Raw genomic sequence first — 288358 nt, 5'->3', positions numbered from 1 at the left:
ACTAATCGTGGGAGGTTTTCGTGGTTTTCCTCTCCAGGTAACGCAAATGCGAGATCGGTCCATCAAAAGGTCCTCCACGAAGGCAAATTTTTTCTCCCAATACTCGATCCAGGAGTTCCCTTGTCTTCTGGATTGGGTTCAAAATGACAAGGCTACGGAGTTGAGCAACAGTAGTCGTAAACCCGAAAATTGGGTCGGGCTGCTCAACGACGGTTATAAAATAAAATCAAATCAAACGGGTATGAGCCGTGGAAGCTCGGGGGATAGAGCTTTTGCCTTCCAACGATTTGAGCCGGGTTCGAATCTCTGCCATGGCAGGCCAATACAAATTCCGCACGCAGCTCGCAAAGACCGCAGTGCTGACGTAAAATACCATCAGTGGTTGACGGATCCAGGGTTAGAGTCCCCTTGCCATCAGACTATCCATGGGAGGTTTTCGTGCTTTTCCTCTCCATGTAACGCAAATGCTGGTTAGGGGTCGTAAACCCAAAATTTGGGTCAGCTGTTCAACGCCGGCTGTAAAATAAAATAAACTAACTAGAGGCGTGATGGCTCAGGGGATAGAGCGTTCGCCTTCCAATGAGGTGAACAGAGTTCGAATTCCAGCGACAGTTGACCGATATGAATCCGCCTCCGGCTTTCCCCGACCACAGTGCTGACGCAAAAATATCCTCAGTAATAGACGGATTATGGATTAGAGTCCCCTTGCCATAAGGCTAACCGTGGGAGTTTTTCGTGGTTTTCCTCCATGTAACGCAAATGCGTATTAGTTCCTTTAAAATGTCCTCCGCGAAGGTAAATTTCTCCCAATACAAAGTATAAAGTGGTCAAAATCAAGTAAAAAGTGGTCAAATCAGAACTGCCAAAAGGCTAGTTCTTTCTAAATCTTTCAATCATGTCACCTTTTTTAACAATACATCTCTAAATAACTAAAACAAATTTTGACTTCAAACTCCCCAGAATTGCTTAATATCATTAATATCTTATGAAATACTGCTGATTTGAGCTCAGAAATTATACAATTTAATTCTTTTCATCAAAAACAAATTTATTTGCTTGAAAATATCACCTTGCAGAATGAGCTGTAGTAAGCAGCTCTGTGCTTTCTAACGTGTGCTTTCAAGAGCTCGAGATAGTTTGTTGCTTACATTTATGTTGAAGATACCATCCTCTTACGTTAGTTTCGTACAAAATGTTTTTAATGAGAACAAACTTATTAAATAATCCTAAGAAGCTGAAACACATTACTTGATTAAAAACTTCATTTGGTTCAAAAATACACAAATCGGAAATAATAATCGCATGTTCGGAGCTCTCAAAAATTTGGGCCCATTTTCAAGACGTGAAGGAGCAGTGATTTGAAATCTAAAACATAAAGTTGCCAATGAAAAGTAAAAAAATAAATGTGAAAAACAGAACTGAGGAAACCATGGTAGAGTTAGGAAAATAAGGAGGAAAACAGAGCACGGGTCCGTCCAGACATATTGTAAAAGGTCCGCTTTTGTAAAATTGTGAAAAATTACTCGTAATTTGTGAATATATAAAATGAACGTTAAGTCACATTCTTTCAACCTGGGTCCTGCTTTTGTGAATTTTTGCATATAGTGTCCGTTATTGCAAAAACAACTTTTTCAAGGAGTTTTTAAATTGTGAAGGGATACAAGATTATGCTCAACACAGTAAAATTATAATTAAAAAAATTAAATTTTAAAAAATAAAGAGCAATTGCAGCTACTCAATTAGTGATGCAACATATAAATATTTGGTATTTAGCCTATACTGCTGAAAGCAGAATATTCTTTTCGTACGAATAAAGGAAGAAGCGTCTGCGGAAGACAAAATTTAGTTTGTGTACATCTGTCTTTCTTCCTGGGAAGGGTTTATTCGATTAACAAAACAATAATGAAGATGAACAAATTTGTGAAGGGTCCGATTAAAAGAAAAATCATTTTGTGAAGGGTCCGTTTTTAAGTTAAAATATTTTGTGAAGGGTCCGTTTTTATGAAAAGATATTTTGTGAAGGGTCCGTTAACGGACCCAAATTTCTTCTAAACAGACCCCTGCAGAGCAAGAAAAACCCCCGTGACCGAGGGAGGCAACTCAGTTTAAAATGAATTTCCACGCTCTGTCAGTTCAAAGATCAGTTTTGTTTCTTCTCATTTACATCTGGAAAGTCTTAAAAATGGGCACCAATTTTTGAGAAGCACGTCGACTATTATATTTCCAATTCATATATTTTTGATGCGAATGAAGTTTTTAATCAAGTCAATTTATCCCTTGTTTGTTGCTTGATCTAGGATTTAACTTTTAGGGGTTTAAAATTCAAATTATGGGACCTCAAGTTACGGGATTCAAATTATAGGGCACAGAATTATGTTATACAACATTGGGAATTATGAAACCACAATAGGAATCTTCTGTTCAACATCAGGTCACGTATAATTTCTCACAGAGTAGCGAAAAGTTAGAGATTGTTATTAAGTTAGATATCATGGCATTTAAGTTATGCTATATAAGTTGTTATAGTTTGATAAAAATTAAACGCTGACAAATGAAACGTTTTTCCTTTCATATATCATCATAGTATTAAAATATTTTTTTTTAAATATCCTACATTTAACAGAAGCTGCATAAAAAATGCTATTGAAAATTCAAACAAATTTAATTAAAAATTTAATCATTAAGTCGACATAAAGTAGAAATGTCTCTGCTTTAAAGCAAAGATTTAGGTTTATCATACAGTCATTTAAAATTTTTTTAGAAACTTTTTTTTAAAATTAATTTTTCAAAAAAAATTAAGAATTTTTTTTCCTTCTTATATACGTGCATGATAAACTTCCTTAGAACTCCATCTTGAAAAATATTAATTCGACAGAAAATTCTACGATTTTTATATTTTATTTCGTAACCGTCGTTGAACAGTTTACGACTACTAATGTTCAACTCCGTAGCTTTGCACTTTTGAACCCAAACAATGGAACTCCTGGATTATGCATTGGAAGAAATTTGCTTTCAACGTATGATTTTTTTGATGGAACTAACCCTCATTTGCGTTTCATGGAGAGTAAAACCACTAAAGACTCCCACGGTTTGCTTGACGTCAAGGGGACTCTAGTCTATACATGATAGTCTATTACTCAAGATATTTTACGTTAGCACTGTGGTAGGGGAGAGTCGGGTGCGGAATTCGTATGTATCAGCCACCACTGGGATTTCAACCCTGTTCACCTCGTTGGGAGGCGAGTGCTCTGTCCCCTGAGCCTCTGCGACCCTTTATTGATGTGTATTGTATGCATAAATGCTTTCATGAGAAGCCGGGTACCCTGAACCGATTGAGTTGTAAATTAAAATTTGACCAGGTACACGGAATCGGTCCGGTTACAAATAAAATTTTTACCGGGTACCCAGAACCGGTTCGGTAGAAGATTCGATTTCTTCCGCGACCCAACGATATTTCGGTACTCGGTATATCCCTTGAAAAAAAGTTGCAATCATTTATATCTATGAAAGTTTGCCATTTTATAGCTTTGAAAGAACTTTGTACTTGAGTTCATTACTTAGATGATTTTCAAGTAAAAAAAAATAATTAAAAATCGTTGGAATTACTTACTTAATTATGTGTTTTCACATCTACTAAATTTTGTTAAAATCGAAGGGCACGGATGAAACCTAATCTGACATGAAATGACAATATTTTGAATTGTTTATTGAAAATGGTCGTTAATGATCATTAAACTTTCCAAAGGTTTCATTATTTATCAGGGTGTCTTGCGTTTTGAAAAAGTGCTTAAAGATGCTTATTTTTGATTTACATTTTTTTAAAAGGGTTATTTTAAAGGGTTATTTACTTTTTTATTCAGGGTTTGTAAAAAGTGTTTAATTTTTTACCTTTTAACAAAGGATTTTTTCCTTGCCGTGTTTTCATTGCCGCTCGAAATTACAAAAAATGCATGATTTTCGCAATGTTCACTGAAATATTTCTCAGACACGAGTTGTTATTTGTCACAGAAACTAAATTTAAAATAAATTATTATTTATTATAGAAACTAGTTTAAAATAAATTATTATTTATCATAGAAATTAGTTTCAAATAAATTATTATTTATCATAGAAACTAGTTTAAAATAAATATTATTTATTACTGAAACTAATTTAAAATAAATTATTATTTATTATAGAAACTAGTTAGTTAGCTGAGTATGTGATGTTTGAAATCTTTTTGAGAAATCTTATGTGAAATGTTTTTGAATTTTATTGATGTTATGTTATTAAATTAAGAACTTTAAACGATAGAAAAAAATAATTTTTATTAAAGCACAGATCCTAATTATGAATTTCTTTTCAGAAACTGATTAAAAAAATTTTTGTGCTTAAAAAGTATTTAAAAGGTGTTTATTTTTTGTTGAAAAATCTGGCTACGCACTCTGTTTAAGTTTGGGACGTAAATTATTATTTTATCCGTAGTTTTAAATAAACCAAATATAAACCCTATTTAAACTGAAAAAAAAAATAGTTTGTCTTTTTAATTCTGTAAATTGATTTTTTGTTATATTTTGTGTTTTTATAAAGAAAAGAATGATCTCATAGTAAAACTTCTCCCTGAGATCAATCTTTTTTACAAGTGATGCAATAATGACCATTTGAGTAAAACTCAATGGTGCGTAAATAGTGAAACTGTTTATGGCAAAATAACAAAGCGGCCAAAGTTGAACTGACGATATATTTTGTTGGCGAACAAATATTTGAATAAGCGATGCATTTTATCGAGGACTCAATCTACATTGAATACGAAATGAAAATTACAGTCGAACCTCTATTTAACGAAGTTGCTAAATCCCGGTAAAAAATTCGTTATGTAGAAAATTCATTAAATAGAATAATTACCATTAGAAATACTCAAACAACACAAAACATGTTTTAAATTCATAAACACTATACAGAATTAAAATAACAATTGATACACCTTTATCGTGTAAATTATTATCCACTATCGAATTATTTCAAATGATTTCATCGTGTGAAGGTTTGGTGATTTCTTCATCATTTCCGTCTTCATCTTCCTATTCCTCACAATGTATTGCTGTATTGTTTTTGTTTTTTAAACTATCTAAAATATCCAATTCAATTAATGTTTCTGTGGCTGCAACTTCAGAATCAATAAAAAGAAAATCATTAATCAGTGCAACATTGTTAATTTCGTGGTTTTCTCTTACCAGTACCTGCATTTTCTTAAAGTTCTTCTAAAGGAATGTCATCTTAGCCCTCCGCACTTTCCAAATTTTCCCCTCTGACTAAGAATCCTTCTTTAGCAAAACTGTTATGAATAGTACGATCTGTAACATCATAGTTCTATGCTTTAAAAATTTTTGCTATGCTTTCTCTTAAATTGATTTTTCGTATATATTCCTGTATGAAATGCGAATAAAATGAGAAAGGGACCTAACTGCTTTCTCTGAAAGTTAAGTGGCTGTGAAAATCAATTCAAGGTCATTTCCCCCATAAAATACGTTAATAAGTTTGAAATGTTCTGAAATATTTTGGGAAATAGGGAAAGCGGATCTTAAAGAAAAGTTCGTTAAATAGAAAACACTTCGTTATTTGGAAGTTATTTTGCGAAGAAATTTCCAAAAAATTCTTTTTTCCTCAAAAGAAAAAAATCACAAAATGGAGAAATTCCCAAAATGGAAGTTCGTTAAATAGAAGTCCGACTGTATATTAGCAATTTATTCGTTGATTTCGTTTAGCGAAGATGTCATTATTTTATTTATGGCTCTCATGAATTATAGTTTTTTTCCCTATACTCTTATTTCAAGTTCTATGTGCCATCTTAACCATGATGTTTACTTGGGTAATATCTCCTCGTATTAATTTTCCACCTTCATTTCTAGGATCCAAGGACCACAAGTATATCATCTCAAGTTCCATCATACCACGTTTAATGGGGGGCCACAATGGCCTAAGACACCCAGGCCAAACCTTATGACGGACTGGCAAGACTGAGTTCACGCAGCAGAGGATTGAGCCGGAAATAGATAAGTACATTTTCAAAAATGATTTATCATAGCTTCCGTCATTTATCATCATTCGCGTAGAATGAGTTAGAGTATATCACTTGATTCTTTCACGCTTTGGTACCTTTTCACGCCAACTACGATTGCAAAGGAGCCAAAGGTATTTCAAAGTTGAAAATATATATGTAGAGATCTGCCGGATATATGGCTCTTTGAGTTGGTTTCTTTTTTTGTATTTTTTGTAAGTGTCTTGTGAACTACTCCCCGGAAGTCACCAGAGCGTGGTGATAATTTTAGCAGGTGTATCAGCGATACGAAAAATGTTCCCATCACTTGCTAGGAAACTCGAGAGCAGCGTGATGAAGTAAAGCCTCTGTAATTAAGCTCTTTGGAATACAAAACATTAAGGCGCATTTCGATAAAAATATTCAGGTCACCGTGGAAACTAGCTCCGACAGAAACTTTGGAGTTCTTATATTGTCACCAATTTTCACTGAGGTTGATTTGATTTGAGTTTTTTTGAGCCAGTTTTGGCTATATCGCGCCTCCAACTAATAAGACATTTTACAACTAGGTTCACAAATCTGTTTTGGTTTTAAAACTAGTTAGATGTATAAATACCAATGTCCTTAAGATATGAGAAAATGTTAGACTGAGTGATGGATGAAAATAATGACTGATGGAAGCTACCAAAATGACGTAGTCTCTGGTTTTTAAATTTTCTACACTCGATTAAAATATGCATAACAGTTAAATGTTCTTTACAATTGGTGCCTTCTGGTTCATTTAGAAAAAGCTGTTGATGAGTTTTTCGTGTGTAGCCAATACGCAAGCGGTTTAAAGAATCAGTATTCTGTCATTGGCGATTCTTTATAGTTGTGCTGGTTACCACCAGGGCTAAAGAGAATAGAAGGGCTAGTTCACTCCGCTCTTAGAGCTGAAGCTACGATTTCCCTCCTCATGACGTCACTGTGTCCACACATCTCGGAGATCGCAAGCAAAGATATTATGATAACTTTGCATCTTTCTCTTTGTAAAAATAAGTTAGACTTTTTCTGGTTATTAGCTTTATAACTTTACGTAATTAACACATTATTTCCGTTCATAAACATAGTTCAAAAAAAACTTTCTTGGTTATTATATTTAAAAAAATGCTATTTTAAAATTTATAAAAAATTTATACTTGTTGGCGAAAATGACACTATAAATACTTTATTTTAAAAAGTTCAGTTTTAACTTTAATTATTAAGAAAAATGAAAGCATATATCGACACTTTTTTATCTACATATTCTTTTATAACGATAAGTTGAGTTAAATTTAGAATCCCTGATTCTAAAATATGTCGTTAATAGCAATTTGTTCATACTTAATAATTAGGAAACATCAACCTTAAACGCTAATTACTGAAACAAAATAGTATAGGTTCATAATGACATTAGAAATTTTACAATTGTTTACAGATATTTAAATTTACTATATAATTTATAGATATTTAATTGAAGAGAATATAATTTTTAAAAAAAATCATAAATATTTGGAATAACTACATTAAAGAATATGTTATGAAATTAGGAGAATTTTAACTATATACTATAATTTTATTTATACTTTTTATTTACATTTTAATTTTCTTTGACTTTATCCATTTTTTAATTCTTTTCACCTGCCTTTCTTTTTGAAGTAACGAGGTGGTTTCTATTTATATAATGAATTTTTATAAGAGTTCTTAACGACAGAATAAACGTAATGCTTGTTTTATATTAACTGTGTCATTTCGAAATCCATTCCTTACATAGTTGTTCATTTACTTTAGGGAACAAGCGGAAAATTATATTTTTTCCTTTTGTTTTTCTATCAGAATTTTTGCAAGTTGCAATCGCGCAAACTGGCATTTCGATAATAGTTTTAAATTCTTGTAAATTCACTGCAAAAACTGAGGAAAGTCATTATAGAAAATAACAAATGTCTTAGAATATCTCGCAAAAAGAAAAGATCCAATATTAGTTAGAGCTAGTAAGGCTGAACGCTCCGTTCTTGAAGTAAAAGTGCGAGCTTTGCGCCAAAGTGACGTCACTAGAGAAAATCGGAGGATTGGTGCTGCGAGAGTTACTTCAAAGGAGTGAACCAGCCCTTCTATTCTCTTTAGAGCTGGGTTACCACATGAACTGTTGTTAATTATTTTTGCTAAAATTTGTTGTTAAAACTGTAGTTTTTTCTTCATCCATTTCATCTTCATCGCTCTGTCACAGAAATTTGATATGAAAAAGTTATCCACGAAATATCAAAGTGATTAGTTTTTGCATTTACGTTATGTACACTACCTCTCATTTTCAATACATCTCGGTTTATTTTTCGAATAGAATGCAAGATGCGGTACCTGCAATATCTTATTACGTCCCGTAGCTGTTCGTTAAGTCTGCCTCCACTTACTTTGTTGTACAGTGCACAAAGATATCACTCTGAATAACTATTGGTAAAATGATCGAATTTTCACGAATTAAATGCCGATTACATTGGTTTAAACGACTGTCTAAACTACCTAATTTGTACTAACTATTAATTTATCGAATCAGACACAAAAACGCATTTTCTCTGAATGAACATATGTAACAAAGAGAAATAGATCGGGTTTAAATAGAGCTTCACATATTGAAATAGTGCTTATTGAAATATAGAATTACTTGGTGTTATTTGTAAATGTTAGAAAAAACAATTAAAATACACTGGTCGACGAAATTAAGAGATGGAAGACATTTTCCCAAATATCTAAAAAAATACTGAATATAAATAAATGAACTTTGGTATGGATATAGCTTATTCCATGATAATAAAGTATGCAAAACAGAAATGAAAGTGCCATTCACTGGCAAGACCTATTGTCAATAAATCTAATGTAGCCTGAACTTAAGGATAAAAGATGACAGTAAAAGTGAGGCTTGTACAGTGTGTGTTGCCTCTAGTATGGTGTATGGTCACCCCTGACAGACAGCATGCACAACGAGTATGCATGCTGTTAATAAGGGAGATAAGGAGGACTTGCGGAAGACCCTCCCATTCTTCCACCAGAGCAATTTTTAACTCCAGAATGGTTCTGGGGGGGAGGTTGGCGCATCGCAATAGCTCTCCCAAGAGCATCCCAAGCATGTTCAATAGGATTCTGGTCAGGGAATTAGGCTGACCAATCCATTCGTTGAATATCCTCGCTTTCTAGATACTCATCAACCATGAGAGCCCTATGTGGTCGCGCAGTGTCGTCCATAAAAATGAACTCAGGGCCAACAGCGCCCCTGAAAAGACGCACATAGGGCTCTAGGACCTCTTGCTTGTACATCTGGGCATTCACGGAACCATTGTCAAACACATGGAGCGGTGTGCGGGCATCTTACATGATCCCTGCCCAAACCACGAGTCCTCCACCTGCATAATGGTCCCTTTCGATAATGTTGGTGGGATGGTTTCGGGTTCCAGGTTCCCTCCATATTAATAACCGTCCACAAATTGCGTCATAAAAATGTGCGTCATAGACGAATATAGCGTCATAGAAATGTGCGAAAATGCTTTCCATTAAAATGCTTTCCGATTAAAAGATAAATTATTTTGTGAAGGTTCCGTTTTCATGAAAAGATATTTTGTGAAGGGTCCTTAAACGGACCCAAATCTCTTCTAAACAGACCCCTGACAAGTATTAGTTTAATTGGGAACGTGATTAAAATAAAAGTAAGCCAAATTTATTGGTAAGTGCTATTGCTGATTATTTGGCATAACCGATCTAATCCGTCGCAATGAGCCCATTGATCGACTGAGTTAAGGTAGGTGGGTACTTTATTTATGTCGCAACGGAGCTACACAATGGGCGATTGGAGAAGGTCTAGAAAACATCCCTGAGCATGATCCGAATATATACCATAGCAATTTTGATCCTCTCAGAGGGGATGGCTCCCCTGCTTTTGTAGCCGCTCAAAGTTTAACAATTTATGGTAGAACAGTTTAACGAGGACCAATACTACGCACTCTCGGTCCCTACACAGGCTGATCCTAGTTGTCACCCACCAGCTTACTGACTGCAGCCAGTGATGCTTGATTTCGGTGTTCTGCTGGGAACCGTGCCACTGTGTTAAGGATAAAGAAATTAATAATGACTCTTCAAAGTTTTAAATATAATACATAATATTTTCAACTTTAAGTAATATTTGTAAGAAATTTAGCAAAATGAAAACAATACTATTCACTCTTTCATTTCTAACTGTACTAGAAGCTTGGCGAAGCTGATTAATAGCGAATTGTCAACGACCAAAATAAAACCATTTATTTCAATGCAAAATTTTTTTAAATTTACTTAGTTAACGGAAACATTGTTTTATACAAAATCCGAATCAACAAAGAATATTATTTAAAATTTATTCTAATAATGTAAGCAAGAAATAAAAATTATAACGTAGAATATGCAGTATGGATAAACTTATTTTATAATTGGGCTCAAAATTTTTTAGGTTTGCTTAAGAACTTTCTTAAATATGGCTAAATGCACTTTAAGAGAGTAAGTAAATTAAATGACTTGAAGTTCAAATCGCTTCCCTGACGACTATCTGGATGATATTTGCCAGATAAACCCCCAAATATGGGTACCCCCCATATGTTGAGAGTCAGAAATCTAAATCGATCGAGAAATAAGTGTTTTTTCAGAGGAGCTATGTTTTTGTGTCTGATTTTGTAATTTATTTGCTAGCCCTAATTTAAAATCACCCCTTTAAGCGATTATGGTTGGAAATTAGTTCTTGAAAATCCAATCAATGGAACAAAAATTATTCCTTGTGATATCTTTTTTTATTTCGCGCATTGAACATTGGTCGTGAAAAGAGGCAAGTCATTTTTGAACGTTTCCTCAAATTGGAAATTGTAGAGAAGTATGTTTATTTGAAAGCTATATCATAAACAGGAGTGTTGCAGCAAGTTGTTCGGTGTGATGTTTGGCGAAAGTTCGTATAGTTTGTCTGCAGTAAGAACACCTCCGCCCCTCCACAAAGTCTGAGGCTGTGTGTTGCTATGGAAACAAGAATAGCGCATCTCAGGGAGGGTAGCTTCTCTTCACTCTAGGGATAACACAATAGACCGAAGAAATAGACCGAATTAATAGACCGAATTAATAGACCGAGGAAATAGACCGAAATAGACAGAATTAATAGACCGAATAGACCAAAATAGACCGAAGATTCCCTTTCCCTCACCGACCCGAACCAAAACCTTTCCTGAACAGTGAACCCCCCACCCCTACTTAAAATAGTTATAGCTCGATACCATAATCACCACCATTGGCCCAGACGAATGGCTAGGGGAGTTCTTACTTTAGACAAACTTTGTTATTTAGGTTACGAGCAGAACTGATTATTAAGGAAACTTTATTTACGTCACACTAGCGCTGCACAAAGAGTTATTGAAAACAATTATGAAGACTGCGTTGAAGAATTTCTAAGAGGTAGACTCTGTTTCTATTTCAAATAAGAGAAATATTATTCCAAGCTCTTAATTAGCAAAACTTTCTATGATTAAAGCTTCAGAATTATCGCTTACTGAAAGAAATTTTCCGATATAATTTTCAAAGAACTATCAAGATGGTTTGTCTGAACATTTACATCTTTCGAAGAACTTAAATCAGGAAAAAAGTTTATAAAAGTGATATCCAAAAGTTCAAAGCATCCTTTCAAATTCATGCTGAATTTATGGAAGCGAAAGGAAACTGTAATTTATCGATATCTATAATCGAACTTTGCCACTATCTCAGAGAACTATACGTCAACAAGGATAATCACTTCTATAGCAGACAAAAGAAAGGAAGTCTTAACTGAAATGTGGAACACAAGGATTGCACCCGTGATCTTTTGATAGAAGCTACATCGACGAATTGAGAAATTTAGTAATATCTGGGTCTGAAAGATAATACCTCGTCGTTCTGTAGATCAGCCCATTTTATGAGCTTTTACTCGACTTACTATCAAGCTTTGAAAGGGTACTATTATAATTAGAGAGACTTTCTTTTGTTGACTTTTGCGAAATAAATGAGATACTGAACACTAAATTTTTTATCACTATTGGCCCGAGGTTCAATCTACGGAAACTGAAAGACTACCTATAATTCATTTACCAGGAGTTGGCGCTTGACTCCATCCACCTCCTCGGGCGCAGAGTTCATTTCAGAGCGGGAGTAAGAGGAGAAACATCTCCGCTCTTGAAAATGACCCAACCTGTAATGCGTGCCAAACGCAAACAGTTAAATCTTGTCCGGTCACTTACTTAGCTTTATCATCTGCTATTATATTTTTCGTTACTCTAGCTAATTAAATATATTTTAAATTTAAAAACTGCTGGTTTCCCAGAAGAATATCGCAAAGTACAAGCTATCCACTCAAAAGAGAGATACCATCAAATTTAGGAAATATTTAATGTTAAAAAAATGCACATGAAGATAGAGAAATAAATATTTTTCTCAGTCGATCTCCAAATAGCAACCTTGTTTAGGATTGTTCACATCCTTTTCCCAAAAATAGCGAAATAGTATCGCCGAATACCACGTGATGAAGGCGGAGCCAAGTGCCAACTCCTGGTGGACGAACTGTACTACAAATACAATGATAGCAAATGGGTGAAGAAAGTCAGAAGTGTGAAAAAAAATCATGAATTAATGAACTCAATAAAAAGAACACTATGGAGTGCCTCGAAGTAAGGTTTGGCTCATTCCTGAATTCAGACTTCTGCTATGTTGGACGATTTAAGAAAAGTTTGGATATTTACATGAGAGTTATTAAATTTTAAGCTGGAATTGTGTGGTTGTCGATTGGAATAATACTGCATTTTGGAAAAAAACTAATGGAAGAGATAGTGATTAATGACAAAAGTGTCTACTTTGTGGAAAAGAAGATTCCATTGAACGTATTTGTTTTCTAATACCCACCCGAATATTGACTTTCGTCGGTATCAGTAGGGCAGTGTTGTGGGCCACTCTCGTAAGGGTACCATATTGTGTGGGCTAACATTGCTCTCACAGTAGGATGGACAGATAATGCAGAGAAGAGAAGAACCGGGATTCGAACCCGAGACTTCCTGACTTGAGGTCAAGTCAGCTCCGTGATCACTTTACAACTGGTTTGTATTAAGCATATTGTATTATGCAATAGCATCTTTTTTGAATAAAATATTACATTCTTTGAATAATGTGTGCGTGTATTTCTTAGAAAGAAAAATAAGACATGTATTGTAATGAGAGGTAGTGAAACTATTTGTGTGACAGTTTTTAAAGTAATAAGTAGACAGTGTAGTAAAGACGTTTTACATTTTTAATAAAAAGACAGTTGGATTTTTTTTAATTGAAGGTTAAATGACTCTCTAATCGATTATGAATTTTCAATTTTTCCCCTATTATCTCTCACGATCTTTTCATCTTATATATTCTTGTGTTTTATTTACTCTAGACATGAATTTTTAATTAATATTACATTTACGATCACGCTTAGGGAAATTTACATCGTATTTAATGTCTAAATATTTTTTGTTTTCGATTGTAATTGTTTCGATCGAGTAACTCCATCTCATCATTTAAGGAGAAATGGAATCTTTTCAGGGTGTGAGAAGGAAAACAAGTTTGTAACCCCTTAAGCTTTGCTTAAAACTAAATTCAGTGTTGAAATAAAGCGATGCGTATTGCACCAAAAATGAAATTATTTTACTGAATGTTTCGTCTGAGATTAGAACTTGATTTCCAAAACTTGATAACTATGTTGAAAATCCTATTCCTTACTGGTTTAAAATTTACATGTTTTTTTCAAAGTAAAAAAAAAATTGTTTTCGGAGATGTGACGGAGACATTTAACGTCTTATGAAAAAAATCCTTTTAAGCATAAATAAAACGGTTGCATTCAGATAAAAGTGGTTTAAAACTATGTTCCGTATCAGCAACTAACTCATTGTGGTTGGAAAATAACTTAAAATTATTATTTTCAGTGGTGCTTCATTATTATTAATACATTGAAATTAGAAAAAAAATATTAAGTAAACTCTAAGCACCGAATTTTCTATCAAAAAAAACCCTGTGGCAGAATTGCGGTGACATTGTCGCAGAACGTTAGAGATTTTGCAGAAAGATTTTTCCTTCGGGAATTGAAAAAATTTTGGTTTTCTTTTCTGCATAGTTTTGCAAAAAATGGTTTTTTCGTGCAGAATTTTTTTTCAAAGCGCATCAGTGAGGAAAGAAATAATCGTGATTTTTCTATTTCTCATTTGAGATTTTTAAAAAAATCGGTAATGACTGATTACAGCTCAAATTTCAAACTAATAATATAAAATTAAAAAATTTAGAAATCGCAAAAGTTAAAAAGATATTTCGCTCTAGAAATGAAATTATTTCTTTTAATTTTTCTTTAAAGATTACTATATCTTACATACAGTTATTTGAGTATCTCTTTTATAATGAGTCCTATTCACGTGATTTCGTCGTCGATCTTTATTTACTGCACAGATTTTACCATTTTTAATTTATGTACGAATTTTAATTTATTATCGTTTAATTCATTTACGAATTTTAATTTGTGTGATTTACAAAATTCGAAAGAGTAAGTAATTAATGCATTTTTCCGCCTACAAAATGCGGGAACATCGCCTATAATATAAAAATTTTAAAAAAAATATTACAATCAAAATTAAAATTTTTTATACATTTTTATTCTATACTTTCCTCTGTAAACACAAAGTCTCCGTTACTTTAAATTAGTAATTGTTATAATTAAAAATATCTTAAAGCAAAATATTAGTGGTTGGGAAGTTAGTTGCAGAAAGCCCGAAAATATTCTGCCACAGGGCTAAAAACTAGTTTTAGATGAGCGAATGGCTTTTTGAAATTTTAAGGAATTAAGTTTTGTAAAAATTATTTTTAACAATCTTTCTTTAAAACTTTATCAATGATAAGCTGCGTTCTTAAATAAGAACTTGTATTTAATATATACTTATCAAATACATCTATAATTAAAAGTTCTCTCTCCTCTGTATTTCCTATAATTTTCAATTTAAGTACTTTTTGGCAATTCTTCTAAGTGTCTTAATGTTATGGAATTTTCGACTACTTTTTAAATAAGTCCAAGTTTTCAGCTCAGATTTAGTAACTTTCCAGTCGATTTTACGACATTTAACGTAAAAAATATTGGAAAATTAATATACTAATTAATATTTTTTTATTGTGCATGGATTATGATGAACCCAATTCATTACGCATCGCTTTATGTATACAATTATACTTAATCATAAAAACACAAATTTTTATTGCATTTTGAGAGATGGTTTTCTAATAGTAAAATATTCAAGTGAATAAATTGGAAGTAAATAATGCCGCATTGGTGCTTAAACATTCGCAATTGATTCTTATATTTTCAGTTTAACATTTATCTTGTAATTTCCGTTGCCTTAATCTTTAACTGAACATTTAACAATGTTATAAGGAGTTTTAGATGTCCATGTACTACTATGTAGGATTTTAAAAATATTAAACTAGAGTACATCAGTGATATGTTTTGTAGTTTATGATGCTAAAACTGGTAAGGGAGGAAGGAAGAGTTAAGAAGAAAGGGGTTACGAATCACGTGTTATAAACCCTGTGGAGCTTATTGTGAAACAAACACTAAGAAAAAGAGGCATTTTTTAAACCCAAAGAGTAACCACATACATGAGTCCACATACATGATGAATAAGATCATTTTATCACATTTATTGTAGCCGTAACAAATTTAATTGTTATTAATTATATAACTATAATTAATTTCATAATTAATCATTATAAGTATTCTTGGTGGATAGTGGGAATTAAATTTTATGCACTTCTAAACCGTTAAGGGTTAAGCACTGAAAGAAAAAGAAAACTTCTATAATGTTCGCATTTCTCTTGATTTATGTAACTATTTTACTGATAATTTTGATTCACTTGATTACAAATAGTAATCCCGTGCGAAATTTTTTTCAAAACTGTTGACAAAATTTCACAATAAGCTCCAATAATACAATGGCATCGCTCAACTCGTGGAACGATTCTACCACAGCTCAAAATCTTATTTTTCTTTTAGTTTTAAATGATCAAATGAAGATATTGAGGTTAGAAATTTGTCAAAGGTTAAGCACACTTTTACCATTAAACAGTTAAAATCTTTTTGTGGTTCAAAAGTTGCGCACATGATGAGATTGTGGTGCCACTGGGACTGCGATGCTTTATTTTTTTCTAGTTTTGTCGAAACAAGCTCTGTTCTGATGTCAGTGCCCAAGTTAAAATTTTTGATGTCATGGTTTTCCATTGATGGAACAACATAATCTTGATGGTAATCATCAATAATTCCATCATGAATATGTTTGATGGTATCCAACTTAAGTAACCATCACCCCAGTGTAGGACTGATTTATGACGATCTAATATATGAGTAGTTACTTGTTTTGATAGTTTGGTCATGTGAAGCCATCAGAAAATTTCCATCATGGTTTCCTAGGAATCTAATGTTAGAACCATATATGGCAACGTTACTTTTAAAAAGTAACGAGTAAAAGTACAAGTATTTTTAAAAAAAGTAACGAGTAAAAAGTAAAAAGTTCTTATTTTAAAAAGTAGCGAGTAAAAAGTACAAGTAAAGGTACAGGTATTAAACAAAAAAAGTAACGATTTAAAAGTACATTTCTAGGAAATCGAACCTAAAATTTTATTGAATAATATTTTTATGTTCTCTAATGTTTTTGCAAAATTGTTGTTATTTAATTAATTATTTTTAATTTTGAAAGTTATGGACATTTATTTATTTTTAAATTCGGATGAATATTATAATATAATTTTATAATATAATCGTATAATATAATTTTACGATCAAACTTTTTATGGATTTGCACGAAAAAGAAATTTTTTCTATTTATTTTAATTTTGAGTTTATTTTTTATTATTTAAATTACCATTGATTTAAAATTGTTTTGCTTTATAGAAAAGCGTTTTAAAAGCACAAACATAAAAAAAGCAAACATGGGGTTTCAGAAAGCTTTGTGATCTTTGAGCTAGTAAAAAATAATTGAATGTGCAGTATAAGTTGAAACAGAACAGTCTACAATTTTATTTGTAACAATGGCTAATGCTGAAGTCATGCAAGAAAATCGTTTTCCGAACATTTCTCTCTAACGGAAAAATTAAAATTTGTAAACGAATTTAATTTAGGCGACTAAATTAATACCTTCGATTAAGTACCTTTGGATTAAGTACCTTTAGAGTTTCGATAATTACCTTTGATTAAGCGACTAAATTAATACCTTCGAGTTTTCAAGAGTTAAAATAGTAATTATAATAGTTTTCAGTAGCACAAATAGTTCTGAAGTTCTTAGAGATTTGAATGGGCATTGTTTGACAAGGTCGGCATAAGCATAATTTTAGTGAAAAATTTACTAGGTAAAAATGTGTTTAGTAAAAAATTTATTAAGACAAAAATTGTATTATTAGTGAGTTCAAACAGAAAATTGAAAAACGTAATAACAAAATCCAAAATTTTTTATTTAAAATGTATTAAACAAATGCATAAAACTCGAAAATGAATGAAAATAACTTGCTAATTAATATTTTTATTCATTTTGCAAAATAATTGCATTTCCAAAGCATTTTTTTTTTCAGAAAGCTTACCGAGTTTTAGAAAAAAGTAACGATTTCATTCAACATTTCCGTTACAAATACTTGTACTTTTTTCCTAAAAAAGTAACGAAAGTACAAGTGAAAGTACTAAATTTAAAAAGTAACGAAGTACAAGTAAAAGTACGTACTTTTTACTCGTACTGGCGGTACAAGTAGCGAAAGTAAAAGTACTGCCATATGTGGTTAGAACGATCATGAGCAACCATCATTCTAATGTAGGAATTCGGAATGATTCGTGATGGGCGAACGGAAAATAAAAACGAAATGTTTTGATGGTGCATTCCTGAGAATCAACAAAAGTTCTTATTAAAACCATCATGGAAATGTGTAGTTGGATCCATCACGGATCATTACGGACCACCACGGATGATCCATGGGAATCAAACTTCTCTTGATGGTTAACCATCATAGTATAAGAGTAGGATTTTCATCATGGCATGATGAAAATGATGGAAAATGTTGGATGGTGACCATCAAATGATGTTGGACCATCAATAATTTTGACTTAGATGGAGATGGAGGGAAAAAAGTAGTTAGTAGTAGCTATGGTTTTGCATCGTGAGTTTACTTTTATTAAAGCAGAGGTGCCAACAATTACGATTTGTTCGTTATTATTACGTTTTTATAGTAATTTAAATTTCGGATTTGGAGAATTTACGTTTAATATAAATTTACTTAACGCTTAACTATTAGCTATGAAATTTTATTGTTTGCAACTAGAATTTTCTACTCCTCAAACAATTCTGAAAGCACTAAATTAAAGAAAGCATTCCGGTAGAAGCAAGAAATTTAGAAAAAAAGGAAATAAATCTCATATTTGAGCCTTCCAACAAGGTATTTTGAAAACTTCTCTTTAAAAAAAAAAAAACATAAAAACGTTAACTCAAATCTGAAATGCAATAAGAAGAAAATGTTTAGCGGGTCGTATGCAAAATGGTGAAAATGCAATAAAGGCTAGTTCTAGTTTAACCAAAAGCTTGAAAATTGATTACAATTAATAATTTTGAATTGATCGTCTGATAATAGGGTGCGTGGCGTTTTTAAAAAAATGCTTAAAAGTGCATTTTTTTGACTTACGGTTTTTGAAAGTCCTTAAAGGTGCTTTTGTTTGTAAGTGTTTAATTTTCATTCCTTTAAAATAGGATTTTTTCTTTGCTGTGCAGATCGTCGTCATAAATTACAAAAAATGCATGATTTTCACAATTTTCCTCTGCAATATTTATCAGAAACTAGTTATTTTACTATGATTACGTGAAGTCTTTGAAAATATTTTTGCATTTTGTTGATTGTATGTATATAAATGAAGAACTTATATAGATAAATAAGCTTATAAATGAAAAACTTATGTATATAAATGATGAACAATAGGAAGAAACAATTTTTATTACTGCACATATCCTGATTATGAATTTTGTTTTGAAAAGTGATTAAAAACATTGTTTGAGTGCTAAAAAAGTGGTTAGTTTTTGTGGAAGAATCTGGCTACGCACCCTGAATAATGAAGTATAAAATAGTAGGAATGCAGTATGACGTATTTTTTTGTTTAGACCCTTAAAAATTTGTAACTATTTTGTTTAATAGTAAACACATGCATGACTTTATTAGTATTACATGCCTATATAAACTTGAGTTGTATATACACTTTAAAATTGCGTAATTGTAAAATCGTGTAAAAAAGCTAATTTCTGTTTCTGTGATCTGTTTTACACCAACTTTATATATTTTTATGTTCTGATTTCTAAAGCTAGTTCAGAAAGTTGGCACCTCTGTTAAAGGGACCACTCTAAAAATTAAACTTTTGAGTCAAATTTAGATTAGAATATTAAAGAAGCATGGATATATCTCAGAGATCGGATTAAATGTTTCAATTTTGGTAATAATTTTTAAGTCAAAAATAAACAATCGATGTTTGGTGTTTTATGTTGTTGTTATAGTTTTGGTGATAGATGAACCCATTTGGTGTGAAAAGGTTTAACCAAAAGTTATTCTTAATGCGTAAATTGCGCTAAAATGGATTATCAACATTCACAAAAATGCTTAATATTCTTCCTTTCTTTAAAAAAAAGTTTTATGTGTGTTTAAAATGAAAATGAGAGTAGAGACATTTCCCGAGAAGAGGTGTGTGTTATTTTTCATTTACAAATTCCTTACATTTTTACCTATGAGAGCATTTTTCCCTATGAATAAGATTGAAAGCTCCCTTGCTAGTTCAATAAAATTTTGGTTGTAACGCTCTTTGGTTCGTAATGCCATTACGAGTTTATCGCTGTGTTGTCGCTTTTGACTCTTTTGCTTAAAAAGGTCTGCATTATAATTGATACCAAGTAACATTTTACTACAACATCATAATAAGCAGCATGAAAAATATTTATCTGCAGAGTCCGTGGTTAGATATATTTTTTGTCCGTAAAGCAAAGTAAATAAATTTGTGTACACTAAATTTGATGCAGATTCTATTATTTGTTAATTTTAGCTTCAAAAGAGATAGTTTTAAAACTCCCATATAATTTATCTTTTGTTTTTTTTAAATGCTACATACTTTACTCACATATTAGATATTTAATATTGAAACTGAAATATTTTGCTGGATAATTTTATAACACTTAAAAAATATTTTGGATTTTTTTAGCATCGTTATTTACAAAACAGATTAAGAAATTCGTAGTAGTATCTGTTATCAAAGTAAAACCTAGCTCTAACCTTTTCATATGTTTAAGACACGCATAATTGCTTATGATTAATAGAATATTCTAATGATTTTTTTAAAACATAAATTTCTTCATTTTATTTTCCTTCCAAAATACTAGAAAATTGTAATTTATTTGCAAAGCTGCACACATACAGTTTATTAAGAGTGTTTTTGAATGGTTCGATTTCAGAAAAAAAAACTTTCGATCGAAAAAAAAAACTTTTAAACTTCTGTTTAATCTGTTTATGGCCTGTTATGGTTTGGTATGCCGAAATATTTCGTCATACGCGAACTACTGCTGCAAATTACTTGAGGTGTAATGATTTTCAAACTTTTTTTATTATTATAATGAGTTAAACAAAAGTTTATTCCCCGGTTAACTAAACAGTCGATTCAGCGTTAGAATACTTGTATTATCCAAGCTAGATAACTTGCATTAATATCAGTTATGCAGGTTTACATGCAACTAAACTCATGTTGTTCATTTGACAATTATTAGCTACCCTACTGATGAATTCTATTCCATTTTAAGTATATTGCGCGTCAGTTTAAAAGTTATTGTAGCGAATAAATTTTGTCAAAAAGTTATCAACTTAAAACATTTTATTTCATCCCCGATCCCTGAGGGATATGGGCCTGGTACGTTTTCTGGAAAAATATTACTAAAATCTTTTTTCCATTATGCATTAAATAAAATTGAAATTAAAATAAAATAAAATTAAAGCAAGTTTCAAATAAAACAAAATGAAAATAAAAGGAAATTTTCCTCACTTTGAAGAAGGGTTCCAAAGAGTAATCAAATTTAGGGTGTAAGAAATAGTTGATTTTACGAAATGATCTCTAATAGTGCCTAAGTTAAAAACGATAATGTTTTTCATTGTTTTGAAACTTTTCTTTAAACAGAAGTTATTAATTTTTAGTTTGACACTTTTTTTTAGAATTAAAATATCATTACGTACTAATAACCATTTTAAATTTTTTTTTTGTTGCTGTGCATATCCTAATTATGATTGTTTTAAAAAAAGTGTTTAAAAATATTTTTAGATCGCTTAAAATTACTTAAAGAGTGCTTATTTTTTGTTGAAAAGTTTAGCTACGCACCCTGACCATGATGGCAGCCTTGCTAATAATATTAACTTTCGGTGCAAAAAACGGTAGCCTTCTCTTACAACCCCCATTTTCTTGTGGCAGTCATTTTTGTCTGTTTTCAACAATCACAACAAAGAATCATATTGATCTTATAATATTGAAAAAACATCCCTTTACGTTTTAGGCTTTGGAGAAATTGAAAAGTTAAAATGTTAATTCTCTAATTCTGTTTAAGAGTGAGCACGTTTTTCTCCCTTCTTAGGGAATTTTTTTTCCTTTATTATCCCGCATATTAAATTCATTCAATAAAAAATTTATTCCAACAAGTATGACAACATGCGTATACTTAATACACGTATCTTATAAGCTTAAGTGAATCGTTTCACTTTCAAAAATGCTCTGATTCTTTTATTCATTTATTTCGATACACAATCATTAATCTTAAGAAATATTTCATTATAAAAATTCTATCAAAATTTCAAAAATGGCTGAAATCAAATTCGTTATTTTCTGTTGCAAAATGTTATACAATTTAATAAGCTATGGACTGAGAATAACAGTAACTTTTCCTTTTATTTTTGTTCAAGACTTAATTTTTAAAACCGTTTGATTTTGTTGCATTGACTACTTAATAAAGTTTACGATTAACTTAGTAACTGTTTCCAGATTTTAAGCAATAAGACTAAGTATTCAACTTATTCACGTATCAACACCATTTCTTTTGAAATCTTTAACACAGTTCAGGACTTGGAGATAGATATATATATACTTATAAACTACACTTTTTAGGGTTATTTTTAATAACTAATCCACTCTTTGCTACAAGGAAAGGAAAACTATGAAACCATCTTTTTGGCCGATGATGCTTGATAATTATACTGTAATGAAAGTCCAGTCTGTCACTTTTGTTAATCATGTAGATTTTTTTTATTGAAAATAGAGGTAAATAACTTTCATGTTTTCTAAAAAATAAGGAATCTTTTATTTTTTTTTTCGTTATGGTTTATACAAGTTTATACAAGATAGTTTCTACAAGAATTATTATTCATGACTGTCAATTAATCAAAAGAAATTACAAATAAGGAGGGTTGCAAAAGTGACATGATCTCAAGTATAAAAATAGTCAATTGCTTTATCTAAATATCTTACCTTGTCGTGTTATAAGTGTTCGAATTAAAAATACACCAGTCTTTGGTTTCATTTGAACTTGAGGGCCTGTTTAAAAAAGATCAATATCAACATTGATTTATTTCATTAGTATTATATTTATATTATATTGATATTACATTTATATTTCCGTTAATTCATTTAATTCATAATCAATCATTCAGCAAAAGAGGAAATTGAAGCACTTTAAAAAAATTATTTAAAAAAAAATTCACGATGAAATTTTTTTTATTTACTGTGATTTCAAAACTTAAAGGTTCATAAGAGGAAAAGGTTCGAAAGGTAAAGAGAATCGTAGAAAATTATAATTTTTTTTTGATTAAACGAAATTAAATGAATTCAGTTATTTTAAATTCGTTATAGAAAAACCTTTAAATCGATTAATTTTTAACAATATAACTTATTGACAAATTATATTGGTATATCCTTTACTATAATGAAAAGTCCTCCAATAAAATGCAGCAATAGCTTCGGAAAAAGCTTATTGTTAAATTACATTGAATGAAGGTCGTAGTTTTATCATCCTGAGCGTTTTTAGTTTGGCAAACGCAGTGTTTTGAAAACACTAATGTTTTTAACTTTCGTAGAAATAGTTCTAGATTACATTTTACCTTATGATTCCATTTAAGATATTTAAAACATAAATCATTACAATGTGTATACTTTGCTTTGATTGAAATTAAAGCAATTTTCCGTAAAACTGCACTAGTTTCATGTGATAATTTAATATAGTTATAACACTAGAAAGAGCTATAACACTATATAATTAATTTAGTTATAACACTAGAAAGGTAAACACTTTTCATAAAAATTTTAATATATCAAACGTTTATCAAATCTACACAGTTTCTTCAAGTAAGCATTAGTACTAGGTTTAATTTTTTTTTGTACTACTTGCGCTTTTGCAAAAAATTCTGTAATATAATTATCTGAAATATAAAATTACATTATATTGTAGCATTGACATTGGGTCAACAATATGTAAGAGTTTTTAGAGATTAAATTAATTTTTTAATCTCTAAAAACTCTTATATATTGTATTTTTAACAATATTTATCTTATAAAAAGAATAATATACTTTGAAAAAACATCAATTTCTTATGAGAGTCAAGTTGACTCCTAATGGCGGTTTTAGGAAAGTCCAAAATCCGGCTGTTCTAGTGTAAAGCAAACGTTTTTTATTCTTTTCAAAAATCAAGTGGTAGGTAACAGGAGAAAATATTCATTTAGTGAAAAAAAAATTATTTTTTTAATATTTTTTGCGTTACGGCATGTAAAAAAATTAAGGCGTTAATGGGTTTTAATAGTTGTTAGACGTGCATCGGTATTCCTCTAATGCATGATAAAAACTAATTTTTTTATCAACATATGAAACTTTTCTCAAAAACGGGGAGGAAAAAGGAGTTTCTTTTAAACAATTTCTTTACTCAGAAAAATTTCAGCTAATCAGGGTAGAAATTTAATTTTAAAAGTCTTTCTTTTTTTCGAAAAAAAATGTTTAGAGACTATTTTAATTCTTATGCTCATTTTTTTGTCGTATTGGTTTCTTTTTGGAGTATTAAAAATATTTACTTGATTTTTGCTATTAAGGATAAGTTACTGATCAAATGAAGAGTTTTGTTCACAGTTTAAAAACTTAAAATGTAAAAGTATAATTATTAATTTTGTGATTCGAATCTTAGAACTTTAAAATATATATATATTTATGCATGCTTGAATACTTCCGCAATTGCAGTTTTTTAATTGTTATTCAAATTTAAACGAAAATTTTTGAGGTGTGTATTATATGTTATAAGGAGTGGAAGCACGTTTGCAATTTAAAATAACTAGATTTTTTTTATCCGAAAAGAAACTTATTAAATAAAATTAACTAAGTTAGTTTATTTGATTATTAAAGTGATTCTAGAGTTCATTACTGTGAAGATGAAAGCCGTGATCTTACAGCATCATTGCACTGAATAGCTTTGTATTTGGCCCACTTCTCAAAATTATTCTAATATTAGTACTTTTTTTATCTAGAAATTTTTTTATCAATATTTAACTGTATAGTTAGCATATACTAGCATAAACAATTCAATACAGCTGCGACGTATAGTTATAATCTAAAGGCACACTGTATAGTTAATTAACATTAATGCAGTGTATAATAGATACCTTTATTAGTTATGATTGGTTTTCAAAGCAAGAGAAAAAAGCATAACTAATAACATTAAGATTCCAATTACTTAATATTGTGTTTACGATGTAATTTTTTCTCTCAATGGTCTCAGCCAATTGCAGATGGTTTACCCGTTTAGACTCAAATATGACTACGTTATATCAAGGAACATCGAGTTATGAGCAATTTTAAACTATATTTTGTGTAAATGGGATTTGGAAAACAAATCGGGAGATTATTCTAAAAAATTGCGGTAAAGATTGAAAACAAACCTTTAGTTTCAAAAAATTGTTCTTTTTTTTTTTAATTAAAACATTTCACGAAGAAACTGAAACGTAATTAACTTTAATACTGGGGTAAATTCGACAACTTTAAGCTTCCAAAGGGATTTGATTTTTTCTCTTTTTTTTGTTTTAAAAGGGCAAGAAATAGGATAGTGACTATATTCTATGCAACCTCATTGATGGAGCTAACAATTACTAAAAATGTACTGTTTTAAGAAACAATTTAAGTTAGTATCTTAGGTGTGCAGTTATGGTTCAAAATTACATTACACAATTTATGCATAAAATTTTACAATTTAGATAGCTATTCCTGTTCATCACTCACTAAGGTTTTTGCAAGGCAAGAATTTCGTTACAAAAAAATGAAATTAATTTAAAAATTTTGTTGAATAATTTTTTTATACAGTGTATTTTTTTCAAATATTGGATTTGATTCCTTATCTCGTGAAATATGAAATTGAGATGTTTCAAATAATTTATAAAGCTTACTGAACAATGAAGAAAGAGTTTTTAAAAACTTTTTTGAATAATTGTAGTAAAGCGTGATTACGCGATAAATTTAAAATGTCATTTCCTGAAGATTTTAATTGAGAAATTCGGCTTTTAAAAAAATAATTAACAATAATAATAATTAGTAATGGTAATTAAAAATAATAATAAATAATAATAATAATAAATAATAATAATAATTGAATAATTATTTTTAATGCTCAGAATATTTTATTTCAACCATATCCGTCTGCACAATTGATAATTGCAAACATTAAATATTTGAAAATAAGAGAAAAAAAATTTTCTACGTCAAGGGCATCAATAATATTTAATTTCATTTTTATTTCACATGGAAAACAGTAATTACGCACAATATAAATATACCATTCATTTACTGAAACTTATTCACTTAGAAATGCTGTTTAAAATACTCCATAATAAAAATGTCTTGTAAAATAATTTTTAATTAATTGTACGAGGTTTAACAAACGATGCAAAAACATTTTCTGCCATATGGAGATTTCTTCAGCTTCGAATTCACAGCAACAGGCTGTTGGAAATCAACCGTAGCTAATCTGTTCTTTGTTGCATATAAAATCTTGTATGATCAGCCTTTTGTCAGATAACATTTTCTATTTTATGATGATGTTTGAGTAGTGTGTTTAAAACTTAAAAATCATATTAGTAGTTATGAGAACGCGTCATAAGCAATTTAAAATAAAGAAAAAGATTTTGCAAATTAACGTTTTTGTTGTGCGTGTAAAAAATCTTTTGATTCAAATTAATCTTCTTAAAGATGGAACATCTAAAATATTTGCTCTTTTCCATGAGCACAATACCAATAATGCTAAATAGTTGCCTTAATATTAAAACGATCTCTAACGAACCTTTCCTACCACTGAATGTTCTATGATTAATAAGATGCCGAACTCTAATTAATTAAATATGTTGGTGCAAAATCTTTAATGTCTGTCATATCTAACCATTTTCATTTTATGCATGAGTTTGAGTATTTTTATGCATCACCTAACGATATTTTATCAATTATGTATTTTTCTTCAGAATTATTTTTTATATTTTAAATAAATATTTTTTTTAAAGAATAGATAGGATTTAAACGGTTTCGTTTCTTTTTAAAATTTCGATCTCATCACGTCTTAACATGTTTTTAAATATGTTAAGACGGGTAAAGGAAGTGTCACTTTGTAATTGAGTAGTTGGTAAGTTTTGGATATTCATAATGTTTCTTTGGCTTCCAATTTGTGAACGTTTGTATCGTTGAGGTTTAAAAACTTTTAACGAAATTTCATTATTTTACAAAACTTTTAAATATCTTTTAACATCAACAAAGTTTTTAAACATCTTTTTTACATTAAAAAAGTATAACTTTTTTAAGACTCGTTTTTTAAATTTATTTTGATTCCGTTGCTTTTTATGAATGTTTTGCCCACGAATAATTCTTTTTAGATAAAAATAATTAGAAAATACTAAATTTTTGAAAGGTATATATTGAGCTTCAACTGTATCGGCGTTATGTCCTCTTAGTACAATAATGACTGTTGATAAAGTGGTGAAAATTTTTTTTAATTTTGAAATGTTAAACAATTTTTTTAAATGTGTTGATTTGTTTCAAAAATAGTTCGGTTAAATTATTGGCGCATTAATTTACATTCGTTGAGTAACCACAGGTAGTTTCATTATTTGCGATACTGCACTCTAAATTCAAAAATGTTATGTCATTTCATTGTTAAACTCGATATTTCGTTTGCAAAATGCCGGAAATGTATTCATGGTAATGCCGGTATTTATTCATGGTAAAAGATCTGCTTATAATACTATTTATGTAAAAATTTTGGAATATTAATCTTAAATCTTATCGTTAAGAGGATCATATTGAAAATCGTTATAAATATGTGTTCTCACTCAGAAATTGTTCTAATTATTTAAAACTTAAATCTTAGCTATTGTTAATTAAAATACATGAAAAACGTTTAAAAAAAAGTATTAATCAACACTGGTGCAAAGGTTTTTTAAACAAAAAAAAATCTAAATATTTATTTAAAGATAAAGAATGTTTGAAAATTATCTAAGGGCAGTTTTTAAAAAAAAAATATTAACTGAATATTTGGAAAATAGTCAGTTTTTGAGGCATTTAAAAAAAAAAAAGTTTTAATCTTACTTTTCTTTTACTTTTTCTTTAATGACACTTTTTGAATTAAAAAGAATTGTTTAGTATTTTTTAACCCACTGACGGTTCTGCACGTAAAAAGTCGCATTTTAACTTGCAGTCTTCTCTGCATAGCAAAAACCGGTTTTCCCATGTTAACTGATAGGGGAACTGTGTGTAGGGGAGAAACATTCTCCCAATTTTGCCCATTTCCTTAACTGCCAGTGGGTTTTAAACAATTCTATAAAATTATACATTTTAATAAATCAGTGCATGACTAGTTGTCTCAAAACTTGAAGAAACCGAGAAAAAAATTTTTTTTTCTTCGGAAATGTGATTTCAAAGCTACATCTCGAGACGAAAATAAGAAATCACGTTAACCCTTCTATTTATTAGATTTTTCATTAAATCATTTCATAAGAAACTTACAATTTAAAAAAAAAAGGTAAGTCATCTAAATCTCGCGAAAAAAGAAAACTAAAAAAATTCTAAAACTATGAACTACCAGAGAAGTAATAGCGATTCCACGATCTCTGCAATCTTATTTGTTGATATTATCTATAATTATAAATACACTGAAGAAGCAAATTAAATTTGTATCTAAAATTGTTGATGACAAAATGACATTTCTTAATTTGAAGCATAAAGTTTAAACAGTTTCATAGCCATCCGTGTGCATCATACACAAATTAACGTCTTAGCCCTCAGTTGTTTATTAAATGCTTGAAATTCATCTTAGTTTTTATGATTAGTGGGAAAATCAAATTATAGCATTTTAGATATTTTATTTATTTGAAAGAGTGTTTAATTTACCAAAGAAAAAAAATTGTAGTGGTTTTAAACTTTAATGTTGTTTGATATAAGGGATTTAACATTTATTAAAAAAAAATTAAATGCTTTTAGTTTTTAAAATTTTTTTTGCTGTCTTGGCGTATATAGCAGACCGATTAAATATTTTAGAAAAAAAAAACTTTAAGGCTTTATTAATTGAATGCAAAATTTATTTAATAACTGGGTATTAAAAACTGAGAATGTATTTTTCAGGGGATGAATTTTGTAATGTAAAGATTGAATTAAAGATTTTAAAAAAATCTTTAATTACGTTTCAATGCATTCTTTTTTCAAATATTAGATTAGATTCCTTATATAACGTGAAGTTCAGAATTTAACTGTTTCAAGTATTTTTTAAAACAAACTGAAAAAGGAAGTAAGTGCATTTTGATAAATATTAATGCTTGTGGGAAGGAATGATTAATTTCAAATTTTTAATAAATTATAATTGTTTTAACGAAAAATTAGATTAGTATTGATAAATTATGTTTTTTTTTTTTTGAAATTCAAAACTATATCCTCAACTATATCCTAATGAGCAATTAATATTGGTCATGTTTCATATGTCTTTGAATACTATCAGGTTGCGCATGCACGCTTAATGTCGAGTGTCGAACTAAAAATTGAAAATCCTAAGAACCTTTTCAGAAAGAAAACACGAATAAAGCGCCGTAGTAAAAAGTTATTTTGACTTTTTACTGTGTAAATGTTTAACAAAAAGCGAAAGCATTTTCTGCCACAATGAGACATTCTAATTGACAGCAGCAGACTGTTTAAAAACGACTTATGTTGTTCCGTTCTCGGTTGCATAAACAACCCTCTATGATTAAAGTCTTTGCTGGGAAACATTTTATTATAAGATTATACATGATTAGTAAGAGTTTTATTTTATTCGATATGTGTTTTAAACTTAGCATATTAATTATAAGAACAGTTACAGAACGGTAATAAGCAACATAAAATGGCGAATCTTTTGTAAATTTGAGTTTTGTTTCGTAGTCCAAAAAGTATAATTTACCTCTAAAACATCTTAAATAATTTTACGCCTTTTTTTATCACAATACTCATAGTAGCAAATGGTTGCCTCAATATTTAAACGATCACTAAAAAAAAAAAAAAAAAGAACTTTTCCTATCACAAAATGTTCCCTGATTAATATGATGACGAACTCTAATTTAATGAATATATATATTAGAGTTAACTTTTATCAGTTATCTTTCATGAGTTGAACAAAATTTCCGATTACTCATGATAAGGACTGGGCATATCTAACGATATTCATTTTATGCATGAGCGTGCACAATCATCGCCCCCTTTTTTAAAGAAAGATACTATCTTAACATAATTTTTAAAGAAAACGAAGCATCAATTTGTAGTGGGAAAATTTTGGATGTTCATAATTTTTTGTTGGCTTCTCGTTTGAGAACGTGTATATCGATCGAGGCATAGGAAAATTTTATCAAAATTTAACCATTTTTACAAGACAAAGTTTTGTAAACCTGCTTTTTACATTGAAAAGCAAACTTTTTTAAGAATCATTTTTTAATTTATTTTAATTCCATTTCTTTTTATAAATGCTCGCCCCGAGTAATTCTTCTTACATAGCAAATAATTAGAAAAATATTTATTTTTTGATAAGGTTAAATTGGGTTTCAATAATATCATAACGTCCTTTCATAATAACGATACTGTTGGTCATAGTAGCAATGCTGACAAAGCATATCAGCTTTACCGACATGTATGTCAAAATCTATGTCAAAAATCTAAAATCTTGTATTATAACTCATTATTGTATAAAAACTGATGCAAAGATTTATATAAAATCATTATCTAAAAAGTTATTATTGCAAATATGTACTTTGTGTATTTTACGTAAAAGTTGTCCTATTTAATATTATTTTGTTTAATAAAAAGATACTCCGGAAGAAAGATATTGGACCATTTTTAGAAAAATGAAACTTTTTCTTGAATTTCACTATCCCCCCTCTCCTAAACTGGCTAAAAATACAAAGTTACTGAGTTGGGTCAATAAGCTGGATTTTTTTTACGAAAAAAGCTACTTTTACCCTTTTTTAAAAGTTCTATAAACTACGTTGATTGTGACGACGAATGTGATTATGACGACGAAATTGAAATTTTGGAATTCCAAGAATAGTGTGAACTCAGTTCGTAAACTCGCTGAACGATGTGAGCTCGAAAAGGAGTAGCTTCTTGAACAGTGAGTTCAAACATAAGCAGAATCAACTGGAAATACTGAATCTCTGAGAACAGAAGAAGCATAAAAATAAGACATAACAGGAAAATCCAAACTTTCGTCAAAATAAACACTTAATAAGCAGCTAAGCAATTTTTAGCCGAAAGATTTGAAAGCTTCTAAAATAACATTCACAATTTTAAATATAAGCTGCAGATTTTTAATTTGAAAATCAGAAGTATTAAAAAATTATAAGCGTGTTATATGGATTGTCATTTTTTGCCAACTTACGCTTATTATGTCGTATAAATTGTTAACTAATTGCCTGAATAGTCAAGTGAGACAATGATTATGCTTACATAAAACGAAGTTTACTCAAATTCCCGTAAATAAAGCTTTGAACACTTCAGAAAAATCATCTCAATACCTAGGAGTTCCATGAAAATCTGGGCTTGAGATTCTTAGCGAGTGATATCGACAAAATTGTAAAGGTTGCTACGAAACCTGATACAAATTATCTAAAATCTGATATCTATGAAGTTGAACTGATCGGCTTAAAAGATCAGTTCATGAAGTCTTAAGCGAACAATTTTCTATTACCAGGTCAAATTTATGCCTTTTAGCTCATACTTTTATACTCATATACTCATACTCAAAGATTTACTAAGCGTCAAGAATTGATTCTTCCTCTGACAAATACTGAGGCAACTTGATGTGAAAGCTGCCAAATATGCAAAAAAAAGTGGACTAATGGGAGACAAGATCACATACCAATAATTCATTTTTCCTTTGTTGAATAATTAAGACTGAAACAGATACTTCATATGAGATGAGTGAAGGATTCGAAATGAAGTGAACAGAAGACATGAAGATCTCGTAACTGTTAGTGATCGGACTATTATATCGTTCCTCTATGATCCATGCAAAAGTGTGCAAGGAAAAGAGAAAACTAGCTAAGATAATTATTCGTACCAAGAAAAGAACGCTGGAAAAAAAAGATACAGGATCGGGGACATCAGTGGAATGTATGCAAAATTAACTTCTATGAGAAGAGGGTACCAACCACGAACCACACTTTGTCATGGAAAAAATGGAATCTTAATTGGAAAAGAAGACGAAATTTTGGAAACGTGGGCAGAACATTTAGAAAACCTTTTAAACGGAAATGAAGTAATTGGACAAACAAAAGGTGAATTATTAGTTATATCGGAGAATGATTGTGGACCGTTAGAGATGGAGGAAGTTAAAGATGCAATTAAAAAGTTACGTAACTTAAAAGCACCTGGAGAGGTTTTAATTTCTCCCTAACTAAGAAAGTACGGCAGTGAAAAGTTATTCAAAATGGTGTATGACCTTGTAAATGAAGTTTGGGCGAATGAACAGATGCCAAACGAATGGAACAGCTCAGCGATATGTCCAATTTTGAAAAAGGGAAATATACTAGACTGCAATAACTATAGAGGAATTTCCCTGCTTAACCTGACTTATTAAGTATTAACGAATGTCATAGCTACAAGACTTATGCCATTGATAGAGAGAGAAATTGGAGACTACCAATGTTGCTTTAGGCTGAATAGATCAACCATAGACCAGATATTCAGCATAAGTAATATCTTGGAAAATTCAAGGAAATTAATGTTAATGTCTATCAGCTCTATGTTGATTTCAAGCGAGCATATGATTCAATAAATAGAGTAATTAATAATCAGGTTGATTAGAACGACAACTTCATCTACTAAAGCGAAAGTAAAGGTACAAAATAAAATGTCCAGGGAGTTTGATATTGTGACTGGATTGAGACAAGGTGACATTCAGTCAACCTTGTTGTTTAATGTATGCCTTGAAAAAGTGATGCGTAACACGGTATCCAATAGAGGAGGTACTATTTTTAATAGAACGAAACAAGTCCTTGCTTTCGCCGATGATGTAATATTGATTGCGAGAAGTAAAAATGCACTTGTTGACCTTTTTAAAGACTTAACTTAAGAAACTAGTCTTTTTGGTTTAGAAATAAATAGTGATATGATCAAATACATGATAATGAATTGTAAAGGAACGGATATGGACACAGAACTACAAATCAATGAAATGACAAAATTTGAAAGAGTTGGGGAATTTAAGTACTTGGGTTCAGTGGTCACTGAAAACAATGATATTATGCCAGAGATTAAGCAAAGACTAAATGCTGAAATCGCAGTTATTTTACACTTAAGAGATTGCTAACTTCAAAAGTAATAAAGAGGAAAACACAGGTTCAGATTTATAAAACTATAATCAGACCAACCGTTATCTATGGATCAGAGACGCTCCTCCCAGAAACAAGAAAAAATGCTGATTACCTGGGAAAGAAAAATTCTTAGAACTATTTTTGGACCTGTCAAAGATAGTGATCTGGGGAGAATGCGATACAATTTTGAAATTGCAAGACTATTTAAAGAAAAAGATATAAAAAATTATGTAAAAGCAAAGGGAATTCAAGGGCTAAGACTCCTTGAGAGAATGGAGGAAAACAGAGGCACTAAGAAGATATTCAAGGGGCAGTGCCTGGGCCAAAGGAAAAGAGGAAGGTCGGTCAAGAGATGGTTTGAGGAGGTGGAAAAAGACCTTAAGACTCTAAAAAAGTCCGAAACTGGAAACAAAGAGCTAGAGACAGGCGGAAAATTGGAGGAAAATTGTGGAGGACTGTGGAGGAAAATTGTTAGTGAGGCCACGGTCCAACATGGACTGTAATGCCAGGGAGTTAGTTAGTTTATGATCCAAGCATCTTGAAGATCAAAAACATTTTGAAACGAAAATTCAATTCCAAAAATTCTTTCTTCCTGTGTTTAATAACATAGTTTGAAACTGATACTTCAGGTAAATGTTGTCGAAGGAATTTAAATAAAGTGAACTATTTATTTGACATGAAGATCTAGTGGTTGTTCATGTAGCTCGCAAGGTGCTATTTTGATCCGTAACTAAACAATTTAGCACAGCATTGCAGCATTCTGCAATACTGTGCACAAAATGTGCGACGCATTTGAGAAAACTTGCTTGATTGACTCATAAAAGCAGCTTTGACCCGACTCCCATAGAACTTTTCTTCTTTATTTACTCCAAAAAACAGTGTAGAACATCGAATAACAGAAACAAGGTTATAAAATTGGGGGGGGGGGATTAAAGAAATTGAGTAACTATATGAAGAAATATGTTTTAGTTTATTTATTACTTTCCTTGTTGTTTTAAAAGCATGTAATTTTCTGCTTATTTTTCTTGAAGTGTTTACTATGTGAATGAAATGAATACGTTGTGAATATTGCAGTTTTTTATGGAGGCTTGTTCTAAGAGTGTTTTATAGTTCATTGTTAATTTACATGCATACTTCATCTGTAGTATTCTACTTTTGATGTATAATATAGTTTACTTAGCTACTGGAAAATTAACATTTATTCTTTTGGTTGCAAGTAGTTTTATTTTTTAAATTGAATTATATTGATAAATATTTTAAACGTATAGTGCAATTTTTACCTTTTTTTCAATGTTCAGTCAGTTATATCATAATATATAATTAAATATATGATAGCATTAATTACTTTAAATAAAAGAAAATCGATTCCACCCTATCCAAAAAAAAAAGATGGGGCATAAAAAATTTTATTCAAAATTATTTTTTATTTTTATTATTTCTTTAAATGTGATTTTTTTTAAAAATTATTTTTGGACAGAATGGATTTTCTTTATTGTTTTAAAAGTTTTCATGCTTAATTAATTCAAAAATAGTTAATTCTTGCCATCAAGAAAATCCATATCTCCCCATCGTAAGAAAAAAAACGATGGGGTATAAAGCTTATTCCACAGTTTACATTTTTTTTTATTTCCTTAAATGTGATTTTTTTTCTTTTAAATTATTTTGGACTGAATGGGTTTTCTTTCGTCTTTTGATAATTTTTTAACTTATATAAAACACTTATTTGTAGTTAATTCATATTATCTTTCATATAATTTTGTCATAAGCAAATGTTTCAAATTTCACACATCTTTTTCCATTATTTACATCATACCCTATCTTAAACATTCTTTTGGTTATTTCAAATAAATATTTACATTTATATTATTATTATATATTACTATTATATTATTATTACATATAAATTTACATTTTTTAAAAAAAATTATTTAAATGTGTAATAAAGAAAACGAGCTGAATGGTTTTCTTTTAATTTGGAAAACTTTATTATTAGAGCAAGCAATCGCTTTCAAATTATTTTTGGTAGTTTCATTACATTATTTATGAAATGGGTTTATTTTTGCTTGCTATTATTAAAAATGCTTCTTTCTAAGTTCAAAAAAGCATTTTAGTTGAAATGCACTCAAATTTAATAAAAAAGATATATTACCCTATTATTACAAATTAAATTCAGTATTATCTATAGATAAAATATGTTTAACTAATTTAAACCTCCATGAAATACTTGCGAATCCTTTTTGGTTTGAATTTTCTCTAGATTGTAATCTATTGTAGCTATGTATTATGGAAACAACTTAATAGTTTGCTTTAAAATGAAAAATATATAAAAGAAAAAAAACATAAAAGAAAAAATATTAAAAAAACTATATAAGAAAAAGAAATTATAAGGAAAAAAATATGAATAAAAAAAAATGAAAAAAAAAAAAAAATGAAAAAAAAAAAAAAAAAAACAAATATTAAAAAAAAAAAAAAAAATGGAAAAAAATGAAAAAAAAAGAAAAGAAAAAAAATATTAAAAAAAAAAAAAAATAAAAAAAAAATAAAGCAAACTGTGGTAATAGTACTTTGTATATTACTTTTGTGTTTATATTTCAATTTGTATACCATGCATTTTTTGTAGTATTCAACCAAAAAGCTAAAAATTTAAAATTACGCATGCATTTTTGTATTTAAATTTCTATTTATTGAAAAATTGTTTTCCTCATTTTATTTATCTATAAACAATTAGAATTTTTTTCTATATTTACAGTAATTTAATACATTACTTCAAGAGTTTAACAGTGTTTTCTTTTTTTATGGCTTTGATTATTTTATTTAATTATTAGCTACTTGTTAAACATATTAACTTTTGTAAGACTTATTTAACTAAATCATTTCGTTTAGTTAAAAAAAATAATCTTTGCATCAGTATTTCATAAATTGGGTAAAATATGTTTTAATTTCAGAAATGTTGAAAACCCTCAGTCAGAGTTATATTTTTACGAATTAAATTTTAAAGGAAGAGTGGAGTTTGCAGGAACGAATTTAACTGATTCAAACCAAACAAAATTTCTTTTTCAATGTTTGAATACCTTTAAACTAATAAATTCGAGTCAATTAATAATTGTCAAAAACATTGAATCAAATGTATGCTTCATGAAATGTTTCTATTAAGATCATCGACTCAAACTTTTACTATAATCAGCAGTATCATAAAATGATATTGAAAGGACGTGTTTACAAAGATGAAAATGTAATTTTTTTTATAAATATTCACTATGAAATATAAAATTCCTTTAAAAACAGGACAGGGCGAAGCACAATATCTTCACTTATCGTTCCGATTACTGGAAGCCAGTCAAAAAATTTTATGTGCTGATATTAACTGGAATTCTCAAATCCATTTAAGTGTAAATTCTATTAAATATTTACTAAGCTTCAGTTTGTTGAACTGAACTTCAATTAAATTTCAATATGGTTAACCAAAGCTGTTTTTATTTTGGAGGTGGGGTGTTGGGTGATACTCAAGCCAAAATGAATGTAGGTCATTGAATGCCAACCTTTATCATGAGATAATCTTACACTAGTACCAGATGTTTTCAGAGTAAAGAAATAATTATTCTTTCCAGTTCAATTAAACCACATTGAATTATTTCAACTAAAGCAACCATTTACATTTTTGTTTCGATTTTAATGAGTGCAAAATTTTTATAATTTCTGGAAAAGCAAAAAATCATCTGAATTACATTTTTTATTTTTCCGCCTGCAAAATTAAAATGTAAAAGTTAACAAGCTGTTAAGAAGGAAGACAATGCTAAGATTAAATGAAACAATAGTTGTTGTTTTTTTTGCTCAAGTCTATTTGCGTACCGTCCTAAAGTTTTTAATCGTTTTTAGAAGAATTTTTTTTAATTGTATTTGTAGTGTGCTTTAATCAAATTAAAAGTTCCATCGACAACTTTGCTTTATTAAAATCCGCATCACAATGTCATCTAACTAATTTAAAATTTCTGTCTTCGCAAAGAAGTAAATTTTTCACCAATGCAAAGCAATTTTACTTATGTCTATGGCAGAAAATGTTTTGTCGCTTTTTGTATATCAGCCGCAACTGTCATTAAAAGAAAAATCTACAATCCGAACGTCCAGTGAATGGCGATAAATATAAATCTTGAGCCGCGATGGCCAAGGGAGCGTTCGCCTTCCAATGAGGTGAACCGGGTTCGTATTCCAGCGATGACATGGCTGGTAGATACGAATCCGCATCCGGCTTGGACCGACCACAGGAAATACTGCAAATCTTGCGCCACGATGGCTCAGGGGATAGAGCGTTCGCCTCCCAATGAGGTGAGCCGGGTTCGTATTCCAGCGATGACATGGCTGGTAGATACGAATCCGCATCCGGCTTGGACCGACCGCAGGGAATTACTGCAAATCTTGCGCCGCGATGGCTCAGGGAATAGAGCGTTCGCCTCCCAATGAGGTGAGCCGGGTTCGTATTCCAGCGATCACAAGGCTGGTAGATACGAATCCGCATCCGGCTTGGACCGACCACAGGGAATTACTGCAAATCTTGCACCGCGATGGCTCAGGGGATAGAGCGTTCGCCTCCCAATGAGGTGAGCCGGGTTCATATTCCAGCGATGACATGGCTGGTAGATACGAATCCGCATCCGGCTTGGACCGACCACAGGGAATTACTGCAAATCTTGCGCCGCGATGGCTCAGGGGATAGAGCGTTCTCCTCCCAATGAGGTGAGCCGGGTTCGTATTCCAGCGATGACATGGCTGGTAGATACGAATCCGCATCCGGCTTGGACCGACCACAGGGAATTACTGCAAATCTTGCGCCGCGATGGCTCAGGGGATAGAGCGTTCTCCTCCCAATGAGGTGAGCCGGGTTCGTATTCCAGCGATGACATGGCTGGTAGATACGAATCCGCATCCGGCTTGGACCGACCACAGGGAATTACTGCAAATATTGCGCCGCGATGGCTCAGGGGATAGAGCGTTCGCCTCCCAATGAGGTGAGCCGGGTTCGTATTCCAGCGATGACATGGCTGGTAGATACGAATCCGCATCCGGCTTGGACCGACCACAGGGAATTACTGCAAATCTTGCGCCGCGATGGCTCAGGGGATAGAGCGTTCGCCTCCCAATGAGGTGAGCCGGGTTCGTATTCCAGCGATGACATGGCTGGTAGATACGAATCCGCATCTGGCTTGGACCGACCACAGGAAATACTGCAAATCTTGCGCCGCGATGGCTCAGGGGATAGAGCGTTCGCCTCCCAATGAGGTGAGCCGGGTTCGTATTCCAGCGATGACAAGGCTGGTAGATACGAATCCGCATCCGGCTTGGACCGACCGCAGGGAATTACTGCAAATCTTGCGCCGCGATGGCTCAGGGGATAGAGCGTTCGCCTCCCAATGAGGTGAGCCGGGTTCGTATTCCAGCGATGACATGGCTGGTAGATACGAATCCGCATCCGGCTTGGACCGACCACAGGGAATTACTGCAAATCTTGCGCCGCGATGGCTCAGGGGATAGAGCGTTCTCCTCCAAATGAGGTGAGCCGGGTTCGTATTCCAGCGATGACATGGCTGGTAGATACGAATCCGCATCCGGCTTGGACCGACCACAGGGAATTACTGCAAATCTTGCGCCGCGATGGCTCAGGGGATAGAGCGTTCGCCTCCCAATGAGGTGAGCCGGGTTCGTATTCCAGCGATGACATGGCTGGTAGATACGAATCCGCATCCGGCTTGGACCGACCACAGGGAATTACTGCAAATCTTGCGCCGCGATGGCTCAGGGGATAGAGCGTTCGCCTCCCAATGAGGTGAGCCGGGTTCGTATTCCAGCGATGACATGGCTGGTAGATACGAATCCGCATCCGGCTTGGACCGACCGCAAGGAATTACTGCAAATCTTGCGCCGCGATGGCTCAGGGAATAGAGCGTTCGCCTCCCAATGAGGTGAGCCGGGTTCGTATTCCAGCGATGACATGGCTGGTAGATACGAATCCGCATCCGGCTTGGACCGATCGCAGGGAATTACTGCAAATCTTGCGCCGCGATGGCTCAGGGGGTAGAGCGTTCGCCTCCCAATGAGGTGAGCCGGGTTCGTATTCCAGCGATGACATGGCTGGTAGATACGAATCCGCATCCGGCTTGGACCGACCACAGGGAATTACTGCAAATCTTGCGCCGCGATGGCTCAGGGGATAGAGCGTTCGCCTCCCAATGAGGTGAGCCGGGTTCGTATTCCAGCGATGACATGGCTGGTAGATACGAATCCGCATCCGGCTTGGACCGACCACAGGGAATTACTGTAAATCTTGCGCCGCGATGGCTCAGGGGATAGAGCGTTCGCCTCCCAATGAGGTGAGCCGGGTTCGTATCCCAGCGATGACATGGCTGGTAGATACGAATCCGCATCCGGCTTGGACCGACCGCAGGGAATTACTGTAAATCTTGCGCCGCGATGGCTCAGGGGATAGAGCGTTCGCCTCCCAATGAGGTGAGCCGGGTTCGTATCCCAGCGATGACATGGCTGGTAGATACGAATCCGCATCCGGCTTGGACCGACCACAGGGAATTACTGTAAATCATGCGCCGCGATGGCTCAGGGGATAGAGCGTTCGCCTCCCAAAGAGGTGAGCCGGGTTCGTATCCCAGCGATGACATGGCTGGTAGATACGAATCCGCATCCGGCTTGGACCGACCACAGGGAATTACTGTAAATCATGCGCCGCGATGGCTCAGGGGATAGAGCGTTCGCCTCCCAAAGAGGTGAGCCGGGTTCGTATCCCAGCGATGACATGGCTGGTAGATACGAATCCGCATCCGGCTTGGGCCGACCACAGGGAATTACTGTAAATCTTGCGCCGAGATGGCTCAGGGGATAGAGCGTTCGCCTCCCAATGAGGTGAGCCGGGTTCGTATCCCAGCGATGACATGGCTGGTAGATACGAATCCGCATCCGGCTTGGACCGACCACAGGGAATTACTGTAAATCATGCGCCGCGATGGCTCAGGGGATAGAGCGTTCGCCTCCCAAAGAGGTGAGCCGGGTTCGTATCCCAGCGATGACATGGCTGGTAGATACGAATCCGCATCCGGCTTGGACCGACCACAGGGAATTACTGTAAATCTTGCGCCGCTATGGCTAAGGGGATAGAGCGTTCGCCTTCTAATGCGGTGAGCCGGGTTCGTATCCCAGCTATGGCATGGCTGGTCAATACGAATCCGACTTTCACCAACCACAGTGAGTTGCTAATAATGTAAATCTAATCAAAATATTACTATGGAACCCAGGATTTGCATTTAGATTGTATTAACGGATTGTGATATTTTACAGTATTTTCTTTTATCGCTGCCAAATTTATTAATTAAAAAGATGAATTTTAAGCATATTTAAGTGAGATTTTAGTTATTAAAAATTAAATTTGCAAAGTTGTTTATAATTTCAATTTGTGATGAAAAAGAAATATAAGTTTCGAAATATTTAAATATGATTTTAAACTTGAATCGTATATCTAAATTATTTTCAAATTCCTTCAGTTATGTCTATTGGTAAATATACAAAAATGAGTGAAAAGTTCTTATGACCAAAAAAAAATATTTTTGGCTCAGTTTTCTTTATTAAATTATCATTTCCACTTTTGATGCATACCTTTTTTATGATTTTAAGGACAAAGAACTATTGAATATAAAAAAATCCACGCAATGCTTATAAAATGTAGTACAAAAATGCAATTTGCACGAAAGCCGTTGAAGCGTTTATTATAATCTCTAAAGCTTTTCAGTCAGAAAACAATGAATTTTTCAAGCAAATTATTTTTCTGATTGTCAATTAGAAAACTAGTCATGTACTGTTATATTCGTCATATTTACTGTTATTTTTAGAAATTTATTAATAAATGATTGTAAGTAAATATTTATCTTTAGTAATTAATGTTAATATATAGTTTGATTTTTTTTTTTTAAATTTTTTAAATTCTTGTTTTCAAAACACGTTAAATACTTTACCGTGAAAGATAGTTTTGCTTTTTTTTAAAAAAAAATTCAAAGTTTAAAACACTATTTTTAGATTTTTAATTCCAAAACAGATTTATGTTAATTGTCAAGTTTAAAAGAACGTCTTTATGCTTTAAATATAAGAAAAATTTATTTTGGTTACATTCGTTATTTTCTAATTATTAAAAATGATTTATACGAAATATTATTTTAGAAAGCTTTTTTTTGTAACTGTGTAAGTATGGATAGATTTTTTGATTTTTGAAAAGGAAATAATGCATGAAAATTTATAATTGCATTTTAAATATTATAATTAAAAATTGTCTTACTGATTGTTTTTTCTTTTCTTTAAACTTTTTTTCAAAAACAAAATTGTGCTTCACGATCACCCCTTTGCATATCATGTTTTAAAATCATTAGCAGTTGAGTTTGGTCATAAAGTTATGTATATTAAATTTTTAAAAAAAATATGACTTCATAACGAAGACCTACTATCCATATGAGAAAAAAATTTTGTAAAATTTTTTTGCCCACTTATAGGCTAATTTTGAAACATATTAATTGCTTTAAACTCTTTCAACTGAAAAAATTAATATTATGCATTAAAAAAAATCTTTGCATTAGTGTTTCATACTTTTTTCCCAATACTTCCTTGTAAAATGAGTGAGATATATTCTTCTAAGTTCGGAAATAATGAAAACCTTAAGTACAAAGTTATACTTTTGTGAATTAAATTTTAAATGTCGAACTGATTTAAGTACTTCGAATCAAACAATTTATTTTCAATTTTTTAACCTCTTTAAACTAATAAATTTGAACCTATTATCGGAATCCTCAAAATTATTGAACCAAATGACGATTCGTGAAATGTTTCTATTTAGATAATCAACTTAATATTGAACTACTATCAAGCAGTATAAGATGATATTAAGAGGACGTTTCTTAAAAGTTGAACCTGTTATTTTAAATATTTACTATGAAATCAATAAAATTCTTTTTAAAACAGGCCGAAGCAAAAACCTATCGTTTCACTTATCGTTCCAATTACTGGAGGCCAGAAATTATGAAATCAGAGTATTTCTAAAAGCAGAGTGAAGCAAAATCTTTCGTTTTGAAATGAAAACTTCGTTCTATTCACAGGAAATTAATAAGAATTTTTCGCAGACTTTCTTAACTTGTATCTTTGGAATCTAATTCCAAATTGCTAATTTTTTAAAAATAATTTTGAAGCTTTTGTTTAGCTGAAACCTTTTTTTTTTTTTTGTGACGATACTCAAATTTATGCTTAAATGATTGTTCTTAAATGAATGGCAATCTTTATCACGATATCCTCTTACATGAATGCCAGATATTCTAAGAGTAAATGAATATTTAATTAAATACTTTTTACAGTTCAATTGATTGAATATATTGTATTTCCATTTTAGCTTTTCACCTAAAACACCAATTTACTAAAAATGTCCCGATTTCCTTTTTTTTCTTCTGAAAATTAGTTTGTGCGAAGTGTTTTTGTACTTGACAAAAATCTGAAATTTGGTTATAGAAACATCTTAATTAAACTTATTTTTCTGTCATAGAACCTAATATATACAGCTGGAATCAACAATTACAAATGGAAACGAGTTGATTAAAGAACATAATAATTGCTTTTATGTTTAGCCATTAGTAAAAATGGAAACTTATTTTTTTTTAAATTTAGCATCTTTTTGGTATTGTGTTTATCTCGACCTCTAATCAGATTAAAAAGATCTACTTTTATAAACGCTTCTAATGTTGAGTTTTCTATTTTAATTTCTTTTTCTGTCTTTGCAAAAATTTCTTCTACTTTTCTGCGACGTAATCCATACGAGAGATAGGCAGAAAATGTTTTTTCTTCGTGTTTATCAGACTCCTTGATTAAAAGAAAATTATTTTTGCAACTTAAGTGCAGTTAATTGTTATGGAACATTTTTATTAGGTTCTGCTCAAAAAAAAATTCGTGATAGCCACCTTGAGTAATTTAATATTTATTATAAGTTATTAGGTATCGTATATTATTTTTTTTTAAATTTTCTTCTTTAATTGATGTTTAACACTTTTAGTAAAACGACTTCTTATTCTACCACATTTAGACGACCATCTTGTTTTAATTTTGATTTCTATTAAGGCTATGAAGGCATTTACGAGTCAAATAACTGACTCTTTCTAATTCTAAATTCTAATTTTTTCTAATTATTTTTTACACGTGCCTTCGATGAAGATTCTTTTCAAGAAACCTATCGCTATTTGAGTGAGAATCACCTACCTTTAAAATAATGATCCATATACTCAAGAGGGAATTCGATAACTGCCCTTTAATCCGTATAGATCAGGATAAGGAATCTAATCAAAACACTCTATGAAACCAGGATTTGCATTTAGTTTCTATTTACAGATTGAGAATGGTGGAACATTTTTAATCACTACCAAATTATCAATTTTAAAAAGAAGCATATAATTTAGATCACTGTATTTGAAGCATACTGAAGTTTATTATTAGTTTTTAAGTGTAAAGGTTTTTAATTTCAACTTGTGATGAACAGGAAGCATTGAAAGAGCTATAGATTAATCAAGTATTAATAGTTCTTCGAATGTGCTTCAAATTGTTTGTTATTGGTGTGTCTAGGGTTAATGTTCAAACAATGAGCGAAACGCTTGGATGCTAAAACTAAGCTTTTTATTTTAGCTTTATTTATAAATGTTTGCTTATCTTTTTTGTTTCACACCTTTTTATAACTTATGTGTTTGAAATAAATGAGAAAATATAAAAAAATGCTCGCCATGCTTGAAAAAAAGTATTTCAGATATAAAATTTTCAAAATCTCGTTAGATTGTTTCAAAATTTTTAAAGCTCTTGAATCAGCCATTAGTTTTCTGAAACAAAATATTTTTTTAAGAAACAAAACTAGTCATATAATGAAATATTTATAATTTTTACTCTTAAGTTTGAACTTTAATTGCTAAATGATTGTTGGTAAATGTTTAATTTGACTGCTATAATTATTAATAGTTAGATTTTTTTCAATTCTTTTTTAAAAAACTTTGTTATTTTTCAAAACAAGTACTTTTTTAAAACTTGTTAATAAGAGTTACTTCAATGAAAGATAATTTTATGCTCTTTTGCTTTTACTTAAAACTTCAAAACTGCTTTTTTTTTAAATTTATCTATTTTTTTTATCCATTTCTAAAATGTATTTGATCAATTAAATGTTCTTACATAAAATAATAATACTACTATCTATGCATAGAAGGTATACGTTTTGTGGGAAGGTTAGGCACAATGTGTTACAAATCAAATATAAAAAGCATTTTATTTCAGCTATTGTTGGCAATGGTTATTTCAAAAATTAAAAATTAATGGGTTGATTTATACTTTTTTTTAAAAATATTTTTAATTTTGTAGCTTTTTAAATTGATGAATCACTTTTCCTAACGAGAACTAGTATTCCAGGCAAAATTTTCCTAGCCTAAACGTGCTTCCCCTCTTTGATTCAATATTTTATAAATAATTGAAACTGTTACCTAATTGTTAACTAATTCAAAATTGCCTAATCGTTTCCAATGTAATTTTTAGCTTTTAGCTAGCACCAGCCAAACTCCCCCCCCCCCAAAAAAAAAGTAACCTGGAGTTTTCATGCTAATGTGCAAAATATCAGCTTTTAAATATTTAACCAATTATTATAACAGCAATTGACTGTCTGTGAAAAACACTGACATTAATAATTGCTTAAAGATAAAATTATCCCGCGTATAATTGTATTTTTGACTTAAATATTTATTATCCAGGGTGCGTAGCGTTTTTAAAAAGTACTTAAAGGTGCTTATTTTTTATTCGGGGTTTGTAAAAAGTGCTTAATTTTCTACCTTTTAAAAAGTAATTTTTTCTTTTCCGTGTCGATTGTCATTTTAAATTACAAAACATACATGATTTTTCGAAATTTTCTCTGCAATATTTATCAGAAACTAGTTATTTTATCATGATTATATCAAGTGTTTGAAAATGCTCTTGAATTTTTTTGATTACGTTTGTAAATTAAGAACTTTAAACGATAGAAAAAATTACTTTTATTACTGCACAGATCCTAATTATGTTTTTTTTTTTGGATAGTGATTTAAAATATTTTTTGAGTGCTTAAAAAGTACTTGAAAGGAGGTGCTTATTTTTTGCTGAAAACACTGGGTGCGCACCCTGTTGTTCCTATGGTTTAGTATTTGATCAGTATGTAAACTACAGTGATGAACAGTAATTTTACTTAAAACTACTGCAAATTGCAAAATTTAAAGTCGTTGGTCGGCTAAAACACAATTTCAAAAAGAAACCAATATATCACGAAAAAAAGCTTTTATTTTTAAATTGATTGCGTAAAGTCTTTTTTATTATCTTGATATTCAAATCAGTACTTTTTTTGCATAAATGCATTTAAAATTCATTGCATTTAAAAACATTTTAATTGTAATAAGAAACTTTTAATTCCTTCTTGCATTTAGTCTTACAAGTCAGTCATTAGCCATATTGTAATCGGAGTACAAATACTTTACAAATATCAGATTTAAAAAAAAAAATTCCCCACGCTTTGGTTTGCTTATGACCAATAGTTAATATGTAAACAGTAATCATTCAATTTAAGTTTGTTATGAGTTTTAGAACTATCAATTTTATCGTATTTTTAAGTTGTTAGCAAATCTATTAATACATATTGCAAGAACGAAATTAATATCCTGAACATTTTTTAGGTTTACTGTGTTTATGACTCATTTCACTGAGTATTAAATATAAAATTAGATGCATGAAATTTCACTAATGAAGCTCTTTTTTTATGTAGCTATCTTAAATACATAAAAGAAGTTATATAATCGACAAGTTATAAAGCATTCACCGTGATGAATGTGTTATCAAATTGATTATAACAACACAGATTTCTCAAAATGGATCAAATCTAAGCACAAAAATACTCCACGGAGATTTATCTCTTATTTACATCGGTTTTACTTTATTTCAGATAATTATTATACACTTAATAAAGCAAATTTGTAAAATTTACGAATATTACATGTAATCAGCTATTTTTACGGAACATAAAATGAGAAATCATGTATATGAAAATGTTATAAGAAAGTCTTTTTGCTGTAGTTTACTTAAATTTTATGAATTTCGCTTAAACAAGCCACACGTATGGTCTTTCAAAGCTTTTTTCTTCCCTTTATACATAATTCCTTTCTTTTAGCTTGAATCTGAAAATTAAAAAATTAAACTATAATTTCAAAAATGGCTCGTTATTCATTGGTAAATGCTTAAATAGTGTTAGTGTATAGTTTCAAAAACCTGCGAAAAGCCATGTCTAGTAAACGTATTTCGCTGCTTTGGAGTGATAAATAAAACACGCCAATATGTTCTTTTTCTGAATTTGTAACTATTAAACTAAGTTAAACTGTCTTCGGGATATGCATAAAAAATTCTCAAATATTTTGACAATATACAAAATGCGTAAAGTTTGAGGGCTTTCTTATAGTGCTAAAAATACAGAGTCCAAGAAATTGTCAATACGTTTTTCACCATTAGATTTTAATAAAATTGAAGTAAATAATACACTAGAAAAGATATAATTTTCGATTTTTTTTTCTTTATTCAAAATTTTATAAAAATACGAAAGATTTGTGTTACAAAGTATACTAATCCTCAAATTTAATAAATTTTTAAAATTCATTTCGAGGGTGTAAGTATTCTTTTTGCTGTTGGCGGGATCGAATGATGTGTAATTCACTTCTCAAACTGGTTTTTCAAAGTCGCAAGTTCGATGATTTGTTTGAGACTTAGGGCATTTAAGATTTACTGAAATAGCGTTTGAAAATTGAAATTTATTTTCCGCATTTTACCGCTTTATCTCTTATTTATTTTATTATAATAACCATATTAATTAATAAGTCTTAAATATTAACTAATACAGGACTGGCAACTTTCTACGCTTTTTGTAAAAAAATTATTCTAGTGGTAACCATGTTTTAATGTATTGTTTTTGATTTCTTTCCACACAACTACATGTAAATGATTTAAAAGTTTGTATGCAACTCCACTTTGCTACAGTTATTTCGTGATGAGAACCGTGAACTTAATACAGCTCTCACGACAAATGCTCAAAACGGTGAACTTAATACAGCTCTCACGACAGACGCTCAAAACGGTGAACTTAATACAACTCTCACATGCTCTCTAAATACGGTAAACTTAACACAGCTCTCCCTGTCTTTCGCAAATACTGGTATCCGTACATCGAATTCTATCCCTGATAAAATTTTGGTGGGAGGAGTATTGTGGCGTATCTACCACCACGATTGTTTAACATCAATTCCCTAGTATATGAGACATGCTAATTTGATCCAATCTTGGGGAAGCTTATGATAGATGAAAGTAGGCATTGTCAATTTCTACTCTCCCTACAAGATGTATCAACTAATGAGAGCTTAGCACTCCATTGTTTAAGAACGCTATTATAAGTACTCAACTAGTAATGATTGTGTAAAGTACTTTTGAACTGGTAGAAGTTTCCAAGTAATAAACGATACTATTACGATTAGCGATACTAAGTAGTATCATTTTTTAGCCATTCTTTTCAGTTTTTATTTCACATTAGTATTTATTTTATTTCCCCCAATAATAATTAAATGTTTATCACTATTTTTTTGTTGAAAGTAGTGCATAATTGCTGCAGGCACTTTCACTGCGCCAAGCCTAAACATCGCTGCGTGTTCAATGCAATGAAATCATACGGTGATATAAAATAAGTTTGATGGAAAAATAAGAGGGGCAAAATTATTTGTAATTCACATGCTCCTTTTGGATGAAAAATATAATTTTGAATAAACTATTTATTTCTAATTAGCTAATTAATTATTTTAAATAAAATCTCGGTCCAGCATTCATTACTATTTTTAAATTAGTATTTTTTTTATTTCATACCTACCTTTATTGGTCACTGTTATAACGTAATTAAAAGATCTTGAATAGAGACATCATTCCAACTTATTTTCTAGTGTTTCTTTAAGCAGTTATCAACCTTTTTTTTAAACCACCTGAACGTTAAAAATTTATTTATTGTTATTAAAAAGGAAATACACGTAAAATGAAAATATATTTTCGGAATTAATCTAAAGAAATCCTCAAAATTTTGTCTATAAAAATATTTGTCATTCAAAAAACTTCTATTAAATACGTTATTGTATTAGTCTGAAAACAATTATTCAGATTAAGTATTTATAAACTTTTATTTTTAAATATTTTTTTTCAATCATATTTTACATTATTTTCATCTTTATAAATATTTTATTTTTGTGAAAATATTTATTTGCTATATTTTTCAAAGATTTATTCTAAAATATTTCAAACACAATAGCAAACTTTTTTATGTATATTTATTTTTAAAAAAAAATAATTTTAAAACAAATGAAGTATTTTGTAAAATTTTTTATACTGAGTTGAATTAGTAATGGTAGTATTTTGAAAAAAAATCAGAATGATCCAGTAAAAGTTGTATTATTTTGTATTTTAAATGATCATCGTTCAGTCCTTTATTATTTAATCACTTTTTAGGGGTGTGTGAAACTTAATTCCTGCCTTAGGGGGTAAACAGTGAGAAAGAATGTAAAATATTGACCACATCGCTCATTAGAAAGGAAAACCTTTTAAACACCATATCACAGAAATCAAAAACTTAAGAGTGCTTTCAAACCTTGTACAAAATAAACTTATAATTGTTTTTAAAATGCTACCTTTTCTTAAGAAAATTGTTATTTTTTTTTATTCAAATTTTCAATGTTATTTTTTCATTCAAATTTTTTTTTTCTTCAACCAATCCATTTTTAGGAAGGTTGTCATATTACACAGGGTGCGTAGCGTCTTTAAAAAGTGCTTATTTTATTTACGATTTCTAACAGTCCTTTTTTTATTCGGGGTTTGTAAAAAGTGCTTAATTTTCCGTCTTTTAAAAAGACATTTTTTCTTTACGATTGTCGTCCAAAATTACAAAAATGCATGGTTTTCGCATTTTTCTCTGCAATATTTATCAGAATGTAGTTACTTTATCATGATTATATCAAGTTTTTTTAATTTTCTTTTGAATTTTATTGTTTTTTTTTATAAATTAAGAACTTTAAAAGATTGTTTTTTTTATTTCTGCACAAATCCTAATTATGATTTGTTTTAAAAAAGTGATTAAAATATTTTTGAGTGCTCAAAAGGTACTTATTTTTTTTTGTTCAAAAATCTGGCTACATACCTTGTTACATAAAATCGACAACTGAATAAAATAACGATAACAAAATAGCAGTTTTTGCTGACCGTTTCGATATTTTAAAAATAAAAATAACTGTAATTTTTAAAGTTGTTTGATTCCTTTTCTCCAAAAGAGGGACGTTACTATAATTTTTATTCTAAGCTTATTCATGAAATAAAAAAAAAGATCATTTTAAAATCCAAATGGTAGCTCATATATTTTTTTTCTAAATTAGATATTTTGTGACTTACAGGTGTTTTGAAATTGACAATAATAGATTTTTATAATTGTCAAATTGCTACTGCTTCTTATGAAAGTGGAATATTAATATAAAAAAATATTATTGTTTTATGAAATAATCAAAAATAGTTTAAAAAATATTTTAAAAAATCAAATGACAACGAATTACTCGAAAGAAAATTTTATTGTACTCGGGTATGATTCATACTATAAACGTGAATATATTTTGATATTCATCTCTACTTTAAAATCATTGAACAAATATAATTTTAAAAGGGTACAGAAAATCTTAATCCCGTATTCTAAAAACACGTCTTCTCAAATTACATCAGATGAAATAACTAGGATATTTGAAATAGCGTTTAAAATTTCAAATTTATTTTTCGACCAATATTTACAAATTGATCAATGTTTACAAGTTCATCATCTTTTCAATCATTTATCGAAGAGGCCCATCCTTATAATTTATTAAATAATTCCCATGTTTAGTAGGAAATTAATGCAGTTAAAAATTTGTAATTTCTCTAAGTTAACGATACTAATTTTTTTATTAGTAGGTTATTAATTAATGCATGAATGGAATATTATATCTAATGTTTGTTCACACGCAGCTGTACCTGTGTATCTTGCCTCTCCTTTAAATGCGTTTTACTGTAGAGAATTAAATATTTCATACATACAGATTGCAGTTGTATTTGGCGCCTTAACTTTTAATTACATTTTATTACTGTTAACATTAAGTCTTATAATTTTTTTAAAAATAGTTTAACGTATAAAAAGTCAAAAATAGTTTTGAAAAAATATTATTGGTTCTGAAAATAAAACCAAATAAATGCTATAAAAAGCTCTTCAGCCATCTTCTACAGTTATTGATTGATAAGTATTAGAATTTTGAAATCCTTTAACAGTATTAAAAACTATTTGCGGTTTTGTTGACAAAATCAATTACCACTGTCAGTTGGATGAAAAGATTTTCGTATCGGTAATTAAACTAAAATAATTACGAAGCTTTTCGTAACTTCTGCACAGTGGCCCACGAGAAACTTAAAAACAAATAGCTGGCAGTGAATCACCTGGCATAACTCCAGAAAAAGATAAGATTCGAACTTGTCTCCACCAATTCTTTTGTTTGTATTACTTCAGTTGCTTTATTTCCTGGCATACCTTAGTTTGAAATGAAGCAATTATTAATTGTTCTGCAAATGATCTAGCTTGGATAAAATTACCAATATTTAACAGCCACCTATCCACAGTTCATGATTACATTGTTCATAAAACCAAGCGTTAAGTTTCGAAATAAGCCTAACTGAAGTTTTTAGAAACCTTCTATTTCAACTTGAAATGAATCTGCAAATATATTGTTAACCTTTTGCTTACGGCGCTTAGCATGATAAAACATGTTGGTCCACTCATTGTACGAGCCGTAAGAAAAAGGTTACAAAATCAGCAGTAAAAATGTTTCCTTGTATGAACAGTAGCAAAACCCTTCAGCATAATCACGGGCACTGCAGGAGTTTTTTTTTTTTTTAGGTTCTTGGGAGAAATAGAAAAAAAAAATAATTGAAGATAAAACGTTTACACAAAACTGTCAAATTCAGCATTTTATTTTACATATATATTTATGTTTTAATACTAAGTCCTTTTCATTGGGCTTACCGTAAATATCGGTTAGATCGAAGCTATTCATTTTTAACTATGCCATTTTATGAAAACGCCCTTAAACTTTTTTTCAGTCAAAAATATATAACTGATTTGACAGAGGAGCAATAATCAATTGTTTGTTGCATGATAAAGTAAAACTAAGGAAAAAAGATTTCAGATTATTTTGTATTTCGGAAAATTTCAGTTTTATAAGTTGGAAAGAAAGTAAAGAAGGAAACTTTTGGGAAAGAAAAAAATGATTAAGCACAGTAAGCGAAGAGAGGATTCAAAAATTTCGAATCCATACAAAATTTGAAACTGTGCAGATATATAAACTAACTAAAATTTACTTTCAAACAGTTCAGTTATTTTTTTAATTATCAAAAAATTTTAAAAATAAAGGAAATTAACAAAAAAATTACTTTTATTAATTTTCAAAAATTTTGGATATTTCTATAAATTTGGTTCTTTGTGTAATATGGTTGAACACCAGAATTTTCCCCATAATGAATGTCAATTAACTTTAAATGTAAAAGTTTTGTTAGTTCATAATTTTTATTTTTATTTTTGGAAAGGTCAAAAATAAACTATTCAACTTTTTATTTATTCCATTAATGAAATAGTTCAATAAATCCAAAAAAAATAATAAAAACTAATAATTTTCTTTGAATTTTGAATGCTTTTAGACTTTGAAGTTTTTGGAAAATTTTAGACATATTTAAATTGCATCTAGAAAATTGTCAAATAATTCAAAAGAATTTTTTATCAGTTCTAACACAGATTTTTTTTTAAAAAATTTGTAGTTTATTTCCCACTTATTAATGTTAACTGAAGACGTTCATTAAATTGAGCAAATAAAAGGAAAGCTCAAATAATTTCTGAACATTCATCAATCACAATAGTAATTCACTTATAATATTTCAACTATTTTAAGCATTTAAAAGTCTGTACTGTAATTCTTATTGCAGCAGTTTAGTATCATTGAAAGGCTGTTATGAAAATATATTTCTTTTGCTTATCAATTGTTTGGTAAATCCTTTTATCGTTCATGGCTTACATCCGTTTATAATCTCCAACCTCCCTCTTATTGTTGAGTGTGTAAATATAATCTATATATATATATGTTTATATAATCTAAATATCGTAAATACCATTTTCATTTTTTTTTCAGTTCCAACCCGTAAATTATAGAAATCAACATTGATTTTTTTTCTTACAAACATTGTTCTTTAACATGGCATTTTTACCACGATTGAATGTTTGCCTTTTCTTACAAGACATACAAAAAATCGCATTAGCATGGCGATTATGAAGGTTGCTTACGTTACTTGAGAGAGAGAATTTTACATCGATATTAAATCATTCCAGATTTTATATTTGAGATATATTAGATCATTGTTTAAATTTATGATAACTTCTTATTGTAAAAGTTTAAAAATGTTTTTTAATGATGTTTTAAGATATAATGAGATTTATAGATTGAAAATAAATTATAGCAAGGGAGCTGGATGATGAGTTTAACCTTCATATATAGCAAGGGAGCTGGATGAAGGGTTTAACCTTTAGATATAGCAAGGGAACTGGATGATGGGTTTAACCTTTTAGATGAGTTTAACCTTTTCACACTAAATTGTTTTTTAAGACGCAAGTAAAATAGAACTGAAAAAATGGGAAAATGTAGGAAAATTGAATAAATTTGAAGTAAATTATGAAAATTCCACGGAAAATACCTCTTAAATTTTTATTTTCCCCTTTAATATTCACAATCACAAGGATAAAATTAATTATTCATTCTATTTTTCTATTATAAAAAAGGATAAGGAGTCTCTGACTATGAATTATTTGGACCTGACTGCACTCAAATAATGTGCCCTATGTACATAAAAGAAATATGTTGAATGTCTTGTACTGAAATATGTTGAATTTAAAGCTTTCTTGATGCTCTGGTCTGGACCCGAGAGCTGAAAAATATTTTGAAATTTTGTGTTACAACCCTGGTATTGCATCCAATAAATGCCTACAACCAATATCAGCGAAATTTTTACCAAAGGAAACTTTTTAATCGCTTAAACTGATAGGTAGGAATAACTAGACTTCTTAAGTTAATATATTCTTCCCTCTTGCAAAATAGAGGATAAAATAAATCACATGATTAATTAAGTAAGATGCGGGTATGTGCACAATCCATTTTTGCAAGTCTATTTTCTGCCTTTTCTTATTAGTTTTTGAGTAAAAAGCTTAAAAATCGCAATGAAAAAAGTGGCGAACATAAAAACAATGGGTCCATGACAGTTAAAAACGAAACAAATTTCACTCTCTCTCAAAAAAAATTAATAAATAAATAAATAAATAAAAATCTGAGATGCAGAAATGGTGAATAACATAAACCGATGAGAGGGTGTTGGTGCACGATGATGTGAGAAGGAATCAAAATAAGAATGTTCGATTTCGAATCAGTGCTTGTTTCGAATGCCTAAAAAAAAATAAGGGTTTCTAACACGAATTAAGAATATGCTTCTGAAAAATTTCATTTCTCCGATCATGAATGACGTCATGGAGTTACTCGGTCTTCTCAATGAACTCAAAACAATAATATTTAGACTTTAAATACGATGTAAATTCCCCTTTTTTTTTTGTTTTCTTAGCAATTAAATTTAAAATTCATGTCTATATACTATCTGCAAAAGGAAGTAAACAAAAATAAATCAAAATTAAAAATTTTGTATTTTTGAAGAAATTAATTTTTATTCTTTTGTATTTTTTGTATCTGTAGCCTGATGTATATATGCTTCGAGTAACGTGGTAATGAAAATATTCATCATTGCCTCATTCAATGAAGTGTCGTCGGGGAAAAAAATATATGGACCCACTACTCCATGAGAGCATCATTAAGGGAATCCTGCGATTTATGGGGTGTAACACTCTACCATAGTTTCCTCAATGGTGATTTCATAAAGAAGTGCTTTCATATGTATGATCTGTGGCATTCCATTGAAGAGGGGCTGTGATCGATGCATCAACCATACTCATAGGGTATATACGTGAGAAAATTAGGTCGAAAATCAACTCTTGCGAAAATACGAAATTTAACTTCTTTAGTTATTTTTAAATGAATGCAAAATATCAAAATTTAAGGGGTGGATTAAGTTTTAAATATATATTTTACAATTTTCCTGCATATTTACTTCCTTTTGCATGTTTTCCTCTCTCTGATTTTTACTTCTCTTCCTTAAATCTCTCGAATTATTTTTCTTGCTTATTTTTTGTCTTGCTATTTCAAATTATTTTATTAAATATATTCTTATTATAAATTAATTTTTTTTTTTTAAATAACCATTTCTTTTCCTCCTTACTTTTAACCCATAATTGCCTTTTTACCGTCCCTCCATAGATTTTGCTTATTTCAAATAACTAGATTCGACTTTATTTAACCACCCAACTTTTTATTCTTATTTACCGTTTATTATTTCTACTGAGTTGTCCATGAAATTATTTTGAAAATGCATAATCAATGTTAAAATTTGATATAAAAAATAAATTTGTTGTACATACGTTAAAACCTGATTGAAAACTGTCTTTTAACTTATTTTAATGTATATTTAATTTTTCTAGTTTATAGCTTGCTTCTCGCAAAATAGTGCTAAAGTTCAAATTTGAGCTTTGCGTAACTGAAAATGTGAGCTTGTGAAAAAGTCCACATGCGACAAACTGCGCTCATTATATTTTTAACGACATGCAGAAATAAAATGGACTATCACATAGCGATTTATACAGATTTTAATGTATTATCTATAAATTCTCGTAATTTTGAACTGAACTCAGAAGCGAAGAACCTTTAAACCAAAAAAAAATTTTTTTAAAGAGACAATAGAAAAAAATTTCCGGTTTTGTATAATCCCGATGCGACAGTATAATGTATGATCTATTTGTTTGTAAAGAATATTTTTCAAAATAGACGCGAGACAATTAAACATAATGCAAACGTAACTCCCCAGGCCAAAATTCAAATCTTAAAACAACAAATTGTGTTCTACAGTTTTTTAAATTTTTTTTACGAAAAGTTGTGGTTGACTTGGCTAATTTGTTTTTGTCTTTTAATTGAATTCAACATTTTCCCCAGGGGGTTTGCTTAACCCTACAATGCGTTTAAAAAATGTTTTTAATTAAAAAATTTTAAAAAAAATCCTTTTTAAAAAATTTAGTTTTTAAAAATTTTAATTTTTAAATTTCATGAAATTTTAACTTTTATTTGCAAAAATCTGTTAATAACTTTTTCTAAGCATTTTTGGCTAAAATGACCTTTGGTTCATCTTAAGCATTTTGAGGGTTATTAAGTTTTGACAAATAATTAAACGTGAAAAATCTTCACTGGAGTTATTACGCTGTGAAGATGGGCCGTGCATAAAAAAACCCGGTTCCTATGTAGACAAGAACTAAGAAAAGTATAGGGAAGACCAATGAGGAAGAGGAATAATTAGTGGGAAAGGATTCTGAGGAAAAAACAATTCGTGTCCAAACCGATTTAAAATTTATTTTCGAAATATCAAAAGTTGTTAACTTTAATTTGAAATTTTCAGTGGACGTAGATCAATGCTTGTAATATTCCGGTATATTTTTATTTCTTTCGATTTTCATCATATGCTTCCTTTGAAAATTAACTTGCTTTCAAATTTATTTTTCTTAGTATCAGATTTAATGGACTAACTTTTCCTTCCTCTTGATCTTCAATTGTAATTGCATCAGCTAAAATTGTAGTGTTAAGCAAATACGGGCCTCACGTACCCGGGTGCCCCAGTGACGTCCATCTTCGTTTATATACGTAATTTTTGGAGCAAGTCATGCTTGAAACAAGTCATGCTTGATGATGACTAGGTTACGGAGTTGAACATTAGTAGTCGTAAATCCAAAAATTGGGTCGGCTGTTCAACAACGGTTATAAAAAATATGTTACCGAGTCAGTGTTAGTTAATGTTATAGAGTAAAATATTATCGCTTGTTAGCCAAAATTATTCTTTTTAAGGAATTTAAAATTCTTTTTCAAATAAATTCCCTAAAGTCTGATATCTCTACATTATATCGTCTCTTCCCCACAAAAATGAAGATGGACGGTTCCTTATCGGTGACAGTATTTTCGGTTATAGGTAATGTTTCAACTCTGATCTCGGCGTCTTTTTAAGTATTTGTTAAGATTTTATTTAATTTTAAAAATAGCCTCCAAAAAATTAATTATCAATCCGTTAAATAAATGGTTCACCCCACTTGCTCAAAATTTTAAACATCTGATTTTTTTGTATGAAATAATAATCCTTTTAGATAGCTGAAAAATAATCGAAATTAGGAGAATTGTTTCATTATCCAGCTTTACTTATAAAAAGAATATTCGATCAGTATTATCTAAGATACTTCTTAGAAAAGTTCATGTGCTTTAAAAGAGAGAAATTTTGTAATACTTTCATAGATTTGAAGATCTAGAGCTTTCAATTTTTATTAAAATCTTTGAATCGTGATATTTTTTAATGTATGGAGAAACAAATGCATTCAGTAGAAAATATTTTTTATAAAGTTTCATTATTAACATTTTAAATGTTTATTTTATTAGGTTTTTTTGGTAATTGATTTAGTAAAATCAGCTCACCTAGAATTGTTTCATCCAAAAAATTGCATCACTATTAATTTCTTTCTATGGTCATAGTCTTTTGATTAAAGACTGAAAATGGATTTTTCTAATTTTTACCAAATTTAAATTCCGATGCATTTGTTTTTCCAAATTGAAAAGTTTCTGTTCTTAATTTAAAGAAGTGGTTGCATCTATTTTAAATAATAATTAATAAACCTTTTTACTCAAAAATTGCATTTTGATTTAAAACCAAGCATGAAACGTGTGTGGTTAAAAAACTATAAACGTCATATTTATTTTAAAAATTATATGTAAACATCATACAGTATGATCAACGTATTTTAAAAAAATGTAAGAAAGGTAAGGTAAAGTTTATTTTTGGAAACAGTTGCAATAAAAATTGCTTCTTTAAGTGCAGAAACTTCTTTATCATTTTTGAGTGCATATTTTTAATATAGTTCTATACTTTAAAAATACTTTTTCTAATATAAATAGTTTATTAAATAGTTTTCGACAAATCTTTTCTGTACTGTTGTAATTTTTCAGGAAAAACTATTTTTAAAAATATAACAATAAATAGAATAAATTTTGTTACAAATTTTAAATGCAAATTTCTTTTTATGAATAAAAAAAAAGATTACTCATTTTGAATAATCTTTGTATTTAAATACTCTTCTTTTACAATAATCATTGTTTTCCTATCTAGGTGAAAAATAATTTTCGTCATCTGTTTTTGTAATACACGAGCTTCGCTAAAATCAGTACAGAAAGCATTTTGCGAATATTAAGCACAAATCATATTGAAGTATCCAGTGCGATAGTTAATTTATATTCAATTATCGCACTTGATACTTAGCTTAATTGTTTTGGAATTGCTTGACTCTTGCTAGGATAATTATTTCGAAATACATTTTAGAAATATTGATTGGTTCAAGAAATTTTGTTTCACATTGCAATATAAAAAATTTAAGTTATATTTAAAAAAAGAATGTGCGTGTTTGTGGTGAACTCACTGTTATTCTAAATGACTGAGTTTTTCGTTTATAAAAATGGCTCTTTCACCTTTGAATTGTCTTAAATTGAAATTGTCTTAAAAAGAAATATTTCAAAATTTTGCATCTTAAGAAGGAAGCTAAAATGTCTTTAAAGAAGTTGAAATTTCTTAGCTGTTATTTTCAAAATTCATATTTAAACATACTCATATTTCGGTCCCTAAAATGTATCTTTGAAATAGAAAAACACAGTTATACTCTCAATATCACAAAATTGAAGGGACGCTAAAACAATTTAGATGTAACAAGTTCAGAACTAAATATGTTCTAAAAAGTAGAAAAAGATATTCTAAGTATAGTACTCTAAAAGGTAGTCATGAAACATAAGAATAACTACTATTATAGTCAACTAATTATAATTGACTATAATTTAAAATTGAGTCATAAAAATTTTATTTTTAAAAGTAAGACAAAAATAATTATGCATTAAATAGAAAATTGGTTTATAATAAACTTACTTTGTGATTTTTCTGAAAAATTGAATTTTCTATTACGAAAAATATTCCAAATAACAAGGTTTTGAGAAGAAACTCTGGCACATAGGTGTTCAAATTAACATTATTTGAATGTGTACAGCTAGGTGGGGGGATATTTTTTTGACTTTGCAAGGTTTTCGAGATATAGAAGTTCAAGATATCGAGAGTATACTGTAATTAAATTTACTATATTTTATTTAATGTTTTACTATATTTTAGTTAATGTTTTACTATATTTTAGGTAATGTTTATTAATTATTAAATGTTTTATTTAATGTTTAATTAAGAAAATTATAAAAACAATTATACATTTTTTAATTATAAAATTAATAGCCAAACAGTAGGTTTTTGCATTTTTATTGTTAAATTTTTTTATATTTATATTGTTACTGTGGATGATTGAGAGAAAAACAAATCTATTTTATCTCCTATATTGCAAACAATGCACCAATTTAAGAGATTTCAATAGGAAAATTTTAGTAATTGATTCAATTGAATGATCAGTCCTTTTTCCTTCCTGGATTTGAATAAGCCAAACTGTGGTGACTTAAATCTTGAATACTTTTTGTAAATCAGAAATTCGTGTTTTTACAATATTGTATAAGGCAAATACATAAATGTTTGCGCATCATGCATTATGTGTTTTTTATTTTATTTTTTGGATGACAAGATTTTGTTAAAAATGTTTTGAAATGTTATTTTTAAATAGAAAGTTTCATAATTAACCTTACATTGCACAAACATACAAAAGATTTCGAAAGGAGAAAAATAAGTGGTTGTTTGGTATTTAGCCAAAGTTTGTTTAATGCAATGGTTTAATTATATAAATGATAGCTTTTTTGCTGGTAATTATTTAAATTTAAAAAATGGTGTTATTTTTCAGTTCTAAACGCATATTTTTAAGATATCAGTTTATGGTACAAATTTTAGATCTTAAAGAAATGCAATGCTACTACTTAAACAACTGAATTATAAATGCACGAAAGGTTGAAAAGATTCACGGGTACCTATTTTCAAACTTTATTTTCATTTTAATATGACTTAAATAAAACATTCTGAAAATTTCCTTAAAATTAAAAAATCGACATTTTTGTTTTTTGAATGTTAAATATTTATTTGTTACATGAAGCGAACTAGATTTATATTTTGAAACTTTCTATTTATTCTTCTATTTAAAGAGGTGCCAACTATTACAATTCATCCGTAATTATTACGGTACGTAATAAGGAGTACGGTTGAGTAATAAAAATTTTAATTTATGAGAATTTTTGAAATAATCTGTTAAAAATGTTTTTTTTTCCTTGACTACCAAGAGTTATGAAATTATATAACGTTTGCAGCCTATGTTTGAAAAAAAAAGTAACACTTAATTATTTTTTCATTTAATTCTAAACTGACGTATATTATTAGATATATATAGAATTAAGTACTTAAAATTTGATTTGATTCCTTTTGGTTATATACATTATTGCATACATTATATGATACATATATATTTATGTTATTTATATTATTATATGTGCTACCTGTTGTGTATGTTAAAATTTTGTATACTACTGCCTATATTGTATAGATTATTGTATATTAGGGATATCTTGCTAGGAAAGTTGGCACTTCTATATAATTTATTGATATTAAGTTTTCATTCCTTGATTTTAAAAACCTTAAATTCTTTGATCTTTTTTTGTATTACTTAAGTTTTCGTTCCAATGTAAAAAAAGCAGAGAAGTGTATAATTTAAAGAATAAGAAGACTAATATAAATAATTTATATTAGCATTCTTTCGTATGTTTTGTAATATTCTCTGTTTTCCTAAATAGAAAGCTTCTAGAAAATGTGATTGTTGGCTTAACATTCAAATCAGGAGTTCAAAATGATCGATAGACTAATAATATCGGATTAGACTGCTACCCGAATCATAAGATCCACTCCTCTTAAAACTAACTTTCCCTGATCAAATTAAATTAATCAAAACATACTCCTATAGTAATTAGTTACAAGAAAGATTTATTGATTTTTAGTTGGTTTTCTCAAAGATGATTTTTTGTAAAAACGTAAATAAACTAGCTAAAAAAAGTTGTTGGTAAAATTTGGTAGTTAGTTCAAAAAAATTAGAAAAAAAATAGAAAAAATAAATCACAAAAAAGGGAAAATATTGCCAGCTGTTTCTCATATTTAAAAGATTTCATTAAATTTTCTATTTTTTCTACGCAGTTAAATAACTTATAGTTCTAAATTGAGTTATGAAAGAGTTAGGTGAACTTTCTGAGAAACTAGTCAACTTATATAGTTATAAATTGAGTTATGAGAGTTAAGTAAACTTGTTACCCACTATGTTAAGTTTAACTAGTAAGTTTCGTACATTTTAAATTGTTAAGCTGTTTTATTTTTAGAAAAATGAAGAGTTGTGATTAAGGAAAAATAAAATTAATTTACGTAGGGCAGAATATAATGTAAAGTGAAAAAACAGACGAACTAATTGCAAATTTTATTTTACGAAGTAATTGGAAAAATTGAAAGCAATTAAAAAAAAATCCAACTTCAAAGAGTTTGCGCTAAATGTAATATTTTCTAAAAAATAGCTCATAAATTTTAATGTTACTCCAATTGTTTTCAATTGAATTTTGAATTTAATAGGAAAATATTTTCGTTATGAAATCGCTGTTTTTTGTTATGGTTGCGTTTTTAAAAATTAAATAAGAAACAAAATTTGATGCTACGAGGTTATTGAATGTTTATTCAATTTGAACTTATGTCACACATCAGTAAGATTTTAATTTGAAAAACCCTAAACTAAATCAAACAAAGCAAACATTAAGTTTCATGCATTAGCAAATTAAATGTATTGTAACATGAATTCGGATAGCTTAGGTTATGCCTTAAATTTAATTATAATTAAAATATTGAACTAAAGATTATAAGTTTACAGTTGTAATTTATTTTTTCCAAATTTGTAATTTATTCCATAACATATTGTAAAAAATCCAGCATATATTGAACTTTGAATTCTCTACCTCGTTTTGAAAGAAAATGAGTTATTTTATGTCCAATTTCAATGAAGTAATTATTAAAAATACATTAAAAACTTTAAAGCACTAATATTTTCTTTTATAAATGTATTATGAAACACCCGTTACATTTTTCAATCTTAAATTAGTTTGTGAAATATTATAGAATTTCATTTTGATTTAACTGGTGATTTAATTCAGAACGTTGCAACATAGTAATTTTCAGTCAGAAAATATTGTTTTTTTTTATTTTATTGTCGCTTTGAGTACAATTAACAGTATACAAAATATATAATGATATATTGACTACATCACACTATATATAAAGAATGAAAATAAGAATATAGCTCGAATTTTGTCTCACTAAAGAAAATATTATTTTATCACGTTAAAGAAAATATTAATCACCGATGAATTTTTAAAAAGAAATTATCAGAATATAGTACAAATTAAAAAGAAGGAAAAATCACGTGTAGAGGGTTAAAAACATTTTTTTTAAAAATATTTTTAAAGAAATCAAATATGAATTTTCGGCCGTTTTTTTTCGGCAATCCCATGTGGTTGCCTAGGTTCACCAAATGCTATGCCTAGCCCTGCCCAAACCTTGGTCATAAGAGTCTTCCTAGTTGCCAATTGGCAATCATAGATAAGCAGTCTACCTATATTATTATTCTATGAAAAGCCTCTCTTCTGAATGTGTAGCTAACTTCATTTATTCTGTTTTGTGCCATGCATAAAACAGAAGGTAATATTTTAAGTAAATATGGATAATGGAATGTTTTAATGCCTTCTGAGTTCGGAGTTCAAAAAAAATTAGAACAAACGTCTAGAAAGAACGAATTGCGATTTGTCTGCAAATTTGAATTTTATTTTGCATATTAATGAAATTAACGCGCAGTGTTATCAACCGCTAACGGTAAACTTAGTGGAAGAAATTCAGTTAATTTCTTAATCATCAATTTCAATCGAGAAAAATTGATGTTCATTTTTAAATTTCCGAGGTCGATTGTCATATGTCTACTTTTTACTCTTTAAAAACTGTTGTACAATGTTTACTTTTTAATTATGTATTTCATTTCAGATTTTAATCTAATATTTTTTTCAGGTGAAACTAATGAATATTTTAGATATTTTTCAGTTTATCGATGTCGTTATCTTGTGTTCTCTGATCTTATTCGTATGGATGAATAGCTTTTTGTATGCTTAAGCACAGATGAAGAGAGCAGGAAATATTTAGAAAATACTCCAAGCTCATCTTTTAATATATCAGGTTAGTTTAACAATTGTATGATTGTGAATTCATGCTGATTTGAAACCGATTTCCGTAAAAGTTGTTATAAATAAATTTTTTTAAATAATTAATTTTTTTATTTATTTACAATTTAGTAAAATCCGCGACTTCACCATGAGGGGAAGTTTCATGCCGTGCATAAAAGAAAAACGGAACTTCCTGATTATATTTTGACCTAATCATCAAATTTTTGCGTAGTATGGCTCAATCTTAACGGTTCAAGGGTTAAACCTTAAGTATGCTAATTAATTAGTGCAGTATGCTAATTAATTAGTATTTTTTTTGTTATGAAATCAGATACAAAAACGCACTTTCTCTGAATAAAAATACCTTTTTTCCCTTTGAATTTGGATAGTGCCCAACTACTTGTTCCAGTTTAACGTTAATTTTACTTTTTGCGTATTTTGCCAAAATTTTTCGACTCAATTATAAAAGTCACTATTTAAAGATAATTCCATGCAAAAAATATTTTTAATAATTATCTGTAATTTATTATTTTATCTAATAATGGTTGAAAAAAACTTGAATAGTAAAGTATAAAAAATTTTACATCATTTTGGCGAAAATATTTTTGAATGATAATAAACAAAATATGAAAAAAATCGGCCGAATAATTCTTGAGAAATTAAATTTTAAATGCATGGTATTTTTCACGCACTGCAAGCACTAAAAAAAACTAAACTCAGTGGCGCGACAGCCCATAGAGAGCCATGGCCTACTGTGCCCATCTTAGTTGTCTTGACCTTGGGCTCTGGGGTGCAGGAGCAGATGTTCCGGTCAGGTGGTCAGCCGAACGCGGAACCCCCAGTACTGCAAGCACTAATTCATGTTTTGTAAATCGATCCATATATTATTGACTCTTTATTATTCAAATAAAGCACTGGAATCAAACGATAACTAAAGTCCAATTTTTCTTCTATCTTCGAGTTATTACGTTCTTTTCAACTCTCAACTATGATAATGATTGCTTGTACGGTCGTTTGGAACGTATTTAAATCGTAAAATAATGTAACCTAATCATTTGCTTATGGTGCATCAATTAAACCATCACTCGTGTTTCACATGTTGTAACATCCATAAGCAAAAAGTTAAGATTATTAAGATTAAGAATTTAAAAGAAACAATGAACTACTTCAACACCCTAAAGTAGCTCACGGGTTCTAATTTTTTCAGTAATGGAACCCCAAACTGTCGACTTTTGTTTTTGTTTGCCATAGATTTCTGTCCTAGTATTCCTGATTTTTGTTTGCATACAAAACATCCTATTTTCAGCGAATACAAATTGGAATTATAACCGTTGTTGAACTGCCGACCCACTTTTTTGTTTTACCACTATTAATAACAAGCTTAAGCCCGTCCCGCCCCCGTAAGGGGGCATCCGGGGGCACTCCGAAAGTTCGAAGTGAGCGTAACAGTTCAATTACATGAGCAAACATATTCAAAATTTTCAAATTAGAGTTTTAACAAATAGGCGGAATATTAAATATGAAATCCAGAGAACAGTGCTACTTAGAAATAAACTAAGGAAACAAACATTACAAAGAAAACAAAGACTATTAATAATTTACCACTATTAATGATCAACTCCGTAGCCATGTCATTTTGAACCCAATCCAGAAGACAAGGGAACTACTGGATCGAGTATTGGGAGAAATTTGCCTTCGTGGAGGACTTTTTGAAAAGCGTTTGCGTTACATGGAGAGGAAGACCACGAGAACTTTCTAAGGTTAGCCTGACGTCAAAGGACTCTAACCCATGATCCGTCTATCTCTGAAGATATTTCACTTCAGCTCTGTAGTCGATGCAAGCTGGATGCGGAATTCGTATCGACCAGCCATCGCTGGGATTTGAATCCGGTTTACCTCATTGGAAGGCAAAAGCTCAATCCCCAGAGCCAGCACCCCCCTCTCTATCCCCTGAGCCATTTGAAGAATCATAGTTATATTTTCGATGCAACATCATTTTAATTTAACTAATACCGCTGTAAAAATCGCTAGATTCAATTGTTTAAGCTTACAAATTTTTTCACGAATTGTATATATATATATAGTTCAGTCATATAATATCATTTAATTTAAAGTTTCAAACTTTATGGGACTTAGGTTGAAGTTTTGTCGTTTCATAATTAATTATACTTTGCTTTTATCTAATTTTAAAAAACAATCGACTCTTATCAACTATACAGAAATATCATAGAATTCTTATTAGTTTTAGGTATCATGTACTAAATTACTGCTGTCAAAAATATGAAACGGCATATTTCTTGTATTTCTATTTCGAGATTTTTAAAATCCTTTTTTTAAAATCATTTGAAAAAAAGAAATTTTGAACTCAATTAGAACTCCAACAATAAGACTTTATAAATTCTATAGTTACAAAATTTTGAACAAAGGAACTATCAACATGTAGGTTAAAAATAATTAAAGTTTCTTATCTACTAAGCAGTTTGTTATTTCAAGAATTTTAGAATTTTTCAACATAATTACGCTGAAGAAAACCTTAATAAATAAATTTTATTAGTGAAATTTTATGAGTGTAAATAGGTGAACATATAGTTGTTTATTATTTAAATCAAATAAAATCTTCTCTAATACAGATTAGTTGTTGGAATGGATCTCTTTGTACTGTTGATTTAAATTTATTTTAATCCCTTTAACAGCCAGTTTAATAATCAAAACTGATTGATAATAAATTAACTTAAAATTGATGTATTTGAATAAAAAATATTACGTTCTAATTCTCTTTTAAGAGATTAAATCTTTAATTTGAAATATTAGGATTGAATTAAAAACAAATATTAAATTAAAATTATGAAAAATGAGTGTCTTCAAATAGCTTCTTAGTAAGAAAGGTTTCCTATTGATAGTTCAATTAGTTATAACATTTTGAAACGCAACAAGCGAAATTAATTTATTGCGTATGAAATATATTTTTTCATTTAATTAATGTTTTATTACCCATTGGCGAAATGGGTGCTCTTTTGGGTTTGATGGCGTGCGCACCTTATTTGGACATCACACTTTTCTATTGTGTTCAAGAGAAATCGTAAACAGTGAGCATGCGTCGTCATTGCATGCGTTGATATGACGACCGCTGCTGCTGAATAAATTTTTTTACAATTCTTTTATTTGTCTTGCTTTTGTTTTCTTTTTGATATTAATTAGATATAGTATAAATGGTGATTGATAGTCAGGTGCCATCCATTTAATTAAAATAAAATATATATTTTTCAATACAGCATGACAATTTCATGGTCTAATTTCTATTTTATTTATTTATTTTTTATTCTAGTGCCATTGTAGCTCTTTTTAACAAACTGGATTTGGAGGATATGATTGTATTTCATCATCAAATACTGTTGAATGTTTTGATCCTGAAAAATATGGGTAAGTTGTTTGTTTCTTCTAATTCAAATAAGTTATAAATAGGTTCAAATTTGTTAAATTGAAAATGCAATTTTTTTTCATTATTATAATCATTAAAAACTGTAGTTTTCGTTAACTAGTAAAATTTTTTGATTGAAAAATATTCTTCCGATGTTTTAAGTTAACACGCAAACTTTTGATATTTGTTCCCTTCAAAATTCTATCATGTGTGAGATTTTAAATATACTTTTAAAAATGAGATACATTAATTGTATCAAGTATTGAGGTTTATTGTGAATCTTACTGGATTTTTAGTTTAAAAACTTTCAATGCTCTTGAATCATTTTATGAAAAAACAAATTTTTTTTTCTCAATAATCAAATATTTCTCGAAGTCAAATTTCGCTAATATTAAGTTTTTGAAATACGAATTTAAGGCACCTTTACTTATCCAATCTCGTATAAGTCTGTTATCAGAAAACTCGTGATAACAGGAATTTTATTGATAAGAAATTTTTTATACTTTTCTGCTATTTAAATGAGCAAAACTGCAAGAAAAAACAAAATAGATATTATTTATTTCTGATATCAATGCAGAAAAATGAAAAACGAACAACATTTCACCTTATTTTCTTCATCAAGTTTCAATTTATTATGTTAATAAAACAAATATGTATAGACAACCTTTGTCCAGAGTTACCTTCCCCTTTACTGAAGAAAAAAAGTCTTTGTTGCTTTCAAGAATCCTGCCGCACGCTTCAAATGAGTGTGTTATTCGTTGGCTACTTATCTGCAATAGCATATATTTATTTTTTTTATTTTACTTATCTGGAACGGCATCTTATATAGATTTTGATTTTACTTCTTTGCAATGGGATCTTATTTTGATTAAGATTGTAATCTACGTTCCTCAATATGCGATGGCTCGGGGATGGAGTGTTCTCCTTCCAATCAGGTGAACCGGGTTCGAATCTCTGCGATGGCTGGTCGAAGCGAATCCGGTTCGCACCGACCACCGTGGTGACGTGACATATTCTCTGTGGTAGACGGATCGTGGGTTAGAGTCAGAGCTTAAGAGAATGGAAGGTCTAGTTCATTCCGCTGTTAGAGCTGAAGCTACGATTACCCTCCTCATGACGTCACACTCCACACAGATCTCGGAGATCGCAAGCAAAAATATTATGAAAACTTTGTATCATTCTCTCTGTAAAAATAAGTTCGACTTTTTCTTGATATTGGCTTTCAAATTTTATGCAATTAGCATATTATTTATTTTGTTTTCTTGGCCAAAATATTAAATTAAATACCATTTTAAACTAATGAAAATATTTTACTAGCTGTCGTAAATGACGCTATAAATACTTTATTTTAAAATTTTCAGTTTTAACTTTTATTATTGAAAAATATTTAATGTATATATCGACACTTTTTTAGCTACATGTACAGTTGGGTTAAATTTAGAATCTTGATTTTAAAATATGCTGCTAATGGCAATTTGTTTATACTTAATCATTAGGAAACAACAACCTTAAGCGCTAATTATTCTAACAAAATAATAATTTAGGTTCATGAAAATATTAGAAATTTTACAATTGCTTATAGATATTTAAATTTAAAAGAATATAATTATATTAAAAAAATAATTATATTATAATTAAAAAAATAATAAATATTTAGAATAACTACATTAAAAACTACGTTATGAAACTAGAATTTTAACTATTAATTATCTATACTTTTAATTTAAGTTTGTATTTTCTTTGACTTATTAATTTTTTAATTTTTTCGTTTGTCTTTTTTTTTTTGGAGTAGCAGGGCGGTTTCAATTTAGATGGCGAATTCTTATAAAAATTCTGAAATGCAAAATATTGCTGTTTTATTTACTGCAGGATATCGTCCCTCTAGTTCACTTATAAATTCTTTGACACTTTCTGATTTTCTGTCCCATGCACGCTTTGAAATATGTTCTCAAACTCTTGACACACTTCCATCCAGGCTGCTGTCAGAACACTTAGTCCTCCCTGAGATAAGAGAGTACCTGGTAGAGTTAGAGCAATTTTAAAATCATTCTAATCGGCAATCCAAGCAAACGATTTCTCATATCATCTTCATAATCTTGTTTTAAGAAATCCTTACTGCATTTTCGTTCATATTTAATATTAACTGGGTTATTCCTTTGCAATGTTGAAGCCATTCTTTACATAGTTGTTCATTTGCTTTAGGGAACACGTGGAAAGTTATATTTTTTCCTTTTGTGTTTCTATTAAAATTTTTGTAAGTTGCAATCGCACAAACTGGCATTTCATAAATAATTTTAAATTTTTGCAATTCACTTCACAAAACTGAGAAAAATAATTATAGGAAACAAAGAATGTCTCGAAATGTGTCACAAAAAGGAATGTTCCAATATTAGTTAAAGCTAGTTAGACCGAACGCTTCGTTCTTGAATTAAAAGCTCAAGCTTTGCGCCACCGTGACGTCACAGGCGAAAATCGGAGGTTTGGCGCGGCGAGAGTTTCTTCAAAGGAGTGAACTAGCCCTTCTATTCTCTTTAGCCTGGGTTGGAGTCCCTTTGCCGCTAAGCTAACCGTGGGATGTTCTTGTAGTCTTCCTCTTCACGTAACGCAAATGCGGGCTAGTTCCCTCAAAAAAGTCCTCCATGAAGGCAAAATTTCTCCCAATACTTGATTCAGAAGTTCCCTTGTCTTCTGGATTGGGTGTAAAATTAGAAGGCTGCGGAGTTGAACATTAGTAGTCGTAAACCTATAAATTGGTTCGGCAATTCAACGACGGTTTATAAATATAAATAACAGCAATAACTATACTGTAAGGTTGTTTTATGGTTAAATATGAGTACTTGCTTATAACGACAGGCTTGCTAAGATGACAATCTACTTGTTACTACGGATTGTCGTTATTGCGAACTTTTATTGAATTATAATTTAATGTTAAAACAATAACAATAACTAGAGCAGAATAGGCAAACTCTCTTGGTCGAGGACCAAAAATCGAAAAAGAAAAGTTCGTTGGGCCAAGTGAAAATTTTTAAAATAAGGAAACAATATGCAAGTTTTAATTTAAATACTTTATGACAGGAATAAAATTGCGATTTAATTTATATAAGTTCCTTATATTGAGGTTCGAAGTGAGATGTACTTATTTCAAGTCTAAATGCTTGTCTGTTATTATACTTCTGAAATTATTTTTTCTAAGGTTCATAGTTGAAAACATTTGTTCACATATATAAGATGAAGCAAACATAAACATAGCACTGATTTTCTGGGCATGAGATATTAAATTTTGGAAACTAGCTTTTGGTAAAGATTTGTAAAACTCAAACTTTGACATATTTCGAAACAACTGCTTCAGAAGATTGTTGTATTGCAACTCAATTAATTCAAAGCTGCAAATCCGACCTCACTGTTTCACAATTTACTTTGAAAGGCATGGTAAAAATATCTAATTCTGTTTGAATGGCACTAAAATCTGAAACTCAAAATATTCTCAAAGCTATATTTATAATTCTTATGCTTTTCCTTATTCACTGAGGGTATTGAATTTAACCTCGAGAAATGAGAGAAGTCGTTTCTAGTTAGTTGCCCGGCAAACAAATTAAGCTTCAATTTAAAAGCTTTGAGATGGGCCCAGATATCATCGAGCAATTGAATTTTCTCTTGCATCCTAACATTGAAGTTGTTCATATGACAAAAAAGATCTGGAAAAAATGCAGGCACTTTCAAATTTAAAAGTCATTCCTTAACCTCACGAAAAATATCACATCTCATTGTAGTTCCTTTTAAAGAACGAATGCACGCCTGTTCCTCGGGAATTTCGAAGTTCTCATCAACAGTTTTTATAAGTAACACTAATTGAGCAGTATCATTTATATCAGTGCTTTTATCCATAGCTATTGAGCAAAATGTAATTTGTGCAATTTTTGACTCTAATTGTGATAGAAAATTTTAATCGATGGCTTCTATTCTAGAAGTCACCGTTTTTAGCGATAAGCCTCAAAATTATTTTTCATGTCTGGACATAAAACATCACAAAATTGGAGTATAAATTGTTTAACAAACTCGCCACCACCGAAAGATTTATTATTTTTAGCACTATTGCATGCTACAATGTAGCTTGCATTCGTAGCTGCTTCTTGAACACTGTTTATCTTCTTGAAAATATTTTGTGGACCTGAGAATTCTATAGGAAGACTTTTTGCATTTTGTCTTCTTTCACATTCAGACATCGCTTCGTAGTTTACATTCTTGTGCCTGACAGTAAAATATCGGTTAATGTTGTGTTCTTTAAAAACTGCTACAACTTCATTGCAGATAAGACATACTGGTTTATCATTTACATCTGTCAAAAAATATTTCTAAGTTCATTCATCATTGAACGAACCGCACTCTGAATCAACTTTGCGTTTTTAGTAGCCATTTTGGGGTTAAAAAATATTTCAAATAACTCAAACAAGTACTAGCTATTTTATACATTTTATAACTTCCATTATTTACAATAACGTTATATGTGTGCAATCTTTCAATATGCAATAAATTATGTTGGAACTCGCCCCGGCAGAGAAATCTGCTTGTTAGAGCTTAAAATGCGCAGTCTGCCACATGTGAAGTACAATTCACCTATATTAGATTCAGTATGCCTGCTCCTTGAGAAAGACAAACGCTCGTTGGAGCCTATCTACGGCTATCCTATAAAGAACTTCTGCTTTCAACATTTAAGCAATTGAAGCTGTCTTTACTAGCTATTTCCATCAATTTTTGTTTTATAGGGAAAAAAAATATCGAAAGTAAAAAGGTTATCAGTACTTTGTTAAAAAAAGAAAGAGCGAAAATTGCTTTAAACACAGTAGACAAGAAGATGTTTGTATATTGTTTATATTCGCTACGGAAGTTAGTTAAAAGTTAAAATTCTATCCGCGGGCCGGATAAAACCTTCCTGCAGGGCGTAGTTTACCCATCCTAGAGCCCCTGAATTAGACAGGCCGACTCATCATCTATTTTTGCTCCAAAGAGCTAACATAAGCACAATACTAACATAACGTTAACTTGTGAACTTTTTTGCTCCAATATTGCTTGATAGGTCAGCTCTGATAGTATAGGAGCCTTAGCCCATCCGAGTGAAATAGTGTGACGTCATTCATACCACTGACTTGTATTGCAAACCGCGAAGATAAATGAATGTAGAGCAATGTAACCAGCAAAAAGCGATTTTGAAGTGTGTAGCAGAAATACTGAATAAAAGTTTTTTTTTTTTTTTTTTGCAAGTGGTAATTTGGTATTAAGCCCAAATTTGTTTAATGTAAGGATTTATTTATGTAAATGATAGCTTTTTCTGTGAGTAATTATTTCAATTATGAAAAATGTTAGTGATAATTTTCACTTCTAAACATTGATTTTTAGCACATCAATTTATGGTTTCTTGTTATTAGAGCTTAGGGAAATGCAATGTTACTGCTTTTTGACATTTTCAGTTTTTACGAATAATAATTTATGTATAAAGGCAAGAAAGGCTGAGCAGGCTCACAAATACCTATTTTCCAATTTTATTTTAATTTTAATTGGTTTTAAATAAAACATTCTGAAAATTTCCTGATAATTAAGAAAATCTACATTTTTGTTTTTAGAATGTTAAAAAATAATTCTTTGACACATTAACACTAGAAAGACGGAAATTTAGTATATACCTATATTGCCCAAAAGCAGTCAAAATGACTGGATTGTGAATGCGCAAATAAATTTGCTTAAAATTAATATTTAACATTTTTTGTATTATTTACAGTTATATAACAAGTTATTAGTAAATATTAGCAATAAAAAAAATTATATGTGGTACGAAAAGTCACAAAATTCTAAGAAATTGTGTCATTATGTACATCATTGTTTTCCTGATTGAAATTAAAAGCAGTCAAAATGACTTCCTTTTGGCAATCCAGTGTTAATGAAGCGAACGAGCTTTCGATTTTGAAACTTTCTATTTATTCTTCTATTTAAAGAGACGACAACCATTTATCCGTATTTATTACTGTTTTGTAATAAGAATTACGGTTGAGTAATAAAAATGTCAATTTTTGAGCGATCGGGGTGAACGGGTGAAGATAGTAAGAATAATGAAAAATGAAATGGTGTTGATTTCTAACTTGCCTGCACAAAGTTATCAGAAATAAATAATAATGCCTTTATTTCTTTATTTTTGCTTTTTTTTTTCATTACTCACTAAAACAGCAGCAAAAACGAGTTTTCCTCTTTTCTTTCTTTTTTGCAATAGAGGAAAGGATATTGGTAGTTTTTACTTTTTACGAAAGCAATTTTTTTTTTGTCTTTTTGTGGCTTGCTTGGAAACTTGTAGTAATAGGTGGTTTCTCGTTATTAGAGTATGCGGTTAGAAATTTTAAGATTTAGATTTATCATTTCAAAAAGTTTAATTAATCTCTTAATGATTTTATTAAAAAACATTTGAAATTAAAAATTCTATAACCAAAAAGACTTGGAAAGGTGCTGAATGTACTTTTGATAATTGGAGATTAGTGGCAAGAACGGTTATGGTTCATAAAAGCTGATTCTCAAAAAAAATAATAAATAAATAAAACGAATTCACGCGGACACTAACCGTTTATCCACAGCATGGCCAATTTTCACACCATAATAACTCTCGGGGAGCATTGGTTTTCCCTGTTATTGATTTATCTAATACCCAAATTGTTACAGACTGAGAGTCAGTCATCATTTTTGCGAAAAATAGGCAAAAAGCATTCTCTCATTTTAATCTTCAATTGTTTTAGTTTTATTTCCCTAAAACGTTTTTTTTTTATTTATTATTTAATTAAGGAACTCAACATCTCTTTCACTCAATTTTATATTTTAACTAAATACCTTAAATCTAAATCTTCAAATTGGAGTAACATTTCAAAATCAGTTAAATTTTTTTAATCTCTTATAATGTCGTGTTAAATATAATTAAAACCAAATTCATAAATTTGTAAATGTCGATGGGGATATATTTTCTCGCCGACAATTTTTGAGACCTTAAGAAATGATAGGGGTTGAGCCGTGGTGGCTCAGGGCATAGAGCACTCGATTCCCGATGAGGTGACCCAGGTTCGATCCCATCCCAGCGATAACTGGTTGATTCGAATTCTGCACTCGGCTCGCATCGACTATAGTGCTGACGTAAAATATCCTCAATGATAGACGAATCATGTGTTACAGTGCCCTTACCATCAGGCTAAATATGGGTGGCTATCTTTGTTTTCCTCTCCATGAAACGCAAATGCTGGTTAGTTCTATCAATAAGTCCTCCACGAAGGCTAAATCTCTGCCAGAAATCAAGGAGTTCTCTTGTCTACTGCATTGGGTTCAAAATTACAAGGCTACGGAGTTGAACATTAGTAGCCGTTAACCGTTAATTGGATCTGCTGTTGAATGATTGTTATAAAATTATAGACGTTGATAACTTCAGAAAATACAAGAGGAGAAAAAAAACAATGAAGACCTTTGTTTTCATAAATCTATGTAACAGTAACGGTTAGCGTCGGATTAGGAATAGAGGTGATTGCTCGGAAGATATTGTCTCCTCTGCGTATTGTGAGTTTTTCCATTCCGTATTATCGATTTATTTGTAGTTATGAACACAGAATTTATAAATTTGGTTATTGATAAGTGCAGAAATTAAAGTTTGTAATCAATTTTTTACAGTAGTGCGCGTTCCACCTTCTCCCCCCAAAAAAGTTTTTTTAAAAGTCAAATAAACTTCAGGTAATAAGCTAAATTAATTTCATTTTATAAGCAGATCTCACTCCACCCGTAAGCTATGTGGTTCCCAGCAGATCACCGAAGTCAAGCATCACTGGCTGCAGTCAGTGTGCGGGTGGGTTACCACTTGGATTAGTCTGCGTAGGGACTAAGGGTGTGCGGTACGGGTCCTCGTTAAACTGTTCTACTGTAAAGTGCTAGACTTCACGTGCAGGTTGTCGGGCTAACCGAAGCGGGGTGCCATCCCCTCTGCAGAGGATCAAAATTGTGATGGCATGTCTCCGGATCATCCTCAGGGATGTTTCCCAGACCGTCGCCAATAGCCCATTGTGCATCTCTAGTGCGACGTAAAATGAACTACAACTACAACAAGAACAACCGTAAGCTATGTTTCTAATAAACCAAGTTTCATTCCAAAGTGAATTTTCCAAGCCGAGCCCTTACCTTGCAAATTCATTCTGTTTAACTAATATTTTAATTTTAAAAAAAATGGACTTTACTATATGATTTATTGTGGTGATTACTAATTTATTTATTTTAAATATGAATATTTTGCCTAAGTTCTATTTTTGACTACAAGATGGTTATTTTTTCTTTGTCTTAATTATGTTGGTAACTCTGCCATGAGAATACAAGTTAATATAAGCGATCACTGTAACTCTTACGGATATATTTTTTACAACCGTCGCTGATTAGCAGACCCAAATTTTGGTTTTATGACTACTAATGTTTAATTCCACAGCCTTGTAATTTTGAACCCAATTCAGAAGACAAGGAAACTCCTGGATCAAGTATTTTTATTTTATTTTATAACCGTCGTTAAACAGCCGACCCAAGTTTATGGGTTTACGACTACTAATGTACAGCTCCCTAACCTTGTAATTTTGAACCCAATCCTGAAGACAAGGAAACTCCTGGATCGAGTATGGGATGAAATTTGCCTTCGTGGAGGACTTTCTGAAGGAACTAACACGCATTTGCGTTACATAAAGGGGAAGTACACGAGAACCTCCCACGGTTGGCCTGATGGCCAGGAAACTTTGACCCAGGATCCGTCTACCACTGAGGATATTTCACACCAGCACTGTGGTCGGTGCAAGACAGATGCGGCATTCGTATCGACAGGGATTCGTCAATGGACTCAAATGGATCAAGTATTGGGAGTAAATTGCAGAATTAATGAAAGATTACTTAAATGTTTCATTTTGCACTTTAGTATTAAGGTTACAACTGAAAACTAATTTTTACAGTCTTGAACAGTTTCACGACTATAAAAATCCACAGCATTAGACTACACAATTCAACGTATTTTTGAAAACTGCAAAAATGCTTTTTCTCTTCTATTTTTAAATATATCTTGTTTAAATAAAGCATGTTATGCTTAAGGAACTAACTATTTTTCTTAAAAATGGAAACACTAATGAGTATTAATGACTGACAGCAGTGTACATTTAGTCAAAGAATGTTATGCTTAAGGAACAAGCTATTATTCTTAAAGATGGGAAGAAATTAACGAGTATTAATACAAGACAACAGTACTCTTTCGATTGCCCATTATCAATAGAGTTTAATTTTTTTAATTTTTCCTCCCTAGAATCTGAAGAAAATTTCTGAGAACTCCAGTAAGTACCCGTCTGACGTACATGAATGAAATCAGTGTAGAGTAACTGAATATTGTCGGTAAGTTTTAATTCACTTTAAAAGATTTCTTACTTGAGGTTCAGAAAATGGTTACGTACTTAGCAATGTTAGTAAGTAAACTCTCACTTGTAAGGTAAGACACTTATTTATCCTTAAGTTCTGAATGGTGCTATACTGGAAGCAAGCACTCATTTATTATTGCAAGGAGGTAGAGTGGCTTTTTTAAATGATTTTTTTTTTTTTTGGATTGAAACTAGAAACAATTTTATTCGATTATTTTTTACCTGATGTGTTTCCTTTTATCCGGTGTTGGCGTTCCAAATTATTTCTCCCAGTGTTTGTGTTTTAACCTTTTAGACCCAGTGTTGGTGTTCTAATTAGATGCTTTCAATGTGGTGTGTGTGTGTTTTCCAAAATATTCCGTATGTGTGTTTTGAATTTTTTTCAATATTTTCCTGCAATTTTTTTTCAGATTTTCCGATTACTAACATTTATGTTCGAATGCATTTAATCTAATTCGCAGTTTATTTAATCACCCTTTTTTGATTATTGAACAGCTTTGTGTATGGTTTTTACGTGTTCATTTTTTCCATATTTTCAATTTTTTTCACTTTTCTAAATTTTGTTTTTGAATTGTCCAGTTTTTTTAAAAAACTTTCTACGATTTCCTGTTCTTTTATTATTTTTCTGTGTTATACATTGCGTTTCAGCTTTTCATCGATTTTTTTTAACATATAGTATAGTATAGTATAGTACAGTATAGTATAGTATAGTATGTAGTATAATATAGTATAGTGTAGTATAGTATTTAGTATAGTATTTAGTATAGTATTTAGTATAGTATAGTATAGTATTTAGTATAGTATAGTTTTTGTTATAGTATTCTGTTTTTTTTTTTTTTTTTTTTTTTAATACATGATCCGTTTTTATTTCCATATGTATTCTGATCCATTTCCGGCTTCATTTCCAAATTTTATTTTCCAACTTTCAATTTTCAATGTACGTTTCAAATTTTTCTTTCGATGTGTATTTCGTTTTATTTTCTTTCAATTTGTGTTTCAATATTTTTGTTTCACTGTGTGTTTAAATTTTTCTGCTTTCAATGTTTGGCCCAATTTTTATTTTCCAATGTATGCTTCAAACTGTTTTCCAATGTTTTTTGTAACAATCCTTTTCTATCCTGTATTTGTGTTCTAATAATTTTTATCCTGTGTTTGTGTCCCAAATATTTTCGTCTTATGTTTTTGTTCCATAGTTTTTCGTTCGTTCTTGTTTTGAAATTAGTTTCCTTCAATGTGTGCTTTAAGTGTGATTTGCATTTTTTTCAATGTTTTTCTGCAGCTTTTTCCAAGGTGTTTTTCGAATGTTTCCCCCTTTGTTTTATCGCCTTGTTTCTTGAACGTCTCCCTCTTTATACATTTGTTAAGTGTTCAGTTTTTCCAGATATATTCAATCTTTTTCATTTTTCCAATTTCTGCTTTAGATCATTCCAGTTTTTCATTCTCGTTTTTCAATATTTTCTACCATTTACTGTTTTTGATTGTTTTGCTGGTTTATTCATTGCCTTTCGCTTTTCGTTGCTTTTATCTTTCTTTTTTTGCTCCATTTTTTTTCAATATAGTATGATCTGTTTTTATTTCAAAGATATAAAATTTTTATTTCCTGGGTAAGTTTTATTATCACTCTGTGTTCGGTTTTTATTTTCAGTGTTTGTTACAAATTTTATTTTCTAATATGTGTTCCCAATTTCATTTTCCGAGTGCATTTCACTTTTTTTCTTCCAATGTTTGTGTTCCAATTTTTTATTAGCCAGTGTTCATGCTCCTAAATTTTTCCTTCTGTGTTTATGCTCCAAATTTTTTCATTCTGTCTTCTAAATATTCTTTACCCTGTGTCAATGTTCCAGATTTTTTCACCCATAGTTTGTATTCCCAAAATTTTTTATCTAGTGCTTGTGTCCCAAATATTTTCGTCTTGTGTTTGTGTTCCATATTTTTTCGTTCAGTGTTTCTTTTTCTGCAATTAGTTTCTTTCAATGTGTGCTTTAAGTGTGTTTTGCATTTTTTCAATGTTTTTCTGTAGCTTTTCTAAAGCGTTTTTCGAATGGTAACATTTTCGTTCAAGTACATTTCATCAAATTCCCTCTTCGTTTTATCCTCTTGTATTTTGAATTACTCCCCCTTTATGTATTTGTTACGTGTTCAGTTTTTCCTTAAATTTTACATTTTTTGCATCCAATTTTTTAAAATTTTTCCAATTTCTACTTTTCATCTGTTTGTGTTCTCAACTTTTTCATCTGGTGTTTGTGCTCCAAATATTTAGATCCTATGCTTGCGTTTCAAATTTTTCCATCCAGTGTTTGTGATCCAAATATTCCAGAATTTGTGTTCCAAATTTTTCCATACAATATCTCTGATCCAATTTTTTTACTTCCAGTGTTTGTGTTTCAAATGTTTTTATTTCTTTTTATCCAGTGTTGGTGTTCCAATTAGTTGCTTCGAATTAGTTAGCTCCAATTAGTTGTGCATGCATGTGTATTTTCAAAGTGTGCCATATTTGTGTTTTGAATTTTTTCAATATTTTCAGATCGCTAACATTTTTTTCAAATACATTCGATCCAATTCGCAATTTGTTTTATCGCCTTGTTTAAGCAGTTCTTTATGTATGGTTTTTACGTATTCCTTTTTTCCATATTTTTAATTTTTTGTATTCAATTTTCTCATTTTCTTCAATTTTGTTTTCGAATTTCCCAATTGTTGTTTTTTTTTTTTTAATTTTTTCTAGGATTCCCTGTTCTTTAATTATTTTTCCCATGTTATCCATTGAGTTCCAGATTTTCATTCGATTTTTTTTTAATATAGATTCTGTTATTTTTTTCAATATATCTGTTTTTATTTCCAATATGTTCCAATATGTGTAACTTTTATTCTCAGTGGGTTATTTTTTGTATTCCCAGTTTGGGTTCTGATTTATTTCCGGTGTGTGTTTCAAATTTTATTTTCCAATATTTTTTTTCCAACTTTTAATTAAACTTACAATTCTAAACTTGCGTAAGTTTAGAATTGTAAGTTTCAATTTTTTTTTCCTTTCAATGTGTATTTCATTTTATTTTTCTTTCAATGTGTGTTTAAATTTTTTCTGCTTTCAATGTTTGGTTTAATTTTTTTTCCAATTTATGTTTCAAACTTTTTCCAGTATCTTACGCAATTTTTTTTTCAATCCTGTGGTTGTGTTCCAAATTTTTTCACCAAATGTTTGTGTTACAAGTTTTTTACCTCTTGTATTCATTTCACTTTTTTTCACCCAGTGTTTGTACTTTAAACTTTTTATCCAGTGTTTGTGCTTAAAATATTTTCATCCAGTGTATGTTATCCAAATTTTTTCCTCTTGTGTTGATATTCAAAATTATTTTACCAAGTATTTGCATTCCAATTTTCTTTTTTTACCCGTGTTCATTTTCCAAACTTTTTCATTTAATGTTCGTGCTCCTACTTTTTCTTCCCCTGTTTGTGTTCCAATTTGTTTCTTCCAATGTGTGTGTGCTTTATTTTTTTCAATGTATGCTTAAAGTTTGTTTTGCATTTTTTTGACTTTTTTCTGAAGCTTTTTCAGTGTGTGGTTATACTTTCATTGAAAGAAAACTCACCAATGTTTTATCGCCATATTTTATTTTTTTTAGCTTCCATCTCTGTTTATATACGTGAATCACTTTGTTTTCGGTGTTCCATATTTTCCGCTTTTCAGTTTTTTTTAGGAAATTTATTTTAAAAATTTGTATTTAATTGTTTTCATTTTTCATATTTTCGTTTTTCGATTAGTCGAGTTTTTTTTTCACTGGTTATTAATTTATAATTACTTATTCAATTCCAATATGTCTTCTCTTTCCATTTTTTGCCCATGTTTTTTATTGTTTTTTTTCTCAATGTTTATCTTCCTTCTGAGTTTTTTTAGCTTCTTGAATGAGTGTTTTGTTTCTCCAAATGGTGTATCATATTTTTTCCAGTGTTTCATATATTTTTTCCATTGTGTACTCTAGTTGATTTTGATTGGTAAAATTTGTGTGTGTGTGCATCTGATCAAATCCATTTGTTTTTATAGACCCAACAACGTGTTTCGCATTACCCTTCCTTGCTTACGTTTGATTTGAATTTTTCACAGGTTTAGATTTTTTTTTAAATAATTTTTTCAACCTTTTTATTTTTTTTCTACTTCATTTCTCCTTAATTCTTCCTCGTTTTCTGTTTTGTTCCAATTTTTTTATGGTTTCAAATTCTTTTCAGTTTTTTTTTATGTTTGCAGATTTTTATAAGTATTTTAATTTTTTATTTTCTCTTCAAAATTTTTTTTCCAATGTATCTGATAGATTTTTCTAGAATTTTTCTTTTAAAGTTCTGCTTTTTTCAGGTTCTTATCCGATGTAAATTAGTTTTTCACCCCATGTATGTTTTAGTTTTTTTTCTCCTCTCTGTGCAACTTGAGTGATTATTTTCAGTCGTTATTCTTGTACTGTGTTTCAATAGATTTTAATGTCGTAAACGTTTACTTTTTCCAATTTTAATTTTTCTATGTTTGTTTTTTTTTAACTTTAAATTGTTTGATATTAATCCTGTCTCTAGTTTATTATAATCCAATGTTACTAAGCTTTGTAGGTTAATTTCTGCTCAAATAGTCTGACAAATCTGGAATAACCTGACAAAGTGAGATGTTTGATGTTTGGAATCTGCCGGACTGAGATGAATCCATTTTCCTTTAAATTGCCTGCTATGAAATGATGAAGCTAAAAAGAAGGCTGATTTTTTGATAATTGAATCTTCAGCTGTAAGTACAGTTTAATTTTTAATCTATTATGTCAACTATTTCAAATCTTGCTTTTAATTTTGAATACGATCACAAATTTCACGCTAGTTTTTTTGATGCACTTATATTGATTTTTAAGCTAAAAATTAATCCAAAAAAATTAATTATATATTTTGCAGTGCGAAAAAAAAAGAAACGAGTCACCCCTAATCTTTACTTTCTGAGACTCAGTCTTAATACGAACCATTAGGGAAACCATTGGGAAAACGAGGGGCAAATTAATTAGCGTAGACGATATTTTAAGCTAGGAAATTAGACACAAAAACGTACTTTCTCTGAAAAAATGTATGGTTTTTTCGACGGATTCAGAATTCTGGCATCCAAGATATAGGAGGAAGGCGCAATTTGGGAAATTTGCTCCCCATAGTTTGGTCAGGAAAACTCTTCAAAGTTTTGACCTCTTCATATTAGTTTTACTTTTTACGTATTTCAACATATCGCCAGATTTTTTTAAGCAAAATAAAACATTTTTACCCGCAATTATAAATTTCATTTATCCAAGGATAATTCTGTGCAAAAATATTATTTTTAAAGATTTGTTATTTTTTATTGTTCTATTTAAAAATAGTCTGAAGTTTTTGAACTGTAGGATATATAAGTCCTTATTTTAAAAAAAAAAAACAATTTTGCATTGCAAAATACAAAATTTGTGCGAAATTGGTCAAATAATTCCTGAGAAATCCTATTTAAAGAAAATCGTATATAAAAATTCGATTTCTCAGGTTGTATTCGACCGATTTTACTGTAATTTTGTATCGAATCACTGTAATTTGATTCGCTAATTTGATTTCGTAAATTGAAGTCACTGCAATTTTGTAATTGACCGATTTCACTGTAACATGAAAAATTTGCCATGTAAAATTAAATTACATGGTGTAAAAAGTTGTATGCCTTATAGTTCAAAATTCTTTCAACTAGGATAATAAAAAATAATAAATGTTTACTCAAAGTTAATTTTCGCATGAAACTATCTTTAGGTAACCAAATTTTATAATTGTGTGAAATTTCTCATTTCACCTAAAAAGTTCCCGAAATAAGAGGAAATATGCTAAAATTAATATTTAGGGGTCCAAACTTCGGATTGCTGTCCTGATCAAACTATGGGGACCCTATTTCCCAGATTGAGTGTCATAAATCTAAATCCGTATTTTATTTTTAAAAAAATCGACTTTCATTGAAGAAAATTGTAAAATTAGCATTAAGAGGCTCGTACCATCAACCGCTTTTCTGACCAAGCAATTGCGGCCATAATGCGGTTACTGTTTTTATTTTAAGGGTGAGGAATCCGTAAAAAAGGTATGATTATTAAGAGAAAGTACATTTTTGTTTCGGATTTCGCAGTTTAAAATATCGTCAGCATTAGTCAGCCTATTTGATAACACTCCATCGAATCATTAAGATAATCCTAGAATGTGAAGATCCGATTAGTTGTTTGGGTGGAAAGTTTATTTTTTACGCACTATGCACACAATATTTTATGCAACTTTCTTAATAGAAAAATGAGCACTTTTATTATAGTTTCTTCAAAATTATGAGGTACCCTTATAGGGAGATTTCGCGCTTTTAAGTTAGCTTTCGTTCGCTCCTGTAAATAAGATTGAAGCATTCGCGCATGCTCGTATTTATTTTATATGATACCTATCTTTATGTTGGCATGATTTAAGTTTTGTTGGCTTGACAAAGCTGCAAGCACGCTGTTTATAGCTGTTAAATGTTATCTGTTGAAGCCTGTCGTCGAACTAAAAGCGTGAACCTAGAATGCGAATATGAAGAAATACATTGATAAAATTTAGAAATGAATCCTGTATTCTCACAACCGTTGGTTCATTCAATAAAAATATAATTTTATTGGTTTTTGTTTATGGTAAAAAATTATGGTTGTCTAATTGCATTAATTCCACAAGGATCTAGATATATTTTCGCTATTTCAAAATTATATTTATTTTAAGTATGTAATTTAATTAAAATCAATTCAATAAGCAATAGAATTATAATATTTTTTAAATATTAATAATAAGCGGCATTATTTATCGCCGAATTATTCATCAAAATCTATAATTTACCAAATTTTTCTGCTCACAGATCCAAAGTTTTACGTTGAGCAAGGCATCTTGAGTCGTATGCTACAGCTTTAAAGAAATAGTGTGCGGAGGGGTGTCGTAAAAATGAAGAGAAGCGTTTGTATAAAAGGAGTTTATTTGCGTTTCCCTTTCGGGTGTAGAGCGTAGACTGTAATGGCGTACAAACATAGACAGCTTGCCAAGTTGGCATATTTACAGTGTGCCAAGGGGAGATGCTCGAACGCCAAGAGCGTAACTTACAAATACGGAACAAATAGTGTATAGTTTGGCTAAAGTAAGAACTCCCTTAGACATTCGTCTGAACTTGTGGCGGTGACTATGGTAACGAGGTATAACTATGTCAAGTAGGGGTGTGTGGACATTGTTTAGGACAGGTTATGGCTCAAATCGGTGAGAGAAAGCGATAATCTTTTTTTCGGTCTAATGTGTTATCGCTAGAGGGAAGAGGAGCTACCCTCCCTGAAATGGGCTGTTCTTGTTTCCATTAGCAGCAGAACGCCTCAGACTTTATGGTGGGGGAGTTCTTACCTTATACAAACTATACATCCATTGTAAATATTTCTTTTGAATTTGTGGTCAAAGTTTAAATGATATTCCACTACGTTAGCGTTTTTAACTAATGGATTTTTGCAAAATCTCTTATTTTCACTTACGTAAGTTTTATATTTTTCATGAGCTCATGCGCATTTCAACAGAACTGACGCTTGCGCACTAGAAAAGTGCAACGCACAAAAGAGAGCGTTACATTCAAAACACGCGTTAGCTGAATTGTGACCAACAAAAATAGGCTAAATGTAGGAAATCCTTAGCTCACGTGACAAAAATTTCTGTTTAAAACAAGCTTTAAACGATTTTTGAGCTAGAAGGAATGAAGCTTGAATTCAACTTCCCTAAATTTTTTCCTTCGAAATAAAATTTTTGGCTGTAGCTGTTAACTGATAGAATCCGAAATTACAGGATTGCGTGCCGGTGTTATTATTTAACCTACTTATGTTAAGACAACAAAAATTTTCTTAAGATATGGTTCGAAAAAAAACAACTAAAAAAACGCATTTTTTACCACACAACCACGTGTTTTAATTTTGTTCCAAACATTAACTGTTTGTATTGAATCATTAGCCAAAATTCCTTATCTCTTACGCCAAAAAAAGTTATGGCCTAATTATACTGTATCCAACTTCTGATAATTTGATTAATTTTGATAAGAATTTTGATTTTAATAAGTATTTGAAATTATTCTACGATACGTTAGCTCATCGTTGAAAATTGTGATCCAGATAAACTTTTTTCCCAGTCAACTTTTAGAAAAAAATATACATTTTAGCCATTTTGCGAATAAAATATCAAATTTCACCAAATTTTTAGAGCAAGAGAACATGTTACACATATCGAAAACTGGAACTTTCATTAGAAAGGAAATTCCATACAAACCTATGCGTAACCTTGCCTTTACATGGCTATATTGAATAAGAAATCGCAGTAAGAGAAAGAAGAACCATTAAGCAATACTACTTATGTTTGATTATTTATTCAATTCCTACTTATTAGTTCTCCCTATATATAGTTCAAATTTGTTAATAAAATACTTTTTATTCGTCCACTCAAGTTTTATTTTAACTTGTAGTGGGGTTAGACTTGACAGCTTTTTCAAATATTAATATTCATTCATTAAATAGGAATCAGCAAAAACCGAAATGGAATTTTCTGATGGATTGGATTAGTTATTGTTTTAAATTTTAGTATAAGCGATTCAGTTTTAGTAGCCCTTGATTCCCACATTGGATCTGAATGAGACTGGATCATTCCATTCATTTCAAAGGTGGGGAAAGTAGAATTTACTGCGCATGCGTCGGAATTTACTTTCATACGTAGTATTTTCAATAATATGTATGGCAAGTATTGTTTGACTTAAAATAGGGGTGTGGTATTTTTCGTAGTATTTTTTTAAAGTGTTGTACTTATGCTTTTTTTTTAAATCAATTTTTATATCTGTTACCGACAAAGTATGATATCCGGCATTATTTATAATGCCTAAAACTAGCCGGCAAAGCATGAAATGATTTATATTTCACTCATTGCCTAGGCATTATATATAATGTCAAATGTTATTTAGGCAAAGTATGAAATAAACGTCCTGATGAGGTTATTATGTGAATGATGTGCTTGTTACTGTGAATGACCGAAAACGGAGGTTGTTGACTATCACCGGTGAATGTTGACAATCACATAGTCGCTTTGGTGAATGTCCGAAATATTTATTACATCCGATTTGATATTAATTTATTCGTGGATATAATTACAATCATTCGATATTTTAATACTTACTGACGATAGATTAGAAGAAACATCAGTGTAGGGTATACCGGGCAAATGTATACCGGGCAGTGGCCCTTGACCTTAAAAAAACATCAGTATAGGGTATACCGGGCGAATGTACACCGGGCAGGGCAATTCTATACTATGATTAATCTTTCTAGATTTTACTTAGATTTTCTTACCTCAACTTCATGAAAATACATAAAGAGATACAAAAAATATTTCAGACACTATATGAAATCAGTTATGATTTTAAAAAAATGTAATCAGAGTGTAAAAAATATTATCTTTAAAAACATCCGATTAAATTAAAACTTATTAGAAATGTATAAGTTAATGTATATATTAATCCAAATTGGTAAATGGCGCCATAGTTTTAATTTTAAAAATCTGCTTACAGAAAGAATAGGAGCTTATGTGTCTTCAAAGAAAATATTGCAATCGGATTCACTGTATAGTTCCTGCGCCGAAATGATGCGCAGTAAATTCTACTTTCCCCACCTTTGAAATAAATGGAATGATCCAGTCTCATTCAGATCCAATGTGGGAATCAAAGGCTACTATTCAGTTTTTCACATATTTTAAAAATAACATCAGGGATAATTTCTAACTTATAGCTCTATTTGAACAAAAAAAGTAGTTTATTGCGTACATTTAAATATTTAATTTATTTATATTCAATGTGTCAGATAAATTCAATAAAGAACATTACGTGGTCCTCGTCACCAAATTTATACTTTTATAGTTGTCTGATATCACTCGCTTTTTTTTTTTCGATTCCTACTTATTAGTACACACTCTCCCTACATATATATATTTATATATCTTGCTCAAATTTTCAATCATTAATAAAATACTTTTTAATCCTCCATTCAACTTCAAATACATTTTTTGTAGTGGAAGCCACTTGATGTTAATTCAGTTTTTTAAATATTAATTAATTAAATGTAATTAATAAATTTTAGTGTTATGGGAGAAAAAAAATTGTAATTATATAATAAAGTAACTAAAATAAAATTTTTGTTGTTATATTGCATTAATTGACTTAAATTTTTTTTACATAACTTGTTTTTAATGTTCAGATCGTGTTTTAAAAATAATCTGGCAAGTCTAATTAAAACATATTAAAATCTTTAGTCGTTTCTTTTACGTTACTCACTTGTTTGCCTGTTCCGATGATCGTTAGCATCATGCACACATTTATTTTGTGGAGAAAAAATGTTGTGAGTTGTGATAATTTTATGATTTAAAATGCTTATTAAAACATTGCTTATGATTATTTTTTTTTCTTTGCAGTGTATGCAGGAAAAGATTTGGCTTTCGTTAGCAAGATAGGACAGAGTTATGACGTGAATTGAGCAGTATGTATTGTTGCAACATGGTTCCGGTAAGAATTTTATTTTCTCTTTCTATAAATTAAGATTTCCACGCGTTATGACCCCAAAACGAAATGTTTCAACTTTTACCTTTTAGTTTTTATTGTAATTCCAGTAGAGGTATTTTTTATGCTTCTTTAAAAACTTTTGGAGCAAATTGTCAACATCGCTAAAACATTTTCTTCTCTAAACTGCCAATTTCAACAGACAAACACTTTGTCTTTAACTTCTACTCCAATAAACTTAAATTTTGACAAACATAATCTTTCTTTTAATTTTCATTAATTTAAAGAGAAATGACTCGAGCAGTTATTAAAAAAAAGTACTGAGAAAATCGCGTTGATTTTATGACGCTTCTCGAGTGATATGATCTGTAAATATTTTCTGAAAGTATTCGAATCAATATTTTCTCTCGTTAAATTCACGAAAAGTGTCTACTGATTGCTAGGAAACATAACAATTTTCATAGCAAACATACAAATATTTTCTTGTTAGTTTATAAAATAAGTTTTAAATTACAGTAAATGTTGTAAGAAATTGCTAGCCCCCCCAGAAATTTTCATTTACCCTACTGCTAAAAAAATTTCTGGACAAATAACTGAAAATTTGAATTTAATATCTTTATGTTATCCTTATTTAGAAAATCAGTACTTCAATAAATACTTTCGTTAATCTCACCACAAAAATAATGATAATAATACAATGCATATTATAAGTTATATTAATATACAAGATTTAGAGCTTTATTGACAAAAGTAACCACAATATCAGTTTAGCCTTCAAACATAAGTTCTTTGTGTGACAAAATAATCCTTATAAGTTATTCGCTTTAAATTTGTCAAAGGAAAATGTTTTGAATTGATAAACTTTAAATATAATTTGACCTAGAAACAAGTTCATTTTTATCACTCTTAAGCTTTTCGTTTAACCTAACCGTCAAAAAAATATGGCTCAGGCAAGTTAATACGAATCTTTGTCTTGGAAACCGCAAGTGTGAAAGTTTCCTCTAAACAAGTTTTAGCATATTTCTGTTTAAAAAAAAAACAACATCAGTTTGAACTTTACCTCCAAACGCTAGCATAGTGTAGGGAATTATTAGTACATTCTAATGCAAATTAAGAATATTGTTAAAGAGTATGGCATGGCAAAAACAAGCTATAAATAATTGCTGTTCTTGCAAACTTAAATTCGAATTTTGCCTTTAAACATTAGTAGTAAGCCACCAGAATCTTTCCATAAATCAAAATGCTCGCTCTTATGCATTCGTTAGATCACTTTCTCAAGTGTAGTTGTTACTATGAATGACAGAAATTGGTTGACTTCCACCGGTGAATGTTGACATTCACAATGTCCAAAATGTATACTAGGTCTAGTTAAGTGCCACTGCTCGGTATGCATTTTACCGGCACTCCGAATACTGATGTTTCTCCCAATCTAACCTCAGCAGATATTAAAACATCGAATAAATATAATAATATCAACGAATAAAAATAATATCAAATCAGATATAACAAATATTTCGGACATTCACCAAAGCGACTATGTGATTGTTGACATTCACCGGTAAAATAGAAATTCTATTGATTTAGGTCATGCACGGTAACATAGCTAAGACGAAAATTGGTTTTGCTTGTTTTATGATTTACAAAACATGCCTTTCAAAAATGGTCAAAAACAAGTTTTAATTACTCTTTGACTTAAAAACCACAATATTGAATGTGACCACAAAATGTTACTTTCTTGCGGAAAGAAATTTTGATACTCCAGAGAAACCCACCAAAAGAAGTATGCAACGACAGCTAATATTGTATAAATATTTGAACGAATGTTATCCTACTCGAAACGTTAACAAGAAATAACCTACCCTAATTTCTCGTCTACGAAAAAGAAAATTGTTGCAGTTTTTTATTGACTTAGAAACCACAAGTTTTGATTTTTTTTCCAAACGTTAGATAATTGTAGAAAATAGTTACAGTTCAGAAATAACAATTTTAAAAACCAAAAACTAAGCATTTGAATTTTGCTTCTAAAAGACCACTACAGATAGTTATTGCGATAGACACCCTACCGAAAAAAGTGTGGACCAAAACTACCTTTTGCTAATTTTTAATAAATCTAATAAGTTTTTTAATCGGAATTTCGAATTTTACAATGAAATCTATGTTTATAAAAGAAATGTGAGGCCCTAATTGTTTCTCTAGCTTTCCCGTCAAAAAATTATGATAATGACTTATACAGCAAATTTTATTCTGCAAACCACGAGTTTTACCTTAAAATTTTAAGCAAAAATGTAGGAAATTTTAAAGCCACCAAAAATTTTCGCTAGCCTACCAGCTGAAAAGTAGTAGTCAAAACAGATTTTAACGAATCTTTGTCAAAAATCTTCTAGTTTGAATTTTTCCATCGAAATTCGTCTTTGAATGAGCCTCTTCGTTTTAAACTCTAAAATCATTTGAAATAAAATTCACAATAAAAAAAAATTGATAAAGTTCAACACTGTCAAAAATTAAAGGAAATAATATGAGTTACTAACTCAAAAATAATTTATTTTTTAAATTTGAAAAGGACAAATTTTTATCTTATTAGAGAATTCTGATTTGAACTCTGGTAATTAAAATATAATAAGTATCGAAATCATTTACAATGAGTGAAAAAAATGTGTTGGTCAGAAATTTATTTTTCAAACACAAATTTTTAAGAAATATTTTACCAAATTCTTTCCGTGTACAAATATTAATGTTGAAAAACTTTGTAGCGTAACTACCACTGCAATTATTCAACTCTCATTCATTAGTATATAAACATGTTAACTCTATTCTATTTTGAGGTTCGTTTTGATAGATAATGGTTGAGATTTTCGTTAACGTGCTCCTCGCATAGGCCAACCGACCTGCGTAGGGGTTAGGGAACTGTCCTTGCACCAGAAAGGTTCTGGGTACGAATCCCGGGTAAGGCCTTTCCTTCTCTGTACTATCTTTCCTTACTGTGGGCAACGTTGGCCCACTTAATGTGTTGCCCCTTAAGTAGTGGCCCACAAATCTGCCCTTCAGATGCCTGTATGAGGTAAGTCATTCTCCAAGTGGGCATTGGAAGAAAAAAGAAACTCATCGCATTGAAGACCTCCGGACGTGAACTTAACACTCCTATCTTCTCAGCAACGATCTAAACACGCCTGCTTGGAACAACACGTCTACCTCTCACTGAAACGATTTGAATACATCTAGAGTGATGGATAGAAGACAATGAACAGTTCACTTTTTATTTGTGATTGCGACATTATCCTCCTCGCTCTGTTGCTGCTCAGTCTCGATCACACGCAACGGGGATCTGTACACACTACTAATAGCAAGAGAGGAGCAATCACGCACACAACAGTAATCTTATTACAGCTCTTACAATCAGCGCTCAAAATCTTGTGATCTTAATACAGTTCTTCTGGCCTCTCATAAAAACTGCAATAAATCAAATAGTGATATCCATTCATCGAATTGTATGACAAATAAAATTCTGGTTGGGGAGTATTGTAGCACTACAATTATTCATACCAATTTACTAGTATAGAACAGTGCTTCCCAACCTTTTGTTTCAGTGTTATCACCAAGGTTAGGTCAACGTTTGATAATTTTACCCACTGAAGGATGGAGCAAACGTTGTGTGTTATATTTTAGATGGTTTTGATTTAATAATTTTAATTTAATTGCTTTTAAACATCCTTCAAAACAAATACAACTGCGGTATGGGTGTGGCATAGGTGACTGATCTTAGTTTTGAGTTTAATACAGATTAGTTTGATCTCACCGCCCAGTCAACCTTAAGTTCACAGAAAGTCACACTAATTCGAGAGAAATACACAATAAAAAAGTGGAAGCAATTTTATGTTCCATATGGAGAGTACTATTTGATCCACGGACAGGAGGTTGCGGACGAAAACCGAGCTTAAATTTGGAAGCAAAACTAACTAAAATTTGTCTCAGCTATAATTTTTAAAGTGTTTGATATAACAAAACAATTGATCAGGTATAGCTAATTAACCACAGTAGACCCTTGATCAAGTCTATCTGCAGCACCCCCTGTTAACCCACATGACGGATCATGTGATATGAAAAAATCTGTCATCTTTCTATTCATATAAATAAAAATTAAGCGTAAAATGAAAAAACTCATTAATGCATATTAAAATATAAGGAAATATAGAAAACTAACCATTACGGGAACAGCACCAAAATCCCCATTAAAATATCAATTAAATCCCGTTAATGAATTAATTTATATATTGATTTCTAAACGAGTTTGAGCGATTGCAGCTAATCCAAATATATCGAATTAGAATGTCTAATTAGTTTTAGTTCATAAAACAGTTACGATCTTAGGAAACTTTATTTTTCCTCCCGAAACGATAAATGATAAAAAAAGCACAATTATTTCATTATCAGGATTTATTTAAAATAAATGAAACAGTCTTAAGCACCGTAATTTATTAATTTATGTAGGTATTTATGATTAGAACTGTAACCTCTTAGTATTATATTCTGAAAATAAATGTTTAAATTATTTTCATAAGATCAGTTAACAGAATCTCAACTTTTTTATTTTAATCCATTTATCTCTAATTTTGTCGAACGTATTAACCCATTCCTTCCCTAGCGTCTTCTTAAAAGACAGTAAAAAAGTGAAAATTTTTTCATTATTCGGATTTATTTTGCACAAAGTAGTTCTATCAACTGCAATATATTACATGAGGACCGGGATACTCTGGTTGGAAGGGCATTGAGCCAATGTTTAAGAGGTCGTAGATTCGATTCCCACCAGCCGATGACTCCCCATGTAGTAAATGGTGACTGATGCATTTTAAATCTGTCGATCACAATATCCTTAATGTTCCCGACTCTTGTATTCTCCGATTAACAAACTGACTCCTAAAGTTGCTTATTTAAATTAAAGGATAAATTATTTATTTCATGCCTATTATAGAAGACGGAGAATTTTAAAGTTCTTGGAAAAAATTATTGAATATTAAAATAAAAAATTAATAGAATACTAGTTTTAAACTGTTATTCTTTTTAGAGTTCTTACCATGATTAGTTTATAGTAGCGGTTTGCGCGAAGGGTCCCTTGCACAGTAGATTGACCAAGGCAGATTGACCTTTGACCAAGTATTTAGACAGGCATGCTGACATTAATCGTAGTAATTGTTGTATTAAATTAATGCTAACAGCACTGAATTATTTTTAACAAATATCTTAGAATTATGTTTGCGCAAAATTAAATACTTTTAACTACTAGATATTTCATTTAAAATTAAAAAATTAAAAACTAATTTTAAAAAATATTCCTTTATTAAAATAAAGTACAGATCAATCGAAATAACTAAAACCCATAGGATGTTTTTAATTGCTTTACATAATAAAAATTTTCCATATAATTTTAATAATAAAGAAGCTTTACTCTTTATAAAATTAAACTTAAAATTAATATGTTAGTAAGCAAAAGTAAATGCGTGTTAAATTCTTTAATTTACCTAGGATAGTTTTTAGGGCTTAAAATTATTAATTTTAGAACCAAATCATTGAAGTGCAAAATAAGTCTCAACATTTAGTGAAAAATATATTTCAATTTTAAGATATTTTTATTAAGTAAATTATAAGAGGTTTTACATCGCTTAAATATTTTTAAAGAAATTTCTAAGCTACAAATAATTTAAACGGAATCTATTTTTGTGAGTTGTAATAGTATTATGTTCAAAATTTTAGAATTTTTGACACCATGTGCTCTCTTAAAATGAAAGAGTGATTTCCCCTACTCAAAAAAGAGTAAAAATTTTTTTAACTCAACTTGAGTGAAATACGCTTTTATTTGAGCGATATTCTTGCTTTGCGTTCACTCAAACTTGAATGCTTTCTTTGAATTGCTTTTCACCAAGTTAAATTGCGTCCTTTGATAACAATTTGCAGTTGAAAAAGATCTCTCCTTTTCCTGTGTACTGCTATTTAAACGTAAGCTAATGGTGTGAAAGAAAAAAAAACTTTTACAAGAAATATTTCTTACATTTTGTTTATATCACCGTGATTATTTGGGTAAAAGATTGAGATTTGTATTCAAAATTTAATTACAGACTGTATTTTTGTCTAATCAGTTATTGATTATGAATATCAAATAGCCGAGAGGTGGAATTAAGCAGGTTTCAGGCACCAGGCTATACCTGAATATCATTTGAGACACATACCTAAGGAGCGAGCATTCAAGTCACATAATCGTCGTGCTCCTCAATAAAAATTAGGGAAAATCTTCCGAAGTAAATCAGTAAAATGCTTCTTTATAGGGAATAAAGGAAATCATTGTAGGGAAATTTAGCTTTCTCACGAGTTATCAAAGGGAAAAATGTCAAGGTTAATTAATGCATACTTGAACTAAAAATGGATTAAAAGACAGCATGTGAGTTTTAAAGTCTGAGAAAGAGAGTTTTGTTTTCATTAGAAAACTAAGAAAGAGATTTACAGAAAAGAAAAACAAAAAAAGATTGGTTGAAGCTTTTTATGTTAAATATATATAGTAAATATTGTTGTTCTTTGAATTTAATAACTATTTTATTTAACTAGTTTTTGCAACGACTTTATTTTTCTTATAAAAATTTTTTTTTCGATTTTAGATATGACAGCCTAAATGACAGACTTGCGCCAGCTTTTAGATTATTCTAGACTTTCTTCTAAGCTTGTTTTAACGCCATAAGAAGCTGGTAGCTCTCCACTATCTCGATCAACAGCTCCAGAAAGGTCTACAGACACAAAAAGCATGCATTTAAGAGACCTAGTTTCGATATACCTTTCTCCTACTGACACCAACAAAAACGATGTTAAAGTTGATGCAAATCCTACAGAATGATTAATGAGGAAATTCGTTTGTCGGAGGCTGAAATATCCATTATGAGAAAGATTCTAACGACCCATCTGTTAGTTTCATCCCATGAAGTTGAAGTTTTGCGAAAGAACTCTGCTCTGTATTCGGTGAAATCGTTCTCTCCATCTGCCCCTGTTAAAAATAACATGCAATGGCCTTTAATGTTCCTTCCAAGAGTCAAGAAAAAACTCTTGCATCTTTGCTAGCTGATCTCCCAGTCAACATAATCGGACTGGTTAAACTACATCTTTCGCTTTGTCTATTTTTATTTTATATTTTATGGCCGTCGTTGAACGGGCTACCCAATTTTCGGGTTCACAACTACGAATGTTCAACTACATAGCCTTGTAATGTAGAACTCAATCCAGAAGACAAGGGAACTCCTGGATTGGGAGAAATTTGGAGAAATTTGCTATAAAACTATTGGGAGAAAATTGCCTTCTTGGAGGACTTTTTGGTGGAACTAAACCGCATTTGCGTTACATGGAGAGAAAGACCACGCCATGGTTAGCTTGACGGCAAGGGGACTCTAACCCATGATCCGTCTACCACGGAGTATATTTCACGTCAGCACTGTGCTCGGTGCAAGCCAGATGCGGAATTCTTATCGATCGGTAATCGTCGGGATTCGAACCCGGTTAACCTCAGTGGAAAACGAACGCTTTATTCCCTGAACCATCACGGCTCTTTTGTCTAGTTAAGCAAGAACAGATCCGGACTTGCATCACCTACTTATGAGTTTGCCCTGCAGATTGGTGAGGTGGCGAAAAAAATGGTGAAACATTTGTGAAGAGATTGAATTCCGAATGGCTGTTACAGGCGAGAACTTACCAAGAGGTTCCACGATGATGGAGCATTTTGTGATCTGGAAAAGTGTTTCATTGGACTGGGTAAAAGTGATTTTTCGATTTGGAAAAAGTGTGAATTTTCGTTTTGGGTAAAGCTGAAGTCATGATTTCGACTTACGGGCATCATAATCAATGTTCGCGTAATCACCGCATGGTGTCTAAAAGTTGTCAAATGATTCTGCCAATTACTCACCTAATGTGTTTTGCAAAAATGATTATAACAGAACTCATAATATTGCAGCTGAAGACGGAACAATGGAGGCCAGAAAATGTCAAGCAGTTCTATGTTACGTGTCACACCTACGAAGGCAAATATTCAGAAGTGTCCAATATCTGTGGTTCCGTATCAATCGATCAAGCTATTATATTTTTCCGAACAAGAAGACCTGCAGCTTGGTTGGGTGCCAACTGACTGCTGATGGACATTCCGTTGGTGATTTGTCCGGAGAATTAGAGCTCAACCAGTGACTGGGTGACCTGATTCGCTGCAGAGATGGGAAAGAAAAGGTACGTGACCTTTCTTTTTATCATTATTACATTAATAATTTTTCCCCTATTTGCTGGTAAAACAGTGAAATATCTTTTATTTAAATCTAAAAAATACACTTGATAACCTTTTTAATAGTTAAATTAATTCTAATTTTGAATAATTATTTTTTTACATAATTGTGTAAAATAATTATTAATTTAAAAAGTAGAATGATCCTCTCAATATTGAATATATTTAAAATTGCGCATAAATAGTTTTTATGGTGGCCAGTGTAATCAAGTAAAGAATTTCTTGTCAGAAACTAGTTATTTTATCATGATCATGTAACTTTCAAAATTATTTTGCATTTTGTTAACATAAATATAAAAAACTTTCAACAATATGAAAGAAAAAAATTATTAGTGCACCTATCCTAATAATTATATTTTTTTTAAAGATCTTAAAAATATTTTTTGAGTGCTTTAAAAGTGCTTTACAGCTTCAAAATTGCTTGAGTTAAAAAATGGTAATTGCGATTTAAGAAGTAAAAATATTAAATTTAGAAGTAGTGACAATTTTATTTATTCAAATCTCTTCGTTTGAGAGCCTGCCCAACATAAAGCCTTAACATCTTTCGCGTTTACGAACGCTTTATTTTTTTAATGTGTCTTTCCGTATGTGGGCTAAGCACTGTTAAGATTTAAGAAATAAACCCAATGCTTTCAAAGACCAACCTGTTTTTAAAATAATCCATTTAATGCATTTTAAGAGCTTGAATAAGAGGCTTGAAAAGACGCTGAATTGATATCCGTTTAATGTTTTGCATTTTAAAAATCTTTATTCAGCTGCAAATAAAGATTTTGAAAATTTCACTTCCACGTTAGTGGAGCCCCATAGTATGAAAAGAATTATAATTTCTAGCTCATAATATGGAATTGATATTAACAATGTATTTCATGTTGCATTTCTAAAAGGCTAAGGGGATAAAAATAGGATAGACTGAAATACTATCTAGTATTTTTACGATTTTTTTACGTTGAACGAAGAGACTAATATTATCGAAGTTATTTATGTTTTATGTATAAAAGTACAGTTTTTTATTTATACCTATTTACGTATCTAACATAGCTAATTAGGCAAATAAGATATCGTTACCTATGCATATCACTACGCAAAATCGAATTAGAATGAAACCAAGCTGATTGATTTAATAGTTTAGCAGTTTGAAAATTTATTAAGGTTTTATGTGTAGAAAGTACAATTTTTCTACTTTGACTTACACCACTTTATGCAACGAACACTGCTATCTAGACAAGTGAGGCATTGCTTCAAATTTAATTTTTTACTCTAAATCCAGTAAAATAGTCCTTTGATATAATTTTTTTAGAAGAAATGAGGGTTTAATGCGTGAAATATAAAATTTTTGACTTACATTTTACTCATGAAATATTTAAAGCATTAAAACTATTAGATCTATCAAATCAATTCTAATTTTGTTTTTTAATTTGTCTGAAAAATATATATTATATAATGCTGGACTTGATTGTACAAAAATGACTCAAATTTTCATTGTTACGTAATTGTAATAAAATTAATTTACACTGCATTAACTTTGATTATTATCAAAAATATCACATTTACAGAAGACCAATTTTTAAAAAAGAAATATTTTTTAAATAAAAGAGGATTGGTTTTCATGAATTCAATGTCATACTTACAACTTATTATTGCAAAATTTAAGACATTAATTATTGGTATGAGATGATTTAATAAAAAATTACAGGATATATTTTGCAACAAATTTATTGTAACATATACTATATAAATTCAAATTTATTAATAACTAGACAAAAATATGTTGTATTAAGAGAATTTTTTTATGTACCCTATTATTTTTCTTATAGGCTTTAAGCGCATTTTACATTTTAAATAACACAAAAATCAGTGTAAAAATAAAACATTTACTATCAAGTGTATTTATTTTCAATTTTGATTTATTGTTTTTTAACTTCAATCATAAAAACAATATTACATCTCTTTCCTTTTGCACCAGACAAACTTTACAGGGTTCCACAAAATACCTGAAATAAAAGAAATTACTATCATGGTAAAGTTTTACGAACACATTATTAGAATAAGTGAGATTAAATAGCCCTAATTTGAAATCAGTTAAGCCTTCAGGTATCACTCAGAAACTTATTTTAAGTTTGATCGATATTTTGATGATAGTTCTAAGATTATTCTATACACTAATGAAAGATTATTGGTTTTATAGTTTTTATGATAGGACAGAAATTTATTTCATTTTAAAAAATAAATGGTATTTATAAATGAAGACTATTGAAAATGAAACTATATTGAAAAATTAGTAATTTAAACTTACGTTCTTACATTGTAGAAAAGTAAAGGATCAATAGATAAATGTAAAGTATAAATAAAAATTAAAATATGAATAGTTAACTTTGAATAATAAGAACAAAATATTAAGCAAATCATCATACACCAATTAAAAGAGGGTTATGAATGTAAAAATAGATAGGGGTTTTGGGAATTTGTATTTTTAAAAATTACTGAAAAATGGGGTAACTTTGTGAGAGAGTAGGTAAATATTTGCCACACATGTTTCCTGAGTTTTCTAACTTGTTTTAAAATAAGCTTTTCTAAAATTAAAGTAATTCGTAGGAAAAAATAAATAATTATTTCACAAATTAAAAAAATTAAGCTTTTTCAAATAATCAAATACATGCTTTTACATTCAACAGGTACAAAAATTAAAAACAAATATTAAAATTCTAAAAATAAGAAATACAATCTTCGTTATATTTTATACGTTATAACAATGCAACAAAATTTTGTATTTATAAAACATTTTTCGTTCTATTGAAATGCTAAATGAAACTGTATTGAAAAATTAGTAAGGTAAACTTATATACTTGCTACCATTGTAGAAAAGTAAAGTGTCTATAGATAAATGTATGTTAACTTTGAATAATATTAAACAAAATATTATGCTTATCAAAATATACCAAAATAAAGAGGAGATGAATGTAGAAACAGATAAGAAAATAAAGAGGAAAGGGATTGTGGAATATAGAGCAGTTTGAAGTGTGGAATCTTTTATTTTAAAAATTATTTTTATATAATATATTACTAGCTTTTTTAAAAAAACTTTTCAATAATTACCGTTAAATATGGTAACTTTGTGGGGGACAAGGTAAATGTTTACTAAACATGTTTTCTGAATTTTCTAACTAGCTTTAAAATAAGCGATTGAAAAATTAAGGAATTCTTAGGGAAAAATAAAATTAATACACAAATAAAATTTAAAAAATTCAAGCAATAGAACACATGTTTCTTTAATCAACAGAAATAAAGATTAAAAGTTAAAATTAAGAAATGCAATCTCTTATGTTTTATATGTTAAAATAATAATGCAACAAAGTTTGACCAGTTGCTTGGCGAATATTTTAATGTGAAATGCCAGAAAAATTCATCTATATTAATTTAGGAATTATTTCTATCCAAAGTAATGAAAATTTTGATTGGAACAAATTATAATAATAATTCTTAATGTTATTAGTTTAAAGCGAATAAATAATTATTACATCATACTAATGAAGCAAATTTGAATAATGGTTTTTTCTTATTATTCAAAGTTAACTATTGATACTTTACTTTTTATTTATACTTTACATTTATCTATTGATACTTTACTTTTCCACAATGGCAGTTAGTACGTAAGTTTACCTTACTAATTTTTCAATATACTTTCATTTTCAATAGTCTTAACTTACAAACACAATTTATTTTTTAAAAGAAATTTCAGTCCAAACATAAGAACTACAAGACCAAATATACACTCTAAAAACTGTACCTCTTAAATAAAAGGCACAAGCTAAATGTACCCTTTATTTTCTCGCGTTAGAGGCACACAACTAATGTGCCTTTAAAAATGAGAGGCACCACAAGAAATGAAAGGCACCAAAGCAAACGCGAGTCAATGCGCGGTACGAAAGGATTTTACCGGTTCCCTGTGCCTTTCAAATGGGCTTCCCTTTTTTTTCTTCGGTACGATGTAACGGAGAAGAAGCGCATGCGCACATCAACGAAATATTTTATGACGAAATACAAATAATAAAAGCAGACGATAAAATTAGAACACAGAAAGTTGTTGATTTTTTAGAATTAGTTTTGTGTGGAATTTGAGTTTTCATATTACCCGTTACGGGTTTATCTAGTTTGTTTTATGATATTTTATCTATCCCGTTACGGGTGAGTTTTCATATATCTCGCTACGGGCACTTTTTCTAGTTTCCTTTATAAGATTTAACTATCCCGTTACGGGTACTTTATATTTGTTATTGTATTTGTTGTGGTGTGAAATAAATGCTTTTATTAAAAAACTGAACAGTTCTTTAATATAGCTTGATACGCTACAGCTATGTATTAATTGGTGGCAGCGGTGGGATCCGTTCCAGAAATGTTTTATTAAGTTTTTGAAAGAATTGGTGACAAATATTATTGTTATTAAGGATTTACTACTTTAGAAAAAATTAGTGAATGAGATGTTTAAAATTGATGCCAAGAAGTGTGGAATTCGACGGTACTTCGAACTCTTTGAACAGAAAGAGAAGAGATTTAGTGTGAATTTCGATCTTTGGTTTTCGTGTGCTTTACAGCTTATTCCTGCTGAAAGGTCAGAAATTTATGATGATAATTATTATTACTTTAAAGAAAATCTCATTGCCAATTTTCAGTATGATCCACAAGCTATTCCGTGTAATAACGATCACCAGAAAGAACATTTTAATGAGAAATGGAATTCGCCAAGTATTGTGAAGAAATTTAGATCTGAACGTGAATGTTTCTATTGTGGTGAAATAGGACATTTTAAGAAATACTGTAGACATCGAAATTCGGATTATAGAAAAGAGAATTATATCCGATTGTTGTAATCAAGTTTAAGCACGAAAGTAATTTTTATTTTAATAATATTTATAAAACAAATGCATGTTTAATGATTGGGGCAAAAATGCAGAATTTAACGTTTTTTAAAATACAATAAAATAAAAAAAATTCTGAAACAAGCTTTCCAAAAAAATTGCAGAAGGCTTTTCATATGTTCTGAGCTCAAATAAAATCATCGATTAAATAATATTAAGTACAGTTACTTCTAAAAAAATTGAAAGCTAATGTTCCCAAAATGGGAATGATGGCGCCTAACGGGTTAATATGTTTCGCCAAAATCTGGATTTTAAAAAAATTCATTTCAATGGAAAGAAATCTTTTATTTTACACTTGTTAAGTCATTTGTTTAAGCATATTTCATGTTATAAAATATCCAAGTTGTCAAAATCTACATCTATCATTTTAAAATATTCTATGTTTTTCCAAATTTGTGCAACTGTATACATCATATTGCAACTGTTACTAAATTATGTAAAATTGTTCTTTATGTGTGAAAATAAAAGATATTAGATTTCATGATATTTAGTGTTTAATTTTTGATCCTTATAAAACTATTTTATGAAATCTCTAAATATTTAAAAAATATCTAAATTTATAATAAATTTCCATTTTGAGGATGCTTTTTGGAAAAGAAAGAAAATCCATGAATTATATTGACTTGGCTTAACAGAAATAAATATTATCTTTTTGTACCTATATCTGATTAAAAAAGCATCATTGTAGTTGTTGAAGTATCATTAAACGCTACATAATTAAAGAAATGGTATAAATTTACATATTTTATAATTGTCTATGAAGAAGCCTTAGATGGAATCCCTTGAAAGATGGAATCCCTATCACTTTCAAGTGGCCAATATTCAAAGAATTGAGAAATATTTTTCATTAAGAATTATTATAATTAATATCTTGGTAATAGTGTAAACCAAACAGAAAGTCCCTTTTTATATAAAGTGCTAGCAAATTACAAATAGGTAAAAAAAAATGTGTTCAAATCTGGTAAATAACAGGTTTTGGTACCACTAAATGCTTGTTTCAATGAGCGGTACATAAAAGCAAAATCTAAGGTACAATGTACCTTCCAAGTTAAGAGGTACATCTGATTTTGCCTCTGAAATCAGAGGTACATTGTGCCTTTCATTTTTAAAGGTACGTTGTGCCCTTAAAATTCAGAGGCACAAACGATCCAAATGTGCCTCTGAAATCAGAGGTACATTGTGCCTTTCATTTTAAAAGGTACGTTGTGCCCTTAAAATTCAGAGGCACAAATGATTCAAATGTGCCTCTGAAATCAGAGATACAGTTTTTAGAGTGTACCTCTCTTCGTTCAAATCAAAATATCTATCTAAATAAATATCTATAATCAAAATATCTATCAAACTTAAAATAAGTTTTTAACGGATACCTGAAGGCTTAACTGATTTCAAATTAATGATATTTATAATCTCCCTCATTCTAATAATATGTGGGTAAAATTTTATCATGATAGTAATTTCTTTTATTTCAAATATTTTGTGGAACCATATAAGGTTTGTCTAGTGTAGAAGGAAAGAGAAGTAATATTATTTTTATGATTGAAATTGAAAAAAAAAATAAAAAATGTAAATGTAGTTCTAAGTATTAATATTAAAAGTTTCATTTTTTAAACTGATTCTTGTCTATTATATATAATTCTCTTACGTGGCTCCCAAATTTTGGCTGTATTTCTTTTCCGCCGGTGGCAACGTTTGCTTTGTTTTGAAAACACCAAAGCATTCTGCCTTTTAATGATGTGTTTCTGATCTAATATATATAATTCTCTTACGTGGCTCCCAAATTTTCGCTGAAGTACTTTGTACAACTAAATAAGATTCTTTTCACAACAGTTAAATATTTACTTTATTTTCTTCATTCATAGAGAAAACAGTCGGCAAAGAATTCTGTTAGGTTAAAAAACATTTCTCTAAAAAAATAACGAATTCTAAAAGAAATAAAAATAAACAACTTAAAAAATAAAAATGCTGTTGCCAGCCATAGAATTTTTTGAAAGTTAACTTAGCAACATAAATCAAAATGACATAGAAGCGCAAAGATCAAAATTATGATACCTGAGCGCTTGACGTAACAAATCCTTCAATTCTAAAAGTGTTGTATCTGTAGCGTAACTACCACTACAAATATTAAATACCAAATCAATAGTATATAAGACATGTTAACTTGAGTCTATGACGAGGTACCTTTTGATAGATAAAGGTTGACATAGTCTAAGATTAAATCCCCTCATTATATATATATTTTTTTTTCTTCCAAGCATTTCGCTTGTTATTTTTTTTATAGCTTTTTTTTTTGCTATTTTTTCCCATCATTTTTTTATAGCTTTTTCGCTATTTTTTCTCATCATTTTTTTATAGCTTTTCGCTATTATTTTTTTGAGCAGTATATTTTTTAAACAAATCAACTGTTTATAATGTGGATTCATCCAGCAATATTGACAATTTCTTATCACGTCCGGGTCACCAATGGGGGATTTAATCTTAGACTATGTCAACCTTCATCTATCAAAAGGTACCTCGTCATAGATTCAAGTTAACATGTCTTATATACTATTGATTTGGTATTTAATATTTGTAGTGGTAGTTACGCAACATATCGCCAAATGCCCAAATTAACAATTGTGTTCTTAATTAAATTCTATAAAAAGTTTTAAATAAACAACTTACTTCTACAACTGCTTCTTGAAGAACTTGGCTCATTGATTAAAAATGTTGTCTTAATTTTACAGTACTAACTTTACTTCTACTTTCATTATTGCTATGACCCTCTTTCATTACATTTTACAACTTCATGTTAAATTTGAGGACTTTAAGTTGTTTTGTGGTTGAATACTGACATTTAGAAATGTGTACAAAAAAAAATAATATTTAGAGGTTAAGAGTTGCCTCAGAAAAATTTGAATTGTTGACATTGAATTGTATTGTTGACATCAAAACTAAAAATATTGCGTTTCAACTTAACTATACTACCTTAATTTATACTTTACAATTGCTTCGGAGAAATTTGAATTGTTAGCAATGACTTAAACAAAAAGTTTCATTTTAACTGACAAATACTATATTATAATTTGAACTTTTTCTATGATTATACTCATTTTCTTACTCTTTTCTTTGTTTTTATACATTTTTTTTTTTGTGATCAAATAAAAAACTTATAATTATTCTACTTCTGAACACTGATGAAAACACAAAATGATGGGCTTCATCAGCAATCAAAAAAATATACATTTATTTTACAAATTCCATATTATTAAGGTGGCGCTCTTCAGAGAATTAAAAATACAAAATTATCTTTATCAAAGCCGATGCTTTACATCCGGCGTTCAGTGGCAGACTACTATTTCATATTGTTTTACAACACATGGCTTTAGCCCTCTGGTGGGAAAGACTTTTAAAAAAACTTACAACAGTTACTTTTCTCAACAACTGAAATTTAGAATAGTGTGATTAAGAAAAATATGTGAACTGTTTGCAATTTCAAATTAATAATGAAATGTACAGGTTTAGAATTTTCTACAGTGAAAAGTTTTCGGAACTTCAGTATTCAAAAAAGTATACAAAAACTAGACGTTAAGAACGTATCCAATGAGCGAGCAAAGCGAGCATTGGATTGCGAAGCAATCCGAAATGAACTGTGAAAGCAGTTCCGGGGGTTGGTGAGCGCCAGCGAGCAGGGGGCGAAGCCTCCTAGTATTATTTAAAATGCAAAACACGTTTAAAGAGCCTATAGCAAAAATAACAGGGTACATAAAAAGTATGCTATTAATAAAATATTGTTTTTTCTTCTTCTAGTTACTAATAAATTTGAATTTATTTAGTGTGTAGACTAACATACAACAAATTTGTCCTAAAATAAATCGTGTAAATTCTAATTAAATTATCTTACATAAATAATGAATGTTTCAAATTTTACAATAATAAATTGTAAGTATGACATTGAAAATCTTGTGTTTTTAAAAAGCAATTTTTAAAAAAAAACTGGTATTTCATGAAAGTGATATTCATGATAATATTTGTAGTTAATGACAATAAAATTCTGAGACATTATTGTATAGACAAGTCAGACATTATTTATTATATATTTTTTAGGCTAAATTTTAAACAAAAATTAGAATTGATTTGATAGATCTAATGGTTCTGATGTTATAAATATTTTGTGACTAAAAGGTAAGTCACAATTGCATATTTCATACATTAAATCCTCATTTCTTCTAAACAATTGTTTCAAGGGACTATTTTATGAGATTAAGCATAAACATTTAAATTGGAAGAAAAGCCTTACTTGTCTAGATAGCAATGTCAGTTGCATAAAGTGGTATAAGTAAAAAAATTGTTCTTTCTACGCTGGAAACTTTTATAAATTTTTGAATTGCTAAAATATTAAGTCAGACAGCTTGGTTTTATTCGATTTAACGTACACGATACCTCACTTGCATAGCTAGCAAAGCTAGATACGTAAATATGGATAAATAAACTTTACGTTTATACATAAAACATAAATAACTTCTATAATATTAGTCACTCGATTCAACGCTAAAAAATACTAGATAGTATTTAATTCTATCCTCCTTTTACCCCCTTATCCCTTTAGAGATGCAACATGGAATTTATTTACATCTTAATGTCATTATCATATAATGAGCAAGAAATCCTTTTTATACTATGCTGCTCCACTAATATGGGAGTGTAGAGTTCAGAATATTTATTTGTAGCTGAATAAAGACTTTTAAAATGCACAAATTTAAACGAATATCAATCAATATTCTACAGCGTCTGTGATTTCATTTTCCTCCTTTCAAAAAAAGAAATTGAAAAAGAATGAGATAATAGGATCACATGAAAAAAATAAAATGTAATTTAAAAGTTAAGATAAACAACAAAATATGGTAACCGCTACCAACAAACGTTTTGGTAATTCAGCAACCCTATCGACAACTCCGCGAAATTGCCTTAAGAGTTGAGGTTCCGCTTATGGTTGCTCTTATTTTTCCCTTGTGTGATATCCGCTTAAGACACATTTAATTTATAATTATTTTGAAAAAATAATATCGTTGTAAATACTATTTCAACATATTTGTTTTTTAACGAACTCAAAGTGATAAAAAATCACTCTTATTCTGTCAGAAAATTATTCCTCATAATTAGTAAGAAACTCCTATTCCCTAGAATAAAACATATACCTCTCAGTCGGACCTCTATTTAACGAACCTCTATTTAAATCCCGATAATAAGTTCGTTATATGGAAAATTCGTTAAATAGAAAAATCACCTTTTGAAATACTTAAACGAATCAAAACGCATTTTAAATTCATAAACACTAGGCATAATTAAAAAAGCAATTGATACATCTTTATCTGGTAAACTAGTATCTACTGTTTATTTCATAAATCTTAACCATAAAATAAATCTGCATGGAGAGCAAGAATATAGCAAAACATAATCCAGTGTTATACTATCATTCTGCATACATTTTCAACTAAAAAAAAAAGCTAAATTTATGTATAAAACTATAGCTGCATTTATTATAGAGTAATTTTAAACATACATTACCACATGCGTTCATATAAGTTTAATGGCTACTGATAAAATCAGTTAATTTTATCTGCGTTTTTCGTTTGAAATGCAAACAAAAAGGAATTTCATTGCTTTCTCTAAAAGTTAAGCGGCTTCAAAAATCAATTCAAGGTAATTTCCCCTATAAAATGCGTTAACAAGTTTAAAATGTTCTGAAGTATTTTGGGAAATAGGGCAAGTGGATCTCGAAGAAAAGTTCGAAAGTTCGCAGAAAATTCACTTCGCTATTTGGAAGTTATTTTTCGAAGAATTTTCCAAAATGTTCTTGGTTTTTCGAAAAAATTCGCAAAAGAGAGAAATTCGCGATGGAAGTTCGCTAAATAGAAGTCCGGCTGTAGTTCTAATTCAATAGAAGTCCGGCTGTAGTTCTAATTCAATAGAAGTCCGGCTGTAGTTCTAATTCAATAGAAATTATGTCACTGCCTTTTTTTTTTAAAAAAAAGCTAAATTTTATGCTTACTGAAGAAAACATCCTCTTAGTATAAATACAATATTAATAGTGTTTATCCATATATAAAGGTATATACCGTATAATAAAGGCATATTTACCAGAAATTAAAGGTATGTACTTTTTTGTTTTACTATATACAAAGGTATATATACCGTCTCCTCGGCGAGAAACAGGAAAGGTCTTACCTTCATTTTGACAAAGCAAATGAGACTCATATTTATTTATTTATAAATGTTTTCTAGCTTATCGATAAAATATGAAGGGAAAAATAAAAATATGAACTAAAATTATTATTTAATTATAAATAAAAACTTTGAAAACGCATTTTTTTCAAGCTCTTAAAATATATCAAATGGATTATTTCGAAAACAGGTTGGTCTTAAAAGCATTCAGTTTATTTATTAAATCTTAAAGTGTTTAGCTGAATTAAGAAAAGGCACACTAAAAAAAATAAATAAATAATGGAGCGTTCGTAAACTCGAAAGATGTTAAGGCTCAATGTTGGAAGGCTCTCAACGAAGAGATTCTTGTAAATAACATGGTCACAACTTCTAAATTTAATATTTTTACTTCTGAAATCACAATTGAAATTTTTTTTGAGCAATATAAACACGCCTGAATGTTTTCTTTCTAACTTTGCCCCATTTTCCTTTTAACTTTGCCTTTCCTTTTTTAAAATTGCCCACAAAAAGAAACTAACGTATGAAAAATACCGAATTTAAAAAAGTGGTAATAAATTTATTTGTATCGTTCACATTAACGTTAAAACAAATATTACAACTTTCATGATTAGAAAAATAAATTCGAATAATGACATTTTTTTCACTTTTTTACCGTCTTTTAAGAAGACGCTAGGCTAGGAATGAGTTAATACGTTTGACAAGATTAAAGATAAATGAATTAAAATAAAAAGTTAAGATTCTTTTAGCTGATCTTATGAAAATAACTGAAACTTTTATTTTCAGAATGTAATACTACAGTTCTAATCATAAATACCTATATTCATTAATACATTACGGTGCGTAAGGCTGCTTCATTTATTTTATATAAATGCTGATAATGAAGCAATTATGTTTTTATCATTTATCTTTTTGGGAGGAAAAAGAAAGTTTCCGAAGATTATAATGCTAAGAGCTAACTGTTTTATGAGCTAAAACTAATTAAACATTCTAATTTGACATATCTGGATTAGCTGCTCCCTTCTTCCGTGGGCCGTAGTAAAATTATCAAACGTTGACTGGACCGTGATGATAAAAAGGTTGAGGAACACTGCTATATACTAGTTAATTGGTATTGAATAAATGTAGTGGTAGCTACGCTACGTTACTCTCCCACCAGAATTTTATTTGGATTTTGATCTGTGATTTAAAGAGCTATGTTAAGATCACAGTTGTGGGCGTGATCACTCATATGTTGCTATTATCAGTGTTTACAGCTCCCCGTTGTGTGTAATCGACACCGAGCAGCAGAAGCGCGAGAAGGATAACGTTGCAATCACAAATAGAAAGTCAACTGTTCACTGTGTTCCATGTTCAAATCAAAGTGAATGCGACTATCAAGATAGGCGTGTTCAGTTCATGTCCGAAGGCGTCCAATGTGAGGAGTATGTTAACGAAAGTTTCAGAGTTATCTATCAAAACGAACCTCAAGATAGAATCGAGTTAACATGTTTTATATACTTGAGAATAGGAATTGAATTATTGGTACAATTGTTTAAAAAAATTTGTGTTGGAGCTTCTATGAAACACATTTTTTTTCGCTGATAGTAAATGATTTCAATACTTAATTATATTTTAATTATCAGAGTTCAACTAAATTCAGTAACAAGACAAAAAAATTTGCCTCCTAAATTTCTTATTAAAAATTTTTTGTCTACTTATTAAAAATGGAAGATTTTTAGAGCAAAATATATTTCAAATTTTACTATTCCGAGTTAGCTTTATGTGAGGATATAGGAAGCCTATGCTCACGCACAAAAGCTTTTCATTACCCAACCCACTAAATTTTTTTTTTAAATAAAAAACCTGCTATTTGTTTTTTTTTTAGCGAAAACACTTCTTTGCTAGGTAAATAAATTTTTAAAATTTTATTTTACAGCCGGCGTTGAACAGCCGACTCAATTTTTTGGGCTATCCATTACGACTACCAATGTTCAACTTCTTAGCCTTGTAATTTTGAACCCAATCCAGAAGACAAGAGAACTACTGGGTCAAGCTTTGGGGGGAAATTTTGCCTTTGTGGAGGGCTTTTAAATGGAACTAAACCGCATTTGCGTTACATAGAGAGGAAAACCACCCACGGTTAGCCTGATGGCTAGGGGTACAAGGGTATTTGTCCTCATAGTTTAAGCTCTTTATAGAAAATGGTTAGTAATCATCCAAACGTTTTCGTTAGCCAATGATCCGAAACAAGATTCGTCTTAAAAAAATTAGGGCTTAATTGTGAAATTGGCTACCACAAAACTAAATCTTACCTCCTAGTGTTAGTTCACTACGAGAAAATATTAGCCTATTCCAGAGGTCGCTAAAGTGGTCTATATAGACCCCTAGGGGTCTATGTAACAAAAGCGGGGATCGATCTGAGCCGGGGGGTCTATCCGAATCGGAAAGATCGATTTGGGGTCGAAGAAAAAACAGTTCTTAATACGCGAATCACACATACCTAATTGAGTATGTAAAATTTGTGAATTTTTTTATAATTGACTTAATATCAGTTTCTTTATAGAACATAAATGTATATTTATTCGGGTGAAACAAGTATTTACGTACCAGTGACACGAACTCTGCACTTCTGGTTTATAAGTCAATGTGCGCTTGTCCAAATGTCACGTGTGACGAGCATTGACGTTACAAACGCAAATATCATACGCAGTTTCAGTTATCTTTGCAAAGTGTTGAATATTTGCAGTATCATTATTAAAACTTTTACATATATACAGGTTATCTCCAAAAATTAAGCGCCGAATTTAAACTGCGCTTTGTTGATTTGGAAAACATTGACATCCCTGAATGGATTATTGTGCCATTTTCTGCTCAAATTGAAAACGGGAAAATCAGCCTACAAGAGCAGCTTCATGAATAATTATCGGATCTTAAAGCAAGGACGCTTTTTAAAATTTAACAATAAGCAAGTTTTGAACAAATCTAAATATAATGCAAAAATATGTAAAACTTTACGAAATAGCTCAGCCTTTCATGCTAGCATTACCAAGTTCCTATATGGTTGAAGCCGGTTTCAGTCACGTAAATTCAATCTTAACTAAGTACTGAAATAAATTAAATGTGGAGTTTTGAGGGAATTTAAGATTAAAATTGACCAATTTGGAACCCAATATAGCGAGCCTTGCAAAAAAAACACCAGGCACACCCATCTCATTGATTAAGAAGCAATAAATCTGTAGTTACTTTACTTATTTTTTCATAAAACTATTGTTACATAATGTACTATTACTTTAATAAATGTTTAAAATCATAAAATAAATGTACAAACATAGTATCTAATAGTTTTATTTTAATTAACAGAAAATTATTTTTATGGGGGTCGATGGAGATTTCGAAAAATTATATAGGGGTCGATGATCGAAAAAGTTTGATGACCCATGGCCTACTCTAACCAAACGAAACTTTTCAGCCAAAAAGATTACCCAAGTCAAAATTTTTGATGGTTTTCCCTTGATGGACCAACATAATCATGATGATAACCATCAATAATTCCATCAACAATAACCATCCTATAACCATCAATAATTCCATTCGATTTTTTTGTTGGTAACCAACATAAGTAAAAATCACCTCAATGTAGAAATTCTGATCGATATATGATGGTCCATCGTAAGAATAGCAATTTGTTTTGATGGTTTTTTCATCATAGTTTCTATCATAGTTCCTAAGAAATCAAATGTTGGAACGATCATGAACAGCCATCATCCTAATGTAGGAAATCGGACTGATTTATTCGGACCAACAAGAAAAAAACAAATTGTTTTGATGGTATATTCCTGAAAACAGCAAGAATTCCCTTCAAATCATAATTGAAATGTATAGTTAGAACCATCACGGATCATCATGGGTGGCTAATCCACGAGAATTAAACTTCTCTTGACCATCATACCTTCACAGTATTAAAGTACCCACCATAGTATTTAAGTTAGCCATCATAAGTAGCACTTTCCATCATGAAATGATGGAAGTTTGTTGGCATATCAAAAACCATCAAATGATGTTGGATCATCAGGATTCGCACTGAAAGCATCAAGATGTTGTGAGGGGACCATCAAGAAGTTTGACTTGGGTATGGCCAAAAAAACGTTTGACTAAATTTTGACCAAAACAGTTTGCGTTTTGCATCAAATTTTAAGACTGTTGTAGGGAAGTGGTGTTAATCCACACGCCTGTATATAAACATGTTTTAGTTATCATAGATCAGAAAACTAGAAAGTTTAATTTTGCTTCAAAACTTTCGCTCAAATTTTAAAAAAAATTTATTCCCTCCAAACAAAAAAAAATTTACCCTATTCGCCAAGAAAAGTAGTGACTAAAACAAGCTATGTTTATTGACTAAAATATCACAATTTAAGAATTTAACTTAAAAATGTTAGTTCAAAGAAAGTTTTTTTCAGCCTATTGGCAAATTTATATTTTTATTTAGGAACAACAAATTGAACTTTGCCCCAATGAGGGAAGCTTCTTCCACATAACGGAAATTCTCCTTATCCACCAAAATAAAGTATGCAAAAAGCGAAATTAGCAAATATCTAACCAAAAAAACTTTTAAGTTTAAATTTCGCCTTTAAATTAGATCATTGAATTAATTATCTTAATAAATTGTGGGGGGCCCCTATTAGGCCTATAATTATTTTCTCTTGTAGGGTACACTAGTGTCTGGTAATATAGTACGTGATCCAATTTGAATATTATGGGCCAATATTAAGGTGGCATATAGGGCCTTGTTGTTATACAGAAAGTTGTGTCAAAAGCAAATTATGGCTAATTGGTAAAAGTTGGTAACCCGAAAAGTTAATTTTTCTTACAAACCCATTGAAGAAACTGTTAACCATCGATAACTGTTAAAAATCGATAATTGCTGAAATCAAGTTAGCTAATTTTTGATCAAAAAATGCAAGTTTTGCTTACAAAGCTTAGCGAAACGAATATCTAGATTGAATTCAAGTACCAAAAGTTTTTGTTAACTCAGTCTTAAATAGTTAGAGCTAAAAAATATTTAACTAGAATAAAAATAAATCTTATAATTTTTATAATTATATTTTTATTTAGTTGTATTTCTATTATGTGTTATAATTTTTCACTCAAAATTCAGTACCATTGTATAAAATGGTTTGGCCATCTAAAGTATTTGTTAATCAACTCTCGGTTACCTTAAGGCTCTGGTAATAAACCATTGATATCAAATCTCAATGATAATAAATGTTTCATTCATAGAATTAAGGTTATGAGGATATAACAGGTTAAATTCTCTTCAAACCATTTATTCAAAATATTTGTACAACATAAACAAACTAATAAGCATTATTATCAAACTTAAACATTATGCTGTCGTTATGCGACCAAGCTAACTAGTAAGGAGTATAGTTTTTCTATGCAAAGAACTCCCCTAGCCATTCGTCTGAAGAGGTGGCGGTGACTACGGTTACGAGGTTTAACTATTTCAAGTATGGGGGTCATTATTTAAGATAGGTTTTGACTCGGGTCGATGAGAGAAAGGGAACCAGTGAGAAAAGACGCCCCCCTCGAGGTGCACTATTTCTTGTTTCCATTGTAGCAGACGGCCATAGGCTTCGTGGCGAGGGGAGTTCTTTCTATTGTCAAACTATAAGTGCCAGTTCTTCATCTGTCGGAGGATGTTTATCACAGGGTTGCCTTTTCCTCAAAACCTTTACTCGAGCCGTGATGGCTCAGGGGATAGAGTGTTCGCCTTCCAATCAAGTGAACTGGGGTTCGATCCCGGCGATGACTGATAGATACGAATTCCGCAACCGGCTTGCACCGACCACAGTGCTGACGTGAAATATCCTCAGGGGTAGATGGGTCATGGGCTAGAGTCCCCTTGCCGTCATGTTAACAGTGGGAAGCTTTCGTATTCTTCCTCTCCATGTAACACAAATGCGGGTTAGTTCTATTAAATAGTCCTCCACGAAGGCAAATTTCTCCCAATATTTGATCCAGGTTGGGTTCAGTGAAAATTACAGGTTAAAACTGGTGAGAGTGGCGAGCACTGCAAAGGAATAAGTTAATAAATTAAGAAACAAAATATTTTTTTGTTTAAGATCTTAAAATGCAACTTTTCAATTATAAATGCATTTTTTATTGTGCAGTTCAGACTGCTTTTTTGAGGTATTGTTGTTCTACTATAGCACCTATTTTTGTTATAGGAAAGAGTTAATCCAGCTGTATAACGTAGTGCAACAAAATATAGGTAAGAATATAATTCTCATTTTTTATTTATTTTGACACCTTTACTTGTTTTGACCAAAAATTTAAATTTTTCAATACCTGTTTCATTTTTTTTTTCAAAACTGCAACACAAATGGATAACTACTATTGCTATTAACATGAATTCTGATTTGCAGTTTTGAAAAGAAAAAAAACTGAAACAGGCATTGAAAAATTTAAATTAATCCATTTATTATTTTTTAATCCATATATATATTTAAATCCATTTATTATTTTTTTGTAAACTGCAGCACAAATGGATAACTACTATTACTTTTAACATGAATTCTGATTTACAGTTTACAAAAAAATAATAAGTGGACCAATTTTTTATCTAATGAGTGGATCTTTACTCTCTTGGTCTCAATCTGAATGATTCGAGGGGGTAACTTCAAACATGCTAATTAATTTGTTCAAATGATATTTTAAGTTACGAGATCAGACACAAAAACGTACTTTCTTTGAACAAACATATCGTCTGCTTTGAATAGGAGGTAGCCGCAATCTGAGAAAGAAGGTTCTAGGGCTGAAGAGTGGTCTTGATTTCGTACCCCTCAATGTTAATTTTATTTTTTGCGCATTTTATCATAACTTGAGAACGTTTCAAGCGAATTGAAAGATTTTTCGAGCAATTATAAACTTCGTTTTTCAGGAAATAATTTCAACCGAAGTAAAACCTTCAGTAAGTATTTGTTATATATTTTTATTTTATTCAGTGATGGTAAAAAAAATCAATTCTAAGGTACGCAATTTGAGCAACATTTCAACGAATGCAACTTGAAATGGAGAAGTATAAATTCTGAGCTAAATCGACTGAATAGTTCCTGAGAAATCAATTTTTAAATATAAGACTTTTTCGAACAATGCGACTTTTTCAAAATTCAATCGCTCAGGAACTATTCGACCGATTTTCTTTTTCACCATTCAAAATTGAATTATTTAAAATGATATAAAAAATGTATGTATCTTACTATTCGAAATTTTTTCATCATAACTATAATTTTCATAATTTAAAGTACTCACTGCAGTGTGAAAAATAATTTGCTGTTTCTTTAGCGATAAAAATATTTAATTTGTGTCCATTTTGGGAGTAAAAATACTGCTGAGAAGCTGGTGAAAATTACTTGGTTAAAACTGGTGAAAAAGACTGGGGAACATTGCTGTTTAAAATGGGTGAGAGTATCGAGCACAGCACACTCCCCCCACATGTTTCACTTGCTATACTTTTTTTGGAAAACGCACAGTTCTTCTAAATATTTTTTTTGGCTTCCTAAATTACATGAGTACCACTCATACAGTTTTAGATATTCCAAACTGTTGTAGGAATTCACTTTCAAGGAAGGAAGGTTTCATGCATCTATAGTTCTTTCCCCAGGAGTTGGCACTTCACTCCCCTTCATCACGGGGTATCCGACAATACTATTTCTCTATTTTTGGGAGAAGGGTGTGAAAAATTCTGAACAAGGTTGCTATTTGGCGATCGTATGACTAAAATATTTATTTCACAATCTTTAGATGCATTTTTGTTAACATTTAATATTTCATAAATTTGATATTTTTCGATTTTGAGTGAATAGTTTGTCCTTTTTGAGATAAATATATTTAATTAGCTAGAGTAAGGAAAGGTATAATAGCAGATGATAAAGCGAAGTAAGTGACTGAAAAAGAATTCGCTGTTTGCGCATTAAGGGTTGTTTCAATTTCAAGCGCGGAGACTTTTCTCCTCTTACTTCCCGCTCTGAAATGGGAGGTGGAGTCAAGTGCAAACTCCGAGGAGGTGGAGTCAAGTACAAACTCCTGGTGAACGAAGTAGAGATTGTTGACCTCTAATAATCAACATCAAAAATTTTATCAGTTCGCTGAAGCACTAAAGAAGGTCAATCTAAAGGAACCTGCAAAGGTTCATTCCTGATGAAGACGTGACTTTTATGGCTGGATGCGCTCACTTTTTAAACTGTCAGGAAGCTGGAGAAGTTCTGATGGTAGAGAAATGTATCTGTAAATAATAGACAAGTTGGATTTGGGGCGAGTTCATTGGAGTAGAATCGAAAAATTCAACAGGCATGCAAAGTGTTGTTCTGCAGACGAGCTCTGCAGATGGTGACTGTAGAACTGTAGACCAACGGTTTTGTGGCATAACTATAACTACGTTTATTAAGCATCAATTCACTGTATGACGCATTAACTCGATTCAATCTTGAGGTACTTTTGACAGATGAAGGTTGACATTGTCGATTTCTACTTTCCCTACATTTGTGACCTTCAGGCATACTTTGATGTATGGTACACATTAAAAAGTTGACTTTCTATTTGTTACTGAGTCATTGTCCTCCTCACGCTGTTGCTTCTCCGTTTCATTTTTGCACAACGTGATGCTGCACACACTAGACTGTTAATAGCAACACAGGACAGACCACATACACTACCATGAACTTAAAACAACTCTCACCACAAATGCTCAAAATCCGGTAAACTTAACACAGTCTCCCGGTCTTTGGTAAATAAGGCAACTAGTAGTTTCCATACATTGAATTCTATCCCTGATAAAATTTTGGTGGCGGAGTAGGATGGCATAACGACCACTACAATTGTTATACATCAATTGACTAGTATATAAGACAAGCTAACTCGATTCAATTATGAGGTACCTTTTAATAGATTGTCGATTTCTACTCTCCCTGCAGTCTGTACTGTAGGCCTTGAGTGCAGCTTTCAAGGGTCAGCGCCATCGTTCTATCATTCCATTATTTTGAGGATGGTAAGGGGAGAATCAAACTCTTTTGATGCCCATGAGATGTGCTAGAGTTTTGAAGGATCTGCTCTCGAACGTTATCACTGAAGGTGATCTAAAGCGGGCAGTCCCGCAGAGGACTGATCGTAAAGACACGGTTCCCAGTAGAACAGAGAATTCAAGCATCACTGTCTGCGGTCAGTAAGCTGGTGGGTGACCACTTTGATCAGCATGCGTAGGGACTGAGGGTGCACGGTATCGGTCTCGCTAAACTGTTCTACCGGAAAGTGCTCGACTTCACGCACAGGACGTTAGGCTAGCAAAGCGGAAGAACCATCCCCTCTACAGAGGATCAAAATTGTGATGGCATATCTTCGGATCATCCTCAGGGATGTTTTCCTGACCATCGCCAATAGCCCATTGCGCAGCTCTGGTGTGACATAAATAAAGTACCTACCTACCTTACAAAGCGGGCTATACAGGTTTTAAAGAAAGCCTCCGCTACCCTCTCTGCTGTATTCAGAACAGCTTCCATCCATTTAGTATACCTGTCGATCATCGTTAAGCAATATGAAAATAAATCCGTTAGATGATGGTAATATGTCAATGATATCAAGATGAATATGGTCTAAGTGTTTGGACTTTATTGGAAAAGAAAAAAATAGGGGATTTAGTATGCCTTATGATTTTTGACATAGAATGCAGTGACTAGACCACGTATTGCAATCTCTAATTAAGTTAGGCTAAATAAATCTATTACAAATTAATTTATTAATTGCTTTTGTACCGGAGTGTGATAGGTTATGAATAGTATCAAATATTTGCGTACGTAATTGTTTTGGAATTAAAGGTCGAACAATTTTAGTAGAAATGTCACAATATTAAAAATGTGTTCGTATCCAGGGCTAAAGAAAATAGAAGAGCTAGTTCACTCCGCTCTTAGAGCTGAATTTACGATTTCCCTCCTCATGACGTCACTGTGTCCACAGATCTCGGAGATCGCAGGCAAAGATATTATGATAACTTTGCATCTTTCTCTTTGTAAAAATAAGTTAGACTTTTTCTGGTTATTAGCTTTCAAACTTTACGTAATTAACACATTATTTCCGTTCATAAACATAGTTCAAAAAAAACTTTCTTCGCCATTATATTAAAAAAAAATTCCATTTTAAACTTATAAAACTATTTTGCTAGTTGGCGAAAGTGACACTATAAATACTTTATTTTAAAAAGTTCTGTTTTAACTTTAATTATTAAGGAAAATGAAAGCATATATCGACACTTTTTTTATCTACATATTCTTTTATAACAATAAGTTGAGTAAAATTTAGAATCACTGATTTTAAAACATGCCGTTAATAGCAATTTGTTCATACTTAATCATTAGGAAACAGCAACCTTAAAAGCTAATTACTAAAACAAAATAATAATTTAGGTTCATAATGACATTAGAAATTTTACAATTGCTTATAGATATTTAAATTTACGATGATATAATTTATAGATATTTAAATTTAGAAGAATATAATTTTTTGTAAAAATCATAAATATTTAGAGTAACTACATTAAAAAATATGTTATGAAATTAGGAGAATTTCAACTATATACTATATATTTTATTGATACTTTTTATTTACATTTTAATTTTCTTTGACTTTATCCATTTTTTTCACATGCCTTTCTTTTTGAAGTAACGAGGCGGTTTCTATTTAGATAATGAATTTTTATAAAAGTTCTTAACGACAGAATAAACGTATTGCTGTTTTATATTAACTGTGTCATTTCGGAAACCATTCTTTACATAGTTGTTCATTTACTTTAGGGAACACGTGGAAAATTATATTTTTTCCTTTTGTTTTTCTATCAGAATTCCTCTTTCATGTAAGTTCATTTGCAATCGCGCAAACTGGCATTTCGATAATAGTTTTAAATTCTTGTAAATTCACTGCATAAACTGAGGAAAGTCATTATAGATAATAACAAATGTCTTAGAATATCTCGCAAAAAGAAATGTTCCAATATTAATTAGAGCTAGTAAGGCCGAACGCTGCGTTCTTGAAGTAAAAGAGCGAGCTTTGCGCCTAAGTGACGTCACTAGAGAAAATCAAAGATTGGCGCTGCGAGAGTTTCTTCAAAGGAGTGAACCTCTTTAGCCCTGGTTCGTATCAGCCATATTTACATTTTTAAAGACTAAATCTTGGGAAACATTGATTAAATGATTTAATTCTTTATCATTTTCCTGAGTTTCGGCTATTTTGCTATAATCTACAGGATTTGGCATGTTCATAGGAGCTATTTTTGATAACGCATCTACTGTTATATTATCAGATCCATTTGGGTATCGTATATCTGTTGTAAACTGAGATAAAAAATCTGAAGTGAAAATTTATCTAACTTTCGCTTGAATGCATAGGTGGGTGGTTTGTGATGTGTGAACAAAACATAATTTCGAGAATTGTTTGATTACAACTCCCTACAGTTGAAGAAATTCGTTTTCTGTTTAAAATATAGATTTTCCTGTTGCAAAATCCGAGGCAACCACGTGCAATTCTAAATTTGCATCAAGGTAAGGATGCGTAAGCAGCGTAGCGTTTGCTGAAAGGGTTTTGCAATTTTAAATTTCGCTCATGGACTGTTCTGACCAGTTAATCATACGATTATCCTTGCGCTCTTTGAGTCTTTCAAAAAATCGCTTAAATGAGTTTAGTTAAGAGCTGCACGAGGTAGAAAACAAAACAAAAAAGAGAAATCTAAGAAATCTTTTTGACTGCGGGTAATTTAAAATCGTGTCCACTTTATCAGGTGATGGTTTCGTGCCCTCCTTAGTTATTAAGTACCAAAAAATTGACATTTCTGCCACACCAAACAGACATTTTGATACCGTTAAAGCATATTCGGTTAATTTTTGAAATACGGCTCAAACATGCATTTTGTGCTGTCAAAGTGTGTAGAGTTTTTAAAAAGTGCTTAAAGTTGCTTATTTTCAATTTTCGTTTATTAAAAGCTCTTAAAGGTGCTTTTTTCATTGGGTGTTTTTAAAAAGTGCTTAATTTTCCCTTTTCGAATATGAGATTTTTTTTCTTAACCATGTCAATTTTCGCCATGTATTATACAAAACCATATTTTTCCCTTTGTTCTATTCAACTTTTTAACAATTCATTCAACCACCACCTTTTTCGGCGTACCGTCAGTCGTTGTTATTGTTCATTTACGTCACACTAGAGCTGATCAATGGGCTATTGGTGACTGTCTTGGAAACATCCCTGCGGATGATTCGAAGACACGCCATCACAATTTTGATCCTCTGCAGAGGGGATGGCACCTCAGCTTCGGTAGCCCGACGACCTGCACGCGAAGTCGAGCACTTCACGGTAGAACAGTTTAACGAGGACCAATACCGCACACCATACGCATACGGATCCAAGTGGTCATCCCCCCCCCCACTCACTGACCGCGGTCAGTGATGCTTGACTTCGGTGAGCTGCTGGGAACCGTGACGTATTGTTGGTCCATAGCGTATGAATGCGCCAATCATTTTACATGTTTGATGAAATACTTGCGAATCCGCATGTGCGTCTACAGAGCTGGATTCGGTGAGATTATTGCACTCTCATGTACAACTCTGATACAGTTTGCAAGATATTCTCTATTTCTGTCATCATTGAAATTCATTGTCATCATTGAAAAATTTCTCGATCATTTTATAATGGCTAATATAATCAAGAAAAGTGTTCTTTGTCAAAAACTAGTTATTTTATCACGATCATGTAAAGTCTTTGAAAGTTATTTTGCATTTTGTTAATGTATATAGAGCTTAAAAATATTTTTTGAGTGCTTAAAAAGTAATGAAGGTGCTAATTTTTTGATGAGAGATTTGACTACGCACCCTGGTTGTTCCTCTGATTCACTAAAAATAAGGATATCACCGAGGTTAACATAGCAAAAAGGGAAATTTCCAAAAAGGCAAATCTAATGAATTTTGCATTTATTAATGAACCTCCGAAAAGTTTGTCACTGACCCAAAATTCATAAAAGGAAAAATTGTGTGTCTAATTTCCTCTAGTCCCCCATCTGGTCGAATATTTCTTGTGCTTTAAGGAGTGGAGACAACCATAGTGACATCGAAGACCGGCAAATAGCATGAGCTGAAATTCTTGTTTTTACAACATCCTATATTTTTGGACTAAGTTTCCTGTGTGTAGGAGAACCAGTTGCATCAAAATAATATTATGATACGCCTGCTTAATTTTTGTTGTTAACTTAGTTAATCCCGGAAAATTTAATATGTGTCACCTGAGCCGTGGTGGCTTAGGGGATAGAGCACTCGTCTCCCAATGAGGTGACCCGGGTTCGATCCCAGCAACAACTGATTGATTTGAATTCCACACACGGCTTGCATCGACCACAGTGCTGACGTAAAATATCCTCAGTGGTAGGTGGATGATAGAATCCCCTTGCCATTGAGCTAACCATGGCAGGTTTTCGTGGTTTTCTTCCCCATGTAACGCAAATGCGGGTTAGTTCCCTCAATAAGTCGGCCACGATGGCAAAATTTCTGCTAATACTTGATCCAGTAGTTCCCTTGTCTTCTGGATTGGGTTCAAAATGACAAGGCTACGGAGTTGAACATTAGTAGTCGTGAACCCAAAAAACTGGGTCGGCTGTTCAACGACGGTTATAAAATAAAAAATATACGTCACCTGAAATTAATTTTATTTAAAAAGTATCAGTTTCGGTAGTTATGCCAAATAAAGAAAAGTGACATCAATTTATTTACGCCATTTTAAGTCAATCAACAGCCCTGAGTGCTCTGAAAATAATTGGAATTTTTTATTTGCAGTCTCTTCGTAATGCTCAATTAATGTTCAATAACTTAGTTCCGTAGGTCAATAATGTCACGTAGAATAAATACGAATCATTCTAAAAAGTTATGTAACACCTTCAAAGTACAGGGAACAAAGCAACTGTCGTGTCAGCTTGAAAAACACCCAGTCTTTTATAGGAATAATAACGGAACAGGAAATGACGTATTAGAACTTTCTAGAAACTTTAGAAGAAAGATAAATAATAAATAAAAGCTTATTTTAGAGTTTTATAATTTCTTAAGAGTTCTGAGGATCGAACACTGCTTTGGAAGACGACTCACACCTCTCGGCCACGCTGACACGTCAATATTTTTGATTATTAGCTTTAAATAATTGTAATGGATCAAGGTGAAAATTTCTAATCATTTTCTGGACGGGCAAGCAGCTTACTTCCATACCTGAAACCTCTAAAAATTTTAAATTCGTTTTTTTTTATCAAATACAAATAAGGGACACGAGCGTTTGGCTGTCAGATCATTTGTCGCCGTCACAGCGACAGCAAGTTTTAAGATTTCCTTGCTATCGTTGTACGAACACGATGAACAAAATCTTTTAGATCGACAGATTTAAAGTAAGATTTATCGTGGATCAGTCACCATTTGCTACATGGGGAGTCTTCGGCCGGCGGGGATCGAACCCACGATCTCTTAGAAATGGGCCCAGTTCCCTACCAGCCAGGCTATACCGGCCTAGGGGAGTCCCGCAGTGGACTGATCGTTGAGACACGGTTCCCAGCAGATCACCAAAGTCAAGCATCACCGGCTGCGGTCAGTGTGCGGGTGGGTGACCACTTGGATCTGTCTGCATAGGGACCGAGGGTGCGCGGTATTGGTCCTCGTTAAACTGTTCTACCGTAAAGTGATCGACTTCGCGAGCAGATCGTTGGGCTACCGAAGCGGAGGTGCCATCCCCTCTGCAGAGGATCAAATTTGTGATGGCATATCTTCGGATCATTCTCAGGGATGTTTCCCAGACCGTCGCCAATAGCCCATTGTGCAGTTCTAGTGCGACGTAAATGAACTACAACAACTACAACAACCCTGCCTAGGGGAGAGTTCTTACCATAGACAAACCATAAGTGCCAGTTTTTTCCCCGATATGTACCACAGGGTTACCTTTTCCTCAAAACCTTTACTCGCCAAGTTGGCGGGAGTAAAAATACTGGTGAGAAACTGGTGGAAAAAACAGGCGAAAATTACAGATTAAAACTGGTGTCACCGCAAAGTAAATAAATTAAGAAACAAAATATTTTTTGTGTATAGAGCTTAAAAGTAGATGTAACGTTTAAATTATGAATTTTCATTATTCATTTCATAAATAATTTTCTTATTTTAAAATACTCCTTTCAGTGAGAAAAATAATTTGCTGTTTCAATAGCAATAAATATATTTAATTTATGCCCATCTAATTTTTTATTACATTTATTTAAGTTAATAATTAAGTAATTTCAAAATTTAATAAAAGTGTAGGTTGAGTATCACTTCTTGTAAGTAAAGAATAAAGACTTGTTCCACCAAGAATCATTTGTTTTAAAACGTTTTCTCATCTGAATTAATTTACTTTTCATCCGACAGGTTAGTTCTCTGTTTTTACCATCCTTTAACGTTTTGAGTTTGATGTGAAAAAAGAAATAACTGACTGAGTTAACTTATTTATTCAGTAATTAGTTTGCAGTGATTAAGTAATAAACTTTTTTATTATTAGTATTATTAAGAATTTTAGTTGCAGTACTATTGTTTAATAATGTTAAAAATTATTTTTTATATTTAGTCAGAGTTTTGATCGTTAAATGCGAAAACAATTTTTAAAAAAAAATGAAAAGTAATAGTTTTAATAAAAACAAAATCTCATTTTTATTAACCATGATAAAATGCCTCACTATTTCGGCCATCGCAGCTGAGACTCTGAGTACGTCCTTGAGTGTCGTAATATGTTGAAAATATTTGAGTTTTAAATACCTTGCAAAAATAGTGTAAAAATTCTTTAAATGATCTAGATTTACGTAACGCGATTTGAGCACGTTAGAATATGATCAGCACTCAATTTTAAAGCGTCGCATCATCATAACATCACATCAAAATGTCGGAATTAAAACTAACCCTTTATGAAAAAAATTAGTTCCCAAAATAAATTTGAAATTGTAATGAATTCTACGATGAAGTTAAGATGAACTACTATCCAGGCCTACCGACAGGCCTGGATGCAATATTTCACTTTGACTAACTCTGGGGCACTCCAATTGGAACTGTTTGGAGTGCGAATTCTTAACACGCCAAATCAATGAATCTCACGCTTTCTCGAATCGTACGAGATTAAACTTCAACCGCTATTACATTTTTTTTTATACGAGTGCAAGTAGTGTTTGTTTATGTAATGATCGGTGGAACTCGCACGTACAAAAAATTTTTAATTTAAATAAACAATAAAATTACTTAAGATATATAAATTGCTTTTTTTCGTATGTTTTAGTTTCACGTTAATTGTTTCGTACAACGAAACTTTTTTTTAAATTCAAGTAGCGTAAAAATGGTGCAGTAATTAATTGTAGAACTATATGTTTGTATTTACATGGCGCAACGCAATTTTATTAGATTGACAAATAAACATTTCTACCATTCACGATTTCATCTATAGAATCATATTTCCGCTTAGAACTAAATGTTGAATTTTTTTTATATAAATTTACTACAAGAATAATTAATATCAGGAAGTTTAGCACTACACAACAATTGCCATACCTTTTATAAAAATTATGGTTAATCTATCCATATTTCAATCAGTTGTTGAAAATTATTCTTGGTTTCTTCTTTGCTATTTAAAAAATAACTCATCGAAGTAAAACTTAAAAGACTTGCTTGATATAATATGTTGGTTCTCATGTGAAAAACGATGTTTGATAATTTCACAAGAATAGTACTGATTTCTAAAAATTATTTTTTTTTTTAAATAGATTTAGTTTTGAAAAAGTATTAGTAAGCAAAATATTTGGCAGTTTCTTGTAAATTTCAAAACTAAGATCTGAATTAATACAAACAATTTTATCTATGCCAATTATTTAAATATTTACATAGTCATATTAATTATAAAAAGTAATTAAAATCTAAATAAAAATGACTTCAAAATGAGTTAAATGCAATATATCCAATTTACTGTAATGGTAAATAAGGATAAACTAATACATTTAGTAATAATTTTTATTTTTATTTAATTTAAAGCATAATGCAGAAAAATAATAAATTATTTCGCTATGATTGCGTTCAGTGTCTTAAATTTTGACTAGTTTTTATTTTCATTTCATCAAACTTTTTTTACCATCAAGAAACAATGGTTCTCCTCGAAAAGAAAACCCAGTGATTTTTAGTACAGTCTCACCGTTTTAATATGAAATTATCAACATTTCTTTCCAGTAGAAAGTTAATATCCTGTAAACAGTCACTAAACATTTCTTCCTAAGTGAATTTGCGTAATAACTGATATTTTCTGTTTTGGGCAGTATGGTCCTCATATATTAACCTACAATGTTCAAACTTAGTCAGTCACATTTATTAAATTTTTATGTGAAACACAAAATATTGTAATTATACACTAATAAGGGTGCGATCACGTTTAATTTTGTTTATAGAGTAAGAAATTTTAAACAAAACTTGATTCACAAATAAAATATATTGTTTAATTATATGGTGTAGCATTTAGACAACCACAAAATGTTGAGAGAAATACTATGCTGCAATTCAATGAGTACATTTTATTTTAATGATTATGTACTAAAATTTAAATGAAATGACAATTCTTTTCTTTCATGCACATGCATTTCTTTTAAAAGTGCTTTTTTTTAATTTTTTTCATTAATTTAGATTATCTTGAATTTTTAATAATAAAACACTTTTGAAATCATTTGTCTTTGATTATGTTCAGGGAAATTACAATTTTATAAAATTAATAGTAATAATGCAAAAATTATTTTGTATCTGGCTTATTTGCTTCAAAAATCAAATATATTCGATTTGGTCGAATATAATTACATTTCGATATCAGTTGATGTATTTTGAGCTTTTTTTCATGTAATTTTTTTAATTTATGTGCTACTTTTCTTAATCGAGACAAAGTTGTTTCGAATAATAAAAATAGCACATAAATTAAATGGTAAGGTGATATGCAAGGTGAGAAACAAATCCATCCTGTGTTAGAAAGACTTATCAACGAATTTTACTTGATAAATAGACTTTTTTTAAAAACCGTTCAATTTGTGAATCTTTGGTGATGCGGCAGAATTCTTCCCACACTTGCTACAATATATCGTTATAAATGGTAGTGGATGTGGCCTCTCATCGTAATCCTGCTAAATTATAAACACTTTGATTTAATCTCATCACAGGGATTTAAATCTGGAGATCAAATCAAAATTTTTTTTCAAGCCCCGGAGTGAATTGTGACACAACCTGCAATTCTGTTAATACAATTTAGACTGCTTTTATTAAATTATGGTTCTACTAACGTAACTATTTCTCTAGTAGGGAAGAGTTATGAAGTTAATTGAGGGCCGCTAAGACCCTAAGTTTGTTCCTGAATGTCGTAGTGTGTTGAAAATAAATGAGTTTTTAATACCATGGTATAAAAATTCTTTGATATAGATTTGATTTGAGCACTTAAATTTTTTTGTACCATTATTTTACTAAAGCAACTATTTTTTTATAGGAAAGAGTTATGGTGTCAGTTGAGCTGTATTACGTAGTGCAATAAAATACAGGTAAGATAATTATTCTTATGTTTTATTAATTCTGAAATCTTCACCTGTTTTGATTAAAGTTTTAAATTTTCCAATGCCTGTAGCTACCAATTTCATTTGCTGCATTTTTTTTTCAAAAGTGCAACACAAATGGAAAACTACTGCTGCTATAAAAATTTGAATTTTGATTTACAGTGCACAAAAAATATATATATATATAAATAGACCACCGAAATAATTTTTGATCTAATGACTGGATCTTCACATTCTATGACTCAATCTAAATTGTTACGGGTGTTATATCATATATGCTAATTAATTAGTGCAACCGATATTTTAGGTTACGAAAGCAGACACAAAAATGTACTTTCTCTGAATAAACATATCTTTTTCTCGACCGATTCGAATAGATGGTAGCCGCGATTTGCGAAATATGGTTCCAATAGTTTGGGCCCCTCAATGCTAACTTTACTTTATACGTAATTCACATAATTTGTTTCTTTGGATTCACATCTAGCAAGTCTTGAAAATGGGTGCTTGTCTTTGAGGGCTTGAAACATGTATACTGTTATATCTTGTTTGAATATTTTTTGAAGCGATCAAAGTTTTAATCGGATAATAGCTAAATGATTTAGTTTCTTGAGACTATTTGTTTAATGTAAAAAAAATGTTTACATTTTTGACAGGCAATGATAAAAATTACGTTTAATTTTTAAAATAGAAAATAAGTGCAAAAATTTGGGGCTAATAATAAAACCATGCGTGTACATTTAAGTCTAATTTATTAAATAAATCAATTTATTGCCCAATGTAAATATTACATGCAAAGTATAAATACAAATATTGAATTGATACAAATATATGCTTACCTCCAAATGAATCAATTAATTTTAAATGTTTAGTACCTAATAAGATGTCACAATTTATTTTAAAAAAAAGATAAATTAATCAATGTAAAATGTGAATAAAAACTATTGCAAGTAGATATTAAAACGCATGATTTAAAAAAAAGTAGTTTCAGTTAAAATATTTAATAATAAAATCAAATAAGAGAAACTCCTTTAAGAGAAAGATCTCAGACTAAAATATTAAATTTTAAACTAAAAAGCTGAAATAATATAGTTCTTTCAATGATTGATTAAAAGACTGACTGAATGACCGAAAAAAATACCAACAGAATAATTTTATGCTTCTAAAAAATTGATACATCTGTAGTTCTAGAAATTCTAGATGATAAGGCAATTTATTATTAGTGTAAATCGTACAAAGAATTAATTCCTCGTAAATTTTGAAAGGTCATAGATGAAAACGAGTCCAAAGCAATATTGAAAATGACAGTCAAAATTTATCGAAGCAACCAATATTTTTCCATTGAGTAATTTGAGCCGGCTTCTGCGCACAGTGATCGGTAAAACTACATTTTCTTTATAGTTAACTATAACTACTTTATTACAGCTGCAGTTAACTACAACTACTGTATTTTTACCTTTTGAAATATAATTACTACTAGTTTTTGAAGACATACATACTTTACTAGAGAGAATCATTCACTCTAATGTTCAAAATGATATAGAATTAAAAAAAATTGGCTTAGTTATGCATGAGAAGTTATTGAGAAATATTAATTCATCTTTACATGAAATAGTTATTTATTCTAAAGCACTTTTTACGAATTTATTCTTTTAACCTTTAAACTCTTCTTGACAGTGAATATTTAATTAAAGAAATGATAAGAAATCATCTAATATTTGGGATTGAAGGATTAATGCTTTTTGATAGCCCTCTAGAAATGAAGTACAGTGCACAAAATTTAAAAAACATGGAACTCCCTGAATAACTTTATATTTAATGATCTGATCTTCACTTTCTAGGACTCAATCTTAATGGTTCGATTTCCAATGATTCCTTTGTTTACAAGATTCCCAATAATAATGAACGAAATAAATTAAGAACATAAAAAATAACTGCTGCAAATTAAAAAAAACTTGCTACTCTGGTGCATCAGACGAAAAAAAATTTTTTTCCTGTGATATAGCTTTCGCCTTCCAATGAGGTGTCCCTGGTTGGAATCTCAGCTTTGGCTGATTGATACGAATTCCACATCCGGCTAGCACCAACCACAGTGCTGGCGTAAAATATCCCCATTGGTAGACGGATCATGGGTTAGAGTCCCCTTGCCGTCATGCTAACCTCGGGAGATTTTCATTGTTTTCCTCCCCATGTAACACAAATGCGGTTTAGTTCCACCAAAAAGTCCCCCAAGAAGGAAATTTCTACCAATACTTGATTCCCTTGTCTTCTGGATTGGGCTCAAGATTTCAAAGCTACGGTGGTAAACATTAGTAGTCGTAAAGCCGAAAAATTGGGACAGCTGTAACTGTTTTTTTTTTGTATCACACTACACGCTACACTACAAACTACAAAAAAGGTAGCGACTACAGTAGTTTCGTTACTTGTAGCGCTCTACTTCCGACCCATGAGGGTGCATTATTTTGATTTTCTTATCTCTGTGATGAATTTTCGAAAGAAAAGGAAAACTGCTGCAACGGTAATCAGGCGGATGGCAATTCAGGTTGTTGGACAACTCTACGCTGCCTATCTCCAACCTCTATTTTATTAAAATTTCAATGTGTTAGTACACTTAATTAGCATGGGTGCATTTTCAAAGAAAAATCTTAATAGTACAGTACTGTTTATCAATAAAGTAAAAATACAGAACAAACCAACGAGAAGAAAAAAAAATTTTAAAAAAAATTCTTTCCCACAATGCTTCACTATTCCCAATATTGAGAGGAGAGTGTAAACTTACCGGGTCACAAAGTCCTCCATGTTCCCGTAGCAGATCAATACCTCTGGGGTTCTGGATTGGAGATCGATCATTCTCTGATTCAGGTCAAAATTACGATCTGTGGATGAATGAATGGGTCCGCCCTATAATCGGGTGCGACGTATGGTGTGGCAGAAGTCGAATTTTTGGCCATAGATGGCGCCACTGAAAACAAGAAGAAATAATCTTAAATTTGCTCGGTTTCACCAAGAAGGCTTGCCCGTTTGGCAAGTAGCATTAGAAACAAGAAGAATTTCTGTTACTGTGCCCCTAAATGTTGTTTTCCCCTTTTACACAGGGACCGCACCTAACATCGGGGAACTAGTTTACATTATGTCATTGAAAGCTAGACTTCTTTCCCTATGAATATTATTTGATATAACTACTCGTTCAGATACTTTACAATTTGCACTTAATTGTTCATTTTTAATATAATATAAAATAAGACACTTATATGAGTCGCTCAGAAGCCAATGCGGTTAAGTCCAAAACACAACAATTGAGAAAATTAATGTTTTTTGATACATTAGTTTTTAAAATTCCTGGTTTATTAATTTAATTAGAAAAGTGTATAAACTCTTTTTTCGAGGTGTAAACTCTGCAAAAAAACAAGATATGTACAGGATGTGTAAATAAAAACGTAAGTATTTATTGAAATAATGACAGCATCTTAAAAATTTTAGGACTTATACCTTTTGGCAGCTGAAAAAGATAAGAAATTTATGTCTTCTAGTATAAACGAACTTCGATTTTTCTCAATCATCACTAGATACAGTGACTAATAGAAAATAAACTGTTGGATTATTTCAAAAATTGTTTTTTATTTCAAAACTAAAGTGGCACTTTTCTTTGTTTTGAGAAATGAAAAAAAAAAATTAAAAAAAAAAAATACCACATTTTAAAAAAATACTACGAAAAATACCGTACCCCTTTTTTTCGTGAAAAAATACTACCGTAGTATTAAAAATACTACGTCTGGCAACCCTGGTTACTATGACTTTCTTGTTTTTCAGTATTACCAACAAATATCGAAAGAAGAAGAAGAATTTAATTTTTATTTCAAAAATTATGTAAAAAAATATTGATAAAAGGTGGACTTATTCACAATGGCTTCTGAAATTATTATATAATATATTCAGAAGCTATTAAAAAAAGGGCTGTCTAACCTAGAAAAAAGTAACCAATGAGTAAATCCCTTAATAACCAAGAAGATTATTATTTATTTCATCAAAATTTCCAAAAATCAGAAAATATCAAAAAATGGACTTAACCGCATTGGCTTCTGAGCGACTCATATCACTGTATACATAAACAGATGGAATCAAATTTGATACATGCGTACAGACTTTTGCACCCTATTTCAGTATTTAAAATTTTGTGAATTTCATATACGCATTGCATATGATTTTTACAATCCAAATAAACATTACATCTTTATTCAACACAAACAAAACTGCGAAAACTTCCTTTTTTCATTGATAAATTTTGTACGTTAACTAAATTGTAGATTTGCGATGCATAAAATGAAATCATTGATATATTGAAGTCATACTTCAATTAAACTTGCAAGTAATTCAGCCTAGAATTTGCCTATTAGAAAATATTTGCGCTTTAATGTTTATTTTTAATATAATGTAAAAGACATTTTAATCACACGAGGCATTAACACATGGAATCCCATCCTTACAGACTTTCGCACCATCCTGTAAAACTTAAAAACTTTGTGAATTTTTCATGTGCAGTGCATGTAATTTTTTCAATCTAAATAAACATTGCATCATATTTATTCAACTCAAATCTGCAAACAAAATTTTTTCTTTCGTTGGCGAATTTTGTTCTTCAACTACATCAAAGATTTGCGATATACATTCCGTGCCCAAATTAATAGAGACACTCTAAGATTATATGTAAAATCTTAATTATCAGGTGATACTCTACAGCTTTATTGTTTTTTGCACGACTGAAACCGGTTTGCACTTGTTTACGTTCGTGTATCAATAGGTTAACATTGTAATGCAAAACGTTAAAAATGAATACAAATGGGAAGAATATAAAAAAATATCCCGAATAAAAACCCCATTACATGTATGTTTAAAAATAAAAGTATTGCCTATAAACTCGTGCAAAACATGTCATTATTAAAACACTACAGTGCGTCTAGTGATTTGGTCTAATTATTACAATATGCTAATATAATACCTGATATAATAAATATTATATATTTATATAATCTATCGTCTAATTTATTCAACTGTCGAATTTATATTATATATCGTCTAATTTTACCAATTGATACACGAACGTCAACAATTTCAAACAGTCGTTTAAAAACAATAAAGCTGTATAGAGTATCACCTGAAGATTGAAATTTTACATAGAATCTTAGAGTGACTCTAATAATTTAGCCAGGCACTGTTTAAAATGAAATCAAGGAATAACTACCTTTATCAAGGAAATTAATTGTATTTAAAAAAATGTTTGTTCTTGGGAATTAATAGAATTCGAAAGGGAGAGCTGAGGAGTAAAGCCTGATCCTCATCGTCTGCTCCTGACTTCACAGCTACTGCGAAAATCAGATTTTTCTCAAGCAGGCGTTGTTACATCCGTAGTCGGCAAAATCTATTTTTACAGTGGATATATTAATTTCAATTTCTTTAGAAAAACTGATTATTATTTTTCGATACATCAGATCCGTTAGAGAAATTGCATTTAAAAAATTATTTACACCAAAAATTCTTGAAAATCATCGACTGCAGAATAAAAGTCACGAAAATATTCGTGATCGGTAAACACACTGGTCTTGCACATTTTAATTAATAAATAAAATATTTTATTTTATAACAGCAGACCCAATTTTTTTGAGGTTTACGACTACTAATATTCAACTCCGTAGCCTTTTAATTTTGAAAATAATCCGGAAGACAAGGGAACTCCTGGATCAAGTATTGGGAGAAATTTGCCTTCATGGAGGACTTTTTGTTGGAACTAACCGCATTTGAATTACATGGAGAGGAAAACCTCGAAAACCTTCACGGTTAGTCTGACATCAAAAGAAAACTCAAACCCATGATCCATCTACCATTGAGAATATTTTACGTCAGAACAGCGGTCGGTGCAAGCCATTGCTGGGATTGGAACCCGGTTCACGTTTAATTTCTGATTAAATATTCTGGTTAAATTATTTCTTTAATGCCTATGATAGAAAATAGAGAATTTCGAAATTTTTGTAAGAAGTTTTTTAATATTAAAATAAGGGTGGGAAATTTCTTTAACAGTGGAAGAAATTACTTTGAAAAAATAGGTTTCTTCTAATCCAAGTGGAAGAAACTCTTTCCAATAAGGAAGTCCCGCAGTGGACTGATCGTTAAGACACGGTTCCCAGCAGATCACCGAAGTCAAGCATCACTGGCTACGGTCAGTGTGCGGGAGGGTGACCACTTGGATCAGTCTGCGTAGGGACCGAGGGTGTGCGGTATGGGTCCTCGCTAAACTGTGCTACCGTTAAGTGCTCGACTTCGCGCGCAATTCGTCGGGCTACCGAAGTGGGGGTGCCATCCCCTCGGCAGAGGATCAAAATTGGGATGGCATGTCTTCGGATCATCCTCCGGGATGTTTCCCAGACCGTCGCCAATAACCCATTGTGCAGCTCTAGTGCAGTATCTCTTTTATTTTTTTTTAAGAATTTAATTCTTAAAATTTATTGTATTTTAGAAACTTAAGTCTAAGAAAAATTTAATTATAAAAGTTCTTTATGATATATCACAAGAATGTTTGTATTTAAGTAATGTCTGTGCTTATGTTAAAATCCTGAAAAAATAAACTCTGAATCCTGAGTACAATTTTGGATAATCTGTAGCAAGTTGAAAAAGAAATCGTACAATAATGCGTTTTTGATGAAATTAAAAACAACCTAGACCTCATTAAACAAAATGTTTAGAAAACTGAAAATAATATAAGTACACAATTATTTAGATATAGATAAACTTTTTTAGGAACATAAGGACAACCCAAATCAAAACACAAAATAAATTATTATAATAAGCTAAGAGTTTAAAATTATATTTGAAATTAAAATAAATAATATAAAAATAGTAATTTAATAGAAATAATTAAACCTTAAAAATTCTACTTTTGAATTATTTATTAGTTATTGTTAAACAATTATGCAAAATCCCAATCTTGGTAATAATATAGTATCAAAATATAAGAAACTTTTAAAACACATAAAAAAGCGTACAACTGCCGAAAAGACGATTAAAAGATCACTAGCATTTACGATGAAATCAACACAAATAAAACCTATCAAACAGTGATTATTTAAATCCGCGATTCAAAATTCGAGGGCCGTAATAATAGCGTATTTAAAATATCGGAACTTTTAAAACCATGCAGAATTGTTAATCAATAATTTATGAAATAACCTTTGAAAGATAATTAGCAATTATATCGGCACGAATGAAGCACGTCGAAAAGTTGTGGTCTAATATCCATCATAATATTCTGCTAAAAGTATCGAAATTAAAAGTATCGAAAATTAAAAGTATTGAAAGTAACGAAGTAGAAATACAAAGTAGCAACTGCCGAAAAAACAACAAGAAAAAAATTTTCATAAGTCATTTATATTGATACTAAAAATTTGACTGAATATTCACATACATGAAAATGATCGCAAAGTCACATGAATTTAAGATAAAGTCAGGACATATAAAGAGCGTCAAAAGTGAGTACTAAAATTCGAAATTCGTGTATCGTAATAACGTATCGTAATAATATAATCAGACGTTGCCGAGAGGTGGAAATAAGCGGGTTTCAGGCTATACCTAAATATCATTTATTGAGACACATTCCTAAAGAGCTAGCATTCAAGTCACAAAATCGTTGTGCTCCTCAATAAAAATTAGAGAAAATCTTCCGAAGTAAATTAGTTGAATGTTTCATTTTAGGGAATAAAGTAAATCATTCTAATTGGTCTATGGGAACTTAGTTTTCTCACGAGTTAGCAAGGGGAAAAAATTTCAAGGTCAATTAATGCATACTTGAACTAAAAATAGATTAAAAGACATCATGTGAATTTTAAAATGTGAGAAAGAGAGTTTTGTTTTCAATAGAAAATTAAGGAAGAGATTTACAGAAAAGGAAAAACAGAAAGATTGGTTGAAGCTTTTTATGTTAAATATATACAGTAAATATTGTTGTTCTTTGAATTTAATAACTATTTCATTTAACTAGTTTTTTTAACGACTTTATTTTTCTTATAAAGCATTTTTTTTTTTAATTTTAGATATGACAGCCTAAATGGCAGAGTTTCGCCAGCTTTTAGATTATTATAGACTTTCTTCTAAGCTCATTTGAACGACATTGGAAGCTGGCAGCTCTCCACCATCTCGTTCGACAGCTCCAGAAAGGTCTACAGGCACAAAAAAAAAAGCGAGCGTTTAAGAGTTTCGATACACCTTCTCCAACTGACACCAACAAAAAAGATGTTAAAGTTGACGCAAATGATGATTATGATGAAATTTGTTTGTCAGCGAGTGAAAGATTCTAACGACCCATCTGTTAGTGTCATCCCATGAAGTTGAAGTTTTGCGAAAGAACTCTGCATTGTATTCGGTGAAAATTTTCGCTCCATCTGCCACAAAATCTGTTAAAAATAGCCTTTAATGCTCCTTCCGAGAAGAAACTCTTGCATCTTTGCTAGCTGATCAACATAATCGCACAGGTTAAACTACAGTTTTCGTTTTGTCTATTTTTATTTTATAACCGTAATTGAACAGGCGACCCAATTTTCGGTTTTACGACTAATATTCAACTACATAACCTTGTAATTTTGAAAATAATCCAGAAGACAAGGACTCCTGGATCAAGAAATTGCCTTCGCGGAGGAAGTAAACCGCATTTGCCTGACATGGAGGGGAAGACCACGCCATGGTTAGCATGACTGCAAGGGGACTCTAACCTATGATCCGTCTACCACTGAGTATATTTCACGTCAGCACTGTGGTCGGTGTAAGCCAGATGCGGAATTCGCATCAACAAGCAATCGCCGGAATTCGAGCCCGGTTAACCTCAGTGGAAGGCGAACGCTTTATCCCCTGAACCATCACGGCTCTTTTGTCTAGTTAAATAAGAACAGATCAGGGCTTGCATTACCTACATATGAGTTTGCTCTGCAGATTGGCGAGGTGGCAAAAAATGGCTCAATTTATCGAAGGGATTGAGTTCCAAAGGACTGTTAGAGGCGAGAGCTTGACAAGAGGCTCTACAATAAAAGAGAATTTTGTGATCGGAATGCCTGGAAAAGTGTTTCATTGGACTAGATGGGAGTGATACTTCGATTTGGATAAGCTGAGAATTTTTGTTTTGGATGAAGCTGATGTCATGATTTCGACTTAGGGGCATCATGATCAATGCTTGCGTAATCACCGCAAGGTGTCTAATAGTTGTCAAATGATGCTGTTCTCCGCCACTTACTCGCCTGATGTGTTTTGCGGAAATGATTATAACTGAACTCATAATGTTGCAGCTGAACTATGGAGGCCGGAAAATGTCAAGCAGTTCTATGTTATGTGTCACACCATCGAAGGCAAAGATCCAGAATTGTCCAATATCTGTGGTTCCATATCAATCGGTCAGGCCACTATATTTTGAAGAAGACCTGCAGCTTGGTTTGAAGCCCGACTGACTGCTGATGGACGTTCTGTTGGTAATTTATCTGGAGAGTTAGAGCTCAATCAATGACTGGATACACTGACTCGCTTCAGAGAATGGAAGGTACGTGGCCTTTCTTTTTATCTTTATTACATTACTAATTCTTTTTCCTTATTTGCTGGTAAGGCAGTGCTTAAATAACTTTCATTTAAATCTAGGAAAATGCAATTGATAACCTTCTTAATAGTAAATAATGAATTCTAATTTTGAATAATAATTTTTTTACCTAATTGTGTAAAATAATTGTTAAATTAAAAAATAGAATAATCCTCTCAATATTGAATATATTTAAAATTGCGCATAGATTGTTTTTATGGTGGCCAATGTAATCAAGAAAAGAATTCCTTGTAACTTTCAAAATTATTTTGCATTTGTTAAAATATATATAAAAAATTTTCAACAATATGAAGGAGAAAAATTATTTGAGCGCATATCCTTATCAGGGGTCTGTTTAGAAGAAATTTGGGTCCGTTTACGGACCCTTCACAAAATATCGTTTCATAAAAACGGACCCTTCACAAAATATCGTTTCATAAAAACGGACCCTTCACAAAATATTGTTTCATAAAAACGGACCCTTCACTAATTTATCTTTTAATCCGACCCTTCACAAATTTGTTTATCTTCATTATTGTTTTGCTGATCGATTAAACCCTTCCCAGGAAGGGAGGGGGGAAAGAAAGATAGATGTAAACGAACTAAATTTTGTCTTCGGCAGACGCTTCTTCCTTTATTCGTCCGAAATGAATATTCTGCATTCAGCAGTATAGACTAAATACCAAATATTTATATGTCGCATCGTTAATTTAATAGCTGCAATTGCTGGTTATTTTTTAAAATTTAATTTTTTTAATTATAATTTTACTGTGTTGAGCATAATCGTGTATGTCTTTACAATTTAAAAACTCCTTGAAAAAGTTTTTATTATAACGGACCCTATTTGCACAAATTCACAAAAGCGGACCCTGGTTGAAAGAATGTGACTTAACGTTTATTTTATATTCACAAATTACGAGTAATTTTTTCACAATTTTGCGAAAACGGACCTTTTACAAAATGTCTGGACAGACCCCTGCTAATGATGTCATTCTTTTACAGTGTTAAAAAAATACTTTTTGAGTGCTTGAAAAAACTTATTTTTTGTTGAAAAATTTGGCTGCGCATCCTGTATTAATAATGTAAATATTTATATTTGGCTCTGTAATCATGAAAGTTGTAACATTTATTTCAACGTTAAAGTGAACGGTATAAATAAATTTACTACCACTTTTTTTAAATTCGGTATTTTTCATACGTTGGTTACTTCTGGAGGGAAAACTTAAAATTTTTAGTTTTTGAAACACTTTTTAAATAAAAATTTTCTGGGAAACTTCTCACTGAGAATGAGGAACTCTGGATTTCGAAAGTTCTGCCAAAAAACGAGGATAGTAAACTGTTGGTCTAAGTACGTACATATCAAAGTACGACTTGAAGTTTTTCTAAGTTTGTAACCGCCTGAATTTACATAAATTTCTTGTCGTACTTATCAGATTTCTTTTTACATGAAGAGACTTTCTAAACTATTGTGGAGATCTGAAACATCTGATGATAAATTTTAAAAAGCAAGAAACATCGTTTATGATCTAGATTTTGCAACGACTTTAAACAATTTGGCTGGGGTTCGGATAACCCGGAAACTTTCGTAACAGCCACTTTATGTCTCAAAAACACATAAAATTTGAAGGAAAACATTCAGACGTGCTTGGATTTTATAAAATGGTAATTGTAATTTTAGAAGTAAAAATATTAAACTTAGAAGCAGTGTCGACTTTGTTTGTTAATGAGAACCTGTCCAACATGGGTGAAAGCCCTTATATAGCAAGACGGAAAACGGAAAAACCTGGTACGTAAAACATTTCATTCCAGCATTTTTTTCGAAAAAAATGAAATATCTGTAACTATCAAGATTTCTTTTATAATTCTGGCATATATATAAAACTGCTTCTTTTCCAAGATGAAGTAGATATTGTTGAAAAACTCCCCAAAACTAGCTATAACTGAAATGGTTTTACTACCAGCCTTTCCTCTTTTCCGTCTCGCTTTCACCCCTGCTGTCCAATATTGAGCCTTAACATCTTTCGAGTTTACGAACGCTTTTAGGATTTTAAAAATAAACTGAAGGCTTTAAATGACCAACCTGTTTTTGAAATAATCCATTTAATATATTTTAAAAGCTTGAAAAACAGTTTGTGGAAAGACGCTGAATTGATACCCGTTTAATTTTTTGCATTTTATAACTTCTTTATTCAGCTGCAAATAGAAATTTTGAAAACTTCACTTCCGCGTTAGTGGAACTCCATAGTATAAAAAGAATTATAATTTCTAGCTCTTAAATATGGAATTGATATTAACAATGTATTTCATGTTGCATTTATAAAAATAGGATAGTCTTAAATACTATCTAGTATTTTTACGATTTCTTTAAATTGAATGAAGTGACCAATATTATAAAAGTTACTTGTGTTTTATGTATACAAGTACAGTTTTTTATTTATATCTATTAACGTATCTAACGTAGCTAAATAGGCAAGTAAGATATCGTTACCTATGCATATCATTGCGCTAAATCGAATGAGAATAAGACCAATCTGTCTGATTTAATAGTATAGCAGTTCGAAAATTTATTAAGGTTTTATGTGCAGAAAGTACAATTTTTCGACTTAGACTTACAACACCTTATGCAACTGACATTGCTATCTAGACAAGTGAGGCATTACTTCAAATTTAATTTTTTACTCTTAATCTGGTAAAATAGTCCTTTGATATAATTTCTGAGAAGAAATGAAGGTTTAATGCGGGAAATGTAAAAAAAAATTAAATAAAAGAGGATTGGTTTTCCTGAATTCAATGTCATATTTACTTATTATTGTAAAATTTAAGAATTTAATTATTGGTATAAGATGATTTAATTAAAAATTACAGGACATAATTTAGGACAAATTTATTGTAACACATACTATATAAATTCAAATGTATTAAGAACTAGAAAAAAAATATGTTGCATTAGGAGAAATTGTTTTATGTACCCTATTATTTTTCTTATAGGCCTTAAGCGTATTTTACATTTTAAATAACACAAGAATCAGTGTAAAAAGTAAAACATTTACTAACAAGTGTATTTTCAATTTTGAATTATTGTTTTTAAATTTCAATCTTAAAAACAATATTACATCTCTTTTCTTTTACACCAGACAAACCTAACAGGGTTCCTCAAAATATCTGAAATAAAAGAAAGAAATTACTATCATGATAGAATTTTATCAACACATTATTAGACTAAAAGAGATTAAATGCCTTTAATTTGAAATCAGTTAAGCCTTCAGGTATCCCTCAGATACTTACTTTAAGTTTGATAGATATTTTGATTATTGTTCTAAGATTATATTCTATACAACTAATGAAAGATGGGAGGTATAATTGGTTTTATAGTTTTTATGATTAGACTGAAATTTCTTTTAAAAAATAAATGGTATTTATAAATGAAGACTATTGAAAATGAAACTATATTGAAAAATTAGTAATTTAAACTTACATACTTACTTACATTGTAGGATAGTAAGGGATTAATAGATAAATGTAAAGTATAAATAAAAATTAAAGTATCTATAGTTAACTTTGAATAATAATGAACAAAATATTATGCAAATCATCATACACCAAACAAAAGAGGGGATGAATGTATTAAGAATATGTATTTTTAAAAATTACTGAAAAATGGGGTAACTTTGTGAGAGATAAGGTAAATATTTGCCACACATGTTTTCTGAGTTTTCTAGTTTTAAAATAAGCTTTTCTAAAATTTAAAGTAATTCGTAGGAAATATAAAATAACTATTTCACAAATAAAAAAAATTAAACTTTTTCAAAAATCAAACACATGCTTTTACATTCAACAGGTATAAAAAATTGAAGAGAAATATTAAAATTTAAAAATAAAGAAACACAATCTTTATTATATTTTATACTTTATAATAATGCAACAAAATTTTGCATTTATAACACATTTTTCGTTCTATTGAAAATGAAACTATATTGAAAAATTAGTAAGGTAAAATTATGTACTTGCTACCATTACAGGAAAGTAAAGTATCTATAGATAAATATGTCTTAACTTTGAATAATAATAAACAAAATATTATGCTAATCAAAATACACCAAAACAGAGAGGGGACGAATGCAGAAGCAGATAAGAAAATAAAAAGGAAAGGGATTGTAGAATATAGAGCAGTTTGAAGTGTGGAATTTTTAATTTTAAACATTATTTTTATATAATATATTCACTACCTTTTTTTAAAAAAAAACTTTTTAATAATTACCATAAAATGGGGTGACTTTGTGGGGGACAAGGTAAATATTTACCGAGCATGTTTTCTGAATTTTCTAACTTGCATTAAAATAAGCGATTCAAAAACTAAAGAATTCTTAAGGAAAATTAAATTTTTTTTCCAAACAATAGAAAACATGTTTTTTTAATCAACAGAAATAAGGACTAAAATTTAAAATTAAGAAATGCAATCTCTTATGTTTTATATTTTAAAATAATAATGCAACAAAGTTTGGCGAGATGCTTGGCTATTATTTTAATGTGAAATGCCAAAAAAATCCTTCCTCTATATTAATTTAAAAATTATTTCTATGAAAAGTAATGAAAGTTTTGATTGGAAAAAATTATAATACGTTTTAATGTTATTAGTTTAATGTAGGGTTGCACAAAGTTTTTTGAGTAAAGGGCCACTTGCACAGCAGGTTGGCTAACGAAGGGCCGCAGATGTATTTAGACATGTTAATGACAAATGTAGTAATGTTTATTTAAACATTAGCGTTCCATTTTTTTTTATCAATTAACTTAGTAATATCAATAACTTAGTAGTGTTCCATTATTGAAATTCATTCAAAAATAAAAAAACTTATACTTTTTTTTACAAAAAAAACAACTTCCTATTTTTATCATATGAACAATATATTTATCAAAATAAATAAACATTGAAGAAAAGAAATGTTTTTTCTATCATATCATGCAATACGAAAATTCATTTTAGAATTAAATTCGAATAAATAAAAAAAACTGCAATGACACAGAATGAAAGTAGGAAAAAGTTTAGTCCTAATTAAGTAATATAAATTCAAATTAAATATTTTAATTGAAGAAAATTTATGGGTTTTAAACAAAAGCCTAAAATAAAAACAAAACTTTGATAGTTCAAAATAAAATTCAATGCTTATTTTGCAATGTACTTTATTATATTATTAATTATTAGATTTTCTTAAATCGTAATCATTTTCCTTTTTTTTTATCGAAAAACATCACTTAAGCAACAAAAAATTGAAATCTAAACTACAAACAGTGAGTAGTTTAAAAATTCACGTTTTCCGTCATTTTATGAATTTCTCAAGTTGCAATAACATTGCATTTAAATTAGGGAGGGATGTAACGAGTATTTGACCCTTCTTAATATTTTTTAAAAATGTATTTTTCCAAGTTTTTTTTCATTTTTGAATTTTTATAGATATTACTTTTTTTTAAATTTATAATCAGACAAGTCAATTTTGTCCTTTTTTCGATACTTTGAGAATTGAGAAGGATTTTTTTCCATATTTCGCTGTTTTTATTATAACCCAGCATTTTAACAGAACGTCTCATACTATTAATTTATTATCACTATTTCCCTGTACTGTAATATAAATAACCAGTAACATAGAAAAGTATGATTTTCAGTATTAAAGTTTTGTTTCAGGAACTAAGAAAAATTTGTTTTTTCTGTTTTTCTTTTTTTAGGTATTTTTAATATGACGTAGCATTTTCTTTGAAAATAAAGTTACGAATAAAATTTATTTTATAGCAATTTTGTTTCTTCTAAAATTATGGCAATGAGAAACATTTAAATTGAGATTTTCGGCATAAAATTTTCATTTAAAAAATTAAGAACGTTTTTTTTTTCTATCTTTTTGTTTTCTTTAAATAAAAAAAAACTTTTTTTAGACGTTTTCCTTATAACGCAGTAATTTTTAATAGCATTTCTGTTAACTTAATTCTTTTTTCTTGGCTTTTTCTGGTAATTGAAAAACTGAGATGTTCAGCTTTAAAATTTTTTTCCAAAAATTAAGATCGATTTTTATGTTCTCTGTTTCGCTTTTCAACATTTTCAAAAACATTCTTGATTGACCTTATTTTTTGGAGTTAATTTATGAATACATTTTTCCAGGAAATATTATTCTGAGAATTGAAATTTTAGTTTCAGTGTTGCTATGCTGCTAAAAGATTTTGCTATTTGGCCCCAAGGGTACGGCGTTCAGTCGATTTTTTCTTTTTTTTTGCCGAATATTTGATTTTTGATCAAATCACAATTCATTACCATATTCGACCAAATCATATTCGTTGCGGAAATAAAAACGAAGGAGAAATAACAAGGATTTACGATGAAACTGTACTGAAATACCGTATCAAAAAGGGATAATTTAATTGCGCGATTAACAGTCACGTGTCGTAATAACATCTAGTTAAATAACAGGATCGTCAAAATAACGTGGAAAAGTATAGAAATAATTGGGAAAAATATATTTATGCTGAACTCATCACAAATAAAGCGTGTCAAAAGCATGATTTAAAATTTGTATGTCGTAATAGAACAATTGGAATTTCTTATAATACGTGGGAACGCATAGCAATAACTGGCGAAAAAAATTGTTGAAAAAAAATAGCAAGAATTGCAGAAAAAAAGATAAAATATCTCTTAGATTTGCGATGAAATCGTTACAAATAAAGTGCACAAAAAGTGATTATTTAAATTTGCGATCTGAAACTCGCGTCGTAATAAAAATTCCGGGTTTTCGAAATCACGTAGAAAAGCGGAAATAACTGTTTAAAAAAAATCATTTATATTTACGATAAAATCGGCTATTTACTAAAGAATCTGTTAAAATTGATTGTGTCAAAACGTGATGACTTAAAAATGCGATTAAAAATTGCCATTTTTAAATTCTTTTTTATTATGCTTAGAAGCTCTCGCGGGCCGCACTTCAGCAGTCTAAGGGCGGCATTTGGCCCTTGGGTCGCAGGTTGTGCACCCCTAGTTTAATGCGAACAAATAATTGTTACATCATACTCATAAAACAAATTTGAAGAATGTTTTTTTTTTTTATTATTCAAAGTTAACTATTGATATTTTACTTTTCTTCAATGGCAGTTAGTATGTAAGTTTACCTTATTAATTTTTCAATATACTTTCATTTTGAATAGTCTTCATTTATAAATACCATTTATTTTTTTAAAACAAATTTCAATCCAAACATAAAAACTACAAAACCAAATATACCTCCCTTCTTTCATTCGTGTATAGAATAATCTTTGAACTATAATCAAAATATCTATCAAACTTCAAATAAGTTTCCGAGGGATACCTGAAGGCTTAACTGATTTCAAATTAATATACTTATAATCTCCCTCATTCTAAATAATGTGTGGGGAAAATTTTATCATGATAGTAATTTCTTTCTTCTATTTCTGATATTTTGTGGAAGCATGAAAGGTTTGTCTGGTGTAGAAGGAAAGAGTTGTAATATTGTTTTTATGATTGAAATTGAAAATAAAATTAAAAATGAAAATGAATAAAGTTCTAAGTATTGACATTTTTTAATTGATTCTTGCATAATTTAAAAGGCAAAATACGTTTAAAGAGCCTATAACAAAAATAGCAGGGTACATAAAAAGTATGCTATTAATAAAATATTGTTTGTTTTTCTAGCTATTAATAAATTTGAATTTGTTTAGTGCGTAAATTAACACGTTACAAATTTGTCCTAAAATAAATCCTGCAAAATTTTAATTAAATTGTCTTACATAAATAATGAGTATGTAAAATTTTACAATAATAAATTGTAAGCATGAGATTGAAAATCTTCTTGTGTTTCTGACAACAATTTGAAAAAAATTGTTATTTCATGAAAGTGATATTCATGATAATATTTGCAGTTAATGCAATGTAAACCATTTTATGACAATAAAATTCTGAGACATTAAAATTCTGAGACATTATTGTATAGACAAGTTCGTCATTATTTATTATGTATTTTTAGGCTAAATTTTAAGAAAAAAATTTAATTGCTTTGATAGTTGATTCGTTCTGATGTTATAAATATCTTATGACTAAAAGGTAAGTCTAAAGTTGTATATTTCATACACTAAATCCTTATTTCTTCTAAACAATTATTTCAAACGACTACTTTACGGGATTAACCATAAAAAATTAAATAGGAAGAAAAGTCTCACTTGTCTAGATAGCAATGTCAGTTGCATAAAGTGGTATAAGTCAAAGTAAAAAAATTGTTCTTTCTACACAGGAAACTTTTATAAATTTTTGAATTGCTAAAGTATTAAATCTGAGAGCTTGGTTTTATTCGATTTAGCATATACGATACCTCACTTGCCTAGCTTGCAATGCTAGATACGTAAATATGTATAAATAAACCTTACTTTTATACATGAAACATAAATAACTTCTATAATATTAGTCACTGTTCTGGCATTCATAAGCCTGGAAAATGACAGCCAGGATAATGACAAATTCGCCATTTTATAGCATATAACTTAATTTTAATTTAATATTTTGGCCTAAGACGTTTATATTCTGCAGAAAACAACAGGGTTTCTTAAAATAACTCAGATAAATCTATGTAGTTTATGTTATCAATGATTTCACGAAAACAGGAAAATGACAACACAAAAACCTACTCACCTTGAAAAACTTTTTGAAATAGATTTTGAACCAGAAAATTGGTTCTTTATTCATGCAACAAGATATATTCATATAGGAGGGCATCTAATCACTCTATTAACATAAGATATTGATCGCTGGCTCTATCTATTTTGGTTATAAACCACTAAATAAAAGTAGCCAGGAAAATGGTATTTTCTTGGGACAAAAAAATTATTGACAGAAAAAAATATTTAAAACGAAGTTTTTGTAAATAATACCCTATGCGGATATTCTGGAAATGCTTACACCGGTTGAGATAAAAAAAATAGATATTGAAAAATTTATGGGAAGTTTTGAAGCTAGTTATTACTGGAAACATTGTTTGGGACATACCAAGAAAATTACATTTTGAATTTCAATTAAATTTTTTAACTATACAAAACAGTCAATACTAGTGCAAAGTCATTTTAAAATGCTAACAGAAATACTATTTATAAATTTCGTTAAAAACAGTTTTTTTAGTATTATAGTATTAGATCTTGGAGTAAGGGAAAGTGAATTGTCATATTTCGTGAGAATCACCCATATACCGTCTCCTCGGCGAGAAACAGGTAGGGTTTTACCTTCATTTTGACAAAGCAAATGGGACTCATGCTTAGCGATAAAATATGAAGGGGAAAATGAAATAAAAAATGTGAAATAAAATAATTATTTAATTATAAATAAGAACTTTTAAAACACACTCTTTTTCAAGCTCTTAAAATATATTAAATGGATGATTTCGAAAACAGGTCGGTCTTTAAAAGTATTCGGTTAATTTCTTAAAAGTGCTTAGCTGACTTAAGAAAAGGCACACTAAAAAAATAATAAAAATAAAGCGTTCGTAAACTCGAAAGATGTTTAGTCTCAATGTTTGACAGGGCTCTCAAATGAAGAGATTCTTATAAATAAAATTATCTCTACTTCTAAACTTAATATTTTTACTTCTAAAATCACAATTGCAATTTTTTTGTACAATATAGAAACTGTATAAAAACTAAGAATGCCTGAATGTTTTCCTTTTAACTTTGCCTTTACTTTTTTAAGCTTGTCCACAAAAAGAAACTAACGTATAAGAAATACCGAATTTAAAAAAGTGGTAGTAAATTTATTTGTATCGTTCACTTTAACGTTAAAACAAATGTTACAACTTTCATGATTAGAAAGCCAAATATAAATATTTATATTAATACATTCTCGTTGGTAGAACTATTTTGTTTACGCAAAATAAGTTCGAATAATGAAATTTTTTTTACTGTCTTTTAAGAAGACGCTAGGGCAGTATTCGGTTTATACGTTTGATAAGATTAGAGAGAAAAGAATTAAAATAAAAAGCTATGATTCTGTTAGCTGATCTTATGAAAATAATTAAAATTTTTATTTTCGGAATGTAATACTACAGTTCTAATCATAAATACCTATATTCATTATAACATTACGGTGTGTAAGACTGTTTCATTTATTTTATATAAATGCTGATGATGAAACAATTTAGTTTTCTTTATCATTTATCTTTTCGGGAGGAAAAAGAAACTTTTTTTTAGAAGACTAAAATGCTGGGAGTTAACTGTTTTATGAACTAAAACTAATTAGACATTCTAATTAGATATATTTGAATTATCTGCTCCCTCCTTTAGTGGCCTGTGGTGATAAAAGTTTTGAATACTTATGTACTAGTGAATTGGTATTGAATAATTGTTGAGGTAGCTACGCTACATTACTCCCCCACCAGAATTTTATTTGGGATAGAATTCTATGAATAAAAACATGAAACAGCAATCTCATAAAAACAGCAATAAGCAGTGTATGATTTATTGCTTTTTTTATGAGAGGCCGGGAGTGCTGTATTAGGATCACCGGATTTTAAGCGGTGATTTAAAGAGCTGTGTTAAGATCACTGTTGTGTCGCTGATCACTCATCTGTTTCTATTAGCAGTGTTTACTGCTCCCCGTAGTGTGTGATCGAGACTGAGCAGCAACAAAGCGAGGAGGATAATGTCGCATTTGCAAATAGAAAGTCAACTGTTTGTCTGTCTTCTATCCATCAAACTAGAAGTACTCAAATCGAAGTGAGTGTTTCAGTGAGAGGTAGACGTGTTGTTAGAAGCAAGCGTGTTTAAATCGAAGTGAATGCGACTATCAAGATAGGCGTGTTCGAAGGCGTCCAGTGTGAGGAGCATGTTAGCGGAAGTTTCAGTGTTATCTGTCAAAGCGAACATCAAGATAGAATCGAGTTAACATGTTTTATATACTTGTGAATCGGAGTTGAAAAATTGTAGTGGTAGTTAGTCTACAAAGTTTTTTAACATTAATATTTGTACACGGAAAATTATTGGTACAGTTTTTTAGAAAAAATTGTGTTGGAAAAAAAGCTTCTGTGAAACACATTTTTTTCGCTCATTGTAAATGATTTCTATACTTATTATATTTTAATTAACAGAATTCAACTAAATTCAGTAACAAGATCAAAATTTGCCTCTTAAATTTCTAATTAAAAGTTTTTACAATTCCGAATTGGCATTATATAAGGCATTATACGAATTGGCATATTATGAATATAGAAATCCTATGCTTGCTCACAAAAGCTTTTCATTAGCCTACCTGCTAAAAAGTTTTTTGTTTTTTTGAAAGAAAAAAAAAGAAAACCTAAGTGTTTTTTAGCGAAAACACTTCTTTGCTAGCTAAAATAATATTATTTTTTTTTATAACCGTCGTTGAACAGCCGACCCAATTTTTTTGGGCTATCCATTATGGCTACCAATGTTCAACTGCGTAGCCTTGTAATTTTAAACCCAATACTGAAGACTAGGGAAGTCCTGGGTCAAGTATTGGGAGAAATTTTGCCTTCGTGGAGGCCTTTTAAATGGAACTAACCAGCATTTGCGTTACATAGAGAGGAAAACTACCCATGGTTAGCCTGATGGCTAGGGGTACAAGGGGATTTTTCTCCTAGTTTAAGCTCTTTATTGAAAATGGGTAATCATCCAAAAGTTTTCGTTAGCCCATGATCCGAAACAAGATTTGTCTTTAAAAAATTAAGGCTTAATTGTGAAATTGGCTACCGCAAAACTGAATTTTACCTCCGAGTGTTAGCTCACTATGAGAAAATATTAGCCTATTCCAACCAAACAAAACTTTTTATCCAAAAAGAGTTAGCCAAGAGCCCAAGTCGCAATTTTTGATAGTTTTCCCTTAATGAACCAACATAATCTTGATGGTAGCCATCAATAATTCCATCATTAACCATTCTATTTTTTGTTGGTAACCAACATAAGTAACAATCACCCCAATGTAGAAATTCTCACCGATTTATGACGGTCCAACATAAGAATAGCAACTTGTTTTGATGGTTTGTTCATCATAGTTTCTACCATAGTTCGTTAGAAATCAAATAGAGCGTTTGCCTTCCAATTCGGCGAACCGGGTTCGAATCCCAGTCGATACGAATTACATATCCGGCTTGTATTGTACCGACCAGAGTGCTGACGTGAAATATCCTCAGTGGTGAACAGATCGGAGTCCCTTTGCCGTCAGACTAACCGTGGGAGGTTCTCGTGGTTTTCTTCTCCATGTAACGCAAATGGGGGTTAGTTCCATAAAAAGTCCTCCTCGAAGGCAAATTTCTTCCAATATTTGATCCAGGAGTTCCCTTGTCTTCTGGATTGGGTTCAAAATGACAAGGCTACGGAGTTGAACATTAGTTGTCGTAAACCCATAAAATTGGGTCGGCTGTTCAACGAAGGTTATAAAATAAAATTAATAAAAAAAAACCTTTACTCGCCAAGTTGGCGTGAGTAAAAATACTGGTGAGAGTGGCGAGCACTGCAAAGGAATAAAATAATAAATTAAGAAACTAAATATTTTTTTGTTTAAGATTTTAAAAAGCAGATAAGAATGCAACTTTTAAATAAGAAATGGAATTGTGACATACCATGCATTTTTTAGTGTACGATTTAGACTGCTTTTTTTGAAGTATGGTTCTACTATAGCACCTATTTTTGTTATAGGAGAGAGTTATGATGTCGATTGAGCTGAATAACGTAGTGCAACAAAATTTAGGTAAGAATATAATTTTCATGTTTTATTTATTTTGATACCTTTATGTGTTTTGACCAAAAATTTAAAATTTTCAATATTTTCTTTTCAAAACTGCAACACAAATGGATAACTACTGCAACATGAATTCTGCTTTACAGTGTACAAAAAAAGAATAAATGGACCACTCTAAATAATTTTTGACCTAATGTTTGGATCTTCTCTCTCTTGGTCTCATTCTGAATGATTCGAGGGGGTCCTTTCAAACATGCCAATTAATTTGTTCAAACATTAATTCATTCATTTTAAGTTACGAGATCTGACACAAAAACGTACTTTCTTTGAACAAACATATCGTCTGATTTCTAAGGGAGGTAGATCTTCCATATGTACAGTCCCAAAAAAAAAAACGAATCACCCTGAATAACTTTCTTTCTAATGATCGGATTTTCACGAACTAAGTGTCAATCTTAATGGTTTCTGGGGGTAACCTCAAATATGTTAATTAATTAGTGCTAACTATTAATTAAGTTACGAAATCAGACACAAAAACGTACTTTCTCTGAATAAACATATATTTTTTTTTACATATTTGGAATCTAGACACTTGGATTAGGGGGGGTAGACAAAATTTTAAAAAAATTGGGTGGTAAATTGGGCCGCAATAAAGGTTTATATATTTGGCGATAGTCCAGAAAACCGCCAAAAAAAGTCGCCTGCGCAAATAAATATTTTAAGATAACCCATTGACTAATTCAAAAGAGGAGTGCTTAGTTTTACTAGGTTGCTACGCAACCAAGCTTTGATAGTAAAAAAATTGAAATAATGTTCAGTGATTGCTCGGAGAGGTTTAATTTATTGTTAATAGAAAATATCTCGAAGTTTCTTGGCAATAAACAATTTTTTTAGGGGATTTCTGTCCAAAAAGCAAAAAAAAAAAAATTTATTTTAATCTCCTTTGAAAAGTAAATTTGAATCGATTTATAAATTATTTATGATAGTTTTTAGAATTTACATACATGAACTTTTTATCTGATATTATTTAGATTACACTGTTTTTACTATATTTATTCGAGGATTTTATACTAAAATCAAATGAACATAATTATAGCTATATACAAAATTTCAGGGATAATCATTTTTACAGCTTTAATCGAGTCTTCTAGGCAAGAAAGTGTGAAGAAAAAAAAAGTGCTTGAAAAACAAAATGTAGATTGTATAATAATTCTAAAGCACATTCACAAGGTTTTCTATAATTTACGATATTTCTTTTTTCTATAACTCAAGGAATTGCTGAATGTTTAGTGGCATTTTAAAAAGATTGAAATATGTTATGTTTAAGAATAAGATATTGAAATAATATGTTGCATATTGTAGGATTCATTGTTTAAAAAATCGCTTCATTCTACTAGATATTTAGGTTACATCGTTTTCTTTGGATAAAGATGATTAGCAAATAGCATCCTCATGTTTCGATACATTCAGAAACTTATACGTTCGCAAATTTACCATAAAATGTCGCACAGCATATTCTTCATTTACGATAAGCTACATTTACCACCAAATACTGCTACTATGGTTATTTTTGTTTTCTTATATATATCTGATGCTCTCTTTTTAAGCAGAGCTCGTAAGATCCTTAAGATACTGAAATGGGGGCACAAAAACTTAAAAGATAAAATATTTAATTTCATTAACTCAAAATATCTGGTGTCAAATTGTTAATTTTTAAGTTAAATATAACTTTTACAATATTGATGTTCTTACGTTTTTAAAGACCACATGAATCCTGATGAAATATTAAAATGCATATGTTTACTTTAACGAGTGTAAAATCCTTATCAAAATAATGATCAAGATCCAAATGTAAAGCAGTATAATTGACGATAAAAACTCAAATAGCTTCAAAACATATGAAGAGGGAAGTAAAAGTCGACATGTTTCGAGATTTCAAATATAATCGCCCATTCTCAAGACTTGTCAGGCTTGGATAACTTGTGACTTTTATTATTGGACGCTGAAAACATGTCTATTTTTATTATCATCTATTATTTTTTTTAAATCAATGAAGTTTTTATATTTTCGATTCAGTTTCTTGGGATTATCCATTTAGTTACACAACATATAAAATTATTTCACTCGATATTAAAATAAGTTTTACATATGTTATAGGCACTGGTTCTTAGATTGAAAAAATAATAATTCACTACTTTGTCAAAAAATCAATGCAGTAAAAAAAAATTATTTTTTTTTTGCTGCAAGCTTTAACATTTTAATTTAAGATCATAAAAAAATTCCGTTTACAATTGAAATTTCAAAAGTCGAATGTGAAAATGGAATGTCCCCTAGTACCAGGAATCGAAATTAAATAGTTACCAGGACAAATTTTTTAAAAAATAGCGTTTCCGTCCTACTCGAAGTTGTTTGAAAAGGTATTTTTTATATATCGATTCCAAAGTTTATTCTACATATATTTCAGGGTATACTTTCGGAGTATTTCGATCGAGTTTAATTTTACACCCTTATTTGCTTAAAATTATTAAATAATTTACTTAAAATAAATTATTCAAGCTACATGATTTAATGCATTTATAATATAATAATAAACGGAGCTTCCAACGCATATCCTTAACCTTAATACCGCTATCATTAAATAAATGGAATAAGCTTAGATAAATAATAAAAGTTAATTTTTCCCTCGCTTTAATTTTCAAGGAATAATATGCTTCGATCAAACAGATTTCATTCTGGAAATAGCGAAATTATTGAGTAGGTCCCTTGGAGCAATATCATTCTTATCCTCTTTTGACGAAATATAGGAAAAATTAGTTTTCTCAGTTTCTGTAAAAAGTATGTTAGCCAACTTGCCACGTTTTTATTTTAATTTTTTTTTATTAAAATAAGTTCGAAAATTGTGTATTTTTTATAGCACTTTTTTTAAAAATCAGATGACTCTAAAATTAGCACAGCTTCGGAATCCTTACAAATTTCAATTTTTAGTATTTCCTGCTTAACAAAATAAGGCATTTTCCTGTTAATAAATTATACTACAATAATATCTTGGAAATCATGCTAAAGTAAAAAATTAAACAAAATTACCGTTAAATATAATAATTAATAATTAAAATTAGTATATTATCAGAAAAAAAATCTAGTTGGTATCATAAAGAGTAAAAGATGTAATGAAATAATTAGTGAATCACACGTGGTCAGATAATTAAAAATTTAATTTCACAACCAAGATAGTAGGACGACATTTAAGATACTGAGATATTTTAAGACACTAAAAAAATTGGCTACGTATTCCACAGCTGTTCGGTATCTTTATCCTCTTTGTAGTGACTTATAAAACATCAACACTATTTTAGATAATCTAAGTTGAAGTCACAAGAAACAAAAAAAAAGACAATCAATAATTTATATTCTTTTTTCAAAAAAAAATTGTATGCTAAGTAAATAATCAGCTGTTTTGCCTTAAATAATTTTAAACAGCTAAATGTTTTTAATTTCTTAACAAGGTATTATTCTTAGCTAGCAGACAATAATTCTTTAAAAAAAAACTTGACTATAATTTAAAAAGGAAACCTAAATTAAAGAAAATGTAAATTAAAGTTCTAAAAACATTTTTTAGTATATTAATCAAATAATAAACGTAAAATGGTAAAGAATAAGATTTTTAAAATGTCAAAATTTAATTAAATAGTTGGTAAAATAGTTCTGCGATACACTTCCAGAAATTTCTTTTAAGATTAGGATGATATAGGGTAAACCAACAAATGAAGGAGCACTTCATAGATATTTCTTAGAAATAAGATTTTAAACGTTTTAATTTAGACTGATTGGTAACAGTAGCTTACTACCTAACAATAGGAAGTCATCTAACAATGCATTTAGTTACCTGGTCTTTGAGTCTTCTCTGGAAAAAGTTTTTGAATTTGTTAGTATCTGTTCAAAGCCTTGTTTCTTTGACAAAATTATAAGGTCAGTGTTTGTTGTTATCTGTTTAAACTACAATTAATTGCATATAATAATGTTTTTTTTTCTCATTGTGAAAAAAAGAATTCAAAATATGGTCATTGAAGTTACGTTTTATTTATTTTAAGCATCATAACATAAGCAAGTACTGAGATTAGGGGGTGTTTATTAACTAGATTACCGAACGATGAAAAACCAATGAATAAACAAGTGTTCCTTTACTGGGATTTTTTCAAGTTAATGAAAATAAAGGAAATTTTTAATTTTCTTGTACCTTTTGTCATATTATAAATCAAAATTATGTTAAAAATAAAAAAAACAACTTCTAACCAGTGAAGGAACAGGCATGTTCCTTCACTGAGAATAGATTTCCCAGTGAATGAATAGTATGTGTGAAATATGATTTTACATGGATAATTAGTAGTTCAGCAAAATAGAGGACTCCTAAAATTCAGTTAAATGTTGTATGAATAGTTCCTATAACAATTTCATTTAAATATGCAAATTTAATTGCTAAATTTATTTAAAGAATTATAATAATAATTTATTTATTATTTATCTTTATAAATGTAGTGATTAGTTATTACATCATACCTTAGACACCTTAATAAACTATGTTTATTAACTAAATATAACAACTAAATATAATAATAAAAGCTTGAATGGAAAATTTCCTTGCAGGATTTTGTGCCAATAATTAGCTAAATTATTATCTTATTGCCGTCTTTAATGTCCTAACGGGAACTGGTAGGAAAAATCCATTTAAAGACAATTATCTAGGTGAAAAATGGATGAAGTTTTTTTTAAGGTGATATCCACCGATAACTCAGTGCAATGCGAAGATAATTTCAAAAGGCAAAACTTCCCTTAGAGAATAATATTCGAAATACTGGTTTTAAGAACTTCAGAAGAATCTTCAGGAGGGCTTCCTTTTATAAAGTGATTGCATTTACAATGCGAATGAAACAAGAGTTAAATACTGCCCTTAAACGGGAAAAATCTTCGGCCTTAAAAATTATAAGGATTTATATTCTAAAGTACCTAGGAAGGAAAAAGTACCTCCATTGGTAGTTTTTCCTTACAGAAGAATTCGTTGAGATATTACAGAATCAGTCCCTGCTACATATTTCATTGGAAAAAGCTATTCATGAAATGAAACGATGACCGCAGCAACATTTTACAAATGTATTGCAAATGTTTCTACCCATGGCCAATTAAAAATGCAATCAAATTCCATATTTTGCTTCTTCTGGATAAGTATAAATCTTATATCAATTTGTTACTGAGCAAGTTTTGTTCCTCAAAACAAATTTTCTGGTTTAGTTTTCTATACTATTCATGGAAATCTCTCGTTAGATCTTGAAAACAAAAGAATTGTAAAACAATATGTCTAGAAAATTTTACATCCATTTTTAAATAAGATTTGAGGCATCAACTGATGAAGTTAAAATGCTTTTATGAAATGCGATATTTTTCCATTCGATGTAGAAAACGTTGACTGTAACAAATGCATGCAAAACAGACACCAAGAGTTAATGAGCAAGACAACTTATCATTAAAACACATGCTTTGAGAGTAACGATGCGCTATTTCTTCAGAAGCTTGAGAAGGAAATCTCGCAAGTTATGTTGCAAATTTTTAAAGGAACATTGACAGAAAAGTTTAATCTCCCAAATATCCAATAGCCTGTGCTTTCTTCAGTAATGAAGAATTTATTTCAAAAAGAACAATTGCATAATCAAATTTTGGCTCTGAAGCTGAGACAACTAACATTAATAATGAAAGTATCTTGAAAACTGATTTTGAGATAAGTCCTCTTGAGGCATTGTTAGTTGCAAAAACAATTGGTTTTATAAGTAACTACTAGATATAAGTCAATGAGAGATGGGTTTTACTCAAACTTCGAAACTCCTTTTTCTCATTTATTATCCAGTGAGGAATTCTGGAAATGGAACTGGAAAATCAAAAGAAATTTTGGAGATACATTTACATTGACCCAAAATTTGGAAAAAAGAGGAAGGTTAAATCAAAAGAAAAAGAAATAAATTACTCATGACGAAGAGAAAAAAAAATACTTAAAAAGATTTTTAAAAAAAAGCTTAAAAAATATGGGGAAAAGAGTAAACAAAAAAATGACCGAATTATAATAATAATAAAAACATCATCGGATTACACAATGATAAACATTCATAATTTAGAACGGACTATTAAACTGTGAGAAAAAAATGAAAAACATTTTTTTAAAATTATGTATTCAAACATATTTTACTTTCCATTCCATGACTGAAAAAAAAGTAGTATTTTCTACATTAACTATGGTTATATGTCGTAATTCCAAGAAAAATATTGTTTTTTTTATACATTTGTGTGGCCTATGGATTCCTAACGAGCATCAAACATTCTCAAAATCAAGTGTTCATTCACTGGAAAATTTAGTGTTTATTCACTGGTAAGAACTGTTCCTTCACTTGGTCATCTTACTACTTATTATTTAAACCACCAAAAGCTTAAAACAATATTATGTAAGTTATCTAACTTTTTTACATAATTTGCATTTAATAACAAATATGTCGACACCATCATTTAGCTAAAATTACAAATTTTGAAATTTTTATGAATTTTTTTTAAAGGCAAGCTAAGCTTATGTGTTCCTTCATTGTTTAGTTTACCCTATAAGATGTTAAGATGTTGAGAAACTTGCGATGTTGTGAGAGATGTTTAAAAATGTTGACTACGTATTTTTATTAATATTTATAAAATATATATTCCAGAAATTGATAAATTTATTATTCCAAATCTATGCATACGTATGTATATTATTGAAATTGTATCAGTTATTGAAAAACAAAATAAGAAAAATAAAAAATAATCACTTTAAATAATCACAATCTGGTGTATTTTATCAGAAGCACGCTTTTTTAAAAATAGACATTTGTTGAATAAAGTGTTTTTTATTCAAAATTCTTTACTAAATTGGAAATAAATTATTAAATGACTAAAAAAGAAACATCGTATTTCATAGTGTGAAAGAAATAAAAATAAAAAGATTAGCAAACGATTATTAGCAAAAAAAATATGAATGAAATTTTACGCTACGCGTAAAATTCCAACCCAAGTTTATCAATTCCTCCCAAGTTTATCACATTTTAATATTAATCGCCCCAATCAGTTATTTCTTTGTTGTCGCCAAATTATTTTTTTAAAAATAATTAATTTTAATTTTTCTCAGCTTCTAATAAATAAAAACAGTTGAAACTTGAGATTTTTCAATTGAAAAATATGTAGATTAATATGGTATAAAAAAATTCATACCTTATAATTCAATATTTTTTCATCCCCACTTTAATTAAATAATAAAAAATAATAAATAATTATTAAAAATAATTTTTTGCATGAAATTAGCTTTGGGTAAATGAGTTTTATGAGTGGGTGCAATTTTTTTGGAATTGCTTCATTAGTTTTGAAAATATGACTGAAAACGCAAAAAGCGAAATTAACATTAAGGGGTACGAACTTTGAATCGCTCTCCTGACCAAAACCACATTTCCCAGATTGCGGCTACCCCCTATATTTTGAAAATAAGAAATCCAAATATGTAAAAAAAAAATGCATGTTTATTCAGAGAAAGTACGTTTTTGTGTCTGATTTCGTAACTTAATTAATAGTTAGCACTAATTAATTAGCATATTTGAGGTCACCCCCAGGAACCATTAAGATTGACACTTAGTTCGTGAAAATCCGATCATTAGAACAAAAGTTATTCAGGGTGATTCGTTTTTTTTTGCGGACTGTACAGCCCGAAAGCCTAAGAGAATAGCCGGTAAGAAGGCTGTGGCATAACTATAACTACGTTTATTAAGCATCAATTCACTGTAAGACATATTAACTCGATTGAATCTTGAGGTACTTTTGATAGATGAAGGTTGACATGGTCGATTTCTGCTTTTCCCTTATTCGTGACATGCTGACGTTCTATGAACAAGCTTACTTCGATGTATGGTACACATTAAAAAGTTGACTTTCTATTTGTGACTGAGTCATCGTCCTCCTCGCGCTGTTGCTTCTCAGTTTCATTTACACACAACGTGATCCTGCGCACTCTAGACCAGGGGTTTCCAACTGGCAGCCCGGGGGCCGCATCAGGCCTACAAAGCCTTTTTTTGTGGCCCTCGAACTAAAATATATTAGTTGTAATTTTTTACGGACAATTTTCGTAAGAAATCTATATGGGTTTAAAATACTTTTCTCGTTAATAAAAATCTAATTTCTTTGTTTCTGTGAAATTTAAGATATCAACGGAGCAAAAAAAATTTATTTCTCAGGTTTTGCATCCAAGAAAATATTTATTCAAATACAAAAATAATTGTGTATGTTGCTCTTTTTTTATTTACTTATTTATTTTTTCGTATTTTGTGAATATAATTTAGCATGCGTGTATCAGAAATTTTCGTGAAGAAATTCTCCTATTCAACTTTTTGAAACCACTGATTTAGGACGAAAATATTTACGCACACATTTGTAAATTTTAAATGTAAATATCTATTCTCTGGTGGTTGCAGCAGACAAACCTCAATTTTCTCATTGAATATTTTGGGTGCTACTATGTAAGTTTTAATACTAACCTTTTTAAAGTTTTAGATCTTAACAATTAGATATCTGTTGCACATAAATTGTTTAATATATAGGTGCACATTAAAATTAGTGTAGCCCGAATTTTTATGATTTATTTAATATTTTTAAAAATATTATTAATAACAATTAAATATTTTTAAAAATCTACTTCTTATTTTAATTTGTAATTCAATACTTTTGTTTTGTGCAACTTGGTAAAAATCTGATAGTAATATTTAATGTTCCTTCAAACGTAAAAGAGTCCTGCATAAAATTTTGATAAAGTTGCTGCCCACCATTTGATTTTTGTGTTTAATTGTGGCCCCCGGTCTCATGCAAGTTGGAAACCCCTGCTCTAGACTGTTAATAGCAACACAGGAGAGACCACATACACTACCATGAACTGAATACAACTCTCACCTCAAATGCTCAAAATCCGGTAAACTTAATACAGTCCTAGTAGTATCCGTTCGTCGAATTGTATCCCTGATAAAAGTCTGGTGGCGGAGTAGTATGGCTTAACTATCATTGCGATTATCAAATATCAATTCATTAGTATATAAGACCTGCTAACTCGATCCAATCTTGAGGTACCTTTTGATAAATATAGGTTGGCATTGTCGATTTCTACTCTCCCCACAGTCTGTATTGTAGGCCTTTAGGGCAGCTTTCAAGGGTCGGTGCCATTGTTCTATCATTCCATTACTTTGAGGATGGTAAGGTGAGGATCCCAGATGATGCCCACGAGATGTGCTAGAGTTTTGAAGAGTCTACTCTCGAACTGGTGACCCTGGTCGATCGTTATCACTGAAGGTGACCTAAACCGGGCAGTCCCGCAGTGGACTGATCATAAAGATACGTTTCCCAGTAGAACACCGAACTCAAGCATCACTCGCTGCGTTCAGTAAGCGGGTGGGTGACCCGTTTGACCAGCCTGCGTAGGGACCGAGACTGTGCGGTATCGGTCCTCGTTAAACTGTTCTACCGTTAAGTGCTCTAGTTCGAGAGCAGGTCGTCGGGCCGCCAAGCAGGAGAGCCATCAAATTTTTGATGGAATGTCTTCGGATCACCCCCAGAGAAGTTTTCCAGACAGTCGCCAATAGCTCATTGTGTAGCTCTAGTGAGAGGTAAATAAAGTACCTACCTACCAAAGCGAGCAATACAGCTTTTAAATAAAGTTACCGTCTCTTCTGTAATCGGAACAGCTACCACCCCTCTAGTAAGTCTGTCGATCATCGTTAAGCAGTATGAAAATCCTTTGGATGGTGGCAATGGGCCAACGATATCAAGATGAATAAGGTCAAAGCGGTTGGACTTTATTGGAAAAGAAAAAAAATAGGGGATTTAGTATGCCTTATGATTTTTGACATGGCATGCAGTAACTAGACCGCATATTGCAATCTCTATTTACGTTAGGCTAAATAAATCCATTAACAATCAGTTTATTAATTGCTTTCGTACTGGAGTGTGATAAGTAATGAATGCTATCAAATATTTGTGTACGCAATTGTCTTGGAATAAAAGGTCTAACATTTTAAGTAGAAATGTCGCAGTATAAAAAAAAAGCGTTTGTATCAGCCATATTTACATTTTTAAAATCTAAATCTTGGGAAATATTGATTAAACGATTAAATTGTTTATCATTTTCCTGAGCTTCTGCGATTTTGCTATAATCTATAGGATTTGGTATTGTTTATAGAAGCTATTTTTGATAACGCATCTGCTGTTATATTATCAGAACCATTTGGGTATCCTATATCAATTGTAAACCGAGATAAAAAAATCTAATTGACGAGCTTGCCAAGGGTGAACATTTATCTCACTTTTGCTTAAATGCATAGGTGAGTGGTTTGTTTTCTGTGAGCAAAGCAAAATTTCGAGCACTTAACTTAATTGCTTGATTACAACTCCCTATCGTAAGCGCTATAGCGTTTTTCAGTTTCGTATAGTTAGTGCAAAAAATGCTAACAGTTGAAGAAGTAAATTTTCTGTTTGAAATAAAGATTTTTCCGTTGCAAAATCCGAGGCATACGCGCGACAATTCTAAATTTGCATCGAGGTTAGGATGCGCAAGCTGCGTAGCGTTTGCTGAAAGTGTTTTGCAATTTTGAAATTCGCTCATGGCCTGTTCTGACCAGTTAATCACACGATTATCATTCCGCTCTTTGAGCCTTCCAAAAAATCATTTAAATAAGTTTAGGTAGAACACAAAAAATTAAGAAAACAGAGAAATCTTCCCAATTCTTAATTGCTTTTGGCTGCGGGTAACTTAAAATAGTGTATATTTTATCAGGTTGTGGTTTGTTGCTATCGTTAGTTATTAATTATTCAAAAAGCGAAATTTCTGACACTCCAAACGGACATTTTGATACGCTTACCGTTAAAGCATATTCGTTTAATTTTTGAAATACGGCTCGAACATGCGTTTTGTGCTGTCAAGGTGCGTAGCGTTTTTAAAAAAGTGGTTAAAGGTACTTATTTTCGTTTTTTAAAAGCCCTTAAAGGTGCTTTTTTCATTGGATATTTTTAAAAAGTGCTTCATTTTTCCTTTCGAAAATGAGATTTTTTCTTTACCATGTCGATTTCGCAGCGTATTATGCAAAGCCATGTTTTTCACATTGTTCTATTCAACATTCTCACAAATCATTCAGCCACAATCTCTTGTGACGTACCGTCGGTCCATAGCGTATGAAAGCGCCAATCATTTTACATGTTTGATGTAATACTTGCGAATCCGCATGTGCGTCTACTGAGCTGGGTTCGGTAAGATTATTGCACTCTTATGTGCAAATCTGCAACATTTTGCAAAATATTCCCCATTTCAGACATCATTTTCCACCTTCTGATATCGAACCGAAATCTATTTATCTGTTTATGGTATCTAATATAATCAAGAAAAGAGTCAGAAACTAGTTATTTTATCTTCATCATGTAAAGTCTTTGAAAATTATTTTGCATTTTCTTAAAGTATAGAGTGCTTAAAAATATTTTTTGAGTGCTTGATAAGTACTTAAAAGGTGCTTATTTTTTGTTGAGAGATTTGGCTACGTACCCTGGCTGTTCCTCTGATTCACTAAAAAAATAAAGATTTCACCGAGGTTAACGTAGCGATAAGGCAAATCTCCAAAAACGCAGATCTAATAAATTTTGCATTTATTAATGAACCTCTGAAAAGTTTGCGGCACAGACCAAAATTCGAAAAGCCAAAAAGGGTTCTCAACTTTTTGTTTGTCGTCTGGAGTGTACTGGAATATGAAAACAATCTTTAAAAAAATATTTGTTATGAAACGCGAAGTCTTATTGTTGGGGAATCGAGTACCGTCTTGTTGTTGCTGTGTTTAATTTCCTCTAGTCCCCAACTGGTTGAATATTTCCTAAGCTTTAAGTAGTAGAGACGACCATAGAGACACCGAGGGCTGGCGAATACCCTGCTCTAGCATAAACTGAAATTCTTGTTTTACAACATCCTATATTTTTGGACGTAATCGTCTAGGTTTACTCTGTGTAGGCGGACCAGTTGCATTGATACGCCTGCTTAATTTTTGAGGTTAATTTACTTATTCCCAGAAAATTTAATATGTGTCTCCTGAGACATGGTGGCTTAGGGAATAGAGCTCTCGCCTTTCAACGAGGTGACCCAGGTTAGATCCCCGCAACAACTGGTTGATTCGAATTTTGCACGCGGCGCGATCGACCATAGTGCTGACGTAAAATATCCTCAGTGGTAGACGGATTATAGAGTTCCCTTGCCATACATCTTACCAGGGCAGGTTTTCGTGGTTTTCTTCTCCTTGTAACGCAAATACGAGGTAGTTCCGTCAAAATAAGTCTGCCACGAAGGCAAAATTTCTCCTAATACTTCATCCAGTAGTTCCCTTGTCTTCTGGATTGGGTTCAAAATGACAAGGACATGAGTAGTCGTAAGCCAAAAAAAAATTGGGGTCGGCTGTTCAACGCCGGTTATAAAATAAAAAATATGCGTCACCTGAAATTTATTTTATTTAAAAAGTATCCATTTCGGTAGTTATGCCAAATAAAGAAAATGGACAATTAATTTACGCCATTTTTGGTCAATCAACAGCCCTAAGTGCTCTGAAAATAATTGGAATAGGCAACGGAGTAATTAAATTTTTTTTTATTTGCAGTCCTTTCGTAATTCTGAATTACGAAGAACGATTAATGATGCTCAATAACTTACTTCCGTAGGTCAACATTTTTGAATTATTAGCTTTAAAAAATTCTAATGGTTACAAATTTCTAATCACTTTCAAAACGGGCAAGTTACTCACGTCCAAACCTGAATCCACTGAAAAATTTTAATTCGTCTTTTTATCAAATACAAATAAACGACACGAACATCATTCGGCATTTAGATCACTTGTCGCCGTCCCAGCGACAACCGTTTTTAGTTCTTCTGGCTATTGTTGTAAGAACACGAGAAACCTAGCTTTTTGACAAAATTTCGAATGATAAAAACTGAATTTAGACATTTCTTCTTTTCCCTATAGCTGGATCTATCTCTAAGAAAATTATTATATCTTGTTCGAGATCGATTGCGCGATCTCTCACGAGAAAATCTTTCAAATTGCTGGCTAAGTGCTGTTATTTGCTGACGAAGTGTTATTACATCGATACCAGGTGTTACCTGTTATCGTTATCATCGATACGAAGTGTTGATATACCAGATTCGATGTTGAAAAATCTTTTCGTGGATTTTCAGATTTGAACTAGTGGATTTATTTATCACACAAACATTTAGTAGGCGATCCGTTCTAAATTTGGCTATTTTATCAGCTAGTTGAGCTAAGTTTTCGAGTTGCGCTAAGCTAACGGAAAGATTTGTTGGTATTGTATTTCTGCTGGCAAACGTTGTAGCCGTAAGGTTTTCGAAAAATGTTCATTTAAAGATGTACAGTGCACAAAAAAAAAGACCACCCTGAATAACTTTTGATCTAATGATCGGATTTTCACGTTCTAGCACTCAATCTTCATGGTTCGATGAGGTGACATCAAAAATGGTATTTAGTAAGTGCAGACGATATTTTTAGTTACGAAATCAGATACAAAAAACGTACTTTCAATGAATAAACATACCTTGTTAACGACGGATTCAGATTTCTGACCCCCAAAATATAGACGCAATTTTTGTCGCATGGTCCCAATAATTTGGTCAGGGAAGGGCTCCAAAGTTTGAACCCCTTAATGGTCTTTTTACTTTTAGCGTATTTCGCTATATCTCGAAAACTTTTTAAGCTAACTGAAATTTTCTTTAAATACAATTATGAAATTCGTTTCCGTATGTATAGTGAAATCCGCAACAAGTAAAATTAACATTAATTGGTCCATACCTTGGAGTGTTCTCCTGACCAAGCTATGGGCCTCCTATATTTCGGGGATCAGAAATTCAATTCCGTCGGGAAAAAAGTATGTTTATTCAGTACGTATTTGTGTCCGATTTAGTAATTTAAAATATCGTCTGCACTTATTAATTAGCATGTTTGAGGTCACCCCCTCGAATCATCAAGATTGAGTTCCAGAATGTGAAGATCAATTACTATTAAAACTCTACTATGTTTATTACTATAACTATTAAGATCAATTATTACATTATTATCAAAAATTATTCAGGGTTGTCCGTTTTTTATTTTTTATTTATTGGCGTTCTGTGCCTGCAAGCGTTTGCATTTGTGACGGTTTTTGTCGTCCCCTAACTGCAATGCAGAAAGAAGTTTGCGAATTTGTTTATTTTCAGAGTCTGTGAACCAAAAAAAAGTTTAAAGTTTAGTTTTAAAAAAAGTTAAAAAAGTTAGTTAAAGTTAAAAGTTTAAAAAGTTTAGTTTAAAAAGTATACTTGCAAATAGAGATTCAGTAAGATTCTGTTCAATGCCGCTTGCCATGTTCAACTTTAATAACAAGTTTAAACAAATTAAACGAATTCACGCACTAACGCAATTTTGACGCGTATTTTCATTTTAGAATTAAATTTATATTAAAATTAATACTAACAACGAAAAAAGAATTTCTAAGGGGAAAAAATTGCATAATTAAACCAAACGAATGACCTTAAAAACAAACTTGAATCGTCGCCACGTAGTATGCAATCCAATAACTCACGTAGTATAATCTAATTATTTTTCCAAGAAGGTTGCTTTTAGCGTGATGCGATGAACGCGGTCACCACTGGAGAGAATATAAAAGGTTAAACTTTCTCAGAACAATTTATTCAAAATATTAGTGTAACTTTATCAGAGGAATAAACATTTTTAACAAACTTAAACATTTTGCGTTCGTTATGCGACGAAGGTAAGTGCCAGTTATTAATTTCCCTTAGACTGATGATGTTTATCAGGGGTTACCTTTTCTTTAAAATCTTTATTAATGAGCCGCAATGGCTCTGGGGATAAAACGTAAGGTGAACCGGTTTCGAATCCCAGCCACGGCTGGGCAATACGAATTCCGTATCCGGCTTGCACCGGCCACAGGGCTGATGGATCATGAGTTAGAGTCCCCCTGCTGCCAGGCTGGCAGTAGAAGGTTCTCGTGGTCTTCCTCTCCATGAAACGTAAATGTGGATTAGTTCCGTCGAAAAGTACAAATTTCTCCCACTACTTGATCCAGGAGCTCCCTTGTCTTCTGGATTATGTTCGAAATTGCAGGGCCACAGAGTTGAACATTAGTTGTCGTAAACCCAAAATTGGGTCGGCTGTTCAACGATGGTTATAAAATAAAATGAAACTTTTTCTCGCCAAGCTTGCGGGAATGAAAATATTAGTGAGAAACTGGTTAAAACTGGTGAGAGTGGCGAGTACATCAAAGGAATAAGTAAATAAATTAAGAAACAATATTTTCTTCTGAGCTTAAAAGTAGCTAATGTAACTTTTAAATTATAAATTTTCATTATTAATATCATATATAATTTTCATAAAGTACTCAATGCAGTGTATAAAATAATTTGATGTTTAATTAGCACTAAATATATTTCTTCGGCAAGAAATATATTTCTTCGGCAAGAAATATATTTCTTCAGCAATAAATATATTTCATTATTTTATGCCCATTTAATTTTATCTATATTTATTTAAATAAAAGTAATTTTAAAATTTATTAAATGTGTAGTTATCTACTTGTAAATAAGGAATAAAGACTTGTTCTACCAAGAAGAGTTTTTATTTAAAAATGTTTTCTCTTCTAAATTAATTTACTTTTCATTCGACAAGTTGGTTCTCTGTCTTTGCCATTCATTATTGCTTTGAGTTTGATTCAAAAAAAAAAATAACTGATTAAACTTATATATTCCATAATTAGTTTGCAATGAATAAATAATAATTTTTTTATTGGTAATACTATTAAGAGTTTTAGTTGCAGTACCATTGTTAAATAATATTGAAAGTTACTTTTACATTTTGTCAGCGTTCTCTGATCGCTAAATGTGAAAACCTTTAAAAAAAATGAAAAAATATAATTGGAATTAAAAAAAAGACTTTTGTTTAATTTATACTTTGTTAAGCAAATTCTGATTTTTATTAACCATGATAAAATGCCTCAATGTTTCTCTCAGAGCCGCTAAAATGTTTTAGTACGTTTCAGAATGTCGTAATATATTGAAAATATTTGAGTTTTAAATACCATGCAAACATGGTCTGAAAATTATTTAAACTATATAGATTTACGTAACGTGATGTGAGAAGAGGCAACTGGTACTAACATCACATCAAAATGTCGAAACTTAATCCTGGCTGAAAAAAACTAGCTGACAAAATAAATTTCAAACAGTAATGGATTTCACGATGAATTTGGTACACTGATAAAAGCGATTACCTAAATATGATATTTTGAGTATGAAAACCCGAAAGGGAGAATATTATCTCTAAAAAGGTTATAAAAGCAGCAGAAAAACGATGTGGTTTTTCCATTAAATTGTCACTCATTGAGCTTGTAAAGTTATAATTTAAATTCATAGTATGCTCGTTATAATATCTTGGTATTGGAATTTGAAAAACATGATGTCTGGAGACGGAACCCAATCTTTTCCAACCCCCATAGGTAGTAGTAGCATACCCTGAATTTTTAATTGTACTATTTAGACTGCTGTTATTTTTTAACTATGGTTTTACTACAGCAACAATTTTTCTTATAGGAAAGAGCTATGATGTGATATGAGCTGTATAACGTAGTACAACTAAATACAGGTAAGATTAAAATTCTCATTCTTATCAATTTTGAAATCTTTAAGTGTTTTGTCCAAAAATTTAAATTTTCTAATATCTGTTGCTTTTTTAATATCGCTATCTAATTTTCAATTGATAAACGGATTATGCCAAACCGAAACTTGTCTTACGGTAAAGTGATGCTGTTTACAGAGGTCTTTTATTCTATTCTTGTTTTTGACAAAACTGTGTTACCTTTTTGATATAATGCAAACACAGAAGGACACTTGGTTTGAGAATTAATATTTTCTATTCAAAAATTACAATTTTGTTACGTTGTTTTGCACTATAAGTAAACTGGTTCATACATAAGAAGTATCTAAACATGCATAAGAAATTTTTTTAAAATTTTCTTCACATAAAGGATTGATTCCAAATGGGAAATGGAAGTATTTAAGGTATAGAATATTAAGTACTGCCAGGATAGCCTGCTTGTTATGGTGATGGACCCATGTCCAAGTGATCATAAGTTCGATCATCGCTGACCGAAGACTCCACGTGTAATAAATGATGAATGGTGCACGTTAAACCTGCCGGGTCACACAGTCATCTATGTTCACAAAACAAATCATATCTCTGGGGTACTGAATTAAAGATTGATCGTTCTCAGTTTCAGGTTAAAATCACGATCTGTGAATGAATAATTGAATATATGAATGTGTCCGCCGTGTAAATGAACTGCGACGTACGCGTGACTGAATTAGCATTTTTGGCCATAGATGGCGCCACTGAAGCACAAGAAACGCACTTTTGCCTTAAATTCGCTAGTTTCACCAAGCAGGCTTGCTGGTATTGTCAGGTGGCATTAGAAACAACAACAGAATTTTAAGTTTTTTACTGGAGATGCAAATAATTATTAACCCTTTATTTATATATTTTTGCAGAGATATTTTTTTTTATTTTTTGAAACCTTTCCCACTAAAACACTGCCAAGAAATGAATACTTATTGTTTTTTATAATAAACTTTTCTTATGTATAATATTGAATCTATTCGGGCAGTAAACTGAAAAAGAAAGTTGTATTTATAAATTTCATGCTATTATTAGCTAAAATATGTTAGCAAATTGCATTTTGCGAAATAAAATTCACGCGAAATTTTTTTTTGAATAAATATAAAGATAGAATAGCAATTTTTTATCTGTGTTTATATCATAGATAGTTTAAAGAATTTGAAGAGTGACTTGAAAAAAATACTACGTCTTGTAGAATTAAAATAAAGTATGATTTTTAAATTTTCCTTTTTCAAAATTTAAATATTGTTAAAATTGCAAATTTTGTTTTGAAATTCGCTGGTTTATCCACAAAGAATATATCATTGAATTTGATTTTGCAAAATTTCTAAAATTATGGAAACAAATTTGAAACATGGTTTTTGAAAGATTTTTTCCGGTTGAATAATTTTTAATGCTTACATGATTGTTACTAATATTGTTTAAGCGGAATTTATCAACTATATGTTTATTGTAAATCAATTCCAATAACTTAAAATAAATTGACATTTGATAGAAAATATTTCATTTACCAATCAATATACGAAATGCACCGTAAAATAGGCTATTAGTATATCACACTCGTTTCAAAAATATTTTACCAATTTAGTTCAATACCAAAATAACTTGAATGAAGTAAAAGTATCAAAACAAATTATTTAATACAAATTTTAAAAAATGCTTTTAAAAAAACCCAGAAGCAATACTTCTTTATGGTTATTTTTTTATGCATATTCTACAAAATTTGTAATTTTTTTAAACTCCTGGATCATGTATAGGGAGAAATTCGCCTTCGTGGAATACTTCTCGATGAAACTAACCCGCATTTGCGGAACATGGAGCGGAAAAAAACGAAAGCCTTTCAAGATCCCTTGAACCCATTATCCGTCTACCACTAAGGATATTTTTACGTTAGCACTGCTGTCGGTGCAAGCCGGGTGCAGAATTCAACCAGCCACTTCATATGAGGGTGAGCGCTCTATCCCCTCAACCACCACGGCTATCCAAGATTTTGCAACATTTAATATTCACAGTTTTTTACATAAAAAGAAATCAATTTTGTATTTTAGCAACATTAAACTTAAATCGATTCTAACGCGCGCTTGTCTGATATTTTCTTAATTGATACCGGCCATTTGATAAGGAATAACGGAATCTTAATTTTAGACTTAATTATTGAATGATAATTCTAAATTAATATTGGAAATGCAGAAAAGAAATATTTAACAGAAAATAGTTTATTTACTATTTATTATATGATATATAACATGATTTAAATAACTATATTTGCACCATAAATGGAAAACACCAACTAAGAGCAAAACATGATTTATTTTAATAACGCATAGGTTTGCAATTAATCTAAAACAATACTAATTTAATGGGATTTGAAAATCAACTATGAATTAAATTCAAGCGACACTAAGACTAATAATAAACTAACTTCAAAAGATCGACATACTTTAAACTAATAAAGGAAACCCGCTTGACCTCATAAATAGAAATATATTTATCATATAAGCAGCGATTTCAATTTCGTTTCGTTCCTACATAACTATATTTTAATTTATAACAGTCGTTGAACAGCCGACCAAATTTTATGAGCTTACGACTACTAATATTCAACTCCTTAGTCTTGTAATTTTGAACCCAATCCAGAAGACGAGGGAGCCCCTAGATCGAGTATTGAGAGAAAGAGTCATCAGCGGCCACGAATTCAACTTCTACCCCATCCATACGTCACACCCGTTTATGGAGCGGACCTATTCATACATTCATTCATTCATTCATTCACATACAGTAATTTTGATCTGAACCACAGAACGATCAATATCCAATCCAGTACCCTTGAGGCATAATTTGTTATAGGAACTGGAAGGACTTTGCGATACGACATATTTAACGTGCACTGGTCATCATATAACTATACAAATTCGTTGTTATACTAATGACTTGAAAATTAAAAAAATAGAATATATATTCTGAATTAATAAATAAATTTTTAATACTTAGTAATGTTTATACATACAAAAAGTAGAATTCGTATCTTTTTTTATCGAATAATATCGGAAGTATTATGATAATAAACCAAAAAATAATAATAATAAACATTGTTCATATTTTTCACGTTATTATGAGTCATATCTGAGCTGATTTCTTACACAATTTTTATTCATTTGATCCCGTGTTAGAAGTTTAAAAAACTTTATTTAGATGGAGCTGTTCTCAGAAAGAGCCTAAGAAAGCATAATTGATTAGTTAGCTAAAATATAAATTGACTAGCGCTGAAAAGGAAGACATAAATTGTTCTACTTCCACTTTTAAAACTCTAGTATTGTTCCAAAACCTTTAGATTAAGAGGAATTTCGGGGATGTAACAGCTAACTTTGGATGTTTCTGCATTTCTCATTCATGGCTTTACAGTAATAAGAAAGCTATGTATTTATGTATTTAAAAAAATGTATTTTATATTGCTCCCACTATTTAACTGAAATTTCTGAAATTTAATCAAAAGTCATTAAAGTAGAAAAATTTAGAAATAATGATTTGTTCAAAAACATTTAGACTATGATGAATTTCGGGAGTTATCTCAATGCGTATATTTCTAAAAAAATATTACCTATTAACTTCAGAAAATAATCTTTCAATTGGATTCTTAAATACTTATGTCTCTTTGTGTGACTCTGTCTTAAAATTAATAAGAGAAATCTATTTTAAGCTTTTATAAATGTTTTTATAAAAGTTATTTTTTTTCTAAATTTATTTTAAAATAATTAATAAATTTTGAGTTTTAAAGTACGCAAATCATTTTACAAATTTACTTTATTTTAAAGTAATTTCAAATGAAAAAAAAAATGGAATAAAATCTGTTGAATAGTTTCTGCAAAATCCAATCTTTAAAAATGCTTCGTTGAAATTTCTTAAATTTTGTATTCTAACATTTAAAATTAAATACTTCAAAATTATGTGAAAATCAGTATACCTTGCTATTCGAACGTTTTTAAACTGCTATTAAATAATAAGATAAAAAATACTTGAAATTATTCTTTACATGCAATTATTTACGGATAAATTCGTTTTATATTTATGTGCGAAAATGTGCAATATGCTTAAAAAAATTATCGTGATTTATCGAATTATGCTAAGAAGTGAATCTATATTAATGAGTCTTAAGTTTTTATTGTTCCCCTGTGAAATTATTAGGAGCAGTGTACTACTACCCCCATATTTTGGACGTCAAAAATCCAAATTTGTTTTAAAAAATACCTCTAAAGTTTTAAGTACTAAGGACCCGTTCATTGCAAATTCTAGCGCAATTCTTCTTATTTGCCTTAATTCGCTTTTAAATTTTTTTATCACTTTTAATCCTCTTAGTTTTGTTTTTACTTTTCCCTAAAGTTTCGTGTGGTCTACACTTATATTCAATTAATTTTTACCCATTTTCTGCCAAAGTTGTGCAAACGCACCGTTTTAATAAATATTTTTTATTATCACTATGACGTATATTTCTCACTAATTTTATTTTTCTGATATTATCAAGGATTCTTAAGAACCCCAAAAATCAATTGTAATTCAATTGGAGTGAACTCTTACTGTTGGGAAATTTTTAAACTATTAAAGTTTTTTTAAACATAAAATGGTTATTGACAAATGAAATTTTTTGAAAATGTCTAATTATTACTTTTGAGATAAATTATTATGATTTTATGATGGATTAAAGTTGCAAATCAGTAAATGAAAAAATATTAAAAAATAAAAAAATTCATAAGAAAACAAGCGTTCAACAAATGGTTCGTTCATTGGTTTGGTGTATAGTGTCTATACGCACCATTTTATTTCTTAAATAAAATATAATTAAGATATCCTAATGAATGTAATGTAAGCGTTCGACAGATTCCCTTAATTTTTAAACATAAGACTTTTTCAAACAATACGACTTATGCATTTTAAAAAAATTCTCAGGAATTCGAATGATTTTCCTAAATTTTGCATTTCGTCATTTTAAATTGCATTTTTTTTAACGATGCAAAAATTTTATGCCTTACAATTCATTCATTACATTTTATTCAAAAATTACAATTTTATATCATTTTGCATTATAAGTAAACTGGTTTATACATAAGAAATATCTATAGTATCTATAAGAACTTTTTTGAAATTTTTTTCACAAAAAGGTTTGGTCCCAAATAGGAAATAGAAATATGTAAGATTTGGAATTTTAAGTAGGGCCTGTATAGCCTGGTAAATAATGCGTTGGGTCCATGTCCAAGAGGTCGTGAGTTCTATCACCGCCGACCGAAAACTCCCCGTGTAGTAAATGGTGAGTGGTGCACGTTAATTCTGTCGGGTCACAAAGTGTTCTATGTTCACAAAACAAATCATACCTCTGGGGTACTGAATTAGAGATTGATTGTTCTCGGGTTCAGCTTGAAATTATGATCTGTGGACGAATAAGTGGATATATGAATGTGTCCGCCCTGTAATAGGCTGTGACGTGTGTGTCATTGAATTCACAGTTCTGGCCAGAGATGGCGTCACTGAAGCACTTCTTCCTTGCATTAGCTTAGTTACACTAAGCAGGCTTGCTGACATTGGTAAGTGGCATTAGATATAGCATATGGCAGCCATTATTTATCATATAGCATTATTTATCATGTAGCCATTATTTACCATAGAGCAGGCATTTCAATTTCATTTTTATAGATAACTATTATTTTTGTTATTGTCGTAGTCATTAAGGCACTGGGGGTGTGATCTTGTTCTCCAGTTTCGGCATCTATGGCCAAGAATTCGACAACTGCCACACCCATACGTCACACCCACTTATAGAGCGAACCCATTCATACATACATCCATTCAATCAATCATCAACAGAACGTAATTTTGACCTGAACTAGAGAACGATCAATCTCCAATCCTCAAAGGCATAATTTGTTAACGGAACATGGAGGACTTTGTCACCCAACAGATTTAGCGTGCACTAGTCACCACATAACTATACTAATTCATTGTTATACTAATTATTCATTGTTATACTTAGTAATTTTGATGCATACAAAAGTGGAATTCGTATCCTTTTATAACATAATAATATCGGAAGTATATTATAATTATAAAAAAAATAATAATAATAAAGCACTTTGTTCATATATTTCTCGTTATTATAGGTCGTATCTGAGCCGATTTGGGTCGGAGTTTTGATTCATTTAATCCAGTGTTAGAAGTTTTAAGTCCTTTATTTAAATAAAGCTGTTCTCAGAAAGCGCCCAAGAAAGCATAAGTGATTAGTTAACTAAAATATAAAGTGACTAGTGCTGAAAAGAAAGATATAAATTATTCTACTTTTGCTTTTAAACGGCATTTTGAAATTCATATTTGCCCAGACTGAAATAAAATTATCTTAATATGAATCTGATGAATATGAAGCATTTGATTAATATGAATCTGATTAATATGAATCCCTTGATTAATATGAATCCCTTCATTAATATTACAACTAATCTAGATATTTCAGTTTCAATATCTTATGAAATTATTACTGATTCAAAAACAACGGTATTTTTATATTTATCATAAATTATTCACTTTTCGTGTATATCTTAAAGTGGAAGTTTAATATTATATTTGATAGGGACCTATTTTATTGGTAAAAAAGTTTTAATTACTAAGGGCCAGTTCATTCTAAAGTCTAACGCAGTCCTTCTTATTTGCCTTAATTCGCTTTTCAATTTTTTTATCACTTTTAATCGTCTTAATTTTGTTTTTACTCTTATCTAAAATTTCGTGTGGTCTAATTTTAGATTCACTTCATTTTAACCCATTTTCGGCCAAAGTTGAGCATACGCGCCATTTCAATAAATATTTTTTTATTAACATTGTGGGGTATTTTTTTCACAAATTTTATTTTTCTGCAATTGTCAAAGGCTGTTAAGACACCCAAAAACTAACAATAATTCAATTGGAGTGAACACTTTCTGCTGAGAAAATTTTTTATGCTATTGAAGTTTTCTTTTAACTTAAAACGTTAAATGACAAATGAAATTTTTTGAAAATGCATAATTATTCCATTTGAGATTTATCATTATGTTTTTATGATGGATTAAAGTTGCAAGTCAGTAAGTAAAATAAAAAAAATTCATAAAAAACAAGCATTCAGCTAAATGGTTTGTTCATTGTTTTGGTGAATGGGTGCCTATACGCCCCATTCTATTTCTTAAAAAAAAATTCATGCATGAAATTTTTTTGTGTCTTAATGAATGTAATGTAAGCATAGTTCAATGAAAATAACACCACATTTTATATAATTTCTATGCTTTGCCTAAAATAGGAGAATTGAATGTGGTGTTTGTGGTAGGATAAGAAGAAATGTCTCATTCAGTTAAAAGAAATCTTCATTTGTTAAATAATCACACAAGCAAACTTTAATGCATACTTTTCAATTTATTTCAAAAGAAAATTGTCACAATTGGGGAAACATAATACTTTTTTGGCAATGTATTTTTTTATTGCTGCTTAAAAACTCTTCATAAATTTATATTTATTGAGCGTTGAAATTATAAATATTTCAGTTTTTTTTAATTTTGAAAGTATTGCCCAAACGGGGCTATGTAGTTACTTTACGTGCATTGTAATGGTATACCGGACAAATGTAATCCAGGCAATGGCACTTGATCTTTAAAAATAAACATCATTGAAGGATATATTGAGCAAATGTCTGACCAAATCATTTAAAAAAAATTATTTTTAATTGTTTTAAGTAGAGGGGCACAGCATACGACCTGTACAGCCGTATGTATAGCCTGCGGCAGCAACCTAAACATAATTTTAAAAATTAGCAATTTTAAAAAATAAAGAAAAGTTCGGAAATTTTAAACTGCGCAATCAGGCTGGGATAGCCTGGTTGGTAGGGCACTGGGCCCATTTCAAAGAGTTCTTGGGTTCGATCCCAGCCTACAATGGTTACTGATGTACATTAAATCTGTCGAGTCACAAAATCCTTCATGTTCCCATAACAAATCATACCTCTGGGGGTACTGATCCAGGAGTTTCCTTGTCTTCTGGATTGGTTCGAAATTAGGAGTTGAAGTGAACCCAAAAAACTGGGTCGGATGTTCTACGACGAATTTAAAATAAAATAATATTGCGCAATCAAATTTTTGATGCACAAAATCTCAACCAATGTAGTTTCTCAATGGTTAATGCTACGGATATACGCATAAGTTTTGTAAATCCCAATATTTTAATTCGACATTATTATTGACCCTCTTCGTGTGTGGTGATTTCGTCGAAAATTCAATGACTTTTCGATAATTATTGCTACCCATTTTCACGTAGTTTCTGAAATCTCGATATTTTTTTTTTTTTTATGAAATCGAAATATGTTCGAACGTTTTGAAAGTTATGAGACGCTTTAATTGAGTAAACAGCATCGTAAATCTAAATGACTTTTGATCATTTTTTCGGCAGTTATTGCTAGTTTTCAAAATCGCGATATTTTTAGCACGACATTATTGTGAATTGCTAGTAACGATTCACTCATTGAGCTAACCATTTTTTGAAGTGGTTTATTTGTGACGATTTTATCGCAAATCAAATTATTTATGAATCGTTATTTTGGCAATTATTATTGCTACACATTTCAACAAGGTTTCGAACGTCCTAATATTTTTTACGCGAATCCCGGGCATTTAAATACATTACTTTTTGACGCTAGTTATGCCGATTTCATCGTAAATATAAAAGGATTTTAATAGTTTTTTTCGGTAGTTATAACTATTAAAATCCCTTTTTATTTACGATGGGAACCTACGCCTTTCCCCACGGTTCAAAACATCCTCATATCTTTATCACTATATTTTCACGGCATGCGAGTTTTGAATCGTGCATTAAATTAATCACTCACTTGCTCTGTGTCGATATCAACCCAAATATAAGTATTTTTTGGCACGTTTATTTTTTGACAGTCGCAATTTAAAAGTCACACATCGTAATTCGTATTCTCGCGGTCTGAAAATTGCATTTCATATTAACATTAACGAGATTTCATACTAACATTAAAAATCATCTATCGCGATTCGTATTCTTGAGATTTAAAATCACAAATCGCGATTCATATTTTAGCGTTTAAAAAATCATACGTTATTACTCTTCTCGCAATTCAAAAATCACACACCACGATTTATATTCACGTGATTTAAAAACCACATATCGCTATTCATGTTTACACGTTTTAAAAAATATACATTGTGAGTCTTCTCGCAATTTGAAAATCACATATCTCGATTCGTATTCTCGCAATTTAAAAATCTGGAAAGGAAGAGCTCCATATGGGACAAATTCCCAAACTAATTAAGTTATATGCCCTAAAATTAATACTGACCACAACAGCTTCTGTATAAATGAATTTGTCATGTTCAAGGTTAAGGAGCAGTCTTTAAACAAAATCATTAAATTTTCATTTAATAACCCGAAAAAGCTATCACATGATGAAGTAGATCAAACCATCACAATATTTTAAAATGTTTCAAATTGTGGAATATGCCATTAAGAAAATTTTTTAACCATTTTACATCATTTATAATTATATACAGAGAAATGATTTGTATATCATTAAATTTTAACTGTAAAAAAATAATAAATTTAAGTATCATAAAGTAATGCAAATTTTAATTTATTGCTAACACACGTGAATTAATTGTTAATAGTGTTATGTTTAAAAAGTATGGGTCATAAGGAATTGTAAGCAAGTATCTTATAGTTTTTTTATTTATTAAGGAAATAGTTCCTTCAAAATTAATGTTTTCTTTCTTTCCTTTCTCTCTTTTCTCAGCCCTTTGCCCCTTTCTCAGCCAAAAATAAATCTTTCAAAGTTTAAGTATATTCCTTAATAAATGTTGAATCTTATTTTAAGCTGCAAGGGTTTCAATTTTAATCATTTTTAACGCTAAGAACTTTCTTTAAATCAAAGTATTTAATTTTCATTAATGTTGATAACTAGAATATTAATTTTTTTTAAATTTAATTCACTGAACAAATTTTTTATGTTAAAATTTATGATTAAATGGACATAAGTATTATATAATGTGATTAAAACAAACATGAATATTCCCATTGTTTTTAATTATTTTAATTTAATCTGAATTTTTTTCCTGATAAGTTTATTCTGATTGTATTTTATTTTCTAAGTAATCAATTTCAATGTTTCTATTTTTATTTTAAACGTTTAAAAATATTTAATTTTATACCAACGTATTATTACACGGTTAACTGATAAAAATAATTTATTGCCTTGAACAATGATGTTTATATAGTAATCACTACTTACAATTACTAAACATGTTTGTCTAAGTACTTTGGCTTGCAGCTCTTCGTTGGTTAATCTGCTGTCCATGTGGCCCTTCGTTCAAAAAGATTGTGCACCCCTACTAATATAATTTGAAGATGCTCATTTGTTATAAAATAAATTGAGTGAAGACGTATTTTCGGCTAATTATTTATCAAACTTTTTTTATGCATTATTATATAGTTAAAAGTAATGTGAACTTTCCATTTTTGAATTATAACAAAGATTTTACAAGATTAAAAATTTCGTTCGCTTCAAAAAACATATTAATGGGAAATAACAGTCGGCATGTTTCAAGCGCTCAAAGCAGGCGCCCGTTTTCAAGACAAGCCGAACGTGAATGATAAGAAACGTAAGTTTAAAATAAAACAAAAAGTTGTCCACGAAAAATGGAAAAAATAAAAGTGAGAAACAGAGCTAGAAAAAAACCACAGTACTCGAGAGAGATAAAAGATCCACAGAACAAGAGAAACCACAGTGACCGTGAGAGACAAATCAAGGTAAAATGCATTTCCACTCGTTATGGAGAAGTGGTGAGGATCTGATATCGTTGAGAGGGGAATAAGCATTTATTTGAATAAAATAAGACTCCAAGATGAGCTTATGTGGCAGTGATGGAAATAATTTCGACATCGTCGAAATTGAATTTATGCCCATAATTCCAACAGTTTGCTGCAATGGATGATGTTTTGATAGCAGGCAATTATGTTTCTTTAAGTCTAAATTTTAAAGCGCGTCTAGTTTATCCGATATAGCCAATCTCTCACTGACAATGAATGTAGTAAATACCACAGTGATCATTAAAGCTAATAGAATCTGTAAGAGATCTAAATTTGGTTTTTGTTAAAAGGCCTAATTTTATAACGAACGGGGAAAAAACTGTTAAGTTCTTAAAGAAAGATCTCTGTAAGGATTTGAAGAGGTTTGAGTCTAGTTAGTTTAGCCAAGATGAACCCACTATAGAAGCGATTAAATCCACTGTCAACATCAAACGAGCGGAAGATGGTAAGTTAAGTAAAGTTAGAAGGTTGTAAATGTTAAATGTGTGCAAAACGGAAATATGGAATGCAGAAATGTTATGACAATTATGGTGAATAAAATTAATATGAGGTGGCAAAAACACGGCTATACGCTTATGAGAAACAGTGGTGGAAAAATGGTCAGGGTATCTTTTTTTATTTCTTTCTTTTTCTTTTGGCTTCTGTGGTTTTTTTTAACTTTTGTATCTTCCTGCTATTCATTCCATTTTTCATAAGCAGCTCTTCGTTTTATAATTCAAATCCCTTTTGTTTCTTCCGATTCACATCTGGCAAGTTTTGAAAATGGGCGCCTGTTTTTGAGTGTTTGAAACATGTATACTGTTATTTCTTGTTTGAATATTTTTCGAAGCGAACAAAGTTTTTAATCGAGTAATATTTTGCCGCTTTAGTTTCCTGAGATTATTTATTTAATGTAACAAAATTGTTTAAATTTTCAATATGCAATGATAAAAATTTACGTTTAATTTTTAAAATGAAAAATAAGTACAAAATTCTGGGACTAAAAATAAAACCATGCGTGCATAATTTAACTCTAATTTATTAAATAAATCAATTTGTTGCCCAATGCGAAGATTACATGCAAAGTATAAATACAAATATTGAATTGATGCAAATATTTGCTTACCACCAAATGAATCAATTCATTTTAAATGTTTAGTATCGAACAAAATGTCACAACTTATTTTTAAAAAAGATTAATTAATCAATGCAAAATGCGAATAAAAACTATTGCAAGTAAATATTAAAACGCATGATTAAAAAAATGTATTATATTATGTATTAAATATTCTTATTATTAATATATTATAATTGATAGAACTACTTTGCTTACGCAAAATAATTCCGAATAATGGAAATTTTTACAATCTTTTAAGAAGGCGCTAGAGCAAGACTGTTTCATTTATTTTATATGAATGCTGATTATGAAACAATTGTGTTTTTATAATTTATCTTTTCGAGAGGAAAAAGAAAGTTTCATAAGATTGTAATGCTAGGAGCTAACTGTTTTATGAACTAAAACTTATTAGATATTCTAATTAGATATTAGATATTATATCCGGATGATAGATCATTCACCAGGAGTTGGCAGTTGTTTCAGCCTTCATCACGTGGTATCCGACGATACTATTTCTCTATCTTTGGGAAAAGGAAATGAACAATCCTGACCAAGCTTGCTAGTTGGCAATCGGATGACAAAAATATTTATTTAGCAATCTTTACGTGCATTTTATTAACATTAAATATTTCATAAATTTCATGATATTTTTCTCTTTTAAGGCTATAGTTTGTCCTTTTTGAGACATTTTGCTGTAATATATTTCATTAGAGTAACGAAAGGTAGAATTATAGATGATGAAGCGAAGTAAGTGACTGAAAAAGAATTCACCCTTTACGTTTGGCATGCATTAAGGGTTGTCTCAATTCCAAGCGCGGAGACTTTTCTCCTCTTATGCCTGCGCCGGAATAAACTCTTCGTCAGAATCGGTGGAGCCAAGTGCCAGTTCCTGGTGAACGAACTGTAGCTACTCCCTCCTTTAGTGGGCCCTGGTAAAATTGTCAAACTTAGACCGGACCGAAGAAGGTTGATGAACGGTGTTATATACTAGTAAATTGGTATAGAATAATCGTAGTGCTTCATTACTCTTACACCAGAATGTCATTTTGGATAGAATTCTATCAATGGATATCGCTGTATGATTCATTGCTGTTTTTATGAGAGGCCGGGAGCGCTGTATTAAGATAACCATATTTTGAGCGCTGCTTATGAGAGATGTTTTAATATCATGGTAGTGTGTTTGATCACTCCTCGGTTACTTTTATCAGTGTGTGCAGCGTCACGTTGCGTGTGATCGAGACTGGGTAGCAACAACACGAGAAAGATATTGTCGCAATTACAAATCACAATCGTGAAAATCGATTTTTACATCAAATATTATTCAGGATGATCCGTTTTTTTTTCGCACCGTACCATTCAGCGTTTGCATTTGTGACGGTTTTTCGTCCGATAATTATAATGCAGAAAGAAGTTTGAGAATTTGTTTATTTTCAGAGTCCATAAATTCCGCAATAAGACTTCCTATAAGAGTATTATATTTGTTAGCAGCTGGAAGATGAAACAAAATATCTGAAACTGCCGTTTAAGTCTGTGTCTATAGCTGCTATAATATTGCTATATTTCGTTTAGTCGTTAGTAATTCCTGATAAATCGAAATTCCTTAACAAACCAAAGTTTGATATTATTCTTCCATGTTAGTGGTAGTTTAAAAAGTATACATGCAAATAGAGATTCAGAAAGAGTCTGCTCAATTTCGTTTGCCATGTTCAACTTAAAATAATAAAAAGTTTAAGCAAATTAAACTAATTCATGTGCTAACGCAATTTTGACACGTATTTTAATTTTAGAAATAAATTTCTATTACAATTAATACTAACAACGAAAAACTTAGTTATTAAGGGGAACAAATTGCATATTTAAACAAAACGAAAGACCATTAAAACCAACTTGAATCGTCGCCACGTATTATACAATCTAATAATTCGAATAATTTTCCCAAAAAGATTGCTTTAAGCGAGCCACTGAAGAGAATATAAAAGCTTAAATTCTATCGGAACAATTTATTCAAAATATTAGTATACAGTCTTGGGCTAAGTTATTCGACTCACTATAAGATTCTGCCGCATCTTTTCTTTCTTTTCGGCCTCAAATGGTCTCCTGACTCAATTTTCTTTTTTATGCGTCGTTCGCTAACTTCAGAAACCTTCAATCTTCGTGATATTTCGAGGCTTGAAAATATTTTAGCATTCACGAGGGCCTTTACTTTAGCTTTTTTGCATGGCCTTTTTTTTCCACGAGTGACTTTATTTTATTTTATATCCGTCGTTGAACAGCAGACCCGATTTTGGGTTAACCATTGCTAACATTTAACTCCGTAGCCTTGTCATTTTGAACCCAATCCAGAAGACAAGGAAACTCCTGGATCAGAACCCCCAGAGGTATTGATTTGTTACGGGAACATGGAGGACTTTGCGACTCCACAGATTTAACGTGCATCGGTCGCCATTTACAGCACAAGGAATGTTCGGCCGGTCGGGATCGAACCCACGAACTCTTGGACGTGGGCCCAGTGCCCTACCTACAGGCTATCTCGGCCTTTTTTTCTTTACACGTGATTGAAGTTTTTCGATTTATTATATAAGCACTGCACAAAATAAGCAAATAACTGCGTATTACAAAACTGTAAATCCTATAAGTACAGCACATAAAGTCACAGAAACACAACCGCAACTGACGCAAGCGATAACGCGACTGAAACCGGTTTGCACTAGAGTGCCTTCAGTGAACAAAATAAACAAGTAAACAGGTGAACAAATAAACAAGTGCGAGCTAGAGTGCCTTCACTGAAGGCACTCTAGTTTGCACTTGTTTACGGTCGTGTATCAATCGGTGTATATAAAGATTTCCGGAATAAAAACTCATCACATGTAAGTTTAAATATATAATTATTGCATACAAACTCGTGCAAGACATGTAATTATTAAAACACTACAGTGCTTTCCTGGGACTTTAAGAAAAGAATAAACATTATTACAGGCTTAAACTGGAGATAGTGCCGAGCACCCCAAAGGAATAAGTTAATAAATTAAAAAACAAAATTTTTTCTGTTTTGCTTAAAAGCTTAAAAGTGGATAAGAATGTAACTTTTAAATTATAAATTTTCATTATTCATTTCATATTTTAAAGCACTCATTGCAGTGTGAAAACTAATTTGCCGCTTCATTAGCAATAAATATATTTCATTTGTGTCCATTTCATTTTATATACATTTATTTAAAATGATTAATTAATTATAAAATTTATGGAATGCTTAGTTAGACTATCACTGCTTGTAAATAAAGAATAAAGACGTGTTCTAAAAGAATAATTTGTATTTAAAAATGTTTTCTCATCTAAATTAATTAACTTTTCATTCGACAAGTTGGTTCTCTGTCTTTGTCATTCTTTAACAGGGGGGGGGGGGTGTAGCGTTTTTAAAAAGTGCTTAAAGGTGATTATTTTTGATTTGAGTATTGTAAAAGCCCTTAAAGGTGCTTTTTTTATTCAGGATTTGTGATAAGTGCTTAATTTTCTATCTTTTATAATGATTTTTTTTTCCTTTGCTGTGTCGATTGTCGTTCTAAATTACAAAAACTGCATGATTTTCACAATTTTCTCTGCAATATTTATCAGAAACTAGTTATTTTATTATGATTATGTAAAGTCTTTGAAAATGTTTTTTAATTTTATTAATTTTATGTTTATAAATTAAGAACTTAAAACGATAGGGAAAAAATATTACTGCACAGATCCTAACTATGATTTTCTTTTTTTGGAAAGTCATAAAAAATGTTCTTTGTGTGCTTAAAACATTGTGAACTATTATATACTTGCCCTATTATATACTTGCCCTATTATATATTACCCTATTATATACTTGCAACATGATAGAACTTAGAAGGTGCTTGTTTTTTGGTGGAAAATCTGGCTACGCATCCAGTTGTTTTGAGTTTTATTTGGAAAAAAAATAACTGGCTAAGTAAGCTTATTTATTCAGTAATTAGTTTGTGGAGAATAAATAATAAACTTTTTTTATTATTATTACAGTTACGAATTTTAGTTAAATAATATTAAAAACTATTTATGCATTTTGTCAGATTTTTGACCGTTAAATACGAAAACAGTTTTAAAAAGTAAAAAAAAATAATTGGAATAAAAAATTCTTACGCTTAATTTATACCTTGTTAAACGAAATCTGATATTTATTAACCATGATAAAATGCCTCAACGTTTCGCGCGGAGTCGCTTAAGACCTTAAGTATGTCCCTGAGTGTCGTAATAAGTTTGAAATATTTAAGTTTTATTACCATGTGAAAATGGTCAAAAGATTCTTTAACATTCTTTAAAGATTCTTTCTTAGATTCCTTTCGTGTTTTTAGCACGTCAGAATATGGTCAGCACTCAATTTCGAAGCGTCACATCATCATCATCATCACATCAAAATTTCTGAATTAAAACTTAACCATTTCTGAAAAAAATTAGTTGCCAAATTAAATTTGAAATTGTAATGAATTCTGCGATGAAGTTGGTACAATGAAAGAAAAGCGATTACTTAAATGTGATATTTGAAGTATGAAAAATCGAAAGAAAAAAATTGTCAATAAAAGGGTTATAAAAGCAAATGAAAAACTATATGGTTTTTCGATTAAAATTTTACGCAGTGAGAGTGTAATTTGATAAATATGGAGTATGTGTTTTATAATATCTTATATAATGTCTTAATCAAAGTATCGGAATTTGAAAAACACATAGGGGGTTACGTCTGGTCTAAATTTTTCTCAACCCTGGAAGGAGTCATTACATGTCCTGCCTTTTTGATTGTACTATTTATACTGCTGTTTTTTTCTTTCTTTTTTTTGAACTATGGTTTGCTAAAGCAACTGTTTTTCTTGCAGGAAAGAGTTATAATGTCAATTGAGCTAGTACAACAAAATACAGGTAACATTATAATTCTCTTGTCTTTTCAATTTTGAAATCTTCCACGTGTTTTGTCCAAAAATGTAAATTTTTTAATACCTGTTGCTACCTGTTTCATTTGCTGGATTTTTTTTTCTTTCAAAAATGCAACACAAATGGAAACTTCTGTTGTGTAAACAAGAATTTTTATTTGCAGTACACACACACACATATATATATATATATATATATATATATATATATATATATATATATATATATATATATATATATATATATATATATATATATATATATATATTAATGGATTAACATAAATAATTTTTGATCTAATGATTGGATCTTCACGTTCTAGGGCTCAATCTGAATGCTTCGAAGGGGTTATATGTGTTTATTAATTTGTGCAAACTATATTTTAAGTTACGAAATCAGACACAAAAGCGTACTTTCTCTGAATAGACATATCATTTTCTTGGCGGATTCGAATAGTAGGTAGCCGCAATCTGAGAAATAAGATTTTAGTGGTTAAAACAGGAGAGTGGTCCTGAATATGGACCCCTTAATATTAACTTTACTTTTTGCGTATTTCATCATAGCTTGAACTTTTTAAGCGAATTGAAAGATTTTTCACACAAAGCTTCACACGAGCTTCGTTTATCCAGAAATAATTTCAAGCAAAATAAAACTCTCAGTAAATACTTATCTTTTATTATTTTATTTAGTAGTAGTAAAGAAAATTGAATTCGTATACAAGCTTTGCATCAATTTGCAATTTTAAATGGTGAAATACGAAATTTGAAAGATATCGTCCGAATACTTACTGAGAAATTAATTCTTAAACATAAGACTTACGCAGTTTTGAAAAAAACGACTTTTTCAAAATTCAATTTCTCAGAAACTATTTGTCTGATTTTACCAAATTTTGTATTTCGCCATTTTAATTTAGATTAATGAAAACGATGCTAAAATGTAAACCTTACAATTCAATTTTTTTCGGCTTTTATTAAATAAAATAAATTTTTATTATAATTTTTAATTAATTTTTATGGAATAAAATAACTATAAAGTTTATAATAAATAATTATTAAAATTTTGACTTGGATTTATCTATAGATAAAAAAATTTATAATTTTGCACAAAAATTTTTTAATTTTCGTTAAAAGTTCTTGTGATATAGCGGAATACTCAAAGAGGTAAAATTAATATTACGAACGAGCAACCTGCATGCGTAGGGTAATCGAGTAATGTTGATTATTTTAACTAGTCTATAACTAAAAACTTTCAAAAATCAACTGATCATTCTTCAAAATTAATCTGAATTTATTAAAATTATAACTCAAAATTAGCTTAAAATGTCTTCACGTGACTCAAAAAGAGGCGGGATTGATTATGACGTTAAAATTCACTTTCTGGACAAGAGGATTTAACTGAACCAAAATTTGTCATAAGGTTAAGCGATGTTGTTCACAAAGTTGTTTTATTCTAATCTTATTTTTGACAAAAATGGGTAAACTTTTTGATATAATGCAAACAGAGAAGGACATTTGGTTTGAGAATTTTTATTCAAAAATTGCTATTTTTATTCAATGTCATTTTTTATTAAAAGTATACTGGTTTATATATAAGAAATATGTATACATACGTAAAATCTTTTTTGGTATTCTTTCACCTGAAATTTTGATCCGAAATAGGAAATGGGAATATTTAAGATAATTTTAAGTAAAGCCAGGTTAGTCTGGTTAATAAGGCGTTGGGCCCATGTCCAAGAGGTCGTGGGTTAAATCACCACCTGCCGAAGACTTCCCATATAATAAATGGTGACTGGTGCTCGTTATATCTGTCGGGTCACAAAGTCTTTTATATTCAAAAAACAAATCATACCTCTGGAAGTACTGATCCGGGAGTTTCCTTTTCACTGGATTGGTTCAAAATTACAAGGCTACGGAGTTGAACATTAGTAGTTGTAAATCAAAAGTCTGGATCGGCTGTTCAACGACGGTTACAAAATACAAAAAATGAATTGGAGATTGATCGTTCTCTGGTTCTGGTCAAAAATACGATCTGTGGATGAATAAATGGATATATGAATGGGTCCGCCCTGTAAATGGGCTATGAAGTGCGTGTGACTGACTTCGTATTTTTGGCCATAGATGGCGCCACAGAAGCACAAGAGACGCACTTTTGCCCTAAATTCACTTACTTTCACCAAGCAGGCTTGCTGGTATTGGTAAGTGGCATAAGAAACAACTGCTAACGGTGGTTCATCTATAAATCTAATTCTAGAAATTTTATTAAGAAGTGATCAATGTAGGTCTAAAAATTCCATTAAGAGGAAATCGACGCAATTCTAATTCAACAGTCAAATCTAAGAATATTTTGAATATTTAATAAAAGAAAAGAAAGTGTTTACATTTCAAATTAAAGCTCAACAGCTACATGAAATTCTACATATCGACTGACGATTAAAATTCAGTTCTTTTTCTTTTTTGTTTTAAGCAGTGCGCATGCGCGTCGTTACTTCTACGTTCAACCAGAGTGAGAAAGAGAAAAAATGTTACTTGACGGGAACAACAACAACAACAGAATCTTAAGTTTTTTACTAGAGATGCAAATAATTCTTAACCCTTCATTTATTTACTTTTGCTTACCTTTTTCCTTATTTTTCAACTTTCTCTCTGAAAAACAGCAAAAAATAAATACTTATTCATTTATAAAATTTTTTCTTAAGCATAATATTGAATTAATTCAGGATAATAAACTGAACACGAAAGTTGCATTTTTAAATTTTATGCTATTATTAGCTAAAATATGTAACCAAAAATGCATTTTGCAAAATAAAATTCATACAATTTTTTTTAAAAATAAATATACAATCACAATAGCAGTTTTTTGTGTGTGTTTATATCATAGGTAGTTTAAACTATTTAAAGTGCGGCGTAAAAAAAAAGTATTACTACTAAAGTAGTAAAAAAAAACAAAGTATGATTTTTATATTTTACTTTTTTAAAGTTTGAATATTGTTGAAATTGTAATTTATGTTTTAAATTTGCTGGTTTATTGACAAGGATTATGTAATTGAAATTGTTTTTTAAAACTTCAAAAATTACGAAAATAAATTTGAAACATGATTTTTGAAAGATTTTTTTCCGGTTGAATTATTTTTAATGCTTACATGGTTGTTGCTAATATTGTTTAAATAGAATTTCAACCATGCTTTTATTGTAAATCAATTCCAATTGCTTAAAATAAAATTAAGAATGCAAAATTGACATTTGATACAAAATACTTCATTTACCAATCAATGTACGAAATCCAGTGTAAATTGGCTGTTAGTACTTCACACTCGTGTAAAAAAAAATATTTTACCGACTTCGTTTAATAGCAAAATAACTTGAATAAAGTACAGGCATACAAACAAATTATTTGACATAAATAAAAGAAAATGCTTTTAAAAAAACCCTTAAGCAAACTTCTGTACAGTAATTTTGTCATACATATTCTATAAGATTTTTTTTTAATATTTTATATTATTTTATAACCGTCTTTGAACAGAAGACTCAATTAGACTACTAATATTAAACTCTGTAGCCTTGTAATATTTAACCCAATCCAGTAAACAAGGATCTCCTGGATCGAGTATTGAGAGAAATTTGCCTTCGTGGAGGACATTTTAATGGAACTAACCCGCATTAGCGTTACATGGAAAGGAAAACCCCACACGATTAGCGTGACAGCAAGAGAATTCCATGATCCATCTACCGCTGAGGATATTTTACGTCAGCACTGTGGTCGGCGCGAGCCGGGAGCGGAATTCATATCGACCAGCCATTGCTGGGATTTGAACCTAATATTTCCTATTCACATTTTTTGTTTAAACAGTAATCTTAAATCGATTCTAACACATGACATTTCTTAATTGATATCGATGTCTTGATAAGGTATTACGGAATCTTAATTTTAGACTTAAAGATAGAATTTTAATTTTAAATAAAATTATGAATAAAGAAGGTAAATAATTGTCAGAAAATATTTTATTTTCTATTTATTATGTGATTCATAACGTAAATTAAATAAATGTATTTGCACTATAAATGGAAGAGAACTAACTAAGAGCAAAAACATGATTAATCCTGATTAATCATAGGTTCGCAGTTTGTTTTAAACTTCTAAGGCCGTACAAATTTAAATGAATTTTTGAGACTTTCAAATCAACTATGATTTAATTTCAAGTGACACTAAGACTAATAGTGGCCACAGTATATCACATTTAATATTCTAAAAAATAAAGATGATCCATTAAATCTTAGGTTGGCACAGGAATTTTTCATTGGGGTGGGGAGGCCACTAAACAAAATTTTCATAGAGATAGACATGAAATTTAAAAATTTTGATGTATGCTTCGTATTAATAACTATTCGCTATAATATTATTAACTATTCATTTTAATTCTCGCATTAATAACTATTCGTATATATTTCATCGGTTACTTTTATTTTAAATTTATTTAAAAATAATAATTTTGAGTTGTACGGTATGCAAATCATTTTACAATTATACATTATTTCAAATAGCAAAAATATTTGAATAAAATCGGTGAAAAAACTTTTGAGAAATCCATTTAAAAATGTATAGTTGAACTTTATTTCCCTATAACTTTCCAACCGATTTCCTTTAAATTTTGCATTTTGTCATTTGAAATTAAATACTTCAAAATTATGTAAAAATCCAGATTCCTTACAATTCAAACATTTTTAAACTGCTGTTAAATAATATAATAAAAAGGTATTTAAAATTATTCTTTACATGTAATTATTTTCAGATAAATGAGTTTTATATTTATGTGCATTATGCTTAAAAAATTATCGAGATTTAGCGAATTATACAAAGAAGTGAATTTATATTAATGAGTATTAAATTTTGATTGTTCCCCTGCGAAATTAACTGGAATAGAGTACGGATACCCACATATTTTGGCAGTCAAAAATCCAAATTTCTTTTTAAAAAATACCTCTGCTCTACGTAAGAATACTACGTTAGGTAAAAAAGTACGTTTTCGCATCTGATTTTGTAACTTAAAATATCGGGTTCTCTATATAATCAGCTTATTTAAAGGTAGACTTTCGAAACATTAATATTGAATCTTTGAAGGCGAATAACCGATCATTAAATCAAGAGTTATTAAAGGAGTTCATTTTTTGTGTGCACTGCTTACAGTAAAGAGGTGTCTATGATAATGATGTTATTTTAAATTACACAGTCAGAGTTATGAATGCCAGTGTAGTATTAAGAAAAAAAGAAGTTTTGTTTCATATTAAATCCCACTGATTAATATGAATCTGATCAAAATGAATCCCTTGATTAATATGAATCCCTTGATTGAAATGACAGCTAATCGGGATATTTTGGTTTTAATAGTTTATGAAATTATTACTGATTCAAAAACAATGGTATTTTTTTATCATAAAATATTTACTGTTCGGCTATATCTTAGAGTAGATATTTAATATTTTTGATAGGTACCTATTTTTGGTTTAAACGCTTTAAGTCCTAAGTACCAGTTCATTCATAAGTCTAGCGCAATCCTTCTCATTTGCCTTAATTCGCTTTTCAATTTTTTTTATCACTTTTAATCGTCTTAATTTTTTTTAAATTTTGTTTCAAATTTCGTGGGCTCAAGATTTAGTTGATTTCAACCCATTTTCGGCCAAAGTTGCGCAAACGCACCATTTCAATAAATATTTTTTATTAACATTTTTTATTATTTTTTTATTAACGACGTATTTTTTTTCACTAATTTCATTTTTCTGCTATTGTCAAGGGTTCTTAAGACTTTTTAAAATTAACAGTAATTCAATTGGAGTAAATACTTTCTGTTGAGAAATTTTTAAACTTTTAAAGTTCTTTTTAAAACTTAAAACTGTTATTGACGAATGAAATTTTTTGAAAATGTATATTATTCCTTTTAAAATCTATCATTATGTTTTACTGACGGATTACAGTTGCAAGTTAGTAAATAAAATAAAAGAAATTCATAAAAAAACAAGCATTCAACTAAATGGTTTGTTCATTGATTTGGTAAATATTGCTCATACCCCCCCCCCCATTTTATTTCTTAAATAAAATAACAAAAATTTATACACGACATTTTTTTTGTGTCTTAATGAATGCAATGTAAGTATATTTCAATGAAAATAATACTACATATTATAAAATTTCTATGCTTGGCCTAAAATGGGTTAATTGAATTGAATGTGGTGTTTGTGGTAGGATAAGAAAGATGTCTCATTCAATTACAAGAAAACTGCATTTGTTAAATAATCACACAAGTAAACGCTTAATGCATACTTTTCCATTTATTTCAAAGGCAAATTCTCACAATTATTTTTTTGTTAATGCATTTTTTTATTGCTGCTTAAAAACTCTTCTTAATTTTATATTATTTGATAAACTTTTAAATTATAAATATTTACGTTTTTTTAATTTTGAAATTATTGCCCAAATGGGTCTATGTAGTTACTTTACGAGCTTTGTAGGGAATACCGGGCAAATGTATGCTAAGCATCTTTCGAAAAAACATCATTGAAGGATATATTGAGCAATTGTATAATACACTCGTTTAACAAAATTTAATTTCAATTGTCTGAAGTAGGGGGTACAACATGCTCTCTATGTGCGACCCGCGGCAGCAGCCTGAGCAAAATGAAAAAAAATATTATAGATTTTTTTTTTAATTGTATTTTTATTGCGCAATAAAGCTTTTGGTGTACCCAATTTCAACCAGTGTAGCTTTTCGATCGTTTTTTTTCTCCGATGGTTAATGCTGCGGATTTACGCATAGTTTTAAAAATTCCAATACTTTTGACGCCCTTCGTGTGTGCCGATTTCGCCGTAAATCCAATGACTTTTCGTAATTATTGCTACCCATTTTCACGCAGTTACGGAAACCGCAATTTTTTTTATGAAATCGAACTAAGTACTAACGTCTTGAAAGTAATGAAAATGCTTTATTAAAGCTAAATATGCTTTATTATCGATTATTCTTTATTATTAAATGCTTTATAATGAAATGCTTTATTTGCGCAAACTTCATCTCAAATCTGAATGATTTTTAATCCTTTTTTCTGAAATTATCGCGACACATTTCGCATGGTTTTTAAACTTTGGATATTTTTAGCACGATATATTATTATGAACAGCGAATAACGAATCGCTCTTTTAGATAATCATTTTTAACATGGTTTATTTATGACGATTTTATCGCGAATCAAATTATTTACGAATCGTTACTTTGGCAATTATTGCTACACATTTCTTCAAGGTTCAGAAAGTCCCAATATTTTTATACGCTATTGCGACACTTTAATTTTCGAATCAAGCATTTAAATACATCTCTTTTTGACGCGCTATATTTATGCCGATTTCATTGTAAATATAAAGGGATTTTTATAGTTTTTAGGGAAGTTCTTTCTACGATTCTCCCCACGGTTTAAAAAAATCCTGATATTTAAAATCCTTAAGTTTAATACTGCTCATAATAATAGCTTCTGTCGAAAGACTGTTTTCCAAAATGAATTTGGCTTGTTCAAAATTAAGGAAAATTCTTTTAATAAAATCATTAAATTTTCACTTAATGGTTCGAAAAAGCTATCACATGATCAAGTAGATAAAACCATCACACTATTTGAAAATTTTGCAATTTGCAGGATAAGCATTAAGAAATTTTTTAAAGCATTTTTTTACCTACGTAGGCCATTTTATGCCAATTATGATGATGTGCTGGGAAATGATTTGTATATCACTAAATTTTAACTGTAAAAAAATGTAATCAAGATAAGTAACATGAAGTAATGTAAATTTTAATTTATTGTTAATACATGAGTATTAATTCTAAATAGTGTTATGTAAAAGCATTGGTCCCAAAGAGTTGTAAAGAAGTATCTCGTTAGTTTTTTACTATTAAGGAAAATAGTTCCTTCAAAATTAATGTTTTCTTTCTTTTTTTTTCCTTTCTCAGCCTTCGCCTCTAATAATTTAGTTAAAATAAATATTTTAAAATTTAAATATATTCCTTAATAAACGTTGAATCTTATTTTGAGCTAAAAGGGGTTTTTATTTTAATTTTAATCATTTTTAACCTTATGAACTTTCTTTAAATTAAAGTATTTAACTTGCATTTATTTTAATAACTCGAATATTTATTTTTTTGAATTTAATTTTATGAACAAATGCACTTTTGTATTATGTAATGTGATATAAAAAACATGAATTTTCTCATTGTTTTTAATTATTTTAATTTGTCTAATTTTCTTCTTGAAAAATTGATTCTGATTGTCTTATATTTTCAAAGTAATCAGTTTTGAAGCTTTTTATTTTAAACGTTCAAAAATATTTGATTTTATGCCAACATATTACAAGGTTATCTGATGAGAATTTAGTGCCTTGAACAATGATTATATAGAAAACACTACTTACAATTAATAAACAAGTTTGTCTAAGTACTTCAGCTTGCGACCATTCGTTGGTTAATCAGCTGTCTATGGGGCCCTTCACTCAAAAAGGCTGTGCACCCCTACTAAATATAATTTAAAGATGTTTGTTTGTTATAAAATAAATTGAGTGAGGACGTATTTTCGGCTAATTATTTATCAAACATTATTAAGCATTATTTAGTTGAAAGTAACGTAAACGCTCCATTTTTGAATTGCAACAAAGATTTTACAAGATTAAAAATTTCATTCGCTTCGAAAACCATATTAATAGGAAAATGTTTCAAGCGCTCAAAACAGGAGCCATTTTCTAGACATGCCAAACGTGTATGAAAAGAAACAAAAGTGATTTGAAATATAAAACGAAAAGTTGCCAACGAGAAAAGGAAAAAATAAAGATGAGAAATAAAACAAGAAAAAAAATTCACTCTAGCCGAAAGAGATAAAAAAAATTCACAGAACAAGAAAAACCGTAGTGGCCGAGAAGAGCAAATCAAGGTAAAATGCATTTCCACTCGTTATGGAGAGTTGGTGAGGATCTTTAACAAGGGAATAAGTATTAATTTTTATTTTATTTTATAACCATTGTTGAACAGCGGACCCAATTTTTGGGTTTACGACTACTAATGTTCAACTACGTAGACTTGGTATCTTAAACCCAATCCAGAAAACGAGAACTCCTGGATAAAATATTGGGAGAAACTTTGTGAGGCCTCGTTTGCGTTACATGGAGAGGAAGACCACCGAGAACCTCCCACTGTTAGCCTGACAGCAAGGGGGACTCATGATCCGTCTACCACTGACGATATTTCACATCAGCGCTGTGGTCGGTGGAAGCCAGATGATTAATTCGTATCGACCAGTCATAGCTGGAATTCGAACCCTGCTCACGTCCATTGGAAGGTGTTGAGCGATCGCAGCTCAAGCATTCATTTGAATTAAACAAGATTTCAGGGCATCAAAATGAGCTACTGATGTGACAGTGGAAATAATTTTGACATCGAAATTTAATTTATACCCATAATTTCCACACTTTGCAGCAATCGGTGATTTTTTGATAACGGACTATCGTATTCCTTAAGTCTACATTTTAAAGGGCGTCTGGTTCCGATGTAGCCAATGTCACGCTGACAATGAATGTAGTCTATGCCCCCAGTGATCATTAAAGCTAATAGGATCTTTAAGAGACCTAAATTTGGTATTTGTTACCTAAAAAGGACTTTAAAATCTTAGTTGTTATGTTACTTAGTTGGATGTTAATTTCTTAGGTTAAGTAAAGTTAGAAGATTGTAAAAGTTAAGTGTGCGCAAATCGGAAGTATGAAACGCAGAAATATTCTGACAATTAGGGTGATTAGAATTAATATGAGATGTTAAAACGCTTATGATAAACAGAGGTGGAAAAATGATCATGTTATCTTTTTTGTTCTCTTTTGGCTACTGTGGTTTTTTTCTAGTTTTGTATCTTCCCTTTATTTATTTCATTTTTAAATAGGAGCTCTTAGTTTTATATTTCAAACCATATTTGTTTCTTCTGATTCACGTCCTGGAAATGGGCGCCTGTTTATGAGCGCTTGAAACCTGTATACTGTTTTTTCTTGTTTGAGTATTTTTTGAAACGAACAAAGTTTTCAATCGGATAATAGGTTAATGCTTTAGTTTCTTGAGATTATTTATTTAATGTAATAAAAAATGTTTAATTTTTTGATAGACAATGATAAAAATTTACGTTTAATTTTTAAAATCGAAAATAAGTAAATTTTGGGATTAGAAATGAAATCATGCATGTATATTCAATTATATTTTATTTGATAAATCAATTTGCTTCCCAATGCAAATATTACATGCAAAGTTTAAATACAAATATTGAATTAATAAAATATATTTTTTACCTCCAAATGAATCAATTCATTTTAAATGTTTAGTATCTGATGAGATGTCACATTTATTAAAGAAAAAGATAAATTAATCAAAATATATAATGTGAATAATAACTATTACAGGTAAATATTAAAACGCATAATGAAAAAAACAGTTTCAGTTGAAATATTTAATAAAAAAATCAAATGAAGGAAACTCCCATAAGAAAAAGATTTCAAACTAAAGATTTGAATTGGAAATGTTAAAGTTTACATTGAAAAGGTAAAAATAAATTATCTCTTTTCAATGACAGAAAAAAATACGGACAGAATAGTTTTATGTTTTTAAAAAGTTAATAGATCTGTAGTTCTAGAAATTCTAGATGATTATCAATCAGATCAAATTATTAGCGTAAATCGAGCAAAGAATTAATTCCTCCTAAATTTTGAAAGGCCATAGATGTAAGTAAAAAAAAAACTAATCCAAAGCAATATTGACAATAACTGTGACAATTTATCGAAGTAAACAAGATAATGTAATATGGGCCGGCTTCTGAATAAAAGGGTGCACAGTGGTCGATAAAATTACATTTTCTTTGTAGTTAATTACAACTACTTTATTACAATTGTAGTTAACTCTAACTACTTTTCTTAAAAATATAGTTACTACTTCAATACTTTTCGCAGACATACGTACGTTACTGATTAGCATAATTCCCATAAATGTTTAAAATGTTTTGGAATAAAAAATTAACCTGCATGAGAAGTTATTAAGAAATGGTAATTCATCTTTTACATGAGATAATTTTTTATTCTAAAGTACTTTTGACGAATTTATTTTTTTTAGCCTTTGAACTCTAAGTTCTTCTTGACAGTGAATATTTAATTAAGGAAATGAAAAGAAATCGTGAAATATCGTGAAATGGAACACCCTGAATAACTTTATATCTAATGATCGGATCTTCACGTTCTAGGACTCAATCTTAATAATTCGATTTCCAATTATTCCTTTGCTTACAAGATTTACAATGATAATGAACGAAATAATTTAAGAACATGAAAAAATAACTTCTGCCCACAAAAATAAAAAAAGAAACTTGCTTTGGAACATCAAACGAAGCAATTTTCAGGGGATAGAGCGTTCACCCTTTCAATGAGATGAACAAGGTTCGAATCCCAGCGATGGCTGGTTGATGCGAATTCTGTATCCGGCTTGCACTGACCACAAGGCTGATGTAAAATATCAGCAATGGTAGACGGATCATGGGTTAGAGTCCCCTTGCCGTCAGGTTAACCATGGGAGATTTTCGTGGTTTTTCTGCTTTATGTAACGCAAATGCAAAAAAATCACGAACCCTGCTCTGTAATCTTGTAATCTTGAATCCAATCCAGAAGACAAGGGAACTGCTGGATCATATACTGGAGGAAATTTGCCTTCGTGGAGGACTTTTTGGTGGAACTATCTCGCATTTGCATTACATGGAGAGAGAAACCACGAAAACCTCCCACGGTTAGCATGACGCAAGAGGACTCTAACCCATGATCAGTCTACCATTGAGGATATTTCACGTCAGCACTGTGGTCAGTGCAAGCCGGATGCGGAATTCGTATCGACTGGGATTTGAACCCGGTTCGCCTCATTGGAAGGCGAACGCTCTATCCCCTGAACCATCGCTGCTCAGGGTTGCTATTTGGCGCGTTACGGCAAAAATATTTATTTCGCAAACTTCATGTTCATTTTTTTTAACATTAAATATTTCCTAAATTTGATATTTCGCGCCATTTTTTTAACGATATTTCTCTCTTTTGAGTGAATAGTTTGTCTTTTTTTGAGACATTTTTCTGTGAAAACAGCAGTTTTTAAATTTAAAATATATTTTTATTAGCTAGAGAAACGAAAGCTGTAATAGCAGATGATAAAGCGAAGTAAGTGACTGAAAAAGAATTAACTGTTTGTGTTTGACTTGCATTAAAGGTTGTCTCAATTTCAAGCACGGAGATGCTTCTCTTCTTACTCCCGCGCTGAAATGAACTCTGCTTCCGAGATGGTGGAGCCAAGTGTCAACTCCTGCAGAGTGAACTATATTCCTAGTATTGGTTAAGAGGAGAGGATGGTCCAAACTCGTTTCAAAAACCTCTGCTGCTCTACCCCTAAATGTTGTTTTCTCCTTTATATACAAGAAGGCACCTAACATTGGGGAACTTGTTTACATCATGTCAATGAAAGCTAGAGTTCTTTCCCTATGTATATTCTTTGATACAACTACTCGTTCAGATTATTGAAATAGTTTATTTTCATGACATTGCTTTATATAATTTAAATTACAAAAAATGAACTCAATCTTTTTCCTAAATGTTTTTTTTTTTTTTAATTTATTGTGATTCTTTACACTTTTACCGATTGACTTATTGGACGGAAGATACTTTTATATAATAATAAATAAATGGATTTTAAAAAATTATTTTTAATTTCTAATGCAAAAAAGAGAAAAAAAATCAACATTTTTATTTTTTTTAAATAGTTTTTAATTTTTTTACAGGTTGGCAACAGAAGTTTAGAAAGACTATATGAGAGGATGATTCCATGTCCACACATACCAATGATTGGAGTTCTTTCTAAATGAGCGGTAATTCCAATATTCTTGGCTCCTTAAATAACCATTAGTTTATCATTTACCACTTGGTTGATCGTGTGACACTGTTGATGAAAAACTACGCGGTACTTTTCTTTTTACAGACAAAATTGAGTTTTAATTCATCTAAAAAATCAACGACATATATTTCTAAAATTATTATTTGCATTTTTGTCGAGGATAAAAGATTTTTCTTTAAGAAATAAGGACGTAATTTTTGCAAGTAGTATATCGAAATTTTTAACTGTGTTATAGTGATAGTACAGGGAGTTACATAGCATAGAGGGAGTTACGTTTAGTAACCCTCACCCTCGGTAGTGTTAACATATCTCGGAAGTAATTTTTAACATAATAAAGTGTTTTCTTTTAAACATGTTGGTGTAAGGTCATAAGATAACATTTTTTTTTTAATTTCCTGATAAAGGAGTAATGAAATATTCACGAAAGTTTGAATGCTAAAAATGAGAGGAAAATTCACAAGTATTTGGTCCAGAATTTGCATATTAGAAAATATCTGCACTTAAAGCGACAATGGACTTTCAAAAAAAATTTTAGAAATTCTCAAGGGAATTTGAAATTTTTAGTATATTGAAATTCTCAGTATATATCTATATTGTAAAAACAATTTATATACAAAATTTCAAAAAAATATTTCAAAATTTCCGAAATTAAAAAAAAACACGTCTGAAATTTTGTTAAAATGACAAAATTCCTTTAAAATATTACATATTAGGTAATATAAAAAATTGTTGGGAGTACTTTTTTTTAATTTTATTATTGAAACAAATAACAGAAAAAAAGCAATAAAAAGAACATCATTTTTAAAAAAAAATCATCTTACCGCTATAAAATATCATGTATAAAAATAATACTATTTACTTAATTCAAGAAACTTTTCCAACGAAATGTTAATAATATTCATAAATGTATAGCATCAAATTCTCAGGTTAATAGAATAAAAATTCATTTCGCTGGAGGAGTTTGAAATTTGTAAATTTGTCAAAAAAGACATTTTGAGAAAAATGACTTTTACTACTTTTTCATTGCAAGGCGCCAAAGGGGCGTGGTCAAACCAGAAATGGCCATGACTTCGTCAATTTTGCTCTAATTCAAGATTTTTTTTTTCTAATGTTCAGTTAAATGCCTAGGTTTCGAAAATATAAAAAGTGAAAAATAAATTTTTTTGGCAAATTTTTGCTTATTTGAAAGTTCCTTGTCACCTTAACTGCTTATTTTGAATGTAATATAAAAAGAAATTTTTATCACACGAGACATTAACAAATTTAATCAAATTTGATGCATGTGTACAGACTTTTGCACCATACTTCAATACTTAAAAGTTTGAGAACTTTTTATCGTAGTGCATATGACTCTCCAAATAAGCATTACATCTTATTTATTCAACACAAGCAACACTTCAAAAACTTTTTCTTTTCATTGGTAAATTTTGTTCTGAAACTAAATTACAGATTTGAGATTGATAAAATGAAATAAAAAGAATAACCAAATTTATCAAGGCAATTCATTGTATTAAAAAGAAAGATTGTGCTAGGGAATTAACAGAATTCTGGAAGGATTGGGTAGTAAAGCCCGACCCTCATCGCCTCCTATAGTTCCTACGTCACAGCTACGGAGAAAATCAGTTGTTAGGATTTTTCTCAAGCAGGCGTTGCTATATCTGTCCTCAGACTTTCTTGCGTAACAAGCAAAAATCTCTTTTACAGTGGATATATTAATTGCAACCTCTTTATAAAAACTAATTATTATTATTCGATACATCAGATCCGTTAGAGAAATTGAATCTTGGAAATTATTTACTCCAAATATCCTTGAAAATCATCGAATGTGAGGTAAAAGTCACGAAAATATTCGTGATCGGTAAACGCACTGGTCCTGCACATTTTAATTAATAACTTATAACCGTTATTGAACAGCCGACCAGTTTTTTTTTCTTTTTTTTTATGGGGGGGGGGTACAACTACTAATATTCAACTTCGTAGCCTTGTAATTTTGAAACTAATACAGAAGACAAGGGAACTCCTGTATAAAGTATTGGGAGAAAATGTACTATCTTGGAGGGCTTTTTTGGTGAAACTAACCAGCATTTGCGTTACATTGAGAGGAAATCCAAGAAAACCTCTCACGGTTAGCCTGACTGCACGGTTAGCCTGACTGATATAACATTTATATTTCCTTAATGAAATTTATATCAAATACCATATAGCGATTTAATTTCAGAATAATCGATCCCTTAGCAATATTTTTTATTTCACTTTATAACCTTCTTTGAACAGCAGACCTAATTTTAACTTTACGTTTACTAATGCTCAGCTTCGTAGCCTTGTAATTTTGAACACAATCCAGAAGACAAAGGAACTCCTGGATCAAGTATTGGGAGAAATTTGCCTTGATGGAGGTCTTTTTGATGGAACTAACTCGCATGTACGTTACATGGGGAGGCAAAACACGAAAAGCTCCCACGGTTAGCTTGACGGCAAGGGGACTCTAACCCATGATCCGACTACCACCGAAGATAATTTATGCCAGACCTGCGGCATAAAATATCGGTGCAAACTAACCGGTCTGCGCAAGCCGGATGCGGAATTCGTATCGACCAGCTGTTGCTGTGATTCGAACCCGATTTACCTCATTGGAAGGCGATCGCTCAATCCCCTAAGCCATCACGGCTGAAATAAAGTATTATGAGAATTTTTAAAAAGCAACTGCTCTGTGCTTTAAAAAGTTATATTACGCGCAACTTATAAAAATTGAGATTACATAGCCTCGGCTGATTTTTTAAGGTATTATGTTAATTTGATATAAAGTTCGTCTTAAAATGTGTTGCAAAAATATTTTATAAAATCTTTAAAGGAAGCAGATGAACGTTGGTGGGTTTTTTGCTTCATCAGTCTTTTGTAGGCCACCGTTCAAAATAATGGTTATAGTCAAAACAAGTTTTAGCTAAATTCTAGAAAACACAAGAGAGAAATTGTTAGCACACGCTACAAAAATTTCGGTCTGTACATGTTTTGACCGCTTTATGATTTAGAAAGATAAAAGTTTGAATTTGAACTCAAAATCAAACCGTTTTGACTATATCTAACAAAAAGAGAAGGTCATAAAAGGTTTTCACTCATTTTCGACCAAACAACCACGTGTTTAAATTTTTCTCCAAATATTACAGTTAATAGGGAATCGTTAACCTAGCAATTTTTGTTGTTACAAATGCCAAAAAGTTACGGCAAAGCATTCTGTATCCAACTTCAGATAAATGGATTATGTTTGAGAATTAAAAATTTTGATTTGAAGCAGCATTTGAAATCATTCTGCGATATGTAAGCACACCGAGGAAAGTTTTTATCCAGCTAAACTTTTTCCTCAGTTAACCTTTAGAAAAAAGTTACGGTTGTAGCAAGTTCTAGAGAACTTTTGATCAAATAAACCAGAGAACATATGGCATCTGGAACTATACCTAACAGCAAAAGAAAATCTGCACAATCCAGTATGTCATCTTTTTACGTGTTTTCCTTTTTAATCAATCAGATGCAGGAGCTAAGTGAACGAAATACATATATAGGGTTAGTGCTGAAATCACGCTTAAAATAAGCTGTTACATTGAAGATAATCTGGTGCAGCCATCTTGTGTGTAATAAAAGAATTTAAAAAAATTCGGGCACAACAGACGGATATGTTTAAACCTTTTTGGTGCTTTACTTTTGAACGCTCTATCCCGGAAGTATCACGGGCACGAGAAATGGGAGACGAAAGCCCACCCCTTGATTTTGACGGGAAAGAGGGGGCTTTGACCTGGAAACCACAGGTTTGGATTTTGGTCAAAAGGTTAGTTTGGTCTAAAGATCAGTCCATTTTATAGTAAATCGTAAAAGCACGTTATCCCATTAAAAAATACCGTTTGCCTGACCGCTAAAAAATTTTATATCCAAAATCAGTTTTAGCTCATTTTTGACCCAGAAATCACGAATGAATTATGCCTCAAAATGTTAAGCTTAGTATAGGATATCGTTAACCCATCAAACCGTTTCTCCAAAATTTTAATTTGGCCCATTCGCCAAAAAATGGTATGCCTAAAAAAATCTTACAGAATTTTTGTCCACGACGCCACAAGTTTGAGTTATGCCCTAAAACGTTAGCCCGTTGTATAAAATTGCTTTAAAAAAAAATAACTTCCACCAGAATAAAAATTAATGCCAAAATCGCTTTTAGTTTCTTTAAAAAAAATATGACACTTTGAAAGAAAGCTAAATTTTCTCCTCGTTGTACCATTCCGTAATCCCATGTTTGTGCACCAAAGTGTTTCGTCACCGAATTAACACAGCTAATTTTTCAACCACATTTACAAATTTAATTTACAATTATTAACCTATTGAGCCTCTCATGTTTACCCACTAAAGAGTTTTTCTCAGCCAACCCTCTTCCCCCCCCCCAAAAAAAAAAAAGAAAGCTACGTCAAAAACTGGTTTTCAATAACAACAAAAATCAGAAGTTAGAGTTTGTGTCTCAAAACGTTAGCCTATTGTAGGAAATCGTGATCACTTTCGATCACCAAAACTTTTCAAAACTAAAATAAGTTTTAGCTAATTATTGATTAAAAACTGAAACTTTTAATATTGCCTTTAAAGTTTGGTCAATATTAAGACAGTAAATGTCCACGGTAGATAACCTATTCAAAAACAATAATGGCCAAACCAGCATTTTGTACACATTTGATTAATCTAAGCATTTTTTTTAAATTTAAAATATTAAACCAGTACCGTATTATACACCCAATTAAGAAAATCTTTAGCCTACTTAAACTTTACAACGACGCAAGTTGTCTGAAATATTACCAAAAAACGAAACATTTCCATTCTACCGCTGTTAATCCATGCTCGGAAATCGTTACCCCACCTTCTAAAAAATAATGATTAAGACAAATATTAGCTACTTTATAAACTGCAAATAAGCTCGAATTCGACCCTCTAAACCTTAACCTATAAAAAATTTTTTAATCCTGCGTTGAAACATCCACCAAGATAGGCTACAAAGCAAGTAATAAGACTTGTCTGAATTTTGTCCCCCCCCCCCAAAAAAAAAAATCGTTAACTTTTCCACCAAAAAGTAATTATGGCCTTTTAAAGTTTAAGCTTAATTTTTTTACCTGTACTGATAAAATTTTCCTCTAAACAATTGCTCTTTGTTTCTTCATAGTTATTCCATACCGCAAAAAATGGAAATAGTTTAAACTTATTTTTAATCAAAAAACTAAGAATTAGAATTTTCCCTGTTGACGTTAGACTTTTATAGGAAATCGTTAACCCACCCAATTTTTGTTAGCCTGTCAGACAAAAATCGAAAATTCTAATCGAAATATAGTGAGAACTTAATCTATATCTCTTTCGAGTTATCCTCCTTCTCAATTTCCTTAGGGAATTTCTAAAATTGTGCGCTTTGAAATACTAATTACAATATTTGATTTCTAACTATTTCCTTTGCTATTCCAGGTTTTGGCCTTTAGTTTCGTAAGAGGGAAGATAAAGCCACTGATAGCAACTAAAATAGGACTATTTACTACTAGGTTCGAGGTAAGTCGACTATAGCTATTATTTTTACAAAAAAAATTAGCTCAAAAGTGACAATTTTTAAAAAAATTACAACTTTATAAAAAGATTTATTTAAGAAAAAATGTTGCCAAGTTAATAATTTGCCCCTTATTTCTCAAATTTATATATAGATATCAAATTTCGAAAAATCATGTGGAAATGGCGGAAAAGCAAACACTCAAATTCCAAATTGCGTCTCGTAATAATATCCAATCATACATCAAAATGTCGGAAATGAAACGAAACAGAATGGACAAAAACAGTCAAGATGTGCTGCTAAGGAAATATGAAAGCGTCGAACCGGTGCATTGTGGGTAAAAAAAAAAGTGATTTGTTAAATGTGATATTTTGACCTTAAACCTATTTTTTGTACCTATTTTTGAAAATGACCTGAAATAGATACAAAAAAAGGTGGGTTTTTCAATGAAACTGTCGCGATTTGAGAGTATGAAAAAAGTGATAAATCAAAAATCGCGTATCATAACATCATATTCAAAATGCTGAAATTTCTTAAACTGCATTGAAATAACCAAAAAGCAACCAAAAATAAACATTGCTTTCCAGGGAGTCGGTGTGAAAAGACCGATTATTTTCTTTATATTACGCATGTATATACAATGTGAGGTTTATAGGTTAGAAGGTGATAGAACACAACTATACAAACACGAATCACCCTACAATCCTTGATCGTAAATCGCTAGAGAACGAAACATGTTGTGTCACGAAAGGATGGGAAACAAGGTAGGCAGAGACTGGAATGGTAAAAAACCTATAAAATAAAGAAAAGTATTTTTAACAAAATGAAATTAAACGGTAAGACCCCCATCACGAGAACTGCTCTAACTTGCAACCGACGACATTAACGCAGGGATTAGCGAAAACTCCACCTAAGTCAAAATTTTTGATAGTTTTCCATTGATGCACTAACATTGCCTTTGTGTTGATGATCAATAATTCCATCATGAAACATTATACTTTTTATGGTAACTAACATAAGTAACCATCACCTCAATGTGACTGATTTATGATGATCCAACATAAGAATAACAACTTGTTTGGATCGTTTGTTCAGGTTGAACCAGCACGAATTTCCATCATAGTATCTTAGAAATCAAATGCTAGAGCGACCACTATCATCCCAATGTAGGGATTCAGATTAATTTATGATGGTCCAATATAAAAAAAACACAAATTGGTTTGATTCCTGAGAACCAACAAGAATTCCCATTATGGAAATGTACAGTTGGAACCATCGAGGATCATCATGGATTGTTGCTTCATGAGAATAAAACTTCTCTTGATGGTTCACCATCATAAATTTAAGTAGCATTTTTTCATCATGGATTGATGGAAGCTTGTGGGCATATCAAAAACCATGAACACATAATAAAAAATATTGGATGATGGTAACCATCATGAGTCGCACTGAAACCAACATAAACCATCAAAAAAATTTGATGGAACCATCAAGAATTTAGACTTGGGTATGCATTTCTCTTGTGGTGTCAGCAGCTACTGATATCAGAGGAAACAAGGACTTCAACAAAATCCATGGGACCATCGTCGTAGATGAGGCTCACTTCTTATGACGCTAGAAAAAAAAGTGCGCAAATGACAAATCAGGTATCAACCAGTTGATTGGACCACCACGACCTATTCGTCATCTCCAATACATGATATCTATGGCGTTACGCACATCTACAATATAATCAGGAGTCCCGTCGTATTGAAAGCACATGCGTTGTTTGATTTGTAACTGAACGCAAGTAAATAGTTCCGCTAACACCTCTCGCAAATACACAAGGTATGAATCTCTCTCCAGGCGTGTTTGCAGTAGGTACGGCCCAATCAGATGATCGTACACCATTCCGCCAAACATTTAGCCTGAAAACATTGTTGGAACAGACTTGGACGCAATATGTGCGGGCTCTCAGTTGCCCAATCATGATAGCTGTAGATATTTGAAATACCATAGCATGTAAATGTCCATTCCTCAGTGAACAACACTTGTGCACAACGACTTGGGGTCCACAGACATCTGCTGGAGAAACCACGTGGTAAAATTGATCAGTGCCTGATAATCTAGGCCCTGAACTCTCTGCGCATGGTAGAGATGTATTCCTTGATCTCGTAGTATTCGCCACAACGTATTGCGGGAAACATAAACGGCCTGAGACATTTGCCTCGTGCTAGATTCAGTCCTCGCACTGATACGATGCGCAATCGGGTCCGTTACAGATCTTAGAGCTTCTCTTGCAATGTCGTCTGCAGTTCCGTACATGAAATGAATATCTGCCTTCTCCTAATTCGAGTCAGCATTCATCTGATCGGAGATCCACAGAGCAATTAAAAATAGTTACTCTGTCATGCAATTTTATAACCGACATTGAACAGCCAACCCAATTTTTGGGTTCACGACTACTAATGTTCAACTCAGTAGCCTTTTAATTTTGAATTCAATCTAGAAGATAAGGGATTTCCCGGAGCAAGTATTGGCAGAAATGTGTCTTCGTGGACGGCTTTTGGATGAAACTAACCGTATTTGCGTTACATGAAGTGGAAAACCACGAAAACCTCCCACAGTTAGCGTGATGGCAAAGTGACTCTAACCCGTGATCCGTTTATCACTGAGGATTTTTTAAGTCAATACTGTGGTCTGTGCAACGCGGATGAGGCTTTGATATCTATCAGCCACTGCTGGGATTCGAACCCGGTTCACATCATTGAAAAGCGAGCGCTCTATCCCCTGAGCCATGACGGCTCTTTGCCGAGCAATTGAAAATACAACGATTGATTCCGAGAAAAGTGGATAGACAACTGTTTTTTTTCTATTTTCAATGCTATGAAAGCTAAAATAGAATGCCAAAAAACTGATATATATTGTTCTGGCGATAAGAAGTTTACTATGTTATGTAGTTCCTGTTGCAAGGATATTTTAACGAAGACCCCAACAACTCGGCTAGAGGTTTTTTAAAGTTACATGCAGGATACTGGACGTGGCAGGTATCTAAGAACGCCATCTGTAACGGTGACGAAATTGTGCATCGTATCAACGCGAGAACTGAATCTTGCGAGAACTGAATCTTGCACGCGGGAAATATCTCAGCTCATTTACGTTTCCCTTAATGATAATAATGGCAAGGTTCTGCTTAATAACCATACATTGATTCCAAATGCATAAAATTCTAAGTTTGATTTTTTTTGACTGCATGACAGTACTGTGAACAGCCTTCTTATGGATCGCTGGGAGGCTCGCTCTAGTGAGTTGCGACTTACGTTCGAACCATATATTCTACTAGGATTTACAGTTCTGTTCTGTTTAGTTCTGTTCTATCCTCTCCTAACGTAAGTACCATGAGTTTTGGGACATCTGTATATAAAGGAACATAATCAAGATTAACGAACATACGATGGGAATCTTTTATACCAAGCTCAAACTGGTCAGCGCTTGACACACTTTTCAAATAATGGACCCTATTATTACTTTTTATGTAATTTTTTTAATTTATGTGCTACTTTTATTAATCGAGACAAAGTTGTCTCGAATAATAGAAATAACACATAAATTAAATGGTAAGGTGATATGCAAGGTGAGAAAAAAATCCATCTTGTGTTTGAAAGGCTTATCAACAAATTTTACTTGATAAATAGACTTTTTTTAAGAAATGTTCAATTTGTGAATCTTTGGTGATGCGGCAGAATTCGAATTCTTCCCACACTTGCTACAATATATCGTTATAAATGGTAGTGGATGTGGCCTTTCATCGTAATCCTGCTAAATAATAGTCACTTTGATTTAATCTCATAAAAAATCACAGGTATTTAAATCTGGAGATCTGCAATTTAGACTGCTTTTTTTAAAATATGGTTCTACTGACGTAACTATTTCTCTAATAGGGAAGAGTTAGGAAGTTAATTGAGGGCCGCTAAGACCCTAAGTTCGTTCCTGAATGTCGTAGTGTATTGAAAATAATTGAGTTTTTAATACCATGTGCAAATGGCATAAAAATTCTTTTATATAGATTTGATTTGAGCACTTCAATTTTTTTTGAACTATTATTTTATTAAAGCAACTATTTTTTTATAGGAAACAGATATGGTGTCAGTTGAGCTGTATAACGTAGTACAACAAAATACAGGTAAGATAATAATTCTTATGTTTTATTAATTCTGAAATCTTCACCTGTTTTGATCAAAGATTTAAATTTGTCAATGCCTGTTGCTACCAATTTAATTTGCTGGAGTCTTGAAAATGGGTGCTTGTCTTTGAGCGCTTGAAACATGTATACTGTTATTTCTTGTTTGAATATTTTTTGAAGCGAACGAAGTTTTAATCGGATAATAACTTAATGATTTAGTTTCTTGAAACTATTTGTTTAATGCAAAAAAAAAATGCAAAAAAAAAAAATGCATTTTTGATAGGCAATGATAAAAATTACGTTTAATTTTTAAAATAGAAAATAAGTACAAAAATTTGGGGCTAATAATAAAACCATGCGTGTACATTTAAGTCTAATTTATTAAATAAATCAATTTGTTGCCCAATGTAAATATCACATGCAAAGTATAAATACAAATATTGAATTGATACAAATATATGCTTACCTCCAAATGAAACAATTCATTTTAAATGCTTAGTATCTAATGAGATGCCACAATGTATTTTAAAAAAAATTAATTAATTAATCAATGTAAAATGTGAATAAAAACTAATGCAAGTAGATATTAAAACGCATGATTAAAAAAAGTAGTTTCAGATAAAATATTTAATAATAAAATCAAATAAAAGAAACTCCCTTAAGAAAAAGATCTCAGACTAAAATATTACATTTTACACTAAAAAGCTGAAATATTATAGCTCTTTTCAATGATCGATTAAAAGACTGACTCTGACACAAACAGAATGATTTTATGCTTCTAAAAAAGTGATACATCTGTAGTTCAAGAAATTCTTAATGATAAGGCAATTTTACTGGAGAGAATAATTCACACAAATGTTCCAAAATGGTTTTGAATAAAAAAATTGACTTAGTTAAGCATGAGAAGTTATTAAGAAATGTTAATTCATCTTTACATGAGATAGTTATTTATTCTAAAGCACTTTTTACGAATCTATTCTATTAACCTTTAAACTCTTATGTTCTTCTTGAAAGTGAATATTTAATTAAGGAAATGATAAGAAATCATCTAATATTTGGGATTTAAGGATTAATGCATTTTGATTGCCCTCTAGAAATGAAGTACAAGTGCACAAAATAAAAAATGGAACACCCTGAATATCTTTAATGATCTGATCTTCACGTTCTAGGACTCAATCTTAATGCTTCGATTTCCAATGATTCCTTTGTTTACAAGATTCCCAATAATAATGAACGAAATAAATTAAGAACATGAAAAAATAACTGCTGCAAAATAAAAATTTAAAAGAACTTGCTGCTCTGGAGCATCAGACGAAAAAAATTTTTTTTCAGTGATAGAACTTTCGCCTTCCAATGCTGTGTCCCGGGTTGGAATCTCAGCTGTGGCTGATTGATACGAATTTCGCATCCGGCTTGCACCAACCACAGTGCTGGCGTAAAATATCCTCATTGGTAGACGGATCATAGGTTAGAGTCCCCTTACCATCAGGCTAACAGTGGGAGGTTCTCGTGGTCATGTAACGTAAATGCGGTATAGTTCCACCAAAAAGTCCCCCACGAAGGAAATTTCTACCAATACTTGATTCAGGAGTTCCCTTGTCTTCTGGATTGGGCTCAAGAATTCAAAAAACCCAAAAAATTGGGACGGCTGTTCAACGACGGTTATGAAATAAACTTTAAAAGTAGTTGCCAGAAATCACTACAAACTACTGTTTTTGTGTATCACACTACACGCTACACTACAAACAACGAAAAAAAAGTATCGGCTACAGTAGTTTCGCTACTTGTAGCGCTCTACTTCCGACCCATGAGGGTGCATTACTTTGATTCTCTTATCTCTGTGATGAATTTTCAAAAGGAAAGGAAAACTGCTAATTGATGCAACGGTGATCAGCCGGATGGATTCGCAATTCAGGTTGTTGGACAACTCAACGTGCATAGTTGGGTACGCTGCCTATCTCCAACCGCTATTTTATTAAAATTTCAATGTTAAAATGTGTTAGTACACTTAATTAACATGGGTGATATAGATGCATATTCAAAGAAAAATCTTAATAGTACAGTACTGTTTATCAGTAAAGTAAAAATGCAGAACAAACCAACGAGAGAGAAAAAAAATTTCTTTCCCACAATGCTTCACTATTCCCAGTATTGGTTAGGAGGAGAGGAGGGTGCAAATCTACCGGGTCACAAAGTCCTGCATGTTCAAATCAGTACCTCTGGGGGTACAGGATTGGAGATCGATCATTCTCTGATTCAGGTCAAAATTACGATCTGCGGATGAATGAATGGGTCCGCCCTATATTTGAGTGCGACGTATGGTGTGGCAGAAGTCTAATTCTTGGCCATAGATGGCGCCACTGAAAAACAAGAAACGCACACTCTGCCTTAAATTTGCTCGGTTTCACCAAGCAGGCTTGCCAGTGTGGCAAGTGGCATTAGCAACAACAACAAGAACCTCTGTTACTGTGCCCCTAAACGTTGTTTTCTCCCTTACACACAGGGACCACGCCTAACATCGGGGAACTAGTTTACATTATGTCATTGTAGGCTAGACTTGTTTACCTATGTACATTATTTGATAAAACTACTCGTTCAGATACTCGCATGAATTATTGAAATAGTTTATTTTAATGACATTGCTTTTTGTAACTAAAAATAAGCTCAATCTTTTTCCGGAAATTTTTTTTTATTACAGTGCAGCAAACGGAAAAAGTGTAAAATATCATAATTAAAATTAATATATTTTACACTTTTTTCCGATCAACTTATTGGACGGAAGGCACTTTTAGATAATAATAAATAAATGGATTGAAAAGAATTATTTTTAATTTCTAATGCAAATACAAAAATGCAACATTTTTATTTCTTAAAATAGTTTTATATCCTCTTACAGGTTGGAAAGACTATTTGAGGGGATGACTCGCCTACCTATGATTGAAGTTCTTTTCAAATGAGCGGTAATTCCAATCTTTTAAATATCTATCAGTTAATCATTTACCACGTGGTTGATCATGTGTAACACTGCAGATGAAAAAACTAAGCGCTAATTCTCTTTATACGGACAAAATTGTGTTCAAGTTTATTTTAAAAATCAAGGTCATGTATTTATAAATTTATTATTGCGCTTTTGGCATAGATAAAAGATTTTTCTTTAAAAAAAATGAGGACGTTGTTTCTGGAATTAATATACCGAAATGTTTCACTGTGTGATACAGGGAGTTACATAGCATAGAGGGAGTTATGTTTGATTAACCTCCCCCCACCGTAGTTTTTACATATCTCGGAAACTTTGCAAGTAATTTTTAACGTAATAAAGTGTTTTCCTTAATACTTGTTTCTGTATGCGTCACAAGACATCAAAAAATAAATTTATTTCCTGATAAAGGAGTAATGAAATATCCACAAAAGTTTGAATTCTAAAAATGAGAGAATTTTCAAGTATTCAGCTCAGAATTTGCACTTAATTGTTTATTTTTAATATAATCTAAAATAAGACATTTATATCACACTATACATAAACAGATGGAATAAAATTTGATGCATGCGTTCAGACTTTTGCACCATATTTCAGTATTTAAAATTTTGTGAATTTTTTATACGCATTGCATATGATTTTTACAATCCAAGTAAACATTACATCTTTATTCAACACAAACAACACTGCGAACACTTCCTTTTTTCATTGATAAATTTTGTACGTTAACTAAAATGTAGATTTGCGATGTATAAAATGAAATCATTTATTTATTGAAGTCATACTTCAATTAAACTTGCAAGTATTCAGCCTAGAATTTGCCTATTAGAAGATATTTGCGCTTTAATGTTTATTTTTAATATAATGTAAAAGACATTTTTATCACACGAGGCATTAACACATGGAATCCCATCCTTACAGACTTTTGCACCATCTTGTAAAACTTAAAAACTTTGTGAATTTTTCATGTGCAGTGCATGTAATTTTTTCAATCCAAATAAACATTGCATCTTATTTATTCAACTCAACTCAGCAAAAAAAAATTTTTTTCGTTGGCGAATTTTGTTCTTCAACTACATCAAAGATTTGCGATATACAGTCCGTGCCCAAACTAATAGAGGCACTATAAGATTATATGTGAAATCTTAATTATCAGGTGATACTCTACAGTTTTCTTGTTTTTGCGCGACTGAAACCGGTTTGCACTTGTTTACGTTCGTGTATTCAACAGGTTAACATTGTAATGCAAAACGTTAAAAAAGAATACAAATAGGAAGAATATAAAAATATCTCCTGAATGATGTATGTTTAAATATAAAAAAGTATTGCATATAAACTCGTACAAAACATGTCATTATCAAAATACTTACAGTGCGTCTAGTGATTTGGTCTAATTATTAAATTATAATTATATCTTACCTGATATAATAAATCTATATATATATATTTCTCTTACACGGCTACAAAAAAAGCCTCATTACAACTCCCCGAATGGCAACGCTAGAAAATCGACCCATGATTGCCGCTAAAAATGTCACATGCCAAATCTAGCTGAGATGGCTCAACACATAGCGCTTTTATAAACGGAAACTGAAATAACCAGAGAGCATAAGCTAGGCAGAAGTGAGTAGTCTTTGTCGATAGATCTCTATTTTAGTATTTTGTCGAAAGCGCTTTTTTTCACGAATTTATATATTGCGAATTTATTTGACGATTTTTTATTTATATCACGAATTTATTTGTTTAACTAGAATTTATTTGTTTATGCAGGTTTTTTCATTGCAATTCACTTATTTCAGTTTTTAATAGACTTAATTATAGCCAAAGTTTTAACCTTTTTTAAAGAGATATCAGTTTTAGAAATTTTATCTTAAGATTTTATATTAGAGCACATTTCTAATAGGTTTAACGAAATACATGTCATTTATTTGAATTCAAATTTATTTTAATGACTTAGTATTTACTAAAAAGATGTAATTTTTTTTAAAAAAAAAGTTGTTATATGGATTTGAATGATTGTTGTGAATTCTTAGAATTTTGTGCATTTGCAATGTACCTAAGTTAGTAGCGAGAGAAGCAAACCATATAAGATTGCGTAGCAATTTTCGGGGGTTGGCGAGCGTTAACGAGCAGGGGATGCAGCCCACAAGTAATATAAACTGCTGTTTGTAGAAAATGCAACACCATGAAAGAATCATCAGAATCAAATGAAATTTAATGCAGAAACGACTTGTACTGATACAAATAAATGATGAAATTTTCAAAACAAAAGAAACAAATTAAGCGTCCGAAATCAGTATTTGGTGCAGCCACCACGCGCTGCAATAAGTGCTGCTATACGACGTGACATGGAGTCAAACAGATGTTGAATATCTGCTTGAGGAAGAGAATTCCATATCGCTTGTATGCGCAACCAAAGTTCGTCTTTGGAAACTGCAGGACGCGGATCACGAGTGAGACGCCGACCAACCATATCCCACACGTGCTCAATAGGCGACATATCCGGCGAATAAGCAGGCCAAGGAAGAAGTTGCATGCGTTGTGCTGAACAGAAGTCTCTAACAGTCCGCGCAACATGTGGGCGTGCATTATCCTGCTGAAAGATAGCTCCAGGGATGCCTTGAAGGAAAGGAACGACTTCGGGCTGTAGCACTTCACGGACGTATCTGTTGCTATTGAGATTACCCTCAATTCGTATCAAATTGGATCGTCCATGATACGAAATCGCACCCCAGACCATAACTCCGGGTGTTCGACCACTATGTCGTTCAATAATACACTCAGGAAGGCAGCGTTGACCGGCATAACGTCTAACACGAACACGGCCATCATGGGTCCACAAATTGAAGCGTGATTCATCTGAAAAGACAACTTGGTGCCAATCAGCTCGCCAGTCTCTGTGCTCAAGAGCCCACTGCCGACGCAGCCGTCGATGATCCGCCGTGAGGGGAATCCTGTATAATGGCACCCTTGCACGCAATCCACGGCGCAGCAGACGACGACGAATTGACGAAGCCGACAATTGTACACCTGTAGCAGTAGACCAATGTGCTGCCAGCTGCCTGGAGGAAGCTGTGCGATCATTCACCGCCATGCGGAGCAGGTGTCGATCATCGCGCTCTGACGTCACCTTCTGTCGTCCAGTGCCTGTTTTTCGAGTTGTTCGGTGCTCGTCGGTCCACTGCTTCCAAACTCGCATCACTGTGGAACTGGTCCGCTGCATACGAGCTGCTATTGCGCGTTAGGAAAATCCTCCTTCTCGAAGGCCGATTATCCTCCCTCGTTCAAACTCCGTAAGTTGCTTGAATTTCTTATTCTTCCGTCGTGGAGGCATACTCAGGTCTCACTAAACGTTTGCCACTAACAAATAATCATAGACTATTTTCAACGTCCCGCTACAGCACTTTATTTATACGCTTTCAGCATCAATTCAGAGGGCGCTGCGCGCGCCACGCATGCGCGATGGCTCTGAAACTTTATTAATTTGCATAATATCCTATAATTGACATTTGCTGCGAATTTCATTTGATTCTGATGATTCCTTCATGGTGTTGCATTTTCTACAAACAGCAGTTTATATATTTATCTAATAGATCGTCTAATTTATTCAATTGTCGAATTTATATTATATATCGTCTAATTTCACCAATTGATACACGAACGTCAACAATTGCAACAGGTTTCAGTCGCGTAAAAACAATATAGCTGTATAGTATACAGCTTTGTTTTACCTTGTATAGTTTTACGTAGAATCTTATAGTGCGTCTAATACTTTGACCAGGCACTGTATAAAATGAAATAATCGCCTTTAACAAAGAAATTAATTGTATTTAAAAAAAAGTTTGTGCTTGGGACTTGACTGAATTCTCATCGTCTGCTATAGCTCCTGACGTCACAGCTACTGCGAAAATCAGATTTTTTTCAAGCCGGCGTATTCATCCTCAGTAAAATCTCTTTTTACAGTGGATATATTGATCGCAATTTCTGTAGAAGAACTAATTATTATTTTTCGATACATCAGATCCGTTAGAGAAATTGTATCTTAAAAATTATTTACACCAAAAATTCTTGAAAATCATCGAATGCAGAATAAAAGTCACGAAAATATTCGTGATCGGTAAACACACTGGTCCTGCACATTTTAATTAATGAATGAAATATTTTATTTTATAACAGCTGTTGAACTGCCGACCCAATTTTTTTTTTATTTGTGGGGGGGGGGGGTTTACGAGTATTAATGCTAAACTCCGCAGCCTTGAATTTTGAACCTAATCCAGAATACAAGGGAAGACTTGGATCAAGTATTGGGAGGAATTTGCATTTGTGGAGTACTTTTTGATGGAACTAACCCGCGTTTGCGTTACATGGAGAGAAAAACCACGAAAACCTCCCACGGTTAGCCAAGCTGCAAGGGAATTTAAAATTTATATTTCTTTGATAGGATTTACATCAAGCACCATATATGGATTTATTTTCAGACTAATCGATCTTTTAGCAATCATTTTTTATTTCAATTTATAACCATCGTTGAACAGCTGACCCAACTTTGGGTTTACGTCTACCAATGTTCAACTCCGTAGCCTTGTAATTTTGAACTCATTAAAGAAGACAAAGGAGCTTCTGAATCAATTATTGGGAGAAATTTTGCCTTTGGTGATCCTTGTGATGGAACTTAAATCATTTGTGTTACATAGAGAGGAAAACCTCCTACGGTTAGCCTAACGGCAAGGGGACTTTCTTTCTTTCCAGACGCGGATAAGTACCTACGTTAGTAAAGCCCTTACCCATATAATCCGCGTCTGGCCACTATTCCAGCCAACCTCAACCAATTATTTAGAATTTCAAAAGAAAGGAGATTACAATTTTGTTTATAAATATACAGAAATATTATTTTGTTTACAAATATACAGAAATAACAATTATAGTTTAAACAAGAATTTTTTTAATGTATATATGGCATACAGAAAGTGACAATAAATGAATTTTGAAAAGTAGAGAAGAAAAAGGTTAATAAAAAAAAATTTTTTTTTTAGTTCTCCATTAAAATTTTGATTCCCAGGTATTAAATAATAAAATAAAGTAATTAAAATGTTATAATAATAAATAAAAAATTGAATAGAAAAGATATGCACAATATTTACAACATACGGCAAGGGGACTCTAACCCATGATCCGTCTACTACTGAGGATATTTTACGCCAGCACTGTGGTAGGCGCAAGCCTGATGCGGAATTCGTATCGTCTAGCCATCACCGGGATTCGAACCCGGTTCACCTCATTGGAAGGCAAACGCTGTAACCTCTGAGCCATCACGGATCAAATGAAATATTGCAAATTGTTTTTTAAAAAAACTGCTCTGTGCTTTAAAAAGTAATAGTGCGAATAACTTGAGATTACATAGTCTCGGCTGATTTTTTAAGGTATTATGTTAATTTGATATAAAGTTCGTCTTAAAATGTGTTGCAAAAATATTTTATAAAATCTTTAAAGGAAACGCAAATGAACGTTGGTGGATTATTTGCTTCATCAGTCTTTTGTAGGCCATCGCGCAAAAACGGTTATAAACAAAAATAAATTTAGCTATATTCTGACCTAGAAAACACAAGACTGAACTTTACGTCAAAAGTAAGCCTCTTGTAATAAATTGTAAGCACGCACTACTAAAAGTTCTGTCCATACAGTTTTTGACCGCTTTATGAATTAGGAAAAAAATGTTTGAATTTAAACTGAAAATCAAACCTTTCTAACCATACCTAACAAAAGCGATATGGTCAAAAAAAGTTTTCACTAAGTTTCGACTAAACAACCACGTGTTTTTACTCCAAATATTAACAGTTATTAGGGAATCGTTAACCCAACAACCATTTTTGCTGTTACAAGCGCCAACAAAGTTACGACCAAAACAGTTTGTATCCAACTTCTGTTAAATGGATTAGATTTGAGAATTAATTAATTTTGATTTGAAACAACATTTGAAATCATTCTATTATACATAAACACATAGAGGAAAATTGTTATACAGCTAAATTGTCCCTCTAGTCAACCCTTAAAGAAATTACGTTTTGTAGTGTGTCTACCACTACAAAAATATAATTCCAATTCACTAGTATATAAGACATGTTACTTGATTCTATGGTGGGATAACTTTTCATAGATGAAGATTGACATTGTCGATAACTGCTCTCCCCACATTGGTGACCCGGACGTGATGTGAACACGCTTACCTTGACGGAAACTCCCACTTCGATTTGAACACGCCTACTTCGATGGATAGTTCCTGTTGAACAGTTGATTTTCCACTTGTGACTGTTGCAATATCTACCTCGCGCTGTTGCAACTCAGTCTCGATCACAACGGTCGATAACTACCATCCCCACATGTTTGTCTCCCCACTCCTAGCGAGCCTTTGATCTAATAAAGAAGAGAACACATATCGGCGTCTGGAACTCTCCCTTTCAACAAAAGAAAATCTACACAAACATGTATCTCTGTCTGGTTTTACATGCCTACCTTTTTTAACCAATCAGATACATGCAGTGTGAGGGTTGGATGAACTCAAAAACAATACTCATGTAATTGCTTTATAATTTGTTTTTAATAATCAATATATATCTTAAAATAAATAAACAAACAAGTCTTGCTAAACCACGATGAAAAATAAAGCTATCTCTTACACAGTCTGTCTATGGGAAGAATTACCCTAGCCATATGTCTAGGGCATTGGCGGTGACAATGGTTACAAGGTTTAATTATTTCAAGTAAGAGTATTGGGTCACTATTTAAGATGGGATTTAGCTGGTTTCTGCGGCAGCAGACGGCCTTAGATTTTGTTCTAAGGGGAGTTTTTTTATATAGACTGTAAAGTTTAAGTCTAGTCTAGTTTTTATGTAGACTATAAGTCTTTATATAGACTCTATAAGTTCCTCTCTTCGTTTTCCGCTAATCCGGTGATCTTTCTCACAGTGCACTTATTCGTTTTGTAAAATATAATTGTCTTAAATGTATTAATAAATTTTTATTTAATTTTGTGATTTGAAAATGCTTATCACATTTATATCTTATTGTTTTCTTTGCAATTTTTACAGAACAAGTGTGGCCTTGGTTTCCTTATAGGGAAGAGTTATGACGTTAATAATGTAATGCACCATAATTTAGGTACGGATTTCATTTTTATGTTCCATTAATTTTAAAATCTCCATGTGTTCTGACTAATCATTAAATTCTTCACTTTTTACTTCGCAATAAAGATTCCGAAACAGTTTAATTTTTATTCGAGATGCAGTAGAAATACTATTTTAGTTTTTTGAAAAACACTTAGTGCAGCTTAATGATGCTAACTGTTCCTTTTGCTGGCTTTTTTATTCTCTGTAAAATGTGAATTTCAAAACCTATTCTCTTAAACTCTCAGTAATCTGAATTCTCATTATTCAGCAATCAGACTCCTTTAAACTTGAATTTTGATGTAAACAATATTTTTTTTCTCATTAATTTAAGAACTTTTACCCAAATAGTAAACAATCATTAAAAAATTGCTTTACTTTCATGATGTTTTCTGAGAATATTTTGAATGATACCTTACAAACAGAGAAATGTTCTAGTAGTATTTTAAAAATGTTTTAAATTTCAATAAAGATTAGAAAAATTCGGTAATCTCCATTTGCCCATCAAACTTTTTGTTTGATTGACCGCTAAAAAATTCCCCACAGAAGTTGTAGCTGATTTTTTGACCAAATCAGCAAAAATTTGGATTCACAATCTGAAGGCATTAAGTTTAATCTATCATCGCTATCCCGATAAGAATTTTGTTAATTTGTCCACAAAAAATAAATAACAATAATATTCTTCAAAACAAGTTTCAGCTAATTTTCGACGAATTTTTTTCTAACTAATTCGACGAATAAGTTTAAATTTCGCCTCTAAATTTAAACCCAGTTTCGGACATTGTTAACCTAAGTAAAATAATTGTTTGCCCACTTGTCAAATTATGTTTAGGATTAAATAAGTTTTAACGATGTATTTACTTAGAAGATAATTTGCTTCCAAACAGTGGCCCATTGCATAAAATTATTAGTGCATTTTAATAACATGACAAAATGGAAAAACAAGAACAAACTATAATCCTTTTTGTCCTTGAAGCAATAAATTTGAACTTTGTCTTGAAATGTTAGCCCATAGTAGCAAACCATTATCCAACCAGAAATTTCCTGTGACTTAAAAATATTTGTCCAGTGTAAACATTCGTTACGAGGTTTACAATAAAAATGGCCTTTTCTGAAGAAGACCAAGCTGGCCAATTTTTAAAAAGAAGCTAGAGTAAAAAATATTCATTCCATCTAAACTTTTCTTTACCAAACCTCCCATATAAATACATGGTTACGTCGGAATAAACCCCTTAACAATCTTACTATGTTAAAAAACGGTCATAAAAGCGCCTATTTCTTATTCAATATAATTATATACATAGAAAAGGTGTAAGTACAATATTTATGCATGCATTTTTGATTTTCGAGATTTTTCTTAGCTTGAAATTTAAAACTCCATGCAACTCTGACTCCATATTGTACTCAATATTAAACAGTATTTTATCACAGAGCACAAACCACGTGTATTCACAAAGAGCATAAGTAGCTGGGCTAAGTGTACGAAATATATATCGCAAATACATATATTTGGATGGTGCTGACATCTTGTTTAAAATAAACTCTTGTTACATTAAAAATAATCTGGTGCAGCCATCTTCTATATAAGAAAAGAATTTAAAAAATTTGGGGCACAAGAGACGGATATGTTTAAACCATTTCGGTGCATTACTTTTGAACACTCTCTATCCCGAAAATATCACGGGCACGAGAAATGTGAGACGAAAGCTTATACCTTGATTTTGACGGGATTCAGCTGGAAGGGGCTAAGTTAATCTTTGACCTAGAAACCACAATTTTGAATTTTACCTCTAAACGTCATTTCAATTTATAGTATACATTAAAAGCACCTTTTTTCCCATTAATAAATACCATTTGCCTGACTGTTAAAATGTTTTACATCCAAAATCAGTTTTAGTTAATTTTTGACCTGGAAATCACGAATGTATTATGTATCAAAGCGGTAAGCCCATTACAGGATATCGTTAACCCATCAAACCATTTTTCCAACCATTAAAATATGTCCAAAGCCAGTTATCTAGTTTTTGATTAAATTACTTCAAACTGGAATTTTAACTCGAAAGTTAATACATTTTTTAACATCGTTACTACCCTCAAAAAAGTAGTAAAAATGAAATTTCAATTAATATATAATCTAAAAACCAAAAGTTTAAATTTTGCTTCGAAATGTTAATCCATTGATCAAAATAACTAGCTCACCAAATATTTCGGTGGCCCATTAGGCAAAAAAAAAAAAAAATTGGTCATTTCTTCGATCGTCGGTGATGAATCTGAAGTTTCCATCAGTTAGTCTTTTAGGATGTCCATTAATCCGTGATAAACGATATTGGGTTTTTAAAAGAGAGTTTTCAGAAAGTTTATAAGTTCCAAAATATTTTTAAAAAAAAACCCTTTTAAATTTTAATGTTAGATTGACTTTTTACTTTGTTGCATTCGCGTGTCATTCGTGGCACCTGTTGGTCACTTTTGCGTTGACCCATCTGTAATTATCGCTTCTTTAAATAGGTAAAAAAAATATTTTTTTCAAAACCAAGCTATATAAGTCACTTCTGACAACAAATCCCATAAGTTTGAAATTTGCCTCCAAAAAGGCAACGTTAGTTCATGTTAAACTATCAAAAATTTAATTAGGCAAATGTTAAATGTCATGGCTAAAAAAATTTTACGGCTAAAAAGAATTTAGCAGAACTTTTGTCCTTGGCGCCACAAGTTTGGGTTATGCCTTAAAACGTTAGCCCGTTGTATAAATTGCTTTTTTTTTAAAAGTAAAATTTTTCCACCAAAATAAAAATTACAGCCAAAGCAGCTTTTAATTAATTTTTTAAGAACTCTAACACTTTGAAATGAAACTCAAAATTTCCAAACGAAGTGTTAACGCCGTGAGGACAAGCTTTCATAATCCCAATGTCAAAAATGTTTCGTCAGCGAACCTGCTTACATCTTAACATCTTTTCGCTGGTCACAGCTAATTTTTCGACCAAATTTAAACATATTATTTAGAACTGTTAGCTTATTTAGCCTCTCATGTTTAGCCGCTAAAAAATTTCTCTCAGCCAACGCCTCCCCCCCCCCTAAAGAAAAGCAACGGCAAAAAATGGTTTTCAGCAGCAACAACAACAAAAAAAATAAAGTTTGAATTTTGTCTCAAAACGTCAACCTGTTATAAAAATCGTGAGAAATCAATCACCAAAACTTTTCTAATCCAAAATATGTTTTAGCTTATTAGTGATTATAAACTTAAACTTTTAATATTGCCTTTAAAGTTTGGTAAATACGAGGGTTGCTATTCATATTTCTGGCCTAATAATGAAAAAACAAATATGTAGGATCGAAATTGGTTTTATTGTTTTTCAAAATATTCTCCATGATGATCAATACACTTTTGCATGTGTTTGAACCAATTTTCAAAGCACTTTTTCCAGTCCGATTGAGGTAACTCCAAAACATGCGTTTTGAATGCATCAACCGCTTCTTCGGGTATCGGAAATCGTTGTCCACGTAATTTATTTTTGATGTGTGGGAATAAGAAGAAGCCATTGGGGGCCAAATCAGGGCTGTACGGCGGATGACCCATCAGTTCGATCTTTCGCTCCGTCAGAAATGCCTTTGTTTGAGTCGATGTGTGAGAGCTCGCATTGTCATGATGAAGAATGATTTGCCTGTTCTGCTTTTTTCGAATTTCTCCGATGACTTCTGGCAAACAAATGGTCGTGTACCATTCAGAATTGACCGTCCTGCGTTGCTCTAACGCCACTGTTGCCACATGACCGTTAATGCCGAAGAAACAGGCAATCATTTGTTTCGATGTGCTTCTTCCTCGAACAACTTTTGTTAGTTTTGCCTCGTCTTGGAAGACCCATACAGTTGATTGCTGTTTTGTTTCCGGCTCATATGCATAGATCCATGATTCGTCACCTGTATAGATGTTATACACAGCCTTTGATGTACCTTGAACGTATTTTTCCAACATTCCCTTGCACCAATCGACACGAGCCTTTTTTTGAGCGTTTGTCAGATTATGCGGGATCCAACGCGAACAAATTTTTTTACTCCCAAATGTTCATGCAGTATTTTATTGATGCTAGTCATACTAATGTCCAAAGACGCCTCTATCTCACGGTATGTCACATGACGATCTTGCTTTATCAGTTCACGCACAGCATCGATCTTTTCTGGCACAACAATGGATTTTGGACGACCTGCACGGGATTCGTCCTGGATCAGACATCGACCACGATTAAATTCGTTATACCAATTTTTTACAATGCTGTAGGATGGCGCTTTATCGCTGAATAAAGAATTAAGTTCATCGAAGCACTCTTGTCTTGACAATCCACGTCGAAAGTTATGAAAAATAATGGCACGAAAATGTTCGATTCAATTCCATTTTTTGAAAGAGAAAAACTTTTCAATTTACTGTCAACAACACAAATGAAGCTATAATGGTAAATCGTCTGCTGAATTTATGTTTAAAAATATCAAACTTTCGATTAAAATAGTCTGCAGTCGCCTAGCAACACTTATTGTTGCCAAGGCCAGAAATTTAAATAGCAACCCTCGTATTAAGACCTTATAAGCCCATGGTAGATAACCTATTGAAAAACAATTTCCAAAGCAGCATTTTGCACATATTTGATAAATCTAGGCATTTATTTCTAAATTTAAAATATTAAAACATATTGTACACCCAATTAAGGAAATCGTTAGCACACTTAAACTTTACAACGAAACAAGTTAACTGAAATTTTACTGAAAAACGAAAATTATCAATTACGACATTGTTTATCCATGCTCGGAAATCGTTACCGTATCTGAAAAAAAAATTAAAACAAACATTAGCTGTTTTTTAACCCATAAACAAGCTCGAATTTGACCTCCAAACCTAAACCAATAAAAAAAAATTTAGCCTGAGGTAAAGCACCCACCAAGAGTAGGTTACAACCAAAACAAGTAAAAAAAACCCGTCTAAATTTCGTCTCCCCCCCTGTCAAAAAAATCGTTAACTATCCCACTCAAAAAAAAAACTATGGCCAAATAGTCTTAGCTTAATTTTTTGCCTACAAAACACGATTAGAATTTTCTTCTAAACAATAGCCCTTTGTTTTTAAATAGTTACTCCATACCGCTAAAACAATATGGAAATAGTTTATTTTTAACCAAGAATTTTCCCTACAAACCACTGTGGGCCAGAAGACCATGATCTTTGGCCAAAAGTCAAAATTAAATTTTCAACTAAAATATGTGTAAGCAGTTTTAATATAGCCCAAATTAAGTATTCATAATCATTCCAAACATTAGAATTTACTTTTTGGACCGACGAGAGTACAATGCAGTGAACAATATGTTAAAAAAACATTTTTTTAATGTAACTTTTAAATTTATATTTCAGAAATATGCATAGGAATTTCACCTTACTGTTGCATTTTTATCAGAGTAATTAGTCTGAAATTATAGAACAATTTTTCAATTTGTAGGATTAGCTAATACTCTTGATAAACTTATAGTTTATATCTTATTATTTGACATTTTACAATGTTTGAATCACTTTCGAAACTTATCTCTAAAAAGTTCCACGAGGTAATTAGCTAGACTTTTTTTGTTGTCTTCTTTGATGTTTCTTCTTTCGAAAAAACCTGCCCATTTTGCCCATATTGCAAAGGTGGTCTAAATATACCGAAAAAAAAAATTATGTTTTTTTTTCATGTTTCCGCGTTGTTTTTTAATTACTTAGGAATTATAATTTGCTTTTCATTTTTAATATAAAATTACGAAGATTATTATATTTTCATTGCTATATTTAATTATTTAAACGTACTGTATTATTTATTTTTTTTTGCTCGCCATATTTCAGCCGCCATTTTGCTTTATTTTTTTAGTAATTTTAGTGCATTTCAAATTTTGAAAAAAATTTCATCGAATTACTAAATTTGGCCACGAAACCTAGGATGCTGGCCCACTGTGCAAACGTTAAATTTTTATAGGAAATCGTTGACCCACCTAATTTTTTGTTAGCCTGTCAGACAAAAATCGAAAAGTCTAATCAATATTTATTGAGAACTTTTTAAGTTACTCTCCTTCTCCCTGTTTTAGGGAATTTTGTAACTTGTGCTCCTGTAAATACTTATTACAATTCTAGATTTGATCTATTTGATTTCGAGTTATTTATTTATTTATTTTTTTTTGCAATTTCAGGTAGTTGATGTTGCCTTTATTTAAGAGGAAAGAGAAAGCCTTAGATATGCGACTATTTGACAATCTGTTCCAGGTGAGGAGATAGTAGCTATTATTTTAACAATAAATTGCTCGAAAAGTCAGAAAAAGACGAATTTATGAAAAGATAAATTTAAAATGTTTTTTTATTCCTGCTATGCTAATAAGTTGCTCCATATCTAACTATATAACTCGTATGCAAATATAAGATTTCGAAAAAAATCATAGGCAAATGGTCGAAAAGCGATGAATAAATTCATAAAAAATGCGTAGTGACAGATTTTAATTTGTATTAAAACCTTCCTTAGCAATATCAAAAAGTGATAATTCAACTTCCTATTCGCATGTAATATTAGATATCTAATAACATGATATATCAGAATTTTATTATAATAAAAAAATCAAAATAAAAAATAATATTTTCAAAAACCACGTTTTTGTAGTGGAAAATAATAATTAAAAAATAAAAATTTGAAAAACGAAAAACGTGGGGTGCATGAAATACATAACAGTAATGTTATATTAGTGTGTGTATGTGTACCCATGAGAATATGTGTATGTAAATCTGTAATTGTATCTGAATGTGTATGTGGAATATGTTTGTGTATATGCGTGTATGTGGCTGTGTATGTGGCTGTGCATGTGTATGAGTAAGAAAATTTGTATATGTACAGTTATGTATTTCATGCACCCGACGTTTTTCGTTTTTCAAATTTTTATTTTTTAATTATTATTCTCCACTACAAAAACGTGGTTTTTAAAAATATTTTTTATTTTGATTTTTTTTAATCACTTCCAAAGTCTCTTTTCACTCACTGTACACAAAACTTTTCAACTGACATGTGACACTCATTTGAAATAATCGAATCGACAACAAAAGACAATCACGAAAATATTAATTTTTCTTTAATTTTATTTTACTTTGTATGCCTTTTTTCTATTCATTTTCATGCATTGTCATCCAAATTTGAAGTCTGTAGCTAGTCGGGAAGTTAGTTTAAAATCTATTACAAAATTTCATCCGAACAGACATGCACGAAGGCAAGTTAATGTAAACGTGGTAAAAACTATAGAAAATTGACTAAAAATAATCAGTAAACGACGTCGAATTATTATTGAGTGCCTCAAATTAAATATGTCAGAATGATAATTCGAAGTTCAAGCGTCGCAATCTCATATAAAATATTATTGGAATTTCAAAATCCGTGAGGAAATGATCAGTAAACGACATGGGTTAGTCGCTATTCAGCGTGTTAGATCAAAAATTTCTAGACAAAAGGTCTCGGCATGGATCAATTTAGTTCTCAGACATAAAGAACATAAACTGCGCAGTGGATGAAAAGTAGGAACGATGTCGCTGCGTTCGGGCTACTAACAAGGGAGACTAAGGAGGTGTGACTCGACAATTTTGAAATAAACTAGTGGGATGTATGCCTTGGTCTGGACAGACATATCGACCTTCATGTGTTCGATAGAAGTACAGGTCAACGATGCAGGGACGCTATCCTTGCCCCCCATGTGAGACTTTTCCGCACAGTATATGAACCAAATTTCAACTTTATCTACGATAACGATCCTACACATAGGGCTCAGTTCGGAACGAATACCTCTAACCGGATGACATACCACGATTGACGTCCCTGCGATGTCCCCCGATCTGGATCCCATCGAACACATATGCGACGCAAATCAAAGTTCAATTGCTATGAGCTCAAGGCTGCCTTGATGCATGAGTGGGTGTGGTTGCCACAGTGATTAATAAGAACCCAGGTAAGAAGTATGAAAAACCGATGAGAGAGTGGTGTAACTGTTAAAGGTGATCATACACGCCATTAGACATGTATTTCTCTGACAGGGTGTCGGTCTGCTTCTTTGCTGTACAAATGACCAGTTTCGTTATTTAGGGTACAGATTTTGCGTATATTGGTCTAATGTCAAATGATATTTCGGCCAGGTTTGGTTTCATTCTACTTTTTAGTTTTTTTTATTGTAAAAGGAAACTAGGAAACTATGTCTCATCAAATGTTGTCACCAGTTTATATCACAAAAAATAAAGTTCGAACAAAATGGGTCTAATACTTTCTGACAAATAGAATTCTAAGTAAGATTTTTTTTTAAATTTTATCTAGAGACGAAGACTAGCTTCCATAGACATAATCTAAATCACTTTCTCAAGGGTTGGGAGACGGGATCTGTGTATAAAGGAAAAGACAACATTTAGGGGCACAGGCGATGAAGATCTTCTTAAAACTGGTTTCCGCCCACCTCTCCCATCCGCAGCTGAGATCGGGATCAGGAGGAATGTTTTCGATTCACTTAAAAAATTCCCAAGATGCAACGAAATACGCAAAAAGTTAAATCAACATAAAGGAATCCAAACTTTCGATCGCAAAGAATCCGAATTCGACGATAAAAAATTTACGTTTTTGTGTCTGATTTCGTAACTTAAATGGTTATGGTTATCTCGTAACTTAAAATATTGTCTATACTAATTCTTCGAGGGATAATAATGAATCTAAAGGTGAAAGAAGTTAAACGTTCTTGAAATGTTCATCAGTCAGCGATGATGTGTTTTTAATAACGTTGATTAGCAATAGTTAAGTAACAAATATTCATAAGCAAAAATTATGTAGGAAAAATTCATTACAAACGTTAAATAAAATTTTCTCCTTTCTTGACATTATTCAACGCTGTGCTGGAAAACAAGTATAAAGTCGAGCTGAATGTCACCGAAACACCGCTGTTATAGCTGAATATACAAATTTATTTTCTGCTCGCAAATATAGCGTCTAATTGCTTAACATGACAAGTTTATTCCATATGGATGGTTAACTGAATATAAACAATGAAAAGCTTCTTAAAACCGGAAGAAATTTAGGAAACTTCCGGTGTATCCCTCCGCTTATGTTACGCTTACGAGGCGACGTGTGAGCAGGCTTAATATTCTAGGAAGTTTAATTGTTTCGATTTGTGTTTAAATTTGCACGTAAATTTTACCACTCATAAGAGTTTTCTGTAATTTATAAATTCAAACAGGTCTTGAGCCAAAAATAAATTTTAAAAAATATGATAGCATAAATAAAGGGCAAGGTTACTTTTATTTTATTTTATAACCGTCGCTGAGCAGTCGACCCAATTTTCCGGTTTTCGACTACTAATGTTCAACTACGTAGCCTTGTAATTTTGAACCCAATCCAGAAGACAAGGGAACTCTTGGATCAAGTATTTAGAGAAATTTGCCTTCGTGGAGGACTTTTTGATGAAACTAACTAGCATTTGTTTTACATCACGAGAACCTCCTTTATATTAATTTTATATTATATTTATTATATCTTGAGAGCCTCCCACGGTTAGCCTGGTGGCAAAGGGACTCAAACCCATTATTGGTCTACCACTGAGAATATTTCACGTCAGCTCTGTGGTCGGTGCAAGCCGGATGCGGATTCGTATCGACCTGGGTTCGATGGGGGTTCGCTGGGGTTCGAACCCGGTTCACCTCATTGAAAGGCGAACGCTCTATCCCCAGAGCCATCATGGCTCTAAGTGTAAGGGTAGCCGTGCTGTGAATGTTATCCCTTATTTGACTATATTTGTGTAAAATAGCACCGTTTGTTATTTTTTAGATAGTATTATAGCAGGCTTGAGTAGTTTCCCGAATTTGTCATTTGTTTCATTGACACTTAAGTTGAAAGAACGCGTTATACTTGAAAACACAACAAGTATGATAATAATGGATGGTGCTTTTTTTTTCAAGCTTGGGCTTAAAAGACAGAAGTTGTAAACCGGAGGTCTTACGATGAATTTTAACCCCTAGCGCCCATCGCTCTTGCGAAATTGGCATAGTCATTGAAAAACAATTTGGAAAAAAGTTTTAGGTTTTAAAGGAATGCTCTCGAGTGAATCTCGAATATTATGCGGCTACAGTAAATAGCTTATCTCAGGAATCCTGAAAGCTGTGGCAGTAAATAGTGTATTGAAGGGGGGGAAAAATCCTCACAGCAAGAAATTTGAATCTGGAAGCTTGCTAGTCTCGGTCATGTGCACAAATTAAATGCAAATACCATGCAGAAACCGCTCGGTTTAAGTAATAATCCAAACATTTAATTTAAAAATATGAAGGAAAACTCAGATTGCTAAATGACACGAAAATGCTCGTTTAGCATATTGCAAAGAAATACCTTTTGGAGTGAAGTGGTCATTTCTGATGAAAAAAAAAGTTTAGATATATCAGATGGCTGTCAATATTTTTGGCTAATGCGGTACTCTATACTCAACTTACTCTTACTTACTCGAGTAATGTGCAACGCAATTCACCTCATTCTGTTATATTGTTCTTATTATGTCATAATCTATGACTCCACGTAGAAAGAATAGAATTTACGGCTGGCGTAGAATAGGTTTGTTAATAAACATCCAAAATACACAAAACATGGTATAACTGCCTTTTCCACTTGACACTAAGGAATTTATATACAGTGTAATCAGGAAACAGAAATGACGTAAGAATGAGAATATTCTAAAGCATTCTATAAGTAATAAATAATAACATGGAGAAACGAACTCGGGACCTCCGCGTTTCCAGGGTAGTGCTTTTAGCCGGTCGGCCATGCCGACACATTCCGTGACAGTATTATAAAAAAAATTATATAAGTCCTTTAGTCTTAAGTAGTATTACTTTCTGAGACTTCATACTCTTTCTCCATCACTGTATCACGCAGAGGAATTTTGAGTGTGTCACTCAGAATTCCTCTGCGTGATATTTGTCTCGCGTATTGTCCTTCCATGCGTTAATCCTTCCAAATTGAGTCCCGCAGTGAGCTGATCGTGAATACACGGTTCCCAGTAGAACACCGAAGTCAGGCGTCACTGGCTGAGGTCAGTAAGAGTGTGAGAGACCATTTTGATCAGCCTGCTTAGAGACAGAAAATGCGCTTTATCGGTTCTCGTTAAACTGTTCTACCGTAAAATGGCCCCGCAGTGGACTGATCGTTAAGACACGGTTCCCAGCAGATCACCGAAATCAAGTATCACTGGCTGCGGTCAGAGTGAGGGTGCGTGACCACTTGGATCAGTCTGCGTAGGGACAGAGGGAGTGCGGTATGGGTCCTCGTTAAACTGTTCTACCGTAAAGTGCTCGACTTCACGTGCAGATCGTCGGGCTACCGATGCAAGGGTGCCATCTCCTCTGCAGAGGATCAAAATTGTGATGGCATGTCTTCGGATCATCCTCAGGGATGTTTCCCAGACAGTCGGCAATAGCCCATTGTGCAGCTCTAGTGCGATGTAAAGGAACTACAACTACAAATCTACCGTAAAATGATCCACTTCGCGCGCAGGTCGTCGGGGGATCAAATCAGTGGAGCCATCCCCTATGCAGAGGATCAAAATTACGATGACATGTCTTATTCCTCAGGGATGTTTCTCAAACCGTCGCCAATAGCCCATTGTGCAGCTCTACTTCGACTTAAGTAAAGTACCTACCTATTTATTTATATTTGGTCTATACGGGAATGAGATCGCTAACTCGCTGGCAAAACTTGGCACAAATGAACCTCTGCCGGAAAGATTGGCACTCACATCCTCGGAAATTCACTCCATTAGAAAGAAAGGTGTCCAGCTAGTCTGGAAGACTCCCCCGGTGCATATCTGGTACTCTGGGGATAAGCCGGATTGTGCTTTGACCTTCAGAGGTAATAGAGGCTATCAGACCGCGCTCACTAGATTCATCAGCGGTCACATAAAGTGCATGAGGTATGAACAGCAGCAGATCCCACCTGCAACAAATGTTTTTCCAGTGCAGCCAGCCCGGCCCACCTCCTTAGCTGTGTGGATTTTGAAAAGGAGGATTTTCTGCCCGACCCGGCCTTGTTTTTTGATTTCCTGGGGGTGAATGGACTCATGGACCAGTGGGGATGAGAAATAGCAACAACACCTACCTATTTAGCAATTTTTTTATAACATAATAAAATTTTATAGGGATTGGCTTATTTTTGGGAGAGTTATTGCTGTTTTTGTAATTTTTCCTTAATTTATGATAGCCAGTATTATTGTGGAATAATATAATTATGAAGAAAGATACTTTTGAAGAAATTTTACTCAGCGTTAATTCTTTCACTTACGTTATCACGAGGGAGGGGCGTTAATTCTTTCACCTTTCACTAACGTTACTGGTAACAGTGCAAGAATTGTTAATATATATCATGCTATTAGAGAAATATGAGTTTTTGAAAATGCACCACTTTACTGGATTCTGTTATGGTGCTGTAGCTTTTTTTTCCATAAAAATCTTATGTCAGAAAAGTTTTCAAGATTTAACTACCATAAACAAAAGTTTAAATTATCTTGATACCAAGGACTTTTTTTTCATGTTCTGGTATTTATGAAATAAATGAATAAATAAGAAAGAAGTTATAACCCAAACCAAATTTAGAGAATTTATAACCAAAAAAAAACAGATATTTGAATTCCGTCTCCATTTATTAAATCGTTTTGGGAAATCATTCACCCATCAAAAATTTTTGTTAGCTACCCCGCTTAAAAAATTTGTGGTTAGGAGACATTTTAGCTAATTTCTGAGCTACAAACCAAAATCCTTACTTTTTTCACAAGCATTAATCCATATTACGACACCATTAGCCTAATGAGCAACGTTGAATTTTTTTCTAATCACACAAGTTTGAATTTTACTTTAAAATGTATGTTTTCTTCTCAACCAAAAGCTTTTAACTTCAACAGCTAATAAAAAGTAATGGATGAAACAAGCTATAAATAATTTTTGACTATAAATGCACAAGTTTTAAATTAGCCTTCAAATGGTATAGAAAATCGTTGGAACAGCATAGTCGGTTTTTTGCTTATTTTCAAACATTAGAGTAAGTAATTTGGAAAAAAAGTCATAATTCTTTTTGATAATAGTTTTGATTTAAATAACTGTAGTAATATTTTAAAAAAGTTATTCAAAATATACTTTTTGTTACAGGGTCTGTCACAAAAGGAGTTAAATCTGTGGAAAAGTTTGATACGTTGCCAACACAAATTAAAATTTAATAAGAAGTGATCAGAAGAAGTTGTAGTATCTAATGCGAAATTGATGGATTTGAGGTGAAAGTTGACATCTTCGATAACATCTTCCTCAACATGGGTGTTCAGCTGCTGTAACGAAAGTCTACTAAGACATCCGTCCTCTAACGAATCAATTAATTTGAAGATACTAGCTAATAGACTAGTCTCTTGGTAATCATCTAGAATCTTGCCCCAGACCAAGACAAGGGTGATGAGCCTATAGGATTCAGGCAATCTTAGATATCTCTTTAGTTTACCAATAAGGGCGACCACGTTATATAATTTTCCATTATTTTTGGAAAAGTTCCCGCTTTCAGACATTTATTGAAGAACTCCAGTAGCCAACGACGATTGATACAGAAGATATCTCCGAAAATGTCCACCCGGCGCCTGATTTTAGAGTTAATCCATTGGGAATGGTGGACCACTATTTGCCAAGTTACCTCACCGGTGCATGTTCTAAATCAACCTCCGGAAAATGATGTGACGTAATATTTTCAACAGTGCCCACTAAACCTATTAGTAGTTGAATCATCCTGCTTAGTTTGGACTTGGTCTCAAGCACTCGCATTTGGTAATAGAGAAGATTAGTCGATTGTAAACCATGTTTAAAGACATCTTCTGAACCATACTTTTAGGAAATTTTCTTTTACTGTCTTATACTCTATAGGTTTGTAATACGATGCACACAAAAAATAAGCTGCATCAATGTATAATAGTAATCTTATTATTGACAAAAGGCTCAACGGTAAATCAACATGCCTCTTTAGGTTAAGCCTCCTGATTACTATAACAGATCTTATATTTTATTACTATGAATATGCTAAGCCAGTGATGTAATTAAAAAATTATTTTGTGTGTGTTTCATTTTTACAACAGAAGAAAAACATTTTAGCTGAATAGGGAAGTAATTGGGTTCTTTTTAGACATATTTATTGAAGTTAGACTCTACTGTAAAATTTAATTCATAAAAAATTGGTAAAGGGGACAGCTTATTGTGGAAATATATCTTCGCTAAAAAGAGGTGAGTGCTTAGGAGTAAGATATGTAATATCAGCAAGCTAATGCTAAAAACAACAGTTAAAATTAGAAATGGTGAATCTATTAACTAAATTAAAAGGAAAAATACGATATAAAATAAGTTATCGCAGACTAAATTTGCTTTAATTCTAAATATTGGAAGAATAAACTGAGACATCAGTGTTTTGCAAACTGGAGTCTATTTAGCCTGGTTATATTCTGTTAAAAAAAGTTAGATTAATTTTAAATCACCGTTTTTAGTAAATTTTAAAAACAGATTAGTACTAAAATTTATTATTACAAATTCTGTAACAATTCTAATGCTTAAAACAACTGAGGTAAAGGTTTTAGGTAGGTACAAAACATAATTAATTTCACCAATGTCTCATTTATTTTAATGTGAACAATATTGTATGAGACAATGTTACCATTCTCAATGACTGATTAATTCCTCCCTGGTAACAAATATTAAATGAATTCCAGCAATAATAATGAAATTAATAAAAGATGATAAAAACCGTGATGTAGACTGAAAAACCCTGAGTGAGGAATCCGGTATAAATATAAAGTATTAATGAAATCAAGTACTAATACTGATTGTGCCTTCGAGTACTTATAATTCGATCCTGGTGCGTAGCGTTTTTATTGGTGCTTTTTATTGGGTGGCATTAAAAAGTGCTTATTTTTCCCTTTTCAAAAATGAGAATTTTTCTTTACCACGTCTACTTTCGCGAGGTAATTTGCAAAAGCGTGTTTTTCATATTTTTTCTATTCAATTTTTTTGTACATTTCACACAACCAAAATTCATTCCGGCGTACCGTGGGTCCATAGCTTATGAAAGAGCCAATCATTTTACACGTTTGATGAAATACTTGCGTGTGCGTCTACTGAGCTGAGATCGGTGAAATTTTTGCACTTTCATGTGCAACTCTTTTGCATTTCGCATGATAATCTCCATTTCAGGCTTCATTTTCACCCTCTGATTTGAACCGAAAAACCTCTTGATCTTTCTATAATGGCTAATATAATTAAGAAAAGAGTTCTTTGTTAGAAACTAATTATTTTTGTCATGAACATGTAAAGTCTTTGAAAACAATTTGGTTAATGTATATAGTGCTTAAAATATTCTTTTAATGCTTAAAATTTAACTCTAAAGGTGCTTATTTTTTGTTGAAAGTTTTGGCTACGCACCCTGATGGTCGTAGGTTAGATAACCATTAGAATTAGTTTGGTTTCATTAATTGTGGGATATAATACTAATCAAATAACACTAGCTGCAAGAATTTATTAAATAATGATGTTTGTATAGATCAAATATATAGTGTATTAATCATCTTCGTGTAAGACTAATAGTAAACGATCTACCCCTGAAGGAGTTTGTGGATAGGGGTTTCAAACTTCACGTGAACTAAACACAACAAAACTACAGAAAAGTAAAATCGAAACTAAAACGATCGATACACATAGGAAAAATCCCAAAATCGAAAAGATGATAAAAGAAAACAATAAAAATTTAAAGTGATTAAAACATCTAAGTGAATAAAATTAACCAACAGTAAAAGTGTCAAAAATACAGGTAAAAACATATAAAATAAGTAAGGTTAGGTAAAACATCAAATAGTAAAAATATGAAAAATCACATTAAATGCAAATAAGAATAGAATAATTAAAATAGTCGACTAAAAGTTAAAGTGTCCCCCATTCAAGGCTAAGTGCCTCTAAGATTAAAAGTGTTCTAAGGTAAACCAAAGTATCTCTAAAAAGGATAAACACTCAAAGATGATACCAGGTAAGACAGAGGGTGTTCACCAAGATCAAAATTTCATTTCGAATGTCCTACGTGTAATGAAGATTTCAGGTCAAGGGGAGAACATAGTCAAGGAAACGGTAAGTGACGAGGTAAAATACCAAAAGCAAATATTGAAATTAAAACCAGTAAACCAAAAGTTTAAAAAATAAAACCAGATAAAATTAGTCAGGTGTACTCTCAGGTGCAAGCAGATCATCCAGGTTATATTTATAAATCTTATGATACATTAACTATAATAATACTTATAAATAATAACTAAAATAAGTAATAAATAAATATGATTAACATTACGTAACAAAATTATCGTATTCATTTAATATTTATTTGAATTTTTTTATTTTTTTAAATCATTGTTTTTCGTATTTTTTTGAAATTTATTTTCAAAAAAATCCATTTTAAGGGGGCCATTGCCTAATGGGTGATCGGGCACTGCGAAAAATATATCGAAATATAATATGCCAGGACTAAATTTGAGTTTGCAGTCAAGATTAGATTTAAAACTAGAAAATAATGCATTTTGAATATATTCATGATTTAAATCGTTTGATTTTTTAAAAAAAAATGACTGATTTAAATCAGCTGCGATTTTTTTTTAAAAAAAACATTAACTTAAACAAACTTAATTTTCCTTTCATAACATTTAATATGAACATACTTAGTAAAAAAAATTACTATTCATGATTAAAATATTTTCATATAATGTAATTAATAAATACATTCTTAAAGGTGTGATTTTTTGAAAAGTCTGATTTCATTGATTATGAATACTCATTGATTATTGATAATCATTGATTATTGATAATCATTGATTTTTAAGGAGCTAATTTTTACTACGAAATAATAAAAGGCATATGCATTGAATTTAAAAAATGTATTGATTTAAATTATTATTTTAAAACAAATAAATCAATAATTTAAACAAATTAAAAAAGATATCGATTAAAAAAAAATTTAATTTAATTATAAAATATTTTTTTCTTCTATAAAATTAATAAATACAATATTTAGGGAGCGATTCTTTTAAACCAGATTTTAATGATAATGAGGATTTTTAACAAAGAAATATCGAAATGGATATGCCTGTAAATTATGATTACACTGAATGCGAATAAGATGGATATGAAACTTTTAAATTGTAATCCTCCATTAAATATATTTAAAATAACTTTCTGACTAGAAACATATTTCAATTATACCCATTTAGTTTTTTGTTATTTAAAATGCAGTGTTTTTATAGCTTATTAAATCTGAAGTTAGCCTGTATTAAGACTTGCTTAATCCAAAGTGACAATTTTTTTCCAGTTATGTTTTCTGATCTGAACTAATTTACTCTTCATTTGGGTATCCAGTTGACAAATTGTCTTCCAATTTTTAGCAGTCGTCAGCAAGTTGAGCTTGAAAAATACATCTGCGATTTTTCTCAACTCGGTGATTAGTATATAATAATAACTTCCTCCATTTTTGCAAGAAATAATAACTGTTCTAGTTACATTATTTTTAAACAATATTAAGTCTTATTAAAATCTTTTGTCAGATGCTATAGAAGGTAACTTTAAAAAAAAAATCTGATATAAATCAAATAGGTATGATTTTTGCAAACCGCAGCTTCTGGTGAGCGTTGTAATTATTAACTTTTCAGTAGAAGAACGGTAAAAATTCAAACATTTTCTGTGCATATTTTTTTGAAAAAATAATATGCAGAAGTTTGGTTCATATAGATTGGTTTAAAATTCATTTAAATGTTACCACTTTAAAGTAAGGTTCTTGCAATTTAATTAAAATTTAGTATTGCACCCAGAACTTGCACTTTTTAACAAACTTAAGGCGACAAGAGATGCAAAGATGCTTTTTTTTATTCGTTTTTTAACTTTTTGTCCAAAAAGAGACAAGAGGGCATCAAATGCTTTTTTTTTTGTTTTTTCTCGAATATTCCCAATATTCTCGAAAAAAATCGCATTGTGCAAATTGAAAACCTTTTTTCAAAACTTCAAAAATCCCTTGTCACCTTAAAATTGACAAAAAGTTTCTTTCAGCTTTTAAATATAGTTTGTATTTTAAAATTGCTGAAGTAAAAGCTATTTAAAACATAAAAAATTACTATTAAATGAAAATTGCATAATTGACCAAAAATGGAGTAGCACTATATCCTCCCACCTCATACTTGCTTCTGACGATTATTATAGGCGAAACCACTATTTTATCAGAAATTATTTTACTGCATGATTGAAGTAAGAGGGATGGTCACAAGGGTTGTTTTGAGCTCACCACTCCAAGGGGCTTAAAAGTTAGCAACGCAGTCCACCAGGTTTTAGAAAACCATTAGAGCAATCCGCTATCACCGGATTAAAAGAGACTAGTTTTGAAATTTCATCAAATTACAGCTGGTTCACTTACGGATTGAAAGATAGTGGGTCTGAGCATTTAAAAAAAAAGGTTCGAAATTAGTTTAATGACAGAAAGATTGAAAAGTTAATGGGTTCAAATATTGGTCAAAAGAGACTGGTATAGTTGGTTTAAGCACCAGGAAAAAGTTAGTGGGTTCGAGTACATATCGGAAAAGAATGTGATCGGAAATTTTTCAAATGATAACGGTTTCGAGTAGAGATATAGATAGTGGGTTCGAGCTAGATAGACTGGTTGTTAAAGATTGGTCAAATTATAACAGATCAGGGGGAAAATAGAAAGTTATCGGTATTTTCCACCAAACACTGAGCAAAGCGTGAAGGTAGCGGGTTCGAATCCCGCTTTTACACTGGATGTATCTTCGTGCTGTCCTTCATTTTGACAAAGGTTTATAAGCCTAAATTGATCACACAAGCTTGCAAATGTATGAAAATCCAATAAACTGTTATCCATTATACTTCCATGAAACACTAAGCTGAGGTAATAAAAACCTCTAATTTGCAAGAAAAATTTAGCATGAGAGTAAAACACATGCATCGTAATTTTCGATAGTTATCTTTTAATTTCATTCATTATCAACTTTAAATAAATATCAATGCAATTCCCTATTTTTATTTAGTTAATATTCACATTATTTTAAGTATTAGACTTCTGGATCTGCATGTTCTTCTAAGCGGATCTCTTAAGCAAATATGCTTTCCAAAGGGTACCACTTTACTGAAGTTTCCGTGAATTAAAATTCTGCATTAAAGTGAAATAAGACCAGTTATTTCAGCTTTGACCACTTAGAAAGTGGGAGAATATTTTCAAAATTACAAATTATCTTTAGGAATAGTATTAAGAATACTATAGTTTTGAATATGCTTGCATAAATGAGTGCTACCATGCACTGGATACTCTGTAAAATTGGTCAACTCAGAGGACGAGACTAGAAATCAAATATTAAAATACTTTTATCTGAAAATCTTGCCTGGCAACAAATAATTACCAGGTACTAGGTACATCTTCAGGTCCCTCGCTAAGGATTTAAAATATTTAGCCAGTAAATTTGCCAAATATCAACAGTATTCGCTCATTTTCGAAAGTCTTCGCCAAATGCAAGTCTTAACAATTTTTTATTATTAATTTTTTTCCTCATAGCAAACTATTTTACGATAGCTTGTATCAGGATTTTGGACTCAGTTCTAATTGGTTATGCAGCGTTTCTAACGAATATGTGACTGCAATCAAATAAAAATACTGATTTTTTTTTTTAGAAAAATTCATTTTGACGCAGTTTTGAGGATAGAGTAAAATATATATTTGTCTTTCTAGTGGAAAAAATCCTTAGTCAATACTTTTGCCGAAACACAATTTTATTCGCCAAATTTACGATTTCATTGCATTTTGCGAAGTGCCGAGTGCTTACCCAAGTCGAAATTCTTGATGGTTCCATCAAAACATTTTGATGGTTTATGTTGGTTTCAGTACGATTTATGATGATCCAACATCATTTGATGGACACCATCATCCAACATGTTTCGTCTTGCGTTCATGGTTTTTGATATGCCAACAAATTTCCATCATTCCCTGATGGAAAGTGCTACTTTAATACTATGATGGTTTACCATCGAGAGAAGTTTGATTCTTATGAACCATCAATCCATGGTTGGGAATTCTTGATGGATCTCTGGAAACCATCAAAACAATTTGTTTGTTTTTTTATATTAGACCATCATAAATCAATCCGAATTCTTACATTGAGATGATGGTTTTTCATGATCGTCTCAACATTTGATTTCTAGGAAACTATGATGGAAATTTCTGATGGTTCAACTTGAACGAAATATCAAAACAAGTTGCTATTCTTATGCAGGACATCATAAATCAGACCAAATTCTTACATTGGGGTGATGGTTTCTTATGTTCGTTACCATCAAAAATGTAATGGTTTATGATGGAATTATTGATTGTTACCATCAAGATTTTTGACTCGAGTAGCGCGGGCGCTGCATCTATGATAATCACACAGAAAAAAATTGAAGTATACACAACGAACAGAATTCTAGGGTTGGATAAAAATTCTGAATTGTTCACTTTTGACCGTATTTCATACGAAATTCACTAATGGTAATCTTTAAAGTGTTTTATTTTTGAAAAAATCATTTATTTTGCAATTCAAAAGAATTCTCAGTAATAAAGCACTTTAACTGTTTTGAAACATTCCAATTTTACAAAGATTAGTTTTAAGTCCAAATATTCTTTAAAACAAAAGTACAGTGTGCAAAATAAAAAAAGCAAACACCCTGAATAACTTTTGATCTACTGATCGGATTTACACGTACTATGTATCAACGTTAATGACCTGAATGCCGAATCTTAAATATGCTAATGAATTAATACAGGCGATTTATTAAGTTACGTACTTCGTACGTAACTTGACACTCAAAATAGGGGGGCCGGGTTAGCCTAATTGGCAAAGCTCTGGGCCCATGACCAAGAGGTCGTGGATTCGATCCGTGTCTGCCAAAGACTAATGCACGCTACATCTGTCGGGTCACAAATTCCTCCATGTTCCCATAACGAATCATACCTCTGGGGGCATTGACCCAGGGGACTCCTTGGCTTCTGGATTGGTTGAAAATTACAAGGCTGCGCAGTTGAACGTTAGTAGTCGTAAGCGCAAAATTGGGTCGGCTGTTCAACAACGGTTGTTGTTGTTGGCATATGCCTGTTAAGGCAGAGGGGTGCGATTGTTCTTGGCCAAGAATTCGACTTCTGCCACACCCATACGTGGGTGTGACTCATTCATACATCCACGGATCGTAATTTTGACCTGAATCAGAGAACGATCAATCTCCAATTCAGTACCCCCAGAAGATTTGCTATGGGAACCTGGATCAGGCTCCAAGAGACTCGAGATATTTAACGTGCATCAGTCACAATCATCTACACGGGGAGTCTTCGGCCGGTGGGGTTCGAACCCACGAACATGGCCCCAGCGCCCTGCCGACAGGCTATCCCGGCCCTCAACGACGGTTATAATATATGGGTCGCATTCACATCGACAATCACATCATCGACTACGTCATTTCGACGACAGGGCGTTTCCTCGACAGGGTCAATTCATCGGCAAGGTCATTTATTTCGTCAACAAGGTCATTTCATCGATATTACGCCAACTAGGTCATTTCATCGGCAAGATCATTTCGTCGACGGGATCATTTCATTGACAAGGCCATTTCGTTGACAAAGAAAAGGTTATTTCGTAGGCAAAGTCATGCGTAATTTTGAAACTAGTTTTATGATTTTTTTTACGTTAAACGTTATCCCTTGCACTTCTTTGTTAAGCAGCTAATCCTCTTCTTTACAGAGCATGGCCCCTTTAAAGCGTATCTTAAGCGATTCTGCCTGGCAACTCACAATACATGTGCCTGTGGAGGAGTAGGCTCCAAACAAAAGCTAGAACAACCAAAGCTAGAATTCCTCATAGCCTGGAAGAGATCCATCCATAAGAATCCAAAGTTGAAACAGAAGGCAACCAACCTCATTAATTTTCTAGAAGAATAAGAGGAAATCCTGAAATAATTTTCATGAAAAAATGACAAAATTATGCAATGGTGAACAACAACCACAACTAAACTTGGCCAATTAGCTCTGGATACTTTTTAATCAAATGCCCTAACAAATAGAATAATCGTTTCTTTTTTTTTCCTTCATATTTTTTTTTTTATTTTCTTCTCTTTTTTGTTTCTATTTGCTATTTTTTCCTCTCTTTTTTCTATCTGTCTCGTCTTCCAATCTTAACCGATAAATGCCCTTTTAAGGGGCAAGAGGGGTTAAATGTTGGTGTGTGGACACTTCTTTGTAATTCAGTATATTTGCGATGATTTCTTTTAAGCCTAGCCTGATGCAAAATCTTAATAGTATGTTGAAGTTACCAGAAAAGAAGCCTTTTATTTGAAAATTGCCTACTCCTCTATTCACATCACGTTGCAGAAACGAAACATTAATTGCATTTTACACATTTAAGTTGTATGTTACACAATTTTTTTCTAGTCATAAATTAACACATTTATTTCTAAGATTAATTCATGTGAATGATTCTTGATGTAGGGAGTGAATGACGGGTTAAATTAGCAAGGAATAAAAGACAGTATATAATGAATCTATGAGATAATGAAACCACGTGGTAGTTAGGTAATTTCAATGACAAGGTCTTTTCGTTAAGAGGCCATTTCAGCTGTAAATATTCTTTGCCGATAAAAAGAAAATTATATTTATATAATGTTCCCCCCACATGGAGTAATACGCAATAATACAGTTTAAAATCTTGTCCAAAAAAAAGAAAAGGAGCAAGCTTTTACGATGATGACAATGGTGGTGATTACAAAGAATTTAAACCGAAGAACACAAATCTTTTAGATAGTTATCTTGTAAAGTTACTTCTTGTTTTATCAAGAATTTATATATGTCCTGTGTTTATATATTTATTTTTTCAAGCTCGGTTGATTTTTTTTCATACGCAAGTAATCATTAATTTTGTTACTATTCACATATTAACAAAATTTTCGTACATAAAATTTCAATATTAATATATTTTCTCTTTAAAAAAAATATTGGTATAGGAAAAAACAAACTAAGTTGTATGAGTGGTTATTACAAAGGTTGGTGAGCGAAGTGAGCAGGGGCAAAACTTCCTAGTATTATAAAAATCTTGAAAAAAATGCATGTGGATTCATGCAAAAATAAAATGAAAATCCAACTTGGAAAACATATTGGGAAATATTGTTGATAAAAAAATTTTTTCTAACCTTCTTCCTCATGTCTTTGTCAGCTATGCTGCTGAAGAGGGAAGTTTCTGACAATTCTTGTGAAATTTAAATGAAATATTTGAAACAAAAATCTTGTTCTCGCATTTCCAGTTTATTTTATTTCTTATTTAATAAATTATTTATAACGTTTTAATGCTTAATATGTATTTTATCCTATGTGCTCTCCAAACATTTATAAGTTCTTCTACCTCATAAAATGAACTTCCTTATGCAAAAAAAAAAAAAAAAAAAAAAAACTCAAAATGACTGCACATCCTCGGTATGCGATGCAATCGAAATGATAGGGTAAAAAATGGTTCCAAATCAGAGGAGGGGAGGAAACCTGTCTAATTGGTTTTTATGATATAAAACATTTGGGAAAAAAATGCAACTTATTAAGATATAACAAATAAATTGACTTTTAAGTTTATAATTGAGGAGAGTTATCCATATGCATCTGACTTTATTCTCATTAAAGTTTAATTAAAATAAGTTTAGCAAGCTTATTTTTTTACTCAAATATTAAAATGCTTTTCTTTTCGATTTTCCTGAGAATAAAAATTTATTTAAATTTATAAAATTTGCAGTGAGAGTATATATTTTAAAGGCGAGCACTCAGGAAAGTTCTTTGAAAAGTGTAATCGGAAATGTTTTTAAACATCATGTTTGATAAGTGTACTGAAAAAGAAATGTTAATTTTTGTCACCAAAACGAAAAAAGGGGAATTTTGAATATTGATACAAGTTTATTGTGAAATTTTGTCCTTGTGGTTTTTGCAATGCGTGAAATTTTTTTCTCATTTTTGGTCTACTGAACAAACATAATATTTTAAATATATATACATTTTTGATTTTCATTTTTTCTACATTTTAGTTTTGAGTCTCCTGGCTTGTTCACGCAAAAAATAATCGAAATTTTTATTGGTGATAAGTTCTGCTAATAGAGATCAGAAAGCATTTGAAAATTGTGTTTTCATCCTGCACAGAAAATCAGTTATAAATTTGAGCAACTGAATTAGTCAAAAATTAATCAAATTTTAATTGCAAGATTTTTCTTTTCTTTTTTGTAGAGTTATTTATTCTCACGTTTAAATTCCAGGTTTGATTATTTGTTCATTTTCTTTTAAACAAAATGTGTCTAATTTAAATCCAGCAAATAAAAAGGCATTAATTCATCATTTATTTACTACTATTGTTTTTCTTATTAAATTATACTTAATTATAATAATAATGGTATAATTTAATAATATTATATTAGAATTTAATAATTAATACTATTATAAATTCACTATCCATAGAAAAAAATTATTTTGTGAAGAGCAAACACTAACACGCTTGCAACTTTGCACCTGTGTTCCTAAATATTGTAGGAGTCTACAACCGCCTCGGTAAATATCTAACATCATGTTTGCGTTCCTGTAGTTCTTCGAAAACTCTAATAGTGGTAACGAAACTAAGAATGAGTTCGATTGTTCGAATAAGCACATTTCTGTCCTAATGTTAAAGATTCTGAATAAAAAGTTTAAATTGCAATTAAAGTGAACATTAAGAAATTACTTTTCCACCATAAAAAAAACTAGATTTTTTTCATTTTTTAATGCAGATCTAATTATTAGGTCTATGATTATGTTCATTTCTGTGAGAATTTGACTGAAGTCTATGTTTTTGTTAAAATGCATGTAAAAATATTGCAAATTTTAACAGCAATAAATTTAGCTTTTCCCTCCTTGAAATAGTGTCTAAATTTTCATTGTAATATACTTTTATTACTTTTAATTCTAAGAATATCTTATTTTATTCATTTGATTTGATATTAAAAATAATTTGATTGCTAACATCACACTACATTAACTGTTGACCACGGTCCGGATATCATGCTTGGTAATGTTCTGAAGTTATACCGATCCGGATTAAAAATAAAAATATTTAATTGATGATTAATAATTAACCTTACCTACCCGGTAAATAAGTTTCGAGCTATTACGATTTAGATATAGAAAAGTAGATTTTGATACATCAACCGTTTTCGATTAAACGCTTCTCAATCACTTATCAATTAATTTACAAAGCGAACTTCTTTTAGTGCAATTGGAACAATACACAGCAATAAAGAATTTTACTTTAGTATAAAACTTAAATAATAGCATTTTTCTAATTAATAATAAAAATATTTAGATTAAATCTCTAAAATAGTTTTAGAATTACGCATGACACTATCAACGAAATGACCCTGTCGACGAAATGACATTGTCGACGAAATGACCCTGTTGATGAAATGATCCTGTCGACGAAATGATATTATCCATGAAATAACCCTGTCGATGAAATGAACCTGTCGAGGAAATGATCTCGACGAATGTCATTGTCCATGAAATGACCCTGTCGACGAAATGACCCCGTTGACAAAATGACCCTTTCGACGAAATGACATTGTCGGTGAAATGACCATGTCTACTGACAAATATTTTTCCCCTTTGGCACTATACAGGGTGTCTATAAAAGAACTCCGGGGTTTTAAAAATTCATATCTCACTAACTATAAAAGATAGCAAAATTTAGTCGATTTCTCTGAAAAGAGTAACTCAAAATGTTTTACTCATACCAATTGGGAGTGTTTGTATCAACTGTTGGCGGCGCTGCAGGGCGTTGACCTTGAAATGGATTTGGATTTTGGATTTTTTCTTTTGGATTCCGTTGGATTTTTTCTTCTGGGGGCATATCAGGAATCTTGTGTATGCAGAGAAAATTCGTGATGTTCAACATCTCAGGAAACAAATAATCAATTGTGTTTCAACCGTCCCCCCAGACATGCTCGCCAGGACATGGGAAGAGGTAGAATACCGTTTAGACGTCTACCGTGCCACTAACTGGGCTCATATAGAACTTTACTAAGTGTTAAAAAAAACTTGAAAATGTAAGCTTTTCAGTCATGTATAAAACATGTATGTATGTTTTTTATTTCCTTAAAATATTTTGCCTCAAAACCCCGGAGTTCTTTTATAGACACCCTGTATATCCACCTAATGTTAATTTGTATCCCTACGTCGAATAAGTTTCTTCTTAAAACCTTGTTTTGTCCAATTTTTTTCAAAACAGAAATTGAATTTTTTCAAAAAAATCGCTACGTAAGTTTATTGTAAACCAATTCTTTTCTACTTGATGCATAATTACTTTTGTCTTATTTTTAAAAATAAAATTATCACTGTCGCATTTAAACTCATTGTCAACTATCTTTACATACTTATTCATAGCTATTCTTATATTTCACGTCTCTACTTTTTAGAGTAATATTTTTTGGAACATTATTTTTCTGCTTTTTAGAACATATTTTGAGCAACATATTTAGAACATATATTTAGAACATATTAGAATTCGTTATCTCGAAAACTTCCTGTCTCGAAATTCTTTTAGCGTCCCTTCAACTTGAAGATATCGAGAGTGCATTCTATTTCCTATTTTGATTTTTTAAACTGAAAAATGTATAGTTTTATATTTTGAATTCATAAAGTCTTCAATAAAATATTTGTTTATTAATTTTTTAGCATGAAAAATGTTTTATTTTATTTTAAAAAAATAATTCTTTTTTTTAAATTTAAATATAATAATTCCGATAATCAGTGGCACTGCCCGACCTACATTTGCCCAGTATAGACTACACTGATGATTTCTAATGTAAAATACTACTGCCCAGCATGCAGTTAACCAGTACTTCGAACATTGATTTTTCTCCTAATCTATTCTCAGCAGATATCAAAATATCGAATAAATATAATAATATCAACGAATAAATTATATCAAATACAAAATAACAAATATTTCGGACATTCACCAAAGAAACTGTGAGACCGTCGACATTCACCAGTGAAAGTCAACATTCCCTTGATTTCTGTCCTTCAGGGAAACATATAGTATATATTATTTCCGCCGGAAAAAACACAATAACTTATTGTAGGGGTGCCCAAGCTTTTTAAGTAAGTCGACATCGACAGAATTTTTCTAAGTACCGAAAACGTCAGATATTTTCTAAGTACCGAAAAGGTCAGAAATTTTCTAAGATCCGAAATCACCAGAATTTTTCTAAAAACCGAAATCGTCAGAATTTTTCTAAGTACCGAAATCGGCAGAATTTTTCTAAGTACCGAAATCGTCAGAAATTTTCTAAGTACCGAAAACTTCTGAGTCTTTTCAAAGTACCGAAAAAGGCAGAAATTTTCCAAGTACCGAAATCAAGAGAATTTTTCTAAGTACCGAAATCGGCAGAATTTTTCTAAGTACCGAAATCGTCAGAAATTTTCTAAGTACCGGAAACTTCTGAGTCTTTTCAAAGTACCGAAAAAGGCAGAAATTTTCCAAGTACCGAAATCAAGAGAATTTTTCTAAGTACCGAAATCGGCAGAATATTTCTAAGTACCGAAAATGTCAGAAATTTTCTAAGTACCGAAAACGTGAGATATTTTCTAAGTACTGAAACTTTCTGAGTCTTTTCAAAGTACCGAAAAAGGCAGAAATTTTCCAAGTTCCGAAATCATCAGAATTTTTCTAAGTACCGAAAATGTCTGAAATTTTCTGAGTACCGATAACGTCAGAAATATTCAAAGTACCGAATCGTCTGAATTTTTCTAAGTACCGAAATCGTCTGAAATTTTCAAAATACCGAAAACTTCTGAATGTTTTCTAAGTACCGAAAAAGGCAGAAATTTTCTAAGCACCGAAATCGTCAGAATTTTTCTAAGTACCGAAATCGTCTGAACTTTTCTAAGTACCGAAAACTTCCGAGACTTTTCTAAGTACCGAAATCGACAGAATTTTTCTAAGTACCGAAAACTTCTGAATGCTTAATAAGTATCGAAATCGTAAGAATTTTTCTAAGTACCGAAAACGTCAGAAATTTTCAAAGTACCGAAGACTTCTGAATGTTTTCTCAGTACCGACATCGACAGAATTTTTCTAAGTACCGAAAAGGTCAGAAATTTTCTAAGATCCGAAATCACCAGAATTTTTCTAAAAACCGAAATCGTCAGAATTTTTCTAAGTACCGAAATCGGCAGAATTTTTCTAAGTACCGAAATCGTCAGAAATTTTCTAAGTACCGAAAACTTCTGAGTCTTTTCAAAGTACCGAAAAAGGCAGAAATTTTCCAAGTACCGAAATCAAGAGAATTTTTCTAAGTACCGAAATCGGCAGAATTTTTCTAAGTACCGAAATCGTCAGAAATTTTCTAAGTACCGGAAACTTCTGAGTCTTTTCAAAGTACCGAAAAAGGCAGAAATTTTCCAAGTACCGAAATCAAGAGAATTTTTCTAAGTACCGAAATCGGCAGAATATTTCTAAGTACCGAAAATGTCAGAAATTTTCTAAGTACCGAAAACGTGAGATATTTTCTAAGTACTGAAACTTTCTGAGTCTTTTCAAAGTACCGAAAAAGGCAGAAATTTTCCAAGTTCCGAAATCATCAGAATTTTTCTAAGTACCGAAAATGTCTGAAATTTTCTGAGTACCGATAACGTCAGAAATATTCAAAGTACCGAATCGTCTGAATTTTTCTAAGTACCGAAATCGTCTGAAATTTTCAAAATACCGAAAACTTCTGAATGTTTTCTAAGTACCGAAAAAGGCAGAAATTTTCTAAGCACCGAAATCGTCAGAATTTTTCTAAGTACCGAAATCGTCTGAACTTTTCTAAGTACCGAAAACTTCCGAGACTTTTCTAAGTACCGAAAACGTCAGAAATTTTCAAAGTACCGAAGACTTCTGAATGTTTTCTCAGTACCGACATCGACAGAATTTTTCTAAGTACCGAAAAGGTCAGAAATTTTCTAAGATCCGAAATCACCAGAATTTTTTTAAAAACCGAAATCGTCAGAATTTTTCTAAGTACCGAAATCGGCAGAATATTTCTAAGTACCGAAATCGTCAGAAATTTTCTAAGTACCGAATACTTCAGAGTCTTTTCAAAGTACCGAAAAAGGCAGAAATTTTCAAAGTACCGAAATCAACAGAATTTTTCTAAGTACCGAAATCGACAGAATTTTTCTAAGTACCAAAAGCGACAGAAATGTTCTAAGTACTGAAATCAAAAGAATTTTTCTAAGTCCCAAAAACGTCAGATAAATTTTCTAAGTACTGCAAACTTCTTAAAAATTCAAAGACATTTTTCTATGTTAATTAACGGCTCGGTATCGGACCTTAATATTGACCTATAATTTTTAAATTGGACCACGTATTATATTACAGGAAAATAGTGTACCCTATCAGAGGAAATAATTATAGGTCAATTAGGGGGTACACAGCGTGACCCTGAAGTTTACTATGTATGCCTATGCGAAATAAAGTATTCTGAGAAGTTTAAAATGAAGAAATAAGCGTTCTAAAATGCATTAAAAATTCAAAGACATCTTTCAATGGTTAACTAACGCAAGGCGCAATATCAGACCTTAATATTGACCCATAATATTTAAATTGGATAAGCTATTATATTACAGGGTATTAGTGTATCCTACCACGGGAAATAATTATAGGTGACTTAGGGGGTACACTATGTATATTTTAAATAGTGCATTAAAACAAGGAAATTCGAAGACACTTTTCAATGTTTACTAACGGCATGGTATCGGACCTTAATATTGACCTATAATTTTTATATTGGACCACGTATTATATTACAGGGTAATAGTGTACCCTACAACAGGATATAATTATAGGTCAATTAGGGGGTACACAGCGTGACCCTAATGTTTACTATGTATGCCTATGTCAAGTAAAGTGTTCTGAGAAGCTTAAAATGAAGAAATAAGCCTTCTAAAAATTTTTAAAAATTCAAAGACATTTTTCTATGTTAACTATCGGCACGGTATCGGACCTTAATATTGACCTATAATTTTTAAATTGGACCACGTATTATATTACAGGGTAATAGTGTACCCTACCACAGGAAATAATTATAAGTCAATTAGGGGGTACACAGCGTGACCCTAAAGTTTACTATGTATGCCTATGCGAAATAAAGTGTTCTGAGAAGCTTAAAATGAAGAAATAAGCGTTCTAAAATGCTTTAAAAATGCAAAGACATCTTTCAATGGTTAACTAACGCAAGGCGCGATATCAGACCTTAATATTGACCCATAATATTTAAATTGGACCAGGTATTATTTTACAGGGTACACAGCGTGATCCTAAAGTTTACTATGTATGCCTATGTCAAATAAAGTGTTCTGAGAAGCTTAAAATGAAGAAATAACCCTTCTAAAAAGCTTAAAAGCTTTCTAAAAAAGAAATAAGCCTATAGGTCAATTAGGGGGTATCATCAGAATTTTTCTAAGTACCGTAATCGTCAGAATTATTCTAAGTACCGAAATCGTCAGAATTTTTCTAAGTACCGAAATCATCAGAATTTTTCTAAGTACCGAAAACGTCAGAAATTTTCTAAGTACTGAAAACTTCTGAGTCTTTTCAAAGTACCGAAATAGGCAGAAATTTTCCAAGTACCGAAATCAACAGAATTTTTCTAAGTACCGAATTCGACAGAATTTTTCTAAGTACCGAAAACTTCTAAATGTTTTCTAAGTACCGAAAAAGGCAGAAATTTTCTAAGTACCGAAAACTTCTGAATGTTTTCAAAGTACCGAAATCGGCAGAATTTTTCTAAGTACCGAAAATTTCTGAGTCTTTTCAAAGTACCGAAAAAGGCAGAAATTTTCCGAGTACCGAAATCAACAGAATTTTTCTAAGTACCGAAATCGACAGAATTTTTCTAAGTACCGAAAGCGTCAGAAAATTTCTAAGTACCGAAAACTTCTGAGTCTTTTCAAAGTACCTAAAAAGGCAGAATTTTTCTAAGTACCGAAATCGTCAAAATTTTCTAAGTACCGAAATCGTCGGAATTTTTCTAAGTACCGAAATCGTCAGAATTTTTCTAAGTACCGTAAAGGTCAGAAATTTTCCAAGTACCGAAAAGGTCAGAAATTTTCTAAGTACAGAAATCGTCAAAATTTTTCTAAGTACCGAAATCATCAGAATTTTTCTAAGTACCGAAATCGTCAAAATTTTCTAAGTACCGAAATCGTCGGAATTTTTCTAAGTACCGAAATCGTCAGAATTTTTCTAAGTACCGAAAACGTCAGAAATTTTCTAAGTACCGAAAACGTCAGAAATTTTCTAAGTACTGAAAACTTCTGAGTCTTTTCAAAGTACCGAAATAGGCAGAAATTTTCCAAGTACCGAAATCAACGGAATTTTTCTAAGTACCGAATTCGACAGAATTTTTCTAAGTACCGAAAACTTCTGAGTGTTTTCTAAGTACCGAAAAAGGCTGAAATTTTCTAAGTACCGAAAACTTGTGAATGTTTTCTAAGTACCGAAATCGGCAGAATTTTTCTAAGTACCGAAATCGTCAGAAATTTTCTAAGTACCGAAAACTTCTGAGTCTTTTAAAAGTACCGAAAAGGGCAGAAATTTTCCAAGTACCGAAATCAACAGAATTCTTCTAAGTACCGAAATCGACAGAATTTTTCTAAGTACCGAAAGCGTCAGAAATTTTCTAAGTACCGAAAAGGTCAGAAATTTTCTAAGATCCGAAATTATCAGAATTTTTCTAAGTACCGAAATCGTCAGAATTTTCTAAGTACCGAAATCGTCAGAATTTTTCTAAGTACTGAAATCAAAAGAATTTTTCTAAGTCCCGAAAACGTCAGAAATTTTCTAAGTACTGCAAACTTCTTAAAAATTCAAAGACATTTTTCTATGTTAAATAACGGCTCGGTATCGGACCTTAATATTGACCTATAATTTTTAAATTGGACCACGTATTATAATACAGGGAAATAGTGTACCCTATCACAGGAAATAATTATAGGTCAATTAGGCGGTACACAGCGTGACCCTGAAGTTTACTATGTATGCCTATGCGAAATAAAGTGTTCTGAGAAGCTTAAAATGAAGAAATAAGCGTTCTAAAATGCTTTAAAAATTCAAAGACATCTTTCAATGGTTAACTAACGCAAGGCGCAATATCAGACCTTAATATTGACAAATAATTTTTAAATTGGACCACGTATTATATTACAGGGAAATAGTGTACCCTATCACAGGAAATAATTATAGGTCAATTAGGGGGTACACAGCGTGACCCTGAAGTTTACTATGTATGCCTATGCGAAATAAAGTGTTCTGAGAAGCTTAAAATGAAGAAATAAGCGTTCTAAAATGCTTTAAAAATGCAAAGACATCTTTCAATGGTTAACTAACGCAAGGCGCGATATCAGACCTTAATATTGACCCATAATATTTAAATTGGACCAGGTATTATTTTACAGAGTACACAGCGTGACCCTAAAGTTTACTATGTATGCCTATGTCAAATAAAGTGTTCTGAGAAGCTTAAAATGAAGAAATAAGCCTTCTAAAAAGCTTAAAAGCTTTCTAAAAAAGAAATAAGCCTATAGGTCAATTAGGGGGTATCATCAGAATTTTTCTAAGTACCGTAATCGTCAGAATTTTTCTAAGTACCGAAATCGTCAGAATTTTTCTAAGTACCGAAATCATCAGAATTTTTCTAAGTACCGAAATCGTCAAAATTTTCAAAGTACCGAAATCGTCGGAATTTTTCTAAGTACCGAAATCGTCAGAATTTTTCTAAGTACCGTAAAGGTCAGAAATTTTCCAAGTACCGAAAAGGTCAGAAATTTTCTAAGTACCGAAATCGTCAGAATTTTTCTAAGTACCGAAATCATCAGAATTTTTCTAAGTACCGAAATCGTCAAAATTTTCTAAGTACCGAAATCGTCGGAATTTTTCTAAGTACCGAAATCGTCAGAATTTTTCTAAGTACCGAAAACGTCAGAAATTTTCTAAGTACCGAAAACGTCAGAAATTTTCTAAGTACTGAAAACTTCTGAGTCTTTTCAAAGTACCGAAATAGGCAGAAATTTTCCAAGTACCGAAATCAACAGAATTTGTCTAAGTACCGAATTCGACAGAATTTTTCTAAGTACCGAAAACTTCTGAATGTTTTCTAAGTACCGAAAAAGGCAGAAATTTTCTAAGTACCGAAAACTTCTGAATGTTTTCTAAGTACCGAAATCGGCAGAATTTTTCTAAGTACCGAAATCGTGAGAAATTATCTAAGTACCGAAAACTTCTGAGTCTTTTCAAAGTACCGAAAAAGGCAGAAATTTTCCAAGTTCCGAAATCAACAGAATTTTTCTAAGTACCGAAATCGTCAGAATTTTTCTAAGTACCGTAAAGGTCAGAAATTTTCCAAGTACCGAAAAGGTCAGAAATTTTCTAAGTACCGAAATCGTCAGAATTTTTCTAAGTACCGAAATCATCAGAATTTTTCTAAGTACCGAAAACGTCAGAAATTTTCTAAGTAGCGAAAACGTCAGAAACTTTCTTAGTACTGAAAACTTCTGAGTCTTTTCAAAGTACCGAAATAGGCAGAAATTTTCCAAGTACCGAAATCAACAGAATTTTTCTATGTGCCGAATTCGACAGAATTTTTCTAAGTACCGAAAACTTCTGAATGTTTTCTAAGTACCGAAAAAGGCGGAAATTTTCTAAGTACCGAAAACTTCTGAATGTTTTCTAAGTACTGAAATCGGCAGAATTTTTCTAAGTACCGAAATCGTCAGAAATTTTCTAAGTACCGAAAACTTCTGAGTCTTTTCAAAGTACCGAAAAAGGCAGAAATTTTCAAAGTACCGAAATCAACAGAATTTTTCTAAGTGCCGAAATCGACAGAATTTTTCTAAGTACCGAAATCGTCCGAATTTTCTAAGTACCGAAATCGTCAGAAATTTTCTAAGTACTGCACACTTCTTAAAAATTCAAAGACATTTTTCTATGTTAAATAACGGCTCGGTATCGGACCTTAATATTGACCTATAATTTTTAAATTGAACCACGTATTATATTACAGGGTAATAGTGTACCCTACCACAGGAAATAATTATAAGTCAATTAGGGGGTACACAGCGTGACCCTAAAGTTTACTATGTATGCCTATGCGAAATAAAGTGTTCTGAGAAGCTTAAAATGAAGAAATAAGCGTTCAAAAATGATTTAAAAATGCAAAGACATCTTTCAATGGTTAACTAACGCAAGGCGCGATATCAGACCTTAATATTGACCCATAATATTTAAATTGGACCAGGTATTATTTTACAGGGTACACAGCGTGATCCTAAAGTTTACTATGTATGCCTATGTCAAATAATGTGTTCTGAGAAGCTTAAAATGAAGAAATATGCCTTCTAAAAAGCTTAAAAGCTTTCTAAAAAAGAAATAAGCCTATAGGTCAATTAGGGGGTATCATCAGAATTTTTCTAAGTACCGTAATCGTCAGAATTTTTCTAAGTACCGAAATCGTCAGAATTTTTCTAAGTACCGAAATCATCAGAATTTTTCTAAGTTCCGAAATCGTCAAAATTTTCTAAGTACCGAAATCGTCGGAATTTTTCTAAGTTCCGAAATCGTCAGAATTTTTCTAAGTAAAGTAAAGGTCAGAAATTTTCCAAGTACCGAAAAGGTCAGAAATTTTCTAAGTACCGAAATCGTCAGAATTTTTCTAAGTACCGAAATCATAAGAATTTTTCTAAGTACCGAAAACGTCAGAAATTTTCTAAGTACTGAAAACTTCTGAGTCTTTTCAAAGTACCGAAATAGGCAGAAATTTTCCAAGTACCGAAATCAACAGAATTTTTCTAAGTACCGAAATCGGCAGAATTTTTCTAAGTACCGAAAACGTCAGAAATTTTCTAAGTACCGAAAACGTCAGAAATTTTCTAAGTACTGAAAACTTCTGAGTCTTTTCAAAGTACCGAAATAGGCAGAAATTTTCCAAGTACCGAAATCAACAGAATTTTTCTAAGTACCGAAATCGACAGAATTTTTCTAAGTACTGAAATCAAAAGAATTATTCTAAGTCCCGAAAACGTCAGAAATTTTCTTAGAACTGCAAACTTCTTAAAAATTCAAAGATATTTTTCTATGTTAAATAACGGCTCGGTATCGGACCTTAACATTGACCTATAATTTTTAAATTGGACCACGTATTATATTACAGGGAAATAGTGTACCCTATCACAGGAAATAATTATAGGTCAATTAGGGGGTACACAGCGTGACCCTGAAGTTTACTATGTATGCCTATGCGAAATAAAGTGTTCTGAGAAGCTTAAAATGAAGAAATAAGCGTTCTAAAATGCTTTAAAAATTCAAAGACATCTTTCAATGGTTAACTAATGCAAGGCGCAATATCAGACCTTAATATTGACCCATAATATTTAAATTGGATTAGCTATTATATTACAGGGTATTAGTGTATCCTACCACGGGAAATAATTATAGGTGAATTAGGGGGTACACTATGTATATTTTAAATAGTGCATTAAAACAAGGAAATTCGAAGACACTTTTCAATGTTTACTAATGGCACGGTATCGGACCTTAATATTGACCTATAATTTTTATATTGGACCACGTGTTATATTACAGGGTAATAGTGTACCCTACAACAGGAAATAATTATAAGTCAATTAGGGGGTACACAGCGTGACCCTAATGTTTACTATCTATGCCTATGTCAAGTAAAGTGTTCGGAGAAGCTTAAAAGGAAGAAATAAGCCTTCTAAAAAGCTTTAAAAATTCAAAGACATTTTTCTATGTTAACTATCGGCACGGTATCGGACCTTAATATTGACCTATAATTTTTAAATTGGACCACGTATTATATTACAGGGTAATAGTGTACCCTACCACAAGAAATAATTATAAGTCAATTAGGGGGTACACAGCGTGACCCTAAAGTTTACTATGTTTGCCTATGCGAAATAAAGTGTTCTGAGAAGCTTAAAATGAAGAAATAAGCGTTCTAAAATGCTTTAAAAATGCAAAGACATCTTTCAATGGTTAACTAACGCAAGGCGCGATATCAGACCTTAATATTGACCCATAATATTTAAATTGGACCAGGTATTATTTTACAGAGTACACAGCGTAACCCTAAAGTTTACTATGTATGCCTATGTCAAATAAAGTGTTCTGAGAAGCTTAAAATGAAGAAATAGCCTTCTAAAAAGCTTAAAAGCTTTCTAAAAAAGAAATAAGCCTATAGGTCAATTAGGGGGTATCATCAGAATTTTTCTAAGTACCGTAATCGTCAGAAATTTTCTAAGTACTGAAAACTTCTGAGTCTTTTCAAAGTACCGAAATAGGCAGAAATTTTCCAAGTACCGAAATCATCAGAATTTTTCAAAATACCGAAATCGGCAGAATTTTTCGAAGTACCGAAAACGTCAGAAATTTTCTAAGTACCGAAAACGTCAGAATTTTCTAAGTACCGATATCGTCAGAATTTTTCTAAGTACCGAAATCAAAAGAATTTTTCTAAGTACCGAAAACGTCAGAAATTTTCTAAGTACTGCAAACTTCCTAGTCTTTTCAAAGTACCGAAAAAGGCAGAATTTTTCAAAGTACCGAAATCGTCAGAATTTTCTAAGTACCGAAATCGGCAGAATTTTTCTAAGTACCGAAAACTTCTGTATCTTTAATAAGTATCGAAATTGTAAGAATTTTTCGAAGAACCGAAATCGACTGAATTTTTCTAAGTACCGAAATCAACAGAATTTTTCTAAGTACCGAAATCGGCAGAATTTTTTCTAAGTACCGAAAACGTCAGAAATTTTCAAAGAACCGAAAACGTCAGAAATTTTCTAAGTACTGAAAACTTCTGAGTCGTTTCAAAGTACCGAAAAAGGCAGAAATTTTCCAAGTACCGAAATCAGCAGAATTTTTCTAAGTTCCGAAATCATCAGAATTTTTCTAAGAACCGAAATCATCAGAATTTTTCTAAGTACCGAAAACGTCAGAAATTTTCTAAGAACCGAAAAATTCCGAGTCTTTTCTAAGTACCGAGATCGACAGAATTTTTCTAAGTACCGAAAACTTCTGAATGTTTAATAAGTATCGAAATCGTAAGAATTTTTCTAAGTACCGGAAACGTCAGAAATTTTCTAAGTAACGAAATCACCAGAATTTTTCTAAAAACCGAAATCGTCAGAATTTTTCAAAGTACCGAAATCGGCGGAATTTTTCTAAGTACCGAAATCGTCAGAATTTTTCTAAGTACCGAAAACGTCAGAAATTTTCTAAGTATCGAAAAGGTCAGAAATTTTCTAAGATCCGAAATCATCAGAATTTTTCTAAGTACCGAAATCGTCAGAATTTTCTAAGTACCGAAATCGTCAGAATTTTTCAAAATACCGAAATCGGCAGAATTTTTCGAAGTACCGAAAACGTCAGAAATTTTCTAAGTACCGAAAACGTCAGAATTTTCTAAGTACCGATATCGTCAGAATTTTTCTAAGTACCGAAATCAAAAGAATTTTTCTAAGTACCGAAAACGTCAGAAATTTTCTAAGTACTGCAAACTTCCTAGTCTTTTCAAAGTACCGAAAAAGGCAGAATTTTTCAAAGTACCGAAATCGTCAGAATTTTCTAAGTACCGAAATCGGCAGAATTTTTCTAAGTACCGAAAACTTCTGTATCTTTAATAAGTATCGAAATTGTAAGAATTTTTCGAAGAACCGAAATCGACTGAATTTTTCTAAGTACCGAAATCAACAGAATTTTTCTAAGTACCGAAATCGGCAGAATTTTTTCTAAGTACCGAAAACGTCAGAAATTTTCAAAGAACCGAAAACGTCAGAAATTTTCTAAGTACTGAAAACTTCTGAGTCGTTTCAAAGTACCGAAAAAGGCAGAAATTTTCCAAGTACCGAAATCAGCAGAATTTTTCTAAGTTCCGAAATCATCAGAATTTTTCTAAGAACCGAAATCATCAGAATTTTTCTAAGTACCGAAAACGTCAGAAATTTTCTAAGAACCGAAAAATTCCGAGTCTTTTCTAAGTACCGAGATCGACAGAATTTTTCTAAGTACCGAAAACTTCTGAATGTTTAATAAGTATCGAAATCGTAAGAATTTTTCTAAGTACCGGAAACGTCAGAAATTTTCTAAGTACCGAAATCACCAGAATTTTTCTAAAAACCGAAATCGTCAGAATTTTTCAAAGTACCGAAATCGGCGGAATTTTTCTAAGTACCGAAATCGTCAGAATTTTTCTAAGTACCGAAAACGTCAGAAATTTTCTAAGTATCGAAAAGGTCAGAAATTTTCTAAGATCCGAAATCATCAGAATTTTTCTAAGTACCGAAATCGTCAGAATTTTCTAAGTACCGAAATCGTCAGAATTTTTCTAAGTACCGAAATCAAAAGAATTTTTCTAAGTACCGAAAACGTCAGAAATTTTCTAAGTACTGAAAACTTCTGAGTCTTTTCAAAGTACCGAAAAAGGCAGAAATTTTCCAAGTACCGAAATCAACAGAATTTTTCTAAGTACCGAATTCGACAGAATTTTTCTAAGTACCGAAAACTTTTGAATGTTTTCAAAGTACCGAAAAAGGCAGAAATTTTCTAAGTACCGAAATCAAAAGAATTTTTCTAAGTACCGAAAACGTCGGAAATTTTCTAAGTACCGAAAACTTCCGAGTCTTTTCTAAGTACCGAAATCGACAGAATTTTTCTAAGTACCGAAATCAACAGAATTTTTCTAAGTACCGAAATCAGCAGAATTTTTCCAAGTACCGAAAACTTCTGAATGTTTAATAAGTATCGAAATCGTAAGTATTTTTCTAAGTACCGAAAATGTCAGAAATTTTCTAAGTTCTGCAAACTTCTGAGTCTTTTCAAAGTACCGAAAAAGGCAGAAATTTTCCAAGTACCGAAATCAACAGAATTTTTCTAAGTACCGAATTCGACAGAATTTTTCTAAGTAACGAAAACTTCTGAATGTTTTCTAAGTACCGAAAAAGGCAGAAATTTTGTAAGTACCGAAAACTTCCGAGTCTTTTCTAAGTACCGAAATCGACAGATTTTTTCTAAGTACCGAAATCAACAGAATTTTTCTAAGTACCGAAATCATCAGAATTTTTCAAAGTACCGAAAACGTCAGAAATTTTCTAAGTACCGAAAACCTCTGAGTCTTTTCAAAGTACCGAAATCAACGGAATTTTTCTAAGTACCATATTCAACAGAATTTTTCTAAGTACCGAAATAAACAGAATTTTTCTAAGTACCGAAATCGGCAGAATTTTTCGAAGTACCGAAAACGTCAGAAATTTTCTAAGTACCGAAAACGTCAGAAATTTTCTAAGTACCGAAAACGTCAGAAATTTTCAAAGTTCCGAAAACGTCAGAAATTTTCTAAGTACTGCAAACTTCTGAGTCTTTTCAAAGTACCGAAAAAGGCAGAAATTTTCCAAGTACCGAAATCAACAGAATTTTTCTAAGTACCGAATTCGACAGAATTTTTCTAAGTAACGAAAACTTCTGAATGTTTTCTAAGTACCGAAAAAGGCAGAAATTTTGTAAGTACCGAAAACTTCCGAGTCTTTTCTAAGTACCGAAATCGACAGATTTTTTCTAAGTACCGAAATCAACAGAATTTTTCTAAGTACCGAAATCATCAGAATTTTTCAAAGTACCGAAAACGTCAGAAATTTTCTAAGTACCGAAAACCTCTGAGTCTTTTCAAAGTACCGAAATCAACGGAATTTTTCTAAGTACCATATTCAACAGAATTTTTCTAAGTACCGAAATAAACAGAATTTTTCTAAGTACCGAAATCAGCAGAATTTTTCGAAGTACCGAAAACGTCAGAAATTTTCTAAGTACCGAAAACGTCAGAAATTTTCTAAGTACTGAAAACTTCTGAGTCTTTTCAAAGTACCGAATAAGGCAGAAATTTTCCAAGTACCGAAATCAACAGAATTTTTCTAAGTACCGAATTCGACAGAATTTTTCTAAGTAACGAAAACTTCTGAATGGTTTCTAAGTACCGAAAAAGGCAGAAATTTTGTAAGAACCGAAAACTTCCGAGTCTTTTCTAAGTACCGAAATCGACAGATTTTTTCTAAGTACCGAAATCAACAGAATTTTTCTAAGTACCGAAATCGGCAGAATTTTTCTAAGTACCGAAAATGTCAGAAATTTTCTAAGTACCGAAAACGTCAGATATTTTCTAAGTACTGAAAACTTCTGAGTCTTTTCAAAGTACCGAAAAAGGCAGAAATTTTCCAAGTACCGAAATCGACAGAATTTTTCTAAGTACCGAAAACGTCAGAAATTTTCTAAGTATCGAAAAGGTCAGAAATTTTCTAAGATCCGAAATCATCAGAATGTTTCTAAGTACCGAAATCGTCAGAATTTTCTAAGTACCGATATCGTCAGAATTTTTCTAAGTACCGAAATCAAAAGAATTTTTCTAAGTACCGAAAACGTCAGAAATTTTCTAAGTACTGCAAACTTCCTAGTCTTTTCAAAGTACCGAAAAAGGCAGAATTTTTCAAAGTACCGAAATCGTCAGAATTTTCTAAGTACCGAAATCGGCAGAATTTTTCTAAGTACCGAAAACTTCTGTATCTTTAATAAGTATCGAAATCGTAAGAATTTTTCTAAGTACCGAAATCGACTGAATTTTTCTAAGTACCGAAATCGGCAGAATTTTTCTAAGTACCGAAAACGTCAGAAATTTTCTAAGTATCGAAAACTTCCGAGTCTTTTCTAAGTACCGAGATCGACAGAATATTTCTAAGTACCGAAATCGGCAGAATTTTTCTAAGTACCGAAAACTTCTGAATGTTTAATAAGTATCGAAATCGTAAGTATTTTTCTAAGTACCGAAAATGTCAGAAATTTTCGAAGTACTGCAAACTTCTGTGTCTTTTCAAAGTACCGAAAAAGGCAGAAATTTTCCAAGTACCGAAATCAACAGAATTTTTCTAAGTACCGAATTCGACAGAATTTTTCTAAGTAACGAAATTTTCTGAATGTTTTCTAAGTACCGAAAAAGGCAGAAATTTTGTAAGTACCGAAAACTTCCGAGTCTTTTCTAAGTACCGAAATCGACAGATTTTTTCTAAGTACCGAAATCAACAGAATTTTTCTAAGTACCGAAATCATCAGAATTTTTCAAAGTACCGAAATCGGCAGAATTTTTCGAAGTACCGAAAACGTCAGAAATTTTCTAAGTACCGAAAACGTCAGAAATTTTCTAAGTACTGAAAACTTCTGAGTCTTTTCAAAGTACCGAAAAAGGCAGAAATTTTCCAAGTACCGAAATCAATAGAAATTTTCTAAGTACCGAAAAGGTCAGAAATTTTCTAAGATCCGAAATCATCAGAATTTTTGTAAGTACCGAAAACGTCAGAAATTTTCTAAGTACCGAAAATGTCAGAAATTTTCTTAGTACCGAAATCGGCAGAATTTTTCTAAGTACCGAAAACTTCCGAGTCTTTTCTAAGTACCGAAATCGACAGAATTTTTCTAAGTACCGAAATCAACAGAATTTTTCTAAGTACCGAAATCGGCAGAATTTTTCTAAGTACCGAAAATGTCAGAAATTTTCTAAGTACCGAAAACTTCTGAGTCTTTTCAAAGTACCGAAAAAGGCAGAAATTTTCTAAGTACCGAAATCAAAAGAATTTTTCTAAGTACCGAAAACTTCTGAATGTTTAATAAGTATCAAAATCGTAAGTATTTTTCTAAGTACCGAAAATGTCAGAAATTTTCTAAGTACTGCAAACTTCTGAGTCTTTTCAAAGTACCGAAAAAGGCAGAAATTTTCCAAGTACCGAAATCAACAGAATTTTTCTAAGTACCGAATTCGACAGAATTTTTTTAAGTAACGAAAACTTCTGAATGTTTTCTAAGTACCGAAAAAGGCAGAAATTTTGTAAGTACCGAAAACTTCCGAGTCTTTTCTAAGTACCGAAATCGACAGATTTTTTCTAAGTACCGAAAACGTCAGAAATTTTCTAAGTATCGAAAACTTCCGAGTCTTTTCTAAGTACCGAGATCGACAGAATATTTCTAAGTACCGAAATCGGCAGAATTTTTCTAAGTACCGAAAACTTCTGAATGTTTAATAAGTATCGAAATCGTAAGTATTTTTCTAAGTACCGAAAATGTCAGAAATTTTCGAAGTACTGCAAACTTCTGTGTCTTTTCAAAGTACCGAAAAAGGCAGAAATTTTCCAAGTACCGAAATCAACAGAATTTTTCTAAGTACCGAATTCGACAGAATTTTTCTAAGTAACGAAATTTTCTGAATGTTTTCTAAGTACCGAAAAAGGCAGAAATTTTGTAAGTACCGAAAACTTCCGAGTCTTTTCTAAGTACCGAAATCGACAGATTTTTTCTAAGTACCGAAATCAACAGAATTTTTCTAAGTACCGAAATCAACAGAATTTTTCGAAGTACCGAAATCGGCAGAATTTTTCTAAGTACCGAAAACGTCAGAAATTTTCTAAGTATCGAAAACTTCCGAGTCTTTTCTAAGTACCGAGATCGACAGAATATTTCTAAGTACCGAAATCGGCAGAATTTTTCTAAGTACCGAAAACTTCTGAATGTTTAATAAGTATCGAAATCGTAAGTATTTTTCTAAGTACCGAAAATGTCAGAAATTTTCGAAGTACTGCAAACTTCTGTGTCTTTTCAAAGTACCGAAAAAGGCAGAAATTTTCCAAGTACCGAAATCAACAGAATTTTTCTAAGTACCGAATTCGACAGAATTTTTCTAAGTAACGAAATTTTCTGAATGTTTTCTAAGTACCGAAAAAGGCAGAAATTTTGTAAGTACCGAAAACTTCCGAGTCTTTTCTAAGTACCGAAATCGACAGATTTTTTCTAAGTACCGAAATCAACAGAATTTTTCTAAGTACCGAAATCATCAGAATTTTTCAAAGTACCGAAATCGGCAGAATTTTTCGAAGTACCGAAAACGTCAGAAATTTTCTAAGTACCGAAAACGTCAGAAATTTTCTAAGTACTGAAAACTTCTGAGTCTTTTCAAAGTACCGAAAAAGGCAGAAATTTTCCAAGTACCGAAATCAACAGAAATTTTCTAAGTACCGAAAAGGTCAGAAATTTTCTAAGATCCGAAATCATCAGAATTTTTCTAAGTACCGAAAACGTCAGAAATTTTCTAAGTACCGAAAATGTCTGAAATTTTCTTAGTACCGAAATCGGCAGAATTTTTCTAAGTACCGAAAACTTCCGAGTCTTTTCTAAGTACCGAAATCGACAGAATTTTTCTAAGTACCGAAATCAACAGAATTTTTCTAAGTACCGAAATCGGCAGAATTTTTCTAAGTACCGAAAATGTCAGAAATTTTCTAAGTACCGAAAACTTCTGAGTCTTTTCAAAGTACCGAAAAAGGCAGAAATTTTCTAAGTACCGAAATCAAAAGAATTTTTCTAAGTACCGAAAACTTCTGAATGTTTAATAAGTATCAAAATCGTAAGTATTTTTCTAAGTACCGAAAATGTCAGAAATTTTCTAAGTACTGCAAACTTCTGAGTCTTTTCAAAGTACCGAAAAAGGCAGAAATTTTCCAAGTACCGAAATCAACAGAATTTTTCTAAGTACCGAATTCGACAGAATTTTTTTAAGTAACGAAAACTTCTGAATGTTTTCTAAGTACCGAAAAAGGCAGAAATTTTGTAAGTACCGAAAACTTCCGAGTCTTTTCTAAGTACCGAAATCGACAGATTTTTTCTAAGTACCGAAAACGTCAGAAATTTTCTAAGTATCGAAAACTTCCGAGTCTTTTCTAAGTACCGAGATCGACAGAATATTTCTAAGTACCGAAATCGGCAGAATTTTTCTAAGTACCGAAAACTTCTGAATGTTTAATAAGTATCGAAATCGTAAGTATTTTTCTAAGTACCGAAAATGTCAGAAATTTTCGAAGTACTGCAAACTTCTGTGTCTTTTCAAAGTACCGAAAAAGGCAGAAATTTTCCAAGTACCGAAATCAACAGAATTTTTCTAAGTACCGAATTCGACAGAATTTTTCTAAGTAACGAAATTTTCTGAATGTTTTCTAAGTACCGAAAAAGGCAGAAATTTTGTAAGTACCGAAAACTTCCGAGTCTTTTCTAAGTACCGAAATCGACAGATTTTTTCTAAGTACCGAAATCAACAGAATTTTTCTAAGTACCGAAATCATCAGAATTTTTCAAAGTACCGAAATCGGCAGAATTTTTCGAAGTACCGAAAACGTCAGAAATTTTCTAAGTACCGAAAACGTCAGAAATTTTCTAAGTACTGAAAACTTCTGAGTCTTTTCAAAGTACCGAAAAAGGCAGAAATTTTCCAAGTACCGAAATCAACAGAAATTTTCTAAGTACCGAAAAGGTCAGAAATTTTCTAAGATCCGAAATCATCAGAATTTTTCTAAGTACCGAAAACGTCAGAAATTTTCTAAGTACCGAAAATGTCAGAAATTTTCTTAGTACCGAAATCGGCAGAATTTTTCTAAGTACCGAAAACTTCCGAGTCTTTTCTAAGTACCGAAATCGACAGAATTTTTCTAAGTACCGAAATCAACAGAATTTTTCTAAGTACCGAAAATGTCAGAAATTTTCTAAGTACCGAAAACTTCTGAGTCTTTTCAAAGTACCGAAAAAGGCAGAAATTTTCTAAGTACCGAAATCAAAAGAATTTTTCTAAGTACCGAAAACTTCTGAATGTTTAATAAGTATCAAAATCGTAAGTATTTTTCTAAGTACCGAAAATGTCAGAAATTTTCTAAGTACTGCAAACTTCTGAGTCTTTTCAAAGTACCGAAAAAGGCAGAAATTTTCCAAGTACCGAAATCAACAGAATTTTTCTAAGTACCGAATTCGACAGAATTTTTTTAAGTAACGAAAACTTCTGAATGTTTTCTAAGTACCGAAAAAGGCAGAAATTTTGTAAGTACCGAAAACTTCCGAGTCTTTTCTAAGTACCGAAATCGACAGATTTTTTCTAAGTACCGAAAACGTCAGAAATTTTCTAAGTATCGAAAACTTCCGAGTCTTTTCTAAGTACCGAGATCGACAGAATATTTCTAAGTACCGAAATCGGCAGAATTTTTCTAAGTACCGAAAACTTCTGAATGTTTAATAAGTATCGAAATCGTAAGTATTTTTCTAAGTACCGAAAATGTCAGAAATTTTCGAAGTACTGCAAACTTCTGTGTCTTTTCAAAGTACCGAAAAAGGCAGAAATTTTCCAAGTACCGAAATCAACAGAATTTTTCTAAGTACCGAATTCGACAGAATTTTTCTAAGTAACGAAATTTTCTGAATGTTTTCTAAGTACCGAAAATGTCAGAAATTTTCTAAGTACTGCAAACTTCTGAGTCTTTTCAAAGTACCGAAAAAGGCAGAAATTTTCCAAGTACCGAAATCAACAGAATTTTTCTAAGTACCGAATTCGACAGAATTTTTTTAAGTAACGAAAACTTCTGAATGTTTTCTAAGTACCGAAAAAGGCAGAAATTTTGTAAGTACCGAAAACTTCCGAGTCTTTTCTAAGTACCGAAATCGACAGATTTTTTCTAAGTACCGAAATCAACAGAATTTTTCTAAGTACCGAAATCGGCAGAATTTTTCTAAGTACCGAAAATGTCAGAAATTTTCTAAGTACCGAAAACGTCAGATATTTTCTAAGTACTGAAAACTTCTGAGTCTTTTCAAAGTACCGAAAAAGGCAGAAATTTTCCAAGTACCGAAATCAACAGAATTTTTCTAAGTACCGAATTCGACAGAATTTTTCTAAGTACCGAAAACTTTTGAATGTTTTCAAAGTACCGAAAAAGGCAGAAATTTTCTAAGTACCGAAATCAAAAGAATTTTTCTAAGTACCGAAAACGTCGGAATTTTTCTAAGTACCGAAATCAACAGAATTTTTCTAAGTACCGAAATCGGCAGAATTTTTCCAAGTACCGAAAACTTCTGAATGTTTAATAAGTATCGAAATCGTAAGTATTTTTCTAAGTACCGAAAATGTCAGAAATTTTCTAAGTACTGCAAACTTCTGAGTCTTTTCAAAGTACCGAAAAAGGCAGAAATTTTCCAAGTACCGAAATCAACAGAATTTTTCTAAGTACCGAATTCGACAGAATTTTTCTAAGTAACGAAAACTTCTGAATGTTTTCTAAGTACCGAAAAAGGCAGAAATTTTGTAAGTACCGAAAACTGCCGAGTCTTTTCTAAGTACCGAAATCGACAGATTTTTTCTAAGTACCGAAATCAACAGAATTTTTCTAAGTACCGAAATCATCAGAATTTTTCAAAGTACCGAAAACGTCAGAAATTTTCTAAGTACCGAAAACCTCTGAGTCTTTTCAAAGTACCGAAATCAACGGAATTTTTCTAAGTACCATATTCAACAGAATTTTTCTAAGTACCGAAATAAACAGTATTTTTCTAAGTACCGAAATCGGCAGAATTTTTCTAAGTACCGAAAACGTCAGAAATTTTCTAAGTATCGAAAACTTCCGAGTCTTTTCTAAGTACCGAGATCGACAGAATATTTCTAAGTACCGAAATCGGCAGAATTTTTCTAAGTACCGAAAACTTCTGAATGTTTAATAAGTATCGAAATCGTAAGTATTTTTCTAAGTACCGAAAATGTCAGAAATTTTCGAAGTACTGCAAACTTCTGTGTCTTTTCAAAGTACCGAAAAAGGCAGAAATTTTCCAAGTACCGAAATCAACAGAATTTTTCTAAGTACCGAATTCGACAGAATTTTTCTAAGTAACGAAATTTTCTGAATGTTTTCTAAGTACCGAAAAAGGCAGAAATTTTGTAAGTACCGAAAACTTCCGAGTCTTTTCTAAGTACCGAAATCGACAGATTTTTTCTAAGTACCGAAATCAACAGAATTTTTCTAAGTACCGAAATCATCAGAATTTTTCAAAGTACCGAAATCGGCAGAATTTTTCGAAGTACCGAAAACGTCAGAAATTTTCTAAGTACCGAAAACGTCAGAAATTTTCTAAGTACTGAAAACTTCTGAGTCTTTTCAAAGTACCGAAAAAGGCAGAAATTTTCCAAGTACCGAAATCAACAGAAATTTTCTAAGTACCGAAAAGGTCAGAAATTTTCTAAGATCCGAAATCATCAGAATTTTTCTAAGTACCGAAAACGTCAGAAATTTTCTAAGTACCGAAAATGTCAGAAATTTTCTTAGTACCGAAATCGGCAGAATTTTTCTAAGTACCGAAAACTTCCGAGTCTTTTCTAAGTACCGAAATCGACAGAATTTTTCTAAGTACCGAAATCAACAGAATTTTTCTAAGTACCGAAAATGTCAGAAATTTTCTAAGTACCGAAAACTTCTGAGTCTTTTCAAAGTACCGAAAAAGGCAGAAATTTTCTAAGTACCGAAATCAAAAGAATTTTTCTAAGTACCGAAAACTTCTGAATGTTTAATAAGTATCAAAATCGTAAGTATTTTTCTAAGTACCGAAAATGTCAGAAATTTTCTAAGTACTGCAAACTTCTGAGTCTTTTCAAAGTACCGAAAAAGGCAGAAATTTTCCAAGTACCGAAATCAACAGAATTTTTCTAAGTACCGAATTCGACAGAATTTTTTTAAGTAACGAAAACTTCTGAATGTTTTCTAAGTACCGAAAAAGGCAGAAATTTTGTAAGTACCGAAAACTTCCGAGTCTTTTCTAAGTACCGAGATCGACAGAATATTTCTAAGTACCGAAATCGGCAGAATTTTTCTAAGTACCGAAAACTTCTGAATGTTTAATAAGTATCGAAATCGTAAGTATTTTTCTAAGTACCGAAAATGTCAGAAATTTTCGAAGTACTGCAAACTTCTGTGTCTTTTCAAAGTACCGAAAAAGGCAGAAATTTTCCAAGTACCGAAATCAACAGAATTTTTCTAAGTACCGAATTCGACAGAATTTTTCTAAGTAACGAAATTTTCTGAATGTTTTCTAAGTACCGAAAAAGGCAGAAATTTTGTAAGTACCGAAAACTTCCGAGTCTTTTCTAAGTACCGAAATCGACAGATTTTTTCTAAGTACCGAAATCAACAGAATTTTTCTAAGTACCGAAATCATCAGAATTTTTCAAAGTACCGAAATCGGCAGAATTTTTCGAAGTACCGAAAACGTCAGAAATTTTCTAAGTACCGAAAACGTCAGAAATTTTCTAAGTACTGAAAACTTCTGAGTCTTTTCAAAGTACCGAAAAAGGCAGAAATTTTCCAAGTACCGAAATCAACAAAAATTTTCTAAGTACCGAAAAGGTCAGAAATTTTCTAAGATCCGAAATCATCAGAATTTTTCTAAGTACCGAAAACGTCAGAAATTTTCTAAGTACCGAAAATGTCAGAAATTTTCTTAGTACCGAAATCGGCAGAATTTTTCTAAGTACCGAAAACTTCCGAGTCTTTTCTAAGTACCGAAATCGACAGAATTTTTCTAAGTACCGAAATCAACAGAATTTTTCTAAGTACCGAAATCGGCAGAATTTTTCTAAGTACCGAAAATGTCAGAAATTTTCTAAGTACCGAAAACTTCTGAGTCTTTTCAAAGTACCGAAAAAGGCAGAAATTTTCTAAGTACCGAAATCAAAAGAATTTTTCTAAGTACCGAAAACTTCTGAATGTTTAATAAGTATCAAAATCGTAAGTATTTTTCTAAGTACCGAAAATGTCAGAAATTTTCTAAGTACTGCAAACTTCTGAGTCTTTTCAAAGTACCGAAAAAGGCAGAAATTTTCCAAGTACCGAAATCAACAGAATTTTTCTAAGTACCGAATTCGACAGAATTTTTTTAAGTAACGAAAACTTCTGAATGTTTTCTAAGTACCGAAAAAGGCAGAAATTTTGTAAGTACCGAAAACTTCCGAGTCTTTTCTAAGTACCGAAATCGACAGATTTTTTCTAAGTACCGAAAACGTCAGAAATTTTCTAAGTATCGAAAACTTCCGAGTCTTTTCTAAGTACCGAGATCGACAGAATATTTCTAAGTACCGAAATCGGCAGAATTTTTCTAAGTACCGAAAACTTCTGAATGTTTAATAAGTATCGAAATCGTAAGTATTTTTCTAAGTACCGAAAATGTCAGAAATTTTCGAAGTACTGCAAACTTCTGTGTCTTTTCAAAGTACCGAAAAAGGCAGAAATTTTCCAAGTACCGAAATCAACAGAATTTTTCTAAGTACCGAATTCGACAGAATTTTTCTAAGTAACGAAATTTTCTGAATGTTTTCTAAGTACCGAAAATGTCAGAAATTTTCTAAGTACTGCAAACTTCTGAGTCTTTTCAAAGTACCGAAAAAGGCAGAAATTTTCCAAGTACCGAAATCAACAGAATTTTTCTAAGTACCGAATTCGACAGAATTTTTTTAAGTAACGAAAACTTCTGAATGTTTTCTAAGTACCGAAAAAGGCAGAAATTTTGTAAGTACCGAAAACTTCCGAGTCTTTTCTAAGTACCGAAATCGACAGATTTTTTCTAAGTACCGAAATCAACAGAATTTTTCTAAGTACCGAAATCGGCAGAATTTTTCTAAGTACCGAAAATGTCAGAAATTTTCTAAGTACCGAAAACGTCAGATATTTTCTAAGTACTGAAAACTTCTGAGTCTTTTCAAAGTACCGAAAAAGGCAGAAATTTTCCAAGTACCGAAATCAACAGAATTTTTCTAAGTACCGAATTCGACAGAATTTTTCTAAGTACCGAAAACTTTTGAATGTTTTCAAAGTACCGAAAAAGGCAGAAATTTTCTAAGTACCGAAATCAAAAGAATTTTTCTAAGTACCGAAAACGTCGGAATTTTTCTAAGTACCGAAATCAACAGAATTTTTCTAAGTACCGAAATCGGCAGAATTTTTCCAAGTACCGAAAACTTCTGAATGTTTAATAAGTATCGAAATCGTAAGTATTTTTCTAAGTACCGAAAATGTCAGAAATTTTCTAAGTACTGCAAACTTCTGAGTCTTTTCAAAGTACCGAAAAAGGCAGAAATTTTCCAAGTACCGAAATCAACAGAATTTTTCTAAGTACCGAATTCGACAGAATTTTTCTAAGTAACGAAAACTTCTGAATGTTTTCTAAGTACCGAAAAAGGCAGAAATTTTGTAAGTACCGAAAACTGCCGAGTCTTTTCTAAGTACCGAAATCGACAGATTTTTTCTAAGTACCGAAATCAACAGAATTTTTCTAAGTACCGAAATCATCAGAATTTTTCAAAGTACCGAAAACGTCAGAAATTTTCTAAGTACCGAAAACCTCTGAGTCTTTTCAAAGTACCGAAATCAACGGAATTTTTCTAAGTACCATATTCAACAGAATTTTTCTAAGTACCGAAATAAACAGTATTTTTCTAAGTACCGAAATCGGCAGAATTTTTCTAAGTACCGAAAACGTCAGAAATTTTCTAAGTATCGAAAACTTCCGAGTCTTTTCTAAGTACCGAGATCGACAGAATATTTCTAAGATCCGAAATCATCAGAATTTTTCTAAGTACCGAAAACGTCAGAAATTTTCTAAGTACCGAAAATGTCAGAAATTTTCTTAGTACCGAAATCGGCAGAATTTTTCTAAGTACCGAAAACTTCCGAGTCTTTTCTAAGTACCGAAATCGACAGAATTTTTCTAAGTACCGAAATCAACAGAATTTTTCTAAGTACCGAAAATGTCAGAAATTTTCTAAGTACCGAAAACTTCTGAGTCTTTTCAAAGTACCGAAAAAGGCAGAAATTTTCTAAGTACCGAAATCAAAAGAATTTTTCTAAGTACCGAAAACTTCTGAATGTTTAATAAGTATCAAAATCGTAAGTATTTTTCTAAGTACCGAAAATGTCAGAAATTTTCTAAGTACTGCAAACTTCTGAGTCTTTTCAAAGTACCGAAAAAGGCAGAAATTTTCCAAGTACCGAAATCAACAGAATTTTTCTAAGTACCGAATTCGACAGAATTTTTTTAAGTAACGAAAACTTCTGAATGTTTTCTAAGTACCGAAAAAGGCAGAAATTTTGTAAGTACCGAAAACTTCCGAGTCTTTTCTAAGTACCGAAATCGACAGATTTTTTCTAAGTACCGAAAACGTCAGAAATTTTCTAAGTATCGAAAACTTCCGAGTCTTTTCTAAGTACCGAGATCGACAGAATATTTCTAAGTACCGAAATCGGCAGAATTTTTCTAAGTACCGAAAACTTCTGAATGTTTAATAAGTATCGAAATCGTAAGTATTTTTCTAAGTACCGAAAATGTCAGAAATTTTCGAAGTACTGCAAACTTCTGTGTCTTTTCAAAGTACCGAAAAAGGCAGAAATTTTCCAAGTACCGAAATCAACAGAATTTTTCTAAGTACCGAATTCGACAGAATTTTTCTAAGTAACGAAATTTTCTGAATGTTTTCTAAGTACCGAAAAAGGCAGAAATTTTGTAAGTACCGAAAACTTCCGAGTCTTTTCTAAGTACCGAAATCGACAGATTTTTTCTAAGTACCGAAATCAACAGAATTTTTCTAAGTACCGAAATCATCAGAATTTTTCAAAGTACCGAAATCGGCAGAATTTTTCGAAGTACCGAAAACGTCAGAAATTTTCTAAGTACCGAAAACGTCAGAAATTTTCTAAGTACTGAAAACTTCTGAGTCTTTTCAAAGTACCGAAAAAGGCAGAAATTTTCCAAGTACCGAAATCAACAAAAATTTTCTAAGTACCGAAAAGGTCAGAAATTTTCTAAGATCCGAAATCATCAGAATTTTTCTAAGTACCGAAAACGTCAGAAATTTTCTAAGTACCGAAAATGTCAGAAATTTTCTTAGTACCGAAATCGGCAGAATTTTTCTAAGTACCGAAAACTTCCGAGTCTTTTCTAAGTACCGAAATCGACAGAATTTTTCTAAGTACCGAAATCAACAGAATTTTTCTAAGTACCGAAATCGGCAGAATTTTTCTAAGTACCGAAAATGTCAGAAATTTTCTAAGTACCGAAAACTTCTGAGTCTTTTCAAAGTACCGAAAAAGGCAGAAATTTTCTAAGTACCGAAATCAAAAGAATTTTTCTAAGTACCGAAAACTTCTGAATGTTTAATAAGTATCAAAATCGTAAGTATTTTTCTAAGTACCGAAAATGTCAGAAATTTTCTAAGTACTGCAAACTTCTGAGTCTTTTCAAAGTACCGAAAAAGGCAGAAATTTTCCAAATACCGAAATCAACAGAATTTTTCTAAGTACCGAATTCGACAGAATTTTTTTAAGTAACGAAAACTTCTGAATGTTTTCTAAGTACCGAAAAAGGCAGAAATTTTGTAAGTACCGAAAACTTCCGAGTCTTTTCTAAGTACCGAAATCGACAGATTTTTTCTAAGTACCGAAATCAACAGAATTTTTCTAAGTACCGAAATCGGCAGAATTTTTCTAAGTACCGAAAATGTCAGAAATTTTCTAAGTACCGAAAACGTCAGATATTTTCTAAGTACTGAAAACTTCTGAGTCTTTTCAAAGTACCGAAAAAGGCAGAAATTTTCCAAGTACCGAAATCAACAGAATTTTTCTAAGTACCGAATTCGACAGAATTTTTCTAAGTACCGAAAACTTTTGAATGTTTTCAAAGTACCGAAAAAGGCAGAAATTTTCTAAGTACCGAAATCAAAAGAATTTTTCTAAGTACCGAAAACGTCGGAATTTTTCTAAGTACCGAAATCAACAGAATTTTTCTAAGTACCGAAATCGGCAGAATTTTTCCAAGTACCGAAAACTTCTGAATGTTTAATAAGTATCGAAATCGTAAGTATTTTTCTAAGTACCGAAAATGTCAGAAATTTTCTAAGTACTGCAAACTTCTGAGTCTTTTCAAAGTACCGAAAAAGGCAGAAATTTTCCAAGTACCGAAATCAACAGAATTTTTCTAAGTACCGAATTCGACAGAATTTTTCTAAGTAACGAAAACTTCTGAATGTTTTCTAAGTACCGAAAAAGGCAGAAATTTTGTAAGTACCGAAAACTGCCGAGTCTTTTCTAAGTACCGAAATCGACAGATTTTTTCTAAGTACCGAAATCAACAGAATTTTTCTAAGTACCGAAATCATCAGAATTTTTCAAAGTACCGAAAACGTCAGAAATTTTCTAAGTACCGAAAACCTCTGAGTCTTTTCAAAGTACCGAAATCAACGGAATTTTTCTAAGTACCATATTCAACAGAATTTTTCTAAGTACCGAAATAAACAGAATTTTTCTAAGTACCGAAATCGGCAGAATTTTTCGAAGTACCGAAAACGTCAGAAATTTTCTAAGTACCGAAAACGTCAGAAATTTTCTAAGTACTGAAAACTTCTGAGTCTTTTCAAAGTACCGAATAAGGCAGAAATTTTCCAAGTACCGAAATCAACAGAATTTTTCTAAGTACCGAATTCGACAGAATTTTTCTAAGTACCGAAAACTTTTGAATGTTTTCAAAGTACCGAAAAAGGCAGAAATTTTCTAAGTACCGAAATCAAAAGAATTTTTCTAAGTACCGAAAACGTCGGAATTTTTCTAAGTACCGATATCAACAGAATTTTTCTAAGTACCGAAATCGGCAGAATTTTTCCAAGTACCGAAAACTTCTGAATGTTTAATAAGTATCGAAATCGTAAGTATTTTTCTAAGTACCGAAAATGTCAGAAATTTTCTAAGTACTGCAAACTTCTGAGTCTTTTCAAAGTACCGAAAAAGGCAGAAATTTTCCAAGTACCGAAATCAACAGAATTTTTCTAAGTACCGAATTCGACAGAATTTTTCTAAGTAACGAAAACTTCTGAATGTTTTCTAAGTACCGAAAAAGGCAGAAATTTTGTAAGTACCGAAAACTGCCGAGTCTTTTCTAAGTACCGAAATCGACAGATTTTTTCTAAGTACCGAAATCAACAGAATTTTTCTAAGTACCGAAATCATCAGAATTTTTCAAAGTACCGAAAACGTCAGAAATTTTCTAAGTACCGAAAACCTCTGAGTCTTTTCAAAGTACCGAAATCAACGGAATTTTTCTAAGTACCATATTCAACAGAATTTTTCCAAGTACCGAAATCAACAGAATTTTTCTAAGTACCGAATTCGACAGAATTTTTCTAAGTAACGAAAACTTCTGAATGGTTTCTAAGTACCGAAAAAGGCAGAAATTTTGTAAGAACCGAAAACTTCCGAGTCTTTTCTAAGTACCGAAATCGACAGATTTTTTCTAAGTACCGAAATCAACAGAATTTTTCTAAGTACCGAAATCGGCAGAATTTTTCTAAGTACCGAAAATGTCAGAAATTTTCTAAGTACCGAAAACGTCAGATATTTTCTAAGTACTGAAAACTTCTGAGTCTTTTCAAAGTACCGAAAAAGGCAGAAATTTTCCAAGTACCGAAATCAACAGAATTTTTCTAAGTACCGAATTCGACAGAATTTTTCTAAGTAACGAAAACTTCTGAATGTTTTCTAAGTACCGAAAAAGGCAGAAATTTTGTAAGTACCGAAAACTGCCGAGTCTTTTCTAAGTACCGAAATCGACAGATTTTTTCTAAGTACCGAAATCAACAGAATTTTTCTAAGTACCGAAATCATCAGAATTTTTCAAAGTACCGAAAATGTCAGAAATTTTCTAAGTACCGAAAACGTCAGATATTTTCTAAGTACTGAAAACTTCTGAGTCTTTTCAAAGTACCAAAAAAGGCAGAAATTTTCCAAGTACCGAAATCAACAGAATTTTTCTAAGTACCGAATTCGACAGAATTTTTCTAAGTAACGAAAACTTCTGAATGTTTTCTAAGTACCGAAAAAGGCAGAAATTTTGTAAGTACCGAAAACTGCCGAGTCTTTTCTAAGTACCGAAATCGACAGATTTTTTCTAAGTACCGAAATCAACAGAATTTTTCTAAGTACCGAAATCGGCAGAATTTTTCTAAGTACCGAAAATGTCAGAAATTTTCTAAGTACCGAAAACGTCAGATATTTTCTAAGTACTGAAAACTTCTGAGTCTTTTCAAAGTACCGAAAAAGGCAGAAATTTTCCAAGTACCGAAATCAACAGAATTTTTCTAAGTACCGAATTCGACAGAATTTTTCTAAGTATCGAAAACTTTTGAATGTTTTCAAAGTACCGAAAAAGGCAGAAATTTTCTAAGTACCGAAATCAAAAGAATTTTTCTAAGTACCGAAAACGTCGGAATTTTTCTAAGTACCGAAATCAACAGAATTTTTCTAAGTACCGAAATCGGCAGAATTTTTCCAAGTACCGAAAACTTCTGAATGTTTAATAAGTCTCGAAATCGTAAGTATTTTTCTAAGTACCGAAAATGTCAGAAATTTTCTAAGTACTGCAAACTTCTGAGTCTTTTCAAAGTACCGAAAAAGGCAGAAATTTTCCAAGTACCGAAATCAACAGAATTTTTCTAAGTAACGAAAACTTCTGAATGTTTTCTAAGTACCGAAAAAGGCAGAAATTTTGTAAGTACCGAAAACTGCCGAGTCTTTTCTAAGTACCGAAATCGACAGATTTTTTCTAAGTACCGAAAACGTCAGAAATTTTCTAAGTACCGAAAACCTCTGAGTCTTTTCAAAGTACCGAAATCAACGGAATTTTTCTAAGTACCATATTCAACAGAATTTTTCTAAGTACCGAAATAAACAGAATTTTTCTAAGTACCGAAATCGGCAGAATTTTTCGAAGTACCGAAAACGTCAGAAATTTTCTAAGTACCGAAAACGTCAGAAATTTTCTAAGTACTGAAAACTTCTGAGTCTTTTCAAAGTACCGAATAAGGCAGAAATTTTCCAAGTACCGAAATCAACAGAATTTTTCTAAGTACCGAATTCGACAGAATTTTTCTAAGTAACGAAAACTTCTGAATGGTTTCTAAGTACCGAAAAAGGCAGAAATTTTGTAAGAACCGAAAACTTCCGAGTCTTTTCTAAGTACCGAAATCGACAGATTTTTTCTAAGTACCGAAATCAACAGAATTTTTCTAAGTACCGAAATCGGCAGAATTTTTCTAAGTACCGAAAATGTCAGAAATTTTCTAAGTACCGAAAACGTCAGATATTTTCTAAGTACTGAAAACTTCTGAGTCTTTTCAAAGTACCGAAAAAGGCAGAAATTTTCCAAGTACCGAAATCGACAGAATTTTTCTAAGTACCGAAAACGTCAGAAATTTTCTAAGTATCGAAAAGGTCAGAAATTTTCTAAGATCCGAAATCATCAGAATGTTTATAAGTACCGAAATCGTCAGAATTTTCTAAGTACCGATATCGTCAGAATTTTTCTAAGTACCGAAATCAAAAGAATTTTTCTAAGTACCGAAAACGTCAGAATTTTCTAAGTACCGAAAGCGGCAGAATTTTTCTAAGTACCGAAAACTTCTGTATCTTTAATAAGTATCGAAATCAGCAGAATTTTTCTAAGTTCCGAAATCATCAGAATTTTTCTAAGTACCTAAATCATCAGAATTTTTCTAAGTACCGAAAACGTCAGAAATTTTCTAAGTACCGAAAACTTCCGAGTCTTTTCTAAGTACCGAGATCGACAGAATTTTTCTAAGTACCGAAATCGGCAGAATTTTTCCAAGTACCGAAAACTTCTGAATGTTTAATAAGTATCGAAATCGTAAGTATTTTTCTAAGTACCGAAAATGTCAGAAATTTTCTAAGTACTGCAAACTTCTGAGTCTTTTCAAAGTACCGAAAAAGGCAGAAATTTTCCAAGTACCGAAATCAACAGAATTTTTCTAAGTACCGAATTCGACAGAATTTTTCTAAGTAACGAAAACTTCTGAATGTTTTCTAAGTACCGAAAAAGGCAGAAATTTTGTAAGTACCGAAAACTGCCGAGTCTTTTCTAAGTACCGAAATCGACAGATTTTTTCTAAGTACCGAAATCAACAGAATTTTTCTAAGTACCGAAATCATCAGAATTTTTCAAAGTACCGAAAACGTCAGAAATTTTCTAAGTACCGAAAACCTCTGAGTCTTTTCAAAGTACCGAAATCAACGGAATTTTTCTAAGTACCATATTCAACAGAATTTTTCTAAGTACCGAAATAAACAGAATTTTTCTAAGTACCGAAATCGGCAGAATTTTTCGAAGTACCGAAAACGTCAGAAATTTTCTAAGTACCGAAAACGTCAGAAATTTTCTAAGTACTGAAAACTTCTGAGTCTTTTCAAAGTACCGAATAAGGCAGAAATTTTCCAAGTACCGAAATCAACAGAATTTTTCTAAGTACCGAATTCGACAGAATTTTTCTAAGTACCGAAAACTTTTGAATGTTTTCAAAGTACCGAAAAAGGCAGAAATTTTCTAAGTACCGAAATCAAAAGAATTTTTCTAAGTACCGAAAACGTCGGAATTTTTCTAAGTACCGATATCAACAGAATTTTTCTAAGTACCGAAATCGGCAGAATTTTTCCAAGTACCGAAAACTTCTGAATGTTTAATAAGTATCGAAATCGTAAGTATTTTTCTAAGTACCGAAAATGTCAGAAATTTTCTAAGTACTGCAAACTTCTGAGTCTTTTCAAAGTACCGAAAAAGGCAGAAATTTTCCAAGTACCGAAATCAACAGAATTTTTCTAAGTACCGAATTCGACAGAATTTTTCTAAGTAACGAAAACTTCTGAATGTTTTCTAAGTACCGAAAAAGGCAGAAATTTTGTAAGTACCGAAAACTGCCGAGTCTTTTCTAAGTACCGAAATCGACAGATTTTTTCTAAGTACCGAAATCAACAGAATTTTTCTAAGTACCGAAATCATCAGAATTTTTCAAAGTACCGAAAACGTCAGAAATTTTCTAAGTACCGAAAACCTCTGAGTCTTTTCAAAGTACCGAAATCAATGGAATTTTTCTAAGTACCATATTCAACAGAATTTTTCCAAGTACCGAAATCAACAGAATTTTTCTAAGTACCGAATTCGACAGAATTTTTCTAAGTAAGGAAAACTTCTGAATGGTTTCTAAGTACCGAAAAAGGCAGAAATTTTGTAAGAACCGAAAACTTCCGAGTCTTTTCTAAGTACCGAAATCGACAGATTTTTTCTAAGTACCGAAATCAACAGAATTTTTCTAAGTACCGAAATCGGCAGAATTTTTCTAAGTACCGAAAATGTCAGAAATTTTCTAAGTACCGAAAACGTCAGATATTTTCTAAGTACTGAAAACTTCTGAGTCTTTTCAAAGTACCGAAAAAGGCAGAAATTTTCCAAGTACCGAAATCAACAGAATTTTTCTAAGTACCGAATTCGACAGAATTTTTCTAAGTAACGAAAACTTCTGAATGTTTTCTAAGTACCGAAAAAGGCAGAAATTTTGTAAGTACCGAAAACTGCCGAGTCTTTTCTAAGTACCGAAATCGACAGATTTTTTCTAAGTACCGAAATCAACAGAATTTTTCTAAGTACCGAAATCATCAGAATTTTTCAAAGTACCGAAAATGTCAGAAATTTTCTAAGTACCGAAAACGTCAGATATTTTCTAAGTACTGAAAACTTCTGAGTCTTTTCAAAGTACCAAAAAAGGCAGAAATTTTCCAAGTACCGAAATCAACAGAATTTTTCTAAGTACCGAATTCGACAGAATTTTTCTAAGTAACGAAAACTTCTGAATGTTTTCTAAGTACCGAAAAAGGCAGAAATTTTGTAAGTACCGAAAACTGCCGAGTCTTTTCTAAGTACCGAAATCGACAGATTTTTTCTAAGTACCGAAATCAACAGAATTTTTCTAAGTACCGAAATCGGCAGAATTTTTCTAAGTACCGAAAATGTCAGAAATTTTCTAAGTACCGAAAACGTCAGATATTTTCTAAGTACTGAAAACTTCTGAGTCTTTTCAAAGTACCGAAAAAGGCAGAAATTTTCCAAGTACCGAAATCAACAGAATTTTTCTAAGTACCGAATTCGACAGAATTTTTCTAAGTATCGAAAACTTTTGAATGTTTTCAAAGTACCGAAAAAGGCAGAAATTTTCTAAGTACCGAAATCAAAAGAATTTTTCTAAGTACCGAAAACGTCGGAATTTTTCTAAGTACCGAAATCAACAGAATTTTTCTAAGTACCGAAATCGGCAGAATTTTTCCAAGTACCGAAAACTTCTGAATGTTTAATAAGTATCGAAATCGTAAGTATTTTTCTAAGTACCGAAAATGTCAGAAATTTTCTAAGTACTGCAAACTTCTGAGTCTTTTCAAAGTACCGAAAAAGGCAGAAATTTTCCAAGTACCGAAATCAACAGAATTTTTCTAAGTAACGAAAACTTCTGAATGTTTTCTAAGTACCGAAAAAGGCAGAAATTTTGTAAGTACCGAAAACTGCCGAGTCTTTTCTAAGTACCGAAATCGACAGATTTTTTCTAAGTACCGAAAACGTCAGAAATTTTCTAAGTACCGAAAACCTCTGAGTCTTTTCAAAGTACCGAAATCAACGGAATTTTTCTAAGTACCATATTCAACAGAATTTTTCTAAGTACCGAAATAAACAGAATTTTTCTAAGTACCGAAATCGGCAGAATTTTTCGAAGTACCGAAAACGTCAGAAATTTTCTAAGTACCGAAAACGTCAGAAATTTTCTAAGTACTGAAAACTTCTGAGTCTTTTCAAAGTACCGAATAAGGCAGAAATTTTCCAAGTACCGAAATCAACAGAATTTTTCTAAGTACCGAATTCGACAGAATTTTTCTAAGTAACGAAAACTTCTGAATGGTTTCTAAGTACCGAAAAAGGCAGAAATTTTGTAAGAACCGAAAACTTCCGAGTCTTTTCTAAGTACCGAAATCGACAGATTTTTTCTAAGTACCGAAATCAACAGAATTTTTCTAAGTACCGAAATCGGCAGAATTTTTCTAAGTACCGAAAATGTCAGAAATTTTCTAAGTACCGAAAACGTCAGATATTTTCTAAGTACTGAAAACTTCTGAGTCTTTTCAAAGTACCGAAAAAGGCAGAAATTTTCCAAGTACCGAAATCGACAGAATTTTTCTAAGTACCGAAAACGTCAGAAATTTTCTAAGTATCGAAAAGGTCAGAAATTTTCTAAGATCCGAAATCATCAGAATGTTTCTAAGTACCGAAATCGTCAGAATTTTCTAAGTACCGATATCGTCAGAATTTTTCTAAGTACCGAAATCAAAAGAATTTTTCTAAGTACCGAAAACGTCAGAAATTTTCTAAGTACTGCAAACTTCCTAGTCTTTTCAAAGTACCGAAAAAGGCAGAATTTTTCAAAGTACCGAAATCGTCAGAATTTTCTAAGTACCGAAATCGGCAGAATTTTTCTAAGTACCGAAAACTTCTGTATCTTTAATAAGTATCGAAATCGTAAGAATTTTTCTAAGTACCGAAATCGACTGAATTTTTCTAAGTACCGAAATCAACAGAATTTTTCTAAGTACCGAAATCGGCAGAATTTTTCTAAGTACCGAAAACGTCAGAAATTTTCAAAGTTCCGAAAACGTCAGAAATTTTCTAAGTACTGAAAACTTCTGAGTCTTTTCAAAGTACCGAAAAATGCAGAAATTTTCCAAGTTCCGAAATCATCAGAATTTTTCTAAGTACCTAAATCATCAGAATTTTTCTAAGTATCGAAAACGTCAGAAATTTTCTAAGTACCGAAAACTTCCGAGTCTTTTCTAAGTACCGAGATCGACAGAATTTTTCTAAGTACCGAAATCGGCAGAATTTTTCTAAGTACCGAAAACTTCTGAATGTTTAATAAGTATCGAAATCGTAAGTATTTTTCTAAGTACCGAAAATGTCAGAAATTTTCGAAGTACTGCAAACTTCTGTGTCTTTTCAAAGTACCGAAAAAGGCAGAAATTTTCCAAGTACCGAAATCAACAGAATTTTTCTAAGTACCGAATTCGACAGAATATTTCTAAGTAACGAAAACTTCTGAATGTTTTCTAAGTACCGAAAAAGGCAGAAATTTTGTAAGTACCGAAAACTTCCGAGTCTTTTCTAAGTACCGAAATCAACAGAATTTTTCTAAGTACCGAAATCATCAGAATTTTTCAAAGTACCGAAATCGGCAGAATTTTTCGAAGTACCGAAAACGTCAGAAATTTTCTAAGTACCGAAAACGTCAGAAATTTTCTAAGTACTGAAAACTTCTGAGTCTTTTCAAAGTACCGAAAAATGCAGAAATTTTCCAAGTACCGAAATCAGCAGAATTTTTCTAAGTTCCGAAATCATCAGAATTTTTCTAAGTACCTAAATCATCAGAATTTTTCTAAGTACCGAAAACGTCAGAAATTTTCTAAGTACTGAAAACTTCTGAGTCTTTTCAAAGTACCGAAAAAGGCAGAAATTTTCCAAGTACCGAAATCAACAGAAATTTTCTAAGTACCGAAAAGGTCAGAAATTTTCTAAGATCCGAAATCATCAGAATTTTTCTAAGTACCGAAAACGTCAGAAATTTTCTAAGTACCGAAAATGTCAGAAATTTTCTTAGTACCGAAATCGGCAGAATTTTTCTAAGTACCGAAAACTTCCGAGTCTATTCTAAGTACCGAAATCGACAGAATTTTTCTAAGTACCGAAAATGTCAGAAAATTTCTAAGTACCGAAAACTTCTGAGTCTTTTCAAAGTAACGAAAAAGGCAGAAATTTTCAAAGTACCGAAATCAAAAGAATTTTTCTAAGTACCGAAAACTTCTGAATGTTTAATAAGTATCGAAATCGTAAGTATTTTTCTAAGTACCGAAAATGTCAGAAATTTTCTAAGTACTGCAAACTTCTGAGTCTTTTCAAAGTACCGAAAAAGGCAGAAATTTTCCAAGTACCGAAATCAACAGAATTTTTCTAAGTACCGAATTCGACAGAATTTTTTTAAGTAACGAAAACTTCTGAATGTTTTCTAAGTACCGAAAAAGGCAGAAATTTTGTAAGTACCGAAAACTTCCGAGTCTTTTCTAAGTACCGAAATCGACAGATTTTTTTTAAGTACCGAAATCAACAGAATTTTTCTAAGTACCGAAATCGGCAGAATTTTTCTAAGTACCGAAAATGTCAGAAATTTTCTAAGTACCGAAAACGTCAGATATTTTCTAAGTACTGAAAACTTCTGAGTCTTTTCAAAGTACCGAAAAAGGCAGAAATTTTCCAAGTACCGAAATCGACAGAATTTTTCTAAGTACCGAAAAGGTCAGAAATTTTTTAAGTATCGAAAAGGTCAGAAATTTTCTAAGATCCGAAATCATCAGAATGTTTCTAAGTACCGAAATCGTCAGAATTTTCTAAGTACCGATATCGTCAGAATTTTTCTAAGTACCGAAATCAAAAGAATTTTTCTAAGTACCGAAAACGTCAGAAATTTTCTAAGTACTGCAAACTTCCTAGTCTTTTCAAAGTACCGAAAACGTCAGAAATTTTCTAAGTACTGAAAACTTCTGAGTCTTTTCAAAGTACCGAAAAAGGCAGAAATTTTCCAAGTACCGAAATCAACAGAATTTTTCTAAGTACCGAATTCGACCGAATTTTTCTAAGTAACGAAAACTTCTGAATGCTTTCTAAGTACCGAAAAAGGCAGAAATTTTGTAAGTACCGAAAACTTCCGAGTCTTTTCTAAGTACCGAAATCGACAGATTTTTTCTAAGTACCGAAATCAACAGAATTTTTCTAAGTACCGAAATCGGCAGAATTTTTCTAAGTACCGAAAATGTCAGAAATTTTCTAAGTACCGAAAACGTCAGATATTTTCTAAGAACTGAAAACTTCTGAGTCTTTTCAAAGTACCGAAAAAGGCAGAAATTTTCCAAGTACCGAAATCGACAGAATTTTTCTAAGTACCGAAAACGTCAAAAATTTTTTAAGTATCGAAAAGGTCAGAAATTTTCTAAGATCCGAAATCATCAGAATGTTTCTAAGTACCGAAAACGTCAGAAATTTTCTAAGTACCGAAAACTTCCGAGTCTTTTCTAAGTACCGAGATCGACAGAATTTTTCTAAGTACCGAAAACTTCTGAATGTTTAATAAGTATCGAAATCGTAAGAATTTTTCTAAGTACCGGAAACGTCAGAGATTTTCTAAGTACCGAAATCACCAGAATTTTTCTAAAAACCGAAATCGTCAGAATTTTTCTAAGTACCGAAATCGGCGGAATTTTTCTAAGTACCGAAATCGTCAGAAATTTTCTAAGTACCGAAAACTTCTGAGTCTTTTCAAAGTACCGAAAAAGGCAGAAATTTTAAAAGTACCGAAATCGAGAGAATTTTTCTAAGTACCGAAATCGGCAGAATTTTTCTAAGTAGCGAAAATGTCAGAAATTTTCTAAGTACCGAAAACGTCAGCTATTTTCTAAGTACTGAAAACTTCTGAGTCTTTTCAAAGTACCGAAAAAGGCAGAAATTTTCTAAGTACCGAAATCGACAGAATTTTTCTAAGTACCGAAAACGTCAGAAATTTTCTAAGTATCGAAAAGGTCAGAAATTTTCTAAGATCCGAAATCATCAGAATTTTTCTAAGTACCGAAATCGTCAGAATTTTCTAAGTACCGAAATCGTCAGAATTTTTCTAAGTACCGAAATCAAAAGAATTTTTCTAAGTACCGAAAACGTCAGAAATTTTCTAAGTACTGAAAACTTCTGAGTCTCTTCAAAGTACCGAAAAAGGCAGAAATTTTCCAAGTACCGAAATCAACAGAATTTTTCTAACTACCGAAAACTTCTGAATGTTTAATAAGTATCGAAATCGTAAGTATTTTTCTAAGTACCGAAAATGTCAGAAATTTTCTAAGTACTGCAAACTTCTGAGTCTTTTCAAAGTACCGAAAAAGGCAGAAATTTTCCAAGTACCGAAATCAACAGAATTTTTCTAAGTACCGAATTCGACAGAATTTTTCTAAGTACCGAAAACTTTTGAATGTTTTCTAAGTACCGAAAAAGGCAGAAATTTTCTAAGTACCGAAATCAAAAGAATTTTTCTAAGTACCGAATTCGACAGAATTTTTCTAAGTAACGAAAACTTCTGAATGGTTTCTAAGTACCGAAAAAGGCAGAAATTTTGTAAGAACCGAAAACTTCCGAGTCTTTTCTAAGTACCGAAATCGACAGATTTTTTCTAAGTACCGAAATCAACAGAATTTTTCTAAGTACCGAAATCGGCAGAATTTTTCTAAGTATCGAAAATGTCAGAAATTTTCTAAGTACCGAAAACGTCAGATATTTTCTAAGTTCTGAAAACTTCTGAGTCTTTTCAAAGTACCGAAAAAGGCAGAAATTTTCCAAGTACCGAAATCGACAGAATTTTTCTAAGTACCGAAAACGTCAGAAATTTTCTAAGTATCGAAAAGGTCAGAAATTTTCTAAGATCCGAAATCATCAGAATGTTTCTAAGTACCGAAATCGTCAGAATTTTCTAAGTACCGATATCGTCAGAATTTTTCTAAGTACCGAAATCAAAAGAATTTTTCTAAGTACCGAAAACGTCAGAAATTTTCTAAGTACTGCAAACTTCCTAGTCTTTTCAAAGTACCGAAAACGTCAGAAATTTTCTAAGTACTGAAAACTTCTGAGTCTTTTCAAAGTACCGAAAAAGGCAGAAATTTTCCAAGTACCGAAATCAACAGAATTTTTCTAAGTACCGAATTCGACAGAATTTTTCTAAGTAACGAAAACTTCTGAATGCTTTCTAAGTACCGAAAAAGGCAGAAATTTTGTAAGTACCGAAAACTTCCGAGTCTTTTCTAAGTACCGAAATCGACAGATTTTTTCTAAGTACCGAAATCAACAGAATTTTTCTAAGTACCGAAATCGGCAGAATTTTTCTAAGTACCGAAAATGTCAGAAATTTTCTAAGTACCGAAAACGTCAGATATTTTCTAAGTACTGAAAACTTCTGAGTCTTTTCAAAGTACCGAAAAAGGCTGAAATTTTCCAAGTACCGAAATCGACAGAATTTTTCTAAGTACCGAAAACGTCAAAAATTTTTTAAGTATCGAAAAGGTCAGAAATTTTCTAAGATCCGAAATCATCAGAATGTTTCTAAGTACCGAAAACGTCAGAAATTTTCTAAGTACCGAAAACTTCCGAGTCTTTTCTAAGTACCGAGATCGACAGAATTTTTCTAAGTACCGAAAACTTCTGAATGTTTAATAAGTATCGAAATCGTAAGAATTTTTCTAAGTACCGGAAACGTCAGAAATTTTCTAAGTACCGAAATCACCAGAATTTTTCTAAAAACCGAAATCGTCAGAATTTTTCTAAGTACCGAAATCGGCGGAATTTTTCTAAGTACCGAAATCGTCAGAAATTTTCTAAGTACCGAAAACTTCTGAGTCTTTTCAAAGTACCGAAAAAGGCAGAAATTTTAAAAGTACCGAAATCGAGAGAATTTTTCTAAGTACCGAAATCGGCAGAATTTTTCTAAGTAGCGAAAATGTCAGAAATTTTCTAAGTACCGAAAACGTCAGCTATTTTCTAAGTACTGAAAACTTCTGAGTCTTTTCAAAGTACCGAAAAAGGCAGAAATTTTCTAAGTACCGAAATCGACAGAATTTTTCTAAGTACCGAAAACGTCAGAAATTTTCTAAGTATCGAAAAGGTCAGAAATTTTCTAAGATCCGAAATCATCAGAAATTTTCTAAGTACCGAAATCAAAAGAATTTTTCTAAGTACCGAAAACGTCAGAAATTTTCTAAGTACTGAAAACTTCTGAGTCTTTTCAAAGTACCGAAAAAGGCAGAAATTTTCCAAGTACCGAAATCAACAGAATTTTTCTAAGTACCGAAAACTTCTGAATGTTTAATAAGTATCGAAATCGTAAGTATTTTTCTAAGTACCGAAAATGTCAGAAATTTTCTAAGTACTGCAAACTTCTGAGTCTTTTCAAAGTACCGAAAAAGGCAGAAATTTTCCAAGTACCGAAATCAACAGAATTTTTCTAAGTACCGAATTCGACAGAATTTTTCTAAGTACCGAAAACTTTTGAATGTTTTCTAAGTACCGAAAAAGGCAGAAATTTTCTAAGTACCGAAATCAAAAGAATTTTTCTAAGTACCGAATTCGACAGAATTTTTCTAAGTAACGAAAACTTCTGAATGGTTTCTAAGTACCGAAAAAGGCAGAAATTTTGTAAGAACCGAAAACTTCCGAGTCTTTTCTAAGTACCGAAATCGACAGATTTTTTCTAAGTACCGAAATCAACAGAATTTTTCTAAGTACCGAAATCGGCAGAATTTTTCTAAGTACCGAAAATGTCAGAAATTTTCTAAGTACCGAAAACGTCAGATATTTTCTAAGTTCTGAAAACTTCTGAGTCTTTTCAAAGTACCGAAAAAGGCAGAAATTTTCCAAGTACCGAAATCGACAGAATTTTTCTAAGTACCGAAAACGTCAGAAATTTTCTAAGTATCGAAAAGGTCAGAAATTTTCTAAGATCCGAAATCATCAGAATGTTTCTAAGTACCGAAATCGTCAGAATTTTCTAAGTACCGATATCGTCAGAATTTTTCTAAGTACCGAAATCAAAAGAATTTTTCTAAGTACCGAAAACGTCAGAAATTTTCTAAGTACTGCAAACTTCCTAGTCTTTTCAAAGTACCGAAAACGTCAGAAATTTTCTAAGTACTGAAAACTTCTGAGTCTTTTCAAAGTACCGAAAAAGGCAGAAATTTTCCAAGTACCGAAATCAACAGAATTTTTCTAAGTACCGAATTCGACAGAATTTTTCTAAGTAACGAAAACTTCTGAATGCTTTCTAAGTACCGAAAAAGGCAAAAATTTTGTAAGTACCGAAAACTTCCGAGTCTTTTCTAAGTACCGAAATCGACAGATTTTTTCTAAGTACCGAAATCAACAGAATTTTTCTAAGTACCGAAATCGGCAGAATTTTTCTTAGTACCGAAAATGTCAGAAATTTTCTAAGTACCGAAAACGTCAGATATTTTCTAAGTACTGAAAACTTCTGAGTCTTTTCAAAGTACCGAAAAAGGCAGAAATTTTCCAAGTACCGAAATCGACAGAATTTTTCTAAGTACCGAAAACGTCAAAAATTTTTTAAGTATCGAAAAGGTCAGAAATTTTCTAAGATCCGAAATCATCAGAATGTTTCTAAGTACCGAAAACGTCAGAAATTTTCTAAGTACCGAAAACTTCCGAGTCTTTTCTAAGTACCGAGATCGACAGAATTTTTCTAAGTACCGAAAACTTCTGAATGTTTAATAAGTATCGAAATCGTAAGAATTTTTCTAAGTACCGGAAACGTCAGAAATTTTCTAAGTACCGAAATCACCAGAATTTTTCTAAAAACCGAAATCGTCAGAATTTTTCTAAGTACCGAAATCGGCGGAATTTTTCTAAGTACCGAAATCGTCAGAAATTTTCTAAGTACCGAAAACTTCTGAGTCTTTTCAAAGTACCGAAAAAGGCAGAAATTTTAAAAGTACCGAAATCGAGAGAATTTTTCTAAGTACCGAAATCGGCAGAATTTTTCTAAGTAGCGAAAATGTCAGAAATTTTCTAAGTATCGAAAAGGTCAGAAATTTTCTAAGATCCGAAATCATCAGAATTTTTCTAAGTACCGAAATCGTCAGAATTTTCTAAGTACCGAAAACGTCAGAAATTTTCTAAGTACTGAAAACTTCTGAGTCTTTTCAAAGTACCGAAAAAGGCAGAAATTTTCAAAGTACCGAAATCAAAAGAATTTTTCTAAGTACCGAAAACTTCGGAATGTTTAATAAGTATCGAAATCGTAAGTATTTTTCTAAGTACCGAAAATGCCAGAAATTTTCTAAGTACTGCAAACTTCTGAGTCTTTTCAAAGTACCGAAAAAGGCAGAAATTTTCCAAGTACCGAAATCAACAGAATTTTTCTAAGTACCGAATTCGACAGAATTTTTTTAAGTAACGAAAACTTCTGAATGTTTTCTAAGTATCGAAAAAGGCAGAAATTTTGTAAGTACCGAAAACTTCCGAGTCTTTTCTAAGTACCGAAATCGACAGATTTTTTTTAAGTACCGAAATCAACAGAATTTTTCTAAGTACCGAAATCGGCAGAATTTTTCTAAGTACCGAAAATGTCAGAAATTTTCTAAGTACCGAAAACGTCAGATATTTTCTAAGTACTGAAAACTTCTGAGTCTTTTCAAAGTACCGAAAAAGGCAGAAATTTTCCAAGTACCGAAATCGACAGAATTTTTCTAAGTACCGAAAACGTCAGAAATTTTTAAGTATCGAAAAGGTCAGAAATTTTCTAAGATCCGAAATCATCAGAATGTTTCTAAGTACCGAAATCGTCAGAATTTTCTAAGTACCGATATCGTCAGAATTTTTCTAAGTACCGAAATCAAAAGAATTTTTCTAAGTACCGAAAACGTCAGAAATTTTCTAAGTACTGCAAACTTCCTAGTCTTTTCAAAGTACCGAAAACGTCAGAAATTTTCTAAGTACTGAAAACTTCTGAGTCTTTTCAAAGTACCGTAAAAGGCAGAAATTTTCCAAGTACCGAAATCAACAGAATTTTTCTAAGTACCGAATTCGACAGAATTTTTCTAAGTAACGAAAACTTCTGAATGCTTTCTAAGTACCGAAAAAGGCAAAAATTTTGTAAGTACCGAAAACTTCCGAGTCTTTTCTAAGTACCGAAATCGACAGATTTTTTCTAAGTACCGAAATCAACAGAATTTTTCTAAGTACCGAAATCGGCAGAATTTTTCTTAGTACCGAAAATGTCAGAAATTTTCTAAGTACCGAAAACGTCAGATATTTTCTAAGTACTGAAAACTTCTGAGTCTTTTCAAAGTACCGAAAAAGGCAGAAATTTTCCAAGTACCGAAATCGACAGAATTTTTCTAAGTACCGAAAACGTCAAAAATTTTTTAAGTATCGAAAAGGTCAGAAATTTTCTAAGATCCGAAATCATCAGAATGTTTCTAAGTACCGAAAACGTCAGAAATTTTCTAAGTACCGAAAACTTCCGAGTCTTTTCTAAGTACCGAGATCGACAGAATTTTTCTAAGTACCGAAAACTTCTGAATGTTTAATAAGTATCGAAATCGTAAGAATTTTTCTAAGTACCGGAAACGTCAGAAATTTTCTAAGTACCGAAATCACCAGAATTTTTCTAAAAACCGAAATCGTCAGAATTTTTCTAAGTACCGAAATCGGCGGAATTTTTCTAAGTACCGAAATCGTCAGAAATTTTCTAAGTACCGAAAACTTCTGAGTCTTTTCAAAGTACCGAAAAAGGCAGAAATTTTAAAAGTACCGAAATCGAGAGAATTTTTCTAAGTACCGAAATCGGCAGAATTTTTCTAAGTAGCGAAAATGTCAGAAATTTTCTAAGTATCGAAAAGGTCAGAAATTTTCTAAGATCCGAAATCATCAGAATTTTTCTAAGTACCGAAATCGTCAGAATTTTCTAAGTACCGAAAACGTCAGAAATTTTCTAAGTACTGAAAACTTCTGAGTCTTTTCAAAGTACCGAAAAAGGCAGAAATTTTCAAAGTACCGAAATCAAAAGAATTTTTCTAAGTACCGAAAACTTCGGAATGTTTAATAAGTATCGAAATCGTAAGTATTTTTCTAAGTACCGAAAATGCCAGAAATTTTCTAAGTACTGCAAACTTCTGAGTCTTTTCAAAGTACCGAAAAAGGCAGAAATTTTCCAAGTACCGAAATCAACAGAATTTTTCTAAGTACCGAATTCGACAGAATTTTTTTAAGTAACGAAAACTTCTGAATGTTTTCTAAGTACCGAAAAAGGCAGAAATTTTGTAAGTACCGAAAACTTCCGAGTCTTTTCTAAGTACCGAAATCGACAGATTTTTTTTAAGTACCGAAATCAACAGAATTTTTCTAAGTACCGAAATCGGCAGAATTTTTCTAAGTACCGAAAATGTCAGAAATTTTCTAAGTGACGAAAACGTCAGATATTTTCTAAGTACTGAAAACTTCTGAGTCTTTTCAAAGTACCGAAAAAGGCAGAAATTTTCCAAGTACCGAAATCGACAGAATTTTTCTAAGTACCGAAAACGTCAGAAATTTTTAAGTATCGAAAAGGTCAGAAATTTTCTAAGATCCGAAATCATCAGAATGTTTCTAAGTACCGAAATCGTCAGAATTTTCTAAGTACCGATATCGTCAGAATTTTTCTAAGTACCGAAATCAAAAGAATTTTTCTAAGTACCGAAAACGTCAGAAATTTTCTAAGTACTGCAAACTTCCTAGTCTTTTCAAAGTACCGAAAACGTCAGAAATTTTCTAAGTACTGAAAACTTCTGAGTCTTTTCAAAGTACCGTAAAAGGCAGAAATTTTCCAAGTACCGAAATCAACAGAATTTTTCTAAGTACCGAATTCGACAGAATTTTTCTAAGTAACGAAAACTTCTGAATGCTTTCTAAGTACCGAAAAAGGCAGAAATTTTGTAAGTACCGAAAACTTCCGAGTCTTTTCTAAGTACCGAAATTGACAGATTTTTTCTAAGTACCGAAATCAAAAGAATTTTTCTAAGTACCGAAAACTTCTGAATGTTTAATAAGTATCGAAATCGTAAGTATTTTTCTAAGTACCGAAAATGTCAGAAATTTTCTAAGTACTGCAAACTTCTGAGTCTTTTCAAAGTACCGAAAAAGGCAGAAATTTTCCAAGTACCGAAATCAAAAGAATTTTTCTAAGTACCGAAAACGTCGGAAATTTTCTAAGTACCGAAAACTTCCGAGTCTTTTCTAAGTACCGAAATCGACAGAATTTTTCTAAGTACCGAAATCAACAGAATTTTTCTAAGTACCGAAATCGGCAGAATTTTTCTAAGTACCGAAAACTTCCGAGTCTTTTCTAAGTACCGAAATCGACAGAATTTTTCTAAGTACCGAAATCGACAGAATTTTTCTAAGTACCGAAATCAACAGAATTTTTCTAAGTACCGAAATCGGCAGAATTTTTCCAAGTACCGAAAACTTCTGAATGTTTAATAAGTATCGAAATCGTAAGTATTTTTCTAAGTACCGAAAATGTCAGAAATTTTCTAAGTACTGCAAACTTCTGAGTCTTTTCAAAGTACCGAAAAAGGCAGAAATTTTCCAAGTACCGAAATCAAAAGAATTTTTCTAAGTACCGAATTCGACAGAATTTTTCTAAGTAACGAAAACTTCTGAATGTTTTCTAAGTACCGAAAAAGGCAGAAATTTTGTAAGTACCGAAAACTTCCGAGTCTTTTCTAAGTACCGAAATCGACAGGTTTTTTCTAAGTACCGAAATCAACAGAATTTTTCTAAGTACCGAAATCATCAGAATTTTTCAAAGTACCGAAAACGTCAGAAATTTTCTAAGTACCGAAAACTTCTGAGTCTTTTCAAAGTACCGAAATCAACGGAATTTTTCTAAGTACCATATTCAACAGAATTTTTCTAAGTACCGAAATAAACAGAATTTTTCTAAGTACCGAAATCGGCAGAATTTTTCGAAGTACCGAAAACGTCAGAAATTTTCTAAGTACCGAAAACGTCAGAAATTTTCTAAGTACTGAAAACTTCTGAGTCTTTTCAAAGTACCGAAAAAGGCAGAAATTTTACAAGTACCGAAATCAACAGAAATTTTCTAAGTACCGAAAAGGTCAGAAATTTTCTAAGATCCGAAATCATCAGAATTTTTCTAAGTACCGAAAACGTCAGAAATTTTCTAAGTACCGAAAATGTCAGAAATTTTCTTAGTACCGAAATCGGCAGAATTTTTCTAAGTACCGAAAACTTCCGAGTCTTTTCTAAGTACCGAAATCGACAGAATTTTTCTAAGTACCGAAATCGGAAGAATTTTTCTAAGTACCGAAAATGTCAGAAATTTTCTAAGTACCGAAAACGTCAGATATTTTCTAAGTACTGAAAACTTCTGAGTCTTTTCAAAGTACCGAAAAAGGCAGAAATTTTCCAAGTACCGAAATCAACAGAATTTTTCTAAGTACCGAATTCGACAGAATTTTTCTAAGTAACGAAAACTTCTGAATGCTTTCTAAGTACCGAAAAAGGCAGAAATTTTGTAAGTACCGAAAACTTCCGAGTCTTTTCTAAGTACCGAAATCGACAGATTTTTTCTAAGTACCGAAATCAACAGAATTTTTCTAAGTACCGAAATCGGCAGAATTTTTCTAAGTACCGAAAATGTCAGAAATTTTCTAAGTACCGAAAACGTCAGATATTTTCTAAGTACTGAAAACTTCTGAGTCTTTTCAAAGTACCGAAAAAGGCTGAAATTTTCCAAGTACCGAAATCGACAGAATTTTTCTAAGTACCGAAAACGTCAAAAATTTTTTAAGTATCGAAAAGGTCAGAAATTTTCTAAGATCCGAAATCATCAGAATGTTTCTAAGTACCGAAAACGTCAGAAATTTTCTAAGTACCGAAAACTTCCGAGTCTTTTCTAAGTACCGAGATCGACAGAATTTTTCTAAGTACCGAAAACTTCTGAATGTTTAATAAGTATCGAAATCGTAAGAATTTTTCTAAGTACCGGAAACGTCAGAAATTTTCTAAGTACCGAAATCACCAGAATTTTTCTAAAAACCGAAATCGTCAGAATTTTTCTAAGTACCGAAATCGGCGGAATTTTTCTAAGTACCGAAATCGTCAGAAATTTTCTAAGTACCGAAAACTTCTGAGTCTTTTCAAAGTACCGAAAAAGGCAGAAATTTTAAAAGTACCGAAATCGAGAGAATTTTTCTAAGTACCGAAATCGGCAGAATTTTTCTAAGTAGCGAAAATGTCAGAAATTTTCTAAGTACCGAAAACGTCAGCTATTTTCTAAGTACTGAAAACTTCTGAGTCTTTTCAAAGTACCGAAAAAGGCAGAAATTTTCTAAGTACCGAAATCGACAGAATTTTTCTAAGTACCGAAAACGTCAGAAATTTTCTAAGTATCGAAAAGGTCAGAAATTTTCTAAGATCCGAAATCATCAGAAATTTTCTAAGTACCGAAATCAAAAGAATTTTTCTAAGTACCGAAAACGTCAGAAATTTTCTAAGTACTGAAAACTTCTGAGTCTTTTCAAAGTACCGAAAAAGGCAGAAATTTTCCAAGTACCGAAATCAACAGAATTTTTCTAAGTACCGAAAACTTCTGAATGTTTAATAAGTATCGAAATCGTAAGTATTTTTCTAAGTACCGAAAATGTCAGAAATTTTCTAAGTACTGCAAACTTCTGAGTCTTTTCAAAGTACCGAAAAAGGCAGAAATTTTCCAAGTACCGAAATCAACAGAATTTTTCTAAGTACCGAATTCGACAGAATTTTTCTAAGTACCGAAAACTTTTGAATGTTTTCTAAGTACCGAAAAAGGCAGAAATTTTCTAAGTACCGAAATCAAAAGAATTTTTCTAAGTACCGAATTCGACAGAATTTTTCTAAGTAACGAAAACTTCTGAATGGTTTCTAAGTACCGAAAAAGGCAGAAATTTTGTAAGAACCGAAAACTTCCGAGTCTTTTCTAAGTACCGAAATCGACAGATTTTTTCTAAGTACCGAAATCAACAGAATTTTTCTAAGTACCGAAATCGGCAGAATTTTTCTAAGTACCGAAAATGTCAGAAATTTTCTAAGTACCGAAAACGTCAGATATTTTCTAAGTTCTGAAAACTTCTGAGTCTTTTCAAAGTACCGAAAAAGGCAGAAATTTTCCAAGTACCGAAATCGACAGAATTTTTCTAAGTACCGAAAACGTCAGAAATTTTCTAAGTATCGAAAAGGTCAGAAATTTTCTAAGATCCGAAATCATCAGAATGTTTCTAAGTACCGAAATCGTCAGAATTTTCTAAGTACCGATATCGTCAGAATTTTTCTAAGTACCGAAATCAAAAGAATTTTTCTAAGTACCGAAAACGTCAGAAATTTTCTAAGTACTGCAAACTTCCTAGTCTTTTCAAAGTACCGAAAACGTCAGAAATTTTCTAAGTACTGAAAACTTCTGAGTCTTTTCAAAGTACCGAAAAAGGCAGAAATTTTCCAAGTACCGAAATCAACAGAATTTTTCTAAGTACCGAATTCGACAGAATTTTTCTAAGTAACGAAAACTTCTGAATGCTTTCTAAGTACCGAAAAAGGCAAAAATTTTGTAAGTACCGAAAACTTCCGAGTCTTTTCTAAGTACCGAAATCGACAGATTTTTTCTAAGTACCGAAATCAACAGAATTTTTCTAAGTACCGAAATCGGCAGAATTTTTCTTAGTACCGAAAATGTCAGAAATTTTCTAAGTACCGAAAACGTCAGATATTTTCTAAGTACTGAAAACTTCTGAGTCTTTTCAAAGTACCGAAAAAGGCAGAAATTTTCCAAGTACCGAAATCGACAGAATTTTTCTAAGTACCGAAAACGTCAAAAATTTTTTAAGTATCGAAAAGGTCAGAAATTTTCTAAGATCCGAAATCATCAGAATGTTTCTAAGTACCGAAAACGTCAGAAATTTTCTAAGTACCGAAAACTTCCGAGTCTTTTCTAAGTACCGAGATCGACAGAATTTTTCTAAGTACCGAAAACTTCTGAATGTTTAATAAGTATCGAAATCGTAAGAATTTTTCTAAGTACCGGAAACGTCAGAAATTTTCTAAGTACCGAAATCACCAGAATTTTTCTAAAAACCGAAATCGTCAGAATTTTTCTAAGTACCGAAATCGGCGGAATTTTTCTAAGTACCGAAATCGTCAGAAATTTTCTAAGTACCGAAAACTTCTGAGTCTTTTCAAAGTACCGAAAAAGGCAGAAATTTTAAAAGTACCGAAATCGAGAGAATTTTTCTAAGTACCGAAATCGGCAGAATTTTTCTAAGTAGCGAAAATGTCAGAAATTTTCTAAGTATCGAAAAGGTCAGAAATTTTCTAAGATCCGAAATCATCAGAATTTTTCTAAGTACCGAAATCGTCAGAATTTTCTAAGTACCGAAAACGTCAGAAATTTTCTAAGTACTGAAAACTTCTGAGTCTTTTCAAAGTACCGAAAAAGGCAGAAATTTTCAAAGTACCGAAATCAAAAGAATTTTTCTAAGTACCGAAAACTTCGGAATGTTTAATAAGTATCGAAATCGTAAGTATTTTTCTAAGTACCGAAAATGCCAGAAATTTTCTAAGTACTGCAAACTTCTGAGTCTTTTCAAAGTACCGAAAAAGGCAGAAATTTTCCAAGTACCGAAATCAACAGAATTTTTCTAAGTACCGAATTCGACAGAATTTTTTTAAGTAACGAAAACTTCTGAATGTTTTCTAAGTATCGAAAAAGGCAGAAATTTTGTAAGTACCGAAAACTTCCGAGTCTTTTCTAAGTACCGAAATCGACAGATTTTTTTTAAGTACCGAAATCAACAGAATTTTTCTAAGTACCGAAATCGGCAGAATTT

General features: G+C 31.2%; 2 long non-coding RNA genes across 3 annotated transcripts in view; both read left to right on the top strand.

Annotated features, from left to right (window-relative positions):
• The window catches only part of LOC147801902 (uncharacterized), a 13730-nt gene extending 4992 nt beyond the window's left edge, over positions 1-8738 (top strand). Inside the window, exon 3 of the long non-coding RNA XR_015430435.1 lies at positions 5889-8738. This is a non-coding gene — a long non-coding RNA (uncharacterized LOC147801902). The remainder of the gene's footprint in view (positions 1-5888) is intronic.
• A 52634-nt stretch (positions 8739-61372) lies between these two features.
• Positions 61373-227006, top strand: LOC147801901 (uncharacterized). Of its 2 annotated transcripts, XR_015430604.1 has the most exons (18): positions 61373-62579; positions 65892-65986; positions 75322-80186; positions 85919-86009; positions 92645-94247; positions 111620-111663; positions 123972-124023; positions 132111-133600; positions 146315-146366; positions 163066-163117; positions 179999-180041; positions 192905-192991; positions 198499-198579; positions 202685-202736; positions 205633-205696; positions 212799-212868; positions 219066-219138; positions 226063-227006. It is a non-coding gene; the product is annotated as an uncharacterized LOC147801901 (long non-coding RNA). The 2 variants fall into 2 exon arrangements; XR_015430605.1 differs by lacking the exon at positions 212799-212868.
• Positions 227007-288358: the final 61352 nt, after the last annotated feature.

The sequence above is a fragment of the Parasteatoda tepidariorum genome, chromosome 11, assembly GCF_982258835.1.
Source record: "Parasteatoda tepidariorum strain Cologne lab strain chromosome 11, Ptep-v5.0, whole genome shotgun sequence".
In the NCBI taxonomy this organism is placed as follows: domain Eukaryota; kingdom Metazoa; phylum Arthropoda; class Arachnida; order Araneae; family Theridiidae; genus Parasteatoda; species Parasteatoda tepidariorum.
Note: the sequence above shows the minus strand (reverse complement) of the source record. Positions and strands in the feature narration are given on the sequence as shown.